At 42.5% G+C, this 242,396-nt stretch overlaps 1 protein-coding gene across 1 annotated transcript; it reads right to left on the bottom strand.

Annotated features, from left to right (window-relative positions):
• Positions 1-45,680: 45,680 nt before the first annotated feature.
• Positions 45,681-237,822, bottom strand: clcn6 (chloride channel 6). The gene is made up of 23 exons (XM_034173132.1): positions 237,735-237,822; positions 202,975-203,034; positions 202,636-202,701; positions 186,811-186,876; positions 186,661-186,727; positions 183,323-183,429; positions 168,721-168,847; positions 161,676-161,743; positions 155,736-155,794; positions 125,343-125,475; positions 118,346-118,459; positions 118,040-118,206; positions 106,712-106,829; positions 102,900-103,029; positions 91,893-92,046; positions 86,941-87,097; positions 86,728-86,834; positions 60,259-60,445; positions 57,268-57,428; positions 50,385-50,541; positions 49,839-49,946; positions 49,638-49,763; positions 45,681-45,768 (listed from the first exon to the last, which is right to left on the bottom strand). Exons 1-23 carry the CDS (start codon positions 237,801-237,803, stop codon positions 45,688-45,690), a joined length of 2,589 nt encoding a protein of 862 aa, XP_034029023.1. The 5' UTR covers positions 237,804-237,822; the 3' UTR covers positions 45,681-45,687.
• Between the last annotated feature and the right edge of the window lie 4,574 nt (positions 237,823-242,396).

Genomic DNA, 242,396 nt, shown 5'->3' with positions numbered 1-242,396 from the left:
TTCTTGTGTTCAATACAGCTAAAACCACCAAAAATGAGTTAAAATAAGGTTTGCCGAGAATGTTTTAGTGGTGTAAAACCATATAGCTTTGGGAGCAGTGGATCCAGGGGCCCACACCCCCCCAAAGTTATGAGCTGTGATCACATAATTTACGCTGCACTAAAATGGTCCGAGCTAGAACCCGGCTTGTAGCTGTACTTATTATTTGGGAAATCTCAGACCATCTGGGAAGTATAGTATTACTTTCACATAGCCCCTGTCCCTGTGGGTTTCAGCACAGTACCACACTCTCCTCTCACATTATGGGTCCACAGCTGTAATGTCACAGGCTTGTGAGCCTTAGAGGTACCTGTAGGTGCGACGCACAAAAAGGCTCCGTGTTGTGGCTGCGAGTTGTTTAGATGAACAATAAAGTTACGTTTATAAATGAAGTCCGCGGTCAAGCCTCATCAATATAACAACAGCCAATCACAGAGCTGCTGGGAGCTGCAGGCTGAGCTGCTGTGGGGTCAGCGGGGGCTGATGGCTGCCGTAGGATCGGCGCTGTTCTTTCCACTGGAGACCCAATGAATAAAGCCTGAACCTGACTCACACACCACACAAATGTGGAAAACATGGAGCGAAGTCTCAGCCGTCAAACATGACCTGGAACACGTCCCTGTAACGTCACAAACAGCTCTAACGGTGTACCACCAGGACATGTTTGGATCTGGTCTGGAACATGACTCAATTGGAAAACAAAACAAAACAAGGGGGCAAAGACTGGACTTTGAAATTCGAACGCCAGCGCCTTCATTTATCAGACCGTGCGTAGAAATGTTTCTGATCACTGTCTTCTGAACAAAATTTAGTCTTGTGTAAGTACCAAAAAACATGCACATCAGTCAGTATCAGGTGGCAGTAAATCCCACATGCTCTGAAGTACACACTCGTGCACATCACAGTCACTTGCATTCAGAAACGCCATCAGTCAACCAGACATGGTAAGAGAACATCCTCAGCGGAATAACAGAACAAGAGAGCAACGAAAATAAACTTTTGTGAAATGAAGATTGAGGTGTTTGTGTGTGATCACGGCAGAGAGACAACAAAAAGAAAGGCAGCGAGTACCGCCACTAGGTGGCGACACTACTGGTGGACTCGTAGTGCTGAACCCCTCACCATTGGTGGCCAACATTCACTAATAGTGTTTAATTTAGGAACCCCTGATGGACATAATAATAAAAATCTGTAACACTCTGGGGTCCAAGAGTATTTTCTAAATCTGCACAAATAATCACTAAAAATGATGAAATGTTGATATTTTAAAACATCCTGAACAATAAAAGTTAATGATAAGTATGCAGGTGAAGCATAAACAACAGCTGTCTGAAGCCTGCACTCTATTTCAGCCCTCAGCCGTGGGCGTATTGTGATGTCATCGGGAGAACGGGACCTGCTGATTCAAACTCAAATCAATTGCAAACACATCGGACGTCGAGCGATTCTTTTGCAAGTGTGGAGCTTTTTTGTGAAGTCCAGTCTGAAGGTGATTGTGAAGAAGCTGTTGGAGACACAGCCGCATCATTTGGAGCCTTATTTAGATGACAGTGAGGGAGATGAAGCCTTGGAGGAACAGCACAGTGACGACACTGGCAGGCTTCAGAACACAGAATGGTGAATATAAAACATATATGCATAAACTGTGCAAATGATTATACTTAAATTTGTAACATAACTTTTGGGTGAAATAAAAAAGACGGCAGGACTGAGGAGATGGCAGTGTGTTAAAAAGTTGCTTTTGCAAACTCTGTAATCTTACATTTTTCTTTAATCCAAACTTTCTTATTCCAGCAAAATAAAATTTAAGATTATGTGACCCCCTCACACATAGCACGAATGGGGTCTAATGGTGTCTGAATGACGAATTGTCCCACATCCGAAGTGTCAAGGTGCGGAATATTGGGAAGCAGTCTCAGAGCAGTCAACATTTGCGTGGCTGCCTCGAATGTTTCGCACATGTGAAAAACACTTGTGGCCCCATCCAGGTGGGACACCCATCGAATGGCAGTCTATGTGCAGTCTGACCACAATCCCATTGCAATCTGCATATTCGTTCGGCATCATGACAGCAATCTGTTCGCAGTCGGGGGAACCCCAAAATGGATCGGTCACATCAAATCCTGCTGGAATGTCCCGCTTGTGCCACGTACGTGCACCTCCACTGGATCCCGTTCAGGGAGCACAAAGGAAATGTTGACATGCAACGTGTACGTGGCAAGCATCCATCATGTAAAGTGGACGTGGGCATTGCGCAATCAAACCAAAAGCACCGTTTCTTACTGCAAGCCAATGCGTCACTGTGCGTGTCAGAGGGTCATCTTGGCACCCCGTAATACACATATTATGACATGTTTACCATTCGCCCTACTGACGTTTCAAATCCCGCAAAACCTCGGAGAGGTCGCTGCGCTGCGAGATTTCAGTAACATTGAGAACTGCATTGAGACGCTCTGATGACGCTGCACTTTAATCGCTGCACACGGACACCACCATTAACATCGCAACATAAAACTATTTTATATTGTGCCTAAAACTCTTATGAATATATTCTCTGGGTTTATAGACATTGTTATTGCGTTTATTTTATGTAAACATGCGAGAATCACAGGCCGTCTCTCCGTTATTTTCAGTCAGAGCTGCTGTGAGCTACGCTTGCTTCCTGATCATGTCGTTCTGGGGGAAAGTGAAGTTTGCTCTTTAACGTCTTGATTATTGTTTTTTACAACACTCTTTGTTCGAGACGAATATATATATAATACGTCTGAAATTCGGTTTGCGTTTATTAAATTCCACGCATATTAAATGTAACAGACACAGATTATTTGTTATAATTGTTTTAGCAAGTTTTCAGGGTATCATGCATGCAGTCTCTTATTAATGTGATGAAAAGCATAAAAAATACATTGTTGTAGTATAATATTAATTTACAACTGTCATTGTGTTGATTCTCTGTATGTTGTTTGACTGCAGCGACTCTCTGGCACGCAGGGATTATGGGATATGTCAATAGGGCGAATTGAACTCTGGTGGAGAATGACGGTGGAACTGTTTCGCCAGCCCATGACACCATAAATAAACATGTAAACCTACCTCCAGTGCAGCCCCAGGTGCTTGCCACAGTGCAGGGTGGACACCAGCCAGGTGCTGCAGCCTGTGTTTAAGTACCTCTTACACCGGCTGTGCCATGTGCTGACAAATGTCTTGCCACAGGATTAAAAATATCCCATGTCAGGCGCAGTTCTGCAGTGCGCCAGTGGTCCAACCGGACAGCGCAGAGGCCTGCACCTCGACGTTTGGATTTTTTTTCCCCATCCCTGCTGGTTCTGCTTGATTCCTGCTCATTCTTTGCTATGTGTGACGGGGGTCTTAGACTTAATGTCCTAAATTGACTAAAAAAGAAGGTGAGCGGGTTATGATTACAATAATTAGTTTTCACCCAAAAACCAAACACAACCCACCAAAAATTGTGGCAATTACTTACACGATGGCAGGCAAAAATATTGTGGAAATGAGTTTGATGTGTTCTCAGTGTAGAGTGCACTGTCTGCATGTAGCTTTTAATCTTTACTTTTGTGTCACAAACTTCTTTTTGCATCAAACAGGTTTTTTTTTTTTTTTTTTTTTTTTACCCAAAAAGGATCCATCCTCCATTTCTGTACCCACATACTCCATTCAGGGTCTCAGGGGGCAGTGTTCATAGGGCGTGAGGTGGGTTCATGGTGGACAGGATGGCAGTCTGTCACAGGGTCACATACAGACAAATACATTTTACAACTACGACAGTTTAAGGTTCCAGTCCGTCGAACCTGTGTGTCTTTGGATGTGGGAGGAAGCCGGAGCACCCGGAGGTAGGTTTGCCAACTCTATGAAAAATAAATAGGGACACCTCACCGCCAGGGACGACCGGCCGACTGACCATTGCCTTCACCCTTCCCGCGTGTTGTGAAACGATTTTTAACATTTGACTGTGACTTGACCCTGAATTTAGGTAGATGCATACAGCATTGTTAGATATGACACACGTGGAAAACAAATTATTATTAGCAATTATGTTTTAGTGCAAAATAATTTTCACAATCACAATTTCAATATGAGCATTCTGTCTTCTTTAAAAATAAATCTCTGTAGTGCTATTGCTTAACTTAAAATTGTATAAATTAACAAAAAAAAAAAACAATAGAAAATCTGCATCATCCAAAACAATGTAACAGTGCAAAACAATGTAACAGTGCACATTTAGTGTAATAAAAAGTGCAAAAAATAAAGTCTGAAAAGTAAACAATACTGTTGTCGTGCACCTTTTCCACCCAGCCATTTTCCTTTTCTCATTCGCCCCTGTATTTTTGCATTCTTTTTTGTTTTGTTTTTTTTAGGAGGAGGAGTAACGACGTTACAGACATTGCTGTCCGTAGGCATATCTGCAGTGCCAGTGTCGGTGTCTGTATCGATATCAACCATGCTGATTTGTTATTGTTGTCCAGCGACCGTCGTCGGCTCATGACGTCGGTATCTTCTTGCGAGCAGATGTCCCTCGACCAATGAGATAAGAGTGATTCTGTATTGTCAACTCGTGTCTGTCAGCTCATTGGTGAAAAGCAGGAGAGAGGCTGGGATCAAATTTACCGTAAGTTTCCATATAAAGCGCCAGTCAATTCCATTGACATTTTACAGACTTTTTGATTCTCACAGAAATACGGGACAACTGCGTCCCGTTTCAGGTCAACACGGAACGCACACTTTTATTTCAAAATAAGGGACGATTCCGTTTTTCAAGGGACGGTTGGCAACCCTACCCGGAGGGAACCAGTGGTAGGCACAGCTAACCAAAAAGTTAGCTTCGATAACAGATAATCAGCTAACTGAAAAGTTATCTTTTATAAAGCTAAAATGATAAACCACCCAAAAATGTAAAGGAAGCTAATTGATAACTATTGCCTCCAATACACTTGCAATTACTAACAAGCTGATTTTGAGGTTTAACACCACGCTCGCTTCTGGTAGCATCAAAGGGGACCACAAACCCCGAGTCAGCACTTCTGTCTTTGAGCATCCTGCCCTCTGCTGGAAGCTCTTGTTTACTACATAGCTTACAGCAGTGAAGCAGTTGAGAGGAGCAGCAAACATCAACTTTCTGCTCAATAGCAGTGTTGCCGTGAGGCAGAGGTCTTGGTAAAGCAGTGCTGACTTATGGTTTTAATTTATAAATAGAATTAATACCGATAGAATAACTCCATTAATGTCAATTCTGTCATTTGTACAAAGTTAAAATATAACATATCTTTTAATTTTAAATAATACACTAATTATGACGTTTTGTAACAAACACAGACAGATGCCAAAGGGATAATGGGTAAAATGTGCCTCCACTAACACTGATTGGTTGACTCATTCATTCTATGTAAAAACCAACACGTTAATCTAAGGCGTGTGTTGGCGTTTACATATACATGTGCTTTTGGAAAATATGTCTTTTTTTAATTGTAAAAAAAAAAAGCCATTTGCAAAGCCAAAAGTCAACTTGTGATAGACCGGGGTCAAAATAAATAAAACACTTCCATCTCCTGGCGTCCAGACGCTCAGACCGTGAAAACTTGCTGAAACAAAATTCCAGATAATCCGTGTCTGCTACGTTTAAGATGCGTGGAATTTAATAAACGCAAACTGAATTTCAGACATCCTATATATACGAGGTCCGTCCATAAATTATAAGTCCTTTTTATTTTTTTCAAAAACTATATGGATTTCATTCATATGTTTTTACGTCAGACATGCTTGAACCCTCGTGCGCATGCGTGAGTTTTTCCACGCCTGTCGGTGACGTCATTCGTCTGTGAGCACTCCTTGTGGGAGGAGTCGTCCAGCCCCTTGTCGGAATTCCTTTGTCTGAGAAGTTGCTGAGAGACTGGCGCTTGATCAAAATTTTTTCTAAACCTGTGAGACACATCGAAGTGGACATGGTTCGAAAAATTAAGGTGGTTTTCGGTAAAAATTTTAACAGCTGATGAGAGATTTTGAGGTGATACTGTCGCTTTAAGGACTTCCCACGGTGCGAGACGTCGCGCAACACTCTCAGGCGCCGTCGTCAGCCTGTTTCAAGCTTAAAACCTCCACATTTCAGGCTCTATTGATCCAGGACGTCGTGAGAGAACAGAGAAGTTTCAGAAGAAGTCAGTTTCAGCATTTTATCCGGATATTCCACTGTTAAAGGAGATTTTTTAATGAAAGACGTGCAGACGGGTCCGCGCGTCGGGATGCAGCCGGCGCGGGGCAGCGGCACAGGAAAAACACCTCCGTGTTGATAACCATTTGTAAAATCCAGGCGGCTTTTGATGGCTTTCAGTGGAGTGAGTATATGAGAAATTATTTAACAGCTGGACATGTTCCAACTTGTCCTTAAGGCTTCCAACAGAAGTGTTTTTCCTGTGGCGGAGCGTCATTAAAAAAAATCTTTAACAGTGGAATATCCGGATAAAATGCTGAAACCGACTTCTTCTGAAACTTCTCTGTTCTCTCACGACGTCCTGGATCAATAGAGCCTGAAATGTGGAGGTTTTAAGCTTGAAACAGGCTGACGACGGCGCCTGAGAGCGTTGCGCGACGTCTCGCACCGTGGGAAGTCCTTAAAGCAACAGTATCACCTCAAAATCTCTCATCAGCTGTTAAACTTTTTACCAAAAACCAGCTTAATTTTTCGAACCATGTCCACTTCAATGTGTCTCACAGGTTTAGAAAAAATTTTGATCAAACAAAGCGCCAGTCTCTCAGCAACTTCTCAGACAAAGGAATTCCGACGAGGGGCTGGACGACTCCTCCCACAAGGAGTGCTCACAGGTGAATGACGTCACCGACAGGCGTGGAAAAACTCACGCATGCGCACGAGGGTTCAAGCATGTCTGACGTAAAAACATATGAATGAAATCCATATAGTTTTTGAAAAAAATAAAAGGACCTATACTTTATGGACAGCCCTCGTATATATATATATATATATATATATATATATATATATATATATTACTGGAACAAAGATGACAGACAGTGGTTGACATAAGCAGGATGTTAAAGAGCATACAGGAAGCAATCACAATGATTCAATTGAAAATAATGGAGAAGCAACCTGAGCTTCTTCTGGTATTTTACATAAAACAAACAATAACAATGTCTACAAACCCAGAGAATATATTCACGATAGTTTTAGGCACAATATACAAAGGGTTTAATGGTATTGTCTGTGTGGAGCCTGATCAGAACATCTCAAATGCATTTCATCTGTTGTGAATGTACTGAGGTTACCCATAATGCACCTCAACACAGCATGTCCACACTAAAACCTTCAACATTAGTGCATTACTTTAAAACTAAAACATATATGTGATATTTTCACTTCATAAAACTTCAGACGTGACATTAATTTAATAACTTGTCCGAAATTCGTTTGGTTAAAATTTTAACCATAAGTTAAACTGTATGCCTCTGGATGACTTGGGTGATATTGCCAGCACATCAGTATGGGGTCAAAAGAAATTTTTTTTGGTGACCAGTTTTGTTTTGCCTGCAAAGGATGGAGCAGTTTATCTTGGAACCAGCTCATCTCTGTTTGCAGAAGATAGAACTGTACATCTACTGCAAAACATTTAACAGGTAGGTGTTGAAATATTTGATTTCAGATTTTATAATTGTAACTGTTAGGTTTTGCTCACCGCGCCTGCAAAATATGTTAGTGGTCTAAAATTTATTGGACCAAAATTTATCAGAAGATAATTACTCCACTGATGGTTTTCAAAGTTATCTGAAAAGCTAATCCGATAATGAAAACATTAGCTTTGATAATTAGTGGTTAGCGGAACTGTGCCCACCACTGGAGGGAACCCACACAGACATGGAGAGAACATGCAAACTCCAGACAGAAACGCCAATGGGAATCGATCCCCGACCTTCTCGTTGTGAGGCAGCGATGCTAACCACTAAGTCACCATGCTGCCCTGAAAATGATAAATAAAACTTATTTCATCTGGCTACTGTTTTCATGCTAACAATAAAAATCCTTTATTTCTCTGTAGATCTGGACCACTAGAGGTCCACAAGAGTTCCAGACACCCACTAGGTGAGACAGACGGACGGTGCGAACCCAATCAGATGCACCAATAAAAAATAAAAAGCTTGAGGTGTCACAATTATACTGCTTGGCATGTGTGGGTAACCATTTTGAAGGGTCCAAAAGTAACTGGGCATTAAAAAAAGAGAGATAACACTGCTGTTTGGCAAAGCAGAAGCTTTATTACAACCACCACAAACAGAGTAAAAAACTTAAATCGGAATCCTTCAGTACTGCTCCAATGTGGAATCAAAGTATTAAAAAATCCAGAACCACGTTCTGGACACCCATTCACAGCTGTCAAACACAAAAAGGAAAAAAAAATGAAGGAAAATAAGCAGCAGAAGATGAGGAATGTTGGTTTCCCTGAAAGCAGACCTTCCACGTCTTCCACGGAGATGCAACGGAGTCAGATTTAAAAGGTTTAAAAGGGTTAAAAAGTTCTTCTGTGAAGACATCACTTCACGAAGTCTTTAGAGGACATCCAGAAATGCCGCCGCCTCCTCTGGACCCAAGCTCATTTGAAATGGAGAGACGCAAAGTGGAAAAGTGTGCTGTGGTCTGATGAGTCGACATTTCAAATTGTTTTTGGAAATCATGGACGTCGTGTCCTTCAGACAAAGAGGAAAACGACCATCCAGATTGTTATCAGCGCAAAGTTCAGAAGCCAGCATCTGTGATGGTATGGGGGTGTGTAAGTTGCCCATGGCATGGGCAACTTACATATCTGTGATGGCACCATCAATGCTGAAAGGTACATCCAGGTTTTGGAACAACACATGCTGCCATCCAACCAACGTCTTTTTCAGGGACGTCCCTGCTTATTTCAGCAAGACAATGCCAAGCCACATTCTGCACGTTACAACAGCATGGCTTCGTAGTAAAAGAGTGCGGGTACTAGACTGGCCTGCCTGCAGTCCAGACCTGTTGCCCATTGAAAATGTGTGGCGCATTATGAAGCACAAAATATGACAACAGAAACCCCGGACTGTTGAACAACTGAAGTCGTACATCAAGCAAGAAAGGGAAAGAATTCCACATACAAACCTTCAACAATTAGTGTCCTCAGTTCCCAAACAACCAACTTTGTGAATAAACAGTAAAGAATATATCAACAATGGTTGTGAGCGTGCATACAGTTTGTTTTCAGCAGCGATCCAAAATGGCGACGTAAGTGACGTAGGCCTGACCGTACCTATAAAAGGATTTTCCGTGGTCATTTTCAAAATCAGGAGCTTTATGTGGATTCATGTCCGTCTGTGAATTAGGCCCCCTTCACTCCCCACTTGTAAAGTTTGTTTTAAAACCTATTTTCTACTTGGCTTTCAGCCCCAGTGTGACTTTATTTGATTTTATTTCTTATTAATTTATTTAAATGTATGTTTTAATATATGTTATAATGTACAGAACTTTGTATCGGTGGTGGTTGTGTTAAAGTGCTTTATGTTACGCTTGTCTTAAAGAAGAGGCAATCTGACATCTGCGTACTTCCGCACTCTTTCTCATTGAATCCTTTTATACTTACTCATGAACCTTCCACTCCTTTTCCAATTACGACCTAGCACCCCTTGTGGCACCAAAGTGCTACTACTTCTACTAAATAACTTGCCAATTAACTGATAGTGTGTACATTCAAAGCAAATTAACATTAGCAGCTCATTAAATATAACAAAAATGTTTTATGGGAGGGTCCCCCAAATTATTTACCCTCTGCTACTCTTTCCCTTCAAAAATGTAATGTCGACCCACATTATAAAACAACTTCTCAAGAACACTTAATTTTCAACAGTCCACACTTGGTCCCCAAGCATTACATATAAGTAGGTTAGCGCTACGTAGGAGTCAGAGTCCATAAAGATGCAAAACTAGTAACAGTAGAGTCCATAGTAGAGCATGTATCTCCTGTTCCATGCAATACATCTCCTTTGTGCACGATGACCGTCAACTGCTCCATCCACCATAGTGAGTATCTGCATCTTTGCTAAGTGTAAGGTACTGTTCATAGTCATAACCTACCCGATTAACCAATATCGGGTCATTATCAGCAGTATGCGGCACCTTTGCCTGCATTACCACTGAAATCTTTCCTGTTTTTCCATTTTAATAAACTCTTTAGTCACTTTAATAATAACTTTAAAACAACTTTAAAACTACTAATTTACTTATACAAATCTATCATTTATGAACCATAACCTTTTCTAGTTGTTACACATATTTTACCTATCCCCTACACATGTGAGGTACTAGGTTGAGCTAACTTATCAGTTATATGTAAACTTTGGGCACCCCTGGTAATTTTCATGATTTTCCTTTGGAAATCATTGGTTGTCTGTGTCATGGTTCTGTCCTGTTTGGGTTCCGGTCTTATTCGTCCCCTTTTCTTTTCCTTCAGTTTAGCCTGGCCTTGACTTTATTGTTTTATTTTTTGCCGTTTGATTATTTTCATTCTTGTTTGGTTCTGATTATTCATTTTCATGCATTATTCTGTGTCCCTGGTGTTGTTTTTTTATTGTATTCTTGGTTCTCTCATGTATTGCATTTTAGGTTTAGTCATTTATTGCTTTTCTTTCTGTATGCTTGGGTCACTAGTTTCATTCTTAGTTATCTTTTATTTTTAGTCATGTATGTATTTGTTTAGCTTTTCACATTCTTTACATTATGCTTTAGTCTCAGTTCTTGCTTATTATCTTTAGTGTTTCATATCTGATAAGGTTCTGTTTGTGATTTATTGCATTCTCTGTTTTAGTTATTTTGTATTGTCTTCTTATTATCGGTCTATTTATTTATTTTATACATTATTCTGTGTGAGTTCTGTTGCTGCTTAGTTTATTATTGATCTCCTAGTTTCCCACTTTTTGGATTAGTCCATTATATAGTTTGTTCTGTCTGAGTTATTTTCATTAGTTACTTCATCCAAACCATCAACATGTTTATTAGACCCCATTCCTGCCAGGCTGCTCAAGGAAGTCCTACCATTATTTAATGCTTCGATCTTAAATATGATCAATCTATCTTTGTTAGTTGGCTATGTACCACAGGCCTTTAAGGTGGCAGTAATTAAACCATTACTTAAAAAGCCATCACTTGACCCCTATCTTAGCTAATTATAGGCCAATCTCCAACCTTCCTTTTCTCTCAAAAATTCTTGAGAGGGTAGTTGTAAAACACTAACTGATCACCTGCAGAGGAATGGTCTATTTGAAGAGTTTCAGTCAGGTTTTAGAATTCATCATAGTACAGAAACAGCATTAGTGAAGGTTACAAATGATCTTCTATGGCTTCGGACAGTGGACTTATCTCTGTGCTTGTTCTGTTGGACCTCAGTGCTGCTTTTGATACTGTTGACCATAAAATTTTATTACAGAGATTAGAGCATGCCATAGGTATTAAAGGCACTGCGCTGCGGTGGTTTGAATCATATTTGTCTAATAGATTACAGTTTGTTCATGTAAATGGGGAATCTTCTTCACAGACTAAAGTTAATTATGGAGTTCCACAAGGTTCTGTGCTAGGACCAATTTTATTCACTTTATACATGCTTCCCTTAGGCAGTATTATTAGACGGTATTGCTTAAATTTTCATTGTTACGCAGATGATACCCAGCTTTATCTATCCATGAAGCCAGAGGATACACACCAATTAGCTAAACTGCAGGATTGTCTTACGACATAAAGACATGGATGACCTCTAATTTCCTGCTTTTAAACTCAGATAAAACTGAAGTTATTGTACTTGGCCCCACAAATCTTAGAAGCATGGTGTCTAACCAGATCGTTACTCTGGATGGCATTTCCCTGATCTCTAGTAATACTGTGAGAAATCTTGGAGTCATTTTTGATCAGGATATGTCATTCAAAGCGCATATTAAACAAATATGTAGGACTGCCTTTTTGCATTTACGCAATATCTCTAAAATCAGAAAGGTCTTGTCTCAGAGTGATGCTGAAAAACTAATTCATGCATTTATTTCCTCTAGGCTGGATTATTGTAATTCATTATTATCAGGTTGTCCTAAAAGTTCCTTAAAAAGCCTTCAGTTGGTTCAGAATGCTGCAGCTAGAGTACTGACGGGGACTAGCAGGAGAGAGCATATCTCACCCGTGTTGGCCTCTCTTCATTGGCTTCCTGTTAATTCTAGAATAGAATTTAAAATTCTTCTTCTTACTTATAAGGTTTTGAATAATCAGGTCCCATCTTATCTAGGGACCTCGTAGTACCATATTACCCCATTAGAGCGCTTCGCTCTCAGACTGCGGGCTTACTTGTAGTTCCTAGGGTTTGTAAGAGTAGAATGGGAGGCAGAGCCTTCAGCTTTCAGGCTCCTCTCCTGTGGAACCAGCTCCCAATTCAGATCAGGGAGACAGATACCCTCTCTACTTTTAAGATTAGGCTTAAAACTTTCCTTTTCGCTAAGGCTTATAGTTAGGGCTGGATCGGGTGACCCTGGACCATCCCTTGGTTATGTTGCTTTAGACGTAGACTGTGGGGGGGTTCCCATGATGCACTGTTTCTTTCTCTTTTTGCTCCATATGCATCACTCTGCATTTAATCATTAGTGATCGATCTCTGCCCCCCTTCTCGGCATGTCTTTTTCCTGGTTCTTTCCCTCAGCCCCAACCAGTCTCAGCAGAAGACTGCCCCTCCCTGAGCCTGGTTCTGCTGGAGGTTTCTTCCTGTTAAAAGGGAGTTTTTCCTTCCCACTGTGGCCAAGTGCTTGCTCATAGGGGGTCGTTTTGACCGTTGGGTTTTTCATAATTATTGTATGGCCTTGCCTTACAATATGGAGCGCCTTGGGGCAACTGTTTGTTGTGATTTGGCGCTATATAAGAAAAAAGTTGATTGATTGATTGATTGATTTCCTAGTTGCTTTCCCCTTTTGTTTTGCTCACATTAATTATTGTCTGCCTTAAGCATGTCACTTAGTTCTCTTGGTTCTGTCTGCATTGCGTTTTCTTCCCTCACTCTCTTGCACCTGTTTCTCATCTGTCAGCCACGCCCCCCTTTCCAGATCTTTTGTCCTCACGTGCGTCTTGTTTTACTGTCATCGCCTTCCTTATTTAAACTGTATCTGATCACTCCCTCATTGCTCGTTTGTTGATGATTATCAACCAGCACCTTGTCTCTGTCCTGTTTATGCCATGCCGTGCTTTGACTCTGCTCTGTTTTCGGGATCCTGCCTTTAGCCTCAGTTCTAAAAATCCAGTTTGCTTGTGTACTGACCCGCTTGTTTTTTGACTACATCTTCTGTCACCCCTGCCTGGTACTTTTGCTCTGTGGACTGCCTTCCTGTTTACTGAACCCTTGCTTGTATTAAAGACCATCCTTTTACTCATACCTCCTGTTTGTGAGCCTGCATTTGTGTCCAGCCTCTGTCTGTGCCTCGCCTTCACTCAGCCTGACAGTCTGGATCAGAAATTTCAGTTAAATATATCATATAGTAGACAAACACACTGATACTTGAGAAGTGAAATGAAGTTTCTAGTATTTACAGAAAGTGTACAATAATTATTTTAACTAAATTATGCAAGTGCATAAATTTGGGCACCCTTGTCATTTTATTGATTTGAATACATTTAGCACTAATTATTGGAACACAAAATTGGTTTGTAAGCTTGACCCTTGACCTCCTTACACAGGTGAATCCAATCATGAAAAAGGGTATTTAAGGTGACCAGTTGCAAATGTTTCCCCTCCTTGCATCTCTTCTAATGAGTGGCAACATGGGAGCCTCTAAACAACTCTCTAATGACCTAAAAACAAAGATTGTTCAACATCATGGTTGGGGGAAGTATACAAAAAGCTATCTCCAAGATTTCAGCTGTCAGTTTCCACTGTGAGGAACATAATGAGGAAATGGAAGATCACAGGCACAGCACTAGTTAAGGCCCGAAGTGGCAGGCCAAGAAAATCTCAGATAAGCTGAAGTGAAGGATGGTGACAACAGTCATAGTCAACCCACAGACCTGCTCCAAAGACCTACAACATGATCTTGCTGCAGATAGTGTCTCTGTGCATCGTTCAGCTATACAGCGCACTTTGCACAAGGAGATGCCGTAATGCAGAGGAAGCCTTTTCTGCATACACGCCACAAACAGAGTTGCTTGAGGTATGCTAAAGCACATTTGGACCCAGCCCCATTTTGGAATAAGGTGCTGTGGACTGATGAAACTAAAATGTAATTATTTGGACATAACAAGGGACAGTATGCATGGCTGAATAAGAACACAGCATTCCAAGAAAAACACTTGCTACCTACAGTAAAATTTGGAGGTGGTTCCATCATGTTTTGTGGCTGTGTGGCCAGTGCAGGTACTGGGAATCTTGTTAAAGCTGAGTATCACATGGATTCCAGTCAATATCAGCAGATTCTTGAGAACAATGTTCATGAATCAGTGACAAAGTTGAAGTTGCACTGGGGCTGGATTTTTCAACAAGACAACAAACCAAAACACTCCTCAAAATTTACTAGGGCATTCAAGGAGAGGAACAAGTACAACATTCTGGAATGGCCATCTCAGCCCCCAGACCTGATATTATTGAAAATCTATGGTGTGATTTTAAGTGGGCTGTCCATGCTCGGAAACCAACAAACTTGAGATGTTTTGTAAAGAATAATGGTCCAAAATACCTTCAACCAGAATCCAGACTCTCATTGGAAGCTATAGGAAGCGTTTAGAGGATGTTATTTCTGTAAAAGGAGGATCTACTAAATATTGATGTATTTTTTTTTCTTTGAGGTGCCAAAATTTATATGCATCTGCCTAATTTTGTTTAAAGAATTATTGCACACTTTCTGTAAATCCTATAACTTAATTTCACTTCTCAAATATCACTGTGTTTGTCTGCTGTATGATATATGTAACTGAAATTGCTGATCCAAACAACCAATGATTTATAAAGGAAAATCATGGAAATCATCAGGGGTGCCCAAATTTTTACATACAACTGTAAGTCACTATCACTCTCCATTTCCTCGTTCTCAAAGGACACTTTGTTAAGGGCCCCTTCACACATAGTATAAATAACTACAACGTAGGGCAGCTGACGGCGAAGCAGCTTGTATAAGCGAACCACAAAAACAGCATGCCGATGGGCAGGCGTGCATGATCCCAGTGCAACGGTTCACACATGCAACGGTGTCTGTCGAGCAGGAACACAGTGCAAGCAGCTGCATCACGTCATGCCACTGATGTGGAGAACAATAAATAAAACCAGTTGTATAATTAGTGAATATCACTGGGTTGATATAAATAATACATAAAAGGGGAGGCAATACAGAACCCCGCAGTTAAATAACCCTGGTTTAAATAAAATGTCACTCATGGGATTCAAACCTGTAAACTCTGATTACCAGATGGAAATTTTACCACTGCACTAAAATGGTAAATGGTAAATGGACTGCATTTATATAGCGCTTTTCCATCTGCATCAGATGCTCAAAGCGCTTTACAATTATGCCTCACATTCACCCTGATGTCAGGGTGCTGCCATACAAGGCGCTCACTACACACCGGGAGCGATAGGGGATTAAAGACCTTGCCCAAGGGCTCTTAGTGATTTTCCAGTCAGGCGGGGATTTGAACCCAGGATCTTCTGGTCTCAAGCGCAACACCTTAACCACGAGACCATCACCTCCCCCACCTCCTGCACTGGCCTGTAATCAGTGTGGAAAAATGCCTGAAATCAAGAAAGACATGGATGAGGTGTGCTGTCTGGCCGCTGCAGCCCAGCGCAAACGAGAAAGATGTTTTATATATTTCCACGAGGACAGAAGGCAGAGACACGTGCCTCATGAAGGAATGTTATACTTGTAAGTTCGTGTCCTTCCAACACGGAACATGTTCTCAGGCTGGGACGGGAGTGGACACCCCCCCCACCCCGTCCATTCAGCACCCCAGATAAAGTCTTCTATCCCTCAGTAGATGATGCTCCATGAGTTTCCTTCCCTGAATGTGACACTGTTATACAGCTCAGTGCGTTTGAACAGGGCAATGTTTGTGTGCAGCCAGCTTCCCTTTGCACTGTAAAGCCCCCAGTTCGACTCATCTGTGAGATGAATGAGCAGGTTGTCAATGACTCTGCATCGACAGTTGATTCTTTGGTTTCTTTTGTGAGAAACATGTTTTCTGGGTAGATTGCTGATGTTTCTGAGATTCATGTGTTACTGATTGCTTGTTTTGCAGAGAGTCTTGTACAGACCATTGCCTATGAGTAGAAAGGTGTATCTTTTGTGTCTATGTTGGTGAGGGGACTGGCCACTCCCTTGCTAATTGGTTCCTTTCTGGGAAGTTTGTTACTGACTTAAGTTATGCTCTTATGATCAAACACCTGGAGTTGGGATGTGGTGGTTTTTTTTTTCTTCTTCTCTTTCACCCCATTTAAAAAAGAGCAACTGTACAAACTGTTTACTGTTTCCAAATGATCCCACAATCATTTGTAGAAAGTTTTTTTTGTTTGTTTGTTTGTTTAATTCAGATTTCATTTTTGAAAGACCTGGTTTGGCAAATCAGGTTCAGGCAGCTGTTGTTCAAACATTGTTTTTTATATTTAGATTTAATTTATTCTGTTAAAGAAAAGTTATGCAATCCCACTTAAAAATGTTGGAAAAGCAAAACTGTCAATACAACATAAAAACTAAGCTACTGTGTGCAAATTTACATTCACAGTCGGTGTCAGTGTTAAATTGTGAGATACAGTCCTCTTCCTCACTGGATTAAAAGGTACTGTGTCATTTCTGAAGCTGAGAGCAAATGCTATATCCATGATGAAATATTGATGTGTTTTTAACCTTTTTAGCATTATTTCTAACCTTTTCAAGATACTTTATTTTATTAACTTTGACAGAAACATGCAGAAAAGTTTGATATTAAATATTACAACACAAGTCATTTTTGTCAATTATTCTTACTTTCAATAAATCTAAAACCACTCCAAATTGGTAAAATAGGCCTTGCCAGTAACATTTAATGTGGCGCTTTTTGATGAGCTATAGGGTTTTATACCTCTAAAATAACACATCAGCCAGGGAACGACACCCAGATTGTCTTCAAATATGAGTAAATTAAGGACTTTTTGGGGCGGGTTCTTGTCTCATTTTGGAAATGAGGAAATGCTTGTGTCCTGAAAACAGTTCATGTTTTCAGAGTGAGTGTGCCATATACTGTTCAAGGAAGAAACTTCAGTCACTGACCGAACAATAAGTGTACCAAAATATCAAATCTAGGCTTGCATCTTAGATGTACCTTCTGGCAAATTGTAGCTCTAGTTTTGAGATCCACACAATAAATGTTCTCAAAATTTAAAATAATTTCTTCCAAGTCTTGAACTTGTGCCCTGATGTAGTTGATACAAGCAAAATAACTCAGAAACTGTTTGTTACAAAAGCCAAGCAATATTGTTGGTCATGTTCAAGCAAAATAAAACTGTGAAGTAATAATGGTTGTGTTTTAATGCTTTCAAAATAGGTATCGGATCAGTACTGGCAAGACTAATCATTTAAAATATCAAATGGGAGACGAACGTACGCCAGCTTTTTGTGTATAAGCACTGTACATGAGGCCCCAGCTGAGTGCAGATCCAGACTTTGAACATGTTCCCCTGTCTGTGCAACAAAGCGCAACTATTGCCACCTCTGCCAAACAAAGGTCCAAGTTATGACTTCCCTTTAGGTGTTTGTGATGTAATATAGTGAGAATATCACCTTAAGAACATTTGTCTGAAACCTGTTTCATTGAAACCATCTTCATCTCTTCTAGTCTTTAGTGGAACAGTTTGAGGACACTCTGGCTGACGCAGCCCAGGAGGACAACTTTGACTACGAAGAGTCTGACCACAACCAGGAATGGAGCATGAACCATGATGCCAAGCAGGAGCCTTTGGATCCAGAGCGATCTCAAACCAGGGCCACAGCAGAACTGCGAGTCAGAAGATCCTGCTGCAGGATCTGCTGATGGCTGCAAAAAAGCGAGCTTCTGGCTGCTTTGGAGCCCGAATGGACCGAATAGGAAATACAAGTGGTCTTGGATGCAACAGCGGAAGAGGTAAGACTGCAGCTGAGACCAGAAGATGATGAAGCATACTGGAGTAAAATTGTAAGAAGTTGTGGTGTAGTTCCATATGGACAGCAAACACATAAACCATGAATTAACTGCAAAATTTACAAGACTGTATTTTGTTTTTGTTTTTTTGTTTTTCAAATGATAACTGCGTTAATTTTGTTGTGATAACACTGAGAACTGGAGTCGACTCAATTAGACTGTGAAGCAGTTGTAAAAGTAAATGCTTTATATTAATAGTGATGATAATGTGGTAATGCTGTGATGGACACCAGCGGCCTCATGTACAAAGACTTGCGTGGACTTTCTACTAAAACTTGGCGTCCGCCAAAACGCTGAATCTGGCGTAAACACAAGTATATTGAGATGCATGAAAGTGTGCGTAGGCATGAATCCACACATGTTGTGTTTGTACATCCCACTGAATATGGAGCTGAGTGTGGAATCAAACTCCTCCCTGACCACGCCCTATTTAAATGTGCAATTTCATGTAAATAGACCAGGGGTGGCCAAGTTCGGTCCTTGAGAGCCACCTTCCTGACACTCTTAGTTGTCTCCCTGCTCCAACACACCTGAGTCCAATGAAAGACTCGTTAGCAGACTTTTAATGAGCCTTTCATTGGATTAAGGTGTGTTGGAGCAGGGAGACAACTAAGAGTGTCAGGAAGGTGGCTCTCAAGGACCGAACTTGGCCACCCCTGAAATAGGCCCTTTGAGCAGGGTTTCCCACGACGTCGCATCAGACAACATCCATCCATCCATTTTCTTCCGCTTTATCCGGAGTCGGGTCGGGGGGCAGCAGCTCAATCAAAGCCGCCCAGACCTCCCGATCCACACACACCTCCCCCAGCTCCTCCGGGGAACCCCAAGGCATTCCCAAGCCAGCCGAGAGATGTAGTCCCTCCAGCGTGTCCTGGGTCTTCCCCGGGGCCTCCTCCCAATGGGACGTGCCCGGAACACCTCTCCAGCGAGGCGTCCAGGGGGCATCCGGAAAAGATGCCCGAGCCACCTCAACTGACTCCTTTCGATGTGGAGGAGCACGGCTCGACTCCGAGCTCCTCCCGAGTGACCGAGCTCCTCACCCTATCTCTAAGGGAAGCGCCAAGCCACCCTGTGGAGGAAACTCATCTCGGCCGCTTGTACTTGCGATCTCGTTCTTTCAGTCGTGAGCCAAATCTCATGACCATAGGTGAGGATCAGAACGTAGATCGATCGGTAAATCGAGAGCTTTGCCTCCTACTCAGCTCTCTCTTCACCACAACGGTCCGATACAGCGACCGCATCACTGCAGTCGCTTGCAGCGATCCGGTCTATCGATCTCACGCTCCATCCGTCCCTCACTCGTGAACAAGACCCCGAGATACTTAAACTCCTCCACTTGAGGCAAGGACACTCCACTGACTTGAAGAGGCCAAAGCACCTTTTTTCCGGTCGAGAACCATGGCCTCTGATCTGGAGGTGCTGATTCTCATCCCGGACGCTTCACACTCAGCTGCAAACAGCCCCAGTGCACGCTGAAGGTCCTGATTTGACGAAGCCAACAGAACCACATCGTCCGCAAACAGCAGAGACAAGATTTTGGGTTCCCAAACCAGACCCCCCTCTAACACCCTGGCTGCACCTAGAAACACATGTGGAACTGGTTGGGCGAACTCCCATGAACCCTCGAGCACCCGATGGAGCGTTGTAGAGCTGGTCCAGTGTGCCGCGACCAGGACGAAAACCACACTGCTCTTCCTGAATCCGAGGTTCAACCATTGGTCGAATTCTCCTCTCCAGTACTCTGGAATAGACCTTACGGTGAGGCTGAGGAGTGTGATCCCCCTATAGTTGGAACACACCCTCGGTCCCCTTCTTAAACAGAGGGACCACCACCCCGGTTTGCCAATCCAGAGGCACTGTCCCCGATCGCCATGCGATGTTGCAGAGGCGTGTCAGCCAAGACAGTCCCACAACATTCCAGACACTTAAGGTACTCAGGACGGATTTCATCCACCCCAGGAGCCTTGCCACCAAGGAGCTTTCTAACCACCTTGGTGACTTCGGCCTGCATAATGGATGAGTCTGCCTCTGAGTCCCCAGTCTCTGCTTCCTCTTCAGAAGACGTGACGATGGGATTGAGGAGATCCTCGAGGTATTCCTTCCACTGCCCGACAACATCCCCAGTCAGGGTCAACAGCTCCTGCTGCTTCCGCCTCCTGAAGCGCAGGACGGTTTGCCAGAATCTCTTCGAGGCTGACCGATAGTCCTCCTCCATGGACTCCCCGAACTCCTCCCAGACCCCGAGTTTTTGCCTCTGCGACCGCACGGGCTGCGGCACACTTGGCCTGCCAGTACCTGTCAGCTGCCTCCGGGGACCCACCTACCAACAAAGATAAGTAGGACTCCTCCTTCAGCTTGACGGCATCCCTTACTTCCGGCGTCCACCACCGGGTTTGGGGATTGCTGCCGCAACAGGCACCAGAGACCTTGTGACCACAGCTACGAGCGGCCACATCAACAATGGAGGTGGAGAACATGGTCCACTCAGGACTCCATGTCTCCAACCTCCCCCGAGATCTGGGAGAAGCTCTCCCGGAGGTGGGAGTTGAAGACCTCGCTGACAGAGGGTCCGCCAGTCGTTCCCAGCAGACCCTCACAATACGTTTGGGCCTGCCAGGTCTGACCGGCTTCCTCCACTCCCAGCGGATCCAACTCACCACCAGGTGGTGATCGGTCGACAGCTCTGCCCCTCTCTTCACTCGAATGTCCGAGACACGTGGCCGAAGGTCAGATGATACAACTACAAAGTCGATCATCAACCTCCGGCTCAGGGTGTCCTGGTGCCAAGTGCACTTATGGACACCCTTGTGCTCGAACATGGTGTTTGTGATGGACAAACTGTGACTAGCACAGACGTCCAACAACTGAACACCACTCGGGTTCAGATCGGGGAGGCCGTGCTTCCCGATCACCCCCCTCCAGGTCTCACTGTCACCACCACGTGGGCATTGAAATCCCCCAGGAGAACAATGGAGTCCCCAGTCAGAGCGCTATCTAGTACCCCTCCCAGGGACTCCAAGAAGGTTGGGTACTCTGCACTGCCGCTTGGCCGGTAGGCCGAGACAACGGTGAGAGACCTGTCCCCGACCCGAAGGCGTAGGGACGCGACCCTCTCGTTCACTGCAGTAAACTCCAACACATGGCGACTGAGCTGGGGAGCAATAAGCAATGCGACCCCAGCTCTCCACCTCTCCCCGTGGGCAACGCCAGAAAATGAAGCATCCAGCCCCTCTCCAGGAGTTGGGTACCAGAGCCCAAGCTGTGAGTGGAGGTGAGCCGACTATCTCTAGTCGGTATCTCTCAACCTCCCGCACAAGCTCAGGCTCCTTCCCCCCCAGTGAGGTGACATTCCACGTCCCAACAGCCAGGGGCTGTGAGCACGGACTGGGCCGCCGGGCCACCCGCCCTCGACCGCCACCCAATCCTCTCTGCACCCGACCCCCATGGCCCCCTCTGCAGGTGGTGAATGCGTGCGAGCCCCAACCCCAGGCCTGGCTCCAGGGTGGGGCCCCGGCTACGTCATACCGGGTGATGTCTCGGTCCTTGATTTTTTACTGGTCATGGAGGTTCTGAACATCAGACAACATGAACACAGAAAAGAAATGATACTACAGATGACTGCAAAAGACGTGGAGACACGCAGGGACAGTTTATTCAGTATTCTGTTAAACCGATTAATTATGAAACTGGAAAAATGTGAAAACTACGAACAGAACAGCGCACACACACTGACACTAAAAAGGTGAGGTGCGCCTCCACTGACCATTCACAATTTACACACGCGTTTATTGACAAATATGGCGCACAGGAAGCCTATTAAGAAGCTCTGCAGTTCCCCATCAAGCAAATGTGTTTTTTTGTTCAGAACAATTGCATGAATAAACTATTTAAACACAAGACCCCCCCCCCCCCCCCCCCATTGCAGACTGTGCAGCCTCCACATATGATTTGATTTGAACATTGATGGAATGAAAATTTTTCCTATTAACAGAAACAAATTCATCATGTGGTGGCGCCTTCATATCAGTGTGTGTTCAGTTAGTAATAGCTTTGATTACATTCGGGAAACCGGTGTCGCAGACCAAACGGTCCAAACCCCCTAAAAATCGGTCCATCTTTTGCATCTGCGCATCATGCGTCATTTCAGATCACAGCAGCACGTCTGAGACAGAGTCTCTTTAACCAAAGCGATCAAATGGATTAATGGGATTATTAATCATCAGATGATAAAGGAAAAACCTCTTAAATCATTCAAAGGTCAGTTTTAAGCAGAAACGAGGCCGTTTTAAGCAGAAACTCAAAATTCCATGTCGCTTTGAAATGTCCAATGCTCAGTCAATGCAGCAGCTAGCAGCTCATTTAACCGCGGTGCGCTGATCATTTCCGCCGCCTTTTATGATGAAATAATGCTGAATTTATGTGGAAATGATTATTGTACAAAAGCTTCAGATATCTGTCACTGAGATAAATGATAACTGGAGGCAGTTTGAAGAAGAAACAAGGTGTTAATCCGTGAACCGCGTCATCGGGGGGGACCGTTCAGTCCGCGACACCGGCTCTCGCTGCAAAATGCACTGTAATGTTGGAATGTACCTGATGACATTTGGATTGGATTGCAGCTCGGCGCAAGGTTGACTGGCACACTCCTGACCAATCAGGCAGCTCACGCTGGAATGCCCCTGATGCCAGGAAGCTCAGCGTGGTCAACACCTGTGTGGCACAGACGACCCCTGGCTCCTCGCCATATTATATCAAAACTTTGTGATGCATGTGTTGTGTTTGTGTCAACATGATAAGCAAAGAATGGAACACTTCATGGAGCCGATGGGTTTGACCCCAACAGAGATACGAAGACCTTGTTTTTATCAGTTTAGACTGTATGCAAATGATGACATTTTTGGGCATGCGTCAGAGCTGTACGCAAAAGCAGTCAGGGCAAATCCAGTCTGTAACATTAAGTGGTCTAAGGACAGTCGTCATGGAACATTCCATCCAGCAAGAGGGTGACAAAAAGTTTGTGTCCTGTGTGAGAGGGAACGGCCACAATCTTCCTTGCTTGCCTCAAGGACCTGGAGGCGTACAGGTCCTGAAGAGATGGTAGACTGCAGAAAGATAGATGGTAGAAAGGCACCAGTAGACGTGAACAGAGTGTGTCCAGGTCAGATAAAGCTTCATATTTTTGCTCTCTAAGTTCTCACATCTTCAGCCTGGTTTGTCCTGCTCATATCACCTCAGTCTGGATTAACACACTGAATAGGCTTGGTTATGTCTGAGTTTTCTACTTATCCTAGATCAGTGGTGTCCAAAGTATTCCAGAAAGGACCAAGAGGGGACAGGTTTTCTTTGGAGCCATCAAGTCCAGCAGGTGATTTCACTGATGAACCCATCGCATCTGCAAAGTGATATTCATCAGTGAAATCACCCGCTGGAGTCAGTGGCTGCAAAGAAAACCTGCCCCCTCTTGGTCCTTTCTGGAATACTTTGGACACCACAGTCCTAGACTGATTAATTCTGACGACGTTAAATACCTTCCAATTCCAGTGTTTTCAGATAAATTGCAGCCCCAAAATTACATCCATGGGGAAGGTTTAAAAACAAAGAGCCGTGGCCGGTGAAGATAAAAATTCTTTTCACGAGAAAGATGATTGGAGAAAAGAAGGAACTGTTCAGTAAATCAGCAGACCCAGATCACCAGTGCTGACAAATCTTCTTCCTTCTCTCTGTTTCTGTCTTTGTTCCAGCAGGGTAGACTGATGGAATCCTGGAGCTCATCTTCTCCATCTGATGCACTGAATCCACGGACCTCATAGTCCGACTGTGCTTTTGTTTGAAGTGATATCTATGTAACCATTTCTGTCCAACATGGTGTGTCAAAGATTTACTTCCAGAGTTCATTTTCTTACGTATTTGCATGTGAGTTTGCAACAAACCAGAAACAAAATTCTTCATACGAGTGATTAATTTTTATGTCTGCTGTTAGCGTTTGAAGACCGTTTTAACTCACAGATGTTGGCCTGAGGAACCATCACCATGACTGGAAACGTTGCCAACTATGCAGGAAGCCATTAACCCAAAACTAACTTTAAAAAGCAAACAAACTGGAAAACAGTTTACATCTGACCACAGAACAGACCAGGGAGCCCAGTGGTTAAGGAGCACTTCTGCCGATATGTAGACCTGGGTTTCAATCCTGCTTATGGCACATTTCTGTGTCCTTGGAGAGGACATTTAGTTTCCATTGTCTCAGTCCACCCAGCTGTAAACGGGTACCAGTCTTGGCTGGGAAGGTAATCTGTGTCCCGTACCAGGGAAGTAAATAAGAAGCAGCAAAGGATGGAGTTCCTCTACAGCAGAAAGTCCGAGCCTTTCTTTAGTCTGTGTTTTGGTTTAATGGCTTCCTCATTGGTCGGCACTGTTTCAGGTCAGAGTGATGGCATTCTGGCTTAATAATGAAACATTTCTGTCTGATGCCTTCAACTACCACACCTACATCCTTAGTTTTTGTTTTGTTTTTTCCCCTGCCTGCAGTATATAGTAATAGTAAATGCCACTCTGACAGAACCATTTATGTACATTAATACACATATGTGCAGTTTATTCTTGCAAGACAGAAGGTATGTAGTGGGTGAGTGAACGTGGTGTGCGTGTGGCCCCCATCTGCCCGGCGATAACTGTGAAGTGATGAGAAGTGAAACACCGAGGAGACGGACCAGCCATACTACTTACAAGGACAAACTCATAAGGAGGAATTGGACTTGTGGAGGTCCAAAATTCTGCTCTGGAAGCCTGGTCTGATTTTTTTTTTTTTTTTATTATACAGCTTATTAGCTTATTGTTACAGCTGCATCTGGCAACACTGTCACTACTGTGTGGCTGTGAGATTGTTTATTGATGCAGCCAATTAAGAAATGATCTGTAGAAATCTGACATCATAAGTAATAATAAGTAATAAGTCATAACTTTTACTGAACTTTTTATGACTGCAAAGCTGGAGTACATGAAGCTTGTGTTTTGAACATACTTCTGTACGACTCCTCATGCCGGACAACTTATCGCCATCAAGAACAGTGCTTTTCATACAAGATCTTTAAGAGCTATATGGTGTCACTTGGAAAGACAAAATTACCGATAAGGAACTTTTTCAAATTACAGATTCTAGCCCTGTATATATATATATATATATATATATATATATATATATATATATATATATATATATATATATATATATATATATATGTGTGTGTGTGTGTGTGTGTGTGTATGTATGTATGTGTGTATGTATGTATCTGGAAAAACAGCAATTATTCTTTAATATTTTATTAGCTCAGAGCATTTTTTTTTTTTTTTTAATATAGTATCAGGTTTTCTATTGTTTGGCCGTGATGATGCCACTTTAACCCTGAATTGTGTCAGTTTGTCATTCTGAAGCTTTTACAACTAATTCCATCGGTTTCTGGAATTTTCTGTGTTGTTGGTGTATGCAAATTTCTGACCCACTGTGAATCTGAAACAAAGCTGAAATAAATAGCCTTGTGACTATTATTTTTAATTAACTTTACATGGAAATAAAGATTCCGAGTGAAGACTGGAATATTTGTGGTTGTTCAGCTTCAACATTTCCATCTGCATGTCGTGTGAATTTTATGCTCCTCTGAATTCTATATGCAAACTGGAAGTGCTCCAAACTGAAATCTGCAGAAAATAATATGTCTGCATACATACATTTATATAAAAGAGATGTCAGTGCAGGGGGCCTGAAACATTTAATTTGTAAGAATGGGCTCAATGTTGAGGTTTTCAATTATTTGGTTACTGTGCAAGTGTCAACGAGTATCTGAAACCAAACTCTCTGTAATTTGTAAAGACAGACTTTAACACTCTGTGGGCTTTTTTGGGGGGGACTCATCAGAATCTAACTGATTGCCAAGTAGTTCTCACATATAAGGAATTTAATCTGGTGTCATTGGTGCACAAACAACAACAAAATAAAAGGAAAAAAATACTTATGTAGGACATAAAGGAGTCAAATAGACAAAACTACATATGTTCACTGTCAAATAAATATGATATAGTGGAATGGGCGTGCAAAGACATGCAGACGTAACGTACTTTTCAGTGCAGGGATGATCAGTCTGTACTTTGTGGGAGTGGGGGAGAGGGTAAGTAGGGGTCCTCTGGCATTGTTTATGAGTCCAGCTGTGGATGGAAAGAAGCTGTTTTTGTGTCTTGAGGTTTTAAAGTCCTGATGGACCTCAGCCATCTGCCAGAGGGGAGGGTGACAAAAAGTTTGTGTCCTGGGTGAGAGAGATCGGCCACTATCTTTCTTGCAGGCCTCAGGGCCCTGGAGGCGTGCAGGTCCTGTAGGGATGGCAGACTGCAGTCGATCACCTTCTCTGCTGTGTGGATGATACGCTGCAGTCTGCTCCTGTCCTTGCAGTGGTAGCAGTGTACAGATGATGATGGAGGAGGAGATGATGGACTCAATGATGGCAGTGTAGAAGTTCACCATCACTGTTTTGGCAGGTTGAACTTCCAGGGAGCTCCAGATTTTTCTGTTTGCACCAGGACACCAAGTAATCGATCTCCCATATGTAGGCAGGACTGATGGGATGCATCAGAGATGGGTCGATGAGGGTTGTGTCGTCCGTGAACCTCAGGAGCTTTACAGACTGTGACTGGAGGTGGCAGCTATTGGTATACAGGAGTATATGGTCAGTAGATGGTCAGTCAGTGGGAGTGGGGCATATCAAGGGCCAAATTTACAAACTGTCACACTCAGTAGAGTGATTTATGGTATTAAATCCGCTATGAAATACATGTAAATCATCAGTAAAGGACTGAGACAGGTGGGACAGAACAGCATGCACTTTTAGCACTGCTTTGTAAGTACATTGTAAAGTACCTTGTAGCCAGGGTTGTAGCCATGGTGGGCTGCGCTGGGTGGCCCTGCCCAGTACTGCAAATTTCTCCCCAGCTCTTGGGTCAAATTGGCTGTGCCACCAAGCACAGAATTTCTGAAAAATGAACTGAAATGTTGCTGAAAATGTACCAAATCAATCATATTTCAAGATTATAGAGTCGTAGCTTTGCAATTTTAAACCAATAATTAAAGTTTGTGTATCAAAGTGCAAACAGCAGAGATCAGAGAGTCAGCGCATTCTGTGGCCACACATCTGTGAAGAGCAGCTAGAAACAATGTCTCTGCTCTGAGCTGAAGAAAAAAAAGCCACCACGAAAAACCGACATTCATCTACAGGTCCTTCTGTATCCGTATCTGAAGATACATTCAGAAATTTGGTTTATTTTACAGCTGAAAGGCTTCATGTGTTGTGTGGGCCGCCCAAAGAGGAAGTACTGCTGGCTCACCACCAGAGGGCGCCCTGCCTATTGTCAGGTTTCAGGCACCAGAAGGCGCAGTTGTCGGAGGAGTCCACCAGGTGCACGGAGCTGACAGCTGTCACACATCATCATCATCATCACCATCTATAAAAGTCTGGGAGAGACATCACACTCTGCCGAGTTATCAGCTTACCCTACAGGTAAACTTTCTCAGCCGTTTTGTGCCGTTCGCACATTCATTGTTTCTAAAGCCTTTGCAGTTGTGACTTATACTTGCAGCTTGTAGCCGAGTTTGTGGAAGTTGGAGGAGCGTCTCCACTCCTCACTTCTGACTTACTGAGTATAACCATTGACACTGCACGTTCTCCAGTTTTCCTCTGCACACTGGGAGTATTTGGATTTATTCCTTCAGGAGGATTTCTGTTTTTGCTGTTTGCTGGGTGTACACACGCCCACCTTAACCTGTGTTTGTTCCTGCCAGCCGTACCAGATCTGACAGCTGGAAGCGGTGGCCACCTGGGGACTCAGGACTTTGGCGGCTCTGGCGTATTGCAGGTCTCCGTTGGCGGTGGAACATCGTGGGTCTGGCTCTTCTCTGGATAGGCGTCTCCTACCCTCGGGCCTGCCCACGCGTCACTGTGTTTTGGGATTGACAGACTAAAAGCATATTTGGTTGTTTGTGCACATTTGCAGAATAAATTTATTTATTCGGACATCCTATTGGCCATTCATTCACGCCCCCTGGCGTGGGTCCGTGTACTTCACTTTCCCAACAGGATAACTCGGCCACATCATGGACTCCGAGGGGCGTTTTCCACCAGTTGAACCACCAATGGAAAGGCAAGGTGCACAGGCTCCACCAGGAGGTGAGTTGGGTGCGCTGCAGCACATACTCACCAACCTTATTGCTCGGTTGGATCTATTAACCAAGCAGGATATTCACCTCACCCGTAGGATGGAGGCTCTCACCGCTCAGGTGGAGGCGCACGAGTCAGGCGCAGCTGCAGCCACTCCTCCTGCGGACCTGTTGCTAAATATTGAAAATCCAGTGGTAGTTCAAAGGTCTACCCCCCCGTCGCCCGAAGCTTACATCAGCCCCCCGGAACTGTACGGGGGTTGTGTCGAAACGTGCGCGGACTTCTTGATGCAGTGCGCGCTCGTTTTTTCACAACGCCCCGTGATGTATGCGTCAGACCACAGCCGGGAGGCTTATGTGATTAATTTGCTTCGAGGCAAGGCACGCGCCTGGGCTACGGCGCTCTGGGAGCAGAACTCACGGCTCCTGTCGATGTACACTGGGTTTATCAGGGAGTTTCAACAGGTGTTTGATCATCCTAACAGAGGCGAATCCGCTTCAAATGTGCTACTGTCAATCCGACAGGGGCACCGTAGTGCAGCTGAATATGCAGTCGCCTTCTGCATTGCGGCAGGGAGGGCTGGCTGGAATTCGGTGGCGCTCTGCACCACCTTTGTAAAGGGGCTGTCTCCGGCCCAAAAGGCGCACCTGGTGGGTAAAGATCAACCATGGGATTTAGATGGGCTGACAGATCTGGAGCGATGCGAAGGATGTGGCCGGGTGCGCGTCGTCCCTCCCCCTTCCGGGTCCGAAGCAGCCCCGCCTTCTCCCCACTCCAAGGCCAGGGCTCTCCATGGGACACCAGCTCCCCCTGCTGATGTTGCTATGGAAACAAGCAGGGCCAAAATGGCAAAGGAGAAACAAAGGAGACTGGCACGTGGAGAGTGTGTTTACTGCAGCTCGAATGAGCATACGCAGAATAAGGGGCCCCAGGCGGTCAAACAACAAGACTCAACCTTAGAGACTGGGTTAAGAGTGAGTCATACAAACCACACGGGTGTCTCACGCAAATGCACACAACTCCCAGTCACAATCCTCAGCGGGGATTTAACCCTTTCTGCACCAGCACTGATTGACACAGGGTCAGAGGGGAATCTACTGGACAGTAGATGGGCTAAGGAGGTAGGGCTCCCTCTGGTGGCCGTTCCTTCACCATTGAAGGTGCGGGCACTAGATGGCACTCTCCTCCCAGTAATCACACACCAGACACAGACTTTAACCTTGGTTGTCTCTGGTAATCACAGGGAGGAGATTGTGTTTTATGTGACACCTTCTACCTCCAGGATTATTTTGGGTTTTCCATGGATGGTTAAGCATAATCCCCGGATCAATTGGCCATCTGGGGTTGTGGCTCAGTGGAGCGAAACCTGCCACCGGGAGTCTTTAAGATCCTCGGTACCACCCGGTGAGGCTGTTAAAGAGGAGGTCCGAGTCCCCTCCAATCTTACGATGGTGCCGGCTGAGTATCATGATCTTGCTGATGTTTTCAGCAAAGATCTGGCATTCACGCTTCCCCCGCACCGACCGTATGATTGTGCCATTGATTTGGTTCCAGGCACTGAGTATCTGTCCAGTAGGCTGTACAACCTCTCACATCCTGAGCGCGAATCAATGGAGACCTACATCTGGGACTCTTTAGCTGCCGGGCTAATCCGGAATTCTTCCTCCCCGTTGGGTGCAGGTTTCTTTTTTGTGGGCAAGAAGGACGGCGGACTCCGTCCATGCATTGATTATAGAGAGCTGAACGAGATCACGGTTCGCAACCGATACCCGTTGTCTCTATTGGATTCAGTGTTCACCTTCGTAACGCTTATCACCTGGTTCGGATCCGGAAGGGAGACGAATGGAAGACGGCATTTAACACTCCTTTAGGTCACTTTGAGTACCTGGTCATGCCGTTCGGCCTCACCAACGCCCCCGCGATGTTCCAAGCCTTGGTTAATGATGTCTTGCGGGATTTCCTGCACCGATTCGTCTTTGTATATCTAGACGATAGCCTCATCTTCTCCCCGGACCCTGAGACCCATGTTAAGCATGTACGTCAGGTCCTGCAGTGGTTATTGGAGAACCGGCTGTTTGTGAAGGGCGAGAAGTGCGAGTTCCACCCTACTTCTTTGTCCTTCTTGGGGTTCATCATCTCCTCCAACTCCGTCACACCCAATCCGGCTAAGGTAGCAGCGGTGAGAGATTGGCCCCAACCGACAAGCCGTAGGAAGCTGCAACAGTTCCTCGGCTTCGCAAATTTCTACAGGAGTTTTATTAAGGGCTATAGCCAGGTTGTTGGTGCCCTTACTGCCCTGACTGCCACAAAAGTCCCCTTCACCTGGTCGGATCAATGCGAAGCCGCGTTTAGGGAGTTGAAACACCGGTTTTCGACTGCACCAGTTCTGGTGCAGCCCGATCATAACTGCCAGTTCATAGTTGAAGTGGATGCGTCTGACTCAGGGATAGGAGCTGTGCTGTCCCAGAGCAGGGAGTCCGACAAGGTTCTCCACCCATGTGCCTACTTCTCCCGCAGGTTAACCCCCGCAGAACGGAACTACGACGTTGGCAATCGGGAACTCCTGGCAGTGAAAGAGGCCCTTGAGAAGTGGAGGCACCTGCTGGAGGGAGCTGTGGTCCCATTTACTGTTCTCACTGACCATCAGAATCTGGAATACATCCAGACCGCCAGGCGTCTGAACCCCAGGCAAGCCCGTTGGTCACTGTTTTTCATTTGGTTCAACTTCAAGATCACCTACCGCCCCGGGACTAAGAACCAGAGGTCTGATGCACTGTCCCGGGTGCACGAAGATGAGGTTGGACCTAAGCTGTCGGATCCACCTGATACCATCTTGCCGGAGTCCACTATCATCGCCACCATCACGTGGGACGTTGAGGAAGTGGTCAGGGAGGCCCTGACCCGACATCTGGATCCCGGCGGTGGACCACCAAACCGGCTGTACGTCCCACCAGACGCACGGACTGCAGTTTTGGACTTCTGTCATGGTTCCAAGCTCTCCTGCCATCCAGGGGTGCACAGAACCGTGGCAGTGGTCCGGCAGCGGTTCTGGAGGGCGTCAGTTGAAGCAGACACCCGGGATTAGACAGCCCGCTCTGCTCTCCTGAAGGCAGATGCAGATCGCCGGCAAGCCCCGGCCCCAACTTACCAGCTCGGGCAGGAAGATCCCTCTGCAGACGGACTCACCCAAACTCACAGACCGGTTCATTGGACCATTCCCCATCGTCAAGATCATCAGTCCCACCGCAGTGAAGCTTAGACTCCCAGCTTCACTGCGGATCCATCCGGTCTTCCATGTGTCAAAAATCAAACCACACCACACCTCGGACCTCTGCCCCCCCGGACCAGCGCCACCTATTGCCCGCATCATTGAAGGCAAGCCAGCCTGGACAGTACGGAAACTTCTGGACGTCCGTCGGAAGGGTCGGGATTTCCAGTATCTGGTGGACTGGGAGGGTTACGGACCAGAAGAGCGCTCCTGGGTGAAGAGAAGCTTCATCTTGGATCCCGCCCTCCTGGCTGACTTCTACCAGCGTCACCCCGACAAGCCAGGAGGCGCCCGTTGAGGGGGGGGTCCTGTTGTGTGGGCCGCCCGAAGAGGAGGTACTGCTGGCTCACCACCAGTGGGTGCCCTGCCTGTTGTCGGGTTTCAGGCACCAGAGGACGCAGTTGTCGGAGGAGTCCACCAGGTGCACGGAGCTGACAGCTGTCACACATGACATCATCATCATCATCATCATCATCACCATCTATAAAAGTCTGGGAGAGACATCACACTCTGCCGAGTTATCAGCTTACCCTACAGATAAACTTTCTCAGCCATTTTGTGCGTTCGCACATTCATTGTTTCTAAAGCCTTTGCAGTTGTGAGTTATACTTGCAGCTTGTAGCCGAGTTTGTGGAAGTGGAGGAGTTGGCGTCTCCACTCCTCACTTCTGACTTACTGAGTATAACCATTGACACTGCACGTTCTCCAGTTTTCCTCTGCACACTGGGAGTATTTGGATTTATTCCTTCAGGAGGATTTCTGTTTTTGCTGACTGTTTGCTGGGTGTACACACGCCCACCTTAACCTGTGTTTGTTCCTGCCAGCAGTACCGGATCTGACAGCTGGAAGCGGTGGCCACCTGGGGACTCAGGACTTTGGCGGCTCTCGCGTATTGCAGGTCTCCGTTGGCGGTGGAACATCGTGGGTCCCGGCTCTTCTCTGGATAGGCGTCTCCTACCCTCGGGCCTGCCCATGCGTCACTGTGTTTTGGGATTGACAGACTAAAAGCATATTGGTTGTGGATGAGGATGACAGAAAAACTGCCTTCTTCACTGGATTAAAAAGTACTGTGTGTCATTTTTGAAGAAGAGAAAATGCTATGTCCATTAAATATTAATGTGTTTTTAACATTTTAAATGTTATTTAATTAACTTAGACTTTGATAGAAACATGCAAAAAACAACTTTGATCTTACATATACTGCAACATAATTTTTTGTTTATTATTCTTGTGTTCAATACAGCTAAAACCACCAAAAATGAGTTAAAATAAGGTTTGCCGAGAATGTTTTAGTGGTGTAAACCATATAGCTTTGGGAGCAGTGGATCCAGGGGCCCACACCCCCCCAAAGTTATGAGCTGTGATCACATAATTTACGCTGCACTAAAATGGTCCGAGCTAGAACCCGGCTTGTAGCTGTACTTATTATTTGGGAAATCTCAGACCATCTGGGAAGTATAGTATTACTTTCACATAGCCCCTGTCCCTGTGGGTTTCAGCACAGTACCACACTCTCCTCTCACATTATGGGTCCACAGCTGTAATGTCACAGGCTTGTGAGCCTTAGAGGTACCTGTAGGTGCGACGCACAAAAAGGCTCCGTGTTGTGGCTGCGAGTTGTTTAGATGAACAATAAAGTTACGTTTATAAATGAAGTCCGCGGTCAAGCCTCATCAATATAACAACAGCCAATCACAGAGCTGCTGGGAGCTGCAGGCTGAGCTGCTGTGGGGTCAGCGGGGGCTGATGGCTGCCGTAGGATCGGCGCTGTTCTTTCCACTGGAGACCCAATGAATAAAGCCTGAACCTGACTCACACACCACACAAATGTGGAAAACATGGAGCGAAGTCTCAGCCGTCAAACATGACCTGGAACACGTCCCTGTAACGTCACAAACAGCTCTAACGGTGTACCACCAGGACATGTTTGGATCTGGTCTGGAACATGACTCAATTGGAAAACAAAACAAAACAAGGGGGCAAAGACTGGACTTTGAAATTCGAACGCCAGCGCCTTCATTTATCAGACCGTGCGTAGAAATGTTTCTGATCACTGTCTTCTGAACAAAATTTAGTCTTGTGTAAGTACCAAAAAACATGCACATCAGTCAGTATCAGGTGGCAGTAAATCCCACATGCTCTGAAGTACACACTCGTGCACATCACAGTCACTTGCATTCAGAAACGCCATCAGTCAACCAGACATGGTAAGAGAACATCCTCAGCGGAATAACAGAACAAGAGAGCAACGAAAATAAACTTTTGTGAAATGAAGATTGAGGTGTTTGTGTGTGATCACGGCAGAGAGACAACAAAAAGAAAGGCAGCGAGTACCGCCACTAGGTGGCGACACTACTGGTGGACTCGTAGTGCTGAACCCCTCACCATTGGTGGCCAACATTCACTAATAGTGTTTAATTTAGGAACCCCTGATGGACATAATAATAAAAATCTGTAACACTCTGGGGTCCAAGAGTATTTTCTAAATCTGCACAAATAATCACTAAAAATGATGAAATGTTGATATTTTAAAACATCCTGAACAATAAAAGTTAATGATAAGTATGCAGGTGAAGCATAAACAACAGCTGTCTGAAGCCTGCGCTCTATTTCAGCCCTCAGCCGTGGGCGTATTGTGATGTCATCGGGAGAACGGGACCTGCTGATTCAAACTCAAATCAATTGCAAACACATCGGACGTCGAGCGATTCTTTTGCAAGTGTGGAGCTTTTTTGTGAAGTCCAGTCTGAAGGTGATTGTGAAGAAGCTGTTGGAGACACAGCCGCATCATTTGGAGCCTTATTTAGATGACAGTGAGGGAGATGAAGCCTTGGAGGAACAGCACAGTGACGACACTGGCAGGCTTCAGAACACAGAATGGTGAATATAAAACATATATGCATAAACTGTGCAAATGATTATACTTAAATTTGTAACATAACTTTTGGGTGAAATAAAAAAGACGGCAGGACTGAGGAGATGGCAGTGTGTTAAAAAGTTGCTTTTGCAAACTCTGTAATCTTACATTTTTCTTTAATCCAAACTTTCTTATTCCAGCAAAATAAAATTTAAGATTATGTGACCCCCTCACACATAGCACGAATGGGGTCTAATGGTGTCTGAATGACGAATTGTCCCACATCCGAAGTGTCAAGGTGCGGAATATTGGGAAGCAGTCTCAGAGCAGTCAACATTTGCGTGGCTGCCTCGAATGTTTCGCACATGTGAAAAACACTTGTGGCCCCATCCAGGTGGGACACCCATCGAATGGCAGTCTATGTGCAGTCTGACCACAATCCCATTGCAATCTGCATATTCGTTCGGCATCATGACAGCAATCTGTTCGCAGTCGGGGGAACCCCAAAATGGATCGGTCACATCAAATCCTGCTGGAATGTCCCGCTTGTGCCACGTACGTGCACCTCCACTGGATCCCGTTCAGGGAGCACAAAGGAAATGTTGACATGCAACGTGTACGTGGCAAGCATCCATCATGTAAAGTGGACGTGGGCATTGCGCAATCAAACCAAAAGCACCGTTTCTTACTGCAAGCCAATGCGTCACTGTGCGTGTCAGAGGGTCATCTTGGCACCCCGTAATACACATATTATGACATGTTTACCATTCGCCCTACTGACGTTTCAAATCCCGCAAAACCTCGGAGAGGTCGCTGCGCTGCGAGATTTCAGTAACATTGAGAACTGCATTGAGACGCTCTGATGACGCTGCACTTTAATCGCTGCACACGGACACCACCATTAACATCGCAACATAAAACTATTTTTATATTGTGCCTAAAACTCTTATGAATATATTCTCTGGGTTTATAGACATTGTTATTGCGTTTATTTTATGTAAACATGCGAGAATCACAGGCCGTCTCTCCGTTATTTTCAGTCAGAGCTGCTGTGAGCTACGCTTGCTTCCTGATCATGTCGTTCTGGGGGAAAGTGAAGTTTGCTCTTTAACGTCTTGATTATTGTTTTTTACAACACTCTTTGTTCGAGACGAATATATATATAATACGTCTGAAATTCGGTTTGCGTTTATTAAATTCCACGCATATTAAATGTAACAGACACAGATTATTTGTTATAATTGTTTTAGCAAGTTTTCAGGGTATCATGCATGCAGTCTCTTATTAATGTGATGAAAAGCATAAAAAATACATTGTTGTAGTATAATATTAATTTACAACTGTCATTGTGTTGATTCTCTGTATGTTGTTTGACTGCAGCGACTCTCTGGCACGCAAGGGATTATGGGATATGTCAATAGGGCGAATTGAACTCTGGTGGAGGAATGACGGTGGAACTGTTTCGCCAGCCCATGACACCATAAATAAACATGTAAACCTACCTCCAGTGCAGCCCCAGGTGCTTGCCACAGTGCAGGGTGGACACCAGCCAGGTGCTGCAGCCTGTGTTTAAGTACCTCTTACACCGGCTGTGCCATGTGCTGACAAATGTCTTGCCACAGGATTAAAAATATCCCATGTCAGGCGCAGTTCTGCAGTGCGCCAGTGGTCCAACCGGACAGCGCAGAGGCCTGCACCTCGACGTTTGGATTTTTTTTCCCCATCCCGGCTGGTTCTGCTTGATTCCTGCTCATTCTTGCTATGTGTGACGGGGGTCTTAGACTTAATGTCCTAAATTGACTAAAAAAGAAGGTGAGCGGGTTATGATTACAATAATTAGTTTTCACCCAAAAACCAAACACAAACCCACCAAAAATTGTGGCAATTACTTACACGATGGCAGGCAAAAATATTGTGGAAATGAGTTTGATGTGTTCTCAGTGTAGAGTGCACTGTCTGCATGTAGCTTTTAATCTTTACTTTTGTGTCACAAACTTCTTTTTGCATCAAACAGGTTTTTTTTTTTTTTTTTTTTTTACCCAAAAAGGATCCATCCTCCATTTTCTGTACCCACATACTCCAATTCAGGGTCTCAGGGGGCAGTGTTCATAGGGCGTGAGGTGGGTTCATGGTGGACAGGATGGCAGTCTGTCACAGGGTCACATACAGACAAATACATTTACAACTACGGACAGTTTAAGGTTTCCAGTCCGTCGAACCTGTGTGTCTTTGGATGTGGGAGGAAGCCGGAGCACCCGGAGGTAGGGTTGCCAACTCTATGAAAAATAAATAAGGGACACCTCACCGCCAGGGCCGACCGGCCGACTGACCATTGCCTTCACCCTTCCCAGCGTGTGTGAAACGATTTTTAACCATTTGACTGTTGACTTGACCCTGAATTTAGGTAGATGCATACATGCATTTGTTATGATATGAACACGTGGAAAACAAATTATTATTTAGCAATTTATTTTTAGTGCAAAATAAATTTTCACTCACAATTTCAATATGAGCATTCTGTCTTCTTTAAAAATAAATCTCTGTAGTGCTATTGCTTAACTTAAAATTGTATAAATTAACAAAAAAAAAAAACAATAGAAAATCTGCATCATCCAAAACAATGTAACAGTGCAAAACAATGTAACAGTGCACATTTAGTGTAATAAAAAGTGCAAAAAATAAAGTCTGAAAAGTAAACAATACTGTTGTCGTGCACCTTTTCCACCCAGCCATTTTCCTTTTCTCATTCGCCCCTGTATTTTTGCATTCTTTTTTGTTTTGTTTTTTTTAGGAGGAGGAGTAACGACGTTACAGACATTGCTGTCCGTAGGCATATCTGCAGTGCCAGTGTCGGTGTCTGTATCGATATCAACCATGCTGATTTGTTATTGTTGTCCAGCGACCGTCGTCGGCTCATGACGTCGGTATCTTCTTGCGAGCAGATGTCCCTCGACCAATGAGATAAGAGTGATTCTGTATTGTCAACTCGTGTCTGTCAGCTCATTGGTGAAAAGCAGGAGAGAGGCTGGGATCAAATTTACCGTAAGTTTCCATATAAAGCGCCAGTCAATTCCATTGACATTTTACAGACTTTTTGATTCTCACAGAAATACGGGACAACTGCGTCCCGTTTCAGGTCAACACGGAACGCACACTTTTATTTCAAAATAAGGGACGATTCCGTTTTTCAAGGGACGGTTGGCAACCCTACCCGGAGGGAACCAGTGGTAGGCACAGCTAACCAAAAAGTTAGCTTCGATAACAGATAATCAGCTAACTGAAAAGTTATCTTTTATAAAGCTAAAATGATAAACCACCCAAAAATGTAAAGGAAGCTAATTGATAACTATTGCCTCCAATACACTTGCAATTACTAACAAGCTGATTTTGAGGTTTAACACCACGCTCGCTTCTGGTAGCATCAAAGGGGACCACAAACCCCGAGTCAGCACTTCTGTCTTTGAGCATCCTGCCCTCTGCTGGAAGCTCTTGTTTACTACATAGCTTACAGCAGTGAAGCAGTTGAGAGGAGCAGCAAACATCAACTTTCTGCTCAATAGCAGTGTTGCCGTGAGGCAGAGGTCTTGGAAAATAAAGCAGTGCTGACTTATGGTTTTAATTTATAAATAGAATTAATACCGATAGAATAACTCCATTAATGTCAATTCTGTCATTTGTACAAAGTTAAAATATAACATATCTTTTAATTTTAAATAATACACTAATTATGACGTTTTGTAACAAACACAGACAGATGCCAAAGGGATAATGGGTAAAATGTGCCTCCACTAACACTGATTGGTTGACTCATTCATTCTATGTAAAAACCAACACGTTAATCTAAGGCGTGTGTTGGCGTTTACATATACATGTGCTTTTGGAAAATATGTCTTTTTTTAATTGTAAAAAAAAAAAAGCCATTTGCAAAGCCAAAAAGTCAACTTGTGATAGACCGGGGTCAAAATAAATAAAACACTTCCATCTCCTGGCGTCCAGACGCTCAGACCGTGAAAACTTGCTGAAACAAAATTCCAGATAATCCGTGTCTGCTACGTTTAAGATGCGTGGAATTTAATAAACGCAAACTGAATTTCAGACATCCTATATATACGAGGTCCGTCCATAAATTATAAGTCCTTTTTATTTTTTTCAAAAACTATATGGATTTCATTCATATGTTTTTACGTCAGACATGCTTGAACCCTCGTGCGCATGCGTGAGTTTTTCCACGCCTGTCGGTGACGTCATTCGTCTGTGAGCACTCCTTGTGGGAGGAGTCGTCCAGCCCCTTGTCGGAATTCCTTTGTCTGAGAAGTTGCTGAGAGACTGGCGCTTTGATCAAAATTTTTTCTAAACCTGTGAGACACATCGAAGTGGACATGGTTCGAAAAATTAAGGTGGTTTTCGGTAAAAATTTTAACAGCTGATGAGAGATTTTGAGGTGATACTGTCGCTTTAAGGACTTCCCACGGTGCGAGACGTCGCGCAACACTCTCAGGCGCCGTCGTCAGCCTGTTTCAAGCTTAAAACCTCCACATTTCAGGCTCTATTGATCCAGGACGTCGTGAGAGAACAGAGAAGTTTCAGAAGAAGTCAGTTTCAGCATTTTATCCGGATATTCCACTGTTAAAGGAGATTTTTTTAATGAAAGACGTGCAGACGGGTCCGCGCGTCGGGATGCAGCCGGCGCGGGGCAGCGGCACAGGAAAAACACCTCCGTGTTGATAACCATTTGTAAAATCCAGGCGGCTTTTGATGGCTTTCAGTGGAGTGAGTATATGAGAAATTATTTAACAGCTGGACATGTTCCAACTTGTCCTTAAGGCTTCCAACAGAAGTGTTTTTCCTGTGGCGGAGCGTCATTAAAAAAAATCTTTAACAGTGGAATATCCGGATAAAATGCTGAAACCGACTTCTTCTGAAACTTCTCTGTTCTCTCACGACGTCCTGGATCAATAGAGCCTGAAATGTGGAGGTTTTAAGCTTGAAACAGGCTGACGACGGCGCCTGAGAGCGTTGCGTGACGTCTCGCACCGTGGGAAGTCCTTAAAGCAACAGTATCACCTCAAAATCTCTCATCAGCTGTTAAACTTTTTACCAAAAACCAGCTTAATTTTTCGAACCATGTCCACTTCAATGTGTCTCACAGGTTTAGAAAAAATTTTGATCAAACAAAGCGCCAGTCTCTCAGCAACTTCTCAGACAAAGGAATTCCGACGAGGGGCTGGACGACTCCTCCCACAAGGAGTGCTCACAGGTGAATGACGTCACCGACAGGCGTGGAAAAACTCACGCATGCGCACGAGGGTTCAAGCATGTCTGACGTAAAAACATATGAATGAAATCCATATAGTTTTTGAAAAAAATAAAAAGGACCTATACTTTATGGACAGCCCTCGTATATATATATATATATATATATATATATATATATATATTACTCTGGAACAAAGATGACAGACAGTGGTTGACATAAGCAGGATGTTAAAGAGCATACAGGAAGCAATCACAATGATTTCAATTGAAAATAATGGAGAAGCAACCTGAGCTTCTTCTGGTATTTTTACATAAAACAAACAATAACAATGTCTACAAACCCAGAGAATATATTCACGATAGTTTTAGGCACAATATACAAAGGGTTTAATGGTATTGTCTGTGTGGAGCCTGATCAGAACATCTCAAATGCATTTCATCTGTTGTGAATGTACTGAGGTTACCCATAATGCACCTCAACACAGCATGTCCACACTAAAACCTTCAACATTAGTGCATTACTTTAAAACTAAAACATATATGTGATATTTTCACTTCATAAAACTTCAGACGTGACATTAATTTAAATAACTTGTCCGAAATTCGTTTGGTTAAAATTTTAACCATAAGTTAAAACTGTATGCCTCTGGATGACTTGGGTGATATTGCCAGCACATCAGTATGGGGTCAAAAGAAATTTTTTTTTGGTGACCAGTTTTGTTTTGCCTGCAAAGGATGGAGCAGTTTATCTTGGAACCAGCTCATCTCTGTTTGCAGAAGATAGAACTGTACATCTACTGCAAAACATTTAACAGGTAGGTGTTGAAATATTTGATTTCAGATTTTATAATTGTAACTGTTAGGTTTTGCTCACCGCGCCTGCAAAAATATGTTAGTGGTCTAAAATTTATTGGACCAAAATTTATCAGAAGATAATTACTCCACTGATGGTTTTCAAAGTTATCTGAAAAGCTAATCCGATAATGAAAACATTAGCTTTGATAATTAGTGGTTAGCGGAACTGTGCCCACCACTGGAGGGAACCCACACAGACATGGAGAGAACATGCAAACTCCAGACAGAAACGCCACAGGTGGGAATCGATCCCACGACCTTCTCGTTGTGAGGCAGCGATGCTAACCACTAAGTCACCATGCTGCCCTGAAAATGATAAATAAAAACTTATTTCATCTGGCTACTGTTTTCATGCTAACAATAAAAATCCTTTATTTCTCTGTAGATCTGGACCACTAGAGGTCCACAAGAGTTCCAGACACCACACTAGGTGAGACAGACGGACGGTGCGAACCCAATCAGATGCACCAATAAAAAATAAAAAGCTTGAGGTGTCACAATTATACTGCTTGGCATGTGTGGGTAACCATTTTGAAGGGTCCAAAAGTAACTGGGCATTAAAAAAAAGAGAGATAACACTGCTGTTTGGCAAAGCAGAAGCTTTATTACAACCACCACAAACAGAGTAAAAAACTTAAATCGGAATCCTTCAGTACTGCTCCAATGTGGAATCAAAGTATTAAAAAATCCAGAACCACGTTCTGGACACCCATTCACAGCTGTCAAACACAAAAAGGAAAAAAAAATACTGAAGGAAAATAAGCAGCAGAAGATGAGGAATGTTGGTTTCCCTGAAAGCAGACCTTCCACGTCTTCCACGGAGATGCAACGGAGTCAGATTTAAAAGGTTTAAAAGGGTTAAAAAGTTCTTCTGTGAAGACATCACTTCACGAAGTCTTTAGAGGACATCCAGAAATGCCGCCGCCTCCTCTGGACCCAAGCTCATTTGAAATGGAGAGACGCAAAGTGGAAAAGTGTGCTGTGGTCTGATGAGTCGACATTTCAAATTGTTTTTGGAAATCATGGACGTCGTGTCCTTCAGACAAAAGAGGAAAACGACCATCCAGATTGTTATCAGCGCAAAGTTCAGAAGCCAGCATCTGTGATGGTATGGGGGTGTGTAAGTTGCCCATGGCATGGGCAACTTACATATCTGTGATGGCACCATCAATGCTGAAAGGTACATCCAGGTTTTGGAACAACACATGCTGCCATCCAACCAACGTCTTTTTCAGGGACGTCCCTGCTTATTTCAGCAAGACAATGCCAAGCCACATTCTGCACGTTACAACAGCATGGCTTCGTAGTAAAAGAGTGCGGGTACTAGACTGGCCTGCCTGCAGTCCAGACCTGTTGCCCATTGAAAATGTGTGGCGCATTATGAAGCACAAAATATGACAACAGAAACCCCGGACTGTTGAACAACTGAAGTCGTACATCAAGCAAGAAAGGGAAAGAATTCCACATACAAACCTTCAACAATTAGTGTCCTCAGTTCCCAAACAACCAACTTTGTGAATAAACAGTAAAGAATATATCAACAATGGTTGTGAGCGTGCATACAGTTTGTTTTCAGCAGCGATCCAAAATGGCGACGTAAGTGACGTAGGCCTGACCGTACCTATAAAAGGATTTTCCGTGGTCATTTTCAAAAATCAGGAGCTTTATGTGGATTCATGTCCGTCTGTGAATTGGACTGAAAGGAACAGGTCACATTTACTCCGTGTGTGAATGAAACAGTCGTTCTGCATATGGACTGCAGTTTTCAGCCAATCAGTGGTCAGCATTAATGGACGGATGAGTAAATTCCAAGAAACGTGTGCCACCAATCACCTAACTTACCTATAACTTATGTCAAGCATGTGCAGGACGTGTGAGTCAGCATGCCCAAAATTTTTGGAGGAGCTCTGTTTATCAGGATGAACATCTGCGAGCGTCAGCGTGTTTCAACGTACGTCAACTTGCTCTTAACTTATAAAAAACTTACCCTTAACTTACTGGACTTATGCCAGCATTTTTTATACGGTTGGTATCAGTGGTGGGCACAGTTACGATAATCCGATAACGGATAATTATCGAAGACAATGTTTTCATTATCAGATTATCTTTTCAGATAACTTTAAAAAACATTATTGGACTAATTATCTTCTGATAAATTTTTGTCCAATAACTTTAGACCGTTAATGTGGTAAACAAAGCTGAACAGCTACAAACATTTATAAAATTTTAAATCAGTTGAGCACCAACCTGTTAAATATTTCATAGCAGATGTGTAGTTCTACCCTCTGCAAACAGACAAGAGCTGCTTCTAGAAGAAACCACTCTATCTTCTACAGTCAAAGAACCCTCATTTCTTTTAACCTCATACTGATACACGAGCAATATCACCCAAGTCATCCAGAGGCATACATTTTTAACTTATGGTTCAAATTTTAACCAAACTAATTTCAGACAAGTTATTTAAATTAATGTCACGTCTGAAGTTTTATAAAGTGAACATATCAGACATATGGTTTAGTTTTAAAGTAATGCGCTAATTTTTAAGGTTTTAGTGTGGACATGCTATACCAAGTGCATTATGGGTAGGATTGGGTAATCTCAGTACGTTCACGACAGGAGAAATGCATTTGAGACACTCTGATCAGGCTCCGCGGACAACAGCATTAAACTCTAGTGCCTAAAACTGTCATGAATATATTCTCTGGGTTAACAGATGTTATTGTGTTTGCATTTATTAAATTCCACACATATTAAATGTAGCAGACACAGATTAACTGGAATTTTGTTTTGATAAGTTTTCACGGCCTCTACTACCATCTACTGGCCAGTAGTGTTCATGGCAGTACTGGCCCTGAAGCTGGGCAGACACTGTATGATATTTTCAATCACTGTACTCGGTTCCAGCTCAAACTGTATAACAGAACCGCACGGTGTAAAAGTTCAGAGGGTACGATATATGTTCTCACACACATTGTACGTTCAATGTGTGTGAGAATCTGGATGGTACGGACTTGTGTTTCCAGAAGCAAAACTTAAACAGAAGCTTTTTTTCAAATTAAATTTACATTTCTTATTTTTATTTATTTATTTTTTACAAAAACTCTCAATGGGAGACATCAAAGTTTAAAAAAAACAAAAACAAAAAACATTACAAGACAGGTCTGCGGTGTTTGCACAGACACAGTGCGAGAGGTTGGACGCTTGTGGTGCTTCAGCAGCGGGATACCCTCATGACGGCCGACCAGAATATCAAACAGGTTTGATTTTCATTTGACCATACGATCGCAGATCAGGAGGTGGCCGTGAAATGCTAAACGCAGCTCGTTACTCCATGTATACTAAACAATGCTTGACACGTGATTAACCTGAAACTTGGTGCGATCCAAAAAATTCTTGCACAAATTAAAAATCAGCAGAAAAAGGGGCCAAAACTCGCACAGTGTAAACCCAGCTTAAGTACGGAACATCTGGCACCAGTATATTATACATTGTTCTATTTATTTTGTTATCTAATTACAACTTGGCTTTTTGAAAATGCTTTTTACAAATAAAAAAATGGAGTATTTTACAAAAGCACATTTATCTGTAAACACCAACACACAGCACACCTCACATTAACGTGTTGGTTTACATAATGAATGAGTCAACCAATCATGCTTAGCAGAGGCACATCTTACCCAGAATCCTTTGCGATCTGTCTGTGTTTGTTACAAAACTTCAGAATTATTGCATTATTCAACATTAAAAGATATATGTTATTTTAAATTTGTACAAATGACAGAATTGACATTAATGGAGTTACTCTATCAGTATTCATTTTATTTACACCAAACCATAACTCAGCATTGTTTTATTTTCCAAGACCTCCGCCTGACGGCAGTGTTGAGATTGAACAGAGAATTGAGCTTTGTGGATCCTCTCAGCTTGCTTCTGTGCTGGAAGCCATGTAGTAAACAGGAGTTTCCAGCAGGGGACAGGATGTTCAAAGAAAAAGTGCTAACTCATTGTTTGGGTCTGTCATCGCCTTTAATGCTACCAGAAGCGATCGTGGTGTTAAAATTCAAAATCAGCTTGTTAGTATTTGCAAGTGTACTGGAGACAATACTGGAATTTATCAGTTATCTGTAACTTCCGATACATTTTTGGGTGGTTTATCAGTTTAGCTTTATAAAAGATAACTTTTCAGTTATCTGATTATCTGTTATTGAAGTTCATTTTTTGGTTATCTGTGCCCACCACTGATTGGCATACGATGGATAACTTGTCATGGTGTGACAGGGCCTTTAGCATTACAACAGCACAACTGCCCAACTGTGTATCCAGTCATAAAGCGTTTCTATCCTGACTGCTCCACTAACATACGTGGATTAAAACCATTATATTTGACAAAATATGACAAACTGTTCCTTTGCAGCATAACTATGTTGCTTATTATAACTGTGGGTTGCTAGCACTATTTTGAGTCTAAGGTGGCCATTGATTAGCCTCTGATATACAAATTAAAAAAAAATTCTAACAAAGAGCCATCATCAAATCTTGATTACTCACAATGTTTCAGTATAAGCAGCACTGTGAAAAAACACAGATGTCCTTGAACAGGACAACTGTGTTCATCTTTTAAAGTCTCTTCCTGCCAAAAGACTGAGGACTTTCTGCAGTGGCGGACTGTGCGGATTCGAAATGATGGTATCATCCAACAAATGGGACAAGATGTTGGTGTTAGTGGGCATGTGCTTGTAGCGGGAGGCTGACAGGGTGGAGCCACATATCGTGACAGATGGCTGGTTCTCACAGGCTTTCGGTGACATGTCAGCGTCACACTCCTTGAGGACTCCTGGAAGTGGACTCAGGTTCTGCATGTGTCCAGTTAAAGACTGAAACTGTCCCTCACACCCATTAAATAGAAATCAAAGACAAGTTGGAAATGTGTCCACATTTTCCCGCACATATTGTTTAATCAGATTTGTTGTTGTGATCGGATGAAGACTCAAATTCAGGAACGGTGGAGCCGGATGGTTCAAATGGAGATGTAATGCTGTCGTAGTTTGGCCACAAGGAACTCGTGGGTTAGATTATGTCTCGTGATTATTCCAACAATCTGCAAGAGATGGCAGACATCAAACACAGACTTTTATTCTTCATGGAAAAACAATCTTAGAAGGTTTAAAGCAGTGGTGCCCAAAGTATTCCACAAAGGGCCGAGAAGGTCCAGGTTTTCTTTGCAGCCACTGACTCCAGCAGGTGATTTCACTGATGAACATCACTTTAAGCAGGTGGGATGAGTTCATCAGTGAAATCACTTGCTGGAAAACCTGCACCCTCTCCGCCCTTTCTGGAATACTTTGGACACAACTGGCTTAAAGACATTCCTGGTGTGGCTTTCAAACTGTTGGAATGCCATAGCAGAGAATCCGGATTCAAAGAACACAGCAGGCAGATCCTTCTTACCGCTCACATCATCATTTGAACAAACATTTGGAACGTATCCTGCCTGATGTCCCACAAATATCTCACAGGTTGAATTAGGTTAGAAACAGACCCATGCAGGGAACAGCATCATATCACGTCATAGCCACAGGGCCAGTGATGAGCATTAGGCTGCTACTGCCCCCCACCAACACCCCCCAGTTTGAAAATGCATCTTCATTTAATCCCAAGAAAAATAAGTTCCCTGTTGCTGTTTCAAAGAATTTAACCAAATAAGGACCCAATACCTAAAACAGTATATTCATCATGGCAATCCCTCAGTAGCAAGGAAGAGTGTCTCTTAATTGATTCCCATCCCACACTTCCCTATCATCTTCCAAGTCTTCTGAATCTTCTTGGGAGATGCAGAGACATTCCCGAGTCAGCTGGGAAATATAATCCTTCCCAGGACATGTTGGAAAACAAAAGACAGGAATCTGACACAGAAAAGACACAGAGGAGAGACCAAGCAGCTGTCAGGAGGGCAGCCATTCAAGACTATTCAGGTGGACAATGGGGAAAGGGTAGGGAGCAGATAAGGTATTGGGCAGATAGCAGGATTCATTCGAGTTTGTGTCTGGGGAAGTGAAGGGAGATGGCGAGTCATCAGGTGGTCAGATAGGTGACTGGGAGTAAGCGACAGGTTTTTACAGCCAGCCGACCCCTCAGAAGGAGAAACATCAGCAGGTCACACCAAGAAAGCTCTTCACAAGGTGAGACATGAAAAGGTTGGGTGGCCAGGATGCAAGATGTTTAAAGGAGGATCACTAGGTGGCCCTTTGGGTAGCAAGCCATCAACTGGGTGGAGACTAGGATGCGCCAGCAGGGTCACCCTCCCAGGTGCTGATCAGCAGGCAGAAGCTTACAGAGAGGTCCAGGTGGATAATTAAGTTTCCAGCCCAGGATAAGAAGAATGCATGGGGCCATTACTCCCCACTGGAACAGGACCCTGAGAGGCGTGTTGGTCGTTTGCCTTTCCTGCTTCTGTCTTCACTGGGGCAAAGTCTTGGGATGTGGCAAAGACGACCTCCAGAGATGGCTCTGATGGTGGACTTACTGCAGTGATTCCTAGAGCTGGCTCCGAGGGTTCAGTGGTAACTACCTCTGGAGTAGGCCCTGGCGGAGTGGCTACTTCTGGAGCGGGACCTGATGGAGCAACTTCCTCCGTGACGGGACATGATGGAGCACATTACTCTGTGGCAGGCTCCAGGGCTGCAGCTTCCTCTGGAGCTTCATCATGGGCTGCAGTTTCCTCTGGAGATGGCTCAAGGGCTGTAAGCTCCTCTGGGGGTGGGATCTGTCACCTCCTTCAGGGCTTGGCTATCACTTCCTCCTCCTCTGGGTACAACAGAGTTCTCTGCGTGTGGTAGTTGAGTAAGTGCTGTGGGCACTGAAGACAGCAGAGGTGTGTATAGCACTGAAGACGGTTGGGGGAATAGAGTGCTGAGAGCTGAAGAGCAGAAGACTGTGGAAATGCATAAAGTGCTGTAGAGTGTCGTGGTGCATGAACAGCTAAGGTCAGCAAAGATGTGTGGAGAACTGGTGGCTCCAGAGGCAAAAACTGAGTGGATGCTGTAGCTGACATCTGAGGAGGTAAGTTGTGTGAGGACAACTGAGGGAGAGCAGACTGCAAAACAGAAAATTGACTGTATGGTCGTAAAGAGAAACATAAGGAAGGAAGTGTCTCTAAGGCCATTAATGATGTAGGCAGTACTGACGACTGAACAGAAGGAGTGACAAGAGTAGAGAAGTAAGTGACAGGGGCATCTGGATCTGGTTCATATAAAAATTCCATAGGATCCTCGATGTATGGAGGAATCCTGTCCTGTATGAAAAGGAATTTTTTGGCAAGTAAGATCAGGGCAAGTGAACCCTATGATGGGTTGGCATGAATAATGTCTGAGTCAAAAATGTTGTCTATGTTCTTACTGTCTATACAATCAAAGAAGTCCAGGTATAATTCCATATTCTTGAAAAATAATTCCTCAGATTTCTGGAGGTCCAGTGTGTCCCTCCTCAGAGTCATTCCAATAGCTGATTGCTGGACGGGTAGACTTTGATGGTAAATATTTCTCTGGGTGTCACACCCAATCAGGAAGCTTCTACTCATTAAACAACATGTCTAAATCCTACAAATGTGAGAACCAGACTTAACTTAGGAAAATCCATTACATCAGGATTTCTGTCCTCTGGGTTCATGTTTTGGCCAGATTATACAAAACCACAAGAGGCAAGACGACAGGCAAAGTGACTATGAAAAGCTACAAAGAAACCTGAGTGAGTATGAATGCAGAGGTGTCAACCTGACTCCAGACGAGGAGGCTGCAGGTTTCTTTGAACTCAGCTGATCCCATCTGCTGTTAATCAGTGAAATCACCCGGTGGAGTCAATGAAGTGGAGCAGAGAAGGATTCTCTTTCACCAAAACATTAAATCTAGGCTTGCATCTCAGATGTACCTTCTGGCAATTTGTAGGTGAACTTTCAGCTCTTCTTTTTAAGAAAACCCTCCTCTGTACCACTTCATCATGAAGCTGTACAACTGGAGATACAAAATGCAAAACATGCACTGTGCACAATTTCTCCAATCACAGCCACAGAAACAGCCTGTAACTTCTTCTGGGTTGTCTGGGTGTCTTGGTGGCTTTCCTCACTCTTCCACACTTAGTTTTTGAGAACTGTCGACTCCACACAGATTTACCATAGAGTCTCATAACTTTGTATTTCTACATAACTGATGTAAATAAAGTCCAAGACATATTCAGTGACTTTTAAATGTTCATGTATCCATCCTGACTTATCTGAAGAAAACTGGCTATAAAAATGATTATTTACAGGTATTATACCAATGGGGCTGATTACTTATGCAACCCATCATACTGGCTTTTATATTTTTAATTAATTTATATCAAGCTGTAGAGATTTGGTTTGACTTTGAGTTTAAGGAAGATAATTTTAGAAAGTTTTATAATGAGAAGCCTGATTTACTTTTTATATTTGAAATGGCATAAACAAATTTAAAATGTGTGAAATACTAAGGGGCTGAATACTTTTGCAAACCACTGTAATTCTTTGTTTTTGACACATTTAAATGGAGGAAGCTGCCATCACACCAGCTGACAAGTTCACGGTCAGATCAGTGGCTCTGAAGGAGACACCGCATGACTGTTCATCTGAGACTTTGACAAGGTTTTCCTGAGAAGACCTACAGCTGTCTGTGCATAGATTAAAGAGCTGAGGGGACAGGACACAGCCCTGAGGACAACCTGTGTTCATCATGATGACAGAGGACATAAACAAAAACTTGCTGCATTCTGTCAGTTAAAAAGTTCAAGATTATCAATGAAATCTGATCAGGTAACACAAATAGGAAGCTACTTGTTCAATTCAGATTAGTGTTGGGAACATTTGGTGTTGAAGTCTTAAAACTGTTCAGTGCCTTGCTGCAATATTTGGCACCAGCCTTGAAAATCCAAACCTCCTTTTGTTCATTGAATACTTACTTCTCCCACAGCGTTGACCACTGGGAGGTGCCGCAGGCCCATGGTCCTGAACAGATTGAAGACCTGGGAGACATAGGTGTTTGGCGACACCGTGTATGGACATGGGTTCATGTAAGGGGTGATGTCCTGCACACAGACAAATGGCTTGTCAAATGAGACAGTTCTGTCCTGACCAGAGGTTCTGTTTGAACGCAGCCATACCACTATCATGCGGGGGTTGAGCAGAGCCAGATCCAAGTCATGGATGTCTGGATATCGTGGATAATCTTCGGTCATCTCTGCATAGGACAGTCTGGGCTGAGAGGCGCTCTGTGAGGTAGAGAGGGGGAGGGACAGACAGCCATGGATTTTGAAACAACGCTCTTTTCCTGTGTGAAGCATCCGCCGCGTTGACACAAAAGCAGTCAGTCTGACAAACAACCCACCAGACCAACAGTATTATTGACAGCAGCATCATCTGTCAAGATAATTTCAGTGTTTTGGTTCAACCAATCAAGAACAAGTTCCAGTTTAACATTATTACTATCCTGAAATAATCAAGAGAAGACTAAAAAATGGAATGGATGTAGTTATTCCAACAAAACATGACACATCTCAGGTTCATGCTGTGTGAAACAAAACAGAAGTCAGAATCACTGTGGATCTTTATTTTTGTTTTTTACCATTTTTTTTTATACCATCCCAGCTTTTTCTGTTTTGAGATTTTGTGTGTGTGTGTGTGTGTGTGTGCGCGCGCATTTTACAGACCGACTGGTTTTCTGCATAGCACACCCCTCTGATGAGCAGGTTGACCAGCTGGGAGCGCAGGATGAGACCGTGGAATGTGAGCGGTCTGAAGCGTTCCTCCAAGGTCCACTCCTCACTGGGGGACTGGTCAGGATACAGGTTTGGATAAGGAGCATGCCTGCACACAAAGAACAGCTGATCACTAGTGATGATAGAAAAACACAACTTTGTCTGGGCAGTTCAACTGGATTGGAGACTATGTCATGCTTTATGGAGCTGAGACCCAAAGCCGTGACGGAGGATCTGGAGAAAAGCCTACATGCTGGAGAGCTAAATCCTCTCAAGTTCCAAATCAATAAAAAAACAACAATTTCTTCTTCCTTCAGCTGCTCCCATTAGGGGACGTCACAGCAGATCAATTGTTTCCATCTCACCCTGTCCTCTGTATCTTCCTCTGTCTCACCAACCACCTGCATGTCCTCCCTCAGCACATCCATAAACCTCCTCTTTGGCCTCCCTCTTCTTCTCCTGCCTGGTGGCTCCATCCTCAGCATCCTTCTCCCTAGATACCCTGGGTCCCTCCTCTGCACATGTCCAAACAAGCTTAATCTCACCTCTCTGACTTTGTTTCCAAACCGTCCCACCTGAGCTGTCCCTCTGATATGTTCATTCCTAATCCTGTCCATTCTCATCACTCCCAAAGAGAATCTCAACATCTTCAGCTCTGCCTCCTGTCTTTTTTTAGTGCCACTGAGCCTCATGTATCAACGTTGCGTACGGCGATATTTGAGCGTATATGGGGTGTATGCCAAAACGGCTGCGCTACTTGGCATTTATCAATGTGGTCGCTGGCGTACGCTGCGCTGAAAATATACACCAGGTCGAGAGGTGGCGTAAATTATACACCAAAATGAACCAGCGCTGGAATCCACATAAAAATGAAGATGATCAACATGATAAACAGTGCCATTATACAAATCAATGCATATGTTACATAAATAACACTTTCCTGATTATACGACATAATAATCAATACAAATCCCGCCTTTGCGGGATTGTTATGGAGCACGATCCGTGGTCATAGCGCTGACAGGAAGGAAAGCGCTGCTCGCCTTTTTCTCCAGACTTCGAGCCTGGAGCCAGAGCAGCGCTGAGCTTAACTTCATGTGGTGTGATCGTTTTAGACAATGGAATTGATAATTACAACTGTAGTTTCGTCATTCCCTTAATTCGTCCGTGCTGCAACCAGGTTTTGTCGTCTCCATTTGGTTGTCACAATACAATAAATACAGAAATACATTTAAAAAATAAAGAAATCTGACCGATTAGGCGTGTCTTATTAATTGAGCGAGCAAATATCCACATGTCAAGAATTACTGACATGTGAAAAGAGAATACAGTGGTCCCTCGCTATAACGCCGTTCACCTGTCGTGGCCTCGGAGTCTCGCAGAGTATTTAGTCCAATTCTGCATGCCTTTTTTTTTTTTTTACAGTGTTCTCTGTTCTGCATATCTGTTTATAAGAATCTTGTTGCTCCGAAGAGAAAAGAGCGCCAACAACTACTCATAACTGTGTTTGTCACTCGGAAACAGACACCTGCAGCCAGGTGTGAGTTTGGAAAAGGCACAGCGTCAGGACGCAGAGGCCCGATCTGTGAAATACTGGTTAGTCACTATTAATAATTTCTTATGTGTCCGACCTCGTTCGTTGATCTTTAAAATTAATTTGTTAGTTCTAAATGCCATCATAATTATTTATAGGAAAATGTTCTATTTTTATTTCTCAAACAAATGTTCGGGCCTGAAAACAGTTTGGTATTATTCTCCTACTAAGGTTTGAACTTTGAGAGTGTTTACACACGAGAGAAAAGTGAGAAAATGTTCATGCCTGATTGAGAAAGTGTATAAACTGTGTAGTGAGGGTTTTTACAGCTTTGAAACATCTATAATAAATGTAAAAAATAACGCTGACTACGTCGCAGTTTCGCGTATTACGGGCTATTTTTTAGAACGTAACTCCAGTGATTAATGAGGGACCACTGTAACACTTTTTTGATTATACTACAAAACAACTGATACGACGGCCGCTTTTGACGCTCTATTGGCACGCATCGTGATTGGTGGAGTTCTTTTTCATTGCCGTCTTTCCGGCTTCCATGTCGTAAAATGAGGGTGTGTCTGAAGCAGAGTCTGAATATTTATGGGCGTGTTTATTATAATTACGATCGTTTCCACCCGCCTTCTGGGGAAAACCTGGTCTTGTTAGGAGAGATGGCATCCATCCCACTTTGGATGGAGCAGCTCTCATTTCTAGAAATCTGGCCAATTTTCTTAAATCCTCCAAACTGTGACTATCCAGGGTTGGGACCAGGAAGCAGAGTTGTAGTCTTACACACCTCTCTGCAACTTCTCTCCCCCTGCCATCCCCTCATTACCCCATCCCTGTAGAGACGGTGCCTGCTCCCAGACCACCAATAACCAGCAAAAATCTATTTAAGCATAAAAATTCAAAAAGAAAAAATAATATAGCACCTTCAACTGCACCACAGACTAAAACAGTTAAATGTGGTCTATTAAACATTAGGTCTCTCTCTTCTAAGTCCCTGTTAGTAAATGATATAATAATTGATCAACATATTGATTTATTCTGCCTTACAGAAACCTGGTTACAGCAGGATGAATATGTTAGTTTAAATGAGTCAACACCCCCGAGTCACACTAACTGCCAGAATGCTCGTAGCACGGGCCGAGGCGGAGGATTATCAGCAATCTTCCATTCCAGCTTATCAATTAATCAAAAACCCAGACAGAGCTTTAATTCATTTGAAAGCTTGACTCTTAGTCTTGTCCATCCAAATTGGAAGTCCCAAAAACCAGTTTTATTTGTTATTATCTATCGTCCACCTGGTCGTTACTGTGAGTTTCTCTGTGACTTTTCAGACCTTTTGTCTGATTTAGTGCTTAGCTCAGATAAGATAGTTATAGTGGGCGATTTTAACATCCACACAGATGCTGAGAATGACAGCCTCAACACTGCATTTAATCTATTATTAGACTCAATTGGCTTTGCTCAAAATGTAAATGAGTCCACCCACCACTTTAATCATATCTTAGATCTTGTTCTGACTTATGGTATGGAAATTGAAGACTTAACAGTATTCCCTGAAAACTCCCTTATGTCTGATCACATTTCTTAATAACATTTACATTTACTCTGATGGACTACCCAGCAGTGGGGAATAAGTTTCATTACACTAGAAGTCTTTCAGAAAGCGCTGTAACTAGGTTTAAGGATATGATTCCTTCTTTATGTTCTCTAATGCCATATACCAACACAGTGCAGAGTAGCTACCTAAACTCTGTAAGGGAGATAGAGTATCTCGTCAATAGTTTTACATCCTCATTGAAGACAACTTTGGATGCTGTAGCTCCTCTGAAAAAGAGAGCTTTAAATCAGAAGTGCCTGACTCCATGGTATAACTCACAAACTCGCAGCTTAAAGCAGATAACCCGTAAGTTGGAGAGGAAATGGCGTCTCACTAATTTAGAAGATCTTCACTTAGCCTGGAAAAAGAGTCTGTTGCTCTATAAAAAAGCCCTCCGTAAAGCTAGGACATCTTACTGCTCATCACTAATTGAAGAAAATAAGAACAACCCCAGGTTTCTTTTCAGCACTGTAGCCAGGCTGACTTTAACTAGTAATGACTTCATGACTTTCTTTGCTAATAAAATTTTAACTATTAGAGAAAAAATTACTCATAACCATCCCAAAGACGTATCGTTATCTTTGGCTGCTTTCAGTGATGCCGGTATTTGGTTAGACTCTTTCTCTCCGATTGTTCTGTCTGAGTTATTTTCATTAGTTACTTCCTCCAAACCATCAACATGTCTATTAGACCCCATTCCTACCAGGCTGCTCAAGGAAGCGCTACCATTATTTAATGCTTCGATCTTAAATATGATCAATCTATCTTTATTAGTTGGCTATGTACCACAGGCTTTTAAGGTGGCAGTAATTAAACCATTACTTAAAAAGCCATCACTTGACCCAACTATCTTAGCTAATTATAGGCCAATCTCCAACCTTCCTTTTCTCTCAAAAATTCTTGAAAGGGTAGTTGTAAAACCGCTAACTGTTCATCTGCAGAGGAATGGTCTATTTGAAGAGTTTCAGTCAGGTTTTAGAATTCATCATAGTACAGAAACAGCATTAGTGAAGGTTACAAATGATCTTCTTATGGCCTCAGACAGTGGACTCATCTCTGTGCTTGTTCTGTTAGACCTCAGTGCTGCTTTTGATACTGTTGACCATAAAATTTTATTACAGAGATTAGAGCATGCCATAGGTATTAAAGGCACTGCGCTGCGGTGGTTTGAATCATATTTATCTAATAGATTACAATTTGTTCATGTAAATGGCGAATCTTCTTCACAGACTAAGGTTAATTATGGAGTTCCACAAGGTTCTGTGCTAGGACCAATTTTATTCACTTTATACATGCTTCCCTTAGGCAGTATTATTAGACAGCATTGCTTAAATTTTCATTGTTACGCAGATGATACCCAGCTTTATCTATCCATGAAGCCAGAGGACACACACCAATTAGCTAAACTGCAGGATTGTCTTACAGACATAAAGACATGGATGACCTCTAATTTCATGCTTTTAAACTCAGATAAAACTGAATTTATTGAATTTTTTATTAAATCTTAGAAACATGGTGTCTAACCAGATCCTTACTCTGGATGGCATTACCCTGACCTCTAGTAATACTGTGAGAAATTTTGGAGTCATTTTTGATCAGGATATGTTATTCAATGTGCATATTAAACAAATATGTAGGACTGCTTTTTTGCATTTACGCAATATCTCTAAAATTAGAAAGGTCTTGTCTCAGAGTGATGCTGAAAAACTAATTCATGCATTTATTTCCTCTAGGCTGGACTATTGTAATTCATTATTATCAGGTTGTCCTAAAAGATCCCTGAAAAGCCTTCAGTTAATTCAAAATGCTGCAGCTAGAGTACTAATGGGGACTAGAAGGAGAGAGCATATCTCACCCATATTGGCCTCTCTTCATTGGCTTCCTGTTAATTCTAGAATAGAATTTAAAATTCTTCTTCTTACTTATAAGGTTTTGAATAATCAGGTGCCATCTTATCTTAGGGACCTCATAGTACCATATCACCCCAATAGAGCGCTTCGCTCTCAGACTGCAGGCTTACTTGTAGTTCCTAGGGTTTGTAAGAGTAGAATGGGAGGCAGAGCCTTCAGCTTTCAGGCTCCTCTCCTGTGGAACCAGCTCCCAATTCGGATTAGGGAGACAGACACCCTCTCTACTTTTAAGATTAGGCTTAAAACTTTCCTTTTTGCTAAAGCTTATAGTTAGGGCTGGATCAGGTGACCCTGAACCATCCCTTAGTTATGCTGCTATAGACTTAGACTGCTGGGGGGTTCCCATGATGCATTGAGTGTTTCTTTCTCTTTTTGCTCTGTATGCACCACTCTGCATTTAATCATTAGTGATTGATCTCTGCTCCCCTTCACAGCATGTCTTTTTCCTGGTTCTCTCCCTCAGCCCCAACCCGTCCCAGCAGAAGACTGCCACTCCCTGAGCCTGGTTCTGCTGGAGGTTTCTTCCTGTTAAAAGGGAGTTTTTCCTTCCCACTGTCGCCAAGTGCTTGCTCACAGGGGGTCGTTTTGACCGTTGGGGTTTTTACGTAATTATTGTATGGCCTTGCCTTACAATATAAAGCGCCTTGGGGCAACTGTTTGTTGTGATTTGGCGCTATATAAATAAAATTGATTGATTGACATCCTTTTCAGCTCTGTCCATTTGTCTGGTCAATCGGTCCTTTTCTCTTTCCTTACTATTCATCTTCTTGTACATCTGACAATATGCCTTTTCCTTAGCTTTTGCTGCTTCTTTTTTCGCCTTACACCACATCTCCTTGTACTCCTGTCTACTTTCATCATCTCTCCGATTATCCCAATTCTTTTTCGCCAACCTCTTTCTCCTTATGCTTTCCTTTTCCAATTTCTTTTAGCTGCATCTCCTACAAAGAATGTAGTCCACGTGTGTGCACCTTCCTCCACTCTTATATGTCACCCTGTACTCCTCCTTTTTCTTAAAGTAAGTATTCACCACTGCCATTTCCATCTTTTGAAAAATTAACTACCATCTATCCTTCCACATTCCTGTCCTTGATACCATATCTACCCATTACATCCTCATCAGCTCTTTCTCCATCTCACAACCTACCTGTGGGGCATATGCAACATACTCTTCCTTTAAAATGACCCCAACACCATTTCTCTTCCTGTCCATGATACAACAACTTAAACCTCCCTCCTATGCTACTGCTGTTACATCCCTTCCACTTGGTCTCTTGCGCACACAATATGTGTACTTTATTATATCAGCCAGCTCTCTCCCTTTACCAGTCATACTGCCAACATTCAATGTCCCGTGGTCAATGGTGGTCGCTGTTAACCTGGGCCTCGTCTGATACGGTATGGAAATTCGATTTGTGTTCTGCATGTTTGGGTTGGCTTGTTTTTTTTAAAGGAGGGTGCCCTTCCTGATGCAACCCTCCTCATTTATCCAGACTTGGGGACGGTACTCAAAGTGTACTGGCTGCACACCCCATATGGGTGAGATTTGACAAACTTTACCTTCCTCATTTATCAAGGTTTGGCACCGCTACCTAGAATGTACTGCCTGCAAACACAAGAACTTCAAATTACAACCAAACAAGAAGATTAAAATATCAACCATTATAATTTCAGGATTCCAAATGGTCTGCAGGCTGTAGACCAGCCAACATGTCACATTACAGCATCATGCTCAGAATGAAGGTTTTTCATGACTGAAGGTCATATGGCTGAAGGGGGATGTCCTACCTCCTATCCAACATCTGCTGCAGCAGGTCCTCCCCCTCGTCAGTTGGCTCCACAGCAACACTTTGCTCGTCACAGACATTTCTCAGCTCACTGGATGGATATGACTTCATGGACTGACACCGACGCCGCTGCTCCCCCGCCCGGGATACAATATTGGATTTCTGAATGGGACCGTTTATAAACCATTATTCTTTGATAGCACACAGCCCTGAGAATAAATAAGATATCAAATATTACAGTATACTTCTGAAGAAACTGATGTCAGAAAGTAACAGTGAAGTGGCCTAAAATACTCCACAACAAAAGCTGCCCTTGAGCAAGGTTGATAATCCTCCAACTGAAAACTCTCAAACTGCCATCCTGTTTGTACAAACAACAGATTGGCCAGACAAAGGGACCGAGCTGGAAAGGATGAGCAGCAAAGTTCGGATGATAAAGGATGCAAATGGTAATGTGCTGACAAGTGAAGTGAAGAGAGTCCATGTCATCTACAGTCCATAATATAATCAGAAGATTCAGAGAATCTGGACAACTTTCTACATGTAAGCGGCAAGGCTGAAAACCAACATTGAATGCTCATGACCTTCGATCCCTCAGGCGGCACTGCAATAAAAACCGACATCACTGGAGGATCTTACCGCGTGGGCTCAGTAATACTTCAGAAAACCATTGTCAGTTAACGCAGTTCGTCGCTACATCTATAAATCCAAGTTAAAACTCTACCATGCAAAGTGAAAGCCATACATCACCAGCATCCAGAAACGCTGTTGCCTTCTCTGGGCCCAAGTTCATTTGAAATAGACATATGCAAAGTGGAAAATTGTGCTGTGGTCTGATGATTCCACATTTCAAATTGTTTTTGGAAATCATGGACGTCATGTCCTCTGGACAAAAGAGGAAAAAGAAACTGTTGCATCCAAGCAACGTCTTTTTCAGGGACGTCCCTGCTTATTTCAGCAGGACAATGTCAAGCCACATTCTGCACGTGTTACAACAATGTGGCTTCATAGTAAAAGAGTGCGGGTACTAGACTGGCCTGCCTGCAGTCCAGACCTGTCGCCCATTGAAAATGTGTGGCGCATTATGAAGTCATGGATGCTTAGGAGAAAAAAAAAGAGAGCAATGTGATTCATCTATAATATTCAAGACAGCAAGACCGCTGTAGGCATTTGGAAAACTAAGGGGGGTCTGGGGGGGATGCCCCCCCCCCAAATAAATTTTGAGAATATAAGTGCCCTGTGGTGCATTCTGGTGCATTCTTTGGGCTAAATTTGGATCAGCTGTTAAATTTCTCTTGTGATCTCATGCAGTATGGCACAACATGTGGCTTTTGAATGCATGTTGTGCCATCCTGTAGGAGCAGGTACAGAATATAACAACACAATAGTATACAAATATAGCTAAATCTTGATAAAAACTTTAGTTTGTTTTTGATTGGGCTCAAAGACTAGGCAATTAAAAATCATAACTCTCAACTATCATGTTATAAATAACTTCATAATTGCTTTCAGACTAGATAAAGAGATATCATATCATATTATCATACCATAATACTGAAGCCACTCGATTACTATTATTCATTCAATAATGCACAACAATGAAATGTTAAGTTTGTTTAAATTATCCATCTCAGTCTGAGCCCAAAACCCTCTAAGAATCTGAACCTGAATTTTTTTTTCAATTTTATACAGAAATTTATTGATTTACATACCTTGATTAACATACCTTATAGCAAAAAAAAACCACGTTCTTGTGTAAATTCATCTAAATCCATTCAAAGCCACAGTCTTTTTTTTCCAATGAAAGAAAGTCTAGATTAATGAAAAAAGTCACATAATCTTGTCTAAAATCCTGTTTGAACAGCACAATGTTTATTTTCCAGAGAGAGAAAAATTCTTACCGTGTTTTCTGAGGGCACAGTTCACTTTTCCCTTTTCTTTTATCTTTCAGGTGTGTTCATGAAGCCAGCGACAATTCCACGGATTCTTGTCCTTATCAGACTTGTTCAAACAGTCTTTCTCGCCATCTTCTCTCTGTCCGACGACGGTCCGTGACAGAGACACGCTGCACACATCTTTTTTTTAAAAACGTTAGAACTCTAAAGGTTTGCGATATCCACATGCTACGTTTAGCTTAAGCTTCGCGCAGGAGACACACAGTGTTGCCACAGCAACCAACCAGTCTCGCTTTATGACATCTGTCGCAACAGCCAGGCTTTTTTTTCTCTGAGGACACTGATTCCGCGGGCCGCGGTGGTCTTATAAAACTTGCGCGATGTCGTGAAAAAATAACACTTTGCGATAGACATTTTAAAAACTCAGTGACGATCACGATTACAGAGTAAACCCCCCAATGAAATCTGCGGAATTTCGCAGATCTGCAGATTTTTCACAGCCCTGCATTTCTTTCAGACGGCAAGAATTTACAAAAAGACGGAAAACTGTCCAAAGACGGCGAATAAGCATCCCTGTGAAGTGCAAAATATGACAGCGGAGACCCCGGACTGTTGAACAACTGAAGCAAGAAAGGGAAAGAATTCCACCTACAATGCTTCAACAATTAGTGTCCTCAGTTCCCAAATGCTTATTGAGTGTTGTTAGAAGGAAAGGTGATGTAACACAGTGGTAAACATACCACTGTCCCAGCTTTTTTGAAACGTGTTGCAGACATCCATTTCAAAATGAGCAACTATTTGCACAAAAACAATAAAGTTTGTCAGTTTGAACATTAAATATCTTGTCTTTGTGGTGTACTCAATTGAATATAGGTTGAAGAGGATTTGCAAATCACTGTATTCTGTTTTTATTTACATTTTACACAACGTCCCAACTTCAGTGGAATTGGGGTTGTAAGAGCAAATCAGTGTATCCATCAGTAGTTATTTCTGGATTTAAAAAGACCTTCTTGCAGACACTAAATCTTTCCTCATTTGTTGTGTGTCCCTCTGGATGTGAGGCACGGCAGAGATGGCTAAAAATATTAAATTTTTACCTTAAAGTGAATGTTATTGCTGACCAGGATATTGCCCTTCATGAAGTCCTGCTCATTCTGCCGGTTTTCAGTGACCACAGGGAAGGCATGGTAGACAGTGGTGCGCAGGATGCTGACCAGAGACTGCACCCGGGTATGAGGGTACACGTAGGTTAGGTTGGGCTCCATGATATCACTGGCTCTTAACCTTGGAATGACAACAAAGATGGACACAAAGTGCATTCAGAAAGTTTCTTCTGCTGACCGCCCATTTCATTAGGTACACCTGTTCAACTGCACAATATAGCATGTATTTAAGTCTGTACAAAACAACTATTACGAGTTCTTAGAGGTTCCTCACCTTCTCCTTCTAATTTCTCACATGTTCCTGCATTTCTCCTTCTGATTTCTCATAGGTTCCTACCCTTCTCTTGAGTTCTCACAGGTTCCCATCTTTCTCCTTCTGAGATCTTAAAAGGTTCCTACCCTAGTCCTATCCTTCTCCTTTCCTGCTCATGATGACATCATTAGTTCCTCCATTATCAAACTACTAACCCACATATTTATTGAATCTTCATAAAATGGAACAAAATCAGAAGATTTTAAAATCGAAGAAGTAGTTCTTGAGCTTAAATCCTGAGACCTTCAACAATTATGGTCGAACAAAATTACATCCTTTCAGGTTTTTCAAAGATTGTGGAAAACTTGGTTTAAACATAGTGGTGAAAAATCTTATTAAGTGAATCATCCCACATGGAACCCAGCATGGATTTAGGAAGTCTAATCCTCCTGAAATGTCCACGCTTCCAACTGTATATATCCAAAGCTTTTGATGCTGTTAATCGTGATATCTTACTCTAAAAAATCCTGCACTCTGGTTTGCTTTTCAATTCATTTTATTTTATTTTATTCTTGCTCTTATTTATTTCTATTTCTATTTCCTAGTCTAGTTTTAGTTTGCAGGGGTGGTGACCAAGTGGTTAATGTGCTTGGTTTCAGTTCAGAGGGTTCCAGGTTCAAATCCCACCCCTGTCACATTTCTCCATGTAATGTGGAGTTGCGTCAGGAAGGGCATCCGGCGTAAAACCTGTGCCAATTCAACATGCAGATCAACACTGGATTTCCTGTGGCGACCCCGAGTGCAAACAAGGGAGCAGTCGAAGGGACTTACTAGTCTAGTTTTAGTTTATTTAACCCCCGGAACCTTTTGAAACCTAATTTTGTATCATGTCATGTGAAAGCATATATGGTTTGACAGTAAAGAATCCTTGAATCCTTAGTGTAATTATTTACAAATGCTTACACATCTACAGTAATATAAATATCATAATAAACAATGGTTTGTTGATATTAATGAATGGACTTCCGGTGGGCCATTAGAAGATGCAGGATCCCACAGGGGTCTATTTCAGGGCCACTGCTGTTCCTAATTCCTGCAGCATTATCCTCCTGATACCCAATAGATTTGGTTGAAACTGCTTTATTTCTGTCACATCACAATTTCTCTGTACTTACTCTGATTTACATAATATTTCTAAATGGTTTCAATTAAACAAATTATCTCTAAATTTTTATTTATTTATTTTTTTACCAAACAACAAACAAACAAACAAACAAACTTTGCCTCCATTGGAAATTAGATGATGAGCTGTATCTTATCCACACTTTTTTTTTTTAGTCCTGACTGATTAACCCAACCCACTGGAGTCCAGGAACATAAAAAAAAACCCTTGATGTGGACTTGCTGGTGGATTAAACTGGAACTCTCACATTCACTTAAATTGTAATAAATTGCCCTAATCCACTGGTGTAGTATGCACAGACTGGATCGATTCAAGACAAAGTCTGTGTGACGTCACCCGTAGGATTTCTATACACATCTGGAGCAGCAGATATGAAGCTCATGTCTGGGCAGCAGCAGGGGTAATGAACCTATTAATGCATAAAGAGGCAGATTTGGGTGGCTCAGTGTGTGATAAAAGAAGCCTGAACACACCCCTCTCTTTGGGGTGAGCTACGCTAACAGGCCAGCCTTGGTTTGGGTGTTAATTAAATCATATTTTTTATTAATGGTTTACTTTGTTGTGGACATTAAAAGTCATGAGCCGCTTATTTTCTCAGTAATCATACACTGAATGAAGCAAATGGATGAAGCTACCAATAGCTGTTAAAAGTACTAACACCATTAGCATGCAACATTAAATCCAATGAGAGTTTGACAGCAGAGACATCTTAGGTGAGCCGCTAGGATGTTTCACTGCAACAAGACAGAGTCCAGGTGTTTGTTATAAAACATTCCAAACAGACACAACAGCATAACTGCTATCAGCCTCTGCCAGCAGACTATGAGCTAAAGGCACCACGAGAGGTGGAGACGCTGGGCGCAGTCACTGTCACAAAAACCCATCATGCCCACAATTATACAGAACTTTATGACTTAAAACATCTTAAACTAAGAAATAAGAAAAAAAAATTCACCCCACATAGTTCTCATGGAGGAATATATAGAAAAAGTAATACCCCCGTCACACTAGAGGTCGAATGAGCCCAAACGCCATTGAAATGAAAATTCAACCCACATTCCAGAACAGTCGAGGTGAATTCCAAAACCTCAGACTGAATTCTGAGTGCATTTCAAACAGTTGAACACATTCGTACAGCTGGCCCGAATGTTTAGCTCATGTTCCAAACATCTGCGGTGCGGTCAAGGTGGAAAAATACCGAATGGCGGTCGAAGTGCATCCTGACTGCAGTCTAAACATGCGCACAGCATCCCAAGCAATCAATCAGTTTTATAAGGGTGGGTTTGGAGTTCCTACTGGGGGTGGGTTTGGAGTTCCTGCTGGACAATTGCCTCAAGTGTCCTCGGTCCCACTGTGAAGAGGGTTTGTGGGGAGAGATCTCTGTATGAGGATGTTTCAATGAAAACAAACCCCAGCTAAAAAGTCCACAAAGCAAATATGAAAAAGTCGAAAAATGATAAATTATACTGGCCGGATGTCTCCAAGGATAAAAAGGTCCCCAAATCACGCCTAGGCACCAGGGTGTGTGAGGAAAGCAACTTCTCCTGGTGCTGCAGAGAATGATCTCTTCTGCGGGAGCACTCAGCTGGATAACCCACCAGATCAGAACAGTTCAGATCCTGGACTCCAGCAGCAACAGCCTCAAAGGGCCAAAAGAAATCTACGAAACTACGCCACTGTAAATTGGACCATTGAGGAGAAGAAAATGATCTTCTACTGCTTCGCTTACTCAAGGCATGAGAAGTGGGGCAGGAGGAAAAAGGCAGTATTTGAGGAGCAGATAAAAGAAGCGGATTTTCAAAACAATCTGTACGGGATCGAGCGATATATCGCAATGGCTAGCCAACACCAAAGCTGCCAGAATGCCCAGAATGTGGCACAAATGAGGCAGGAAGCACCTGGAATGCCCCAGAATGTCCCCAGTGGGATATGAATGCAACACGAATGCCATCCAAATGTCCCAAGTGGCACTCAAATGCAACACGAATGCGACCAGAACGTCCCAAGTGGCACCCGAATGCAACACGAATGCGTCCAGAACGTCCCGACTGGGTGTCGAATGTGGTCAGACCAAAGTGACTGCAACACCGAATAGCATAAGAATGCGGGTAGCTGGTGCACAAATCGGTGTCCACATTGATGATCGTATGATCCTGTGCTACAAAGCGTCAGACAAGATGAGCAATATCGCATTGTGGAGTAGAGAAGCTTGAATCTTCGACTGGACTGGGTTGCTTGACGTGAGGACATTTCACCTCAAGACAGAAGTCAGACTACCAGAGCAAGAATTTTAGCTGAGGAAGCTTCTGTGATTTGAAGTGAAACGTCCTCGCATCAAGCAACCCAGTCCAGTTGAAGATTCAAGCTTATCTACTATGGAAACCACCTGGACAACTGAGAGCCTTCACAGAAACGCATTGTGGAGTGAACTTTCATAACTATGTATTATATGTAATATTAATGATGTGGAGAAATTACTAAAATTGCTGAATAAAGGTCAGAAAATGATTTATTTTTTGTGTCAATCTGTATTCTGTAAAGTAGTGACTTCAGTTTTATTGCCTGAATGCTTTCTCGTAATAAATACCTCACCAATCATTTCACAATTCAATTAGAAGTCTCACTCTCATAAGTCTCAATTTATCCCTTCTTAATTAGCCTCTAGTTTTTCTTTTCCACCGGGTTTTCCATCCTGAGGTTTTCTGTAAGAGTAAATACATACTGTATAATGGAAATGGTTTTTCTCTCAATTTGATGGGTGAGATGACAGTCACTATATTCTGCTACTAATATAAGAGATTAATTTCTCTATGATACACTCCATGATGCTTTCAGATCCCGCTGGAGTGGAGTGCACATGATAGGAGTTAAGGGGAAAACTTTAGTACCGACAAAACTGGCCGACCAGGCGTGGCTGTTTTGTTTTATTTATTTTATTTGAGCGCTCCGTGAAAGCAGCGCTGCAGGTGGGTTAAGCGCAGACTTTAATATTAATATCTTTAATATGACACATGCAAAGCTCTTACTTTCTCCCCTGATTATTTCCCATTTTTAACTTAACTTCATAATTAAATTAATTAAGGATCAGACGAGTATCTCATGTTGTGGCTGACATGATGTGTTTAAATACATTTCTCTTTGACAAACTGATGGAATTATTCTCTATCTTGATAATGACTTCAGCGGTCAGGATAGTATAAACAAAATTCATAATTCCAGGTGAACTCTTCAAAACATCTGGACTGGGATGAACAAATTCATTCAAGTCTATTATATAAATAGTCTGATCCTCTTCTGTATTTGTTTGGACAAATAGCGGCTGAACAAATGTGGGACTGAGTCTGAATAAATGTAACAGCACGGAAAACGCTCTTGAAAACATTCATCATGCCCATCGTTTTCTATTTATGTCTGGTTGTCAGACGCTACCCAAGATGGCAGCGCTCTGGCAACGGCCAGCGAATGAGCAGATCCTCCATCTAGTGAGTAAATAGAAATCGATGGTCCTATCCCAACCAGTGTGTGATCTGCAGCTGACACGTTGGGTGTGTCATACTAATACTGTTACATCATTGTATCATCACAAATATGGCTTCAAAGTTAATTCACACTAGAATAAAATACATTCTTGCTTGCTTTTGTGAACTGTCTTCCCAAATAAACAGAGAACTGTTGGTACATTGATCTTATCTTACAACTTCACTGGGGAGGTGTCCTGGAATTTCGGTGGAAGGTCTGGAGTCTCTCTTCCAGTCCTCAATGTTTCACCATACGTCAAAGATTTTTTCTGAAAGTCAGACTGGGTCAAACTCCAGTCAGCATAAGTTATCGGACATGTTAACAGCCATCCTGTCAAAGCCAGAGATACTCCAGCATCAACGTTCTACAACCCTGGAACCGCAGTTCTTCACAGTGATGTTCAAAGCATCACAGGTCAAACCTTATCAGCAAAGCCAACTTGGTTAAAGTTATAAAAAGAAGCAACATTTAGGGCAGAACACGACTCTGGCCACCTGCCACATGCTGGATGTCAGCAAGCTGTGTGTGCTGGCTTCAGCCCCTGGCACAAGGTTGTCCTGCTCATCCTCCGCTTCCACCATACCGATGTGAAGACCAGGATACCACAACCTCATCAGGTTGTGCAGCCTGCCGTGGCTGCATAGGTTTGTTTATCATGCACCTAAAAAAGTAATAAGTGGAGAAGAACTAGAAGAGATAAAACAGTCTCTGAACTTTATGTCGGAAGAATTGAGTGATGTGGTTAAAAAACAATGAATTACTGGGTTTGTTGAAGGCGGTATGTGAGCTGAGAAAACTGATGCAAGAAAAAGACAACAAAATTAGATTTTTGGAAAAACGAGTGGACGAGTTGGAACAGTACTCCAGAATGGATGATGTTATTGTAACAGGATTGAACACTAGACATTAATCATACGCCAGGGTAGCAGCTAACAGCGCTAGAACTATGGATGAAACGCAGGAATAAACACATTCCCTGGAGCAGCAGATCATGATTTGTTTTTTTCGTTGAAGGACATCCACATTAATAACAGTGACACTGCAGATTGTCACTCATTACTAAAGAAGGATAACAAAGCCAAACCAACTATTATCAGCAAACAGGAAAATTAAGAATGATTTGTTGAGGCAGGCCAGAAAATTTAGAGGAACAAACGTGTACGTTAACAAACACTTGATGAAGAAAAATGCTGATATAGCAAGAGAAGCTAGAATCCTCTGGAAGCAACAAAAAATTCAGGCAACTTGGACAAGAAATTGTAAAGTGATAATTAAGATAAATGGAGCACCGGAAGAAGCTAAAGTCATAGTGATAAGAGAACTTTCAGATTTGGAAAGATTTAAATGATGGGTATTTGTTTGGTTTAATAATGATTATCTCTGTGTTGTTAAAAGAACATGAGTACGATTAATTGGGGGCAATGAATTCCATGGTATACTTATGTTTACATTATGCTGGAGTCTGATGTTAATTGTTTTTATTTTATGATGACAGCTGATCCTTTTGAATTTACTTCTGAACAAGAATTACAACCTTTTCAGTATGCTGAACATCATATATTCAAGATTGGGAATATGAGATTGACCCAGACAATCATTTTTATTCTTCTGTAAGTAGTAATTGCCAGTATTATACTGAGGAACAATACAATAAGTGCAGTATTGCACTTACAGAAAATCTTTTGGCATGTATCACAATTGAAATATGTTTGGGAATTGGTAAAAATATAATTATTAGTTGTATTTATAGTGTTGCTGGCTCAAAAATTGAAGAATTTCAAAACTGGATTGAGAAATATTTTCCACAGAAGGGTAATAAGCGAGTATTTGTATGTGGAGATATACATATTGATCTTTTAAATCTGCATCAGCATAAATAGAATAGGTCTTTATTGTCATTGCAATATATATAACGAAATTTTAAAATGCTCTCCGGTCGGTGCAACATCCCTATGTATATAAATATATAAAAACTATTTAAAAACTTAAATTACTAGTTCACATACATACATACATAATACATACACACACATACATGCATACATAAATACATACATTCACACCACACACACCTCCACATACATAGTTGGCACAGTCACACTGTTACTATCCTCTAATGGCATTGAGGATAGTTATTGCAGAAGGATAAAAGCTGTGTTTGAGTCTGTTTGTCCTTGCATTCAGTGACCTGTACCTTCTTCCTGATGGTAACAATTCAAACAGGGAGTGACCTGGATGGTGTATGTCCTTGATAATGTTCTTAGCTTTTTTGAAACAACGGTCACGGTGTAGCTCTTCCAGTGTGGTGAGAGGGCAGCTGATAATCCCTTGGGCGGTACTGATGACCCCCTGGAGCGCTTTCCTCTGAGCCACTGTGCAGCTTGTATACCATATGCCCATGCAGTATGTCAAAATGCTCTCTATGCAGGCATGGTAAAAGGTCACCAGCAGATGTTGTGTTATGTTATTCCTCCTGAGTAGTCTCAGGAAGTACAGTCTCTGCTGGGCCTTTTTCAGCAGCTCAGTGGTGTTCACTCTCCAGGACAGGCCTTCTTCAATATGTACTCCAAGAAAGCGAAAGTCTGCTACTCTCTCCACACAGTCCCTGTTTATAAATAGTGGTGTGACCTCCATTTTCTTCCTCCTGCAGTCAATGAAGAGTTCTTTAGTTTTTGCTGTGTTGAGGAGCAGGTTATTAGCCTTACACCATGTTGAGAGCTGCTCCACCTCCTCTCTGCAAGCCGATTTATCTCCCCCCCCCCCCGGAGATGAGCCCCACCACCGTGGTGTCATCAGCGAATTTCACAATGGTGTTACTGTGATGGACAGGTAAACAGTCGTGTGTATAAAGGGAGTAGAGTAAAGGACTCGGCACACAGCCCTGGGGAGAGCCGGTGCTGAGGCTTAGGGCCATGGATGTAAAATGGCCTACTCTAACCTTTTGTCTACGGTCAGACAGGAAGCTGTGAATCCACATACAGGTATTTTGTGGCAGCCCCAAGTCCCTCAGCTTGGCCACCAGCCTATGAGGGAGGATGGTGTTAAAAGCAGAGCTATAATCCACAAAGAGCATTAGCACATAGCTCCCCTGCTGCTCCAGGTGGGAAAGTGCAGTGTGGAGTGCTATGGCTACAGCGTCCTCTGTGGATCGGTTTGCCTTATAGGCAAACTGGTGGGGATCAATACTGGGGGGGAGGGCTGCTATGATGTGACTACGGACCAGTTTCTCAAAGCACTTCATCACCACTGGTGTTAGTGCCACTGGTCGGTAGTCATTAAGCCCTGAAATGTGGGGTTTCTTGGGAAGGGGGACTATGGTTGAGAATTTCAGGCAGGGTGGAACAATGGACTGTGCCAGGGACCGATTAAAGATCTTTGTGAAAATTCCAACCAACTGGTCTGCACAGTCCTTCAGCACACGTCCAGGGACACCATCAGGACCAGTGGCCTTCCAGCCCGCAGCACACGCCTCACCTCATGTTCCTCCACAATGACGTTTACGCTGCTGTTGGCTGAATGGGCATGTTGTGGTGCCACCTCTGACACTGCGACCTCAAAACGGGCAAAGAAGCTGTTCAGCTCCTAAGCCAGCCCGGGGTCACCTTCAGCAACTCCAAGGTTGGTCCTGTAGTTGGTTAGATGTTGAATTCCCTGCCACACCTGCCTGCTGTTGTTGCTGCTCAGGTGGTCCTCTATCCTCCTCCTATAGTCCACCTTGGCCTCCCTGATGCCCCTCTTCAGGTTGGCTCTGGCAGTGCTGTAGCGGTCGCTATTTCCGGACCTCCAGGCGGTGTTCCTCTCCTTCAGCAGCCACTGGACCCTCCTTGTCATCCAGGGCTTCTGGTTGGGGTAGACCCGGATATATTTGTTCACTGTGACAGTGTCTATGCAGTGTTTGATGAAGCACAGAACCCTGTCCGTGAACACCTCCAGGTCATGATGTTCAAAACCCCCCCAGTTGGTCCTCTCAAAGCAGTCCTGCAGCTGCTGGGAGGCACCCTCTGGCCATGCAGCAACAGTCATTGTAATGATGGGAGCAGTTTTTCTGAGGGGGGCATATGCAGGGATTAGCAACAAGGACAGATGGTCAGACTGGCCCAGATGTGGAAGAGGCATTGCCCTGTAGCCCAGCTTAATGTTGGAAAACACCTTGTCCAGAGTGTTATCTCCTAGTAGCACACTTAACATGTTGGTGTAATTTAGGGAGTGCTGTCTTCAGGTTTGCATGGTTAAAATCACCTGCTATAATACAACCCCTGGCAAAAATTACGGAATCACTGGCCTCGGAGGATGTTCATTCAGTTGTTTAATTTTGTAGAAAAAAAGCAGATCACAGACATGACACAAAACTAAAGTCATTTCAAATGGCAACTTTCTGGCTTTAAGAAACACTATAAGAAATCAGGAAAAAAAAAATTGTGGCAGTCAGTAACTGTTACTTTTTTAGACCAAGCAGAGGGAAAAAAATATGGACTCACTCAATTCTGAGGAAAAAATTATGGAATCATGAAAAACAAAAGAACGCTCCAACACATCACTAGTATTTTGTTGCACCACCTCTGGCTTTTATAACAGCTTGCAGTCTCTGAGGCATGGACTTAATGAGTGACAAACAGTACTCTTTATCAATCTGGCTCCAACTTTCTCTGATTGCTGTTGCCAGATCAGCTTTGCAGGTTGGAGCCTTGTCATGGACCATTTTCTTCAACTTCCACCAAAGATTTTCAGTTGACCTCGCTCTTCCATTGGCTGTTCAAGCGATGGTTGACGCCCCTCGGGATCCATGACGCTGGCCGAGAAATCCCGTTGTGAAAGTGTCGTGACACGAACCCACAACAGGGGGCGTTAATGAACGGACAATGGATAAGCCAAAAGTAACAATTTAATGTTGTGAAGCGCACAACGACGTACAGACAATAACAATATGGTGACTGTCAATCATACACCAGGTGACGTGTGGGCAGGCTCGATGATAGAAGACGCCTGGCGAGAGAAGAGCCGGATCCCACACAGCTTCCACCAACAACGGAGCTGAAGAACACCGGAGCCGCCAAGCCCTGCGCCCCAGGTGGCCGCTGTCGTCAGCAGTCAGACCCGGTACTGCTGGCAGAGAACAGAGACAGTCCTGATGAGTGTGAGTTCGCACACTCAGTAATCCCACAGTCAGTGTTTAGTTAGGAGGGAGCACCTCCACCTCCAATCACACACTCGTGCAGCTCCTGTTTAACCACTTATCTGGTTTGGGGTGTGAGGCGAAGCCGTCGCTGATCACACCAAACGCCAATCCCACAGATAAGGACACACCACAGGAAAACGGCTGCAAAGAAGTTCAGATTATTACTTTGTAAGTCAGCAGAGAAGTTACCTGAATGGTAGCTGATTTCTCGGCGGGGAGGTGGAGTTGCAGTCCGGCCTTTATGGTGGTGGTGATGAGTAGTGGATGAGTGACAGCTGGTATGGATGATGAGTGACAGCTGTCACTCCTGGTCGCTCCGACGCCCTCTCGTGCTTGAAGCCCGCACTTCAAGCAGGGCGCCATCTTGTGGTGGTGGGCCAGCAGTACCTCCTCTTCAGCGGCCCACACAACAGGACCCCCCCCTCAACGGGCGCCTCCTGGCGCTCGACCAGGCTTGTCCGGGTGACGGGTGTAGAAGTCGGCCAGGAGGGCAGGGTCCAGGATGAAGCTCCTCTTCACACAGGAGCGCTCTTCGGGGCCATAACCCTCCCAGTCCACCAGATACTGGAACCCCCGGCCCTTTCAACGGACGTCCAGGAGCCGGCGTACCGTCCACGCGGGCTCCCCGTCAATGATCCGGGCAGGAGGCGGCGCTGGTCCCGGGGCACACAGTGGTGAGGTATGGCAGGGATTGAGTCTTGACACATGAAACACGGGGTGTATCCGCAGTGAAGCTGAAGCTGCCAGCTTCACTGCGGCCGGACTGAGGACTTTGAGGATGGGAAAAGGTCCGATGTACCTGTCCTTGAGTTTGTGGGATTCCACCTGCAGGGGGATGTCCTTAGTGGATAGCCAGACCTCCTGCCCGGGCTGGTATGCAGGGGCCGGGGAACGCCGGCAGTCTGCATGGGCCTTAGCCCTCGTCCGGGCTCTGAGCAGGGCAGAGCGGGCGGTACGCCACACCCGACGGCACTTCCTCAGATGGGCCTGGACCGAGGGCACCCCGACCTCTCCCTCCACCAGTGGAAACAATGGGGGCTGGTACCCCAAACACACCTCAAACGGGGAGAGGCCGGTGGCAGATGAGACTTGGCTATTATGAGCGTACACGATCCAGGCCAGATGGTCAATCCAGGCCGTCGGGTGCGTGGAGGTCACGCAGCGGAGGGCCTGCTCCAGTTCCTGGTTCGTCCGCTCTGCCTGCCCATTCGTCTGGGGGTGGTACCCAGATGAGAGACTGACGGTGGCCCCCAGTTCCCTGCAGAAACTCCTCCAGACCTGGGAGGAGAACTGAGGACCACGATCCGAGACAATGTCTGATGGAATCCCATGCAGACGCACGACGTGGTGGAGCAGGAGGTCTGCAGTCTCCTGGGCCGTCGGGAGCTTCGGGAGGGCCACGAAGTGGGCCGCCTTGGAGAACCGGTCCACTATCGTTAAGATGGTGGTGTTGCCCTGGGACGGCGGGAGGCCCGTGACAAAGTCCAGGCCAATATGAGACCAGGGGCGACGAGGCACGGGCAGAGGCTGGAGGAGGCCTTGGGCCTTGTGGTGGTCGGATTTGCCCCTGGCACAGGTGGTGCAGGCCTGGACATACTCCCGGACGTCGGCTTCCATAGACGCCCACAAGAAGCGCTGCCGGACCACTGCCATGGTCCTTCGCACCCCTGGATGACAGGAGAGCTTGGAACCGTGACAGAAGTCAAGGACCGCAGCCCTGGCCTCTGGTGGGACGTACGCCTTGTCCTTCGGACCTGTCCCCGGGTCCGGGCTCCGTGTCAGGGCCTCCCGGACGGTCTTCTCCACGCCCCAGGTAAGGGTGGCCACGACAGTGGACTCGGGGATGATGGTGTCAGGGGGGTCTGACGGCTCGGTCTTGACCTCCTCTTCATGCACCCGGGACAGGGCGTCAGATCGTTGGTTTTTTGTCCCGGGGCGGTAGGTGATCCGGAAGTCAAAACGCCCGAAGAACAGCGACCAGCAGGCTTGCCTGGGGTTCAGACGCTTCGCGGTCCGGATGTACTCCAGGTTCCGATGGTCCGTGAAAACCGTAAATAGTACCGATGCTCCCTCTAACAGGTGTCTCCACTCCTCAAGAGCCTCCTTCACTGCAAGAAGTTCCCGATTGCCGACGTCATAGTTCCGTTCAGCTGGGGTCAACCTGTGGGAAAAGTAGGCACATGGATGGAGAACCTTGTTAGACTCCCTGCTCTGGGATAGCACGGCTCCTATCCCTGAGTCAGAGGCGTCCACTTCAACTACGAACTGGCGCTTGGGATCGGGCTGCACCAGAACCGGTGCAGTCGAGAACCGGCGTTTCAACTCCCTAAACGCGGCTTCGCACCGATCCGACCAGGTGAAGGGGACTTTTGTGGAGGTCAGGGCTGTCAGGGGGCTAACTACCTGACTGTAGCCCTTGATGAACCTTCGGTAGAAATTTGCAAAACCGAGGAACTGTTGTAGTTTCCTACGGTTCGTTGGTTGGGGCCAATCTCTCACCGCCGCAACCTTGGCCGGATCAGGGGCGACGGAGTTGGAGGAGATTATGAACCCCAGGAAAGACAAAGAAGTGCGGTGGAACTCATACTTCTCGCCCTTCACAAACAGCCGGTTCTCCAACAACCGCTGTAGGACCTGACGTACACGCTTGACATGGGTCTCAGGATCCGGAGAAAAGATGAGTATATCGTCTAGATATACGAAGACAAACCGATGCAGGAAGTCCCGCAAGATGTCATTAACCAATGCTTGGAACGTCGCGGGCGCATTGGTGAGGCCGAACGGCATGACCAGGTACTCAAAGTGACCTAACGGGGTGTTAAATGCCGTCTTCCACTCGTCTCCCTCCCGGATCCGAACCAGGTGATAAGCATTCCTAAGATCCAATTTCGTGAAAATTTGGGCTCCATGCAGGGGTGTGAACACTGAATCCAACAGAGGTAACGGGTATCGGTTGCGAACCGTGATCTCGTTCAGCCCTCTGTAATCAATGCATGGACGGAGTCCGCCGTCCTTCTTACCCACAAAAAAGAAGACAGCACCCATCGGGGAGGTGGAGTTCCGGATCAACCCGGCAGCTAACGAGTCCCGGATGTAGGTCTCCATTGATTCGCGTTCCGGACGTGAGAGGTTGTACAGCCTGCTGGACGGGTACTCAGCGCCCGGTATCAAATCAATGGCACAATCGTACGGACGGTGCGGGGGCAGCGTGAGTGCCAGATCCTTGCTGAAGATGTCAGCAAGGTCGTGGTACTCGGCTGGCACCGCCGCCAGATTGGGGGGGACTAAAACCTCCTCCTTAGCTGTCACACCGGGTGGAACCGAGGATCCTAAACACTCCCGGTGGCAGGTTTCGCTCCACTGAACCACAACCAATCAATCCGGAGATTGTGTTTTAACACCCATGGAAAACCCAAAATCACTCGGGAGGTGAGACATAAAACACAATCTCCTCCCTGTGATTCCCAGACACCACCAATGTCACTGGCTGTGTCTGGTGTGTGATTAGTGGAAGAAGGGTGCCATCTAGTGCCCGCACCGACAATGGTGACGGTAAGGCCACTAGAGGGAGCCCAACCTCCTTTGCCCATCTGCTATCCAGCAGATTCCCCTCCGACCCCGTGTCCACCAGTGCTGGGGCGTGAAGGGTTAGATCCCCACTCAGGATCGTGACTGGGATACGTGCAGATCGTCGGGGTCTCCCCACATGGGTGTTGTGACCCACCCTTAGCCCAGTCTCTAATGACGAGTGCTGCTGTTTTGACCGTTTGGGGCATTCTCTCTGTGTGTGCTCGGTAGAGCTGCAGAGAAAACACTCTCCACGGATCAGCCTCCTTTGTCTCTGATCTGATCGCTTTTTAGCCCTGCTCGTTTCCCTAGCAACGTCAGCAGGGGGAGCTGTCGTCACGTGGAGAGCCCTGGCAGCGGAGCGTGGGGAAGTCGGCTCCCTTTTGGACCCGGGAGGAAGAGGGACGGCTTGTGCCTGACCACGCCCTTCGTCTCGCTCCCGTCGGTGTTCTGTTAATCGGTTGTCTAACCGTATAACCAGGTCGATAAGCCCATCTAAATCCCGCGGCTTGTCCTTCGCCACCAGGTGCTCCTTAAAGACCAGAGACAGTCCGTTTACAAAGGCGGCGCGGAGCGCAACAGCATTCCAGCTGGCTCACGCTGCCACGATGTGGAAGTCGACTGCATACTTCGCTGCACTCCGACGCCCCTGCCGTATCGACAGCAGCACACTTGAAGCGTCTCGCCTCTATGAGGGTGGTCGAACACCTGTCGGAACTCCCTCACAAACTCAGTATAAACCGTTAGGAGCCGTGAATTCTGCTCCCAGAGCGCAGTAGCCTAGGCGCGTGCCTCTCCTCGAAGCAAATTTATAATGTAAGCCACCCGGCTAGCGTCTGACGCGTACATGACGGGACGCTGTGAAAAGACGAGCGAGCACTGCATCAAGAGGTCCGCGCACATCTCCACACAGCCTCCGTACGGCTCCGGAGGGCTTATGTATGCTTCAGGGGAAGGTGGGGGGGTTCGCTGAACGACCAGCGGAGTGTCTGTTTCTGGCACACGGTCAGCAGGAGGAGGTGCTGCAGCAGCGCCCTGAGCATGCGCTTCCACCTGGGCGGTGAGAGCCTCCATCCTACGATTGAGAACACTGCTCTGCTCGGTAACTAAGTCCAACCGAGCGGTAAAGGCGGTTAAGATGTGCTGCAGCTCACCCAACACGCCTCCTGCTGGCGCCTGTGCACCTCGCTCTTCCATTGGCTGTTCAAGCGATGGTTGACGCCCCTCGGGATCCATGACGCTGGCCGAGAAATCCTGTTGTAAAAGTGTCGTGACACGGACCCACAACAGGGGGCGTTAATGAACGGACAATGGATAAGCCAAAAGTAACAATTTAATGTTGTGAAGCGCACAACGACGTATAGACAATAACAATATGGTGACTGTCAATCATACACCAGGTGACGTGTGGGCAGGCTCGACGATAGAAGACGCCTGGCGAGAGAAGAGCCGGATCCCACACAGCTTCCACCACCAACGGAGCTGAAGAACACCGGAGCCGCCAAGCCCTGCGCCCCAGGTGGCCGCTGTCGTCAGCAGTCAGACCCGGTACTGCTGGCAGAGAACAGAGACAGTCCTGATGAGTGTGAGTTTGCACACTCAGTAATCCCACAGTCAGTGTTTAGTTAGGAGGGAGCACCTCCACCTCCAATCACACACTCGTGCAGCTCCTGTTTAACCACTTATCTGGTTTGGGGTGTGAGGCGAAGCCATCGCTGATCACACCAAACGCCAATCCCACAGATAAGGACACACCACAGGAAAACGGCTGCAAAGAAGTTCAGATTATTACTTTGTAAGTCAGCAGAGAAGTTACCTGAATGGTAGCTGATTTCTCGGCGGGGAGGTGGAGTTGCAGTCCGGCCTTTATGGTGGTGGTGATGAGTAGTGGATGAGTGACAGCTGTCACTCCTGGTCGCTCCGACGTTCTCTCGTGCTTGAAGCCCGCACTTCAAGCAGGGCGCCATCTTGTGGTGGTGGGCCAGCAGTACCTCCTCTTCAGCGGCCCACACAACAGTTCTGCAGCAATTATTTTTTGATTTGAGAACTGAAATGAAAAGTTGAAGAGTTGGTTTGACATGAACAAACTGTCATTAAATTGGTCTAAAACTAAAATGATGTTATTTGGAAATTATAAACAGGATGTACAAATACAGTTAAATATACTTGGGGTAAATATAGATTGTGTCAAGGAGACTAAGTTGTTAGGTGTGATTATTGATGATAGAATTAACTGGAAAGTGCATATTCAACATATCCAAAATAAAGTTTCTAAAAGTACTGTAGTATTAAATAATGCAAAGTACAGATGGTAGATGGTAAATCACTACACACTCTGTACTGTGCATTGATTGCACCTTACTTGACTTACTGTGCTGACGTTTGGAGTAATAACTATAAAACTACATTACAACCATTATTCATCCTTCAAAAAAGAGCATTAAGAATAATTCACAATTCAGGGTTTCGGGATCATACCAATCCGTTGTTTATTAAATCAAAGATATTAAAACTTTATGATATGATTTAATTTAAGACTGTTCAGTTGATGCATAAAGGGAAAAATAAACAATTACCTTTCAGAATTCAAGAATATTTTATCAATCAATCAATCAATTTTATTTATATAACGCCAAATCACAACAAACAGTTGCCCCAAGGCACCTTATATTGTAAGGCAAGGCCATACAATAATTACGGAAAAACCCCAACGGTCAAAATGACCCCCTGTGAGCAAGCACTTGGCAACAGTGTGAAGGAAAAACTCCCTTTTAACAGGAAGAAACCTCCAGCAGAACCAGGCTCAGGGAGGGGCAGTCTTCTGCTGGGACTGGTTGGGGCTGAGGGAGAGAATCAGGAAAAAGACATGCTGTGGAGGGGAGCAGAGATCAATCACTAATGATTAAATGCAGAGTGGTGCATACAGAGCAAAAAGAGAAAGAAACACTCAGTGCATCATGGGAACCCCCCAGCAGTCTAAGTCTATAGCAGCATAACTAAGGGATGGCTCAGGGTCACCTGATCCAGCCCTAACTATACTCAACAAAAATATAAACGCAACACTTTTGGTTTTGCTCCCATTTTGTATGAGATGAACTCAAAGATCTCAAACTTTTTCCACATACACAATATCACCATTTCCCTCAAATATTGTTCACAAACCAGTCTAAATCTGTGATAGTGAGCACTTCTCCTTTGCTGAGATAATCCATCCCACCTCACAGGTGTGCCATATCAAGATGCTGATTAGACACCATGATTAGTGCACAGGTGTGTCTTAGACTGTCCACAATAAAAGGCCACTCTGAAAGGTGCAGTTTCGTTTTATTGGGGGGGGGGGGGGGGATACCAGTCAGTATCTGGTGTGACCACCATTTGCCTCATGCAGTGCAACACATCTCCTTCGCATAGAGTTGATCAGGTTGTCAATATTGGCCTGTGGAATGTTGGTCCACTCCTCTTCAATGGCTGTGCGAAGTTGCGACGACGAACTGGAGTCAGGTCGAGACCCCGATGAGGATGACGAGCATGCAGATGAGCTTCCCTGAGACGGTTTCTGACAGTTTGTGCAGAAATTCTTTGGTTATGCACACCGATTGTTTCAGGAAGCTTTCCGAGTAGCTGGTCTCAGACGATCTTGGAGGTGAACATGCTGGATGTGGAGGTCCTGGGCTGGTGTGGTTACACGTGGTCTGCAGTTGTGAGGCTGGTTGGATGTACTGCCAAATTCTCTGAAACGCCTTTGGAGATGGCTTATGGTAGAGAAATGAACATTCAATACACGAGCAACAGCTCTGGTTGACATTCCTGCTGTCAGCATGCCAATTGCACGCTCCCTCAAATCTTGCGACATCTGTGGCATTGTGCTGTGTGATAAAACTGCACCTTTCAGAGTGGCCTTTTATTGTGGGCAGTCTAAGGCACACCTGTGCACTAATCATGGTGTCTAATCAGCATCTTGATATGGCACACCTGTGAGGTGGGATGGATTATCTCAGCAAAGGAGAAGTGCTCACTATCACAGATTTAGACTGGTTTGTGAACAATATTTGAGGGAAATGGTGATATTGTGTATGTGGAAAAAGTTTTAGATCTTTGAGTTCATCTCATACAAAATGGGAGCAAAAACAAAAGTGTTGCATTTATATTTTTGTTGAGTGTATAAGCTTTAGCAAAAAGGAAAGTTTTAAGCCTAATCTTAAAAGTGAGAGTGGGTGTCTGTCTCCCTGATCTGAATTGGGAGCTGGTTCCACAGGAGATGAGCCTGAAAGCTGAAGGCTCTGCCTCCCATTCTACTCTTACAAACCCTAGGAACTACAAGTAAGCCTGCAGTTTGAGAGCGAAGTGCTCTATTGGGATGATATGGTACTAAGAGGTCCCTAAGATAAGATGGGACCTGATTATTCAAAACCTTATAAGTAAGAAGAAGAATTTTAAATTCTATTCTAGAATTAACAGGAAGCCAATGAAGAGAGGCCAATATGGGTGAGATATGCTCTCTCCTTCTAGTCCCTGTTAGCACTCTAGCTGCAGCATTTTGAATTAACTGAAGGCTTTTCAGGGATCTTTTAGGACAACCTGATAATAATGAATTACAATAGTCCAGCCTAGAGGAAATAAATGCATGAATTAGTTTTTCAGCATCACTCTGAGACAAGACCTTTCTAATTTTAGAGATATTGCGCAAATGCAAAAAAGCAGTCCTACATATTTGTTTAATATGCGCTTTGAATGACATATCCTGATCAAAAATGACTCCAAGATTTCTCACAGTATTACTAGAGGTCAGGGTAATGCCATACAGAGTAAGGATCTGGTTAGACACCATGTTTCTAAGATTTGTGGGGCCAAGTACAATAACTTCAGTTTTATCTGAGTTTAAAAGCAGGAAATTAGAGGTCATCCATGTCTTTATGTCTGTAAGACAATCCTGCAGTTTAGCTAATTGGTGTGTGTCCTCTGGCTTCATGGATAGATAAAGCTGGGTATCATCTGCGTAACAATGAAAATTTAAGCAATGCCGTCTAATAATACTGCCTAAGGGAAACATGTATAAAGTGAATAAAATTGGTCCTAGCACAGAACCTTGTGGAACTCCATAATTAACCTTAGTCTGTGAAGAAGATTCCCCATTTACATGAACAAATTGTAATCTATTAGATAAATATGATTCAAACCACCGCAGCGCAGTGCCTTTAATACCTATGGCATGCTCTAATCTCTGTAATAAAATTTTATGGTCAACAGTATCAAAAGCAGCACTGAGGTCTAACAGAACAAGCACAGAGATGAGTCCACTGTCTGAGGCCATAAGAAGATCATTTGTAACCTTCACTAATGCTGTTTCTGTACTATGATGAATTCTAAAACCTGACTGAAACTCTTCAAATAGACCATTCCTCTGCAGATGAACAGTTAGCTGTTTTACAACTACCCTTTCAAGAATTTTTGAGAGAAAAGGAAGGTTGGAGATTGGCCTATAATTAGCTAAGATAGTTGGGTCAAGTGATGGCTTTTTAAGTAATGGTTTAATTACTGCCACCTTAAAAGCCTGTGGTACATAGCCAACTAATAAAGATAGATTGATCATATTTAAGATCGAAGCATTAAATAATGGTAGGGCTTCCTTGAGCAGCCTGGTAGGAATGGGGTCTAATAGACATGTTGATGGTTTGGAGGAAGTAACTAATGAAAATAACTCAGACAGAACAATCGGAGAGAAAGAGTCTAACCAAATACCGGCATCACTGAAAGCAGCCAAAGATAACGATACGTCTTTGGGATGGTTATGAGTAATTTTTGCTCTAATAGTTAAAATTTTATTAGCAAAGAAAGTCATGAAGTCATTACTAGTTAAAGTTAAAGGAATACTCAGCTCAATAGAGCTCTGACTCTTTGTCAGCCTGGCTACAGTGCTGAAAAGAAACCTGGGGTTGTTCTTATTTTCTTCAATTAGTGATGAGCAGTAAGATGTCCTAACTTTACGGAGGGCTTTTTTTATAGAGCAACAGACTCTTTTTCCAGGCTAAGTGAAGATCTTCTAAATTAGTGAGACGCCATTTCCTCTCCAACTTACGGGTTATCTGCTTTAAGCTGCGAGATGGTGAGTTATACCACGGAGTCAGGCACTTCTGATTTAAAGCTCTCTTTTTCAGAGGAGCTACAGCATCCAAAGTTGTCTTCAATGAGGATGTAAAACTATTGACGAGATACTCTATCTCACTTACAGAGTTTAGGTAGCTACTCTGCACTGTGTTGGTATATGGCATTAGAGAACATAAAGAAGGAATCATATCCTTAAACCTAGTTACAGCGCTTTCTGAAAGACTTCTAGTGTAATGAAACTTATTCCCCACTGCTGGGTAGTCCATCAGAGTAAATGTAAATGTTATTAAGAAATGTGATCAGACAGAAGGGAGTTTTCAGGGAATACTGTTAAGTCTTCAATTTCCATACCATAAGTCAGAACAAGATCTAAGATATGATTAAAGTGGTGGGTGGACTCATTTACATTTTGAGCAAAGCCAATTGAGTCTAATAATAGATTAAATGCAGTGTTGAGGCTGTCATTCTCAGCATCTGTGTGGATGTTAAAATCGCCCACTATAACTATCTTATCTGAGCTAAGCACTAAATCAGACAAAAGGTCTGAAAATTCACAGAGAAACTCACAGTAACGACCAGGTGGACGATAGATAATAACAAATAAAACTGGTTTTTGGGACTTCCAATTTGGATGGACAAGACTAAGAGTCAAGCTTTCAAATGAATTAAAGCTCTGTCTGGGTTTTTGATTAATTGATAAGCTGGAATGGAAGATTGCTGATAATCCTCCGCCTCGGCCCGTGCTACGAGCATTCTGACAGTTAGTGTGACTCGGGGGTGTTGACTCATTTAAACTAACATATTCATCCTGCTGTAACCAGGTTTCTGTAAGGTAGAATAAATCAATATGTTGATCAATTATTATATCATTTACTAACAGGGACTTAGAAGAGAGAGACCTAATGTTTAATAGACAACATTTAACTGTTTTAGTCTGTGGTGCAGTTGAAGGTGCTATATTATTTTTTCTTTTTGAATTTTTATGCTTAAATAGATTTTTGCTGGTTATTGGTGGTCTGGGAGCAGGCACCGTCTCTACAGGGATGGGGTAATGAGGGGATGGCAGGGGGAGAGAAGCTGCAGAGAGGTGTGTAAGACTACAACTCTGCTTCCTGGTCCCAACCCTGGATAGTCACAGTTTGGAGGATTTAAGAAAATTGGCCAGATTTCTAGAAATGAGAGCTGCTCCATCCAAAGTGGGATGGATGCCGTCTCTCCTAACAAGACCAGGTTTTCCCCAGAAGCTTTGCCAATTATCTATGAAGCCCACCTCATTTTTTGGACACCACTCAGACAGCCAGCAATTCATGGAGAACATGCGGCTAAACATGTCACTCCTGGTTCGATTGGGGAGGGGCCCAGAGAAAACTACAGAGTCCGACATTGTTTTTGCAAAGTTACACACCGATTCAATGTTAATTTTAGTGACCTCCGACTGGCGTAACCAGAGGTGTCATTACTGCCGACGTGAATTACAATCTTACCAAATTTACGCTTAGCCTTAGCCAGCAGTTTCAAATTTCCTTCAATGTCGCCTGCTCTGGCCCCCGGAAGACAATTGACTATGGTTGCTGGTGTCGCTAACTTCACATTTCTCAAAACAGAGTCGCCAATAACCAGAGTTTGATCCTCGGCGGTTGTGTCTCATCGAGTGGGGAAAAACGGATAGAAATGTGAACGGGTTGGCGGTGTACACGGGGCTTCTGTTTAGGGCTACGATTCCTCCTCACAGTCACCCAGTCGGCCTGCTTTCCCGGTTGCTCGGGATCTGCCAGAGGGAAACTAACGGCGGCTAAGCTACCTTGGTCCACACCGACTACAGGGGCCTGGCTAGCTGTAGAATTTTCCACGGTGCAGAGCAGAGTCTCCAATTCGCCCAGCCTGGCCTCCAAAGCTACGAATAAGCTACACTTATTACAAGTACCATTACTGCTAAAGGAGGCCGAGGAATAACTAAACATTTCACACCCAGAGCAGAAAAGTGCGGGAGAGACAGGAGAAGCCACCATGCTAAATCGGCTAAGAGCTAGTAGCTGCGCTAAGCTAGCGGATTCCTAAAAACACACAAAGTGAATAATGTGTAAATAATTTAGAGGTGATTCAGCAGAGGGAGTGCTTTAGTTAAGGCACGTGAAGATTACAATGTGAAACAAATAGTTATCTAGTTAACTAGATCAATCTAACTGCGCAGATTAAACAGCTAACAGATAAAGCAAAACACTGCTGTGCTTCGGAACAGGAAGTGATACAATACCGCAGTGAGAGCCAACCACCAGTAGAGGCCTATGCAGAGAGAAGGAATGTATAATTTAAGGTGTTCATATTATTTTAGAATTGCTAGCGCTAGGACGACTAAGAGGTGCTGTTTTGTGTCTTTTTAGTTTGTTTTGGGTGCTGTCTGGAGAAATATTTGACTTCTTTTATCTGTAGCTATGTGCTGTTGTTGTTCAGATTGTGTTTGCATATAAACAACTATGATCAGGCAAATATGCCTGGCTTGATTTGACTTTATACAGGGGTGTAGGCGTTGATAAGCGATGCTTCTGCCTACGCCTTTAGGCACCATGTATTTTGTTTATTTTGTTATATTTCTTTTCACCTTTGACTTTTCTCTTATGAGTTTGGTTGTTTGTATACGAGTGAATTTGTGTTATGCATGGATGTCTAATAAATTCAAATTCAAAATTTGGGGTTCCACAGGGGTCAGTCTTAGGCCCCCTGCTTTTCTCACTTAATATAGCACCCCTTGGGCACATACTGTGGCATTTTGGGATTACCTCTCACTGCTATGCTGATGATACTCAGTTATACATGACGATAATTGCTGGTAATCTCATCCACATAAAATCCTTAGAAGATTGTCTTGCATCAGTGAGAAGCTGGATGTCTTGCAACTTCCTACTTTTAAACTTTGATAAGACTGAAATGATGGATCTTGTGATGGATCTTGATGGTGATGTCTCCAGTGAGACATCACCATCAATTTGACCAGCTCACGCTTAGCCTAGGCTCATGTGTCATACATCACACTGACAAAGTGAGGAACCTTGGGGTAATTTTTGATCTAACATTGTCCTTTGACCTCCACATTAGAGATATTGCGAGGACTGCTTTCTTCCACCTGCAAAATATCACGAAGATTCGTCCCATCCTGTCTATGGCTGATGCTGAGACCCTGATCCATGCGTTTATCTCTTCTAGGTTGGACTATTGCAATGTTCTATTTTCTGGTTTACCGCAGTCCAGTATTAGGGCTCTCCAATTGGTTCAAAATGCTGCTGCCAGACTTTTGACACAAAGCAGAAATTTTGACCACATTACACCAATTTTGGCGTCTCTTCACTGGCTTCCTGTCCCTGTGACATCAGATTTTAAGGTTACTAGCCTATAAAACTATTCACGGACTGGCACCTCCTTACCTAGCTGACCTAATTAAACCCTACGTACCGGCCCGGGCTTTGCGTTCTCAGGGTGCAGGACTACTATGTGTCCTGAGGGTGAATTAAAAAGTCTGCGGGTCACAGAGCTTTCTCTTCTTGTGCCCCTGTTCTGTGGAATGATCTCCCTGCATCAATAAAACAGTCAGATTCTGTGGAGACTTTCAAGTCCAGACTTAAGACACACTTATTTTCCCTTTCGTATGGCTAGCATACTGGCATAGTATGTTTCTATGCATTTTACTCTTTTAATTCATGTTATTAGTAAACGGAGCGGGCTGCAGCTTCAACTTTAAAGTCTGGGTCTTTTAGTGAAGCTTAGGGCTAGTGGCCGGTGATCGTCTTGGCATTTCTTCTGTTTTTCTTGTTGCTTAATGATGACTAATTATATTGTATTTGTTGTCTTTCTGATGTCTGATTTTGTTTTTTCTCTGTTTGAGGTGCGGCACCATCCAGAGATGGGTGTGGTGTCTGTTTCTGTAACATACATTTCCTGTATATTTGTTTTGTGAATTGTTTTATAAGTTATGTCTGTAACATGACCCAAGCAGAGGGTCACCCCTTTGAGTCTGGTCTGCTTGAGGTTTCTTCCTCGGAGGGAGTTTTTCTTACCACTGTCGCCTATGTTCTTGCTTTTGGGGTTGGTAAGGTTAGACCTTACTTGTATGAAGCGCCTTGAGGCAACTTTGTTATGATTTGGCACTATATCAGTGAAATAAATTGAATTGAATAATTTATATTCAAATGTTCCAACTCCAAGCTTATAAACCTGAATGTTTATTGGATTAGGTGAGGATATAGCATAAATCGACTGGTAAATTAAGAGCCTTGCCTTCTGGTTCAGCTCCCTCTTCACCATAACAGTCCAGTTAAAGCATCTATAAAACATCAGACACTGCCCCAATCTATCTATCGAGCTCACGCTCCAACTTAGCCCCACTCATGAACAAGACCCAGAGACACTTGAATAGCTCCACTTGGGACAGTAACTCTTCCCTGACACAGAGGGGACAATCCACCCTTTTTAACGAGGACCATGGTCTCAGATTTGGAGGTGCTGATAGTCATGCCAGACACCTCACACTCAGCCTCAAATTTGTTCAGTGCTCATCGGAGATCACTGTTTGATGAAGCCAATAGAACCGCAAAAAGCAGAGATGCAACTCTGAGGATGCCAAACTGGACACCCTCAATGTGCTAATAAACCAGAGTTATATTACTGTGTCGAAATTCTGTTTCTCAGCTGGTCTACTTTGCTTGTATAACCGTAAATACAATCACAACCAACGACTCCCAAACAAATTGCACAGCTATAATTACAAACACAACAGTGGCCCAACTGCTGCATCTCAGAATGTGACAATAATTTTAAGTTAATCATTTATTGCTGGTTTCCACAACCCGACCCAACACCCAGTGTAAACGATGTAGTTAGATTTGTGTACTTTTTCTTGAATCCACTAGATGGCGATGTTGCACTGAGCATGAGCATGTGCTATTTACTTATTTTTTCTCCATTTCATATTTGTGTACAGCACTGTAAGTAGTATTTGTTCACAATAATAGCTGAAGTACTTTGTTTTAATAAGATTAGTTCTGTATGTTATTTTTGGTGCATTATGGGTTTCCCTGTTGTCACGGGTGCAACTTCTGTTTTCCTGTTTGACAACATCCTGCGGCAAACTTGTACTTCAGGGCGGGCATGAAAAGGTTATAAAAGACTTTCAAATAAGTTGATCAACCAAGATGGCAAGAAGAAAATAAGAATACACCCCCAGCCTTAGCCACAGTTTTTGAGAACTGTCTGCTCCATACACATTTACCACAGAGTGCCATAGTGTTTGTATTTCTTCATACCTGATGTACATAAAGTCTGAGACCTATTCAGTGGCAGCTTCACCATCAGAACGACAACAAAAGACTCCAAGCTGTCACTGATGTTAAAGGGGCAAAACACAGTGTTAAGAACAGGGGGATGTAAACTTTTGATCAGGGTCATTTGGGTCGTTTCTGTTGTCATGATGATTTAAAAAGACGAAACAGTCGTTTGACAATAAATGGCTTCACCCAGCCACTAACCATGAGTGGAAAAAAGTTTTTTGATATCATTCATATTCTCTGTAAAAAAATTGGCTAAAAATCAAATATTCTGCCAGGGTATGTAAACATATGACCATAATAGTGGAGCAGATAAGTTTGATTTGTGGCCAGAATTGTTCACTTGGTTATACAAGCATCAGATTTGACATGAATGTTCTTCATAAATCAGTGTTTGAGAAAAAAAGTGCAGGCCACTTGTAAATCCAATATGGCGGCCAGGTAGGGGTCAATGAAGAATTACACAGAATTTAAAAATGCTCCAATCATATTGAAAGCTTATGTGTCTGATCACAAAGATTCCAAAAAGGTATAGTTTGGACTATCTGTGACTGAATGTTCTGGAGTTATGGGGGAGGTGATGGTCTAGTGGTTAAGCGTTGGGCTTGAGACCAGAAGATCCTCGGTTCAAATTCCAGCCAGACTGGAAAATCACTAAGAACCCTTGGGCAAGGTTTTTAATCCCTATTGCTCCCGGTGTGTAGTGAGTGCCTTGTATGGCAGCATCCTGACATCGGGGTGAATGTGAGGCATTATTGTAAAGCGCTTTGAGCGTCTTATGCAGATGGAAAAGCACTATATGAATGCAGTCCATTTAATTATGGAGTAAAAACAGCAAGAATGGTGACAAAGGTCAATTTCAGTTTGTACAGGGGTCAAAAGTTAAAGTTGCTCCAATCTTTGTAAAATGTGATGCAAATTATTGGCTGCATTAATAGGGTTTTAAAAAGAAATAGTTTGCACCATGTGTCATGCTCAGTTGTCACATGGCAGGGTAACATATGTCACATGGCATAGAATCCAATGTACGTCGACATTGTTTGACATGTACTTTGCAAACCAAGCATTCAACACAGTCAAAACTATTCCATTGTGACAATATTTTTAAGTTCATTCATTTCCTGCTATTGTGCATTTCCTCTATTAACCCTGTTAGCCTGCATGATTAATTGGGGCTATGAATTCCATGGTATGCTTATGTTTATATTATGTTGAAGTCTGACGTTAATTGTGTTTTTATTTTATGACAGCTGATCCTTTTGCTGTGTGTGGCCTGAAGCCTTACTTATCCATCTCCACCTCTGTCTCCCACTCCAGCAGCGGCACACCTTTCAGGTTGATGTGGATGTCATAGATGCCTTTGTTGAACAAATCTCCGGTCCACTTGGCCACCTGAGAATCAGCAAACAAAGAGTGAACTCACTGGGACACGTCAGCCAAACAGAAAATGAGCAGAAAATGACGGAAGTGAGCAGAGGATGTAGCGTGCACGCCGTACCATCAGTGTGATCATGATGGGCAGTCCATACGTGATTTCATTGGTGGATTCAATCAGGATGACCGTCAGACTGATGGTCATTCTGACCACACCCCCCAGGAAAGCGGCTGCTCCAATGAGAGCGAAGGTCCCAGCGTAGACGTCCATCCCCACATTTCTAACATATGACAGAGAAGCAGTCAGGACCACGTAGGATCGGTGTGATCACAGAACATGGAACCTGATAACAACAGTGACAACACACCATCTCCTCCACCCGGCACAACTTTTACTGGCTGCCACAGTGACAAGGACACACTGCATGTTGTTTCATCTTCCACGAGGAAGAAATATGGACAGTGAGAGATGCAACATTCAAGTGTAAACCTGGTTTTAATCAGGTAAAGGTGCATAACCCTCTGTCAGTGCGGTCTTCAACTCCCACCTCCGGGAGAGCTTCTCCCAGATCCCGGGGGAGGTTGGAGACATGGAGTCCGAGTGGACCATGTTCTCCACCTCCACTGTCGATGTGGCCGCTCGTAGCTGTGGTCACAAGGTCTCTGGTGCCTGTCACGGCGGCAATTCCCGAACCCGGTGGTGGACGCCGGAAGTAAGGGATGCCGTCAAGCTGAACAAGGAGTCCTACTTATCTTTGTTGGTAGGTGGGACCCCGGAGGCAGCTGACAGGTAGCGGCAGGCCAAGCGTGCCGCAGCCCGTGCGGTCGCAGAGGCAAAAACTCGGGTCTGGGAGGAGTTCGGGGAGAACATGGAGGAGGACTACCGGTCGGCCTCGAAGAGATTCTGGCAAACCGTCCGACGCATCAGGAGGCGGAAGCAGCTCTCCACCAGCACTGTTTACGGTGCAGGTGGGGAGTTGTTGACCCTGACTGGCGATGTCGGGCGGTGGAAGGAATACTTCGAGGATCTCCTCAATCCCATCGTCACGTCATCCGAAGAGGAAGCAGAGACTGGGGACTCAGAGGCGGACTCATCCATTACCCGGGCCGAAGTCACCGAGGTGGTTAGAAAGCTCCTCGGTGGCAAGGCTCCTGGGGTGGATGAAATCTGTCTTGAGTATCTTAAGTCTCTGGATGTTGTGGGACTGTCTTGGTTGACACGCCTCTGCAACATCGCGTGGCGATCGGGGACAGTGCCTCTGGATTGGCAGACCGGGGTGGTGGTCCCTCTGTTTAAGAAGGGGGACCGGAGGGTGTGTTCCATCTATAGGGGGATCACACTCCTCAGCCTCCTGTCCCTGTACGTCTGCAGCAGGAGCTTGGTTCGCATTGCCGGTAGTAAGTCAAACCTGTTTCCAGTGCACGTTGGCCTCCGCCAGGGCTGCCCTTTGTCTGTTCATTATTTTTATGGACAGAATTTCTAGGCGCAGCCAGGGTGTAGAGGGGGTCTGGTTTGGGAACCACAGAATCTCGTCTCTGCTGTTTGCGGACGATGTGGTTCTGTTGGCTTCGTCAAATCAGGACCTTCAGCGTGCACTAGGGCGGTTTGCAGCCAAGTGTGAAGCGTCCAGGATGAAAATCAGCACCTCCAAATCCGAGGCCATGGTTCTCGACCGGAAAAAGGTGCTTTGCCCTCTTCAGGTCGGTGGAGTGTCCTTGCCTCAAGTGGAGGAGTTTAAGTATCTCGGGGTCTTGTTCATGAGTGAGGGACGGATGGAGCGTGAGATCGATAGACGGATCGCTGCAGTGACTGCAGTGATGCGGTCGCTGTATCGGACCGTTGTGGTGAAGAGAGAGCTGAGTAGGGGAGCAAAGCTCTCGATTTACCGATCGATCTATGTTCCAATCCTCACCTATGGTCATGAGATTTGGCTCATGACCGAAAGAACGAGATTGCGAGTACAAGCGGCCGAGATGAGTTTCCTCCGCAGGGTGGCTGGGCGCTCCCTTAGAGATAGGGTGAGGAGCTCAGTCACTCAGGAGGAGCTCGGAGTCGAGCCGCTGCTCCTCCACATCGAAAGGAGTCAGTTGAGGTGGCTCGGGCATCTTTTCCGGATGCCCCCTGGACGCCTCGCCAGAGAGGTGTTCCGGGCATTGGGAGGAGGCCCCGGGGAAGACCCAGGACACGCTGGAGGGACTACATCTCTCGGCTGGCTTGGGAACGCCTTGGGGTTCCCCTGGAGGAGCTGGGGGAGGTGTGTGTGGATCGGGAGGTCTGGGCGGCTTTGCTTGAGCTGCTGCCCCCACGACCCGACTCCGGATAAAGCAGAAGAAAATGGATGGATGGATGGATGGTGCATAATTGTGTGTTATTACAGAGGAATTCATCTATAAGCTCACAAAAAGTTTAAACTGCCAGCAGGTTGCCACCTGTTTTAATAGAAAGCTGTGCACAATGCAAAAACTCTAACGTTGAACGTAGCAGACCAGGGAATAAACGCATCACAGCGGCAGCACTGCATTACAAAAATGAATGTAGCAACGTATACAGTGCACCCAGAAAGTATTCACAGCGCTTCACTTTTACCACATTTTGATATGTTACAACCTTATTCAAAAATAGATCAAATTAATTTTTCCCTTAGAATTCTACTCACAACACCCCATAACAACAACATGAAATAAGTTTTTCTTTTAATTACAATTTTTTGCAAATTTCTATATAAAAAAAAAAAAAGAAGAAATCCCAAGTATTCACAACCTTTGCTCAATACTTTGTTGATGCACCTTTGGCAACAATTCCAGCCTCAAATCTTAATGAAAATATGATGCCACAAGCTTGGTGCACCTATTTTTGGGCAGTTTTGTCCATTCCTCTTTGCAGCACCTCTCAAGCTCCATCAGGTTGGATGGGGAGCATCGGTGCACAGCCATTTTCAGAACTCTCCAGAGATGTTCAATCAGATTCAGGTCTGGGCTCTGGCTGGGCCACTCAAGGACATTCACAGAGTTGTCCTGAAGCCACTCCTTTGATATCTTGGCTGTGTGCTTAGGGTCATTGTCCTGCTGAAAGATGAACCATCGCCCCAGTCTGAGGTCAAGAGCGCTCTGGACCAGGTTTCATCCACGATGTCTCTGTACATTGCTGCATTAATCTTTCCCTCAATCCTGACTAGTCTCCCAGTTCCTGCTGCTGAAAAACGTCCCCACAGCGTGATGATGCCACCACCTTGCTTCACTGTAAGGATGGTGCCTGGTTTCATCCACACATGACGCCAAAGAGTTCAATCTTTGTCTCATCAGACCACAGAATTTTGCTTCTGGTCTGAGAGTCCTTCAGGTGCCTTTTGGCAAACTCCAGGTGGGCTGCCATGTGCTTTTACTAAGGTGTGGCTTCTGTCTGGCCACTTTACCATACAGGCCTGATTGATGGATTGCTGCAGAGATGGTTGTCCTTCTGGAAGGTTTTCCTCTCTCCACAGAGGAATGCTAGAGCTCCGACAGAGTGACCATCGGGTTCTTGGTCACCTCCCTGACTATAAGGGTGTAACAATACATGTATTTGTATTGAACTGTTTCGGTATGGGACGTTCGGTTCGGTACAGGGCTATGCATGGGTGAGTTCGCGTTGCGTGTTTACATTCAGTGTTGCCAACTTAGCGACTTTCTCGCTAAATCTGGCGACTTTCCAAACACTCCTGACAACTTATTTTCTCAAAAGTGACTAGTGACTACTTTTCCTGGAGTTACCGGAGACTTTTCTGATGTTTGGCGACTGAAAGTCTCTGCTGTCACCGAGCGACAGCGGGTCTCCCCCTCCTCCGCTGCAGCAGCCTGTAAAGCACTGAGCGGAGGGATATCTACAATCCTCCTCACTCGGACTCACTCAGCCTACTGACCTCGTTTGCTGCACTGTGATTAAATAGTCCCCAGAGTTTGAGAAGCCTTGGCCTTGAGAAGTCATTTTATTTTAATAAGTGATGGCCAATTTTAATGGCAAAATAAATGAACAAACCAAGAATCAAGTTTATTTGTGGTTCTAAATATTTTTAAGGTGGTTTTACTCACTTTTTTGCCTCTCCCACAATGTTTTTGTTTTCAAAACTTTATTCAAAAAGATATATTAACAAACATTAAAGGAACAGTTAACAGAAAGCGATAGAAAATAAAATAAATTGTACAAAAGTAAAGGGATTTTTTAACATTAATTCTCTTTAAAAAAAAATCCTTATTGAGTGTGACAGTTTTGGACAAGTTTCTTTTTCTGGCAAAAAATATGAAGGTTGAATAAAATTGAACAGGGCTTCATGCTGGAACCGTTGTGCTGCTCTTTACTTGTGGAAAGGTTTTGTTAAAAGCTGTTTACTAGGAATGTATTTTTTTTATAATATTTCATACATTTGTTATTTATTTGATTTTATTTTTATTACCAGGAAGCACTCTGCAATTGTTTGTATAATGTTACAATAAATTGTTGATTTAAACAAGCAAATTTAGGTTTTGCATTTTGTTCCCATACTGTACCAAAAACAAACTGAACCGTGACCTCAAAACCGAGGTGCATACCGAACTGTGATTTTTGTGTATCGTTACATCCCTATCTGACTAACATTATGACATTACAAGAACTTGACCGTTTCATTTCAAATCCACTGTGGTGCTGCACAGAAGGAACACAACAAAAACTGCTAGTGTCCAAGTATTTATGGACCTGATTGTGCCAGCTGACCTTTTTCCTCATTCAGCGACTTTTACTAAGGTTGGGATTCCAGAACTGAGACTTCCACACTCTAAATGCTCTCCTGTCCAATCAAAGTCTCAGTTTCATTTTCAGTGAAAATGTACTTCTTCAATGGTATTTTTTTTTTTTGTTTTTTTGTGTGTGTGTCATTTGGTTTATTGGGCAAAGGCACATCTGTAAGGCCCTGTAGTCTGCCTAGTCTGGATCAGGTCACTCTGGTATGTTTGTTATTTCAGTGTCACTACAGCGGGAACAAAGGAAGCGATCTTTTGACATTCTCTGACTCACGTGGAAAAACAGATTCAGGATAAGGTGATGAAGATGAGCAGACTCACATGTTCAGCACGTTGGCAACCAGACGTCCGAACGCAGCCCCACAGAGCAGGGAAGGGACGAAGAGTCCGCTGGGTATCGACGTGCCGTAGGTCCAACAGGCCAACAGGAAGTAGAGCAGGAAGAAGACTGAGAGAGTGACTGGGCTGAAAGTACCTGAGAAAGAAGCTGGAAGTCAGACCTTCATCACGTGTCCAACATGTTGGTCCAACTACTCATCAAACGCTGTGGAATCAAAAATACAATAATACAATGACGTCTACAGTTCTTACGAGGCCAGCAAACTGTTCCAGACTTCAGGCCTTTTCATGGATCCACCCAAAAATATCTTCAGCTTTGCTGACGCAGCAGTTTGTTATTAACTAGTTTCTCAAAGAATAATATAAATTCTTATAAACACAAAAACAAAATCTGGCTTGGTGTCAAATAAGTGTAATTTTACTAATCCTGATATAATCAATCAAACTGTGCATCTGCTGTAGAGAGGTGATGGTTTAGTGGTTAAATGTTGGGCTTGAGACCAGAGGATCCTTGGTTCAAATCCCAGCCTGACTGGAAAATCACTAAGGGCCCTTGGGCAAGGTCCTTAATCCCCTCATTGCTCCCGGTGTGTAGTGGGCGCCTTGTATGGCAGCAGTTTGACATTGGGGTGAATGTGAGGCATTATTGTAAAGCGCTTTGAGCATCTGATGCAGATGAAAAAGCGCTATATAAATGCAGTCCATCTACCATTTTGGAGTTTGGACTTTTAATGAAAATATCATTTCAAACAAAGAAGCTAAATGATGTGGTTCCGATCCGGTGCTTTTACCTGGCAAGATTGTTTTCGTGTGTGTGTCTGTGTGCGCGTGTGTGCGTCTGTGTGTGCGTCTGGGAGAGACAGCTGGAGGTGATTTGATTTTGGAGTAATTTGGTCAAAGGTTTTTTGTTTTTGGTAGAAATCAACAACCACTAAGCCGAGATGGATCATTAGAGTTTGCAGTACTCTGGATGATCTGAACCATATACTGATCAGTGACTTCAAAATACCGTTACAGACATCATGTATAGTTACTTGTACATTTATATCGCAGTGTGTGCAGTGAGCGCACTCTCCGTCAGCCCTCTGTTTTTGTCTGGTTGTTTATTCTGAACCAGTGTCAATCAAACTTGTTGATGAGGGTGATGGTGGATCACAGAACAACTGATTGCACTTTGAACCAGATGCAGATCCAGAATCAAGTCAAGTCTGAGAGCATGTACTGGTGCGGCATTTTGCCGCATCCACAACACCACAAAACTGCCTAGCTCCTGGATGGGAACCACCCAGGCAGACAACCAGTCCATTCCCACATCTCTAAAATAACCAGCTATCTGCCGCAGCCAGGGGAAATATGGGCACCCCTTCAGCCTTCTCCAGCCACCAGGATCCTCAACACTCAGGTACCTGCATGGTGGATGGTGCACAGAGAAACAGACCACATGGTCAACATGTCGTAGTTGACGCTCCATCACAATGTCAGTGATCCTCCTCATCCTACACTTGGTACCAAAGACAACCAGTCCTCGCCTTAATATATCAGAGACCTCATCACTGAGTATGAACCATCTAGAACACTGAGGTCTGCTCTCTGTTCCTGGAGTTAGAACGAAACATGGAGAAGCAGCATGTAGTTTCTATGCCCCCCGTATCTGGAATAAATTCTCAGAAAACTGTACATCCAATGAGACACTGAGTTTACTTACATTATGGTTAAAACTTCACCTGTTCACTATTGCTTTTAACTAGATTATTTTAAATCTAACTGAATAATCGGTTCTGATGTTGTTGTTTTTTTTTAATTACGTCTGTTAAGTTTCGTCTCTTCTCATTCTGTTTTAATGTCTCTGTCAAGCACTTTGAGTTACCTTGTTGCTGAATTGTGGTATCCAAATAAATATGCCTCTGGCCTACATCACTGGTTAACATCTAAGCCTCGCCACCATACAACAAGACAGGCAACATCAGGACCCTAAAAACTGCAAAGACACAGGCATCACCAAACACCTCTGTCCAGTGTCCTCATGACTCCATAAGCTCTTCTCAGTCACATCTCGATCTCAAAGGCCAAGGACTCAGAGACACATAAGTGAATGTTTTAGCTGCCGCTAAGGTCGTTAGGCACTGATTCAGTGCAGCCATCACTGGATTGTTTGAGTGAGGTTAAATCATGGGTGAAAGCAAATTTGCTAAATAATGAATCCAAGATGTAGGTTATCCTGTGTGGAGGAAGCCCCTCCACAGCCTGCTGTGCTGATGTCCTGGGCCCCTGAGTTCCAACATTCGGTCCTGTGTAAGGAACCTCTGAGTGATTTTTAACAGATATTTTAAATTTGCTGGGTGAAGACGACGAAGAAGAGGAGGAGAACATTGCCACAAACAGCGGGAGAAGAAGAAAACTAGAAGGGTGAAAATGAGAGTGGGGACTTTGAATGTTGGTAGTATGACTGGTAAAGGGAGAGAGCTGGCTGATATGATGGAGAAGAGAAAGGTAGACATATTGTGTGTGCAAGAGACCAAGTGGAAGGGAAGTAAGAGCAGGAGCATCGGCGGTGGGTACAAGTTATTGTACCATGGTGAGGACAGGAAGAGAAATGGTGTTGGGGTCATTTTAAAGGAAGAGCATGTTAAAAGTGTGTTGGAGATTAAGTGAGTGTCTGACAGGGTGATGAGTGTGAAGTTGGAAATTGAAGGGGTGATGATGCATATCATCAGTGCATATGCCCCACAGGTAGGTTGTGAGATGAAGGAGATAGATGATTTCTGGAGTGTGTTAGATGAGGTGGTGGAGTGTGCCCAAGCATGAAAGAGTGGTGATAGGAGCAGACTTCAATGAGCATGTTGGTGAAGGGAACAGAGGTGATGAGGAAGTAATGGGAAGATATGGTATCAAGGACAGGAATGGGGAAGGACAGATGGTAGTTGATTTTGCAAAAAAGAATGGAAATGGCTGTGGTGAATACATACTTTAAGAAAAGGGAGGAGCACAGGGTAACATATAAGAGTGGAGGAAGGTGCACACAGGTGGACTACATTCTTTATAGGAGATGCAAGCTAAAAGAAATCAGAGACTGTAAGGTGGTGGCAGGAGAGAGTGTCATTAGACAGCATAGGATGGTTGTTTGTAGGATGACTTTAGAGGGAAAGAAAAAGAAGAGAGTGAGAGCTCAACAAAGGATCAGATGGTGGAAGCTGAAGGAAGAAGACTGTTGTGTAAAATTTAGTGAGCAGGTGAGAGAAGCACTGGTTGGAGGGGAAGAAATTTTGGACAACTGGAAAAGTACTGCAGATGTGGTGAGGGAGACAGCTAGGACAGTACTGGGTCCAACATCTGGACAGTGGAAGGAAGACAAGGAGACTTGGTGATGGAATGAAGAGGTCCAGGAAAGCATAAGGAGAAAGAGGTTGGCGAAAAAGTTTTGGGATAGTCGGAGAGATGAAGAAAGTAAACAGGAGTACAAGGAGATGCGGCGCAAGGCGAAAAGAGAAGTAGCAAAAGCGAAGGAAAAGGCATATTGCAAGCTGTACAAGAAGCTGAATAGCAAGGAAGGAGAAAACGACTTGTACCGATTGGCCAGACAAAGGGACAGAGCTGGAAAGGATGTGCAGCAGGTTAGGGTGGTAAAACATGCACATGGTAATGTGCTGACAAGTGAGGAGTGTGTGCTGAGAAGGTGGAGGGAATATTTTGAAGAGCTGATGAATAAAGAAAATGAGCGAGAGAAAAGGCTGGATGATGTGGTGAGAGTAAATCAGGAAGTACAAGAGATCAGCAAGGAAGAAGTGAGGGCTGCTATGAAGAGGATGAAGAGTGGAAAGGCAGTTGGTCCAGATGACATTCCAGTGGAGGCATGGAAATGTCTAGGAGAGATGGCAGAAGAGTTTCTAACCAGATTGTTTAATAAAATCTTGGAAAGTGAGAGGATGCCTGAGGAGTGGAGACGAAGTGTGCTGGTTCCTATTTTCAAGAACAAGGGTGATGTGTAGAGCTGCAGTAACTACAGAGGCATAAAGCTGATCAGCCACAGCATGAAGTTATGGGAAAGAGTAGTAGAAGCTAGGCTTAGAAAACAGGTGAAAATCTGTGAGCAGCAATATGGTTTCATGCCGAGAAAGAGCACTACAGATGCAATGTTTGCTCTGAGAATACTGTTGGAGAAGTACAGAGAAGGACAGAAAGAGTTACATTGTGTGTTTGTGGACTTAGAAATAGCTTATGATAGGGTGCCAAGAGAAGAGCTGTGGTATTGTATGAGGAAGTCTGGAGTCGCAGAGAGGTATGTTAGGGTAGTGCAGGACATGTACAAGAATAGTGTGACAGCGGTGAGATGCGCAGTCGGAATGACAGACTCATTCAAGGTGGAGGTGGGATTACACCAAGGATCAGCTCTGAATCCTTTCTTGTTTGCAATGGTGATGGGCAGGTTGACAGATGAGATCAGACAGGAGTCCCCATGGACGATGATGTTTGCAGATGACATTGTGATCTGTAGTGAGGGTATAGAGCAAGGTGAGTCTAGTCTGGAGAAGTGGAGATATGCTTTGGAGAGAAGGGGAATGAAAGTCAGTAGAAGCAAGACTGAGTATATGTGTGTAAATGGGAGGGAGCCCAGTGGAATAGTGCAGTTACAAGGAGTAGAAGTGGCGAAAGTAGATGAGTTTAAATATTTGGGGTCAACTGTTCAAAGTAATGGAGAATGTAGTAAAGAGGTGAAGAAGAGAGTGCAGGCAGGGTGGAGTGGGTGGAGAAAGGTGGCAGGAGTGATTTGTGACCAAAGAATATCAACAAGAATGAAGGGGAAAGAGACGGTGGCACTAACAAAAACACAGGAGGGAGAGCTGGAGGTGGCAGAGCTGAAGATGTTGAGATTCTCTTTGGGAGTGACAAGAATGGACAAGATTAGGAATGAACATATCAGAGGGACAGTTCAGGTGGGACGGTTTGGAGACAAAGTCAGAGAGGCGAGATTGAGATGGTTTGGACATGTGCAGAGGAGGGACCCAGGGTATATAGGGAGAAGGATGCTGAGGATGGAGCCAACAGACAGGAGGAGAAGAGGGAGGCCAAAGAGGAGGTTCATGGATGTGCTGAGGGAGCACATGCAGGTGGTTGGTGTGACAGAGGAAGATACAGAGGACAGGGTGAGATGGAAACGATTGATCTGCTGTGGCGACCCCTAACGGGAACAGCCGAAAGACAAAGAAGAAGATTTTAAATTTGATAACCAGATCATGTCAGGATGTGAGGTTCTGCCTGGTTTTGTTTTCATGCTTTTGCTATGTTTGTTTCTGTGTAGTCTTATTCTCTTGTTGGGGTTTTTTCCTGCTTGGGTTTTACTGTCCCTGTCTCTCTTGTTTGTATCTCCTGTCTCTTGGTGGTGGGCGTTTCCCTCTCCCTGGTCACACCCTCATTCTGGTGAGTTCCACGCACACTTGCTCCCTATCTACACCTCATCACTTGGGTGTATTTACAATCCTCTTTTTGCCCTGTTACCTCGCCAGATTGATGCGCTCTATGCCTTCTCTCCAGACTTCTATTTCTTGTTCTCGACCTGCTTGCTATCCGTGTTCTTTGACCCCTTGCTTGTATTTTCGACCACGCACCTGCCTGATGTTCTTGCTCTTGTTTGCCTTGTTGGATTGCCTACCTGTGTACCAGACCCTGTTTTTCGCCCAAGTGAACTGCTTTTGCCAACTGAGCCTTGAGTCCGAGTCCAGCATTTGCATCCTGCCACACCCGTTTACCAGCCTTGACAGATCAATGCTGTTGTTAAAACAACAACTCCAACTCTGTCTTTTAGCCAAGACCAGGTCCTGTTTTTCTAGGCTCGACCTTGACAAGGTCATTAACACCTTCGTCACCAGTAGACTAGGTTATTGTAACTGTGTACACTGCCTTGAACCAGTCCTCTCTCAACCACCTTCAGGTTATTCAGAATGCTGCTGCTCATCTTCTTTTGCGTAAGAAAAACCACGACCACATCACGCTGGTCTTGGCCTCCATCCTTCTGGATAAATAAAGTTGATCTTATCTTATCCACTGGTTCTCTGTCTGATGTCGCATTGATTTTAAACTTCTCTTAACTGTGTTTAAAGCCCTTAATGGCCTGGTCCCAGTGTACCTCCCCGAGCTTCTGCTTCATTACACCCCAACCACAGCCTTAAGGTCTTCTGACCAACTGCTGTTGGAGGTGCCAAAAGCTAGACTAAAGACTAGAGGTAACAGGGTCTTTGGGTGGCTTCCCCCAGGCTTTGGAATAGTCTATCCTTCAATATGAGATGAGTGATATACTTTATTGATCTCACAGTGGAGAAATTATGTTTACACTCCAGTTACCTCAGACATCAATTAGTCCACAATTATCACTTGTTTACCGTAATAATGGCATACATCAGAATTAAAGACAGCACCTACACATTTGACATTGTTTATGTGCACTAAGTTTTAAGAAGTCCGTTATCTGAATTGAGGCAAGTGGGTGAAGGCCACGCAGCAACCCTGAGATGCGCCGCCGTCAGCTTGGGGAGAGTAACGGGGGCTGCAGCTAAAACTGCACCGCCCCCGCAGAAGGGGAAAGGAGTGACGTGAGAGGCGCCGGAGTGGGGAGTGTTGATGGGGGATAGGAGGGGGTTGGGGGGAGGGAATGGAGCATGCTTCAGTCCTGTGAAAAGCAGTTTATTGTCTTTGTGAGTTGAGATAAGAAACAGCCAAATGATCCCCAGGCTGAAGAAATTCCTCTGGAGGAAAACAGTCAGGCAATTTGACCTTCAGGCTTGATAAGCCTGTAATGTTATGGTTTGAGCAGTGAGAAACACTTTTTAAAAGTTCCACTTGAACAACCAAATCCCAATTATGAATTAAGAATATTCTCAATTATGAATTAAGAATATTCACTGGCCTCTGAAATCTTCAACTTCAACTGCAAGGCACGCATCTGCTCCAAATGTCATCCAATTTGCGTCTGAGTTCAAGAGTCATCGCAGTCTGGGAATGCACTGCCTTGCCAACCTCATTAATCATGACGGACAAGCAAGGGGCCGTGGTTCTTGATGCCGCTGTCTTGCCAATTTTCCGGTAGATCAGGGCAGCACATAAGACAGAAAGTACCAGCCCTGCTACCATAAAACCAAAAATGAATAAATCCTCGACGTCCTCAACGGAGAAAGGCACCAAGCATGCCACACGCCATGAACTCCAGGAGTCGAGAACATAGCCCGCAGGATACGTTCCATCTGGGCAAGTAGGATCCCCCAGTCCTGACCTTCTTGTAGAAAAAATGGTGTCAACAGCGTTCAGAGACCAGCTGATCAATTCCATGGTTAATCCAATAGTAGTCCAATAGATCCAGAATCCAATATAATTTGAGGAATTCACAGTCTGGTGAAGTAGGGACTTGAAGGTTAAAGCAGAGAACAGAGATAATGGAGAGTGGAGGAGATGCAACCACCCTTGTAGGAGTCCCAAGCAATATTAGATCATCCCTGACCCCAGAGACTTTCAAATCCTCCCTAAAAATCCACTTATTCTCCCTGGCATTTCCTAAATGAGCAGATGGATATTTTATTGTTTTTATTGCCTGCTGGAACTTTAGTGTTATTTTTTATTTATTGACTTATTTTTGGGCAAAACTTGGTGCCCACTTTTGTACAGCACTTTGGTCGACTGCTGTCATTTTAAATGTGCTTCAGAAATACAGTTTGAGATGAGTTAAGTTGAGTACAAGTTGAACTCCTTCACCACATACAGATACACTTCTGATGGCCGAGTTCAGGAAGTCATTGAATGCCTGAATCTTAGTCTTGATCCAGGACAACCTCAAACCCAGACACTCTGATTTCTCATTCAGCTTCTCAACTGTTGCAATCAGAGCATCCATTGACACTGCAATGATAGCAGCATCATCCAAGAAATCAAGGTCAGTAAACCTTTGCTCGCAAACAAAAGCACCCGAGTCACTGGTTTCCGCAACCTGACCCAACACCCAGTCCATGCAAGCATTGTACAGTGTAGGAGCCAGAACAAATCCCTGAAGAATGCTAGTTTTCACTGGGAAAATCTCAGAGTCTCAGCCTTCAGTCCGCACAGCATTCACAGTATCTGTGTATAGGGTGGTTACGATGTCCAGTAGCTCTTGGGGATCCCATTAAATCACAGGATGTCAGGTACTGAGCAGGCAGTACCCTGTAAGTCTTCCTCTGTAAAGCCACAACAAGTATGTGGTCGGAATTCGCAAACTGGGCACTTCTGTAGATCCTATTCATCTTATTCAGGAAGTCAGGGTGGGTGGCTCTATTTTGTCAAGCAACTTCCCGGTTTGCCACTGCGTCTGATGATTATCTATGTGGGAACACAGTATGCTAGAAGTGTCCAAACATGAGCAGCATTAATTGTTCAGTTCATGATTGCCCCAATAACTGGAAGAAGAGGAAACTATTGCTTTCAGAACAATGTGTTGAACATGGAAAGGAGAGGTCTGAGTGCTGTGGACCAGCATTTAACTTGTTCCCTCCTCCCTCGAAAGACGAGGATCTCCGGTGCTCGCTAAAGGTGCTGAATTTGAAAAATCCACCCAAACGTCCCTATGTCTGTTCTTTTTATTTTGTGGAGAAAAAACCCACACCACTGGATCTTTACCCAGAGAAATGGTTGGGCTACAAAGCTCCGTTGAAGAAGCCACGGTGGATGCTAGTGAGACAAACGGTAAGCTGTGTTTGTAGCGTTAGCTGCTATCTAATGTACTCATTTTCTGTCATTTGATGCAACCAAGCACTGCATGAAATAACACCATACATATATTAATGTTACGTAATCTTGGCATTACGGTGATACTAGTTGTCGGGTAATATTTTAACTGGATTCAAAGAGACATTGATAGGCTTCTGTGCATTTATAGTTCCTCACAGCCAAACTGTCCACACAAAGTAGTTAGCAATATTGGCGTACATAATCAAGGGCCACATTTTCATGTCATCTGCCCACTCTGTTATGACCCGTGGATGAGCTAGTCGTTCCCTTTGAGCTTTTCAAAAAGGTTTTTGTTTCTACCAATGTAATGACTTCCATTTTTCTATACTGAAAACACTGCTCACTGGAAGTCCTAAGACAAAACGGAAATGCCTCTGTTGTAAAAGTGGGCAGGGCTGAATAAGGTGAATAGTTCTGTAGAATTTTCCAGTGTTTTCCCACAAGGACATGGTTGATTCCCTTGGCACCCCTGACTGCAGGTATTAGAATACCACATCCAGCAATGTACATCTGGCCATTGAAACCAGGATCCAGCAACTGTGAGCCCCCAGCTCTTTGTAAAGTCAAGGAGCACTGCGCCATTTTCAGCATGGTTGCCAGATCCATGCGGACCAAGGCAGCCCTCCTAATGAGACCTGTCAGTGCCAATGGTGGCATTAAAATCACCTATGCACCACCAATAAGATGTCATCTCTGGGATAGTTGTCAATCACAGAATGAAGGTGTGAATAAAAGGTCTCCCTCACAGAGACATCACTCATCGCAGTTGGAGCACAGATTGAGACTAGAGACACAACACCCGGTGAATGTTTGCGTCTGAGCCTCATAATACATTTACTGACAGGGGTAATATCCGATACCATTAGAAAGAGCTGATCTATCATAGCAACTGACACTCCATCCGTACACCGAATGTTGGGACAACCGGAGCAGAGGTAGGTGTATCTACCCATGGACATTTGGCCACTTCCAGGTCTTTACACTTCAGGCAGCGTACTGCAATGTGACATACAATACAGTACGCTGCCTCAGGCAGAGGCCAAGTTACTTCCACAGAGAGTGGAAAAAGGAATCTTTCATTTTTATCTTGGAGCTGTAAGAGGTGTTTTTACAGCGGCTGAAGTGCCAATACTGCCACCAACCTCTAAAAGGATGAACTGTGGGCTGGAGGACCACCTGCAGTTACAAATGCAGAACCATGCCCAGGGTGCACACAAATTAAACACACAATAAAGTCTAGATCCACACTGCAAAAACTGAAATCTAAGGAAGAAAAAAAAAGAAAAAAGAAAAAGACTTGTTTAAAGAAAATTTGACTTAATTTTTGTCTAACTAGAAAATAATCTTGTCAAGCATTATTTACCTAAGGAATAATGTCCTATTTTGGGAAAATGTACCTCACTTTTTCTTAATACGTTTTCCAGCTAATATCAAACTGTATTTAACCAGTAACAAGGAAAGGCAATGGATTTCAAATCATCCAAGCAAAGGAAAAAGACTATGTTCCTTATTCTAAGACAGAGGCTAATCTTAAAATAAGAATTCTGTCGGGTTTTAAGGCACATTTTGATTATTCGGTGCCTAAACATTTTGCAAGGATTGAGAATTCAAACAAAGTAAATTTTTCTTACTCGATTGGCAGATTTTTTTGCTTAATTCTCAAGGTCGGTATCAGGGCAGTTAACCTCGAGGGCCGGGTTTTCTTGGTGAAAACATCGCCGAGCTCAATAAAAATACATGTAATTTGGTCACTTTTCAAAGGGGTCAGACTCATCAATAAAGTCAATTTAATGTACAATAGTTCATTTCAGGTCATCAAATCTCACTGTTCGAGGCAATGATAGCTGTCAGCTGGCTGTTAGAAGCAAGTTAGAAACAATAAAAAACTGGCTGAATTCATTAAAACGGTATACAGCTCGAGCGTGTTGTCACCGAGCAGCCAGTCACAGAAGCACGAATTCTCGCCTTTGGATTGGCCACTTTGCCTGGTGACATAGCGCCAACCTTGAGAATACAAGACAATTTGGCTAGATCCCAGATTATTTGTCTTATTTTGAGCACGGTATTTTTTGCAGTGCAGAATCAAGAAGAAATTTTGTATTTTTCTGACTACCAAAGAAACTCACACACTGATTCAGCAGTTCAACTTGAATAAATACAGACAGAACCGCTTGGCAAAGGTCTGTGCTCTGCGAGTGCCATGTAGTTCCTGATCAGCAGTTAAGCCGCGTGTGTTGGTCTCACCGTCCTGGTGAAAAAGCTGGTAGATGGCGGCCTCCTGCGGGTTGAAGAACAGCGTGGCCATGTCGTTATAGGTCTTGTTGTTGCAGAAGAACTGCCGGATGGTGGAGTTGATGCCCTCGCTGCCAGTGTGCTGAAAGACAAAGCAGCAGTTTGCTCACCGCGCTCAATAGAGGGCCAGCGACTCGTTTAACCACACAGCGCTTTAGAAGAGAGTGGAGCGCTTTGGTTGTTGGCAATGTACGTACAGTAGTGCTCAGAATAATAGTAGTGCTATGTGACTAATAAGATTAATCCAGGTTTTGAGTATATTTCTTATTGTTACATGGGAAACAAGGTACCAGTAGATTCAGTAGATTCTCACAAATCCAAGAAGTCCAAGCATTCATGATATGCACACTCTTAAGGCTATGAAATTGGGCTATTAGTAAAAAAAAAGTAGAAAAGGGGGTGTTCACAATAATAGTAGCATCTGCTGTTGACGCTACAAACTCAAAACTATTATGTTCAAACTGCTTTTTAGCAATCCTGTGAATCACTAAACTAGTATTTAGTTGTATAACCACAGCTTTTCATGATTTCTTCACATCTGCGAGGCATTCATTTTGTTGGTTTGGAACCAAGATTTTGCTGGTTTACTAGTGTGCTTGGGGTCATTGTCTTGTTGAAACACCCATTTCAAGGGCATGTCCTCTTCAGCATAAAGCAACATGACCTCTTCAAGTATTTTGACATATCCAAACTGATCCATGATACCTGGTATGCGATATAGTATAGGCCCAACAGGCCCAACATGTAGGAGAAACATGCCCATATCATGATGCTTGCACCACCATGCTTCACTGTCTTCACTGTGAACTGTGGCTTTTTTTAAGTTTGGACGTTAAAGCATTTACCACTTTCTATTGTTGCCATTCCTTCTCACAACACTTAAAAGATGTTTTGGTATGGAGGACACCAAGCAATGAAACAGTTCAGGTGTTATTTTGTCCCATTCTGGCTGGAAACATGTCTTAAGGTGTACAACAGTACACATTCTCTACTGGGGACAGGTCAGGACTGCAGATAGGGCAGTCCAGTACCCGTATCCCTCCTCTGCAGCCATGCATTTGTATTGTTTGTTGTGTTGCTGAAAAATGAATAGATGTTGCTGGAAAAGATGTTCTTTATGCTATGGACACTGCTTTTATACCACATGTTTGCAGTCACCTGTTTGAAATAACATTTTTTTTTTACCTACATTTTTATTTTGCCCTAAATTGTCCCATTCAAACTTTTTTTGGAATGTCTTTCAGGCCTAAAATGCAAGAATGGATGAATATTAACAAATTAAATGAAGATAAATAGAAAACATAAAATATCTCTGGTTCATTCTATCTGCAATGAAATTGAAGTCAAATAATTTTTTAACTTGCATTTTCCATCGCGTCTCAGCTCTTTTCTGATTTGCGGCTATAGAATAACATGACCACCGTGGCAGTATCTCTCTCCACCAAAGGTTATGGAATCTTTACTCAGGGCCTCACTTCAAGGTGTGTGTGGAGATTCAATAACCTCGGTGATGGAGGTAAATAGACTATGGCTAGCATATTAACATAATACATGCAATAACGTAATACAACACAGATAAAATGGTAAAGTATTGCAGTATAACAGTCCCTGCATCAGAACACTTCATATTTACATACGATAGATCAGATAATAGTAACTGACTGTGTTGTACATACATATGAGAAGCACCTTCATTTGTCCTGTGCTTTGATCTGGATGTTTTTCTTTAAAGGTACGCGATATACATTTTTACATCCCGTCAGATCTCAGAAGCTAAGCAGTGCAGGATCTGGTTAGTATTTGGATGGGAGACCTCTTTGGAACACCAGCGGCTGTGTGTATTTCTCCAGGTGACACTGGAGTTGCGTCAGGAATGGCATCCGGCGTAAAATGTGCCAAATACCAATGTGGATCTGACTGTATCCGCTGTGGCAACCTTGAACAAAAATGGGAGTAGCAGAATGGACGACGACGACGACGACGACAACAACAACAACAACCAGGATCCAGCTGCATCATGTTATAGAGGAGCACATCTGGAGGTAGTAGAACATCCAGAATTTGTTTTATAAAATGATTAGTGAGTATTCAAACACCCTACGAACTGTTACATACTGCTTTGTGCCGACTATATACAGCACCTTGCAAAAGTATTCAGCCCCTTGGTATTTCACATATTTTAATTTGTTTATGCCATTTAAAATACAAAAACGTAAGTCAGGCTTCTCAATATAAACATTTCTAAAATCATCTCCCTTAAACTCAAATTCAAAGCAAATCTCTGCAACTGGATAATTAAAAATATAAAAGCCAAGATGATGGTTGCATAAGTAATGGGCCCCTTTGGTATAATACCTGTAAATAATCAGTATTATTGCCAGTTTTCTTCAGACAAGACAGGGGATGGGTACCTGAACATTTCCAAGTCACTGAATATGTCTTGGACTTTACTGACATCAGTTATGAAGAAATACAAACAGTTTGGCACTCTGTGGTAAATCTGTGTGGAGTAGACAGTTCTCAAAAACTGGAGAAGAGTGAGGAAAGCCACCAAGACACCCAGAAAACCCAGACAAAGTTACAGGCTTCTGTGGCTGTGATTGTGCACAGTGCAAATTTTGCATTTTGTATCCTCAGTTATCCAGCTTCATGATGAAGTGGTACAGAAGAGGATTTTTTTTTTTCACCAAAATATCAAATCTAGGTTTGTATCTCACATGTACCTTCTGGCAATTTGTAGCTGAACGTTCAGGTCTTCTTTTTAACAAAACCTTCCACTGTACGACATCATCATGAAGCTGTGTAACTGGGGATACAAAATACAAAACACACACTATGCAAAATTTCTCCAATCACAGTCACAGAAGCCCAGAAAGAAGTCCAAGACATATTCACAATATTTTTGTTTTCAAAACTTTATTATAAAAGATATTAACAAACATTAAACAAACAGTTAATAGAAAGAGATAGAAAATAAAATAAATTGCAGAAAAGTAAAGGGATTCTTTAACATTAATTCTCTTTAAAAAAAATTCCTTATGGCATGTGACAGTTTTGGACAAGTTCATTTTTCTGGCAAAAAATATGAAGGTTGAATAAAACTGCTGGAAATGTTGTGCTGCTCTTTACTTGTGGAAAGGTTTTGTTAAAAGCTGTTTACTGGGAATGTATTTTTTATAATATTTCATACATTTATTGTTTATTTGAGAACATTTTATTTAACTTATTACCAGGCAGCACATTGCAATTACTTTATTTTCCTGTTTGTATAATGTTACAGTAAACAACAAGCAAATTTAGGTTTTGCATTCTGTTCCCATACTGAACCGAAAATGAACCAAACAGTGACCTCAGAACTGAGGTACGTACCGAACCATGATTTTTGTGTATTGTTACACCCCTATTATTTACAGGTATTATACCAAAGAGGCCCATTGCTTATGCAACCCATCATCTTGGCTTTTATATTTTTCATTAATTTATATGAAGTTGTAGAGATTTGCTTTGAGTTTGAGTTTAAGGAAGATAATTTTAGAAGTTTACACTGAGAAGCCTGACTTACTTTTTGTATTTGAAATGGCATAAACAAATTAAAATGTGTGAAATACCAAGGGGCAGATGACTTTTGCAAGCCACTGTAACACACTACTCAGAGTGTTCGGACACACTATGAACTGCGATGTACTGCTGTGTGCCGTCTGTACGGCACACTAGTGTTCAGATGCAGGCTCAGAGAATAGAAATGGGATTTGAACAAGACTTACTGTGGTGTTACTGGTGGCAGCGTTTGCAGGGGACAGATCACGACAGTCGCCCAATGTCATAGAAGACACAAATATCACCACCGTGGTCACCATGGCAACCAGTAGGCTCTCCAGAAGCCTGGAAAACATAAGTGATGAGTTTTGAGATTGTTATCATTTAAGCTGTGGTTTAACTTGACACCTTTACGAGCCGTTTACCACTTACTCACATGTTGCTATGGCGACTGAGTGGATTTCCCATGAGCAGCAGCTCTCCCCTGATTGGGCCACTTTTTATTCTCAGCACTGAAACTGTGAATATCAAACCTTTTCTTCCATGATGCTTTTAGAAGCCAAAACCTATGATTCCCCCCAAAAATGACTTACAGTGCATCCAGAAAGTATTCACAGCAGTTTACTTTTTCCACATTTTGTTATGTTTACAGCCTTATTCCAAAATAGAGTAGATTAATTTGTTCCCTCAAAATTCTACTCACAAATGGTAAATGGACTTTCTGAGGAGGCTGTGGCTGTTTAACATCTGCAGGAAACTCCTATGGCTGTTCTACCAGTCCGTAGTAGCCAGTAAACCAGTAGCGATCAGTATGTCTGGTATTTATAGCTGTGTATTTATATTCAGGTGTGCATATAACGTATTCATCATGCTCATGTGCTAAAAATCATTGATGCACAGCAGACAGCACGCAAAGGGAAACACCTTGCCTACAATCCGTCATTGCTTACCTGTTATGAAGAGCTTCCCTTGTGTTTTCTGCTGTGCATCATTTATTTTTAACATACACAAGCACCATGAGTACCAGTTATGTACATGCCTGTTTATATTTATAATTGCATTGTTTTTTACTTTCACTTTTCATACTCTGTGTGCTTCTTACCCTGTGTGCTGCTATACAATGCTGCTGGAACCTAAATTTCCCTGAGGGAGGCTTCCCAAGGGATCAATTAAGTTCTATCTAATATAATCTAATGGCAACATGAAAAAGTCTTTTTGAAATTTTTGCAAATTTATTGAAAATAAAAATCTAAGAAACCACATGTACATAAGTATTCACAACCTTTGCTCCATACTTTGTTGATGCACCTTTGGCGGCAATTTCAGCCACAAGTCTTCTTGAATATGATGCCACAAGCTTGGTTCACCTATCCTTGGACAGTTTGGTCCATTCCTCTTTGCAGCACCTCTCAAGCTCCTTCAGGTTGGATGGGGAGCGTCGGTTAACAGCCATTTTCAGATCTCTCCAGAGATGTTCAATCGAATTCAGGTCTGGGCTCTGGCTAGACCACTCAAGGACATTCACAGAGTTGTCCTGAAGCCACTCCTTTGATATCTTGGCTGTGTGCTTAGGGCCATTGTCCTGCTGAAAGATGAACCGTCACCCCAGTCTGAGGTCAAGAGCACTCTTGAGCAGGTTTTCATCCAGGATGTATCTGCACATTGCTGCATTCATCTTTCCCTCAATCCTGACTAGTCTCCCAGTTCCTGCTGCTGAAAACATCCCCACAGCATGATGCTGTCACCACCATGCTTCACTGTAGGGATGGTGCCTGGTTTCCTCCAAACATGATACCAAAGAGTTCAATCTTTGTCTCATCAGACCAGAGAATTTTGCTTCTGGTCTGAGAGTCCTTCAGGTGCCTTTTGGCAAACTCCAGGTGGGCTGCCATGTGCGTTTTACTAAGGCGTGGCTTCTGTCTGGCCACTTTACCATACAGGCCTGATTGGTGGATTGCTGCAGAGATGATTGTCCTTCTGGAAGGTTCTCTTCTCTCCACAGAGGAATACTGGAGCCCTGACAGAGTGACCATCCGGTTCTTGGTCACCTCCCTGACTAAGGTCCTTGTCCCCCAATCACTCACTTTAGACAGGCAGCCAGCTCTAGGAAGAGTCCTGGTGGATCTGAACATCTTCCCTTTACAGATGATGGAGGCCACTGTGCTCATTGAGACCTTAAAAGCAGCACAAATGTTTCTGTACCCTTCCCCAGATTTGTGTCTCCAGACAATCCTGTCTCAGAGGTCTACAGACAATTCCTTTGACTTCATGCTTGGTTTGTGCTCTGACTGTCAACTGTGGGACCTTATATGTAGACAGGTGTGTGCCTTTCCAAATCATGTCCAGTCAAATGATTTTACCCCAGGTGGACTCCAATTAAGCTGTAGAAACATCTCAAGGACGATCAGTGGAAGCAGGAGGCACCTGAGCCCAATTTTGAGCTTCATCACAAAGGCTGTGAATATTTATTTCAGGTTCCTCACTAGGATTTTTTTCACAGCATAGGGGAGAAGCTGCATAGCAAGTGCTGCAGGTGCCAGTATTTTAAGAAGATAAGAAAAGCCTTTATTCATCCCTCAATGGGGAAATTTCAGTGTTACATCGCAGCATAGAACAGTAGGAGTAGACAAAAGGGCATGCAATAAAACAAACAAGCATCTCTTAAAAACAAGAACTAAAAAAGCACTGAGTGCCGGGTAAAGCTGAGGCTACCATTGTTCAGTTCAATGCAGCAGTGCCGGGATGATATACACTGTCGGGATGTGAGAGTGATCAGATAAAATGACTTCAGCGTGAAATGTACGATAAGTTACTCTGATATTTACAATATGGACAGGTTCAAATATAAGTAATATATATATGTCATATGTAATATGTAGTGTAATATATGTAAAGTGACTTGAGTGCACCATAAGTTACTGCACCTAATAAATACAGCAGGTAATGACATGATTGATGGCCTGGTTGCTATGGTTACCACAGTACTAGCACTGATCACTGTACAGTCTGACAGCAGCCGGGAGAAACGATCTGCGGAATCTCTCCCTCACACAGCGAGGGTGGATGAGTCTGTCACTGAAACTGCTCTCCAGAGCAGACAGAACGTCCAGCAGGGGGTGACATTCGTGGTCCAGCATAGATGTAAGTTTAGCAGGGACCCTCCTGTCCCCCACCTCCTGCACAGAGTCCAGAGGACAGTCCAGGACAGAGCAGGATTTCCTGATGATCTTATCCAGTCTTTTCCTGTCCCTCTCTGTGATGCTGCTGCTCCAGCAGACCACACCGTACAGGATGGCAGATGCCACCACAGAGTCATAGAAGGTCTTCAGGAGTGGCCCCCTCACTCCAAAAGACCTCAGCCTCCTCAGGAGGTAGAGGCGGCTCTGACCCTTCCTGTAAAGTGCGTCCATGTTGTGAATCCAGTCCAGCTTGTTGTTCAGATGAAGAAGAATGGAATGGAGACATTAGGCCAAAACACAGAAGTGTGTAGAAATGTGTGTCAGAGGAGCTAATTTATACACAGCAGTTTTCTGAAGAAAATCCTTAAAATGTATTTTTTTTACTTGATTTCTGATTACTGTACATTTGAAGTTAAACAATCTTTCTTACATTAGAAAACTTGTAATTAAAACAGTTTCAAGAAAAAAAGATTTTTTAGAAATCTTTGATGTTAATTTGCAAATTAAAACCATAACTTATCTGTTGTTTTTTTTCAATCAATCAATCAATCAATCAATCAATTTTTTTTATATAGCGCCAAATCACAACAAACAGTTGCCCCAAGGCGCTTTATATTGTAAGGCAAGGCCATACAATAATTATGTAAAACCCCAACGGTCAAAACGACCCCCTGTGAGCAAGCACTTGGCTACAGTGGGAAGGAAAAACTCCCTTTTAACAGGAAGAAACCTCCAGCAGAACCAGGCTCAGGGAGGGGCAGTCTTCTGCTGGGACTGGTTGGGGCTGAGGGAGAGAACCAGGAAAAAGACATGCTGTGGAGGGAAGCAGAGATCGATCACTAATGATTAAATGCAGAGTGGTGCATACAGAGCAAAAAGAGAAAGAAACAGTGCATCATGGGAACCCCCCAGCAGTCTACGTCTATAGCAGCATAACTAAGGGATGGTTCAGGGTCACCTGATCCAGCCCTAACTATAAGCTTTAGCAAAAAGGAAAGTTTTAAGCCTAATCTTAAAAGTAGAGAGGGTGTCTGTCTCCCTGATCTGAATTGGGAGCTGGTTCCACAGGAGAGGAGCCTGAAAGCTGAAGGCTCTGCCTCCCATTCTACTCTTACAAACCCTAGGAACTACAAGTAAGCCTGCAGTCTGAGAGCGAAGCGCTCTATTGGGGTGATATGGTACTACGAGGTCCCTAAGATAAGATGGGACCTGATTATTCAAAACCTTATAAGTAAGAAGAAGAATTTTAAATTCTATTCTAGAATTAACAGAAAGCCAATGAAGAGAGGCTAATATGGGTGAGATATGCTCTCTCCTTCTAGTCCCCGTCAGTACTCTAGCTGCAGCATTTTAGATGATTTCTTGATCAACATGATAATGAACCCAGGACATTTTTTTTCGACAAATAAAATAGCATAAAAAGTATTTTTTTTTCTTCATTCATATCTGCATTTGAATCAGGAATAAAGGCACCAGAAATAAATATAAATATTTATTATAAACACAACAGGAGATGATGTAACAATGACTGCTGTGTGTCTGTTCATTAGGATTTCTCAATGTGACATAATCTCATGATGAAATCATTTTTTAATTTAGTCATTTCAATATTTAATAAGAAAAAGAATAAGAAAGAACTTTATTAATCTCAAAAGAAATTATTTACAAATTAATTACCCAGGGGCTGGTGAAGTAATTAATAATTACATCCCCACTGACTATGTGATTGCTTTAGATGTTGCAATCAGGACAGAGTACTTACTAAAATATGAATTTGACTATTCTAGTAATTGTGAATGTTTTGAAATTATGCACAATAGAGGCGGGGCTTCTTCTACCTGTGCAAGTGTCTCATTGACTGAACTCTGACTTCAAGGACATGTTTAATCATTCATTCATTTAATGTTAAAATATGAAAGGAAGCAGCTTTTTCAAATAATTAAATAGTTGCTGTATAAAGAGCCTTTGTTTTATTTAGAAGTATAGCAGCAATTGTGAGTTCTGCAGAGACGACAGGTGAGCTGGACCCTCAGGACATTTAAGCAGATGAAGGTCTCCTCTGCAGCTTCAACCTCTTGGTGGAGTTTTCAGAGACATGGTCCTCACATTTTGAAGAGCAGAGATGTTCTCTTCTTCCTCGTGGACTTCAACGTTTGGTGTTCAGCTCCATTAGAAGTCCATCTGTATTTAAGAAGGTTCTCTGCAGAGAAAATTTAAAAAATCTAAGTTATTTAAAGTTGAGACTGTTCTTTTAGTGAGAGCAGTAACCATGAAAAAAATGTGTAGCTTTATTTGGTAAAAATAAAAACAGATCGAGCAATTTACAAATATAAAATGTTCACTCAGTTCGATTGAGTGATTCAGCACCCTGCAGCTAAAGGCTAATGTTAGCTGATAAACTTCAGTGGTGTGGTAACGTAACGTTTTATTTTTTAGTTTTAGAATATTCACTCACCTCGGACAAATTTGGAGAAGCTCCGTTGCTCAAACTGGATGTGTGTACGTGGGCTGTCAATAAAGTTACGGTCCTTTTTATTTTACGTCAGACATGCTTGAACCCTCGTGCGCATGCGTGAGTTTTTCCACGCCTGTCGGTGACGTCATTCGCCTGTGAGCACGCCTTGTGGGAGGAGTCGTCCAGCCCCTCGTCGGAATTCCTTTGTCTGAGAAGTTGCTGAGAGACTGGCGCTTTGTTTGATCAAAATTTTTTCTAAACCTGTGAGACACATCGAAGTGGACATGGTTCGAAAAATTAAGCTGGTTTTCAGTGAAAATTTTAACGGCTGATGAGAGATTTTGAGGTGATTCTGTCGCTTTAAGGACTTCCCATGGTGCGAGACGTCGCTCAGCGCTCTCAGCCGCTGTCGTCAGCCTGTTCAAGCTGAAAACCTCCACATTTCAGGTTCTATTGATCCAGGACGTCGTGAGAGAACACAGAAGTTTCAGAAGAAGTCGGTTTCAGCATTTTATCCGGATATTCCACTGTTAAAGGAGATTTTTTTAATGAAAGACGTGCGGACGGGTCCGCGCGTCGGGACGCAGCCGCCGCGACGCTCCGCCACAGGAAAAACACCTCTGTTGAAAGCCTTAAGGACAAGTTGGAACATGTCCTGCCTGTTAAACAATTTCTCATATACTCACTCCACTGAAAGCCATCAAAAGCCGCCTGGATTTTACAAATGGTTATCAACACGGAAGTGTTTTTCCTGTGCCGCCGCACCGCGTCGGCTGCGTCCCGACGCGCGGACCCGTCCGCACGTCTTTCATTAAAAAAAATCTCCTTTAACAGTGGAATATCCGGATAAAATGCTGAAACCGACTTCTTCTGAAACTTCTCTGTTCTCTCACGACGTCCTGGATCAATAGAGCCTGAAATGTGAAGGTTTTCAGCTTGAACAGGCTGACGACGGCGGCTGAGAGCGCAGCGCGACGTCTCGCACCGTGGGAAGTCCTTAAAGCGACAGTATCACCTCAAAATCTCTCATCAGCCGTTAAAATTTTCACTGAAAACCAGCTTAATTTTTCGAACCGTGTCCACTTCGATGTGTCTCACAGGTTTAGAAAAAATTTTGATCAAACAACGCGCCAGTCTCTCAACAACTTCTCAGACAAAGGAATTCCGACGAGGGGCTGGACGACTCCTCCCACAAGGAGTGCTCACAGGCGAATGACGTCACCGACAGGCGTGGAAAAACTCACGCATGCGCACGAGGGTTCAAGCATGTCTGACGTAAAAACATATGAATGAAATCCATATAGTTTTTGAAAAAAATAAAAAGGACCGTTACTTTATTGACAGCCCTCGTATATGTCCAAAAGTGAATAAATTCGGACTGAGTGTGTCTGAGTGAGCTGCTGCTGTCTCTCTTTCTGACCAGCTGGTGTGGCTCTGTGGCCGGGCGAGCCCCTTCTGCTCCATCCGGCCCCTTCAACTCCGTCTGGCCCCTTCTGCTCCGTTCAGCCCCTTCAGCTCCGTCCGGCCCCTTCAGCTCCATCTGACATCACTGACGAACAGTCACTGAAAAAAGCTTCTCCCAGCAGGGTGAAGTCCATTACTTCTTATGCTTTTTTGCTCATTAATCATGTGGTTATGACTCACAGACTGAGTGATTTGCATTTTCGCCTTTTTTGGGGGAACACACAATGCTTCACCAACACGGACTGCAAAAAACAAACAAACAAACAAACAAAAACCCAAAATAAAATACGATGACTGAGAGACTTGTTAAAGCTCCGGCAGAAATGCATCTGCTGAATCGCCGAGCAAGAGGGATCAAATACATCAGCGACTTGTAATTATTACCAAATGTGCACAGATAAACAAATATTTGCATAAAAAGAATAAAGTTTATCAGTTTGAACATTAAATATCTTGTCTTTGTGGTGTATTCAATTGAATATGGGTTGAAGAGGATTTGTAAATCATTGTATTCTGTTATTTACATTTTACACAACGTCCCAACTTCATTGGAACTGGGGTTGTACGTATATTAGATACACAGAACAACCAGAAGATTCTTCTGATTGGTGGAGATTTTAATATTGATTTTAATAATCCATTCAAACATAGAGATATTTGTCATTTTTTTGGACACACATTATCAGCTCGGCCCCTTTTCCCTTTGATTTTACATCCAAGCAGGTTTACTATTTCTTGTGCCACATTAATTGATAATATTATCACAAATGACACTGAGCATAATGCTCAGAGTGGTTTACTGATAAATGATATCCGTGAGCATTTATCCGTCTTTACAGTTCTTGATTTGCAGCTTAAAAAATATGAGAAATCAAATCAGTCCATGTACTTCAGAAACAAGAAAATGATTTATGAATTTAGAAGAGAACTTTTAGAACAAGAATGGTCTGGAGTTCATGTGGACGATGTAAATGAAGCTTACAAATTTTTCAAAAAGACTTATTTGATATCCGTCCGCTAAAACAAAAGAAGAACATTTCAAAAAGCGGAAAGCCTTGGTTTACGATAAGAATGATGACCTCATGCCAAAAGAAAAAATAAACTGTATAGAAATTATTTTAAAAAATGGACATCCAACAGTGAGATAAAATATAAAATGTATAAAAATAAAATAACAACTATTATGAGAACTGCTGAGAAGCATTATTATAATAAAAAACTGAGGGAAAATTCAAGTGAATATGAGAGCAACATGGAATGTATTAAATAGTGCAATGAGACTTAACTCCAAACCAAGACAGCTATCTGAGGGTTCTTTATTGAGAATGATGATGAATATACCAACAACAAAACTATTGCTAATGAATTTAACTTTTTTTTTTTTCAAATATTGGAGCTAATATTGCAGAATTCATGAATACAACCAATCAAAAGAAATCATTCATAATGGGAAGTAGAATAATGCAGTCTATCTATGATGGGGAGGTCAGTGAACATGAAGTCTTATCTCTAGTAAGGAATTGGAAAAGTAAATTATCTACATATAGAGACAGATTAGATATTAAATTGCTAAAATAACTACTGATTGCCTTCTTAAACTGCTGACCTCTATTTTTAATCTATCCATACAAACCGGTGTGTTTCCTGAGCAAATGAAAGTTGTTAAAGTGATCCCTATTTTTAAAAATGGGGATGAACACAAATTTAACGATAGACCAATGTCACTGCTTTCACAGTTCTCTAAAGTTCTTGAGAAATGGTTTTCACAAAAACTAAAACTTTTTTGAGAAACATAAATTCATTAGAAAAAACAATATGGATTTAGATCTCAATGATCTACAAGCTTAGCACTCACTGAACTGATAGAAGCAATTACAACTGCAAAGAGTTCACCATGGGAGTGTTTATTGATCTACACAAAGCATTTGAGACTATAACTCATGAGTTGTTATTCTTAAAACTATATAAGTATGGGATTAGGGGCACAGCACACCAGTGGCTTCAAAGTTATATCACGACTTGTCAGCAGTACGTATATATAAATGGAATAAATTCTGATTGTAGAGAGGTTAAATGCGGAGTTCCACATGGATCAGTTTTAGGGCCTCTGCTTTTTCTTTTGTTTATTAATACATATGTGAATCTTCTAAAATGCTAAATGTTTGTTGTTTGCCGATGATACCAGTATATATTATTCATGAAGTAATCTGTTGGAAATAACAGAATAGGGGAAGAAATGATAAAAGTGAGAAATTGGTTTAATGAAAATAAGTTGGTTTTAAACTGGGATAAAACAAACTATATGATATTTGGCAATCGAAGGAAGAATGATGATGTGAAAATTACCATTAATGGAAGTAATATTGAAAGATGAGATTAAGATTAATGAAGTTAAGTTTCCTGGTGTTGTGCTGGATGAAAAATTAAATTGGAAAGCCCACATAGACTACATAACAAAGAAAGCTAGTTAGCACTGGTATCTTATTTAAAGTAAAAGATTTGTTTGAATGTAATTCGTTGTGTATGTTGTATTGCTCAATGATTCTCCTATACTTCAGTGCTGAAGTCTGGGGAAATACATATAACAGTACCACTAAACCATTGTATTTGCCACAAAAGAGAGCCATTAGAATAGTCAACAAAAATGTTACAGAGAGCATACTAACAATCTGTTTATTGCAGTCAATCAGTTAAAATTTAAAGATTTTGTTGACTCAAAAATTGCTCTTATTATGTGGCAAGCTAAGCATGGTATTTTGCCAGATAAAGTCCAGAGTTTGTTTAGTTTTGTTACACAGGCCACTTGCCATATAAGAAAATATAACTTTCGGGTTAAGTTCTCATGAACTACATACTATGAAACAGAAATGTCCCTCTGTATGTGGAGTTAAGCTTTGGAATGCACTGACTGATAAAATTAAATGTTGTTCAAATGTTTACAAGTTTAAAAAAATGTATAAGGATAAAATTATGAGAGAACACAGTAAACCAGAAGAAAAATGAATGCAGCTGCTGAAATGTAAGACAGTTATGTGTCATTGTTGATGTTTATTTGATGTTTGGTGAATGATGAGGAGACGGTGTTGGGGTTGAAGTTGTGGAAGTTTATGGATGTTTTAAAGAATTTATGCTTTAATGTTTACAAGATTTATCTTCTATTGTTCCTTGTTCATGGAAATTTCTGTTCATGAATGAATGAATGAATGAATAGTCCGGTGCGACTTACATATGGACAAAATCGCGATCCACGACCACAAAATGTCTCGATTGAAACGAGACTAAAATACATTCAGATCTCTTGAGTAAAACTAGACTAAAATTACCAGATACAAAATTATTGGTGATACATTTGTATCACCAATAATTTTGTATCTGGTAATCCATCTTATCCAACTTCATGATGAAGAGGAGGATTTTCTTAAAAAGAAGACCTGAAAGTTTAGCTACAAACTGCCAGAAGGTACATCTGAGATGCAAGCCTGGATTTGATCTGTTCTGGTAAAAGAAAATCCTTCTCTGCTCTACTCCACTATGAAGCTAAAAGTAGTGATGCAAAATGCAAAGCTTGCACTGTGCACAATTTCTCCAATCACAGCCACATAAGCCCATAATTTCTCCTGGGCTGTCTGGGTGTCTTGGTGGCTTTCCTCACTCTTCTCCCTCTTGCACAGTCACTCAGTTTCTGACAACTGTCTACTCCATGCAGATTTACCATAAAGTGCCATACTGTGTGTATTTTGTTGTAATTAATGTAAATAAAGTCCAAGACATTTTCAGTGGCAGCTTTACCATCAGAGAGCCTCGTACAAAACCACCACAAAAGACTCCAAGCTGTCGTTGATGTTAAAGGGGGCAATACACAGTATTAAGAACAGGGGTATGTAAACTATGGATCAGGGTCATTTAGGTAGTTCTCTTGTCATTATGATTTAAAAAGAGGAAACACAGTTGTTTGACAATAAATAGCTTCACCCAACCACTAACCATGAGTGGAAAAAAAAAGTTTTTGTGTTGTCATTCATATTCTCTTAAAAATCTCTTAAAAAAAACAAACATTCCGCCAGTGTATGTAAACGTTTGAGCACAACTGTATTTTGATTATAGGACACAGACCAATCAGGATGGGACTACACACTACAGTTCCAAACACGGCTAATGTAAGGAACAACACATAGTTGACCTGAATGGAGACAATCAACTTCAAACACACCTGGATCGGTCTTTTGGCCACTCTGTTAAATCTGAGATTCACTTTGGTCTGAAATGCAAAATGGAACATTTGCAAATCAAAATTATTTTGTCTGACCAAAAATGGAAATAACTGGAAAACGTCCACCACAATGTAAAAACAACATGTCAGTTTATCATGTCAGTCTCAAACCGCGTTATTTCACAGAATAACCACAATCTAAAGGAAGTGTTCACAAAGATGGTGTGTGTGTGGACAAGCAGCTCACCTGATGAACCTGGCTTTGGGGTGAATGTGCCGAATGCGATACTTTGCGAGGCTTTTGTTGATGCAGTTGAAGAGCGCCCCCAGCAGGCCACCAACAACACCCATCAAAACAAAGAATGCCAGTTCCTCCACTGTCCACAGGTGGCAGTTCTTATCGCCTTCTGGACACTGACACACACACACACACAGACACACAGATTACATTTTTCACACGTTCATCTCCTGATGACAATGTGACACACACACTCAGAGGACTGCAGTCACACACTCATCAAGTCAAAGAACTCTTCAGAAACAGACCGGCTACCTTGAACTCGCCAAAGTTGAGCAGGCCAGGCAGCTGGAACGAACCCCACTTGTTGAAGTTGATGCCCGAACGGAAAAAGTTGAGTGTGAAAGCAGCCGACATGGAACAAAAGAGCTGAGTGAGGAAGAAGAACATGGTTCATGAGTTCGTTCTGGGCACGTTTGACGTCACTGCTGCTCTCGACAATGCAGGTCGTGAAATATGTTCCCAGTCTGTGTTGACTGGCTCAGTTATTTATCTGCCATTTGACTTGAAACTGTTGAGACGAAAATACGAGTCTAATATCATCCAACTCTCAACTGCTAGTACCAGACACCAAACATCAAAGTTGAGATGCTGACAGTTCTTAATATTTTTAGAGTTTTTCATCAGTAAGAATTTAGTTAAAAAAAAAACCTTCCTGGATGATCAGATGCAGATTCTGCACCACTGCTGTGTTTGGAGGCTTTACTCTGGTTGAACAGTCACATTTGTCCCTGAGGTTATTCACACCTTGAATCTCATTGTAACTGTTTAACTTCTTAAAAACATAATATATATATATATATATATATATATATATATATGTCTCGGAAAATTGATTTGGCTTTCAGTGAAAATTTTTTGGGCTTCACAGAGATTAAGGAGTGCCACTACTACTACCACTTTAACGACGGCCCACAATGGCACATGGCGCACCGCGCTCCAAGCCGCGATCGAGACAGAAACGACCATTTCATTTAATTTCCGTTTAGAAATGAAATGGTCGTTTCTGCCTGTCAATCGCGGCTCCGAGCGCGGCGCGCCGTGCGCCATTGTGGGCCGTCCTAAAAGCAGTAGTAACACTCTTAAATCTCTGTGAAGCCCAAAAAATTTTCACCGAAAGCCAAATGAATTTTCCGAATGGTTTCCAGCTGCCTGTCTCTAACAGTTTCTGAAAAAATTCTGATGGAGCAAAGCCCAAATCATTCCGCCATTTCCCTGACAATAAAAATCTGACGAGGGGGGTGGACCAGTGCTCACTCAAAGCCTGCCCACAGGCGAATGACGCAACCGACAGGCGTGAAAAAACTCACGCATGCGCACGAAGGTTCAAGCTTGGCTGACGTAAAAACATGAATCAAATCCATATATTCTTTGCATAAAATAAAAAGGTCCTTTACTTTTCTAACAGACCTCGTATATATATATATATATATATATATATATATATATATATATATATATATATATATATATATATACTCAACAAAAATATAAATGCAACACTTTTGGTTTTGCTCCCATTTTGTATGAGATGAACTCAAAGATCTAAAACTTTTTCCACATACACAATATCACCATTTCCCTCAAATATTGTTCACAAACCAGTCTAAATCTGTGATAGTGAGCACTTCTCCTTTGCTGAGACAATCCATCCCACCTCACAGGTGTGCCATATCAAGATGCTGATTAGACACCATGATTAGTGCACAGGTGTGCCTTAGACTGCCCACAATAAAAGGCCACTCTGAAAGGTGCAGTTTTATCACACAGCACAATGCCACAGATGTCGCAAGATTTGAGGGAGCGTGCAATTGGCATGCTGACAGCAGAAATGTCAACCAGAGCTGTTGCTCGTGTATTGAATGTTCATTTCTCTACCATAAGCCGTCTCCAAAGGCGTTTCAGAGAATTTGGCAGTACATCCAACCAGCCTCACAACCGCAGACCATGTGTAACCACGCCAGCCCAGGACCTCCACATCCAGCATGTTCACCTCCAAGACCGTCTGAGACCAGCCCCTTGGACAGCTGCTGAAACAATCGGTTTGCATAACCAAAGAATTTCTGCACAAACTGTCAGAAACCATCTCAGGGAAGCTCATCTGCATGCTCGTCATCCTCATCGGGTCTCAACCTGACTCCAGTTCGTCGTCGTAACCGACTTGAGTGGGCAAATGCTCACATTCGCTGGCGTTTGGCACGTTGGAGAGGTGTTCTCTTCACGGATGAATCCCGGTTCACACTGTCCAGGGCAGATGGCAGACAGCGTGTGTGGCGTCGTGTGGGTGAGCGGTTTTCTGATGTCAATGTTGTGGATCGAGTGGCCCATGGTGGCGGTGGGGTTATGGTATGGGCAGGCATCTGTTATGCACGAAGAACACAGGTGCATTTTATTGATGGCATTTTGAATGCACAGAGATACCGTGACGAGATCCTGAGGCCCATTGTTGTGCCATACATCCAAGAACATCACCTCATGTTGCAGCAGGATAATGCACGACCCCATGTTGCAAGGATCTGTACACAATTCTTGGAAGCTGAAAATGTCCCAGTTCTTGCATGGCCGGCATAATCACTGGACATGTCACCCATTGAGCATGTTTGGGATGCTCTGGACCGGCGTATACGACAGCGTGTACCAGTTCCTGCCAATATCCAGCAACTTCGCACAGCCATTGAAGAGGAGTGGACCAACATTCCACAGGCCACAATTGACAACCTGATCAACTCTATGTGAAGGAGATGTGTTGCACTGCATGAGGCAAATGGTGGTCACACCAGATACTGACTGGTATCCCCCCCAATAAAACAAAACTGCACCTTTCAGAGTGGCCTTTTATTGTGGGCAGTCTAAGGCACACCTGTGCACTAATCATGGTGTCTAATCAGCATCTTGGTATGGCACACCTGTCAGGACTGCAGAGAGGACAGTCCAGTACTCGTACACTCTTCTGCGGCCATGACTTTGTAATTCAGTACTTTAATGTTTCCCATAATCCCCCTGGTGGCCCCCTGCGCTTCCAAGAAAGCACCAGTGTCAGCAGACTTCCGCCGTCTCACAGCGCATGAGAACAACGGCAAGGCAAGGATGTGGATGGCATTGATTCAGCGAGTTCACGGGCGATTATGATGACTGTACGCTCTCCCAAATTGAGAGGATTATCTAGAGAAGGTGTAGCACCTGTGATGGACTCCTGCCGTGCCCCGATGTTGTCTTGTTGTCTTGTCACTTCACGAGGTATGTTTACACTGTGAGTGCTGACACCGGAACTGTGCTGAAATGGACCTCTCGCTTGAGTCACGGAGTGCGAGACGGCATGAGATTCACAAGTGCAAAACATGAATGTGTGCAGAATGTGGTTTTGCATTGTTGAAAAGCTGTCGTCTTGAAGGCAGCATATGTTGCTCTTAAATCGCAGTGTACTTTTCTGCATTAATACTGCCATCATAGAAGTGTAAATTCTGACATGGACACAACCCCAGACCATGAAACACCCTGGTTTTTGGACTTGTTGCCGATAACAGCCTGGAACAGCGGTGTCCAAAGTATTCCAGAAAGGGCCAAGAGGTGGCAGGTTTTCTTTGCAGCCACTGACTCCAGCAGGTGATTTCTCTGATTAACATCACTTTGAGCAGATGGGACAAGACCATCTGTGAAGCATCTGGGCTGGTGTTATTTTAAGTAAGTAAGTAAGTAAAGTTTATTTGTACAGCACCTTTCAAGATAAAAATCACAAAGTACTTTACAGGAATTTAAGAACACAAATAAAAATACAGGAACTAAAAGCAGCAACAGAATACAACCCCAATTCCAATGAAGTTGGGACATTGTGTAAAATGTAAATAAAAACAGAATATGATTTGCAAATCCTCTTCAACCTATATTCAACTGACTACACCACAAAGAAAGATATTTAATGTTCAAACTGATAAACTTTATTGTTTTTGTGCAAATATTTGCTCATTTTGAAATGGATGCCTGCAACACATTTCAAAAAAGCTGGGACAGTGGTATGTTTACCACTCCAAAAATCAGAATCAGCTGTGGCCTCAAGGAGCGGCAACCCTCAGACATCATGGTGGACACTGATGGTCAAGGAAGCTGCCCAACTGAAAAAGGAGTCCTTCTGGAATACGTTTTCTCAGAGGACTCCAGTGACAGTTGCAAGGTAACTACAGGTCTGAAGGGCAGAAACGTCTGCTGTGAGGGAGGCAAACCAGTGTCTGTGGGAGGGTTAGATTAACTATGGAGAAGGACGTTCATTTGGCACCAAGGTACTTCTGGCGGACCATACACCTCAGGAGAGGAAAACAGGAACCATCCAAGATGTTTACAGTAAGGGTGTGACTCTGTTGAACTCAACTGAGGAGATAATCTGGCCTTGGAAGGAACACTTTGAGGAACTTCTGCATCAGACTGGCACAACGTCTATAGTAGGGGTACAGCTGGAAGCTGATGGAGAATCATCATCAGTTTCCCTGGTGGAAGTTATTGACGTAGTCACACAACTCCGCAATGGCAAAACCTCAGGTGTTGAGATCCATCTAGAAATGCTCAAGACTGTGGGTGTAGAGGGAGTGTCTTGGATGAGAGATCTCTTCAACATTGTGCTGAGGCCTGGGACAGTGCCTAAGAAGTGGCAAACTGGGGCGGTGGTCACCAAATTTAAAAAAGAGAACCAATTCAATTCAATTCAAGCATTTATTGTCACTGCCACAAAGAACAACAAAATTACGTCCAGAGAGTGTGTGCCAATTACAGAGGCATCACACTACTCAGCCTCCCTGGTAAAGTCTACTCCAGGGTACTGGAAAGGAGGGTTCAGCTGATAGTCGAACCTCTGATTGAAGAGGAACAATGTGGGTTCCATCCTGGTTGTGGAACAACCGGCTTGCTCTTCACTCTCACAAGGATCCTGGAGGGGGCCTGGGAGTATGTCCATCCAGACTACATATGTTTCTTGGACTTGGAGAAGGCATATGATCAGATGCCCTGGGAGATACTGTGGGAGGTGCTGCGGGAGTATGGAGTGAGGTGGTCCGTTCTCAGGGCCATCCAATCTCTGTACTCACAAAGCGAGAGCTGTGTTCCGGTACTCAACAGTAAGTCAGACTTGTTTCCGGTGGGGGTTGGCCTCTGCCAGGGCTGCGCCTTGTCACCAATCCTGTTTGTGATATTCATGGATGGGATATTGAGGCATAGTCGAGGGAAGGAGAGTTTCCAGTTTGGTGGGCTCAGGGTCTTATCACTGCTTTTTGCAGATGATGTGGTCCTGTCAACATCATTGGCCTGTGACCTCCAACACTCACTGGATCACTTCACAGCCGAGTGTGAAATGGCTGGGATGGGAATCAGCACCTCTAAATCTGAGGCCATGGTTCTCAGCAGGAAAGCGATGGATTGCCTACTCTGGGAAGGGAATACAGCCTTGCCCCAAGTGAAGGAGTTCAAGTACCTCGAGGTCTTGTTCACAAGTCAGGGACAATGGAGTGTGAGACTGGCCAGAGAATCGGTGCAGCAGCGGCGGTGTTGCATTCGCTCTACCATACTGTTGTGATGAAAAGGGAGCTGAGCCAAAAGGCGAAGCTCTTGATCTACTGGTCAATTTTCATTCCTACTCTCACCTATGGTCATGAGGGTTGGATCATGACCGAAAGAACTAGAATGCGGGTACAAGCAGCCGAAATGGGCTTCCTCAGGAGGGTGGCTGGTGTCTCCCTTAGAGATAGGGTGAGAAGCTCGGTCATCTGTGGGAAGGTCGGAGTAGAGCTGCTGCTCCTTCCCGTTGAAAGGAGCCAGCTGAAGTGGTTCGAGCATCTGGTAAGGATGCCCCCTGGGCGCCTCCCTAGGGAGGTGTTCCACGTAGGTCCATCTGGGAGGAGACCCCGGGGAAGACCCAGGACTAGGTGGAGAGATTATCTCTCCACACTGGCCTGGGAATGCCTCAGGATCCCCCAGTCAGAGGTGGTCAATGTGGCCTGGGAAAGGGAAGTCTGAGATCCCCTGCTGGAGCTGTTGCCCTCACGACCCGATCCCGGATAAGCGGTTGAGGATGAGTGATGAGTGAGTGAGTGATCTCCAAATTAAGGGTGAAGCTCGGCTTCCTTTGAATTTATTTTGAAATTGGCTTATTTTGAATTTAAAAATTAATTTGACGTTAGGTTTTCATGTACCTCAGGTCCGCACTGAAACAGGAAAGAAAGGCTTTTGTTTTTCAGCTCCCTCTGATTGGACCGTTCTCCAATCCAAACTGAAACTGCCCAGACCCACTTCCTTGAACACGCTCCAGTCTATTTTATGAGATCGCAAATGGGATTATTTTGCTCAATGGCTGTGTTTCTAAAACTAAATCTGCCTGAGACTTTATATCATGTGCAATGTTATGACCAAGATGATTGTATTTTATTTATCACCAATGTTCTCATGTTGATGTTAACCTGGCCACTATAATGTGTGCTGCTGTCTTTCTTGGCCAAGTCATCCTTGCAAAAAAGGTTTTGATCTCAATGGAATTCTATCTGGTTAAATAAAGGTTATTATTATAAATACATTACGACAGTAAATTAACGTTAAAAAATTATGTAATTAATGGGAAATAAAAGGTTTTGAGTTCTTCTAAAAACTGTGGAGGTCTAAGGTTCTAAAAACAATCTGGGTTCACACGCCATTCCAACTCATTGTAGAAACCATGCATAATTTATTCCCACCCTTGAAAAATGTCATCTACCTATTTTACAAACACTACCCAATCTAGAGCCCATGGATCCTAATGGGCAACGCAGTAGTATATATTTATTTGCATTTTACATGCTGCCCCCAATTTATTTTGTAAGTGAGTGATCATCAGCAAATGTCTTTATACTGTCATGTACATGAAAGTTAATCTACAGAGAAATCTTTGTCTTTAATTAAAAATGAGGTTTGTATCTTCATAACTGAATTAAAGAACACATTACTGTGAATTGATTCCTGTTCCATTACTAATATGCACAGAATTAATTTAGATTATGCTCATTTACTGATGGGAAATAAAGAAAGAAAAACAACACATCTATAAAAAAACTCATAAAATATAAAAATTTTGCACAAGGAGTAGCCTCCATAGGTGTGATATGTTGCACTTTGCTTCTGCAGAAATCTTCAGACCCTTCAAAAATATTGTTCATGTTATTCAAGAATGCAAATCAAAGACTTCCTGGACTGAAGCTGATAGACATGCCTGGATTGTCTCAGAGCTCAGTGGCTGACGTACCACTTTCCAAGTGAGGGCCTGGTTCCAGAAAGAGGAGCCCTCCTCCAGACTGAAGAGAGTGCCACCTATTGGAGCACCGAAGGCAGCTGCCACTCCAGCAGCAGCACCCGCAGACACAAAGTCACGCTTGTCCCTGGGGGGAGGCGCAGAAAGACAACCTGATCAGCAGCAACAAACTGGAACCACACATCAATTCACAGTTCCGCAGCACACAGAGTCCCTCATTCACACAAGGACTTTGGAGGACTGCATGGCTTCAGTGAACAAGAGTGCTCTGAGAGCACAATACCCCCGCTGGCAAATCCTGCTTTGGTACAAGCGCTTGCTACATTCTGATAACATTTCAAGGTACGTGACTGTTGATTCCAGATTGCAGACACCAACTCATGAAACTGGCAGTGTCTAGATTTGTCCATCAAGGGCCACAACTCTGCTAAAATGAGTCAATCTTGTGCAATATTACAATTTGTGTATAACCAATCTGAAACAAGGATTTGTACCACAAATGGTTGATTTCAGAATGCTCTCATGAAACTGATGGAGTCTAGATTTGTTCATCAAGGACCTTAGACCTGGAGCTTAGGCCTAGTGGCCGGCAATCACCTTAGTATTTATTCTGCTTAATGCTGATGAATTTTACCTTAAGCTTAGTTTTTATGGCTGACTGATTCTGTTTTCTTTTTCTCTCTGTCCAAGATGCAGCTGGATCCACGTGCTGGATTTGATGATTTCTGGAACTGACTCTGCTGCAGGAACAGATCAAACGAGTGCCCCTTCTACAAATGGTATACTGGACGCCTGCATGGACTCTCACCAATTGTTGTTGTTGTGTTCTGTATTGTAAACCTTTTTGGTAGCATGGCCCAAGCAGAGGGTCACCCTTTTGAGTCTGGTCTGGTTGAGGTTTCTTCCTCAAAGGGAGTTTTTCTTACTGTCGCCTGTGTTCTTGCTCTAGGGGTTGGTAAGGTGAGACCTTACTTGTGTGAAGCACCTTGAATTAGCTTTGTTGTGATCTGGCGCTATATAAACTAAATAAATTTAATTTTAATTATATTTATGAACCTATAACAAAGACTCGTAGCAAGTTTCACAAAATCCCTCCTAAAAATGTGACAGGAGTTGATTTCAGAACACTTACCCTTTTTCGGACAAACACAGACAGACAGACAGACATCACCATGACATAATCCCCCTTCGGCCTTTGGCCAGCGGGGGATAAAAACTGGATGTTTCACAATTTGTTACTTTTAAACTCTGACAAGACAAAGATGATGGTCCTTGATTCTGCGAGACACAGGCATCAGTTAGACCATCTAACGTTAACCTTGGGCGCGTGTGTTATATGTCACAGTGATAAAGTGAAAAACCTTGAGGTGATCTTTGATGCCACACTGACCTAAACATTAGAGAAATCACTAAGAACGCTTTTATCACCTTTGTTATACTGTGAGAATTCATTCTATCCTGTAATGTGGGTGACACAAAGACTGATCTATGCGTTTGTCTCTTCTAGACTGGATTACTGTAACGTCCTATTCTTTGAATTACTGCAGTCCAGTATCAGAGGTCACCAACTGGTTCAAAATGCTGCTGCTGGAGTTCTGACTAGGAGCAGAAGGTTTCACATTACCCCAATTTTGGCCTCCTTGCCCGTGTGAGGTCAGATTTTAAGGTTTTGCAAGACACGTACAAAATCCTTCAGTTCTCCCTTTCTGACCAACCTGATGAAACCTTATATACCAGCCGATGCTCTGCATTCTCCAAAGGTTAAAAAGAAGTCAGCAGGTCACAGAGATTTTCCTTATCGTGAACCTGCTGGACTTATGGAAAACTCTGTCTGCTGAGATAAAACAGATTCTCTGGAGACATTCAAATCCAGATTACTCATCTGTTCTCCCTTTCATATACTGTAACTAATTTATTAGTATTGTACTGAATTAATTCCCCTTCCATCTTGTGTTTTGTTACTACCACTGGAGCAGGACTCTGGTCTCATCATATCTAAATTCTTGGACTGTGAGCAAAGGACAAGCTGTTGGTAACCACATTTGCATCCTGTCTGTTACTTTGTCTCTTTGCTGCTAAGAATTGGTGTCTGCAAGGTCTTTGTTCCAGCTGATTAGAGTTCTGCTCTGTCTCTCTTTTTCTAGATGTTGCTGATTACATCTTCGATGATGGCTGAACTACATGGCAGTTCCCTGCCTGACTGTGTGATGTTTGGACTGAAGTCACTGGATGTTGTTAGTTGTGATGAACTCCATCTCTAAAGACCCTTTTCCATGACCCAGGGTCTAGCACTACTCAGCTCGGTTTGGCTTGACTCTACTTTTGGTACCAGGCATGCTGTTTTCCATTACATTTGAGAACCTCCTCAACGTGGATGGGGTCATCAGAGTTCAGCTGCACAAAACTGCCGTCGATTTATATGTGACACAAACACATAAACAGTGGAGGTGATGTGTTCTTGCTCTGTGGGTTTTTAAGAGAAGACTGCAGACAGTGAGACAAAACATGCTTGAAAAGTACAGGACACTTTGGGAAGTAGTACAACAGTATGAAACTGAAGACAAGCGCACACAAGCTACTAAGAGACGACACAAGGGTAAGTTAATTGTAGCTGTCGCTAGCTTCCTAGGTACCTTGTAAATAGTAAGTCCAGTGTACAATGTTGTAATGACTGCAAGGTGTCGTCACTGTTAAGTACTAAAATTATAGCTGTCAAAATAAAGCGTTAATTTTGATGAATTAATATCACCAGGGGAAGGAGCCTGAGCTTGTGAGGGAGGTTGAGAGGTACGACTAGAGATAGTCGGGCTCACCTCCATGCACAGCTTGGGCTCTGGTACCCAACTACTGGAGAGGGGCTGGGTGCTCCACTTTTCTGGCGTTGCCCACGGGGAGAGGCAGCGGGCTAGGGTAGCATTGCTCATTGCTCCCCAGCTCAGTTGCCATGTGTTGGAGTTCACTCCGGTGAACAAGAGGGTCACGTAGGGACCTTCGGGTCGGGGACAGGTCTCTCACTGTTGTCTCGGCCTATGGCCGAGCGGCAGTGCAGAGTACCCGACCTTCTTGGAGTCCCTGGGAGGGGTACTAGATAGTGCTCTGACTGGGGACTCCATTGTTCTCCTAGGAGTTGTTCATTGTTCTTCAACGCCCACGTGGGGGGCAACAGTGAGACCTGGAGGGGGGTGATTGGGAAGCACGGCCTCCCCGACCTGAACCCGAGCGGTGTACAGTTGTTGGACTTCTGTGCTAGCCACAGTTTGTCCATCACGAACACCCACCATGTTCAAGCACAAGGGTGTCCATAAGTGCACGTGGCACCAGCACACCCTGAGCCAGTCAATGATCAACTTTGTAGTCATATCATCTGACCTTCGGCCACATGTCTCGGACACTCGGGTGAAGAGAGGGGCTGAGCTGTCGACCGATTGCCACCGGGTGGTAAGTTGGATCCGCTGGGAGGGGAGGAAGCCGGTCAGATCTGGCAGGCCCAAACGTATCGTCAGGGTCTGCTGTGAATGACTGGTGGAACCCTCTGTCATCAAGGTCTTCAACTCCCACCTCAGAGAGAACTTCTCCCAGATCCCGGGGGAGGTTGGAGATATGGAGTTCGAGTGGACCATGTTCTCCACCTCCATTATCGATGCAGCCGCTCCTAGCTGTGGTTGAAGGGTCTCTGGTGCCTGTCGCGGCGGCAATCCCCGAACCCGGTGGTGGACGCTGGAAGTAAGGGATGCCGTCAAGTTGAAGAAGTCCTACTTGTCTTTGTTGGCAGGTGGGACTTGTAAAGAATAAATGAAAATATATGCTATTTTACTCATAATTAGCTTTGCATGCTAACAATGCTAAAAGTTACAAAACTGAATAAAAGGTTTTGTGTTCATTATTTATAAAAAGTAACAAATGTTTAGAAGTATGTACACCATGCAGGTTTAAATGAACTAGATATTGTATTGAATGAATGAAGTTGAATAGAGTGTATACTTGTGCCATAATGTGTTTAACGGTTTTATCATGATGTCGAATGAATGAAAATGTGTATGCCTATGCTTTGATAGGTGTTCAACTGATTTATGATGGTTTTGAAATGATACAATATTATACGGTTTGATTAATGATTGAAATATGTGCTTATGATGAATTGTATTGAACATGTTGAACATGTGTTGACTCTCAAATCAGTAAAGTGTTTTGTTTTAAGGTTTTCATAAATAACATATGCTTAAGTAGGGTGTAACATGTTGGTTTAAAACATGTCAGACATTGACCATTTTTAATAAAGTCATGACTAATACCTGACATGATGTTTCATGATATGTTCAAAGGTTATGAGGTCAAGATGTGAACTGCAAATAATGTTGTTGCCTCTGTTTATAATCAAATGGTTTGTACATTTATGTTTGAACTACGCTGATCAATAATGAAGAGTTGAATGACTGCATTGTTCAAAATTAATTGCTGCTTCTGCATTCTGTAAAATGTGAGTGATCTCATATTTTGACTGTGAAAGAACTTTGCTTCCACAGGGAGAACAATGACTGGGTTATTTGTTATCGGGGAGGCAACCTTGAAAGTGTCTGTAGAGACACAATTTACACCACTAAACTGAACACATAGACCTGTTCTCATACGGAGCTGAAAACAAGAAAATAATGAACAACGTTGGACGATTAAGGATTAACAACAATGCCTGCTTTATGGACTTCATGGAGTTACATTATTACATGAGGCTGAGGACATGTGGGACTGGAAGCCCCGCCCAGACAGATTTCTGAACTGCAAGCTTAAAAAACTCTGTTTTTCTTTTTGCTGCACATGCTGTGGGTATTGGTTTTGTGACATTAAAGATGTGTATGCATTCTGAACCCATTTTTGCGCAAAGATGAATGATTTTTGATGACTGATCTGCTCTGATGTTTTAATAAATCTGGTAGGATTAACTTGAATTTAAATTATTGTTGTCTGTGTGTATTCTATTTGCACTGCCCACAGACTCACGAGGGGAAACCTGAGATTTTCTATGTTTTGAGTAAAGGTTATTTTTGTAGGTGGTTTTTTCCCCAACAGACTCTGGAGGCAACTGACAGGTACCGGCAGGCCAAGCTTGTTGCAGCCTGTGCGGTCGCAGAGGCAAAAACTTGGGTCTGGGAAGAGAGAGCTGAGTAGGGGGGCAAAGCTCTTGATTTACCAATCGATCTACATTCCAATCCTCACCTATGGTCATGAGATTTGGCTCATGACCAAAAGAACAAGATCACGAGTACAAGTGGCCGAGATGAGTTTCCTCTGCAGGGTGGCTGGACGCTCCCTTAGAGATAGGGTGAGGAGCTCGGTCACTCGGGAGGAGGTCGGAGTCGAGCCGCTGCTCCTCCACGTCGAAAGGAGCCAGCTGAGGTGGCTCGGGCATCTTTTTCGGATGCCCCCTGGACGCCTCGCTGGAGAGGTGTTCCGGGCACATCCCATCGGGAGGAAGCCCTGGGGAAGACCCAGGACACACTGGAGGGAGTACGTCTCACAGCTGGCTTGGGAATGCCTCGGGGTTCCCCAGGAGGAGCTGGGGGAGGTGTGTGTGGATCGAGAGGTCTTTGCTTGAGCTGCTGCCCCTGTGACACTTCTCAGCTTTGATGAATAGACGATTTTCCAGCAAATGATTAAGTACAAGATGGACATGACTGAAATGGTCTGGGAGATCTTTGGAGAATATCAGAATGTCATCTAAGTATACAAAGGCAAAACAATTAAGAAAATCACGGCGTATGTCGTTAGCTAGTGCCTGGAAGGTGGCGGGAGCATTGGTGAGACTGAAGGGCATGACTTGATATTCGAAAATGACCTAAAGGGGTGTTAAATGTAATCTTCCACTCATCTCCCTCCTTTACTCTAACCAGATGGTAAGCAGTGCGCAGATCAAGTTTGGTAAAGATGGAGGCCCCACGAAAGGAATCAAATGCTGAATCAAGGAGTGGAAGTGGACATTTATTGCATACAGTGATAGCATTCAACCCAGGCAAGTCAATACAGAGGCTTAAGGTCCTGTCCTTCTTCCATATGAAAAAGACGCCTGCCCCCAGGGGACAGAATGAAGGACGGATAGGTCCTGCGGCCAGGGAATCTTGAATGTACATCGATTCCATTTCTGGACGCAACAGGTTGTACAGCCAGCTGGATGGGAGGGACGTGCCCAGAAGCAAACTGATGGAGCAGTCATAGGGTCTGTGCGGTGGAAGGGAGAGTGTAGGATTTTTTACTAAAAACCTTCTAAAAACCTGGTGGAGTGCGAGGAAGAAGGCACGGGACCTACTCGTGGAGGGATCTGAGGGGAAGGCATGCGTTCAGCCTTTCGGCCTCTCTCCCGCGGTCTTTCCCTCAACCTATTGTCTATCTTTATTGCCAGGGATATAAGTTTGTCTAAGTAATCTGGATCACCAATTCATCCTTGAGCATTTTGGATAACCTGTTAACAAAAACACCGCACAGTGCAGCAGCATTCCAGCCGAACTCCATGGCGAGTACCCGGAACTCAACTGAATATGCCGCCACACTGCGGTTCTCCTGAGTGAGTGATGATGATCTCATGGAGATTGCCTGTCCCCGCATCGGATGATCAAAGATCAGGGCCGATTGCAAATTATAGCCTCATGAGAATGTGGAACAGGTGCAGGTGGAGAGAGTGTGGACGGAGAGGATGGTGAAGTGGGTGCAGAGAGGCTATGTGACAGCTGATCACTGAGATTAGATAACTGAGAGCACAATTGCGATAGCTGGGCGGCTAAAGCCTGCTGCTGTTCAGAAAGTGTTTGGAGTTGCTGTTGCTGCTGTCCCAGTAAGGCTCCCTGCAAGCTGAGGGCTTTGCCAACCAGTTCTGCTCCCGCTGGGTCCATGATGTGGCCAGAAACTCCTGTTACAGCTAAACCAAAACACAAGGAACAAGGACAATGTTCTGGAATGGCCATCTCAGTCCCCAGACCTGAATATTATTGAAGATCTGTGGTGTGATTTTAAGTGGGCTGTCCACGCTCGGAAACCAACAAACCTGAGATGTTTTGTAAAGAAGAATGGTCCAAAATACCTTCAACCTGTGGCGGTTCTGGGGGGGGGGGGGGGGGCAGGGGCCAGTGCCCCTGTAACACTGAGTCTGGCTCCCCCTGTGGCCCCCCCCGAACGAAGATTATATAGTGCTTATTAAAATTGTGATACTGCGTTGACGCAAAAGGCGGAACTAATGCGCGTGGCTCAACATTCTAGTCGGATCCTTTAGTGTGCTGCACCACTGAAAGCGGTGGTTTACTACAAGGAAGAAGAAATGGCGGTCAGTTTTGTTGATACATGGTGAAAAAGATGAGAGCGGAGTTACCATCCACCCGACAAGAGACTGTCAGAAGCACAATATTGTTACAAGGTAAGACATCTGGTCAAGATTTGTTGTTGGCTAACTTAGCAGCCTGCCAGACCAGCCATTAATGCCAGCTTGAGTTGACTGCATGCTTCTAGCTAATGTTAGTTAACCTTACCACAACACAAAACCAAGCAAGCCCGCAACAGTAGCCTATTATAACAAATGTAATTTATATACTGGGTTGCTGAAGTGTTGTGTATTCCTCTCCATTGCTTTTTGTCTATAGTTCAAAATGAAGAGAAGGACATTACATCCTATTTCTGTAAGAAAAGATGAATAACAATGAGGGAGACATTGAGACAGAGCCAGATGATGGTGTTGAGAGAGCTGAAGAGAAGCAAGTTGAGAGCGTCACAGAGAGAGAGAGCCACTGGTTTTCAGATAGAGGGCACAGAGCAAGAAAGAGAGACAGATGAAGATCCTGAGAGTGAGGAAGCTGAAAGTGAGAGACAAGAGAAGTGTGAGAAACAGACAGAATATATGTGCGTCCACCAGCACTGGACCATCAGGTTTGTGATACTGAAAAGCAGTGGTGGGCACACTTCCGATAATCCGATAACAGATAATTATAATTATCAAAGATAATGTTTTCATTATCAGATTATCTTTATAGATAAATTTAAAAACCATCATCGGACTAATTATCTTCCGATGAATTACCGTCCGATAACTTTTAGAGCGATAACATACTAAACTAAGCTGAACAGTGAAAAACATTTTTAAAACTGTTAAAGCTGTTGAGACCTACCTGTTAAAAGTTTCCTAATAGGCATGTTGTTCTACTCTCTACAAACAGAAACCACTCTATCGTCTGTAAGCAAAGGTGAACTGGTGACCAAAAAAAAAGTCATTTCCTTTAACACCATATTAATATAATCGCAATGTCACCAAGTCATCCAGAGGCATACATGTTTAACTTATGGTTCAAATTTTAACCACTCATTTTAGACAAGCTATTTAAAATTATTGTCATGTCTGAAGTTTATAAAGTGAAAATATCAGATATATGTTTTCGTTTTAAAGTAATGTGATAATTTTTAAGGTTTTGTGAGCACATGCTGTGCCAGGCAGCAATGCATTATGGGTAGCATAAGGAAATCTCAGACATTCATGACAGGACAAATGCATTTCCGACATGCTGTTCAGGATCCACAGATAACAGCATTAAACTCTAGTGCCTAAAACTCTCATGAATATATTCTCTGGGTTTATAGACGTTAGTGTATTTGCGTTTGTTAAATTCCACACATCTTAAATGTAGCAGACACAGATTATCTGGAATTTTGTTTGACTTTTTTCAAGTCCACTACTGCCATCTACTGGCCAGGAGTGTTCATGGCAGTATTAAACGTCTGGGTACATGGCTGCTCTCAAAGTGTTGGTATTGTCCATTGTCCAGGCGCTTTTTGTGTGCATATATTTGTTAACTCTGTATTCTAAAACTACGGTTAGAAGTAATTCCGACTCCTTATTGGTCCACACGGACGAGGTTGGCGCCATGTTTTTAGTTTTTGTGGAAGTGACAAGAGAATAAGGCTCCTGATTGGATAGAATTTTAATCAGTACCGCCACCCAGAGGTTTGGCAGACTAATTACAACAGATTTATACGGTTCGATATGGATTTTTTTTTTTTTAAACGACGTAGTGTGGATGAAGGGGCAGAATGTTGAAAGAAAAATGATTATGATTAGTAAAGAGTTGATTTCGTGGGTGCATGCAGGATTTGTCTGTGCTGCTTCCTGCAGGGGGCAGTATGGTCAAACATTCTTTTTTTATTCTTTAGGTCTTTTACCGCTTTTGTGTTAAAAATCAATTTCAGCTGTTTAGTAACTGCAAATGTCCCATAGACAACACCGGAATGTATCGGTTATCGACTATCTGTAACTTCCGATACATTTTTGGGTGGTTTATCGGTTTATCTTTATCAAAGATAACTTTTCAGTTATCTTATTATCTGTTATGGAAGCTAATTTTTTGGTTATCTGTGCCCACCACTGCTGAAAAGAACATCTGCCTGCTTAGTGTGTGTGTGTTACTTTTTATTTTAATGTTTATTTAACAGGGACAATACATACAACACTGCCTTTAAAAAAAAATGGGAAAATGTGATGCTTCGAAGATGTCTACCTTCAGCTAATTTGCAGTCTTAGTCCTTGGTCAGGGTTTAAAATACAATGAAAGAATGTACTGAATACAATAAAAATGTAATTAATGAATATAATTAATAAATAACATTAATAAATAAATACAGTGAAATGATTTAGACAGTGTTTGTGCTTAAGTAGTGTCAGTGTAACTGCAGTTTATATGCTGTGTCCATGCAGAATATATGTTTATTTACATATGTTCGGTTTGTCTTTCTCCACAGACATCAGCAAATGTAAAGAAGACCCACCAATGCAGCCGGACCTAAAGTTGTTTCCAAGGGACTTGATGGGGGACAGGAGGAGGAGCTTCAAGGCAGCCTGGTACCACATCCACCCCTGGCTTGAATATTCAAAACAGTTGGCCTCTGCGTATTGTTACACTTACAGACATTTTAGCCCTCCCAATAGCCCAGACACAGTCTTTGATTCACCAGTTGGTTTCAAAAACTGGAAAAAAGCATCTTACAAAGAGGGGGGGGGGGGGGGGTTGCACTGCATGCAAGGTCTGAGCAGCACAAACAAGCCATGGTTACATGGAGGGACTATCAGAGAGCTACAGCAGCTAATGCAACACTGGTCAATGTCTTAAACAAGGAGCACAACAGACAGGTCAAAGAAAATCGGGAACACATAAAAACAATAGGGGAAGTGCTGTTACTTACTGCCACTCAAAACATGGCCCAAAGAGGTCACAATGAGTCTGCAGACTCAGATAATAAAGGAAACTTCAGGGCAATTTTAGACACAATCGCTAACCACGACAAAGCTGTTAAAAAAAGGTTGACTTCCATTCATAATGCAAAGCACACAAGCAAAATCATTCAGAATGAGGTTCTGGATTGTTTAGGAGACATGGTTCGAATTGAAATTACAGAAGAAATGAAAAACAGTGAGGTCTTTAGCATCATAGTAGACGAAACAAAAGATGTAAAGAAAAAGGAACAGATCTCTCTCATACTAAGGTACTACTACAATGGAACTATCCAGGAAAGTTTTCTCCATTTTGAATCCACAGAGAAACTTAATGCAGCAGGGCTTAGTGAGAAAATAATCCACATACTGGAAAATCATGGTCTAGAGTACAAAAAAAAAAAATGTTGTAGGCCAAGCTTATCATGGGGCATCTGTCATGAGTGGTAAGCATTCTGGGTACAGGTGAGAATCAAAGAGGAGGCAAAATATGCCTTTTACATCCATTGCACCGCCCACTGTCTAAATCTAGTTTTAGTAGATACAGTCAAAGCTGTCCCAGAGGTAGAGGAGTTCTTCTACTTACTAGAAAAACTATATGTGTTCACATCTGGATCAGCACCAGGTGCACCAAGAGAGCTCCAGCGTTTAAGTGACACTCGTTGGGCATGACGATTTATAGCTCTACGTAACATCATGGATAGACTGCCTGCCCTTAAGCGACTACTGCAAGAGATATCCGAAGAATGTAATGGTGAAAGATCTGTTGAGGATCGAGGTCTGCTGGCACAAATAGATTTTGAATTCATAGTGCATCTTATCACACTCTGTAAAGTGTTTAGAGAAACAAAACTTCTGTCTGATATGCTACAGTCTTCAACACTTGACATTTCAAAAGCTGTAGATTTAGTTGAAGCTTTAGTTCAGACATTGAATGATTTCAGGCAGGAGTTGTTTTTTGATAATGTGTGGGATGAGTGTTAAATGTTTTTGGGCAGTGTGAACCAACACCATCAACTGCAAAACGCCAAAAAACGCTAAGCTCTAAACTCAGTGAGCACTGTGTACTGACCACTGTTGGGCAGAGAGAGTCAGAACAAGATAAAGATGGGTTTCGTACAAACGTTTTCTACCCTGTCATTGACCTAATGCTCAGTGAGCTTGAAAGACGATTTTCTAGTAGAAACCATGACATAATGAATAGCATCAGGCTCTAAATCCCAAAAAAGATGCATTCCTGAAAGAGACAGCTCTGTTTTCATTTGCTCGATTGTATGATTCAAATAATGATGACCTGGGGCATGAACTACATCAGTTCAGAAGGATCTTAGGAAAATACAGACTGGGATGCAGAGACCCTCTAGTACAGTAGAGCTAGTACAGTTCATTGAGCCATACAAAGAAGTGTTTTTTGAGCTCTACAGACTGTAAAATAGCAGTTGCAATTCCAGTGAGTACTGCTTCTTGTGAACGGAGTTTTTCTACGTTAAAGCTTGTGAAAACATACCTCAGATCCACCATGAATGACGAGAGATTAAGCAATCTGGGTGTACTGAGCATCGAGTCTTGGAGGGCAAAGGCATTGAGTCTTGACTCATTTGTTGATCGGTTTGCCAGAAACCACCAAAACTGCAGAATACAGTTGCTGTAATAGCAGGGCAGCCAGTGTCTTTTCATTTTTATTTTATTTAAGTTTGGACTTGAAACTGAACCAAGGCTGCACCTAACAGTTATTTTCATTATCAGTTCACCTGCTGATTATTTTCTCTAGTCAGTACAGTCTGTAAAATGTTATTATAATTTTTTATATTTGTGTCTCAAATGTAATATTTTGACCATTCACTTTGGCTATAATCATTAATCCGTAGTTTTATGAAAATAAAAATAAATCAAATAAGATTTTGAATCTTTGTCTTTTTTGCCCGAGGTTGAATGTGCCCCTCTGATAAAACCTCTGGCCCCAGCCAGGCCCCTTCAGTAAAATTGGTCTAGAACCGCCACTGCCTTCAACCAGAATCCAGACTCTCATTAGAAGCTATAGGAAGCATTTAGAGGCTGTTATTTCTGCAAAAGGAGGATCTACTAAATATTAATGTATTTTTTCTGTTGGGGTGCCCAAATTTATGCACCTGTCTAATTTTGTTTAAAGAATTATTGCACACTTTCTGTAAATCCTATAAACTTCATTTCACTTCTCAAACATCGTGTTTGTCTGCTATATGATATATGTAACTGAAATCTCTGATCCAAACAACCAATGATTTATAAAGGAAAATCATGGAAATCATCAGGGGTGCCCAAACGTTTGCATACAACTACACTCAACAAAAATATAAATGCAACACTTTTGGTTTTGCTCCCATTTTGTATGAAATGAACTCAAAGATCTAAAACTTTTTCCACATACACAATATCACCATTTCCCTCAAATATTGTTCACAAACCAGTCTAAATCTGTGATAGTGAGCACTTCTCCTTTGCTGAGATAATCCATCCCACCTCACAGGTGTGCCATATCAAGATGCTGATTAGACACCATGATTAGTGCACAGGTGTGCCTTAGACTGCCCACAATAAAAGGCCACTCTGAAAGGTGCAGTTTTATCACACAGCACAATGCCACAGATGTCGCAAGATTTGAGGGAGCGTGCAATTGGCATGCTGACAGCAGGAATGTCAACCAGAGCTGTTGCTCGTGTATTGAATGTTCATTTCTCTACCATAAGCCGTCTCCAAAGGAGTTTCAGAGAATTTGGCAGTACATCCAACCAGCCTCACAACCGCAGACCACGTGTAACCACACCAGCCCAGGACCTCCACATCCAGCATGTTCACCTCCAAGATCGTCTGACACCAGCCACTCAGACAGCTGCTGAAACAATCGGTTTGCATAACCAAAGAATTTCTGCACAAACTGTCTCAGGGAAGCTCATCTGCATGCTCGTCATCCTCATTGGGGTCTCGACCTGACTCCAGTTCGTCGTCGGAACCGACTTGAGTGGGCAAATGCTCACATTCGCTGGCGTTTGTCACACTGGAGAGGTGTTCTCTTCACGGATGAATCCCTGTTCACACTGTTCAGGGCAGATGGCAGACAGCGTGTGTGGCGTCGTGTGGGTGAGCGGTTTTCTGATGTCAATGTTGTGGATCGAGTGGCCCATGGTGGCGGTGGGGTTATGGTATGGGCAGGCGTCTGTTATGGACGAAGTACACAGGTGCATTTTATTGATGGCATTTTGAATGCACAGAGATACCGTGACGAGACCCTGAGGCCCATTGTTGTGCCAACATCCAAGAACATCACCTCATGTTGCAGCAGGATAATGCATGGCCCCATGTTGCAAGGATCTGTACACAATTCTTGGAAGCTGAAAATGTCCCAGTTCTTGCATGGCCGGCATAATCACTGGACATGTCACCCATTGAGCATGTTTGGGATGCTCTGGACCGGCGTATACGACAGCGTGTACCACCAGTTCCTGCCAATATCCAGCAACTTCGCACAGCCATTGAAGAGGAGTGGACCAACATTCCACAGGCCACAATTGACAACCTGATCAACTCTATGTGAAGGAGATGTGTTGCACTGCATGAGGCAAATGGTGGTCACACCAGATACTGACTGGTATCCCCCCCCAATAAAACAAAACTGCACCTTTCAGAGTGGCCTTTTATTGTGGGCAGTCTAAGGCACACCTGTGCACTAATCATGGTGTCTAATCAGCATCTTGATATGGCACACCTGTGAGGTGGGATGGATTATCTCAGCAAAGGAGAAGTGCTCACTATCACAGATTTAGACTGGTTTGTGAACAATATTTGAGGGAAATGGTGATATTGTGTATGTGGAAAAAGTTTTAGATCTTTGAGTTCATCTCATACAAAATGGGAGCAAAACCAAAAGTGTTGCATTTATATTTTTGTTGAGTGTATGTCATTTATGTTGTGTATTCATTGTGAATTGCTGCCCTGCCCCAGGAGGGGCCGTGCTGCCCCCAGAGTAACGCTGATACTGATGGATGTGATGCATCATCCTCTTGGCGTGTCATCATTATGCTTTATGACATACTAGCCTGTGCCGAGGAGCCACGCTGCCCAAACTTTACATGCTATGTTTTGTTTTTCATATTGTGAAGGATTTTAATCTTCTTTCTGCCTTTGTTGGTACAACCCACTGCCTCGTATTGCCCAGGCATTAAAAAAAAAAAAAACAGTGGCTAAAATGAAAAAAAAAAACAAAAAAACCCCACATCTAATTAAACTGCCCACCAGTGTTGTGGAAAGTAACTTTGACAAGTTACTTTTTTAGTTACTTTTTTAGTTGCTTTATACAGGTGCTTTATGCAGTTACTTCATTAGTAGCTTTATGCAATTACTTTATTAGAATCTGCAGAAAACTTGCAACTAATAAGTAATGTAACTCGTAAGATTGAGCAATCAGAAAAGTAACTAATCAGCAAAGTAACTAATGTTACTTTTCTGAGTACTAAATCTTAAAAATAACCAAATTAGATTATGATATAACTTTATTAATTATATTCAGCAGCTGCCGTAAGAAGTAACTGTAAAATATAACTGTATAGATTAACTAATGAAGTAACTTTCCAAAGTTACTTTCCCCAACACTGCTGCCCACTATTTAAAAAAATCCACAGGCTCAATTATTGTCATGCCAGCCGGCATTGTTAAGACCTCACAGACTGAGTGCCCAGCTGTGCAAATGAGTCAATAAGATAATTATTAAAGGAGTCATATTGTGCAAAATCACATTTTAACATCTCCAAACTCCCATAATTCTAGTAGTGTTTTTACAGACATTTTCCTGATTTAATATCAATTCAAGATCAGAAATAACCCAGATCCTCTCATTTTACCACAAGTTATTAAAATGCCCCAAACACACATAGATCTGAGGAGTGGGGTGATGACCATCCGGGACAACACCTCCCACCCCCTGCATGCCGCACTGACATCCTGTCAGACACCCTCCAGCCACAGACTGAGACCACCAAGGTGCACCACAGAACGCCACAGGAGGTCCTTCCTACCTGTGGCAATGAGACTGTATAACTCCTCCCCCTTCTGCAGGATGAATACATGATGATCAGAGTTTTCAGTTATTCAGAGCTATGCGCAATACTGTCAACATCTTGTGCAAGTGTCTTCAGTCATCTTGCATATGCATGTTATTTTCACTGTAAATAAATAAATACATTCAAAGCAATGTTTAGTGTTTCAGCACTCTGGCAAAACAATTTCCTTCAGGATTAATAAAGTTCTTGCCTATTCTCTTGTTCTTCTTAATGCCCGCTGATTTTTTAAGACAGGCCTTTATTTTTTTTTCAGAGGGACTTTTGACCCATTAAATTAGGTTGGTCCCAAATCAGGAGTCCCCGTAGATCGTTCGGTGCCTCCCGACTATACCAATCCATTATATAAATGTAATGGATTTTGTCCGTTTTATACATATAACAGATTTTGATTACAATGGACAACATTTGCTGGTCCACCTGAATCCATTATATGCGAGTTTTACTGTACATGCAATTAAATCTGATTCTTTTAGATTAGCTAATCACAGATCTTGTAATCAATTAGATTATTTGTTTTTATTCACCTACTGCACTTTTCTGTTCTTCTGCACCGCCTTTACGGTTTTTCTCCATTTTGTGACTCACTTTATTTTTTGTGTTCTGCTGTGTTGCTTCATTCTTTCTCATCATGATTGCTTATCATTAAAGGTGATTGGATGGGGGGGGGGGGGGGGGGGGGTCTAGAACATGTGAGTAGGACTCCTGGGCCTCTGTAGCCTTTCATAGGGCACAATTGGGTCAAGGATTCTTTTCACAGACAAGCCACTGGGCCTATGCTTTTTCTGCAGGCTGATGCTGAGCTCTGCAGGCCAGTGCATACCTCTCTCCCTGGGCCGGGGGAGTTACCATGACAAGGCACAGCCAAAAGAAAAAATGGGCAGCCATCGGTCAATTATTGATTGGCCCACTGTGAAAAATCCCAGGAATCCCAATGGTCAATCCACCCTTGGGAGGTGCTGCGGGAGTATGGATTGAGGGGGCCCCTTCTCTGGGCCATCCAATCTCTGTACTCACAAAGGCGGCGCTGTCAGGTGCTCGGCAGTAAGTCAGACTTGTTTCCGGTGGGGGTTGGCCTCCACCAGGGCTGTGCCTTGCCACAATCCTGTTTGTAATATTCATGGACAGGATATCAAGGCATAGTCGGGGGAAGAGGATCTTCAGTTCGGTGGGCTCAGGGTCTCGTCACTGCTTTTTGCAGATGATGTGGTCCTGTTGGCTTCATCGGCCTGTGATCTCCAACACTCACTGGATCGGTTCGCAGGCGATTGTGAAGAGGATCAGCACCTCTAAATCTGAGGTCATGGTTCTCAGCAGGAAACAGATGGATTGTCTACTACAGGTAGGAAATGAGGTCTTGCCCCACGTGAAGGAGTTCACGTACCTCGGGGTCTTGTTCATGAGAAACAACAATGAAGCATGAGATCGTCCGGCAAGTCGGCACAGCAGGTGCGGTGCTGCATTCGCTCTACCGTACTGTTGTGACAAAAAGGGAGCTGAGCCAAAAGGCGACGCTACCCATCTACTAGTCAAACTTCATTCCTACTCTAACCTATGGTCATGAGGGTTGGGTCATGACCGAAAGAACTAGATCGCGGGTACAAGCAGCCGAAATTTGCTTCCTCAGGAGGGTGGCTCGTGTCTCTCTCAGAGATAGGGTGAGAAGCTCGGTCATGCATGGGGAGCTCGGAGTAGAGCCGCTGCTCCTTCATGTTGAAAGGAGCCAGCTGAGATAGTTCAGCCATCTGGTAAGGATGCCACCTAGGCACCTCCCTAGGAAGATGTTCCAGGCACGTCCATCTGGGAGGAGACCCAGGACTAGGTGGAGAGATTATATCTCCACACTGTTCTGGGAATGCCTCGGGATCCCCCAGTCAGAGGTGGTTAATGTGCTCCAGAAAAGGGAAGTGTGCGGTCCCCTGCTGGAGCTGTTGCCCCTGTGACCCGATCCCGGATAAGTGGTTGAAGATGTATGTATGTGTTCTTACAGTAATTTATGGTGGCACAATCACATTATAACACAAGTATATTATTAATGTCTTTAAAAGAAAAAAATAGTCAAAAATTTCAAGATGAATATTGAACCTTTATTATTTCATAGACATAACAGTGCATGACTGTTTCATGACATCTTGCCTTTTATTGTTCCATGCAAGTGCTATGTTGAAGTGCTATGTTGAAGCAGATGTCACCATATTTATTTGTATCAAATGCTTTGAAATGCTTATAATTTCAACACAATTGCTTCATACTGATTCAGTGGTTCGAAAAGTTTCGCTTTCTCCATCAGCACTTCCCACCAATGGGATAAGGAACATTAAACAGTGCTTTCAAGCAGACTACGGACTGTAAAGTCAGAAAAACATTTACCATTCTCCATTATTGCCTCCAAAAAAACTGTGGCCGATTCTCGGTCACCCTGCCTCCCGTTGCTTGCTGGGCGGTGTCCGTAAATGGCGTTCCTGTGGTTAAACCACTTGCAGCCCTTTTAAGCTTTTTAAGCTTTTCCCTGCATTGCTGAAATTTCCGTCCAGTTTTCTATGAATTCGTCTGCAATGAAAACGTCTGCAACTCGTCAACTGACCACGGTGTGGTTTTGCACACAGCAGCCATGCAGTTAAAAAAACTCAGGTGAAATGACAAAAAAGCACAGTAGCTGTAACGCTGTTGTGACTATTTAAAATTGGCAGGTTTGATTCTCGTGCCAGTGTTATGTCTGGTTGAGCTTCCCGTACCATAAATCAACGGTTACATGCATCGAGATGAGCTCTCCTGTCGAAACAAGCCATCTATCGCATTTCACTTTCATTCCCTGAATATATGACTCTTGACAAAGTCAGCTTATTCTGATGGGCAAATAAATGTAGAAGTCGTTCATCTGAATGTAGTAATGTGTAAACTGTATTGACTACAAATTTAAAGTATTCTTAACCTGGAGACTATTTTTATTATTGCAATAATTGTTCACAATAATACTCATTTTATTTGCACCTCAATGCCCTTTATAGTTTATTGGACATGGGTCATTTCATGAAAGGGGGTCACCAATATGTGACATGAGGGTCAATTTTTAAATTTCCTAGCAAGGTCCTATAGACCGTAAGATATGAATATACGGACCATGGGGAATACATAAAATCCACTATTGAGATAAGTTATACTTTTTTTTGGATGGGCTGGCTGGAAAGCCCCACAGTGCTATTTTTGGCAGCTTTATTAGGACTCCAGCGCTAAATAAACATAAAGTGAATAACTGATGATGGTTACTTTGTTGCTCAATTAAATTCGATCTCCCCATGGGTTTACAGTGAGGAAAATAAGTATTTGAACACCCTGTGATTTTGCAAGTTCTCCCACTTAGAAATCATGGAGGAATCTGAAATTTTCATCTTAGGTGCATGTCCACTGTAACACATAATCTTAAAAAAAAAAAAACAGGAAATCACAATGTATGATTTTTATATATATATATATATATATATATATATAATTTATTTGTATGTTACTGCTGCAAATAAGTATTTGACCCCCTACCAACCAGCAAGAATTCTGGCTCACACAGACCTGTTATTATAAGCCCTCTTATTCTGCACTCTTTACCTGGATTAATTGCACCTGTTTGAACTTGTTACCTGTATAAACAACACCTGTTCACACATTCAATCACACTCCAACCTGTCCACCATAGCCAAGACCAAAGAGCCATCTAAGGACACCAGGGCTAAAACTGTAGACCTGCACAAGGAGGCATGGGAGAAGGTCATGTGGTCAGATGAGACCAGAATAGAGCTTTTTGGAATCAACTCCTCTTACCGTTTAGAGGATGAGAACAACCCCAAGAAAACCATCCCAACCATGAAGCATGGGGGTAGAAACATCATACTCTTGGGGTGCTCTTCTGCAAAGGGGATGGGACAACCGTATAGAAGGGAGGACGGATGGGGTCATGTATTGCGAGATTTTGGCAAACAACCTCCTGCCCTCAGTAAGAGCATTGAAGCTGGGTCATGGCTGGGTCTTCCAGCATGACAATGATCCCAAACACACAGCCAGGGCAACTAAGGAGAGGCTCCGTAAGAAGCATTTCAAGGTCCTGGAGTGGCCTGGCCAGTCTCCAGACCTGAACACAATAGAAAATCTTTGGAGGGAGCTGAAACCACAAACCTGAAAGATTTGGAGAAGATCTGTATGGAGGAGTGGACCAAAATCCCTGCTGCAGTGTGTGCAAACCTGGTGAGAAACTACAGGAAATGTTTGACCTCTGTAATTGCAAACAAAGGTTACTGTACCAAATATTAACACTGATTTTCACAGCTGTTGAAATACATATTTGCAGCAGTAACATACAAATAAATTATAAAAAAAAAAAAATCATACATTGTGATTTTCGGATGTTTTTTTAGATTATGTCTCACAGTGGACATGCACCTAACATGAAAATTTCAGACCCCTCCATGATTTCTAAGTGGGAGAACTTGCAAAATCGCAGGGTGTTCAAATACTTATTTTCCTCACTGTAAGCCTCTCAAGAGTGGTGATTTCAGACAACACAACTGGAGTTTTATTTATTGAATAAATTAGCAGTTTAGGAACATAGGTTTTAAATGTAACAGACTGGGACACTAGAGAGAGAGGAGTGAGACGCATACTGAGGGAGGAGCTAAAGGAATGTATTAGCAAATTTTTCTTCGACCCGCGTCACACTGCGTCCAGTGTTTCATCATCAAAGTGCTTTACAGCTAATTTCGGACCTTGATTCAAAACAGATTTTAAAACGTTTCCTGTTTTATTGCTGACTAATCTGCCTGAGGCCTGCAATGCTAGCTGAGTTAGCTTGGCCTGCTAACTGGGGAGGTTAGCGGGCTGAAGAGATTTGGAGAGATTTCCACACGCCTTGTTGGGATTGGAGACGCTTTTCGGCTGCTTTAAGGAATGCACTGAAACTCGCTACACACGTCTTAGTGAGTTTCTTTAGTTATTGCTCAATAGTGACGCTGCCAGAATGTCACAGATTGGTGATACTTCAGTGGGTGAGCCTGCCTTATACATCCAGAATGAACTCTTAACATTTGTGCAATGTCATGTGAAGAGATGTGTTAAGAAAAATATCAAGGAAGTGGTTGGAAGATGTTTTTGTGAAAATGTCATCATGCACGCCCGTGATGTGCTCAACGAGCATTATGGTGACAAACTCAATCAATCAATCAATTTTTTTATATAGCGCCAAATCACAACAAACAGTTGCCCCAAGGCGCTTTATATTGTAAGGCAAGGCCATACAATAATTATGTAAAACCCCAACGGTCAAAACGACCCCCTGTGAGCAAGCACTTGGCTACAGTGGGAAGGAAAAACTCCCTTTTAACAGGAAGAAACCTCCAGCAGAACCAGGCTCAGGGAGGGGCAGTCTTCTGCTGGGACTGGTTGGGGCTGAGGGAGAGAACCAGGAAAAAGACATGCTGTGGAGGGGAGCAGAGATCGATCACTAATGATTAAATGCAGAGTGGTGCATACAGAGCAAAAAGAGAAAGAAACAGTGCATCATGGGAACCCCCCAGCAGTCTACGTCTATAGCAGCATAACTAAGGGATGGTTCAGGGTCACCTGATCCAGCCCTAACTATAAGCTTTAGCAAAAAGGAAAGTTTTAAGCCTAATCTTAAAAGTAGAGAGGGTGTCTGTCTCCCTGATCTGAATTGGGAGCTGGTTCCACAGGAGAGGAGCCTGAAAGCTGAAGGCTCTGCCTCCCATTCTACTCTTACAAACCCTAGGAACTACAAGTAAGCTTGCAGTCTGAGAGCGAAGCGCTCTATTGGGGTGATATGGTACTACGAGGTCCCTAAGATAAGATGGGACCTGATTATTCAAAACCTTATAAGTAAGAAGAAGAATTTTAAATTCTATTCTAGAATTAACAGGAAGCCAATGAAGAGAGGCCAATATGGGTGAGATATGCTCTCTCCTTCTAGTCCCCGTCAGTACTCTAGCTGCAGCATTTTGAATTAACTGAAGGCTTTTTAGGGAACTTTTAGGACAACCTGATAATAATGAATTACAATAGTCCAGCCTAGAGGAAATAAATGCATGAATTAGTTTTTCAGCATCACTCTGAGACAAGACCTTTCTGATTTTAGAGATATTGCGTAAATGCAAAAAAGCAGTCCTACATATTTGTTTAATATGCGCTTTGAATGACATATCCTGATCAAAAATGACTCCAAGATTTCTCACAGTATTACTAGAGGTCAGGGTAATGCCATCCAGAGTAAGGATCTGGTTAGACACCATGTTTCTAAGATTTGTGGGGCCAAGTACAATAACTTCAGTTTTATCTGAGTTTAAAAGCAGGAAATTAGAGGTCATCCATGTCTTTATGTCTGTAAGACAATCCTGCAGTTTAGCTAATTGGTGTGTGTCCTCTGGCTTCATGGATAGATAAAGCTGGGTATCATCTGCGTAACAATGAAAATTTAAGCAATACCATCTAATAATACTGCCCAAGGGAAGCATGTATAAAGTGAATAAAATTGGTCCTAGCACAGAACCTTGTGGAACTCCATAATTAACTTTAGTCTGTGAAGAAGATTCCCCATTTACATGAACAAATTGTAATCTATTAGACAAATATGATTCAAACCACCGCAGCGCAGTGCCTTTAATACCTATGGCATGCTCTAATGTCTGTAATAAAATTTTATGGTCAACAGTATCAAAAGCAGCACTGAGGTCTAACAGAACAAGCACAGAGATGAGTCCACTGTCCGAGGCCATAAGAAGATCATTTGTAACCTTCACTAATGCTGTTTCTGTACTATGATGAATTCTAAAACCTGACTGAAACTCTTCAAATAGACCATTCCTCTGCAGATGATCAGTTAGCTGTTTTACAACTACCCTTTCAAGAATTTTGAGAGAAAAGGAAGGTTGGAGATTGGCCTATAATTAGCTAAGATAGCTGGGTCAAGTGATGGCTTTTTAAGTAATGGTTTAATTACTGCCACCTTAAAAGCCTGTGGTACATAGCCAACTAACAAAGATAGATTGATCATATTTAAGATCGAAGCATTAAATAATGGTAGGGCTTCCTTGAGCAGCCTGGTAGGAATGGGGTCTAATAAACATGTTGATGGTTTGGATGAAGTAACTAATGAAAATAACTCAGACAGAACAATCGGAGAGAAAGAGTCTAACCAAATACCGGCATCACTGAAAGCAGCCAAAGATAACGATACGTCTTTGGGATGGTTATGAGTAATTTTTTCTCTAATAGTTAAAATTTTGTTAGCAAAGAAAGTCATGAAGTCATTACTAGTTAAAGTTAATGGAATACTCAGCTCAATAGAGCTCTGACTCTTTGTCAGCCTGGCTACAGTGCTGAAAAGAAACCTGGGGTTGTTCTTATTTTCTTCAATTAGTGATGAGTAGAAAGATGTCCTAGCTTTACGGAGGGCTTTTTTATAGAGCAACAGACTCTTTTTCCAGGCTAAGTGAAGATCTTCTAAATTAGTGAGACGCCATTTCCTCTCCAACTTACGGGTTATCTGCTTTAAGCTATGAGTTTGTGAGTTATACCACGGAGTCAGGCACTTCTGATTTAAAGCTCTCTTTTTTAGAGGAGCTACAGCATCCAAAGTTGTCTTCAATGAGGATGTAAAACTATTGACGAGATACTCTATCTCACTTACAGAGTTTAGGTAGCTACTCTGCACTGTGTTGGTATATGGCATTAGAGAACATAAAGAAGGAATCATATCCTTAAACCTAGTTACAGCGCTTTCTGAAAGACTTCTAGTGTAATGAAACTTATTCCCCACTGCTGGGTAGTCCATCAGAGTAAATGTAAATGTTATTAAGAAATGATCAGACAGAAGGGAGTTTTCAGGGAATACTGTTAAGTCTTCTATTTCCATACCATAAGTCAGAACAAGATCTAAGATATGATTAAAGTGGTGGGTGGACTCATTTACTTTTTGAGCAAAGCCAATAGAGTCTAATAATAGATTAAATGCAGTGTTGAGGCTGTCATTCTCAGCATCTGTGTGGATGTTAAAATCGCCCACTATAATTATCTTATCTGAGGTAAGCACCAAGTCAGACAAAAGGTCTGAAAATTCACAGAGAAACTCACAGTAATGACCAGGTGGACGATAGATAATAACAAATAAAACTGGTTTTTGGGACTTCCAATTTGGATGGACAAGACTAAGAGTCAAGCTTTCAAATGAATTAAAGCTCTGTCTGGGTTTTTGATTAATTAATAAGCTGGAATGGAAGATTGCTGCTAATCCTCCGCCCCGGCCCGTGCTACGAGCATTCTGACAGTTAGTGTGACTCGGGGGTGTTGACTCATTTAAACTAACATTCATCCTGCTGTAACCAGGTTTCTGTAAGGCAGAATAAATCAATATGTTGATCAATTATTATATCATTTACCAACAGGGACTTAGAAGAGAGAGACCTAATGTTTAATAGACCACATTTAACTGTTTTAGTCTGTGGTGCAGTTGAAGGTGCTATATTATTTTTTCTTTTTGAATTTTTATGCTTAAATAGATTTTTGCTGGTTATTGGTAGTCTGGGAGCAGGCACCGTCTCTACGGGGATGGGGTAATGAGGGGATGGCAGGGGGAGAGAAGCTGCAGAGAGGTGTGTAAGACTACAACTCTGCTTCCTGGTCCCAACCCTGGATAGTCACGGTTTGGAGGATTTAAGAAAATTGGCCAGATTTCTAGAAATGAGAGCTGCTCCATCCAAAGTGGGATGGATGCCGTCTCTCCTAACAAGACCAGGTTTTCCCCAGAAGCTTTGCCAATTATCTATGAAGCCCACCTCATTTTTTGGACACCACTCAGACAGCCAGCAATTCAAGGAGAACATGCGGCTAAACATGTCACTCCCGGTCTAATTGGGGAGGGGCCCAGAGAAAACTACAGAGTCCGACATTGTTTTTGCAAAGTTACACACCGATTTAATGTTAATTTTAGTGACCTCCGATTGGCGTAACAGGGTGTCATTACTGCCGACGTGAATTACAATCTTACCAAATTTACGCTTAGCCTTAGCCAGCAGTTTCAAATTTCCTTCAATGTCGCCTGCTCTGGCCCCGGAAGACAATTGACTATGGTTGCTGGTGTCGCTAACTTCACATTTCGCAAAACAGAGTCGCCAATAACCAGAGTTTGATCCTCGGCGGGTGTGTCATCGAGTGGGGAAAAACTGTCAACAAAGCTGAGGCAGCGGCGCAATGGTCAAGATAAGATGAAAGCTGATGTGACTGTTGATATAGTGAGTGCAATGTTTGAGCTTCATCACAACAAAATATCCACAAATTTTGTTGCTATAGATCTACAGAATTTGCCAAACTGTGATCCTAAGGACATTGATAACTTTGCTGTTTTGCAGAGAATCCTTGTACTTGAGTAAAAATACAGGAAACTCGAGAATAATCTCAGTGAGAATGTGGCGAGAACAATAAGACATGGTGATAACATAGACGCCGTTATGAATGATGTGAAGACTCATGATACACTGTTGCAGGAGAGGTTCGCCCCACCTAATCCAACATTTGCTGAAATGGCCTCCTTTGTTCCTAATGGCAGAAAGAAGATGACTGGTGGTGGTGCATTTGCACCCAGCAATGATGAGGATACTGAAGTTCCTGTATACAGAGATGACGAGTCTGGCGGTCGTGGTCCTGCTGCTGATGAGACGGGAGGTGATGGTGCAGTCAGTCAAATGTCTGTCCTGGTGACTGGTGAAACTACAGCTGGTCATACCCTGGGTGGTTCAGTGACTGGTGACAAACCTCCTGGTTCCAAACCAACGTTTGGTGGTGGCCATGCTGGTTCCTCTGGTGGGAACAACTGGTTCCTAGTCGGTCATGGTGGCAAGGTGGTCACGACAGCCAGGGCAATAATAATTGTGGAAGCAATAACCAGGGCAACAATAAGCGGGGCAACAATTACTGAGGCAATAATAATCGCGGCAATAGTAACCGCGGTAACAACAGGGATAACAACTCCCCACCTCATGGGAGAAAGCGTACTATCCAGGGTAGTGTGCAGAGTGACGTCATCCGTGGTGCTCCACCACCGAAACGTGACTTTTTCATATCAAGAGTGTTACCTCAGACTAATGATGCTAATTTCAAGACGTTCATCAGTGATAATGTTGTGAGAAACTTTGATCTGATACTGACTTCTAATGTCAATGCAAAATTTTTAATCTTTTAGGTTGTCTGTTGATACTGCTGACAAAGATATGGTGTTCCATCCTGAGGTGTGGCCACTTGGTGTCAAGGACCAGCGATGGAGGCTTCGTACTGATGCAAATGAGAGAACAGACAGAACTGACAATGGCCAATAAGACCTCTCACCTCACAGTAGATAAGCTGACTTTTATCAGCTATAACTGTGAATATGTTGCATCAGCACGACTTGTGTTTTTACAAGATTTGTTCACAAAATGTGATTTTTTTTTTTTTTTTTTATGGTGCAAGAACATGGTCTTTTTAAGAGCCAATTTGGTTGGTTTGACCAACTTGGGGATAATGTAGTCACATATGGTGCTAGTGCCATGAACGAGAGTGAGTGTTTGAGGGGTCGACCTTATGGCGGTGTAATGATTGTTTGGAAAGCCAATACTAATGCCAAGGTTACTCCAATATATCATGACATTTTTCTGCTGTCATTGTAGATACTGGTCAAAACAAGTTTTTGCTAGTGTGTGTATACACGCCCTGCGATGACAATCGTCTTGGTCATAACATTGTTGAGTACAGTGCAGTTTTAAATGACATTAATACTGCATATAATGATGTAGATGTGCCATATCTTGTTCTTGCTGGTGATTTTAATACAGATTTTAGTCATAATTCCTATTGTACCAGAGCTTTGGATAAATATATTATTGATGAAAATTTGTACTGTTTCTCTAAGAATACAACTACTTGTGTTGAGTATACGTACCTATCAGAGTAAAGGTTTTGGTTACTGCTCTTTCATAGATCATTTCATTGTTAGTGGAAACTTGAGTTCACAGCTGTCAAAATATGATGTTATTGACAGTCCTCAAAACTTCTCTGATCACTTTGCACTTATGTGCACATTGCAGTTTGATGTCAATTATTGCTTTTCTGTTGTTGATGCAAATTATTATTGTAGCAGTAAAGTCGTAATCTGGGATTGTGCCACTGATAAGCACATACTAGATTACCATGATGAGTTAGATGTTTTGTTGGCTAATTTACAGCTGCCTACTGATCCTGTTATGTGTGATAACAAGTTCTGTGATTTGCAATGTGATGAGCTTAGTACTCTGTATCACAATATTGTTGATATATTGTTACTTGCAAGTGATAAGTGTATACGTACCAGCACGTCAAAGTAAAAAGTTTGCCAAAGTAGTACCAGGCTGGAGTGAGTATGTTAGAAAATCTTTTGGTGCCTCACTGTTTTGGCATAACATGTGGGTTGATAATGGTCATCCTAGACAAGGTGTTATTGCTGATCTCAGGAGAAAAACCAGAGCACAATATCACAGGGCTCATAAGATGGTTGTCAAGAAGGAGGCTGAGATCAGGTGTGATAAGATGGCTGATGCAGTAGCCAACAAGTCTGTCAAATCTGTATCAACATGCAAGGTCTTTCAGGAAAAGAAAGTGTACATATCCTAGCAAGGTTGATGATGCAGTTGGTGGGGAGAATATTGCAGATCTTTTTGCCAGCAAATTTAATACACTTTATAACAGTGTTCCTTATGATGAAGATGAGATGTAAATCTTAAGTTTGAGATTGATGAGTTGATAAGAGTTGAGAGTAGTACAGATGGTGCTTGTGTTCATGGTTTTCATTCAATAGTAGTGTCAGATATTGTTGATGGCATCAACAAGCTTAAGTGTAATAAGAAGGATGGTACTTCTAAGCTTGTTACTGACCATATTATCCATGGTAGTCACAAATTATTTGTTGTTTTGTCTATCTTGTATACTGCTATGATTAAGCATGGTCTCACACCTGATGATATGTCAGATGGCACTATGGTTCCTATCCCTAAGGGTAAGTGGTCTAACTTAACTGTGTCAGATTTTCGTGCCATTACCTTAGGTAGTGTTGTTTGCAAATTATTTGATGTTATCATCTTAGTCAAAGAGAGTTGTAAGCTATGTAACAGTAACTTACAATTTGGGTATAAAGAAGGTCTGTCAACTAGCATGTGTGCAGCAATGGTTGTAGAAACAGTGTCATATTATGTCAATGGTGGTTCACATGTTTACGGAGCAAGGCGTTTGATCGAATCAACTACTGTCATCTTTTTAGGAAGTTAATTGATAAAGGATTGTGTCCAATATATTTCAGATTTCTGTTAAATATGTACCTTAATCAAAAATTGAGAGGAAGATGGGAGAATATACGTTCTCCCTATTTTTCCATCTCAAATGGTGTCAAGCAAGGTGGGATTATGTCCCTAGTATTATTTTGTATTTATGTTGATGGTTTGTTGAGCAAATTGAAAAATTTAGGAGTTGGTTGTCATATGGGAAGTGTTAATGCTGGTGCTTTTAGCTATGTAGATGATGTAAAATTATTGGCACCAAGTGTAAGTGCCTTGCAGGACATGATTGCTGCATGTGAAAACTATGCCAGAGAATTTGACATCATGTTCAATGGAAAAAAAAGTGTGAGCTCATTATTTACAAATGTACAAAGGCTAGACCTTCAGATCCTGTTATTTTTGTGAATAATGTCAGAGTACCTAGAAAAGATAAAGTCACTTATCTGGGCCATGATTTGTATGAGGATATTTTTAAATTATCTACTGAGCAATGTGTTACAGATTTCAACCGTCAGTGTAACATGATTTTTGCCAATTTAAAAAATGCTAATGCTTTCATTAGAAATGAATTATTTTACAAGTATTGTACTTCATTTTATGGCAGCCAAATTCTTCCTTTGTACTCAAATGAATTAGAAATCATTTATTGTGCATGGAGGAAAGCTATTCAGAAGGTCTGGCATGTGCCATATACCACTCATAGTAATATTTTACCTTATCTTACAAATACTATGAGCACTGATCTCTTGCTTGCAAAGCGATGCATTAAATTTATTGATAAATTGTGTAATAGTGACAACAATGTTGTCAGTACCATTACCAATATGGGACTGTTAGGTACCCATTCTATGATAGGTGCTAATAAGAGATATCTCATGTATAAATTTAATTGTGATATTAATAATGTGTGTGTCTTTTGGCAGCTTAATTTTGATAGTCACTTATTAAGACTGCAAATTAAGGAGCTCTGTAAAATGAGAGACAGCTGCGAAGTTGGCTTTTTGAATGAACATGAATGTTGATTATTACTTGTTTATGTACAGGGTGACAGCCTGGTGCTGTTTTAAGATTTTTATATTAAATATGTTTTATTTTTAGTGTACAGCATTTTGTTGCGAATAAAGAATTACAAACAAATAAACTATAGGTTACAGTCAACATTTTTAGGTATGCTCTCTGCAGAATGCAGGGAAATTCATTTTACAGTGTGCCCATCAAATCAGAAGTAAATTCAGATAAATTAGTTGAAGTGACTTGTGTTTATTTTTTACCAAAATAATACTTAGGTGCTGTGTGTCACAAATTTGGTGGGGTTTGGTGTCCCGTTTTCAGACAAAAACTCAAAAAAGAAAAATTCCAAGATAATTATGTCCTCTATGTTATCACAGTTATTTAATCAATATATATCGAGACAACCATTTTATATTTTTTCCCAGCACACAGGGCTGTTCTGTTTTTACTGACCAATAATGTTGCTTGTGTAATGGTGATCTCTTTTCATAAAGTGACCACATATAATTTATTATATTTAGTATAAGTTGATATTGGCCCATAGAAAAAAAATATACAATAAAAATATTAGTTTTAGTCTACAATAAAAAGTACTGGTGATTCCAGCACTTTAAGTCTGTTTTAAACTTAATTATTGTGACAATATCATTAATCGCAATTACTATGGCCAAGATAATCATGACAGAAAAACATCAATATCATCCCATGCCTAGTCTACAGATTGGTAAAGTATAGTGTACTGCTTTCAAAGGTGCATTTTGTTAAAACAATTAATAGATTTTGTAGCTCACCTCGACAGGTGAGGTGTTTAAGTGCATGCACAGTTGCGCAGTAGAGCTCATCTCGACGGAACGCCAGACACGGTCGGACGTCGCTCATGACTACTCCAGTGATGACAGTCTCTGACCAATCAGTGGCCTGCAGCCCGTTGACGTCACATTTTAGTAAAGACTCAGCTTGCTTGGAACCTCGCCTGAGGAGATACCAAAAAAAAGCACCAGGTACCAGGTACTATCCCTAACGGAAAAACAAAAACTGAGTAGAGTCGAGCTGAGCTGAGACGAGCAGTGCTAAAACTGTATAACGGAAAAGGGCCACATGTGCACATTTATTTTTGTTTGCATGTTTGACAATTCTTTGTTGTACTTCAATTATGTTTATTTGAACTTTTTCATTGTCAGTTTGGTCAAAGCAGAGGATGGCTCCTTTGAGTCTGGTCTGCTTGCCATTTCTTCGTCAAAACTCTTGAGGGAGATTTTCCTGACCACTGTTGTCTCTATGCTTGCTCAGGGGGGTTGGTAAGGTGAGACTTTACCCTTGCAAAAGAGCTCTGGGGTGACTTTGATGTGATTTGTCGCTTTGTAAATAAACTGAATTAAGGTCTTCAAGTCATGTCCAACTGGCAGGAGGCCCGGGGAAAACCAAGGCCATGCTGGAGGGATCACGTTTCCCAGCTGTCTTGGGATCCCAAGGCAGGATCTCCCAGGAAGAGTTAGAGGACTAGTAAAGCAAGGGGTGAGCTGCATGTCTATTGCCACTGGGACCCAAATCCAGATAAGCATCAGAAAATGAATGAATGAATTTTTCAGCATCTAAGTCAACTGTACCCTTCTCAAAATGTGAACTGATCAGTATAATTCAATGAATCAATAATTCCAGCATTAATGACGCCAAACAGCACTGCTGTTTGTTTTTAGATCAACTGTGCCACATTCATCCATACCTGTCACTGCGGAAGTATGGGAAATCAAAGCGGATCTTCTTGAAGGTGATGCTCTGAAACTGATAAACAGAAAGAAAGAAACAAGATAAGGACAATTAATGAAACTGTCGTGCACACATAATTCACCTCTCCAAGCTCTTCAATTAAAAACATCATTAGCAAACACTACAAAATAATTTCTAAATATCAACTAACTAATGAAAAAAATGGGTTGAACATTATGTCATCATGTGTGCGGCTCAGACTACAGTGAAAATTAAACTTGTGGTTTCATTCCTGAAGAAGAACAAGCTCCAGAACAACACAGAAAATAAACAATGCAGAGAAACACATTGGCTCATTATCATCATAGTTTGGCCACTAGAGGGCATCGTTTACAATGCTGCCAAGTATGTGCTGGAACCCCCATCACCCCTTGGTCACATTAGCTACAAGAGACAGAGGCAAAGCAACCAGCTGCCATTCATTTTCGGTCAGAGTGGGTGTTTTACAGCACAAAGAGACATGTGGTCACTATAAACCCAGCGAGGCAGGGCCAGATAGACAAGAAGTCCATTTTGTGCAAGTACTGAAAGATGTGACATGGCAACTGTCAACCCAAGTGACAGCAGCGTGACACATGTTGGTTGGTTTTATTTATTCATCCATTCATTAATTTTCAGCAGCTTATCTGGGTCTGGGTCACGGTGGTGGCAAAGGAACCAGTTCTGGTTTTGTTTACAGTTACAATGAAGTTAATGTTTAATCTGTACGGCCTTTTAAATAAAAAAATAAAAAAATAAATGACAAAATTTATTTTTTACCGAAATCCAAGCATTATAATGTTGGTTTATGTTTCAAAATTACAGCTCATTTTAATGAAGAAAGTATATTTATATGGGGAGATTTCCATAATGCTTTTTTTTCCTTTCCTTTCATCTGCTGGATGAAACGCATGTGTGCATGCATGAGGCTTTGAAATTATCCGAACTTACCTTTGACCTCCCGTGATGTGTCTACACCGGGCATGCACGCTAACATCCATAAGATGTCTTGCAAATCACTTCTGAGGCGTTATTTGGTTTCAAAAACAGCATTCTCAGATTTAGAACTGTTTAGTTTTCGCAAGATTTATACAAAAACAAGCCGTTCTGGAGCATTTTCTGCCATCCTGGCTTTTTTTTTTTCGGACAAATATCCAGCTGACGTTATCATGTCTCTCTACTCTGACTGGCTGTGTCCGTATGCTTCCCAGCATCCGTCATGCACACCCAGGGGAGCCCCCACATGATCTATGACATCACTATGGAAGGTAGTTCAAGGTCGTCCGTTTCAAATTTTATACTTCAGAGGAATTAATTATTAATTTTTTGCCAGATAACACAAATTTTTAACAAATTGTTAAAGTCATATCACGAATCTCTTATTTAAAGGCTAATGAATAAAATTAGAATGGTGCCAAAGAAAATTCTTTTCATGATTTAAATCTTTTTAAAAACCCAAAGGGCATTGGCTGTTTCAAAGTTGTGAATCTCATGCCGTCTTGCGGGTAGTGACTCACGTGAGAGGTTAGTTTCAGCAGAGTTCAGGTTCAGAGCACAATGTAAACACACTTCGTGAAGTACGGACAACAAGACAACATCGGGGCACGGCAGAAGTCCATCACAGGTGCTATACCTCCTCTCAACTCAACTTGGGAGAACGTGTCATCATAATCGCCCGTGAACTCGCTGGATCGATGCCATCCACATTCTCATTAGCCATCGTTTAAATGGCTTCAAAATTCTGGAAGTCTGCTGGCGCCGTGGTACATTCTGGGAAGCGCGGGGGGGATTATGGGAAACGTTAAAATACCGAATACAGCTTTAAATTGTTAAAACGTCATAAGGATTTGATAATGAAATATGAATCATGGCCCCCTTTTTTTTTAAACGTATGTATCGCCAGACACAGATGCTTCTCAAAAAATTAGAATACTGTGAAAAAATTCAATATTTATCAGGTATTTCAGAGAACAAATGTTTTACATATACTAGTTTCAATACATAGAAACAAAAATGTTTCAACCATTTTTTTAGTTTTAATTTTGATAATTATGGCAAGCTGCTCCAAAACATGGAAAATACATATCTCAACATATCAGAATATTTCAGCAGATCAGTTTTTAAAAAAGGATTTATAACATAGAAATGTCTAACGTCTAAAAAATATGGCCATTTGTGCACTCAGTATTTGGTTGCAGCTCCTTTTGAATGAATCAGTGCGTCGTGGAGGCGATCAGTCTGTGGACCTGCTCAAGTGTTCTGGAATCCAGGTGGTTTTGATGGCAACCTTCTGGTCATCTGGAATGTTGGATCTGGCGTCTCTGAGCTTCCTCTTGACAATACTCCAGAGAGAATCTATAAGGGATTGTCTATGAGGACAATCAGGCAGGTGCCAAGTCCTGCGGGAAAAGGAAATCAGCATCTCCATAAGGCTTGTCAGTTGACGGAAGCATGAAGAGCTCTAAAACCTCCTGGTAGACAGCTGCGTTGACGCTGGACGTGACAAAAAACAGTGGACCAACACCAGCAGATGACATGGTGCCAAATCATCACTGACTGTGGAAACTTCACACTGAACTTCAAGGAGCTTGGATTCTGTCTCTCCACTTTCTCCAAACTCTGGGAACTTGATTTCCAAATGAAATGCTAAATGTACTTTCATCTGAAAAGAGTACTTTTGACAGTGTAGTAGTTTGTCTCCTCAGCCCAGGTAAGACATGTCTGACATTGTCTCTGCTTCAGGAGCAGCTTGGTATCAGGAATACAACACATGTACAACCCCTGGTAAAAATTATGGAATCACCGGCCTCGGAGGATGTTCATTCAGTTGTTTAATTTTGTAGAAAAAAAAGCAGATCACAGACATGACACAAAACTAAAGTCATTTCAAATGGCAACTTTCTGGCTTTAAGAAACACTATAAGAAATCAGGAAAAAAAAATTGTGGCGGTCAGTAACGGTTACTTTTTTAGACCAAGCAGAGGGAAAAAAATATGGAATCATTTAATTCTGAGGAAAAAATTATGGAATCATGAAAAACAAAAGAACGCTCCAACACATCACTAGTATTTTGTTGCACCACCTCTGGCTTTTATAACAGCTTGCAGTCTCTGAGGCATGGACTTAATGAGTGACAAACAGTATTCTTCATCAGTCTGGCTCCAACTTTCTCTGATTGCTGTTGCCAGATCAGCTTTGCAGGTTGGAGCCTTGTTATGGACCATTTTCTTCAACTTCCACCAAAGATTTTCAATTGGATTAAGATCCGGACTATTTGCCAGCCATGACATTGACCCTATGTGTCTTTTTGCAAGGAATGTTTTCACAGTTTTTGCTCTATGGCAGGATGCATTATCATCTTGAAAAATGATTTCATCATCCCCAAACATCCTTTCAACTGATGGGATAAGAAAAGTGTCCAAAATATCAACGTAAACTTGTGCATTTATTGATGATGTAATGACAGCCATCTCCCCAGTGCCTTTACCTGACATGCAGCCCCATATCATCAATGACTGTGGAAATTTACATGTTCTCTTCAGGCAGTCATCTTTATAAATCTCACTGGAACGGCACCAAACAAAAGTTCCAGCATCATCACCTTGCCCAATGCAGATTTGAGATTCATCACTGAATATGACTTTCATCCAGTCATCCACAGTCCACGATTGCTTTTCCTTAGCCCAAGGTAACCTTGTTTTTTTCTGTTTAGGTGTTAATGATGGCTTTTGTTTAGCTTTTCTGTATGTAAATCCCATTTCCTTTAGGCGGTTTCTTACAGTTCGGTCACAGACGTTGACTCCAGTTTCCTCCCATTCGTTCCTCATTTGTTTTGTTGTGCATTTTTTTTTTCTTTGATGTCTTCCTTGGTCTACCAGTATGTTTGCCTTTAACAACCTTCCCATGTTGTATGTATTTGGTCCAGAGTTTAGACACAGCTGACTGTGAACAACCAACATCTTTTGTATCATTGCGTGATGATTTACCCTCTTTTAAGAGTTTGATAATCCTCTCCTTTGTTTCAACTGACATCTCTCGTGTTGGAGCCATGATTCATGTCAGTCCACTTGGTGCGACAGCTCTCCAAGGTGTGATCACTCCTTTTTAGATGCAGACTAACGAGCAGATCTGATTTGATGCAGGTGTTAGTTTTGGGGATGAAAATTTACAGGGCGATTCCATAATTTATTCCTCAGAACTGAGTGAGTCCATATTATTTTCCCTCTGCTTGGTCTAAAAAAGTAACCGTTACTGACTGACACAATTATTTTTCTTGATTTCTTATAGTGTTTCTTAAAGCCAGAAAGTTGCCATTTGAAATGACTTTAGTTTTGTGTCATGTCTGTGATCTGCTTTTTTTCTACAAAATTAAACAACTGAACGAACATCCTCCGAGGCCGGTGATTCCATAATTTTTGCCAGGGGTTGTAGACCATTTCCTGGACACATCTGTGCATGCTGGCTCTGGATGCACTGACTCCAGTCTCAGTCCACTCTTGCTGAAGCTCCCCTAAGTTCTTTAATCTGCTTTGCCACCCATATTGGCCTCTCTTCATTGGCTTCCTGTTAATTCTAGAATAGAATTTAAAATTCTTCTTCTTACTTATAAGGTTTTGAATAATCAGGTCCCATCTTATCTTAGGGACCTCGTAGTACCATATCACCCCAATAGAGCGCTTCGCTCTCAGACTGCAGGCTTACTTGTAGTTTCTAGGGTTTGTAAGAGTAGAATGGGAGGCAGAGCCTTCAGCTTTCAGGCTCCTCTCCTGTGGAACCAGCTCCCAATTCAGATCAGGGAGACAGACACCCTCTCTACTTTTAAGATTAGGCTTAAAACTTTCCTTTTTGCTAAAGCTTATAGTTAGGGCTGGATCAGGTGACCCTGAACCATCCCTTAGTTATGCTGCTATAGACGTAGACTGCTGGGGGGTTCCCATGATGCACTGTTTCTTTCTCTTTTTGCTCTGTATGCACCACTCTGCATTTAATCATTAGTGATCGATCTCTGCTCCCCTCCACAGCATGTCTTTTTCCTGGTTCTCTCCCTCAGCCCCAACCAGTCCCAGCAGAAGACTGCCCCTCCCTGAGCCTGGTTCTGCTGGAGGTTTCTTCCTGTTAAAAGGGAGTTTTTCCTTCCTACTGTAGCCAAGTGCTTGCTCACAGGGGGTCGTTTTGACCGTTGGGGTTTTACATAATTATTGTATGGCCTTGCCTTACAATATAAAGCGCCTTGGGGCAACTGTTTGTTGTGATTTGGCGCTATATAAAAAAAATTGATTGATTGATTGATTTGCGTGACAATCGTCTCAAGGCTGGTGTCAGTGAGTGTCTTCTGGGCAACTGTCCCTTCAGCATGACTGTGGTTCTGTGTACTGAACCAGATTTGAGAGATTCATGCTATTTAAACTGCATAAACAGTGACCTGAAATAAAATAGTCCAACATTTTGAGATATGGCTTTTTCTAATTTTTGGAGCTGTAGGCCATAATTATCAAAATTAAAATAAAACAATGACTGAAACATTTTAGTTTCCATGTATTGAGCCAGAATATGTAACATTTTTGTTCTCTGAAATATGTGACAAAAAAAAAATTGAACTTTTTCAGATGCACCTGTAAATTTTATACTTCACAATGCTGGTATTGGCCCTAAATCTAAATCCATGTCGGTCAGGGTCTGGTGCACACACTGCCAAAGAAAAACTGTATGTCGGCTCATGTTTGCCAGAAGGCACAAGGGAAGCTCAAGCCTAGAACCAGTGTCTTCTCTGCTCCACTTTACAGGAAGCTGCGACGGATGAAGCAAGAGATGAATGGTGCTGTACGCGGGCCGTCCAATCACATCACACAGACCTGTAGAGCAGCTGAACCTCAGCAAAATGTGGGTGATTCTATGGTGAGTGTGAGTGGCTGCGTACCTGAGGAAGACCAGCTCCCACAATCGCTCCGCTGTGGATCATCGGACCCTCCTTCCCCACAAACAGGCCTGAGTGGACACACAGAGTCAGAGGTTCCTCCGCCCACAGAACACAAACATCACACAACTGGCTGTGTGCAGATAAATGCAGTGACATGATCCACCATCTAAACCACATTATTTAAGAAAAAAAAAAAATCCAAACTATGAATCCAACTTCGATATTAAAAAATAAGCGTATGCATTTCTCCTGCAATTTTGTTCAGCTTGTTTGTTTTTTTTTGGATGTAAAGTTCTTCCCGTGTGGTCAACAGCCTTTGGGTCACACTGATGGACTATGCTGGGCTTGGGGCTCACTGGTGTCGGGTCCCATCTCTGGACTCCACTGAGTTCAGTTCCTTCTGAGCCGTGAGTCTGAGGAGACGCCTCAGTGTCTGTGTGGTCCCACGCTGCTTAGATTGTTCTGGAACAGACCAGGCATCTTTTTGGTTTTGGTTCCTAAAGAGGACCTGGACCTCTGGAGATCCAATTTAGATTCAAATGATGTTAATTCTTTTGTTTTTGTCTCTTGCTCTTAAAATGAAGAAGGTGTTGGGTCCACAGTTAAAATACAACCACGGGTTTAGTTATACCAAACGATATCTGCCCTTTAAAAAGTCATTCATCCTCATGTTTGTAAAGTGGTGAAGGGAACATGAAACAACTCCATCACATAAAAACATCATCAGGTGATTCAAAAATTGATTCTAATTACAAGGTTTGTAATTAATTATTCTAAATCTCATTTAATCGCATGTAAAAAAATAAAAATAAAAAAAAAGACTTCAAATCACAAAACAGATCCACAGAAACACTGTGGAGCAAAAAACAACAAAAAAAAATTCAGTATAATTGTGGCTGTTAATTAGTGATGGTTAATGTCAGACCAGCGTTTTGTGTGTGAAAGTCAGTAAAAACAAACTCCCACATTTGAGACTGAACAGTGACGGTAATTAGAGATACTTTGGTATGAAAAGAATTTAACAGAAGTTTTATCTGCAGTGCTCAGCATACATGAGCACACAAGACTCAAAGAATGCAAGATCAACTTCCAAAATTAGAACAAAACTGAGTTTTATAGAATTTTAACTCAAAACATGAAAAGTTAATAATATAACTAAGATTACAAAATCCTCAGTTTTACCCAAATTAGTTGATGCAAAAATCAATATACGAGTATTCCACAACAAAAAAAATACCACATGTAGTATTTTGTATGACAATGATTTTTAAGGACAGCACTCAGTCTTCTAGGCATGGAATGAAGATGTTGGTGGCCTACTGCAACATCTTTCTTCAACAACTTCTTTTAGAGTCTGGATGCTCGGTGGAGAGTTCGGAATTCCCAACAGGTGTTTGGATCAGGAGATGGACTTGGCCGCTGGGTGACTTTCACCATGTTCTTCTTCAGAAATGCAGCAGTGAACTTACATGTGTTTTGGATCATTTTCATGCACCATCCCTGGTTCTCAAGACCAGGCACCTAAGTGGCTTACTCTACTCTTTCCTACTCTTCTATTTTACTCTTCCTTTTTAGATATACCTTAGTATAATAGCATAGTTCCACCTTAGAATTGGAATATAAGATATACCTTACTGAATTTTCATGTTGGAAAAGTGGATGATGACCAAGGGCATGGAGTGATGGTAGCATCTTCTTTGGAGCGGTACATTTGTGAAGCCATGACACCATCAATGAGATGCAGCTCCCCGACTCCAGGAGCCCCACATAAGGATGCTGACACTATGTTTCACTGGAGGAACCACACATTTTTCTTTTACTCCTCACCTTTTGACACCATACAGTTTTGAAGCCATCAGTTCCAAAAAAAACATTGAGCTTGGTCTTATCACTCCAGAGTATAGAGTCCAAGGAGTCTTTTTTCAGCATAGGCCATGGCAGATTCCAGGCAGGTTTTTTGTGCATGCCGTTCCTCTGGAGTGTCACAGGAAACAGTCACCCCAGTTTGGGTTTCTTCTATTTTAGCTAACTTCAGTGAACTTGCATGGTGATTTTCTCAGACCTTGTGACATTTCTCTTCCATGTGGTGCCTTTGCAGGAAGGGGTTTTCTTTAAGTAACACCCTTTTATAATCAAGTGTCTGCTGGACACCTGTTTAATGAATAATTAGACTCATCGGTGGTTGAATTCTTCAGTGGTGGGTACAGTTCCACTAATTCGCTAACTGCTAGTTATCGAAGCTAATATTTTATTACCGGATTAGCTTTTCAGATAACTCTGAAAACCATCAGTGGACCAATTATCTTCCGATAAATTTTGGTCCAATAATTTGTAGACCGCTAACATATTTTTGAGTAGTGAATAAAGCTTTGTTAAGAACATTTGTGAAGTCTGATATCAAAGACTTTAGTTCTTACCTGTTAAATGTTTTGTAGCAGATGTACAGTTCTATCCTCTGCAGTCAGAGGAGAAGTGGTCACAGAAGAAAAAGAAAGCGAGGGGGGCAGATAATTTCTGTTGACACCATACTAACTTGCCGGCAAGATCGCCCAAGTCATCCAGAGGCATCCAGTTTAACGTATAGATACAATTTTAATCAAACTAATTTCGGACAAGTTATTTAAATTAACATCACATCTGAAGTTTTATATATTGAAAATATCAGCTATATGTTTTAGTTTTAAAGTATTGCACTAATTTTGAAGGTTTTAGTGTGGACATGCTGTCTCTGCAGTGCATTATGGGTAAAAGTTCACAACAGGAGGAATGCATTTGAGACGCTCTGATCAGGCTACACACGGATAACAGCATTAAACCCTTTGTATATTGTGCCTTAAACTCTCATGAATATGTTCTTTGGGTTTATAGACATTGTTATTGTGTTATTTGTTTTATGTAAAAATGCCAGAAGAAGTTCAGGTTGCTTCTCTGCTTCCTGTTTGCTCTTAAACATCCTACTTATTGTCCTTTACAACACTGTCTGTCCTCTTTGTTCCAGAGTAATATACGAGGTCTGTCAATAAAGCAACGGTCCTTTATATTTTTTTCAAAAACTATATGGATTTCATTCATATGTTTTTACGTCAGACATGCTTGAACCCTCGTGCGCATGCGTGAGTTTTTCCACGCCTGTTGGTGACGTCATTCGCCTGTGAGCACTCCTTGTGGGAGGAGTCGTCCAGCCCCTCGTCGGAATTCCTTTGTCTGAGAAGTTGCTGAGAGACTGGCGCGTTGTTTGATCAAACTTTTTTCTAAACCTGTGAGACACATCGAAGTGGACACGGTTCGAAAATTAAGCTGGTTTTCAGTGAAAATTTTAACGGCTGATGAGAGATTTTGAGGTGATTCTGTCGCTTTAAGGACTTCCCACAGTGCGAGACGTCGCTCAGCGCTCTCAGCCGCCGTCGTCAGCCTGTTCAAGCTGAAAACCTCCACATTTCAGGCTCTATTGATCCAGGACGTCGTGAGAGAACAGAGAAGTTTCAGAAGAAGTCGGTTTCAGCATTTTATCCGGATATTCCACTGTTAAAGGAGACTTTTTTAATGAAAGACGTGCGGACGGATCCGCGCGTCGGGACGCAGCCGACGCGGTGCGGCGGCACAGGAAAACACCTCCGTGTTGATAACCATTTGTAAAATCCAGGTGGCTTTTGATGGCTTTCAGTGGAGTGAGTATATGAGAAATTGTTTAACAGCAGGACATGTTCCAACTTGTCCTTAAGGCTTTCAACAGAGGTGTTTTTCCTGTGGCGGAGCATCGCGCCGACGCGCGGATCCGTCCGCACGTCTTTCATTAAAAAAATCTCCTTTAACAGTGGAATATCCGGATAAAATGCTGAAACCGACTTCTTCTGAAACTTCTCTGTTCTCTCACGACGTCCTGGATCAATAGAGCCTGAAATGTGGAGGTTTTTAGCTTGAACAGGCTGACGACGGCGGCTGAGAGCGCTGAGCGACGTCTCACACCGTGGGAAGTCCTTAAAGCGACAGAATCACCTCAAAATCTCTCATCAGCCGTTAAAATTTTCACTGAAAACCAGCTTAATTTTTCGAACCGTGTCCACTTCGATGTGTCTCACAGGTTTAAAAGAAATTTTGATCAAACAACGCGCCAGTCTCTCAGCAACTTCTCAGACAAAGGAATTCCGACGAGGGGCTGGACGACTCCTCCCACAAGGAGTGCTCACAGGCGAATGACGTCACCGACAGGCGTGGAAAAACTCACGCATGCGCACGAGGGTTCAAGCATGTCTGACGTAAAAACATATGAATGAAATCCATATAGTTTTTGAAAAAAATAAAAAGGACCGTTACTTTATTGACAGCCCTCGTATATAAGATGTCTGAAATTCAGTTTGCATTTATTAAATTCCACACAGATTAAACGTAGCAGACATGGATTATTTATTTGGAATATTTGTGTTTTAATATTTGTTTTGTCTTCAGCATTGCATTGAGGTCTGGGACAGTGCCTGAAGAGTGGCAAACTGGGGTGGTGGTCTCCATATTTAAAAAAAGGGGACCAGAGAGTGTGTGCCAACTACAGGGGCATCACACTACTCAGCCTCCCTGGTAAAGTCTACTCCAGGGTGCTGGAAAGGAGTGTTCGGCCGATAGTTGAACGATGCGGGTTCTGTCCTGGTCGTGGAACCGACCAGCTCTTTACTCTTACAAGGATCCTGGAGAGTGCCTGGGAGTATGCCCACCCAGTCTACATGTGTTTTGTGGACTTGGAGAAGGCGTAAGATCGGGTACCCCGGGAGATACTGTCGGAGGTGCTGCGGGAGTATGGAGTGAGGGGGTCCCTTCTCAGGGCCATCCAATCTCTGTACTTGCAAAGCAAGAGCTGTGCTCGGCAGTAAGTTGGACTCGTTAACGGTGCGAGCTGGCCTCCACCAGGGCTGTGTCTTGTCACCAATCCCGTTTGTGATATTCATGGACAGGATACTGAGGCGTAGTCGGGGGGAGGAGGGTTTCCGGTTTGGTGGGCTCAGGGTCTCATCACTGCTTTTTGCAGATGATGAGGACCTGTTGGCCTCATCGGACGGTGACCTCCAACACTCACTGGATCGGTTCTCAGTCGAGTGTGAATCGGCTGGGATGAGGATCAGCACCTCTAAATCTGCGGCCATGGTTCTCAGAAGGAAACCAATGGATTGCCTACTCTGGGTAGGGAATACAGCCTTGCCCCAAGTGAAGGAGTTCAAGTACCTCGGGGTCTTGTTCACAAGAGAGGGGATGATGGAGCGTGAGATTGGCCGGAGAATCAGCGCAGCAGGGGTGGTATTGCATTCGCTCTACCGTACTGTTGTGACGAAAAGGGTGAGCCAAAAGGTGAAGCTCTCGATCTACTGCTCAATCTTCGTTCCTACTCTCACCTATGGTCATGAGGGTTGGGTCATGAAATGGGCTTCCTCAGGAGGGTGGCTGGTGTCTCTCTTAGAGATTGGGTGAGAAGTTCAGTCATCTGTGGGGAGCTCAGAGTAGGGTTTCTGCTCCTTCGTGTTGAAAGGAGCCAGCTGATGTGGTTTGGGCATCTGGTTAGGATGTCCCAGACCCAGGACCAAGTGGAGAGATTACATCTCCACACTTGCCCGGGAACGCCTCGGGATCCCCCAGGAGTTATTCATCTGGATTAATTTGATTTATAAATCAAAACCATAAGTCAAAATTGCTTTATTTTCCAAGACCTCTGCTTCACAACGGGACTGCTGTATGCTGTTAAGGAATAATGACTTTTGGGTTTTTTTTTTTTTTTGTGGCAACCTGGCAGTTAGGCACCTTTTGCTGGGGTAGAGTTGAGCTTAGCGCCTCTTAACTGCTTCACTGCTGCAAAATACATAGCAAACAGGAGCTTCCAGCAGGGGGCAGAGGGCACAAAGACAGAAGTGGTGACTCGCTGTTTGAGTTTGTGATCGCGGTGTTAAAACTCAAAATCGGCTTGTTAGTAGCTGAGAGTGTACCGGAGACAGTACTGAAAGTTATCAGTTATCAGTTGTAGCTTCCGATACATTTTTGGGTGGTTTATCGGTTTTGCTTTATAAAAGATGACTTTTCAGTAAGCTGGTTAGCTGTTATCAAAACTTACTATTGGTTAACTGTGCCCACCACTGGAATTCTTGTTAATTAGGATTTTGTAGTCGAAAATTTTGTTTTGCTCCTAAGACTTTCATTGTTGTGTATTAATTCTTGTAACCTGGTCTTGAATGAATTTGTTTGGAAAAATGCTTTTTGTGTGTGCAAATTAAAAAAAATGATTTGTGGGAGTATTTTGTAGTACAGTGTCCCATAGAAAATTTTGATTCTGAAAGGAAAGTAAAGATTTTCTGACAAATGTGTTGGGGTGTCTTCATTTATGCTGAGCACTGTACGAGCCTCAGAACAGCAGGAAACATGAACGAGGCTCTTTTATGTCTCACGTCAGAGAACAATGTGCTCAGAGCGTTGGTGTTAACAAACAAACAAAAAAACTTCTTGTCTGGTGCCGTTTAAACTGTGCACAACGTTTCTAAAGCCAAGGACATCTACCCCAGTTAATGCTCTCAAAAAACAATTTACAGACCAAGTCAGCGACGTCAAAGCAAAACAAAAAAATCAATCAATTTTATTTATATAGCGCCAAATCACAACAAACAGTTGCCCCAAGGCGCTTTATATTGTAAGGCAAGGCCATACAATAATTACGTAAAAAAAAAAAAAAAAAAACAGAACAAATATGAACCACAGTTCAAAAAAACTAAGACATTATTGGGGCTGCAGTTAATTCATCTAAATCAACACATTATTTTAACAGCCACAGAAAAATAAATGAAGTCCCATTTAATGAACTAAACTTGCATAATGGAATCTGAGCAGGAGAACTGAGCAGGAAAGGTTTTAACCAAAGTGCACGTAAACCTATGACTTCTTGTGTAGCTCAAACTCATAGAGCTACTCTTAAGTTCAAATGGGGCTGGACGAGGGTCTTCATGGTCACAGCTGTAATCTGACGTACATCCAGTAATGACACAACATATCAGAGCTGCATGCCGTCAGGATACTTTACCTCCAGCCACGGTGAAAAGGACTCCGGTAGCTTTGCACAGGAACGTTCGCAACCGAACTATTCCAGGAATCTTCACTCCATTGAGGTAACTTTTAATCTCTGGGATCCCGGAGCCTGCAGCGAGCGGCTGGAGACAAACAACAGATCATCCCGTCATTCTGCATGATACAGTATGAACTCACAGCACACACTTTCCATCATATCACAAGAACTACAAACGCTGACACCTGCTGGCGCAAAGGACATGTTTATGTTCCCTTGGTAATTACAGTACGTCCAGAAAGTATTCACAGCATTTCACTTGTTCCACAGTTTATGTTACAGCCTTATTCCAAAATGGAGTAAATTCATTTTTCACAAAAACTGTACTCATAACACACCATAATGACAACATCAAAAAGTGTTTTTTTGTTTGTTTTTTTACAAATTTATTACAAACAAAAAACTAAGAAATCACATGTACATAAGTATTCACAGCCTTCGTTAAATACTTTGTTGATGCACCTTTGGCAACAATTACAGCCTCAAGTCTTCTGGAATATGATCCACAAGCTTGTTGCAAGACATGGACTGGTTTACAAAAGAAAAGATATTCATTGTAAGGACAAAATAAAGATGCTGCGCTGGGTGTGCCTGCAGAATAGAGAGTGGTCGCCTCCTGGTGGTGAAAATAGGGAGCTGTAGTACCCCGAGCCAGTCTTGAAGGAGAACTGAAAGTAGAGGTTCAGGGACCAGGACCAGGTGGAACGCCAGACTCCAATTAAGGGAAATAAAGACACAGATGGTGAGTGCACTCGTAACACTGGAAGCCTTATACAGTCGCAATTCACAGAAGGCCTAAAATGGGTTGCTCACAGATCAGGGAATAATGTTCTCCTCTTAGGAAATAAGGTTTACTGTTCAGAAAGAGTTCACAGTCCATCAATTGTCTCCAGAGGTCAGAGGTGAAGTGCGGTGTGTTTGTGACGGCTAGCTGTGTGAGCTGTGAGCCAAGGAGTTCCAAGATGACTTGCTGTGCAGGGATCCAGGGGTCAGGAACCAGGGTAGCATGGGAGCCACTCAGGAAAATGTCTTGAACATCAGGAATGACAATTCCCTCTAATACGGGAAATAGAGAGTTGGCCAGGTTACCTTGAGTTTAGTTGCAGGAAGCTCCGATGTCTTAGGAGCATGGGAGTGACAGGAAGATGCGGTCAAGGTCACAGAGAAGCAATCAGGCTTGGAACGGTCTGGATCATGGGTCATGGATTGTGGAAGAGTCCATCATGAACCTGGCCCCAGGAAAGGTACACAACCAAGAATACAGCACTACTTATCAGAAAGTCTGAGTTTATATATAGTCTGCCGGTCATCAGACGCTCATACACTTCAGGTGTGCGGCAGAGATGAGCGGTAAGGAGCAGCCGGTGTAGAACTCAATAGAGGGCGCCATCTGGGGGAAAAACTCACACATGACAACAGTGTGTGACATTAACAACCTTACACACGCTTTTAATGACAAATACTGAACATAGTTGGGGGTTTGTTAAGAAACTCTGTAGCTCCAGTTCCAACCATCAATAAAAATAAAACATTAATAATAACAAAAAGCATATTTGAACGCGCACACGCCCAAATGTGCCTGCGTTGATTTTCATTCGGAACAATTATACGGATAAACTATTCAACCATCAAGCAGCCATCCATCTCGCACCGTGCCAGCCAACTCAATGCATTTATACATCGCATTTGATTTGAACATTTATGGAATGAAAATGTTTCTCTTAAAACAAATTCATCATGTGATGGTGCCTTTATAGTAATATGTGCGCACTCAATAGCTCCGATTACATTTGGGAAACCGGTGCTCACCGCAAATTGGGCATTAAAGGAAAAGAAAACCCACTGATAAAACACAGCTAGGAAAACAGACTGTGCTATAAACTAACGACTGATGTGTATCAATGAAAATAAGGAGCTCTTCCAACTGAAATATCTGCTTCCGAAAGTCAGCATTTAATGAGAATTCATCCATCATGGACAATTTCATAGATGCTGCCACTGACACAATTTTAACCAATCAGAAGAAACCCCCCAGATCACTTGCGGAATGTTGTGACATAGCATGAGCACAGAAAAGCTACACATGGCGAACACACTCTGATGTAAATTCCGTTATTTCCGGACTATAAGCCTCTACTTTTTTCCCACGCTTTGAACACTGCAGCTTAATCAATGATGCGGCTAATTTATGGATTTTTACTGGCTTTCACATAAGTCAAAAAACGTCAAGCGATGCTGTCCTCATGCCGCGTAAATTCACACACACACACAACAAATATAAAGTCTTATCTGCAGTCCTGCAGAAAACAACATCTGAAAACAATTAATTCCTTCCAAATGAATTTCATTGTATTTTCAGTGCTTCCCCTACCAAGTAACTGTCAAATCATGTTAAATGAAATATCATTAAAATGCATAGTTTTATGTAAAACAGTATCAATATGTTTCATCGGTGTGGTGGCTGGTGTTCTGTAAAGATGAGCTGCCCCTTCGAGTTAATCTCCCCGTAGCGCAAATCGGCAGATACATGTGTCCAGTTGATCTCCCCGTTGAGATGATCTCCCCCTCATCGAACGATAATGTTGCATTAAAGACAGCATGTACATGCAAGTCCTTTCTTTTTGAAAATTGAAAAAACACCTATCACTGCATTTTTATGTAAATACAAAGCCTAAATGGGTTTTCTTCGGTAGAGGAGTTCATCTCGACGGGTGACCGTATCCCCTCTAGATGAGCGCGACTGCACATGAGCACCTCACTCGTCAAGTTGACCTCACCCACCGAAGAAAAGTAGAAAGCCCACGTAAGTTGTGTCTTTTCAATTAAAAAAGTAAAGACTTGCATGTAAACACACTGTCTTTAAAGCAGAATACTGTCATTAGATGATGGGGAGATCATCTCGATGCGCATGTGCAGTTGAGCAGTAGAGAGAGATAAATAAACTTGACAGGGGAGGTGTTAAAGTCTGGGGTAGCGAGAACTGCGCACACCACGGCCTGTCGGTGAGGTAGCTGGACATGCAAGTGATCAGGAAGGTGTCCACTCGCATGCTGTTTAGTTTGTTCTCAGTGTAGTAGGTAGAGGATGGCATCCTCCACACCAACACCTGCCCGATATGCAAACTGCAGACAGTCCCGGGTATATTGCACCTGGGGTTTGAGGAAGCCAAGGAACAGCTGTTTTCAGATGACGGAGGCCACTGTGCTCATTGGGACCTTCAAAGCATCAGAAATGTTGTCTCAGAGGTTTACAGGCAATTCCTTTGACTTCATGCTTGGTTTGTGCTCTGACTGTCAACTGTGGGACCTTATATGTAGACAGGTGTGTGTCTTTCCAAATCATGTCCAATTGACTGAATTTACCCCAGGTGGACTCCATTTAAACTGTAGAAACATAGCAGGAATGATCAGTGGAAACAGGAGGCACCTGGGCTCAATTTTGAGCTTCATGGCAAAGGCTGTGAATATGTATGAACATGTGATTTCTGCAAAAATCTCAAAAAACATTTTTTCACATAGTCATTATGGGGTATTGTGTGTAGAAGTGAAGGAGTGTGTAGAATTAATTTACTCCATTTTGTAATAAGGCTCTAACATAAAAAAATGTGGAAAAAGTGAAGTGCTGTGAATACTTTCCAGATTTTGGTGTAACGTGGTTGAACTTTCTGCTTTGTGTCAAAAGTCTGGCTGCAGCATTTTGAACCAACTGGAGGGCCCTAATGCTAGACTGCGGTAAACCAGAAAATAGAAAATTGCAGTAGTCCAATCTAGAAGAGATAAACGCATGGATCAGGGTCTCAGCATCAGCCATAGACATAATGGGATGAATCTTCTCTATATTTCGCAGGTGGAAGAAAGCAGTCCTCGTAATATTTCTAATGTGGAGGTCAAAGGACAATGTAGGATCAAAAATTACCCCAAGGTTCCTCACTTTGTCAGTGTGATGTATGACACACGAGCCTAGGCTAAGCCTTAACTGGTCAAACTGATGCCGATGTCTCACTGGACCAAGAACCATCATTTTAGTCTTATCAGAGTTTAAAAGTAGGAAGTTTCTAGACATCCAAATTCTCACTGATGCAAGGTAATCTTCTAAAGATTTTATATGAATGAGATTACCAGCAGTCATCGGCATGTATAACTGAGAATCATCAGCATAGCAGTGAAAGGTAATCCCAAAACGCCACAATATGTACCCAAGGGGTGCTATATAAAATTACAATTTCCATAAATGATTTGCAGAGGGGATAAGAAGGGTTATTTTTATGAATGTTAAAGGCACCAACAATCAGAATGTTATCTGCACTAGTTGACAAGTTCAAGATGAACGCACCAAATTGACCTCCAACAGCTAATAAGAGCAACACCCCCGCCTTGCTCCGCATCATAAGGTGACGTGACTAAATGTGTACGTCAGTGGGCAGGCCTCATTTAATGGGAGGACAGCTGTAGGTTTCAGCCAGGTTTCACATAACCCAATCATATCTAAGTGATGATCCATAATTAGATCATTAACCAACAATGATTTTGAGGACGGTTATCTTATGTTAATGAGACCCAGACTAAGGACCTCAGTGGGGTTGACAGTTGGACTGTTTGGAATTAGGGGTGGTTTCAGAGTAGCGTATATAAGACGCCTGGAAGTAGGTTTAGGTTTGAGACATTCTATGCAGGTTGTAGGTTGCAGACACGAAATAACTGATACTGCAGGAACAGTCAACGGGCCATCCTCCATTTCCACATCATCCAATGTAGTAATGGGTAATAAGTTTGCAAAGCATATCCCTTAATGATTTTTATAGGCACATCTATGGAAACAGGCCACAGTCTCAACTTGTTGAATTTCCCTCCCTGGCAGATAAACTGCACTATCACCATAGTGGATTTTCTGCACTAATTTCCTAGCTAAGCTAATGGATTTTACACTCACATTTGTCATAAACCTTGCATGGTCTCTAATCACCTGCTCCGTGGCCTGTTGTAAAATCCTAATGTTACCCTCCCTGTAGACCTCCACGTATGTTCGCAGACAAGATGATGGCGCCTTCCCCAGTAGGGTGAAGGCTGTCTGGCATCAGTAAACCACGGCGGCCCCAGAACGAAGGCCAGTTTTCAATAAAACTAATGCCTTGCTGTCTACAAAATACAAAATATGTATTCCTGGGGCTCTGGCCCAGGAATACATATTTTACAGCCGGCGTCTGTAACCTGACTTTGCGAGTGATAGAATCCCCTATCATTAAAGCCCGGCATTCCGGCCCGGACACGGGAGTTTAAGTCACTTGTGGGCTCAAAGAACTCAGATCAGGGTGAACTCCACTTCTCGCCCTATGGCTGTTGGGACAGGCTCACAAACTGACACTTTTTCATACAAGTTTAATTTAATCACTCGCTCTCCGAGAAGTGAAATAGAGGCAAATTCTGGTACCCTCTGGACCCCCTGAAAAAAAAAAAAAAAAAAAAATCAGGTTTATTTGTCATATTGAGTACATCTATGAAACTCACAGGAACTGTCCCCTTCTTCTTCTTCTTTTTTTTTTTTTTTTTTACCAACAGGCCAGTTATGGTAGTTACATTATGTATATAACACTTTGACATACAGTAGTGTTCAGAATAATAGTAGTGCTATGTGACTAAAAAGATTAATCCAGGTTTTGAGTATATTTCTTATTGTTACATGGGAAACAAGGTGTTGTGTGGGCCGCTGAAGAGGAGGTACTGCTGGCCCACCACCACTAGAGGGCGCCCTGCCTGGAGTGCGGGCTCCAGGCACCGGAGGGCGCTGCCGCCTTACAGGAGCAGCCAGGATGACAGCTGTCACCCATCACTGGAGACAGCTGATCCCAATCAACAAGGAGGTATATCAGCAGGACGGCATCTCCACCTCATTTGCCAAGATATCGCCTTACCAAAGAGGTAACAATCTCCGCCTACACATACGTGTGACTATAATTGTATTCTTGTTGATTATTTGTAGGACAGCTGACTACCGGACAGCATTTGGATAAGTACTCACCTTCCTACACTTCTTGATTGTTGTTGACGAGAGGTGGAGGTGGACTCTCCACCCTCTGTGTTGCTGGGTGCAGCCGCACCCACACCTGACTGTTTCTGTTTCTTGCCAGCAGTACCGGATCCGACGAGCGGAGGCAGTGGCCACCTGGGAATTCGGGACTTGGCGGCTCCAGTATTCCCGGGGTTCGGTGGCAGAGGAAATCGGGTTGGTTCCGGTTCGACTTGGACAGACGTCTCCTATCGTCGAGCCTGCCCACACGACACCGTTGTAATTGAACTCAGTTTCAATATTGTAATCGGTTGTATTTGTTGTGCCTGTTTCACAACAGTAAAAACAGTGTTATTTGACTCCTCCATTGTCCGTTCATTTGCGCCCCCTGTTGTGGGTCCGTGTTCCTACACTTTCACAACACAAGGTACCAGTAGATTCAGTAGATTCTCACAAATCCAACAAGACCAAGCATTCATGATATGCACACTCTTAAGGCTATGAAATTAGGCTATTAGTAGACGCTACAAACTCAAAACTATTATGTTCAAATTGCTTTTTTAGCAATCCTGTGAATCACTAAACTAGTATTTAGTTTTATAACAACAGTTTTTCATGATTTCTTCACATCTGCAAGGCACAGAGTCAACCAACTTGTGGCACCTTTCAGCTGTTATTCTACGCCAAGATTCTTACCAACATTCCACAGTTCATTCACATTTCTTGGTTTTACTTCAGAAACAGCTTTTTTGATGTCACCCCACAAGTTCTCAAATGGATTTAGGTACAGGGATTGGGCAGGCCACTCCAAAACATTAATTTTGTTGGTTAGGAACCAAGATTTTGCTCATTTACTAGTGTGCTTGGGGTCACTGTCTTGTTGAAACACCCATTTCAAGGGCGTGTCCTCTTCAGCATAAGGCAACATGACCTCCAAGTATTTTGACATATCCAAACTGATCCATGATACCTGGTATGCGATATATAGGCCAAACACCATAGTAGGAGAAACATGTCCATATCGTGATGCTTGCACCACCATGCTTCACTGTCTTCACTGTAAACTGTGGCTTGAATTCAGAGTTTGCGGTCATGTCACAAACTATCTACGGCCCTTGGACCCAAAAAGAACAATTTTACTCTCATCAGTCCATTTCTCTTTAGGCCAGTTGATGTGTTCTTTGGCAAATTGTAACCTCTTCTGCACGTCTTTTATTTAACAGAGGGACTTTGTGGGGGATTCTTACAAATAAATTAGCTTCACACAGGTGTCTTCTGTCACAGCACTTACAGGTAACTCCAGACTGTCTTTGATCATCCTGGAGCTGATCAATGGGTGAGCCTTTGCCATTCTGGTTATTCTTCTATCCATTTTGATGGTTGTTTTCCATTTTCTTCCATATGACTCTGGTTTTTTGTCCTTTTTAAAGCATTGAAGATCATTGTAGATGAACAGCCTATAATTTTTTGCACCTGCGTATAAGTTTTCCCCTCTCCAATTCACACCTGTTTGTTCCACAAAACTGACGAACTCACTGACTGAATGCCACACTACTATTATTGTGCCCAATTTCATAGCCTTAAGCGTGTGCACATCATGAATGCTTCGTCTTTTGGTTGGATTTGTGAGAATCTACTGAATCTACTGGTACCTTGTTTCCCATGTAACAATAAGAAATATACTGAAAACCTGGATTAATCTTTTTAGTCACATAGCACTACTATTATTCTGAACACTACTGTATGCACAAACACACGAGAACATGCACAGAAAAATTTCAAAAAGGATATATTCATTCTTAAATAAAAATATACAGAGACTCAAAGCCTATTTGTCAGAATGTGGCCGGCCAGCATGTTGTATTCTTCCAGTTCACATCTTAGGAATGTACTGAACTGACCAGCAATATCTTTCACAGAAACTATGAACACCTAGCCAAGTGGTTAGTCTGCTTGCTGCCCGTATGGAAGGTTCCCGGTTCAAGGCCACCTGTGCCCGTTCTGTGCCCATGTAATTTGGAGTTGCATCCAGTTTAAAACTTCTGCCAAATCAACAATCAGTTCCATCTTGGGTCAGCTGTGGCAACCCAGAGTGAAAGTAGTGAGAAGCCTAAGGGACTTAATTTTAAACATCTTGGCACCTTCGACCACAAAAATCTCTGATATATGTACTTGTTGCTAACTCTTGATCACAAATCACATCACTGATTCACTCATCACTGATTTGACATACAGTCAAATTCTGTAGAGACTTTCAAGTCCAGACTTAAGATGTAATTATTCTCCCTCTCATATGTTTAACATACTAGCATAGTTTGGAACTATGCTTCCTATCTTTTTAAATTCATTTTATTAGTAACGGAACGGGTCTCGGCCTCAACTTTATCTAAATTCTGTTAGTGAAGCTTAGGGCTAATGGCGGGCGATCACCTTAGCATTTTCTCTGCTGTCCTGTTGATTTACTGCTGGTGAACTTATACTTTACGTGTAGTTATTTGCAGCCAGAATGTGTGGGACAATTACAGGGGCATCACACTACTCAGCCTCCCTAGTAAAGTCTACTCCAGGGTGCTGGAGAGGAGGGTTCGGCTTATAGTTGAACATCTGATTTAAGAGGAACAGGGCGGGTTCAGTCTGGGTTGTAGAACAACTGACCAGCTCTTTATTCTCACAAAGATCATGGAGGGGGCCTGGGAGTATGCTCATCCAGTCTACATGTATTTTGTGGACTTGTAGAAGGCATATGATTGTGTACCCCAGGAAATACTGTGGGAGGTGCTGCGGGAGTATGGAGTGAGGGGGTCCTTTCCCAGGGCCATCCAATCTCTGTACTCACAAAGTGAGAGTTGTGTTCGGGTGCTCGGCAGTAAGTCGGCCTCGTTTCCGGTAGGGGTTGGCCTCCGCCAGGGCTGCGCATTGTCACCAATCCTGTTTGTGATATTCATGGACAGGATATTGAGGCACAGTCAGGGAGAGGAGGCTCTTCAGTTTTGTGGGCTCAGGGTCTCATCGCTGCTTTTTGCAGATGATGTGGTGCTGTTGGCGTCATTGGCCTGTGACTTCTAGCACTCACTGGATTGGTTCACAGCTGAGTGTGAAGCAGCTGGGATGAGGATCAGCACCTCTAAATCTGAGGCCATGGTTCTCAGTAGGAAACCGATGGAATGCCTACTCCAGGAAGGGAATGCGGTCTTGCCCCAAGTGAAGGAGTTCAAGTTCATGCTACACAAGTCTTCTTTTAAAAACTTTAAGCTCTAAAGGTTTGCAATGTCCACATGATTAGCTTAAGCTTCGCGCAGGAAACACACAGCATCACCTCAGCAACCAACAAGTCTCACTTTACGACAACTGTCGCAACAGCCAGGTTTTTTCTCCTCGATACTCTGTGGATTTGAGGACACTGATCTGTATCTGTAACACACAGATCAGTGTCCGCGGACCGCCGCAGTATTATAAAACTTGCACAATGTCGTAAAAAAGAACACTTTGCAATAGACATTTTAAAAACTCAGTGACGATCACGATTACAGAGTAAAACGCTAACACCCCCCCCCCCCCCAACGATGAAATCTGCATAATTTCGTGGATCCACAGAGTTTTCACAGCCCTGCATTTCTTTCAGATGGCAAGAATTTACACACACACACACACACATATATATACACACATACACACATATATATATATATATATATATATATATATATATATATATACACACATATATATATATATATATATATATATATACATATATATATATATATATATATATATATATATATATATATATACATACACACACACAGTGAGGAAAATAAGTATTTGAACACTCTGCGATTTTGCAAGTTCTCCCCCTTAGAAATCATGGAGAGGTCTGAAATTTTCATCTTAGGTGCATGTCCACTGTGAGAGACATAATCTAAAAAAAAATAAATAAAAAATCTTGAAATCACAATGTATGATTTTTTTAATAATTTATTTGTATGTTACTGCTGCAAATAAGTATTTGAACACCTGTGAAAATCAATGTTAATATTTGGTACAGTAGCCTTTGTTTGCAATTACAGAGGTCAAATGATTCCTGTAGTTTTTCACCAGGTTTGCACACACTGCAGCAGGGATTTTGGTCAACTCCTCCATATAGATTTTCTCTAGATCTTTCAGTTCTGGAGTTTCAGCTCCCTCCAAAGATTTTCTATTGAGTTCAGGTCTGGAGACTGGCCAGGCCACTCCAGGACCTTGAAATGCTTCTTATGGAGCCCCTCCTTAGTTGCCCTGGCTGTGTGTTCGGGGTCATTGTCATGCTAGAAGACCCAGCCATGACCCATCTTCAATGCTCTTACTAAGGGAAGGAGGTTGTTTGCCAAAATCTCGCAATACATGACCCATCCATCCTCCCTTCAATACGGTGCAGTCGTCCTGTCCCCTTTGCAGAAGAGCACCGCCAGAGTATGATGTTTCCACCCCCATGCTTCACGGTTGGGATGGTTTTCTTGGGGTTGTTCTCATCCTCTAAACATGGTAAGTGAAGTTGATTCCAAAAAGCTCTATTCTGGTCTTATCTGGCCACATGACCTTCTCCCATGCCTCCTCTGGATCATCCAGATGGTCACTGGTCAACTTCAAACGGGCCTGGACATGTGCTGGCTTGAGCAGGGGGACCTTGCTGCCCTGCAGGATTTTAAACCCTGACAGCATCATGTGTTACTAATGTAATCTTTGTGATTGTGGTCCCAGCTCTCTTCAGGTCACTGACCAGGTCCTCCTGTGTAGTTCTGAGCTTTCTCAGAATCATCATTACCCCACAAAGTGAGATCTTACATGGAATCCCAGACCGGGGGAGATTGACAGTCATCTTGTGTTTCTTCCATTTTCTAATAATTACACCAACAGTTGTTGCCTTTTCTCCAAGCTGCTTGCCTGTTGTTCTGTAGTCCATCCCAGCCTTGTGCAGGTCTACAGTTTTGTCCCTGGTGTCCTTAGACAGCCCTTTGGTCTTGGCTATGGTGGACAGGTTGGAATGTGATTGATTGAGTGTGTGAACAGGTGGCTTTTATACATGTAACTAGTTCAAACAGGTGCAATTAATACAGGTGAAGAGTGCAGAATAAGAGGGCTTCTTAAAGAAAAATTAACAGGTCTGTGAGAGCCAGAATTCTGCAGGACTTGGTTTGGTTTCAAAGCCGAGTGTTGGAGCCACGTTGATTTATATATACTCAACAAAATATAAACGCAACACTTTTGGTTTTGCTCCCATTTTGTATGAGATGAACTCAAAGATCTAAAACTTTTTCCACATACACAATATCACCATTTCCCTCAAATATTGTTCACAAACCAGTCTAAATCTGTGATAGTGAGCACTTCTCCTTTGCCAAGATAATCCATCCCATTTCACAGGTGTGCCATATCAAGATGCTGATTAGACACCATGATTAGTGCACAGGTGTGCCTTAGACTGCCCACAATAAAAGGCCACTCTGAAAGGTGCAGTTTTGTTTTATTGGGGGGGGGGGATACCAGTCAGTATCTGGTGTGACCACCATTTGCCTCATGCAGTGCAACACATCTCCTTCGCATAGAGTTGATCAGGTTGTCAATTGTGGCCTATGGAATGTTGGTCCACTCCTCTTCAATGGCTGTGTGAAGTTGCTGGATATTGGCAGGAACTGGTACACACTGTCGTATACGCCGGTCCAGAGCTTCCCAAACATGCTCAATGGGTGACATGTCCGGTGAGTATGCCGGCCATGCAAGAACTGGGACATTTTCAGCTTCCAAGAATTGTGTATAGATCCTTGCAACATGAGGCCGTGCATTATCCTTCTGCAACATGAGGTGATGTTCTTGGATGTATGGCACAACAATGGGACTCAGGATCTCATCATGGTATCTCTGTGCATTCAAAATGCCATCAATAAAATGCACCTGTGTTCTTCGTCCATAACAGATGCCTGCCCATACCATAAACCCACCGCCACCATGGGCCACCCGATCCACAACATTGACATCAGAAAACCGCTCACCCACACGACGCCACACACGCTGTCTGCCATCTGCCCTGGACAGTGTGAACCGGGATTCATCCGTGAAGAGAACACCTCTCCAATGTCCCAAATGCCAGCGATTGACAAAGGAAACTCCAGAAACTACGTTACCCAGAATTCTTGTGGGTGGAGCTTATTAAACCCTTAAAAAGAGCTTGCGCCCGGGAATTCGCGCTCTTACGCTCTTGCTCTTAATCTTACGCCTTTCTCTCTTCTTTTCTTTGGGTTTAAAGACACTGCTTCTGCCATTAAGATTTATGACCCTTTGTTTAAAGCTACGTGCCACTTAAGACTCTTTCTTGTTTGGCGTACCGACAAGAATTTACTTTATTTTTCTAACAGATAACTTTTGCAACCTTTGTCAAGTTAAACGCGCCGGCACATTTAACTTCCTTTTTCAAATTTTCAAATTAAAACCTTTTTCTTTTTCAAACTCCAAATTCCTTTCACGAACATTTTTCTTATAAAGTCAGCTAACTTTGCAATAAATTCTGATTCGATCAAGCTTCCAAAAAGACAACGACGAAAGACGAATTTTTGATTTTTGGATTTTTGATAGAGAATAAAGACATTCAAACCTTTATTCTGACGAGCCATACTCCAGAGCGCTGCAGAGGAAAAACATCCAGGTCAGCTGAGACGTCCACAGTGACTTGAACTGCTGCCGCGAAATCAAAGTACCACAACAAAAATCATCCCCGCCACTGACGAAACCTAGCAGGTCGGACCGACAGAGCCTCTTTGTCAAGGTCCCTGACAAAGCTGTGTGGCGGACAGAGCGTCGACTGAACCAGACGATTCCAGCATTGGACCTCACAGAGACTCGCTGCACTGCGCAAGTAAGACCGAATCCCACTCTTTGTCAGATAAACAGAGTGGCTTTATTTAACTCTATTCAAAATCATTAATCTTCTCTCAGGTTAACAATACCAAAGTAAATTACCTGTTAAATTAGGACGAATCTTACTCCCAAAACTCCCGCTACGAAACCAAACTATCAGAACATCATATAATCATTGCTAATTGATTGTCGTCATCCTTAATTTGCTCACTGTGATATGTCCTGTTATTTAACTCCTACAAGGGTTAAATAAATATCTTAAACGTGTGAAGTCTGTGATTTTTGTATGGTTTTACAGAGAGTGTCGGATCTGACCTGCGGAGCTTATCCTTTAGAAACTGAGAATGATTAATTAAACTGAGAATGATTAATTAAACTGAGACTGATTAATTAAATTGAGACTAATCAATTAATGAATGCTTAAATTACAAGGACCTATCCTTTGAACTAGGTGGTGCCCCAGTGTAAAATTATCCACAAGTGATAATTTTCAATATTCCAAAACATTATTATATTCATCCTGTGGTTTTCCCCCTACAATATATAGACACACACACACACACACACACATATATACATATATATATACATAAGATGTCTGAAATTCAGTTTGCTTTAATGAAGTTCCACGCAGGTTAAACGTAGCAGACATGGAATAGTTGGAGTATTTGTTTTAGCAAGTTTTTAAGGTCTCCTGCAGCAGTCTGTTATTAACGTGATGAAAAGCATAAAAAAAAAAAAAAATTACATTTTGGTTGTATAATGTTCCTTTGCAATTGTCATGTGATTTCTCTATGATGTTTAGACTGCAGCAACCTTGTGGTGCGCAAGGGATCATGGAGAGTTTGTGCGCTGCAAGATGATATATTTTTCCCATAGCAATCACTGCACTGAGCAATAACAAACCACATTAATCTGCACTTTACAAAGTTTCTTGTGCAATATCTGTACGCATGTGCAATATAATTCCATAGTCATACATAATTTCTCATTTTACATTTTATCCACATTTTATTTTTAGTTGTACATATATTTAAATAATTTCTTTTGTTAATTTTGATTATATTTTATTTGGCTAATAATTATTCACACCTCGGAAAAGCACCTTTTGGAGTTGCACTCAAATCTTGTTGCAATATCTCAATAGGGCGAATGTCTTTAAGTGGTTTTAAATGTGGGAGGAAACCTGTCAATAAAATCCAAATTTAGAAAAAATAGGTCTATTACAATTAGTTATTGACCCAGCTGCAGCTCCTCCACACAGACTGTGATTTTACCCTGAATGCATCAAAATAAAAGCAGTTATCACTTTAAAACAAGTCACAATGACACAAAAATCCCACTTATGTGAACTTTACATTGCCCTAAACATCACTGTATCTTTAGATAAGGCATTCCAGTCCTTTATCACTCTGAAAAAAATGGACACATAGACCTCTGGATTCTCCTGTTTGAAGGTGTTTTCAGTGGCCTCTAGTTCTGTCACTCCATACTGGTATAAACATAAACGCGTCCTTGCCAAGACTGATACAGTCAATGTTATTGATGAGTTTAAATTTCTGTGCCACATCAGTCCGTCTAGACCGGTACTCCAGTGTTGGTAACTGAAGGGCCTGTAATCTCTCCGTTAATCAAAACAAGAGTGTCCCAAATTATGATAGCTTACCTCAATCAGGACCAGCACGCTGGCGATTAAGGTAAAGGTTAGATTGAAACCCATGAGCTCCAGGAGTGAGAGGGCGAGGCAGGCTTTCCCATTGCACTCTTCCACGGCTGCAAATGCTGAGGTCAAGGACAAAACACTCCAACACAATTCTACAGTTTAACACACTTCACAACTTTTGAAGAACAATGCTACAAAGAGAAGGACACTGCTTATGTCTAAGGGGTTCGTTTCCTGGAAAGCAGAAGAACACCAACATAATATAGCATGGCACACTTTAAGGACAAATTATCAGCAGCATTGTGAGACTTTTGGAATGTTAATGAATAATCAGAATGTCAAGATGTTTACATAAAGTGGACTACAAACTAGAAATAACTAGGCTCACCGACAGGCACAGTAAAGGCCGGGGAACCAATCTCCTAGAGTAAGGATGGACTCTCTCCAGAGTGAGAGGCACCAGGTGGGTGTGGGGATAATCAAAGTCCCAGGCTGAATGCTGGGTACTCTGAACTGCTGTTGACTGCAAATGCACCCAAAAACTGTTCGGAGTACCCAGTTTACTTGGAGACTGAGTGTGATTCTGGAAAATGTTCCTTCTGAGAACTCATTCATTCATCTGGGAGACGTCAATGCTCACGTGGGCAATGATGCAGAAATTTTGAGAGGTATGTACGAGCACAAGGGTGCTCGTACATACATTTGGTACCAGAGCCCTTTAAATGTTGGACCACCGAGTGTGTTCCAATTATAAAGGTATCACACTTCTCAGCCTCCCTGGGAAAGCCTATGCCAGGGTACAAGAGAGACTACTTGGACAGCTATTCAGATTCAGGAAGGGCAGATCTACATCTGCCCTGGTCATGGAACGGTGGGCCAGATCTATATCAAATCAAATCAGTTTTATTTATATAACGCCAAATCACAACAACAGTTGCCCCAAGGCGCTTTATATTGCAAGGCAAAAGCCATACAATAATTACAGAAAAACCCCAACGGTCAAAATGACCCCCTGTGAGCAAGCACTTGGCAACAGTGGGAAGGAAAAACTGACATGCTGTGGAAAACAGCAGAGATCAATCACTAATGATTAAATGCAGAGTGGTGCATACAGAGCAAAAAGAGAAAGAAACACTCAGTGCATCATGGGAACCCTCCAGCAGTCTAAGTCTATAGCAGCATAACTAAGGGATGGTTCAGGGTCACCTGATCCAGCCCTAACTATAAGCTTTAGCAAAAAGGAAAGTTTTAAACCTAATCTTAAAAGTAGAGAGGGTGTCTGTCTCCCTCTCCCTGATCCGAACTGGGAGCTGGTTCCACAGGAGAGGAGCCTGAAAGCTGAAGGCTCTGCCTCCCATTCTACTCTTAAAAACCCTAGGAACTACAAGTAAGCCTGCAGTCTGAGAGCAAAGCGCTCTATTGGGGTGATATGGTAGTAAGAGGTCCCTAAGATAAGATGGGACCTGATTATTCAAAACCTTATAAGTAAGAAGAAGAATTTTAAATTCTATTCTAGAATTAACAGGAAGCCAATGAAGAGAGGCCAATATGGGTGAAATATGCTCTCTCCTTCTAGTCCCGTCAGTACTCTAGCTGCAGCATTTTGAATTAACTGAAGGCTTTTCAGGAAACTTTTAGGACAACCTGATAATAATGAATTACAATAGTCCAGCCTAGAGGAAATAAATGCATGAATTAGTTTTTCAGCATCACTCTGAAACAAGACCTTTCTAATTTTAGAGATATTGCGCAAATGTAAAAAAGCAGTCCTACATATTTGCTTAATATGCGCATTGAAGGACATATCCTGATCAAAATGACTCCAAGATTGCTCACAGCATTACTAGAGGTCAGGGTAATGCCATCCAGAGTAAGGATATGGTTAGACACCATGTTTCTAAGATTTGTGGGGCCAAGTACAATAACTTCAGTTTTATCTGAATTTAAAAGCAGGAAATTAGAGGTCATCCATGTCTTTATGTCTGTAAGACATTCCTGTAGTTTAACTAATTGGTGTGTGTCCTCTGGCTTCATGGATAGATAAAGCTGGGTATCATCTGCGTAACAATGAAAATTTAAGCAATGCTTTCTAATAATACTGCCTAAGGGAAGCATGTATAAAGTGAATAAATTGGTCCCAGCACAGAACCCTGTGGAACTCCATAATTAACCTTAGTCTGTGAAGAAGACTCCCCATTTACATGAACAAATTGTAATCTATTAGATAAATATGATTCAAACCACAACAGCACAGTGCCTTTAATACCTATGGCCTATCTTCACAAAGACATTAGAAGGACTTTGGGAGTATGACCTACCATTCATGTGTTTTGTGACTTGGCGTACAACTGGGTCCCTCTAAGTGTCCTGTTGTTGGTGCTGTGGGAATACTGGGTACTGGAAACACTACAAAATGGGATCCAGGCTCTATACGAGCAAAGTAGGAGCTGTGTTCATGTTCTCCGCATCATATCAGACTTGTTCCCATTGGTTGTTGGACTCAGCCGTGGCTGCCCCTTGTCATCAAACCTGCTTGTGATGTTCAACGCATGGGATTTCAAGGCACAGTTAGGGATTGCAGGATGTCCAGTTCTTGGCTTTTTGCAGATGACATGATTCTATCGTCTTCATCAGACGGTGACCTCCACTGCACAGGTTTAAGGTTGAATGTGAAAAGCTTGGAATGAAGATAAGCGCATCCAAAATGAGACCACGATCCTTATTTAGAAAAGGGTAGATTGTCCCCTCTGGGTCAGTGGAGGAATTTAAGTATCTCAGGGTCTTGTTGATGAGTGTCTATAAGCAGCGAAAATACGTTTTCTTTGCTGGGTACCCTGGTCTTACACTAAGGGACATGGTGAGAAGCTCAACTATGTGGGAAAGACTTGAAGTAGAGCCGCTGCTTTTTTGCATCGAAAGGAGCCAGCTGAGGTGGTTCGGGCATCTAGTGAGGATGTCCCCTGGTGTTCTCTCTGTGAAGTCTTCCAGGCACATCCAACTGGGAGGGGACCTGGGGAAGACCCAGGACATGCTGCAGGGACTATATTCCACAGCTGCCTTGGGGAAGACTTAGAGGACTTGGCTGAGGATATGGAAGTGTGGGATGACCTACTTGGTCGACTGCCACTGTGACTTGGACCCAGAAAAGCAGCAGAAAATGAAATGAATGATTTTATAAACTTCAACATTCTGAGAAAGAATAGCAAGAGTTCGATCGATGTATCCTAGAAATGCATACCCCAAAACACCAGTCCAAAGTCACCACAGTGACTGTAAATTCTTCTTGTGATATTAAAATCCTCTGTCCAACAGCTTCATACTCACAACTTGGTAAAGGATACAACGAGCTACGAGTGTCAATTTGATGTCTGTGAAGAGGTGAACAAAGAAATCCACAAACAGGCCCACCTGAAAGAGAAACGCCAACATTTCCTGCTCATCTGTGGTTTGAGGCAGCAAAATCTAAGCCAAGGTATTACAAACCAGCCCACCAAACCAACAGCAACTCCAATAGCAAAGACCATCATCCACCGCACTGCTTCATATCGTCTGGCTTTCTGTGGACACATAAGAAATGTCAAGCCAAAGTCTTAAAATCATCTGGAAAAATAACTGGAGACTAAAGTAAAAATTATGACAAAAAAAAAAAAAAGAAAAAAAAAAACAACAACAACAAAAAACCAACACCAGAACCCTGTTGTAACCAAAATATCAGAATCCCATGTACTATTAACATCTGGCCTTGAAACAGATTAACAGACATCATTAATCAGTTTGATTTCACCACAAACCAGACAGTGATACTTTGGCCTGACTTAAAATATAATCTGTTACCTTAGAACAACACAATTACATTTAACATTAAATTAGTATATAGAATAAATAGTAACTGTCAGAAAACTAAGGGTTTCATTTATTAGAGGTGGCCATTATAGCGAAAAGAATAGAGCATTTATTGTCATTGTACATATACTGTATACATACAATGAAATTTGTCCTTTGCATTTAACCATCCTTATTACAGTTAGACACAATCTAACCACTAGGGGCAATGTGCAGCCACAGTCCGGCACCCAAGGACCAAATGCATATTCAGAGATGCTGCCTGGGTCAGGGGCAAAGAAAGGAGCAAACCCTGAATAAGCATGTTTTTTGACTGTGGGAGAAACCACAAAGACAAGAGGAGAACATGCAAACTCCACACAGAAAGGACAGGAAGCAATCCCACAACCTTCTTGATGTGAGGCAACAGTGCTAACCACTAAGCCACCGTGCCGCCATGGATGTATAAAGTTTCCTAATAAGAATTTTCCCTACAGTGCTGATTTTGATTTTTTCACAGAAACCGTGAGAGCAGACTGTCATCATGAGCCTGCACGTGAGCAAAATATCTGAAAACAGCATTTTTAGACTCTCCTATCTGTCTGAGTACCAACTACTCACGACCCAAAATGCATAATATCCTTTAAGAAAAGAAAATTTAAAAAATTACACATTCTGCCAAAATAGCAGGTGTGAAGGCTGAGCCCATTTTTGTCCAACCAAAAGAGGTGGTCTCAGTCCAAATCAAAAACACCTTCTGGATAGTTCAGACCTTTGGAGAAATTACAGGAAGGAGGCAGGTTACAGTCATCTATTACACAGTAGAAAATGAAAACAAACTGGAAAAATTGTCATTCATTTGCCTGATTAAAGCGGGTGACAGTCTGCGCCACTCCTTATCAAAGATAAAATAATATCCATTTTATGTGTTGCTACAGCAGGCAGTCGTTGATCCTGGAGGGGGCCTGGGACTATATGTGTCCAGTCTACATGTGTTTAGTGGACTTGGAGAAGGCGTATGATGGGGTACCCCGGGAGATACTGTGGGAGGTGCTGCAGGAGTATGGAGTGAGGGGGTCCCTTCTCTGAGCCATCCAATCTCTGTATTCACAAGGCAAGAGCTGTGGTCAGGTGCTCGGCAGTAAGTCGGACTCGTTTCCAGTGGGGGTTGGCCCCTGCTAGGGTTGCGTCTTCTCACCAATTCTGTTTATGATATTCATGGACAGGATATCGATATCAAGGTGTAGTCGGGGGGAGGAGGATCTTCAGTTTGGTGGGCTCAGGGCCTCATTGCTGCTTTTTGCAGATGATGTGGTCCTGTTGGCTTCATCAGCCTGTGACCTCCAACACTCACTGGTTTGGTTCACAGCTGAGTGTGAAGCGACTGGGATGGGGATCAGCACAGTAAATCTGAGGTCATGGCTTTCAGGAGGAAACTGATGGATTGCCTACTCTGGGTAGGGAATGAGGTCTTGCCCCAAGTGAAGGAACACAAGTCCCTAGGGGTCTTGTTCACAAATGAGGGGACAACGGATCGTGAGATTATTTGGAGAATCAGCACAGCAGGGCCGGTACTGCATTCACTCTACCGTACTGTTGTGACAAAAGGTAGCTGAGCTAAAAGGCGAAGCTCTCAATCTACTGGTCAATCTTCCTTCCTACTCTCACTGGGTAAAAGCAGCTGAAATGGGCTTCCTCAGGAGGGTGGCTGGTGTCTCCCTTACAGATAGGGTGAGAAGCTTGGATCAGTGGGGAGCTCGGAGTACAGCTGCTGGTCCTTCACATTGAAAGTAGCCAGCTGAGGTGGTTCGGGCTTCTGGTAAGGATGCCCCCTGGGCACCTCCCTAGGGAGGTGTTCCAGGCACATCCATCTGGGAGGAGACCCCGGGGAAGACCCAGGACTAAGTGGAGAAATTATATCTCCACACTGTTCTGGGAACGCCTCGGGATCCCCAGTCAGAGGTGGTCAATGTGGCCAGGGAAAGGGAAGTCTGGGGTCCCCTGCTGGAGCTGTTGTCCCTGTGAGCAAATGCCAGATAAGCGGTTGAAGATGAATGAGTGCGTTCAAGAAATAAGAGATGGTTTTGTATTCTTAAAGTATATAACAACATAAAAAGTAGAAAAGTGGAAAAAAGCCAGGTGGTGGTGCTGCTGGAGCATTGTCTTTCGTGACTGTAGAGCCCTACACGGGAAAGACTTTGTCTACCACCCAGGACACACTAAAAAGTGTTTATGGCAGTTGTGCCCTCGTGCTGGGCTGCAGAGCATTCAGAGCGCATGTGGCACGTTTCAGCAGCAAGGTCATGCTGTCTAGTCTCAAAGTCCATGATGTGTTTGTGTACAGTGGCTCTCCATTTGGCCCGATCATCAGCCAGTTGCTCCCAAGAGTCAATGTTGATCTTCATACCTACAAAGTCTCTTTTGACCATGTCTTTGAAACACAGATGAGGATGGCCGATTGGGTGCTTGCCCTGAGCGAGTTCCCCATACAGGATGTTTTTTGGGATGCGACTGACACCCATTCTACAAATGTGGCCTAGCAAACGCAGTCTGCACTGTCTCAGGAAAGAGGTAGTACAGCACAAAATAGTACATCAGCATCAGCATTACATCAGCATTTGTGTTATGATCTTTCCAGTTGATACCCAGAACCTTGCGGAGGCTTCCCAGGTGGAATACATTGAGCTTCTTCTCTCACCGTGATTACGTAGGGCAGGACTCACTCCCATACAGGAAAGTGCTGATCACACAGGCGATATAGACGCCATCTTGGTTTTTATGGTCAGCTTCAAGTTCCATACATGTTCCATACTCTAGAAGTGAGACGGCCAAACATTGTGGCTGCTTTCCCCAATCTGATGTCCAACTTGGCATCCAGAGAGAGGCTGTCCATCACAGTAGACCCAAGACAGTTAAAGTGGTGGACAACTTCCAGCTTTGTGTTGTCAATGAAGATTGAGGGAGGAGATGACATGCCTTGGCAGCGAACCGTTGATTTTCTTCATGCTGATAGAGAGGCCAAATGCCTTCCTGGCTAGGAAAAAGTGATCCAACAGAGCCTGTAGTTTTTGTGCTGAATGAGCCACAACAGCATCATCAACTGTAAAGAGCAAGTCTCTGATGAGAACCCTGCAGATTTTAGTCTTGGCCTTCAGCCAGGCAAGGTTGAAAAGTCGGCTATCTGGGCAAGTGCGGAGGAGAAAGTTGTTAGAGGCATGTCCAAAGGCACACTTCAGCATCAGGGAAAAGAATATACCTAAGAGTGTTGGGTCCAAGATGCATCCCTGTTTCACACCGCTGATGATGTTAAAAGGTACTGAAGTAGAGCCGTCGAACTGCTGACCAGGTGTAAGGCCTTACTTAGGTCTATGAAAGGGATGAACAGAGGTATTTGCTGCTCTCTGCATTTCTCCTGGATGTGACGCACGGAGAACACCATGTCAAAGGTGCAGCGTTCGACACGGAAGCCGCATTGTGATTCAGGATACACACGCTCCGCCAACTTCTGCAGCCTGGCAAGGAGGACTCTAGCCGATGACGTCTATGACAATCAGTGGTGGGCACAGATAGCGAAAAAATTAACTTCAATAACAGATAATCAGATAACTGAAAAGTTATCGTTGATAAAGATAAAACAATAAATCACCCAAAAACGTATTGGAAGTTACAGATAACTGATAAAGTCCAGTATCGTCTCTGGTACATTTGCAACTACTAATAAATTGAATTTGAGTTTCAACACCATGATCGCTTCTAGTAGCATCAAAAACAACAACAGACCCAAACAATGAGCCCACACTTCTGTCTTTGAACATCTTGCCCCCTCCTGGAAGCTCTTGTTTATTACACGGCTTCCAGCACAGAAGCAAGCTGAGAGCAGCCATGAAGCCCAACTCTCTACCAATCACAACGCTCAGGTCAGGCGGAGGTCTTAGAAAATAAAGTCATGCTGACTTATGGTTTGGTGTGAATACTGACAGAATATAGTGCGGAAAATAAGTATTTGAAAACCCTGCGACTTTGCAAGTCCTCCCACTTAGAAATCATGGACGAGTCTGAAATTTTCATCTTAAATGCACATCCACTGTGAGAGACATAATCTAAAAAAAAAAAAAAAATCCGGAAATCACAATGTATGATTTTTTTTATAATTTATTTGTATGTTACTGCTGCAAATAAGTATTTGAACACCTGTGAAAATCAATGTTAATATTTGGTACAGTAGCCTTTGTTTGCAATTACAGAGCTCAAATGTTTCCTGTAGTTTTTCACCAGGTTTGCACACACTGCAGCAGGGATTTTGGTCCATTCATCCATACAGATCTTCTCCAAATCTTTCAGGTTTGGAGTTTCAGCTCCCTTCAAAGATTTTCTATTCAGTTCAGGTCTGGAGACTGGCCAGGCCAATCCAGAATGTTAAAATGCTTCTTACGGAGCTACTCCTTAGTTGCCCTGGCTGTGTGTTTGGGGTCATTGTCATGCTGGAAGACCCAGCCATGACCCATCTTCAATGCTCTTACTGAGGGAAGGAGATTGCCAAAATCTTGCAATACATGACCCCATCCATCCTCCCTTCAATACGGTGCAGTATTCCTGTCCCCTTTGCAGAAGAGCACCCCCAGAGTATGATGTTTCCACCCCCATGCTTCACGGTTGGGATGGTTTTCTTGGGGTTGTTCTCATCCTCTAAACATGGTAAGTGGAGTTGATTCCAAAAAGCTCTATTCTGGTCTCATCTGACCACATGACCTTCTCCCATGCCTCCTCTGGATCATCCAGATGGTCACTGGTGAACTTCAAACGGGCCTGGACATGTGCTGGCTTGAGCAGGGGGACCTTGGTGCCCTGCAGGATTTTAAACCCTGACAGCATCATGTGTTACTAATGTAATCTTTGTGACTGTGGTCCCAGCTCTCTTCAGGTCATTGACCAGGTCCTACTGTGTAGTTTTGAGCTTTCTCAGAATCATTCTTACCCCACAAAGAGAGATCTTGCATGGAATCCCAGACCGAGGGAGATTGACAGTCATCTTGTGTTTCTTCCACTTTCTAATAAATAATCATAACAGTTGTCTTCTACCAAGCTGCTTGCCTGTTGTCCTGTAGTCCATCCCAGCCTTGTGCAGGTCTACAGTTTTGTCCCTGGTGTCCTTAGACAACTCTTTGGTCTTGGCTATGGTGGACAGGTTGGAATGTGATTGATTGAGTGTGTGAACAGGTGTCTTTTATACAGGCAACAAGTTCAAACAGGTGCAGTTAATACAGGTAAAGAGTGCAGAATAAGAGGGCTTCTTAAAGAAAATTTAACAGGTCTGTGTGAGCCAGAATTCTTGGTAGGTGTTCAAATACTTATTTGCAGCAGTAACATACAAATAAATTATTAAAAAATCATACATTGTGATCTCCGGAATTTTTTTTAGGTTATGCCTCTCACAGTGGACATGCACCAAAGATGAAAATTAAAGACCCCTCCATGATTTCTAAGTGGGAGAACTTGCAAAACCGCGGGGTGTTCAAATACTTATTTTCCTCACTGTAACTCCATTAATGTCAATTCTGTCATTTGTACAAAGTTAAAATATAACATATATCTTTTAATGTTGAATAATGCACTAATTGTGAGGTTTTGTAACAAACACAGACAGATCGCAAAGGATTCTGGGTAAAAGTGCCTCTGCTAAACACTGATTGGTTCAGTCATTCATTATGTAAACCAACATGTTAATGTGACGTGTGTTAGTGTTTACAGATAAATGTGCTTTTGTACAATATTCCATTTTTTTATTTGTAAAAACTGGCATTTTTACGGAGCCCTGGAAGTGTCATCGCAAAATGTTTTGCATGTGGAGAGAATGTGCGCACGTTTTATGATGTGCGCACGTTTTATTACATTGTAAAACGTGCACTCAATATTGTCTTGACACAAATGTTGGCTTTACACTGTACGAGTTTTGGCCCTTTTTCAGATGATTTTTCATTCGTGAGAGAATTTTTTGAACCGAGTTTCAGATTAATCACGCGTCCTGCATCGCGTCGTCTACATGGAGTAACAAGCTGCGTTTAACATCTTACGACCACCTCCTGATCGTCGATCGTATGGTGGAATGAAAATCAAACCTGTTTGATATTATTCTGGTTGGCCGTCGTGAGGGTATCCTGCTGCTGCAAGCATCCAACCGCTTGCACTGTGCATGTGCAAACACCGCAGAGCTGTCTTGTAATTTTGTTGTTGTTGTTTTGTTTTTAAACTTTGATGTCTCCCATTGAGAGTTTTTGTAAATTAAGTGTTATGTGCCGACGCGGGTTGAGGAGCGGACCTGCGTCTGACTGAACCCAGCGCTAAATAACCAGAAAGCGGTTCCAAAAAACAAAACAAGTTTATTTTCCCCCTTTTGTGCAATACTCAGTGTACAAACATAAAAGCGCGTTTGTCTGGCGGAGTGAAGGACGGCGCGCTCTCCAGCGCCCAAAGGGATCGAAGCCCGGCGCATCTGGACTCACGTTCACCGCCAAACACCCCCCAGGTGGACACGACAAACCGACTCTGTGAAGGATAGAAAAGGTGAGGTAAGTCAGCAGCTACAACTAATATCCTTCAAAGGAACACACTATCAGCAACACATTCAGGTCTGAATTTAAGCTTTATGTAAATGAGCAGCTTCTCACAACAGGTGGAGGATCATCAGTCCGCACGCCACGGCAGTGAGAAGCAAGCTGCACAATTCAATCAATCAATCAATCAACTTTTTTCTTGTATAGCGCCAAATCACAACAAACAGTTGCCCCAAGGCGCTCCACATTGCAAGGCAAGGCCATACAATAATTATGAAACACAGTGTACGTCTAAAGCAACATAACCAAGGGATGGTCCAGGGTCACCCGATCCAGCCCTAACTATAAGCCTTAGCGAAAAGGAAAGTTTTAAGCCTAATCTTAAAAGTAGAGAGGGTATCTGTCTCCCTGATCTGAATTGGGAGCTGGTTCCACAGGAGAGGAGCCTGAAAGCTGAAGGCTCTGCCTCCCATTCTACTCTTACAAACCCTAGGAACTACAAGTAAGCCCGCAGTCTGAGAGCGAAGCGCTCTAATGGGGTAATATGGTACTACGAGGTCCCTAAGATAAGATGGGACCTGATTATTCAAAACCTTATAAGTAAGAAGAAGAATTTTAAATTCTATTCTAGCATTAACAGGAAGCCAATGAATGGAGGCCAACACGGGTGAGATATGCTCTCTCCTGCTAGTCCCCGTCAGTACTCTAGCTGCAGCATTCTGAACCAACTGAAGGCTTTTTAGGGAACTTTTAGGACAACCTGATAATAATGAATTACAATAGTCCAGCCTAGAGGAAACAAATGCATGAATTAGTTTTTCAGCATCACTCTGAGACAAGACCTTTCTGATTTTAGAGATATTGCGTAAATGCAAAAAGGCAGTCCTACATATTTGTTTAATATGCGCTTTGAATGACATATCCTGATCAAAAATAACTCCAAGATTTCTCACAGTATTACTAGAGATCAGGGAAATGCCATCCAGAGTAACGATCTGGTTAGACACCATGCTTCTAAGATTTGTGGGGCCAAGTACAATAACTTCAGTTTTATCTGAGTTTAAAAGCAGGAAATTAGAGGTCATCCATGTCTTTATGTCTGTAAGACAATCCTGCAGTTTAGCTAATTGGTGCGTATCCTCTGGCTTCATGGATAGATAAAGCTGGGTATCATCTGCGTAACAATGAAAATTTAAGCAATACCGTCTAATAATACTGCCCAAGGGAAGCATGTATAAAGTGAACAAAATTGGTCCTAGCACAGAACCTTGTGGAACTCCATAATTAACTTTAGTCTGTGAAGAAGATTCCCCATTTACATGAACAAACTGTAATCTATTAGACAAATATGATTCAAACCACCGCAGCGCAATGCCTTTAATACCTATGACATGCTCTAATCTCTGTAATAAAATTTTATGGTCAACAGTATCAAAAGCAGCACTGAGGTCCAACAGAACAAGCACAGAGATAAGTCCACTGTCTGAAGCCATAAGAAGATCATTTGTAACCTTCACTAATGCTGTTTCTGTACTATGATGAATTCTAAAACCTGACTGAAACTCTTCAAATAGACCATTCCTCTGCAGGTGATCAGTTAGCTGTTTTACAACTACCCTCTCAAGAATCTTTGAGAGAAAAGGAAGGTTGGAGATTGGCCTATAATTAGCTAAGATAGCTGGGTCAAGTGATGGCTTTTTAAGTAATGGTTTAATTACTGCCACCTTAAAGGCCTGTGGTACATAACCAACTAACAAAGATAGATTGATCATATTTAAGATTGAAGCATTAAATAATGGTAGGACTTCCTTGAGCAGCCTGGCAGGAATGGGGTCTAATAAGCATGTTGATGGTTTGGATGAAGTAACTAATGAAAATAACTCAGACAGAACAATCGGAGAGAAAGAGTCTAACCAAATACCGGCATCACTGAAAGCAGCCAAAGATAACGATACATCTTTGGGATGGTTATGAGTAATTTTTTCTCTAATAGTCAAAATTTTGTTAGCAAAGAAAGTCATGAAGTCATTACTAGTTAAAGTTAATGGAATACTCAGCTCAATAGAGCTCTGACTCTTTGTCAGCCTGGCTACAGTGCTGAAAAGAAACCTGGGGTTGTTCTTATTTTCTTCAATTAGTGATGAGTAGAAAGATGTCCTAGCTTCACGAAGGGCTTTCTTATAGAGCAACAAACTCTTTTTCCAGGCTAAGTGAAGATCTTCTAAATTAGTGAGACGCCATTTCCTCTCCAACTTACGGGTTATCTGCTTTAAGCTACGAGTTTGTGAGTTATACCACGGAGTCAGACACTTCTGATTTAAAGCTCTCTTTTTCAGAGGAGCTACAGCATCCAAAGTTGTCTTCAATGAGGATGTAAAACTATTGACAAGATACTCTAACTCCCTTACAGAGTTTAGGTAGCTACTCTGCTCTGTGTTGGTATATGACATTAGAGAACATAAAGAAGGAATCATATCCTTAAACCTAGTTACAGCGCTTTCTGAAAGACTTCTAGTGTAATGAAACTTATTCCCCACTGCAGGGTAGTCCATCAGGGTAAATGTAAATGTTATTAAAAATGATCAGACAAAAGGGAGTTTTCAGGGAATACTGTTAAGTCTTCTATTTCCATACCATAAGTCAGAACAAGATCTAAAATATGATTAAAGTGGTGGGTGGACTCATTTACTTTTTGAGCAAAGCCGATAGAGTCTAATAATAGATTAAATGCAGTGTTGAGGCTGTCATTCTCAGCATCTGTGTGGATGTTAAAATCGCCCACTATAATTATCTTATCTGAGCTAAGCACTAAGTCAGACAAAAGGTCTGAAAATTCACAGAGAAACTCACAGTAACGACCAGGTGGACGATAGATAATAACAAATAAAACTGGTTTTTGGGACTTCCAATTTGGATGGACAAGACTAAGAGACAAGCTTTCAAATGAATTAAAGCTCTGTCTAGGTTTTTGATTAATTAATAAGCTGGAATGGAAGATTGCTGCTAATCCTCCGCCCCGGCCCGTGCTACGAGCATTCTGACAGTTAGTGTGACTCGGGGGTGTTGACTCATTTAAACTAACATATTCATCCTGCTGTAACCAAGTTTCTGTTAGGCAGAATAAATCAATACGTTGATCAATTATTATATCATTTACCAACAGGGACTTAGAAGAAAGAGACCTAATGTTTAATAGACCACATTTAACTGTTTTAGTCTGTGGTGCAATTGAAGGTGCTATATTATTTTTTCTTTTTGAATTTTTATGCTTAAATAGATTTTTGCTAGTTATTGGTGGTCTGGGAGCAGGCACCGTCTCTACGGGGATGGGGTAATAGGGGGATGGCAGGGGGAGAGAAGCTGCAGAGAGGTGTATAAGACCACAGCTCTGCCTCCTGGTCCCAACGCTAGACAGTCACAGTTTGGAGGATCCCAAAAAATTGGCCAGATTTCTAGAAATGAGAGCTGCTCCCTCTAAAGTGGGATGGATGCCGTCTCTCCTAACAAGACCAGGTTTTCCCCAGAAGCTTTGCCAATTATCAATGAAGCCCACCTCATTTTTTGGACACCACTCAGACAGCCAGCAATTCAAGGAGAACATGCGGCTAAACATGTCACTCCCGGTCTGATTGGGGAGGGGCCCAGAGAAAACAACAGAGTCTGACATTGTTTTTGCAAAGTTACACACCGATTCAATGTTAATAACATTGAATCATCAATGTTCAAATATACTGCGTAACAAAATACCAAATTACTATTAACACTTATTCAGACAATCAATCACCTCTGATGTGTGCTGACAGCATGTGTCCCTCACCCGTCCTCCTTCACAGGCACGATGTGTCAAACCCAGGCGCGGTCCTCAGCGTCTCACAAACGAACGTCACAAGGTCGAGTTCCGCTTGAATCACTCATGGCTTAAATGCAGAATGCCATCTCATTATCTGCTTCAGCTGAAAGTCTTTAAGTTTGCACGTGAGCATCATCCACAGGTGCTGCAAATCATACTGATGAGGGTGAAGGACTCTTCTGCCAGCACCTTCTCCACAGACAAAAACCAGTTTGCATACCACCTGGAGAGCAAAGAAAAGAAAACAATACAAAAACATCCAGCCAAACCCCCCAACACACAACATTAAGTGTGAAAAAAAGCTTATGTTTTGCTTCTGGAAACACGAGTTCGACGTGTGGTTTTTGAACGTACAATGTATGTGAGAACATTAATCGGGCGCTCTGAACTTTTACACCGTGTGGTTGTGTGGTACAGTTTGAACTGAAACCGAGTACAGTGATTAAAAATATCATACAGTGTCTGCCCAGCTTCAGGACGAATACTGCCATGAACTGCCATGAACACTACTGGCCAGTAGATGGCAGCAGAGGCCTTGAAAACTTGCCAAAACAAAATTCCAGATAATCCGTGTCTGCTACATTTAAGATGCGTGGAATTTAACAAACGCAAATACAATAACAACGTCTATAAACCCAGAGAATATATTCACGAGAGTCTTAGGCACTAACGTTTATTGCTGTTGCCTGAACAGAGTGTCTGAAATGCATTTGTCCTGTCGTGAACGTACTGAGATTACCCTATCCTACCCATAATGCACTGCTGGGCACTGCATGTGCTCACTAAAACCTTAAAAATTAGCACATTACTTTTAAACTAAAACATATATCTGATATTTTCACTTCAGACATGACAGCAATTTTAAATAACTTGTCCGAAATTAGTTTGGTTAGAATTTGAACCATAAGTTAAAAATGTATGCCTCTGGATGACTTGGGTGATATTGCCAGCATATCAGTATGGTGTTAAAAGAAATGATTTTTCTTTTTTTTGTGACCAGTTCTCTTTTGCCTGCCTCTGGATGACTTGGGTGATATTGCCAGCATATCAGTATGGTGTTAAAGGAAATTATTTTTCTTTTTTTTGTGACCAGTTCTCTTTTGCCTGCAGATAGAGCAGTTTCTCCTAGAAGCAGCTCTCTTCTGTTTGCAGAGGGTAGAACTATACATCTGTTATGAAACTGTTAACAGGTAGGTGTTCAACTGGTAGGTGTTAATTTCAAAAATGTTTGCCACTGTTCAGCTTTGTTTACTACGTTATCGGTCTAAAAGTTATCGGACAAAAATTTATCGGAAGATAATTAGTCTGATAATGGTTTTTAAAGTTATCTGAAAAGATAATCTGATAATAAAAACATTATCTTCGATAATTATCTGTTATTGGATTATCGGAACTGTGCCCACCACTGCTGACAATGCTCTGGAGAGATATACCCTGGTAATTATTGCAGTCACTTATGTCCCCTTTGTTTTTATACACTGTAATGATGTTTGTGTCTCTCACATCCTGGAGCACACGGTCCTCATTTGGTGATAATATAGTGCAATGGGGCAGCAAGCGTCAAAAGACAGTGCTTCAGCAAATCAGGAGGAAAAGCGTCATTTCCTGGGCCTTTGCCTGGCTTCAACTGTTTGATAGCAGGTCTCAGCTCGTCCATGGTTGGGTCGGCATTAAGATCATCCAGGGGAGGAAGGCTTACAGTGGCATCTAGAGTCAAAGGTGTTACAACATACTGCCCGGAGTAAAGCTCAGAAGAGTGCTCCACCCATCTCTCCATTTACTGAGTTTTGTCTGTATGGAGAGTGCCAGACTTGGTTTTGATAGGAGCAGACTTGCTTGATGTAGGTCCTAGTGCCTTCTTTATATCTTCATACATGCCACGAGCATTCCCAGTATCCGCAGCTTGCGGGATGCTGTTGCTTAGCTCGACCCAATACTCATTAGCACAGCATCTAGCCATCCACAGTCCTAGGATTTTAGCCGTGTGCATGGCAAGAATGGTATTCCTGGTGGGTAATTGCTTGTACCGAATCAAAATAGATCATTTTCCCTCTATGATGGGAATCACCTGTGCGATCTTTGCCTCAAACCAGTCAGGAGACCTCCTTTTCTGCTTTCCGAAGGTGTCCACAGCAGCACAGTGAATGCTGTCGCTCAGGATGTTCCATGCTTCTGTAGCAGAGGCTGAGGCGGCAGATGCTTTGTACACGTTCTGGAAGGTTTCTGAGAACCTTTGCTGGTGTCCTGGTTGAGACATCAAAGAGACATTGACGCATGCTTTTCATGTTGACTTGGTATTATAAAACTTGTTTGGCTGAAGCTTCAGCCTGCAACAGATCAATGTGTGATCCGTGTTGCTATCGGCGCTGTGGTAAGCATGGGTGTTGATGACGTTTTTGATGGCTTTGTGTCTGACGAGTACAAGATCGAGCTGATGCAACCATGGGGATGTCTCCAAGAAACCTTGTGTTGAAATTTGCTCATGAAGAAGGAGTTTGTAATACACAGTTGGTGGTAGGAGCACGTTGGCCATTCTCATTCATTTTACCAAAGCCGAAGTGACAAAGGCAGATTTGCCACAGCTTGTGCTTGGCTCCAACAGAAGCACTGAAGTCCCCTAAAAGTATCAGTTGGTGGCTGTCTGAGATGCCTCTGACGTAATCTTTAGCTTCAGGTGTGGCCGTCAGTGTGGGCACGTACCTGCTAAAATGGGAGACGGGCCTGTGGTGGTGTTTAGCTGGAGGGCAAAGAGTTTTGTGGTACCTTTACTGCCGAAGCTTTTCCCTGCCATAAGAAGGTATAATCTTTCTCTTTCACAGTGCCTGAATCTGGCAACCATGCCTCTTGTAAAGTGGTTATGTCATTGTTGAGCCTCCTCAATTCATTGTTGATCTTAGCGGTCTTTCTCAAGTCCCGGATGCTGGTGTTGTCAATGTTGAATCAGGGGAGCAATGTCTCGACATTCCAGCAGCCCAGTTTAAGAGCTGGTTTTCTGAGTTTCGAGGTACACAGTTTATCGTTCTGCCATCTGGATGGTTAGTCCTGATCCCCACTCACCGAGTGAGGACAACAGACCACAGCAGGACAACACCTTAATAGCTGGGGGCTGCCCAGCTTGAGGGGGACGGCAGCTGTCCAGTGAAGTTAAATAACCTTTCCCACCAATGGAAAAAGCCCCTGGTGCTGCACTCTATGCCAATGGAGTGATGGCATATCACTGGTAACTGCTGCTTCCCGTGTTTTGTCTAAGCTGTAAGGGGACAGCGAAGCGGGAGTTTCCTCTCCGGTGGAAGGGTGGTGGCAAAGTGGATGCTAGCTGAGGTCAATGTAAGACAAGTTGTAGCACACTCAGCAAACTCACCTCTCCAGACAACAGAAGAGGCCGGGAGGAATGATGGGGCCATTACAGACTGGTTTCTGCTGTGTCGTAGGAGTTGCCAGGATAGCAACAGGATTTGCCACGAGGCTGCTTACGGGACTCTGACTCCTGAATATCTGTTTGGGTTTACTCCCTTAGCCTTATGACCCAGTCACGGAACACGAAAATTCCTAATTGAAGTGAAAAAAGTAAAAAAAGTCACAATTCGTTGAGAAAAGGTGGACGAAAGAGTTTTATCACCGAATAGCCTGTGAAGCAAGAGCGCAAAAGGAACGAAAGAGGAACTAAATGAAACCGAAGCTAATGTTGATCTCTGCGCTTTAAACGAAACACACCTGGAGCCACCACTGGAGCAGTGTGTGTCTGCATCTCTGAGTTCCAGGACTCAGGTGCTATGAGCTCCGTCACAGTGCCGAGTCCCAGAGAAACTGCAAACAGAAGCTGTTGAGATCTGTGCGCACGTCGGTGGATCCACCTGCTCTGGTTCCTTGTCCAGAACAAAAGAGGGATCATCTCCATCATCTGAATCCTCACTGTCTGTCGACACACTGCGTGCTACATGTTGCTCCAATTAAAAAAATGTTGGTGTGCTGTAGTCACTGCTGTATCACTGTATTACGTTACTAAGTCATATATATTGATTTATAACAGAAAGCTATCAAAAGGGGGAATAAATATAAGTGTAAAGATGATGACTATATCAGAGCAGTAAATTGATCAGTCCATGTGACTCCCCATGTGCGGTTATTTCCACGAGCTGCAACTGATCCACAACGTGAATTCTGCCTTCCAGAACAGCTCTTTATATAATCATTTGAATTATGTACCTGTTGCCACATGTACATAAGGGCTGGATTGTCATTCCTACAATCATATTGTTATATTTAATAAAAAATAATAAGCGCACGCAGGAGCTGCTGCTGTCAGTGCATTCAAGTACCGTCGGAAATTACACATTTTTGTTGTTTCAAATTGAGCAGTTGCTTGTGGCAAAATAATTAATAGTATCCACACAAAAGATTAATTCTGGCATATATAAGGTGCCTGAGTCCAGTGAAACCGACGCCCCCCACCCCCCCAGATTAAAAAAATCCAAGCAAACAGGCTGAGTTTGCCCTGTAATTTCTGATGGTACATGAATGCAGCATCAGCACAAGCGCTCAGAAACGGCTTCTGCACTGTGTGAAAACATTCAGCTGGTCGAACAAAGTCATACTAAATGCTAATGCTACAATTATAAAAAAATGTCAAGAAAAACAGCAAAACAAAATACTGACCAATTGAGGTTTTTGTTGCCCTTCGTTCAAATTTTTCAACAGTTTAAAATTTCTAATAAAGCGACCGCTGCAGGAACGAAGCTGAGAGAAGGTTAAACTATGCCAACGAAAGTCCAGATTTCTTGTTTCGTTTGGGCTTTGTTGCCCTTCGTTAAGTGCAGTGTGACTGGGCTATTAGACTATACAAAAAAAAAAAAAAAACACAAGGCAGTGGGACTATTTCAGCCATAAAAAACCATGTGTCCGCAGAAACGCTCTTTGGCTCCATTGCTCGGTAACAGTGAAGCTGCATTAGGTCAGTCAAAAGTTTATATTCTTCTTGTGGAGGATTCTATTCTTCCAGCTACACATCCCAGGTCCTTCTGATGAACAGACCTTTGGACCAGTTCTGTGCTCTGCACGTCAGCGACGGCTCCAACTGCTCTGACTGGTCTTACCTTGTTGTCCATCCCATCCACAACCTCTGCATAAGGCTCATTGATGCAGCGGTCATAATCCAAGCTCTGCAGGAGAGAGAAAGAAAAAAGACTGTAAACGTATTTTTAAATAATAAGTTCCAAGTCCTGGACTAGATCTGGCAGACTTTAGCTCAGACCTTCTTCTTTGTAAAAACTGGTGTATCATCACAAAGATCAACTGTTGGAATTTGTCTGTATCTGGATCCACCTGATCGAGGATGGAGGGTGAGACACGACGACCCCCATCAAGTTGTAGAATTCAAATCTAGATCTGACGGAAGAACATGAAGCCCAACCCACAGCGTGAGAATCTCTCACCTCATAATCCTTTCTGGGGAGAATCTCATGTTCTTCATCATGGATTTCCCCGAGAATTGTCTGGAAAAAAAGAGTTCATTTAGCCCACTGCAAAGCTCAGGAGCCAACACTGAGACAAACACACATCAAGCCAGAAGAACAATATTAAAAAAAGACCAATAAAACTGTGAAAGTGTGTGTGTGTGTGTGTGTGTGTGTGTGTGTGTGTGTGTGTGTGTGTGTGTGTGTGTGTGTGTGTGTGTGTGTGTGTGTGTTTGTTTGGGGGGGGGGGGGGGGGGGTATACTTACTTCTGCCAAAGTGATCAATTCTTAAATCACTTTGCATCACAGCATCAACATTTATCATGAACTCAAACAGAAATTCCACTTTTTGAATGAGAAATTAATAAAAATCTGGGAAACAAAAAACAGACTTTGCTTTATTAAAGTTTTGTAGGGTTCACATCTGAATCCTGACAAACGCCTAAATATTCCACCCGATAACATCAATAATTTCCTCAAGGTGGTCCTGGCTCATGCCCCGCCCCCAGCATGAGTTCGATTCGCCGTGGCTTACGATTGCCCCAGATGCCACTCGCCTCTGCTGGTGGTGGTTTCAAATTGACCACAAGTACTTCTCTTGAAGAGGACCTCCACCGTCTCCACAGACCTAGTAAGCGCGGCAAAACTGGCTCAGTGCTCCTTGACTTTGTTGCTGGTTCCAGAGCTGCACCACTGGACACGGTATTCAAGTACTGGCTGTGTGGTGACGGAGCTCAATCGCGTTTTTACAGGAAGAAGCTGGAGGGGTCTATAAAGTGACCAGTTTATGCACCCTGATCTTAGACTTGTTACTACTTCCTGAAGGATTTAACTGGAATCTGTTCAGTGTCATTTACTGAGGTTAGAATTCAACAGCAGACTGTTTTGAAGGCATCTGCATTAACCGTGAAATCATGGGTGAGTCTGGCCCTCCCAAATCTAAAGCTGCACACAGAGAACCAGCATCAGACAATTCTTAGTAAGCAGTGACAAGGTTTCCACCTATGTACACAATAGAGGATTTGTTCCACAGTTTGAGATGATGTTTAGTTAGATGGTGAAGTTAGAAATATACATTCAGACAATTGTGTTTATTAACAGATTAGTAATAGTAGTTTGGAGGAGGTGATGGTCTAGTGGTTAAGCGTTGGGCTTGAGACCAGAGGATCCTGTTAAAATCCCAGCCTGACTGGAAAATCACTAAGGGCCCTTGGGCAAGGTCCTTAATCCCCTAGTTGCTCCCGGTGTGTAGTGAGCAACTTGTATGGCTGCAGCCTGACATCGGGGTGAATATGAGGCATTATTGTAAAGCGCTTTGAGCGTCTGATGCAGATGGAAAAACTCTATATAAATGCAGTCCATTTACCATTTAGTAAAACAGGGAAAACAGTATTGGACTGGTATTGGCAGAAACATAAAGGTAGTGTGCCACTGGGATTTTTAAGATTTAAGTCATAAAAAGAATTTTCTTTGGCACCACTATAATTTTATTCTTTAACATTTTGAAAAGGGATTCATAATATGATATTGCCAAGATGATCAAACTTCATACCGTATGGAAACAATTTAGAATTTCAACTCCCGAGGGGGAGGAATTCAAGGGATCAGATGCTATGACCAGCAATTGGTAGAATTGGAAGTGATTTACAAGAGATCTTATGGATGTTAATGTAAGATGAATCACAGGTAATCTCAGAACCTCACGTATGCACACACGCGTTTCCTCCTAGTTAGTTTGCATGATGGTGGTGAATGAAAAAAACAATATTTACTGTGGAATTTTCCCACAGATATGTCCTCTTCATTAAACTCATCACTCATCTTCAACCGCATTTCCGGGTTTGGGTCGCGGGGGCAACAGCTCCAGCAGGGGACCCCAGACTTCCATTTCCCAGGCCACACTGACCACCTCTGACTGTGGTATCCCGAGGCATTCCCAGGCCAGTGTGGAGATATAATCTCTCCACCAAGTCCTGGGTCTTCCCCGGGGTCTCCCAGATGGACATGCCTGGAACACCTCCCTAGGGAGGCACCCAAAAGGCATTCTTACCAGATGCCTGAACCACCTCAGATGGCTCCTTTCAACACGAAGGAGCACCGACTCTACTCCGAGCTTCCCACAGATGACCGAACTTCTCACCCTGTCTCTAAGGGAGACACCAGCCACCCTCCTGAGGAAGCCCATTTCGGCTGCTTGTACTCGCGATCTAGTTCTTTCGGTCATGACCCAACCCTCATGACCATAGGTGAGAGTAGGAACGAAGACTGACCAGCAGATTGAGAGCTTCGCCTGTTGGGTCGGTTCCCTTTTCGTCACAACGGTAGAGCAAATGCAATACCGCCCCTGCTGCACCAATTCTCCGGTCAATCTCACGCGCCATCGTCCCCTCACTCGTGAACAAGACCCCGAGGTACTTGAACTCCTTCATTTGGGGCAAGGCCGTATTCCCTACCCGGAGTAGGCAATCGATCGGTTTCCTGCTGAGAATCATGGCCTCAGATTTAGAGGTGCTGATCCTCATCCCAGCCGCTTCACACTCGGCTGCGAACCGATCCAGTGAGTGTTGGAGGTCACCAGCCGATGAAGCTAACAGGATCACATCATCTGCAAAAAGCAGTGATGAGATCCTGAGCCCACCAAACCGGAAACCCTCTTCCCCCCGACTACGCCTCGTTATCCTGTCCATGAATATCACAAACAGGACTGGCGGAGGCCAATCTCCACCTGAAACGAGTCTGACTTACTGCCAAGCACCCAAACACAGCTCTCGTTTTGCGAGTAGAGATTGGATGGCCCTGAGAAGAGACCCCCTCACTCCATACTCCCGCAGCACCTCCCACAGTATCTCCCGGGGTACCCGATCATACACCTTCTCCAAGTCCACAAAACACATGCAGACTGGGTGGGCATACTCCCAGGCACTCTCCAGGATCCTTGTGAGACTAAAGAGCTGGTCGGATGTTCCACGACCAGGACGGAACCTACACTGTTCCTCTTCAATCAGAGGTTTGACTATTGGCCGAACCCTCCTTTCCAGCACCCTGGAGTAGACTTTACTAGGGAGGCTGAGTACTGTGATGCCCCTGTAGTTGGCACACACTCTCTGGTCCCTCTTTCTAAATATGGGGATCACCACCCCAGTTTGCCACTACTTAGGCGCTGTCCCAGACCTCAACGCAATGTTGAAGAGATGTCTCATCCAAGATAGTCCCTCCATACCCAGAGCTTTCAGCATTTCTGGACAGAGCTCATCAATCCCCAGGGCCTTGCCACTGCAGAGTTGTTTGACTACCTCGGTGACTTCCACCAGGGAAATTGATGAAAATCCTCCATCAGCTTCCAGCTCTGCCCTGACTACAGAGAGGGCACTCCGGTCTGATGCAGGAGTTCCTCAAAGTGTTCCTTCCAGCACCGGATTACATCCTCAGTTGAGGTCAACAGAGCCTCATCCTTACTGTAGACACCTTGGATGGTTCCCCGTTTTCCCCTCCTGAGGTGCCTCACAGTCCGCCAGAAGCACTTTGGTGCCGACCAAAAGTCATTCTCCATAGTTGCTCTGAACTCCTCCCACACCCGCTGCTTTGCCTCCCCAACAGCAGAGGCTGCTGCCCTTTGGGCCTGTCGGTACCTTGCAACTGCCTCTGGAGTCGTGCGAGATAACATATCCCGGAAGGACTACTTCTTCAGGATTTCAGTAGAAACTAAATTTTCTCTTTTGTGAAATTTGAAAGGCCCTGTTGCTTTAAGGTTCCAGTACGAAAAAGTGGAGATTGGAATATACTTACAACCCTCCCTGAACTGCACGAAGTTGAACTTAAAGAAAATAAATTCTGAGACAATCATTTACCAAAAAAAACAAAAAAAAACACTCCTTTTCAAAGCAGCTATGATGGATATTTGGAGAGAAACCACAGGACAGAAAGACAATTCCATTTTTCCACTGTCCCTCAATGCATAGTGAAGAATCAAGTTTTTGAAAGAATGTATGAATAAATCCATTCGGCACACATAGGTCCAGAACAACAAAGCACCCACAAGGGTGCAGGCAGAAGCAAAAGCTTGTAAATCAGGTTCCTCACCAGCATTATAACAGCATAACAGCCCATTACACTGCTGCATAAAAAAAATTATGCTGCAGTTGGGCCGTTACGCTGTTTCCAAAGGTGTGTAACGGGAAAATGATCATATCTGATGATGAGAAATGATGATCATTACTGATTACTGATTTACTGAAAATCAACCTACAGAAATTATCTTTTTTTTTCCATCAACCTCAGTCAAACCCATTTAAAGATGTCAAACATGACTCACTTTTCTGCTGATTAAAGTCGCTACCGGCCTATCGTCTGTTATTGTGGGCAAGAAAAGAAAATCATCCACCGTTTCACGCCGCAGTTTGTTTGTTTTTTTTCCGTTCCTCATGACATGCATTTTCCATGGGACAGCGCACAAAGGTTCTCTGGTGTGGATCATTGCGCGATCATTGTGCTGTGCACTGAGAGCTGGGGGAAAGTTCTCGTACAGCCACTAAAGTTCTCCTGCATTGTGCCGTGCACCGAGCACTGAGGGAAAGTCCTTGTACAGCCACTAAAGTTCTCCTGCAGTGTGCCGCACACCGAGCACTGAGGGAAAGTTCTTGTGAGCACGCTTTGTGTGAGCAGTGGTCCACCCCACTCGTCGGATTTTTATTGTGAATAAATGTCTGAATGATTTGGAGCTTTGCTGCATCAATTTCTTCCAGAAACTGTGAGAGGCCTCCAGGTGGACACCATTCGGAAAATTCATATGGCATTCAGCGATGATTTTATGGGGATACACAGATTAAGGAGTGCTCCAGCCGGTTTAAAGACTGCCCACAGCTGCTGAGAGCGCGGCACACTCCGAGCGCCGATTCGGAATAAAAATCAGACGAGAAGGGTGGACCACTGCTCACACAAAGCCTGCTCACAGGCAAATGACGCAACCGACAGGCGTGAAAAAACTCACACGCGCACGAAGGTTCAAGCTTGCCTGATGCAATCACACGTGATTCAAATCCATATGGTTTTTGAAAAAAATAAAAAGGTCGGATACTTTTCTAACAGACCTCGTATTTATTTAGACTAACAAAGACTGCATGGACTGCATTTTTGTACAGTGCTTTTCCATGTGCATCAGACGCTCAAAGCGCTTTACACATCTATGCCTCACATTCACCCTGATGCCAGGGTGCTGCCATGCAAGTCACCCAGTACACACCGGGAGCAACTAGGAGATTAAGGACCTTGCCCAAAGGCCCTTAGTGATTTTCCGGTCAGGCTGGGATTTGAACCGAGGATCCTCTGGTCTCAAGCCCATTTGATCTGGGTACTCCATAAATACAATTTATGATTGAGGATCGAGGCTCTCGAGAAGAGAATTGAGCACTTGGAGCAGTACTCAAGGATTAACGATGTGGTTGTGACTGGTTTAAAGATTAAACCCCGCTCATATGCCCACGCAGTGGCCGTGGGCAGTGATCTCGAACCTGGCGAGATGGAGGAGAGCTCTGCGGAACAACAGGTCGCCGCGTTCCTGGCGTCCAGGGACATTGATTTGGACGTAAATTGTCTTGAAGCTTGTCACCCTCTCCCTACGAAGAAAGGCGCTCCTCCTGTGCTTATTATGAAGTTTCTCAACAGAAAGGATAAGGTCACATTGCTGAGGCAAGGAAGAAAATTGAAAGGTACGAATGTTTATTTGAATGATCACTTGACAAAAACAAATGCAGACATTGCTAAAAAAAAGCCAGATACTTAAGGAAAACAAACAAAATTCAGAATACATGGGTCAGGAATTGTAAAGTCTTCATTAAACTGAATGGGTCTCCTGAAGTAGCTAAGGTGCTGGTTATTAAGGACATAAAAGAGCTGGAAAAAATATGAAATATGAGTCAATAATGTATGGAGAAATAAAAAAGTAAAAAAAAAAAAAAAAAAAACTAGTTCTACTTCACAAACCATTGATTCAAAACCCATAATCTCTACTTCAGGAGATAAAATAATACAACAGACGATAATAAACCAGGAATTATTGGAATTAAAAGCAACTGAGTATACTGAACATAAGATAATGGATTTGGAAAACGAAATAGACCCGGATAATATGTTTTTTTCGACTGATACCGTTCATTGGAACTACTATACGTAACAGGATTACAATAATACAGTTAAAACAGAAGGTAAATTATCAATTATCCACTTTAACAGCAGAAGTATGTACACAAACTTTAACAGTATCAAAGAATTTCTTCAGCAGTTTACAAAATCCTTTAGTATAATAACAATTTCAGAAACGTGGTTCAATGCGCAAAAAGGAATACAATTTGAGTTGGATGGTTATAATCTAAACTACATCAACAGAGTGAATAAAGGAGGTGGAGGTGTTGCTATATATGTGCGGAAAAATATTAAATTTAAGGTAATAGAAAGTATGACGTTAACAATAAAAGATGTGTTAGAATGTACATCAATAGAAATTTATAATGGAAACAAGAAAAACATTATTATAAGTTGTTTATATAGGGCGCCAGGCTCAGATATGGCTACATTTACAAACTGGGTGGACAGAATGTTTTAATCAATAAATAACAAAAAAATATTTATATGTGGAGATTATAACATTGATTTAATAAACCCCAATAGGCACACATCAACTGACGAATTTATAAACACAATGTACAGCATGAACTTATACCCAGTTATCACTAGGCCAAGCAGAATCACATTGAATAGTGCAACTCTAATAGATAACATCTTCACAAACAATATAGAAACTAAAAATATAAGTGGTTTATTGATTTGTGACATAACTGACCATCTTCCTGTGTATGACTCCAATTGTAATTTTCAGGTAAAACCCCAATACTCTGCATTTAAACGAGTAACAACCCAAAAAGCAATAGATCACATCAATAATGACTTAACAAAACAGGACTGGCGCACTGTGTATAGGGAGAATGATGTGGATTGTGCCTTCAATAAATTTCTAGACATTTTCAATTCATTACATGAGATAAACTGTCCAAAACGCCAAGTCAACAAAAACAGTACTGTCGCCAAAAGTCCATGGTTAACAAAAGGTCTACAAAATGCTTGTAAAAAGAAGAATACATTATACAGACAATTTGTTAGACTAAGGACAAAAGAATCTGAACATAGATATAAATGATATAAAAACAAACTAACTAATATAATCAGAGCCAGCAAGAAATTATATTATACCAATCTATTAAATAATAATAAAAATGACACCAAGAGAATCTGGGAAATTCTTAACACTATAATCAAAAATAAGGTAAGAGGTAATTCTTATCCAAATTATTTTATTGATAAGAACAAGGACATCTATAATATTTATAACATAGTTAATGGTTTTAATAACTTCTTCATTAATATTGGACCCGATTTGGCAGCAAAAATTCCCGATGGTTGTAACAAGGAGCAGGAATCACTCATAAAAATCAATCCAAACACAATGTTTTTCTCCAGTGTTAGTGAAGCCGAAATAATAGATATTGTTAATAAATGTAAAAATAAAAAATCAACTGACTGTTATGACATAGATATGAAGCTAGTAAAAACAATAATCAAAAGCATATCAAAACCCCTGACTCATATATGTAACTTGTCATTTCAAACTGGGACATTCCCGAACAAAATGAAGATGGCAAAAGTTATTCCACTATACAAAAATGGAAATAAACAGCTTCACAAACTACAGACCGGTCTCTCTACTTCCACAATTTTCTAAAATTTTAGAAAAGCTTTTTAACAGGTTAGGATCCTTTATAGAAAAATATATATGTTAAGTCGTTATGGATGTGGTTGTGTTTTTATCTGTATTGTTTGTTTTCTCTTTTCTTGTAAGGCACCTAGCATGAGTCCAAGACAAATTTCCCTGAGGGGACAATAAAGTGTATCGTATCGTATCGTATCGTATCGTATCGTAACATAATTAACGAATGTCAATATGGGTTTGGGTCTGGTAGGTCAACTTCACTTGCAATAATTGAAGCAATAGAAGAGATTACAAACACCTTAGATAGTAAAAAACTATATAGTTGGAATATTCATTGATTTAAAGAAAGCGTTTGACACAATCACTCAATTCTACTCAATAAATTGGAAAGATATGGTATCAGGGGAGTGGCTTGGAACTGGATTCAAAGCTATTTAATGGAGAGACATCAGTTTGTGCAGATGGGTGCATTTAAATCCGGGTGTTTGGGCATCCCTTGTGGGGTCCCACAGGGATCCATAGTGGGTCCACATTTGTTTAATCTTTATATAAATGACATTTAATGTGTCACAATTATTAAAATTATTATTATTTGCAGATGATACCAATATATTCTATTTCAGTGATAATTATAGCAAACTTATTAATGTGGTAAATAGTGAATTAATTAAGCTGAAAACTTGGTTGATTAATAAATTATCCCTAAATATAAATAAGACAAAAGTCATGTTTTTTGGAAATCATAATGTCAATTCTAATTTACCAATAAATATAGACGGTGTCGAAATAGATAAAGTGTTAGAAGTCAAATTTTTAGGGATAACCATCGATAGTAAATTAAGCTGGAAGTCTCATATCAGCTACATACATAAAAAAGTTTCCGAGAATGTCTCTATTATGTACAAAGCAAAATATTTTTTGGATCATAATGCATTATATTTATTGTATTGTTCTTTAATCTCTCCTTACTTAACATATTGTATAGAAATCTGGGGTAACAATTACAAAAGTTTGCTACATCCCCTCTGTATAATCCAAAAGCAGGCAATAAGAATCATCTATAAGGTAGGATATCTTGATCACACAAATAGTCTATTTTTGCAATCCAAATTGTTGAAAATGCCAGATCTGGTTAATTTTTACACTGCACAATTATTATATAAAGCCAGTAAAAACTCATTACCCAGTAATATTCAGAGTCTTCACCCAGAGAGAAGGAAGCTATAACTTGAGGGGATGTGGTAACTTTAAAGTCAAGGCAGTGAGAACTACCAGGAAAAGTTTCTGTGTGTCCGTGTGTGGCATTAAGCTGTGGAATAGTTTGGCACCTCAGCTCAAGCGATGTCCTAACATCCATCAATTCAAAAAAAGATACAAAGAAATGGTTTTGTTGAAATACATGAATGAGGAGAGAGGTGCGTGATCATCAGGTCTTTTTAATTTATTTCTAGTTAATTTACCTTTGCTTTTTTGCCTTGTCAGCAATAAAAGGGGTCTCGCTACGACACACAAACTTTCATAAAATACCTGGAATTATCCTGTACATCAATTTAATTATATATATCATAGCCATAATTGTCAACTATATTATTAAAAAAAAAAAATGATGATAATAAAATCTTACTATATGTTTGTTAATATAATAGATGTTAACATATTTGCATAATACCTGTTATTGCCGGTGTCATAACCATTAGTATTATTTTTATACATCATGATCCTGTAGTTGAAATGCTAGTCAAATAGAAGTATGGTGATGATGGTAATAACTTAGAGAGAGGGGGAAACATGTATATGTATGTATGTATATATGTACGAGGTGTATTAGATAAGAAACGGACACTTTTATTTATTTTTTTACTATATGGATTTGAATGACGTGTGATTACACCAGTCATGCTTGAACCCTCGTGCGCATGCGTGAGTTTTTTCACGCGTGTCGGTGACATCATTTCCGCGGGTCCGCGTGTCGGGACGCAGCCGGTGCGGTGTGGCGGCACAGGAAAAACACCTCCGTGTTGATAACCATTTGTAAAAGCCAGGCGGCTTTTGATGGCTTTCAGTGGAGTGAGCATATGAGAAAATGTTTAACAGCTGGACATGTTCCAACTTGTCCTTAAGGCTTCCAACAGAGGTGTTTTTCCTATGGCGGAGCATCGCGGCGGCTGCGAGCCGACGCTGCAATCCGCCCGCACGTCTTTCATTAAAAAAATCTCCTTTAACAGTGGAATATCCGGATAAAATGCTGAAACCGACTTCTTCTGAAACTTCTCTGTTCTCTCACGACATCCTGGATCAATAGAGCCTGAAATGTGGAGGTTTTCAGCTTGAAACAGGCTGACGACGGCGCCTGAGAGCGCTGCGCGACGTCTCGCACCGTGGCAAGTCCTTAAAGCGACAGTATCACCTCAAAATCTGTCATCAGCTGTTAAAATTTTCACCGAAAACCAGCTTAATTTTTCGAACCGTGTCCACTTCGATGTGTCTCACAGGTTTAGAAAAACTTTTGATCAAACAAAGCGCCAGTCTCTCAGCAACTTCTCAGACAAAGGAATTCCGACAAGGGGCTGGACGACTCCTCCCACAAGGAGTGCTCACAGGCGAATGACATCACCGACAGGCGTGGAAAAACTCACGCATGCGCATGAGGGTTCAAGCATGTCTGACGTAAAAACATATGAATGAAATCCATATAGTTTTTGAAAAAAATAAAAAGGACCTATACTTTATTGACAGACCTCGTATGTATGTATGTATATATATATGTATGTATGTGTATGTATAATATGTATGTATATGTGGGTGTGTATGTATGTATATATACATATGTATATTTATGTTTACATTTATATAAATATGTACATATGTAAGTTTATTGATACATAAAAAGACTTTTCCTTTTCTTTCCTCCTTGTTTCCCCCTCTTACATCACTTACATCATTATCTCCAGATCAGGGTCGGCAAGTGGGGGTCTGTTGCTCAAAGGTCTCTTCTGCCAGAAGACTCCAAAACCTTGTCTTTTAATGCAGAGCCTAGGACATTCAGCAAAGGGTGGACCTGTGTCAGAGGGCGACCCCTCTCTGGCAGCAGGTTTACAAAATACTTTGCATCTTTGCATCTCACACATGACAAATGGGGAAGGAGGGGAAGGGGGAAAAAAAATAATAATAATGATAATGATAAATTAATAAAAAAAAAGTCAAGGTAATTAAATTAATAAAATAATAAAATGAATGTAGCATAATTGTATATATGTATATGTATTATGTGTATACATGTGTGTATAGGTGATGTATGTATGTATATATATATATATATATATATATATATATATATATATATATATATATATATATATATATATATATATATATATATAGAGAGAGAGAGAGAGAGAGAGAGGAGAGAGAGAGAGAGAGAGAGAGAGAGAGAGAGAGAGAGAGAGAGAGAGAGAGAGAGAGAGAGAGAGAGAGAGAGAGAGAGAGAGAGAGAGAGAGAGAGAGAGAATTACCATCAACAGACACAAGAATAGTCCTTTTAAATAGTCATTTTCTGAGTAAATGAGGGGAATTTATTGACATATGAAAATGGCTTAAGGAATGATACCGGCAATATCAATAGCAATTAAAAAAAAAAATGGTAATAATAATAATAATAATAGAAATAACAAAAAAAAAATTTGATTGACAATAATTATTGTCATTATTACTGTCTATTATGGTGGGAATTGTTTTTATTATTATTATTATTATTATAGATACTCATCACTAATATATGATACCAATTACATAGTAATAAAAAAGGAATATTGGTCACACTCGGTAGTCGTAATAACGTATGGGTATTTGGGGGTGGGATTAAATAAGTTCGTCTTCATCCCACCCCTTATCGGGTTAAGTGCGCGGGTATGTATGCGTGTATGTTTGTATCTCCTGTTCTTTTCAACCCAATGTGGGTAAATGTAGATGTCAAAGAAATGCTTATTTTGTAAAACTCAAAATAAATGATCAATCAGTCAATATGTATGTATATGTACGTGTATATATGTATATGCATATATGTAGTATGTATGTGTATATAACTATACGTGTTTGTGTGTGTGTATATGTGTGTATTTGTGATTGTGTATATGTGTAGGGGTATGTATATGTATGTGTAGGTAAAAATGTATGTATGTGTATATATATATGTATTGTATATTTATTTATGTGTTAGTGGGTATGTATATAGGTATATATGTGAGTGTGTATAAGTGTATATATGTATATAATGTGTGTGTATGTATGTACGTACGTATACGGGTATATATGCATGGCCCAAGCAGAGGGTCACCCCCTAGAGCCTGGTCTGCTTGAGGTTTCTTCCTAAGAGGGAGTTTTTCCTCACCACAGTTGCCTAGTGCTTGCTCTGGGGGTCGGCAGGGTTAATATGGAGTGACTTGGGCCAAGTTTGTTGTGATTTGGCGCTTTATACATAACATACTTATACATGAATTGAAATGTAATTGAATATTGAAGTGTATGTCTGTGTTGATATGTAGTGTGTTGTGAATGTGTATATGTTGTTATGACTGTTATAATTGTTGGACTCATTCTAGCAGGGGTGGGCACTGATAAGCTTTGCTTCTGCCCACACGCTTTCGGACTCACAGGCTTGTTTATATAACATTCATATTATTGGTATGTTTCTGTTCTTTCGGATTTGTGTGTGTGCCGAATAAATCCATTCATTCATTCATTATGTTTTTGGATTTTTCATATGTAATCACAGTGACACATTCCATAATGCCATCCAAAGAAAATGACATATTTGGAACAATTTCACAGTGATGATTAGATCTGTCATAAAGATCCACACCACCATCCCCACCCCCATTTATCTGCCCTATTTCCAGCAAAAAAATAATCATAACCTTCAAACTGGACAGAATCAATACTCATCTATCAACCATGTCTCAGTAACTACAATAACTGAAAAATATTTATTAGCGATTTTTAAATATTTATTAGCGATTTTTAAAATCCTGAATTTTGGAAAAATTCATAGAAAGACTTCTGCTATTAAAATATATAATAGAGAATGCCCCATTTGTGAAGAAATATTGCTTAAATTGTTCCTCAGTAAAATAATTACAGTGATGATTTCTATTTCTAAGAAAAACAATCTGGATCAACATTATTTTCAATATTATGAAATCTATGTTTAGTGTCTTCAATTTTTTTTTTTTTTTTAATTGAGCTTCTGTGCAGGAGTAAATTGTGAAAACTCAGTTGTCATTATAAAAGAAATATAATCCACAGTCCAAGAAATGCAGTTAAGTAAAGTCTAACTTCATGATGTGAAGCTAAACGTGATATAGAATTTTTCAAGATTTGTCCCTTAAAGGATGAAACATCCTCATTCAAAGCGTTCTAACTGACTCATATTCCTGATGCACAGTCCTCTGGCATTTTCAGGTGCATCCTTTGGTTTGATAAAAACCATGCAGCTTGTGACCCAGACTGAATGAATTTTGCCCTGTTTTCTAAGCAGCTTTGCTTTTCCTGGCGATGTCCGCGTTACTCTTGATAAGATGCTCATTTATATAAATGTTTGTGCCTTTCAGCTTCCTTCCCTGTTTTAGTAATTCAATTTTGTACCTTCTGTTTGCTAAACAGATGATGATAACTGGAGTGGATGTCTTGTCCCGATTCGGCAGTGTGACAGGCTTTGATATGTTCATTATTAATGTCAATATGTTTACTATGGAGGAACGCAGTCACCTGTTCCTCCGTAGTTTCCTCATGCCCACCGTCCTCAGCACTAACTCCCGTCACTTGTGAAAAGTTCCTCGGTTTTATTTTTAGTCCGGAGATGATATCGTTCATTTGTGAATACTGTTCCAAGTCAGACACCCAATTTTCCAGATATGAAATTTTCTGTTCTTGTTCAGAGTTTTGTTGTTTTAACTGTTTGATTTCTCCCAGGAGTTCTGTAAAGATGTGGTTTTGCTTTATCCTAGAAGCCATTTCCGTAGACCTCATGTTCATGGACTCCTTTAATTCCTTATATCTCCTTTCATTCACAACCAGTTCTGTTCCTTGCTCCCAGCGTTTAAGTCCGTCACCTGTAATGGTCCGGTCCCGTCCAGACCCCTAACCATAACAGGCAGCCAGTGAAAAAGCAACAAGAAGAAGTAGTTCGCTAAAAAATATATGAAAACTGTCACTGAGGGTGACTGGTATCTTGCCAAAAGACGAGTAAGAGAGACTACCACCAGGATCGTGGTGGTGGCGGGGGTGCTGCTTTTATTTATAAATCCAGGTTTACTTTAGTAACTGTTGGGGGTCAGAAATATAATTCATTTGAGCATCTGATTCTCCGTTATGCCCATGATGCTAAGTACTCTCAAGGTCATAAAACTGGAAACCAGCTATGTTATATTGTCACTGTCTACAGGCCTCCTGGCCCATATTCTGATTTTTTAGATGAATTTGGCACGTTCATCTCTAGTCTTTCAACTAGTGTTGACAACATTTTGATTATTGGTGACTTTAACATTCATATAAATAAGCTCTCTGATCCCCTCGGTAAATCATTTATGGAAATCATGGATGCACTAGCATTTCGGCAGTTCATTCATGGTTCAACGCATATCAGTGGTAATACTCTGGATTTGGTTTTTGCACGTGGCCTTGCTGTCACAAATATCGACATCCTGCCTCTTGCATCAGCGGTCTCTGACCACTCGCTTGTTAGGTTTACAATTACGCTGCCGCGTTTAGTGGAGCAACAACCTTGCCTATCATTGCGGTGACAAATTAAACCTTCAACTTTGACTGAACTCGAAGCGAGACTACCTGAAATCCTAACTTCAAGCTTGATGAAATTTCAGTCAGTAGACAGTCTTGCAGATAGCCTGAATTTAGTGCTAAAAACCACACTTGATAAGATTGCGCCTCCTCTATTAAAGCCACGCCTTCCCAAAGCACAGACACCCTGGTTCAATAGTTATTTGCGTGACCTTAGGAAGAAGGCTGGAGGGTTGGAACGGAAATGGCGTAGTTCCAAACTAGAGGTGTTTCACCTTGCATGGCGTGAAGTTATTTTAGATTATAAGCATGCTTTATTGGCTACGAAGCAGGCGTATTATTCTGAATTGATCAACAAAAACAAGCATAACTCAAAGTTCTTGTTTGATACGGTGGCATTTCTTATTCATGGACAGCCACCTGTTGGTCGTTCTCCTTTTTCAGCACAGGACTTTCTGGACTATTTCGAAAAGAAAATAGAAGATATTAGGTTGAGCACATCTCAGCATACTTTGGTTGAATCATTGTATCCAGCTACTGAGCTGGGGACTACTACTGAGGTGCTACCTAGATTCACGGAATTTAAAAGTATCTCACAAGGTGTGCTGACGAAACTCGTGATGTCTACTAGAAGCACAACTTGTTTATTTGATCCTATACCAACAAAATTGTTTAAGGATCTTTGGCCCATTCTTGGGCCGACTGTGCTGGAAATTGTTAACCTTTCTTTAAACTCTGGATCTGTTCCAAATTGTTTTAAATCTGCAGTGGTTAAACCACTACTCAAGAAATCTAATCTTGATCCTGGTGAATTGAAAGATTATAGGCCGATATCAAATCTATCATTCTGCTCTAAAATTCTGGAAAAGGTGGTTTCACGGCAGCTTGTGGACTATCTTACTGAGAATGACCTTTTTGAGCCACTGCAGTCTGCTTTTAGAAGACATCACTCCACAGAAACAGCACTTATTAAAGTAGTTAATGATCTTCTGGGAGCAATAGACTCGGATACTACTACAGCACTGGTGTTGTTGGATCTCAGTGCTGCGTTTGACACAGTTGATCATCATCTGGAACTGCTCTTGTGTGGCTGACGTCTTATCTGTCTGGTCGTTCCCATTGTGTTTTGTGCAATGACACTACCTCTGACTTTAAGGGCATGAAGTTCAGGGTTCCGCAGGGATCCGTTCTGGGTCCCTTGCTTTTTTCCCTGTATATGGCACCCCTTGGGAACATTTTGCGGCATTTCGGGGTTGCTTTTCATTGTTATGCTGATGATAGTCAGTTGTATATGCCGATAGCTGCTGGAAATCCTGTCCACATAAAATCTTTACAGGACTGTCTTGCAGCAGTGAGAAGTTGGATGTCTAGCAACTTTCTACTTTTGAACTCTGGTAAGACTGAAATGATGGTTCTTGGCCCAGCAAGACATCGCCACCAATTTGATCAGCTGGCGCTTAGCCTAGGTTCATGTGTTATACATCATACTGACAAAGTGAGGAACCTTGGGGTAATCTTTGATCCTACGTTGTCCATTAGGGACATTACGAGGACTGCTTTCTTTCATCTGAGAAATATAGCAAAGACTCGCCCCATCCTGTCTATGGCTGATGCTGAGACTCTGATTCACGCATTTGTCTCTTCTAGATTGGATTATTGTAATGCTTTATTCTCTGGCCTGCCGCAGTCTAGCATTTGAGGACTTCAGTTGGTGCAGAATGCTGCTGCCAGAATTTTGACACAAAGTAGAAGGTTTGACCACATTACTCCCATTCTGGCATCCCTTCATTGGCTACCGGTTTCTGCCAGATTGGATTTTAAAGTTTTATTGTTGGTTTATAAAATTGTTCATGGACTGGCGCCTTCCTACTTGGCGGACTTGGTTAAGCCCTACGTACCTGCGAGGCCTTTGCGTTCGCAGGGCGCAGGGCTTCTGTGTGTTCCGAGGATGAACAAAAGTCTGTGGGGTATAGAGCCTTCTCCTACCATGGTCCGGCTCTTTGGAATGATCTACCTGCTGTTATTCAGCAGTCTGACACTGTGAAGATTTTTAAATCAAGTCTGAAGACCACTTTTTTAGACTGTCTTATCATTAATTTTTTAATCTGTTTGTGTTTGCTTTGTAATTTCTTTTTATTCTACTGTGTTTTATCTTTTAACTGAGCTTTTCTTGCTTTTAATTTTGAATTTGATGACCTCTAATTTCCTGCTTTTAAACTCAGATAAAACTGAAGTTATTGTACTTGGCCCCACAAATCTTAGAAACATGGTGTCTAACCAGATCCTTAATCTGGATGGCATTACCCTGACCTCTAGTAATACTGTGAGAAATCTTGGAGTCATTTTTGATCAGGATATGTCATTCAAAGCGCATATTAAACAAATATGTAGGACTGCTTTTTTGCATTTACGCAATATCTCTAAAATCAGAAAGGTCTTGTCTCAGAGTGATGCTGAAAAACTAATTCATGCATTTATTTCCTCTAGGCTGGACTATTGTAATTCATTATTATCAGGTTGTCCTAAAAGTTCCCTAAAAAGCCTTCAGTTAATTCAAAATGCTGCAGCTAGAATACTGACGGGGACTAGAAGGAGAGAGCATATCTCACCCATATTGGCCTCTCTTCATTGGCTTCCTGTTAATTCTAGAATAGAATTTAAAATTCTTCTTCTTACTTATAAGGTTTTGAATAATCAGGTCCCATCTTATCTTAGGGACCTCGTAGTACCATATCACCCCAATAGAGCGCTTCGCTCTCAGACTGCAGGCTTACTTGTAGTTCCTAGGGTTTGTAAGAGTAGAATGGGAGGCAGAGCCTTCAGCTTTCAGGCTCCTCTCCTGTGGAACCAGCTCCCAATTCAGATCAGGGAGACAGACACCCTCTCTACTTTTAAGATTAGGATTAAAACTTTCCTTTTTGCTAAAGCTTATAGTTAGGGCTGGATCAGGTGACCCTGAACCATCCCTTAGTTATGCTGCTATAGACGTAGACTGCTGGGGGGTTCCCATGATGCACTGTTTCTTTCTCTTTTTGCTCTGTATGCACCACTCTGCATTTAATCATTAGTGATCGATCTCTGCTCCCCTCCACAGCATGTCTTTTTCCTGGTTCTCTCCCTCAGCCCCAACCAGTCCCAGCAGAAGACTGCCCCTCCCTGAGCCTGGTTCTGCTGGAGGTTTCTTCCTGTTAAAAGGGAGTTTTTCCTTCCCACTGTAGCCAAGTGCTTGCTCATAGGGGGTCGTTTTGACCGTTGGGGTTTTACATAATTATTGTATGGCCTTGCCTTACAATATAAAGCGCCTTGGGGCAACTGTTTGTTGTGATTTGGCGCTATATAAAAAAAAAATTGATTGAAAATTGACTGATTGAATTTAGATTAATCTGTGTTGTTGTGAATTATGTGAAGCGCCTTGAGGCGACTTTGTCGTGATTTGGCGCTATATATATTAAAAAAAAAAAAAAAAAAAAAAAAGAAAGGATCGACCACCATGAAGAGAGACTGATGGACAAGGCCATTCATGATATTCATGCCAAATCTGGATGCAAAAAAAGCACACATTGCAACCCGAAAGTTGTTTTGGTGACTTTAGTGATTGACCTTCCTGTGACCTTGACCTTTGACCTTGATCCTTTTGTGTGCTGAAAGGTATCTCCACAGGACTACTATATGTGAACTTACAAGAATCTGCAATGATGATTAATACTCTCTTTCCACACCCCTAAAACATCAAAACCTTTGCAAGTTTTTTCATGATGATGTCATCAAAATCATAACTTAAAACGTTTGATATATTCTGGATCCTTTCATCAAGCCCTTTAATTTGGTGTATTACAAGACATGTTTTACTCAAATATGAAATTTGACCTACTTGTAGGCCATCTTGACCCCAAGGTAAACGCTGATGGTCAAGGTCGACTGCTTATCACAGGTAATGGCTTATGGGCAAGGTCATTCAATATACTCATGCCAAATATGAAGGCAAAAAAGCACACATTGCAACCCGAAAGTTGTTTTGGTGACTTTAGTGATTGACCTTCCTGTGACCTTGACCTTTGACCTTGATCCTTTTGTGTGCTGAAAGGTATCTCCACAGGACTACTATATGTGAACTTACAAGAATCTGCAATGATGATTAATACTCTCTTTCCACACCCCTAAAACATCAAAACCTTTGCAAGTTTTTTCATGATGATGTCATCAAAATCATAACTTAAAACGTTTGATATATTCTGGATCCTTTCATCAAGCCCTTTAATTTGGTGTATTACAAGACATGTTTTACTCAAATATGAAATTTGACCTACTTGTAGGCCATCTTGACCCCAAGGTAAACGCTGATGGTCAAGGTCGACTGCTTATCACAGGTAATGGCTTATGGGCAAGGTCATTCAATATACTCATGCCAAATATGAAGGCAAAAAAGCACAAATTGCGACCAGGGAAGTTGTTTAGTTGAATTTAGTGTTTGACCTTCCTGTGACTTGGATCCTTTTGTGTGCTGAAAGGTATCATCCTAGAACTGCTACATGTGACGCTGGAAGAGTCTGCGATGTAAACTGTGTGCTGCAGAGAGAGTTAAAAGTGAAAAATGCAAGTTCTCCTTTGGTTATAACTGAGCAGAATTATAAATGAAAAACAAACTTTCTACCTGAATTCTATGAACAAATTTACTAGTTACTGGCAGAAACAAACAGCACATTTTGGTGTAGTGACGTCCTAGCAACATGGAACAGACAAAAATGTGTTTTCAAAGTCAAATAGCTGGTGAGCAGCGTGAATATCACCGACCGGATTACGGACACAGTTAAGATGCTGTTTCAGGCCTCGCTGTTCGCTCTGCAAGAGGAACAACTTCTTAAATATGACAAACTGATCTAACAGGAAAAACTGGAAGAGGAAGTGAAACGGACGGGAAAACACACATTACTTTAAAAATGTATTCCGATACAGTTACTAGTTACCAGTTGAAAAATGTAGTCAGTAACGTAATCCAAGTACCATAATATTAAAGTAATGTAATTTAATTACTTTCAATTACTTTTGTTTTACTCCAATATCAAATTGCTAATACGGACAAAAGAAACTAAATATAAATAGTCTTGACCACATAAAAAAAAAAAGCATTAAAAGCATTAAAAAGTAAGTAACAATAAAGGTGCAGTTACAGTATGAAGTGAAATGAAATAATGTGCAAATAGCAAGATTCAAGTATTAACAGTTAACAGTAAAGTAACAGTAAGGTGCAGTAACAGTGTGAAGTGACCCCAGGGGGTCTGCTCAGTCCTTAGCAGCATTCAGCAGTCTGATGGCAGTGGGGTAGAAAGAGTTTTTGAAGCGGGTGGTTTTGCATTTCACACTCCTGAACCTCCGTCCTGAAGGCAGCAGTGTGAACAGTCCGTATTGGGGATGTGTAGGGTCTTTTATGATGGCGGCAGCTCTATTGTGGACTCTCTGATGGTAGATGCTCTGCAGAGATGATAGTGGCGTCCTCGTGATCTTTGATGCGGTCTTCACTACTTTCTGCAGGCGTTTGCGGTCATTCACCGTTGAGCTGCCATACCACGCAGTAATCGAGGTGGTGAGAATGGACTCAATGATGCAGCTGTAGAAGTTGCTGAGAATCTTGGGTGACATGCCAAATTTCCTCAGCCTCCTCAGGAAGTACAGCCGCTGCTGAGCCTTCTTTACCACCTGTGTGGTGTTAAGTGTCCAAGTGAGGTCACTACTGATGTGGACCCCCAGATATTTAAAGCTGCTCACTCTCTCCACCTCGCGGCCTTGGATAGGTAATGCCGTAATAATATGTAAGGCCGTTACATGCGTTACATGTATTCCGTTACTCCCCAAGCCTGACTGTTAGCAGGATTACGTCAAAACTACTGCAAGGTTTTGACAAAATTTTCACCACAGACAGATATTAGGCCATGGAAAACTCCACTGAAGTTTGGAGGTGATGCGGATTCGAATTAGCAGACGTCACTCATCTCTGATTGCTCGTTTCATGTTTTTCCTGCTGTTTTTCCACCATCCTCACCTCCAAGCATGTCACACCCAAGACGCAAGGGAGGTTGTACACCACCTGTGTGCGCTCTGCGCTGTTGTATGCAAGCGAGACCTGGGCGCCAAATGCTGAGGACCTGCAACGGCTGCAACGCAACAACCTAGCGATGGTGAGGTGGATGTGCGGTGTGAATGCGTCAGATGATGTCCCCATCAACCCACTCCTCATCAGGCTGGGGTTAGCAAACGTGACCACCATACTGCGCTCCCGACGCCTCCACTGGTACGGCCATGTTATGCATCCTGATTCAGCCATCAAAACCATCATGAGTATAACTATGCTTGGTCGAAGAGGACAAGGAAGACCCAAGAAGACCTGGTCTGACTGTGTCAAGGCTGACATGAAAGTCTGCAACCTGGCCAGCACTGACTTGCTGGGCCGAGCTGCTTGGAGGGCCTCTGTACAAGGAGCTAGTCAGCTGCTGCCTACCCCGACCCCAGGGACTTGCTATCCTCCAATAACCAGAAGTCGGGGGGGGGGGGGGGCATCTGCAACAGTAAATAATCCCAGGAGTCTGTGAGCAGGACTTTTATGGATTTTATTTAACACTTTTGTGAGAGAAGAACGAGGAGCAGCAATCAGCATTTTTTTTTTTTTTTTTGAGCGTGTAGTTTTACTGCATTGTGTACACTGTATAAAAACAATCCTGCCTGATTTATACTTCAGGAACAATGGAACACAGCAGGAATCATACACTGGCGTTGGGTAACGTTGTCTTGTGAGAGTGTGGCTTCCAGTCATGTCGAGTACTGTCCTGCTGCTCTGACTTGCGCTGAAACCACTTAATTTCTGCGTCGAGCAGAGGACAAAAAAAAAAATTAAACATGTTTCATTTTTGGCATCCGATTTGCTTCGTCCGTTGTGCCCCTCGCGCTGTTGTGGCGTCAAGATACATCGTCTCGGCACTTCCAATTAACCTGTTCACCTGTGGAATGTTCCAAACAGGTGTTCTTTGAGCATTCATCAACTTTCCCAGTCTTTTGTTGCCACTGTCCCAGCTTTACTGAAATGTGTTGCAGGCATCCATTTCAAAATGAGCAAATATTTGCACAAAAACAATAAAGTTTATCAGTTTGAACATTAAATATCTTGTCTTTGTGGTGTATTCAATTGAATATAGGTTGAAGAAGATTTACAAATCATTGTATTCTGTTTTTATTGACATTTTATACAACATCCCAACTTCATTGGAATTAGGGTTGTATCTCTTGATGTGTTTTAAAAAGTGAAGTGCTGGGAATACTTTCTGGATGGACTGTACAAAGACTCAATCTTGGAGACGGCTCTTCAAATAAATACTTACATAAGCTCAGGATAGAGTGATAAAGCAAGATTACCTGGGCTGTCAATCGTATTAATATGAAACTTTGAAAATTAGGGATGTTACAGATCACTTATAACCCATGTTTAAGATAAAATACAGATTTTAAAACATTGATCAGATTATCTTTTGGGTTCTGGAATGTCTGGAAGATGAGGACCATTTTAAGCCTTGTTCTGACCTCAATAAAACACAAAACGTTTTTTACGTATGTGGAATTAGGAGACTGCGAAAAAGATTGAAATCATCTGAAAATACAGATACTGATTTTTCAAGAGTCAGTCATCACCATGAGAACATGTGATTGAAAAAGGTCTTCTGGCCACACCTGTGGAGTTTCAGCCAACTCAGCTGCGTAGGCTCCATTCAGTGGAATCAGACAAAATCAGTCAAAACTAATCCTGGTTTCAAAGTCAACATTTCTCAAACTGCTTTATTCTTAAACATTACAAAAAATAAGTCAATGGACTTCCAGTGGAGCGAGCGCCCAACATGGCCACGTAGTGTACTTGCTGCAGAGCCTCTCAGCTTCCCCCCCTTAAAAATTACAACGGAGAGAGCATATCTCACCCATATTGGCCTCTCTTCATTGGCTTCCTATTAATTCTAGAATAGAATTTAAAATTCTTCTTCTTACTTATAAGGTTTTGAATAATCAGGTCCCATCTTATCTTAGGGACCTCATAGTACCATATCACCCCAATAGAGCGCTTTGCTCTCAGACTGCAGGCTTACTTGTAGTTCCTAGGGTTTGTAAGAGTAGAATGGGAGGCAGAGCCTTCAGCTTTCAGGCTCCTCTCCTGTGGAACCAGCTCCCAATTCGGATCAGGGAGACAGACACCCTCTCTACTTTTAAGATTAGGCTTAAAACTTTCCTTTTTGCTAAAGCTTATAGTTAGGGCTGGATCAGGTGACCCTGAACCATCCCTTAGTTATGCTGCTATAGACTTAGACTGCTGGGGGGTTCCCATGATGCACTGAGTGTATTTAATCATTAGTGATTGATCTCTGCTCCCCTCCACAGCATGTCTTTTTCCTGGTTCTCCCTCAGCCGCACCCAGTCCCAGCAGAAGACTGCCCCTCCCTGAGCCTGGTTCTGCTGGAGGTTTCTTCCTGTTAAAAGGGAGTTTTTCCTTCCCACTGTCGCCAAGTGCTTGCTCACAGGGGGTTGTTTTGACCGTTGGGGTTTTTACGTAATTATTGTATGGCCTTGCCTTACAATATAAAGCGCCTTGGGGCAACTGTTTGTTGTGATTTGGCGCTATATAAATAAAATTGATTGATTGATATATTCTAAACACCAAAAGTATTTGCCGGCAGAAGCACAACTTTTGTTTATTATACAGCAAGTGCAGAAAACTCTTACACAGTACAGTTTAAGGAGCCTCACACAACAGACGGAGGGAAGCACGGAGAACAACATGGCGGCTTCTCCAAAACCATCCCAGACAGACACCACAACCGAGATAACGACCATTAAAATGCTGCTAAAGAATATTGCTTCCGATATGAGCGGATTAAAATCCAGCATGGATGCAGTTCAGCCAGCAGTGGATAAGGTGGAAGCTCGAGTGACAGAAGTCGAGACTTGAGTATCAGATCTGGAAGATCCACAGTCAGAGCCTGGATGCCACAGTGGCCACAGCAACCAAAACCATTGCCCAGCTGCAGGAGAAAGTAATGTACCTCGAGGACACCGGCCGCCGCAATGACATCCGTATAGTTGGAATAGAGGAGGGCACCAAAGAGCGAGACATGCAGAAGTTTGTGCAGAAGCTGGATAATGAAATGGGCTGGGATTTCGATATTGAGCGTGCCCACAGAGCAGGTCAGCGAGTCAATCGAGCCCGGCATGTCCTGGTACGTTTACTGAAATTCGGAGCCAGAAAGGCGGTGCTGTGCGCAACTTGGGAGAAGGAGCATGTGGGATTGCGAGGAAACAGGATTTCTTTCTTTCAGGATCTTTCCCAGGATGTTATACAGAAGTGCAAAAAATTTGACTGAGTGAAGAGACAGCTGCAGGAGAAATGACTCTGTTACTCTATGCGGTACCCAGCCGTGCTGAGAGTTGTGGCGGACAACATCCAAACCACCTTCACCCCTCCCGAGGAGGTGATGGACTTTATTTCCAAGACAGCCGGACAAAAATGCCGTGGGGACGGAAAAGATGGTGCCGTTTACGGCTCCATTTAGACAAACTTATTCCATTTTCATTATAAAACACAAAATTATGCTCAGGTTCATATGGTTCAATGCTGGAGCAAAGCAACAAAGTTATTGTTTTATTTCTGCATGCGTTCTGGTTTTCTCACCAATAAAAATGACATTCCATACGCAGCAGCTATTTTATGTTCCTAATCGTTTGCCTCGTCTGGACTGGAAATATTTATGAGGAAATTAATCTGGTAAATTTGAACAGTCTAGGCCAAGTGCTTGCTCACAGGGGGTCGTTTTGACCGTTGGGGTTTTACATAATTATTGTATGGCCTTGTCTTACAATATAAAGCGCCTTGGGGCAACTGTTTGTTGTGATTTGGCGCTATATAAAAAAATTGATTGAATTGATTGATAGGCTGCTAAAGGGACAGGATGGACATTTATCCTGTTAATACAAGTGTCAAACACGTCACCGTGATCACCTGTTTAGAGAATTTATGGTCTATATGTTGACATGATTGTGTTGATTCTTTTTATTCTGACAGAGGAGGATTTTAATAAAAAGAAGACCTGAAAGTTCAGCTACAATTTGCCAGAAGGTACATCTGAGATGCAAGCCTAGATTTAATGCTTTGGTGAAAGAAAATCCTCCTCACTACCACTTCATCCTGAAGCTATATAACTGGGGATACAAAATGCAAAACATGCACTGTGCACAATTTCTCCAATCACAGCCACAGAAGCCTGTAACTTCTTCTGGGTTGTTTGGCTTTCCTCACTCTTCTCCTTCTTGCAGTCAGTCACACAGTTTTTGAGAACTGTCTACTCCACAAAGATTTACCATGGAGTGCCAAACTGTTTGTATTTCTTCATAACTGATGTAAATAAAGTTTAAGACATATTCAGTGACTTGGAAATGTTCATGTATCCATCCCCTGACTTGTCTGAAGAAAACTGACAATTAAACTGATTATTTACAGGTATTATACCAAAGGGGCTGATTACTTATGCAACCCATCATCTTGGCTTTTATATTTTTATTAATTTATATCAAGTTGTAGAACTTTACTTTCAGTTTGAGTCTAAGAAAGAAAATTTTAGAAATTTTTATACTGAGAAGCCTGATTTACTTTTTGTATTTGAAATGCCTTAAACAAATTAAAATTTGTTAAATACCAAAGGGCTGAATACTTTTGCAAGCCAGTGTAAGTGTTAGTTTTTTCTTTCTTTCTTTCGGCCTTTTTCTTCTCTTCTTTCCTTGTATATGTGTACATTGCAGTCACAAGGAGACATTAAGACGGAGCTGCTTTCACATGGTTCCACCTGTATGTTTTTCAGAGTTAAATATGAAGACTGAGCGTAAAATAGTACAGATGTTATATTCGGATGGTAGATTCATTTAAGTTCCTTTCTTGGAATGTTAAGGGGGCCAATCTTGCTATCAAAAGGAAGAAACTTCTCCTGTATCTTAAACAAAAGAAGGTAGATGTCTGTTTCTTACAGGAAACTCATCTAGATAATGAGGAATCAATAAACCTGCAGAAAGATTGGGTCAGTAAGTATTTTATCGTGCCTACTCATCTAGCCAAAGGGGTGTCTGTATCCTATTACGTAAAAATGTAAATATCACTCTTCACAAACAACTCTGGGACAAAAAAGGTAGGTGGGCGGCAGTAAGTCAACATTCAACATTATCAATCAACATTTATTTATAAAGCGCTTTACAGCACCGACTGGTGTCCAAAGTGCTTAACATTAAAAACACAAATTTACAAAAATAAAACACATATAAAATAAAATTTTAAAACAACACATAAAAAAAAGAACATAAAAATAACAGAACATGTCACCTCCCCACTAAGTGTTAAAAGCCAGTTTAAATAAATAAGTCTTTAACTTAGATTTAAAAAGTGCTAGGTCAGGAATAGTACGTAACTCAAGAGGTAGCTCATTCCACAGTCTGGGGCCAGCTACCGCGAAAGCATTATCACCCCAGCGTTAATATCTTGACCTTGGAACATCTAAGTAAAGCTGGCCAGACGCACTTAATGTCCTACTGTAGGTGCGCAAAGTTAAAATTTCAGACAAGTAGGGAGGTGCAAGGCCATAAATAGCTTTAAAAACAAACATTAAAATTTTAAAATCAATTCTAAAACGAACTGGAAGCCAGTGGAGTGAGTACAGGAGACGTGCAAGAGACGACTGATTAATGCCCGAATAAAGTGCATTACAATAATCAAGTCTGGAGCTGATGAAAGCATGAATGGCCGTCTCAAGATCACGTCTACTGAGAAAGTGCTTTATTTTAGCCAAAAGGCGAAGTTGGAAAAAAAGTAGCTTTGACAACAGAATTTATCTGTTGATCGAACCTCAAACAGCTGTCAAATATCACTCCCAAATTCTTGACAGCTGGTTTTACATAGTTAGCCAAAGCACCAAAATTTGGTGTTACCACATTTGGTATGCCAGTGCGCTCAAACACCATGATCTCAGTTTTACCATCATTCAGGTAAAGGAAGTTTTGGGACAGCCACTGCTTTACATCACGAATACAATTAAATAATGATGACAAAGCATCACTCCCATTAGTCCTCACACGCAGATAGATTTGCAGATCATCTGCATAACAATGAAAGGACAGGTTGTGCTGGGTTATAATTGACCCCAATGGCAGAATGTACAAAGAAAATAGAATCGGCCCAAGGACAGATCCCTGCGGCACTCCACAGCACAGAGGAGCAGTTGATGAGGAAAGGTCCCCAATCATGACAGAAAAGCTCCTTTCAGCCAAATATGATCTAAACCACTTAAGTGCAGTACCATGAATGCCAATAAAATGTTCCAACCGGGAAACAAGTACTGTGTGATCCACAGTATCAAAGGCTGCTGTGAGGTCCAACAGAACCAGCACAGCAGGATTCCCTGCATCCACCAACAGAGTAATATCATTATGAACTTTTAAAAGTGCTGACTCAGTGCTGTGTCGCGATCTAAACCCAGACTGGAATTTTTCAAGGATGAGATTGTCTTCTAAAAATGATTGTAACTGTAAAAAGACAACCTTTTCTAAAACCTTAGATAGAAATGGCAGATGAGACACAGGTCTAAAATTGGATAAAACTGATGAGTCCAGGTGAGGTTTTTTAAGAAGAGGTCGAACCACAGCATGTTTAAAAGCAGCTGGAACAGACCCTGATCTAAGACAAGCATTGATAAAAGTTAGGAGACCCGCCCCAACAGTATTAAAAACCTCCTTCAGCACCTTAGCTGGAACAACATCAAAAGGACAACTTGTAGATTTTATGTGTTTTACAACATCAGCGAGAGATGCAAAAGAAATGGGCTCAAACTATTAGAGTACAGCAGAATGTGCACGAGGAGCAAACAACTCAACATTACAGCTCTGATCAGCGTTCTGTCTGACTGATGAAACCTTATCAATAAGTGCAGATCTGTTTGGTAGTAGATGCTCTCTCATTAATTTATCTGCACCAAACACAGACTCTCCTGATTCCTTTGCTAATATTTGCAATGTGGCAAAACAATTGTGGGATACTTACATAATTACTGAGAGGGATTTTAATCAGATAAGAGACCAAGATAAATCAGAAGTCACTAACAACTAGCCATAGATGTTTTGGAAGATAAGCTGGATTTAGTCAATGTCTGGAGAATTCTAAACCCCCATGAAAGGCAATATACCTTGTGTTCAAAGCCACACTCTTCATATTCCAGAATAGATTATTTCCTATCAAAACAATTAGTTAGTGCAGTTGTCACTGCTTCAATTGGAAGTATTGTGCTTTCGGACCTTGTACCAGCTGAAGTGGTGTTGGGTTTTAAAACAGAATCTGAAACCCCTCAAGGCTGTTGCAGACTCAACACCTCTTTGCTCAAAAATGAAGAATCGCACCATTTCATCAAAAAGGAAATTCTTGAGCACTGGGAATTTAATAAAAGATCAGCTTCCAATCCCAGACTAGAATGGGATGCATTTAAAGCCTGCTTGAGGGGTCGCTTAATACAACACAGTTCTTATTTGAAAAAAGCTGCTATCCGATTATTTGAATTGGAGAAAGAAATTAAGGTTCTTGAAAAAAAATATGCATCCCAACCAGATCCAGTAGATTTTACCCAGTTGAATAAATTGAAATTTGAACTAAATTACATACTGCAGAAAAAGGCTGAATTTTCATTATTCCAGTGTAGACAGAAGTATTGCGAGATGTTTAATGGCACCTTAATAACTTCTGTGGAGAATGAAAATGGGACATTAGTGACAGGCAGGGAAGAAATTACTGTAATGAATTATTTAAGTATTCTATCAAAAATTATATACTTCACAGGATGGGATAGAACAAGAGGAAATTGATAGGTTCTTGTCCCAAGTGGATCTGCCAACCCTGTCTGAGGAAGAGCAAAAAGAGACTGGGGGAGATATTACACTGGAAGAGGTTCAACCAGCTATAAAGAAGATGAGCTCTGGGAAAGCTCCTGGAAACGATGAGCTGCCAACAGATTTCTATAAAGAGTCTGCAGACCTACTAGCACCGAGGCTAGTGGCGTTTTTTCAAGATGCAATTAAGATGGGTAATATGCCAGAGAGTATGAAATCTGCAGTAATAACTTTGATACATAAGAAAGGCAAAAATCCACAGCAGTGTGGAAATTATCATCCAGTGTATCTTATAAATGCAGATGCTAAAATACTGGCCAAGATATTAGCCAGGAGGCTGGAGGTGCATCTACCCAACCCAATTCATCCGGATCAGGTAGGATTTATTAGAGGTAGGTCTTCAGCAGATAATGTACGTAGACTACTACATTTAATCTGCCAGGCAAGAAATCCCACTGAACCCATAGTTACTTTATCTTTAGATGCTGAGAAAGCTTTTGACAGAGTGGAGTGGACTTACTTGTTCAGAACACTAAACAGGTTTGGATTAGGTCCCTCCATTATAAATTTGATTAGACTTCTATATTGCAACCCCAAGGCCTCGGTGTTGACAAACGGGAACTTGTCCTCTTGTTACCCCTCATACCGGGGTACAAAGTAGGGCTGTCCCCTGAGCCCTCTGCTTTTTGCACTTGCATTGGAGCCCATAGAGCCGGCCATCAGGAATAATTCAGCTATTAAGGGTATTTTAGCTGGAAAGATGGAACACAAACTATTTCTGTATGTGGATTTTGTTAGTGACCTCAAATCCAGATACAGCTGTTCCTCACATTCTGCCTTTAATTGATACTTTTTCTCTTATCTCAGGCTATAAAATAAATTGGGGAAAATCAGTGGCAATGCCACTGTCTACATTATGTCCACCAAGTATTAGACAGAATATAGGCAGTTCAATTGGCTCCCTACAGGGTACTTGGGGATAAAACGTACACCAGGTATAAAAGACATTATTATCACTTTACCGGGGCGTTGCTGGGCCGGTATCGTAGATTTACGTCGACAATATCTGGCTATACCCGCCCGCTGTGTGTAAACAAATGACGTCATAGCGCGCACGCAGCAGGAAAAGATGAAAAGGTGAGAAGTGTGTTTTGGTCCCAATATGGATATTCCGGATGATTTTCTCATGGATAGTACGACAATGAACAGCAGCTAAAGCAACCAACTTGATGAGGACGCACAGGCCAGTCGCCCAAAATGACAGATATTCGCCCTCGTCTAACTTGGGCGAATATCTGTCATTTTGGGCGACTGGGCATGATCATCGGGCCTCTTGAAAATGCATACCGCCCTCCAAAAGCATGTTATTGTATTATTATGACAGAAAATTTACTTCCCCTCCTGCTGAAAATTGAAAACACTTTACAAAATTGGGCTAAATTAGGATTATCTCTGTTGTGTAGAATAAATGTCTTGAAAATGACGATTATTTCATAAATTAGCTATATTTTGCACCTACTACCCATAAGTCTCCCATCCCCTTTACTTAAAAAGTCTGAATGCTGCGACTGAAGATGGAGGCCTTCAGCTACCAAGAGTGGATTGCTATCACTATGCCTTTTCTCTCAATCAATTGGCTAAAATAGATATCACAGAGACCCAAGTTCTGGGCTGGGTTCAGATTAAAAAGGAACTTATGGAGCCTATTCCACTGTAGGCTTTTATGCCTCAAACTGGAGGTGAAATTCCGTCCAGTAATCCACTGCTGTCATTCACCAAAGAAACCTGGCAAAGATCACATGATAATATTGGCCTTAAACAGTCATCTCTTTGGCATAATAAACAGTTGAAAGTGGGGAAAAACAAAATTTTGGAAAACAAAAAACTGGAAGTCATGGGTTGCGTCAGGAATTATTTATGTTGGAGATGTTTTTGAGGGTGAGAACATAATGTTCTTTCAACAATTGGCAACTAAATACAAAGTCCCTAAACAGGACTTTTGGAAATATCTGCAGTTAAGAAGCTGTAGATTCCAACAAAAACAAAAAAACTCTCCCCGTCTACTCAATCCGAGTTACAAAAACTAATGCAGGATAATCAGTGACTGCGGAAGCAGAGCAGAGGAGTTAGAAAACATCAACCCGGGACTTGTGGTGTATATACCCCCCCTTCCTCTTCTTTTTCCTCCCCTCTTTTATCTTTTTCTTTCTTTCTTCTTGTTATAGATGTAGTGGGCTTGTTCTTGTCCCAATTCATGTATGTGTTGGTCGTGTTGTTTCACTGTTTCAATGTTCATAAAGCAACAAAAAGTGGACCTTCATGGGGTGGGGGGGGGGGCTTTCCCAGCCCCTCACCCCTATGGTTCTGCCTCTGCAGAACAAGACAAGAAAGCGGGTGTGCTGGCTGTTTTTAATCGCTTTTATCTGCTCAGTGGGTCCACATTTACAAACAGTGAAGCTGCAATTTCCTGCAGTGTGTTTTTTATCATGAATGCATCGTGTTTCAATACTTGAACAACATTTTACTTCTTCAGGAAGACAGAGATGGCAAAAGACACCATGTCTCACAGCTGACATCAAAGATTTTAAAAAATGTGCAAAATCCATATCTGAACACCAACTAGACCAGAATTAAAGTTCTGCTGACTGATATGGATTGATCAGTTGAAAACCCAGTAATCCTACAAACAAAAGGTGCTGATGTGTCAGAAGGTGAAGTGGAATGCAGTCGGACAAGACGGCACTCCTTCAGCTGCACCAACACCTGCTGTTTCATCCACAGTTCATCAGAGTCTGGCTCAGCCCACTGGTCCCACTTCTTCTAAAACAGTCATCAGCTCAACAGGGCAACTGGCCAACCACCAACATGGCTGTACACGTACCACCAAGACATCAGGTGATCTGTATGGCACCATGTGTCTGGAACAGCATACAGTTGTGCTCAAAAATTTTGCAAAAAAAGTGCAAAAACACTGTGCACAATTTCTCCAATCACAGCCACAGAAGCCTGTAACTTCTTCTGGGTTGTCTGGGTGTCTTGGTGGCTTTCCTCACTCTTCTTCAGTTTTACAAGAGAGTCATACTGTTTGTATATCTACATAACTGATGTACATAAAGTCCAAAACATATTCAATGGCAGCTTCACCATCAGAGAGCCACAACTTCACAACGACCACCAAAGACTCCAAGCTGTCACTGAAGTTAAAGGGGGCAACACACAGTATGAAGAACAGGGGGATGGAAACTTCTGATCAGGGTCATTTGGGTTGTTTCTGTTATCATTATGATTTAAAAACAACACCGAAGGAATATGCAATTGTGTTTGATGCGGTTTCCAAAGAAATTTGTGAACTGTTCAAGTCGAACTGCTTTAATGGAACTATGTCTGTATCATGTGTAACTGACACTGCTGTTAGGAAAGCTTGTTTTGCATCTAATGCTCATAAAAATAACAAAAGAATTCGTGCCCTATTTCAACAGGATATAATATCTGTGCCCAATGTAATTATTTACCGGCAAAACTTTGTAAATGATAGTATCTGTAACAAGAGCTGGTCCATCCTCCAAAAACTTATGGTAAATAACAAAATGAAAGATGTAGCGTTTAAACTTTTGCATAGAATTTACCCCACTAATCAATATATGGTAAAATTTCTCAAAACTATTGATCCCAGCTGTTCTTTTTGCAAAAAAACTTCTGAAACTATTAGTCACCTCTTCTGGAACTGTCCAGTCATGAAAATCTTTTGGAAAGATTGTCAGCAATTTATCAGTAAATATCCTGCTTTTTTATTAAAACTTGAACATGTAATTTTTGGTATTCACACAAATCTCCTCAGAAACAAAAATATTGTTTTAAATTTAATTGTTTTTTTCAAAATTTTACATACACAAATGTAAATTTTCAAACACAACTTTATTTTCCCTGTTGTTATAAAAGAAAATGAAATGTATTTGTCCTCCATAGTAAAGAGTTCAAATCAAAAAGCAATGTTTACATATAATAGCTGCTTGTCACTTAATATATTCAACATTTCTTGATCTCATATTGAATAGACATTTTCTTTTGTATTTTTTTTTTCCATTGTGTTACAAAAAAATGTATGTAATATATATACAATTGCTTTTGCCTGGCATTCTGATGTTCATGTATAGTTTACTTTAAATATTACAAAAAAAGGAACTTTTTTTTTTTCTTCTTCCTCTTCTTTTTTCCTTTCTATATCTCTTTGGCCTTGTGTTTTGTTCATTTGTTTGTTGTTGTATTTGTTGAAATAAAGTTTTGGAAGAAAAAAAAATGGAAAAAAAAAAGATTTAAAAACAATAACAATAAATGGCTTCAGCCAACCACGAACCATGAGTAGAAAAAAAGTTTTGTGTTATCATTCATATTCTCTGAAAAACGGCCAAAAAATAAAAAAATAAATCAATAATTCTGCCAGGGTATGTAAACTTTTGAGCACAACTCTATATCTACCAATTGGAGTGGGACTTCAACAAACTAATCCACCACATTCCTTTAATCTTTTGGGAAAAAGGCTGAACGCTGACTGGACATCAGACAGAAACCACTTCCTGTCAGGTCAAGTTCTTATGATTCATCGTCTCAGAACCGCCCCCATGACACACCTTTGCTGTGATTGGCTGAGGGCTTCACGGACACTGATCATTGGTTTGTTGTTGCTGGGAGAACTTCTGCTCTGTTATCTCCAAACTGATTAACAAATATGAGAGTTCTTTTGGCCCCTCCCACTGTTTTTTCATAGCAGATCCAATATTCATCTACATGTTGATTTGGCACCAGTTTTACTCCGGAGGCTCTTCCTGACATGGAGAATGCAGAGGTGAGTTTCAACCAGGAAGGACAAACTGCTTTTCCACTGGCTAACAAATACACATTTAAAACAAACAAACAAAAAACCTAATCGCTGGTTTTTCCTCTTGTATGTTGACTGCTAGCTGACCTCGTCAGTACGATGATAACAGTGTTAGTATTTTTAGTCGCTATTGACGGCATTATGGCTTCGGGTAGTAAATCCAAATTAACTGAAGAAATAAGTGAGTCGTAATTTTTCATGACCACACCAAAGAAAAGCGTTATGAGAATCACCACTCAGCCCTCAAAAATATGATGTCATAAACACCCAAGCCAAGGCTGTTAGCTAAGCTTGTCCCACCCAGGTCACCTACACTCCACCTCTTTACCCATATATGGGCTGCAGACCCCCCCCCCCCCCACACACACACGGACAGTACTAAAGTCCAGAAGCATGTCGAGAGTCATAGAGAAAGTCATAATTGTTGCTTCTGGTTCACAACAACATGCAACGTACTCGCCAGTGAGTGCAGCTCTGGTCCAGCGTGCCCCAGACCAGCGTGTGGGGTTCTGTTCCGGTGCACGCTGGATGAGCATGTGGGGTGGTCTGGCATGTTGGACCAGGGTGTGGCGTTCTGGTCCAGCGAATACTGGATCAGCATGTGCAGTTCTGGTCCGGCGCACACTGGACCATCCTGTGGGGTTCTGGCCTGGCGCACACTGGGTCAGCATGTGGGGTTCTGGCCTGGCGCACACTGGGTCAGCATGTGCGGTTCTGGTCCGGCGCACACTAGACCATCCTGTGGGGTTCTGGTCTGGTGCACACTGGGTCAGCGTGTGCGGTTCTGGTCTGGTGCACACTGGGTCAGCGTGTGCGGTTCTGGTCTGGTGCACACTGGACCAGCCTGTGGGGTTCTGGTCCGGCGCACACTGGACCATCCTGTGGGGTTCTGGCCTGGCGCACACTGGGTCAGCATGTGCGGTTCTGGTCTGGCGCACACTGGACCAGCCTGTGGGGTTCTGGTCCGGCGCACACTGGACCAGCCTGTGGGGTTCTGGTCTGGTGCACACTGGGTCAGCGTGTGCGGTTCTGGTCTGGTGCACACTGGGTCAGCGTGTGCGGTTCTGGTCTGGTGCATGGCTCCAATCAGGTGCACAGGACCTCTTTCAAACTGAATCACATGAACCTGGAAACCTGCTTTTTAGTTTTATGGTCCACTTGGACTCAGATCCAAAGTTCTGGACCTGGGAATGGTGGCCTGCGTTTACTTGTTTCAAAACTGATTTAGTAAATAGGATGACTCTTGTGACGTCACAGCGTAGATGGTCTGTTTAAAAAGACTAGAAACATGAAAGGCGGGGCGTGGCCTGAGAAAATTAAACGTGGTTGTGTGTTTCGTGTCCTCTCTGTGTCCGGTAATAAGACGCATCTTACCAGCTCCTCCGGGGTCCGGGTGTCTCCTTCTGTGCAGCAGCACAAACATCTTCCTCCACAACACGCCATCTTCACTGTGGCGCTATGTGCTCGGAATCCGGTTGTTAAGTGTGACGTAACGCATCATGTGATTTTCAACTTCCGGGTCCAAACAAAAAAGGTACGCTGTCATTAATACAACTGCACTGAGACGCTCTGATCATTTGTGGTTAAGTTCCTTAAGAACACAGGGCTTTTTGATAGGATGGATTGATTGATTGATTTATTGTCACTCCTTCGTCGATGCTCCACATCTGTAGTTTCACGATTGTACAGTTGGTGGCGGTAATGCAACATTCTGGATGCCAACCGCCAATAAATTGCACGAAGAAGAAGACGAAGACGCTCTGATCAGTCGTCACTTAAACCGCTGCACACGGACAGCAGCATTAACCCCTAAGGACCATTCTAGGTCAAGGAGCTTCCCCTAAAGAGAGGGCAATGGCAGTCATAAACTTTCTGAGGAGCAGAGGGTATTATAATATAAGTGTAGGGCAGATAATTAATTGTGTTTTCTAGGTGAACATTCTGACAAGTGGGGGGCAGCAAAGCACTAGCCGTGCCTAGTATGCCGGAAATAAAAAGAAGAAGAAGAACAGCATTAACATCGCAACATAAAACTCTTTGTATATTGTGCCTAAAACTCTCCTGGATATATTAACTGGGTTTTTAGATGTTATTGCGTTTGTTTTGTGTAAAAATGCCAGAAGCTCAGGTCGTTTCTCCGTTATTTTCAATGGGAGTTGCTGTGAGCTGCGATCGCTTCGTGTTCAACCACAATGAAATTAGTTTTACGTTGGATATTCGACAGACATTCGCTCCGCTTTTCCCTCTTCTTTACTGCGGGAAAACGTCCTCTTCGCTCCAATTAAACCTCTTCTTTGCTTCTTAAAATTAATTCAAAATGTGAACAGATTTAAAATGTAAAAACAAGAGGTGTATCTCATGCAGCCAGTGGAGTACAATGATTCCACACTGATTTTGAGTCAATTGATCACATGACCTGGAAACTATACATGTTCATGTATAGTTTAAAGTAAACTATACATGAACATCAGAATGCCAGGGGAAGGCAAAGGCAAAAGCAATTATATATATATATATATTACATACATTTTTTGGTAACACAATAAAAAAATACAAAAGAAAATGTCTATACAATATGAGATCAAGAGATGTTGAATATATTAAGTGACCAGCAGCTATGTATTATGTAAGGATTGCTTTTTGATTTGAGCTTTTTGCTATGGAGGACAAATACATTTCAATTTCTTTTATAACAGGGAAAAATAAAGTTGTTTGAAAATTTACATTTGTGTATGTAAAATTTTGAAAAAAAAAATCAACATTTAAATTTAAAACAATCTTTTTGTTTCTGGGGACATTCGTGTGAATACCAAAAATTACATGTTCAAATTTTAATAAAAAAAAAGCAGGATCCAACTTACTGATAAATTGCTGGCAATCTTTCCAAAAGATTTTCGTGACTGGACAGCTCCAGAAAAGGTGACTAATAGTTTCAGGAGTTTTTTTTTTTTTTTTTTTTTTTTTTTTTTGCAAAAAGAACAGCTGGGATCAATAGTTTTGAGAAATTTTTACCATATATTGATTTGTGGGGTAAATTCTATGCAAAAGTTTAAACGCTACATCTTTCATTTTGTTATTTATCATAAGTTTTTGGAGGATGGCCCAGCTCTGGTTCCAGATATTATCATTTACAAAGTTTCGCCAGTAAAAAATTAGATATTTCCTTGATGCGAACTCCCCAATGTGACAACCATAGAGTGTCAAAATGACTAGAGCGGACATGACGCAGCCAGTGACGAGACACTACAGCTGCCATCTTGCGACGGGGATTATAGACGTCACACAATGAAAACAAATCACCATGTTTGTGCTTTAAAAAAAAAATTACCCAGAATAATTATTACATTGATGATATTTTCAAGTTTCTTTTCTTAGAGTTCCAAAGATAATATCATTTTTAGAAAATTCTTGTAAGTTTGGAACTTTAGGGAAAAGCTACTAGTGCACATCATCCTATGGGGTTTACTATGTTCTTTATGACACAAAAGCAGCAGAAATGTTTACCGGGTCGGGGGGGTCCTTCTATGAATCATTGCTGCTATTTATTATGTGGATCCTTTTGTATATTCAACATCCAGCTGGCTCAGGGTCACATGCTGATGGAGGTTCTATACGCTCCAAAAAGACTGACAACAGTGCACTGTTCAACTTTACACATACAGGTGCTGGTCATATAATCAGAATATCATAAAAAAGTTTTTTATTTCAGTAATTCCATTCAAAAGGTGAAACTTGTATATTATATTCACTCATTACACACAGACTGATATATTCCTTTTAATTTTGATGATTATAACTGACAACTAATGAAAATCCCAAATTCAGAAAATTAGAATATTACTCAAGACCAATCCAAAAAAAAAAAAAAAGGATTTTTAGAAATGTTGGCCAACTGAGAAGTACAAACATGAAAAGTATGAGCATGTACAGCACTCAATACGTTGTTGGGGCTCCTTTTGTCTGAATTACTGCAGCAATGCAGCGTGGCATGGAGTTGATCAGTCTGTGGCACTGCTCAGGTGGTATGAGAGCCCAGCTTACTCTGATAGTGGCCTTCAGCTCTTCTGCATTGTTGGGTCTGGCATGTCGCTTCTTCCTCTTCACAACACCCCATAGATTTTTCAGGAGAGTTTGCTGGCCGATTAAGAACAGGGATACCATGATCCTTAAACCAGGTACTGGTAGCTTTGGGACTGTGTGCAGGTGCCAAGTCCTGTTGGAAAATGAAATCTGCATCTCCATAAAGTTGGTCAGCAGCAGGAAGCATGAAGTGCTCTACAACTTCCTGGTAGACGGCTGCGTTGACCTTGGACCAACACCAGCAGATGACATGTCACCACAAACCATCACTGACTGTGGAAACTTTACACTGGACCTCAAGCAACGTGGATTCTGTGCCTCTGCTCTCTTCCTCAAGACTCTGGGACCTTGATATCCAAAGTAAATGCAAAATGTACTTTCATCAGAGAACATAAGTTTGGACCACTCATCTTTAACCCAGGCAAGACATCAAGTCAGCAGTCTTCCCCATGACTGTGTAGCCTACAGGACTAGACTGAGAGACCAGTTAAAGGCTTTTGCAGGTGTTTTGAGTTAATTGGCTGATTAGAGTGTGACACCACATGTCTTCAATATTCAACCTTTTCACAATATTCTCATTTTCTGAGATACTGAATTTGGGGTTTTCATTAGTTGTCAGTTATAATCATCAAAAGAAAAAGAAATAAACACTTGAAATATATCAGTCTGTGTGTAGTGAATGAATATATTGTACAAGTTTCGCTTTTTGAATGGAATTACTGAAATAATTCAACTTTTTCATGATATTGTAATTATATGACCAGCACCTGTATATGGTAACCACAGGCACAAACCTCTTTTCCAATAATTCCACATCAGCCGCGACCGACTGCATGCTGTTAGTTTGTTGTTCGTTAATGTTAATCAGCTTTATCCAACTCAGAACCAGTTTTGATGGATGTGTGGGATCATTGTCCTGTTGGAACACCCAATTTTGTCCAAGTTTCAAAAGCTGTTAACTTGAGGTGACGCTGAAGAATTTAGAGGTAATTCTCCATCCTTTTTTCATTATTCAGCCACTTTGTGCACCAGGACCACTGACAGCAAAACAGCCCAGAGTCTGATGGTACCACCAACATGTTTGTTCTTAGGTTTGAAAGTCTCACCTTTAATCCTCCAAACATACCTCTTCTCATTGCAGCCAAATAGTCTTTGTCTTTTATGACCATAAACCCTTGTCCATGTGAGCAGCTGCAAATTTCAATTTAGCTTGAAGGTGTTAGTTTTGGATCAGGGGCTCCTTTCTTGGTCGGCACCCTCTTAGTTCATGGCGAAGTTAAAACTTGCTTCACCGTGGACAGTGATTCTGGTTTTCCAGCAGTTTACAGTTCATGGTCATTCTGATCCTCAGTGGTTCCTGGGTTGTTCCTGAATGTCCTAAGCAAGTTCCTCTCACCTGAGGGTGATTGTCTGGGTCAGTATTATACTAGTATTATAGTATTATACTGTCAGTATGTTGGGGTCTTTGGGGAAAAGGTGAAAGGTCATGTGTTTGCTGTGCCCTGTCTCCATCCTGGTGTCCAGGTCAGGTTACTCTCTGTTGAACAAAAAACAAACACATGAATATGCCCATGAATTTAAAACGGACAGATCAAATGTAAAATAGGGAACCGTTCTAAATTTTGACAAATTGAATAGACTAAAAGTAAACGAACAAAAACATCCTTCAGTCATACATAAAAACGCTGATACAGTTTTTAGAGCTTTTCTGTTGTGAGAGTTTTTGAGAGCATTTTCATAAGTAACAAATCCAAATATAACATATTTCAAACAGAAATTGAAGCTGATGTTATGAGCTATAAACTGGCACAAAGCAAACCAAAATAATTCAAGAGTTACAAAAACAACAACAACAAAAAAAAAACCCCAAAACAAACAAAAACGCAAAAGTTAGTAACAATGAAGTGACTCGTCTCAAATCTTTGACTGAACAAAATCTGCGTATAATTTTAAATG

The sequence above is a fragment of the Thalassophryne amazonica genome, chromosome 6 (assembly GCF_902500255.1).
Source record: "Thalassophryne amazonica chromosome 6, fThaAma1.1, whole genome shotgun sequence".
Lineage (NCBI taxonomy): Eukaryota > Metazoa > Chordata > Actinopteri > Batrachoidiformes > Batrachoididae > Thalassophryne > Thalassophryne amazonica.
Note: the sequence above shows the minus strand (reverse complement) of the source record. Positions and strands in the feature narration are given on the sequence as shown.

What these genes read in the sequence shown, in the direction of transcription:
- clcn6 (XM_034173132.1), bottom strand. Translation starts at nt 237,803, where the DNA reads ATGGCGTGTTGTGGAGGAAGATGTTTGTGCTGCTGCACAGAAGGAGAC. An exon ending in CCCAAAGCCAGGTTCATCAG is followed by an intron (nt 106,830 to 118,039) that starts GTGAGCTGCTTG and finishes TATGTTTTCCAG; the next exon opens with GCTTCTGGAGAGCCTACTGG. An exon ending in TCAACCCCCGCATGATAGTG is followed by an intron (nt 49,764 to 49,838) that starts GTATGGCTGCGT and finishes GTCTGTGTGCAG; the next exon opens with GACATCACCCCTTACATGAA.